The following is a 288358-nucleotide window of genomic DNA, read 5'->3' as shown; positions in this document are numbered from 1 at the left end:
TATTTATATTTCTCCATATTAAGACTGCTTGACAAAGTGGTTATGTATATACAACATTTGCCTTGAGAACATTTTTCAAACACATTTTAAACTCTGGATGAAAGTGAAATGAAGTTATGCATACAATTATTTTAAATGTTACCATAGAACTGTGTTTATATCATGGAAGGTTTAAAATAATCTCTTTATCCAGAACAAAATACACACCCATACATACCCACACATCCCAATCTTCATAATAGAGCCAAGTCACTATTTTTATGAGTGGCATCTCCTGTCATCCACTCAAGGTTGGTCACTTTATTTCTAATGTGTTTACTTTCTGGAATGCAGACTTGTTCAACTTGAAAGTTATTGGGCGATGCAGTGAAATCTAGGTAATAGAAAACATTCAGTGTAAGGCTGATTAACTCTACAGAGAAAAGATATTTTGTGAAACTGCATAGGCAATAGGATTGGATGATTTTTTAGAGGCATAAATTGAATTACAATTATTGCCAAAGGCAAGCAGCACCATTAGAAAACACATCAAAACAGTAACCAAACCAGACACACTGCCAGCATTTTTAATGGTTGTATCAACTGTCCGTGGAGATGCTGTTGAGAAACAACTTGATGAGACACTTATTCTGCTGTGCTTTGAAAAAAGGAATACTTACAGTGTGCATTGCATTGGTTTAGAAAACAATGCTTGTTTTTGGAGTGTAAGTGAGCAAACTCATGAAAACTTGTGCATGTGTACCCACACACAATCATATGCACACATGCACAGACAGGAAACTAAATCTGTGCTCATCTTTATGATATTCATAGAGAATATTTGCCCATCAGCCTTCAGCCAAAAAGTTATATTTCTTCACAACTCCCCAAAGAAAATTTGAGTTCTCTTTCATAATTCTGACATCTGAAGCTATTTTTAAACATTTCTATAGGAAAAAGAGAAAACATAACTAAAGTTTCCTTAAATAGAGCTGCTCTTGGGTTTGACTTCAGTTCCAACTCTTCTGTGAAATTTTTCTGGTCATTTCAGCAAAAAACCATTGATCTATTTCTCCATCATTTTAGCTTATCAGCCTTCTATTTATCTCACTTGTTATTTAAACACTGCTAGTGTCAATAACAATTTTTTCTTGTGTTATTTTCCCCAATAGCTCTTCAAGGGCAAGGAATTTGTTGTTTGGGGGTATCTCATAGTATTTTCCATGATGCCAACACACAATATTAGCCATTCCCAGACATGTCCTCACAATATAAGCAAATTTCTTAAACGAAGAATAAAAATGGACATTTCTCTTTTTTATTCCTTTTAATAAACTCTTTATCATGGTTAAAAATAATAATAATGACTATCTTCTGTTGCGCTTTAAATATTACCTGCTAGATACTGCTACATTATCCACATCTAATACTTCAGTTAATTCTTATGATAACTTTTTGAGGTACATAGGTATTTTCTCCATTTTCTAGATAAGGAAATTGAGGTTCAGAGGTTAAAGACTTGTTAGTTGCAGGCACTGGGTCAGAGTTTAGGTCTGCTTCAAAGTTTTATTCCTGTTATAGTCAGCCTTCTGGTACCCAATATGTGCTAAGTCGCTTTAGTTATGTCCAATTTTTTGCAAACCCACAAACTGTAGCCCACCAGGCTACTCTGTCCAAGGGATTCTCCAGGCAAGAATACTGGAGTAGATTGCCATGACCTTCTGCAGGAGATCTCTGTGACCCAGGGATGGAACCTGTATCTCTTAGGTCTCCTGCATTGGCAGCCGGGTTCTTTACCACTAGCACCATCTGGGAAGCCCTGAACCCACTATATATGTTAACTAATAAGTCAGAGACTTCCTTGGCGGCTCAGATGGTAAAGCATCTGCCTGCAGTACAGGAGACCTGGGCTCGATCCCTGGGTTGGGAAGATCCCCTGGAGAAGGAAATGGCAACCCACTCCAGTACTCTTGCCTAGAAAATTCCATGGACAGAGGAGCCTGGTGGGCTACAGTCCACAAAGAGTTGGACATGACTGAGTGACTTCACTTTCACTTTCAATAAGTCAGATCAGATTCTAGGTTCAGCTCTGCCTCTAAATAGGTCACTGATGTTATAGTAGCCACTACACACTCATCTCTATAAGTTGCAGTTTTCCTTGCTATAAAATAAACCTAAGTCCATAAAACCTACATGTGTGTGTGTGAAAGTAGCTCAGTCATGTCTGACTCTTTGAGACTGCATGGACTATACAGTCCATGGAATTCTACAGGCCAGGATACTGGAGTGGGTAGCCTTTCCCTTCTTCAGTGGATCTTCCCAACCTGCATATGTGTTTCCAAAGAACTAACATTTATTGAGTATCTATTATGGACCACAAACTAATCAATTTCTTATGTACACTCATCTCTTGAATTCTTCCAATGCCCTTAAATACATATGTTAGTATATCTCTTTTGTAATTGATGAAAGTGAGATGTGAAGACATCAAATGAATTACCTAAAGATATTTGATCTGAAAGTGAGAGTCTGCACTTGAACCTGACCCTAAAATCATTGTCCTTCAACTTCACCATACCCACAACAGGAAGAAAACCTGCTGTTGAGTTAATTTGATATAGAAAATTTTCTATTTGGGGAAGAAAGATAAACATCATTCATGCCCTCTATTCCTCTATTAGTGATCACATTAGTCTCAATTTAAAAATATTCTCCTTGCCATAAATGTGTAGTTTAAGGCAGAAGATAATCATGCCAAAGTATTAATCACTCAGTTGTGTTCAACTGTTTGCAACCCCAGTAGCCTGCCCTGTTCATCTGTCCATGGGATTTCCCAGGCAAGAACTGGAGAGGGTTGCCATTTCCTTCTGCAGGGTGTCTTCATGACCCATCAATTGAACCCAGTCTCCTGCATTGCAGGCAGATTCTTTAACATTTGAGCCACCAGGGAAGCCCCAATCATGCCAAATTGGTTATAAAAAAAAAAAGCAAAACATAAAGTTATCAAAATATCTGTCTCTAGATACAATTGCAATTTGTATCACCTTTGAGATTCAATGAAGTGTAGACAATATTTCAAATATTTACTTCAGGCAAATAAAATAAGAATGTCATTGAAGCAATTAAACTTGTTTAATTTTCCGGTTTACAAGTGATGTTTGTAGATACCTCTAGTGTGGTAACATGTTTAATATGTCCTCCTAAAGACATGTAGTAAAGCAGTTGCTTGCCTTCTAAATCTAACGGTCTAATTTTTTTTTAACTGCTGGATATATATATATATATTTTTGTAGCAACGAATTACTTAGGGATATATTTGGGGATTGCTAGTGTTTGTCAATTTTATTCACCCTAGTCTGGCATATGACCTGCTGTCTCCCTTGCACCCCCATTTCATCATTGAGTGTTACGTCTGAATTCAGAGGAGTGAGCCGCATTTATGCTGCTGTTAAAACAGTGTAGAGTCAGAAAACCAATTTCCTGTTTAGGGGGAAAGAATGAACAAAGCCATAACTATTTCTCTCAGGATGTGTCCCAGTGCAATTTTCACCTTGAATTAAACCTTTAAGTCAAAATCTGCAAATAGTGCCAAAAACTTTTTGGCTTACTACTATAGAGCAGTTAAGACTATTATTTTCTTTTTCTTCAAATAAGTACACAAATCTGATAATGATCAGAAAGTTGTTATTGTTTGCTTTTACACGAATATACTTTATTTAGTATTAGGTGGTTCTGCAAGAGAGTCCTCTTAAAATATACATATAAAAAGGAGTTTTCTCTGTCACAGGCAGGTCATCCTAGTTGTGAACCCAACTTCATTGGGAAGGTCTTTTGTGCAACTGAAAAATAGGGAATGTGCTTATTTCCGTTTCTCCTCAGGTCCTGACAGCAAATTTCTCCTCAAGGTGATAGTCAACATATGAAGTGAAAAGCTACAGCAAAACTGGCCTTTATGTATGCAATCTAAACAACTTCTTTACTATTAATATATTTTCCCAATGACTATAGAGCCCAAGAATTCATTTTGATCTTTGTGGCAGCATAATTGAGATAATCTGGATCTTCTGCAGTTCTTAAGGACTTCTGAGGATCCTTAGTGAGTCAGACCCTGAGTTCCTCTGACAAGTATATTGAGAAAATGTCTATGATACCTGGAAGTGAGGCAGTTCCTGTCGCACTAGTTAAATCTGGAAAAATACCAAGAATGCAAGTTTTTATAGCAGTGCCTGCTTGTGTCAAGTCTAACCATGGGTAATATTTTGGCTTAATTTCTCTCTTGTGAAATCGATTCACAGAGAATCTTATGAAAATTGAGCACAGCTCTGTTCTGCTGTTCTGGGTAGATGTATTAGACTACAGGAATACATGAGCACTAACTGGTCTGCTATAGATCTATATCAGTTTACCTGTACATTAAGGTAGGATTTGAGGGTATGAAATTGTGGATATCTCTTAGCAGGTTAAATTCATAATCTAGCATCTGTTAACTGCTTTTCGCAGAACTTGACACATCTCTGCTGCCTATCATTAAAATGATCAATTTCTTATTCTTTCTTGAAAGCATGGGATTCAACCCTTATCTAGGGTTAAGTATAAATAACAATGTTCCAACTAAAGTTACCTGAGGGAAGAAGGCATATCTTGAATTAATATAGCTGATCTCTTAAAGAGGGCTCTTGGCAATTGCATTGATTTCATTTTGCTGAGTGACTTTTAGACATTAAAAAGTAATTGAATATTTTACTCCCTTTACATACTCTGAGACATCTAAAACAGACAAGGATATTTAGGAGTCATTTTATGTAAAGTAACACATACTCCATAGTCACAGTTGAATACTTTTGTGCATTTTCAGTGTGCTGTCTTTGCAGAATACACATCAACAATCAATGCGTCTTTTTTTTTCTTTCTGGGTATTTTTCTCTCTTTAGTTTTACAAAGAGATACTAGAACTAGTAAGTAAACTCTGTGTATTGCATTCTGAGAGAATATATTTCTAACTGTGGTCAATGTATTTCCTGCTGTGTTAGGTTAATAGTGCCTTTCCATTGTTTACTCCAGAAAATTCATTTTCCCAAGGTTGTTCCTATTGCATTAAGTTATTAAAAAATAAAAAGGCAATAACCTCAGGTGTAAAAAAGGTACTACAGCTAATATATTGCTGCCACTGTTGCTAATACTTTTCCTGCAACTCCCACCATACATGCTTCCTGGGATCCATTTTCTTCCCCTGAATCCTGTAAAGTCATGGTGAACAGAATTATATTTGGAAAGTATGCAAAGCTGAAATCTTATGTTATACGCAAATACAATATTTCTTTGATACAAATAGCCAATTTAGCATCTCAACAGTAGAGCAATATCAAATTGAATGCACAAAGTTCTTTATTCAAATGAGGACGGTGAGAACTCGTCTAGCAGAATCTCCCTACTTGTGACTACCACTACAACTAACACATATTTACTAATAGCTGCTGGTGTCACTGAGTTGAAATTCAATGCTTTGGCCTGGAACCTGTGGTTGGGAAGAAGAAACGTCTCTATTTAGAATAAAAGAATTCTAAGAAATCTTATGACATTTTATCTTCGATTTTTGGTTTCATCCTACCTGAAAGCAGTAATTTTAAATCACTCCCATGGTGTTAGTTATCATGGATCCTTGGATATAGTAGGATAGTCTAAGGATTTGAGAATGTGGGGGTTAGAATCAAATTTGATATAAAAGACAAATTTAGCTGCTTACATGCTATACTAATCTCTGAGTCTGTAGCATCACTGGTAGTCTTGCATTTAGAGGCATCTTGCAGTCTCTATACCCAAGACAGTAGCCTGAAGAACCACTGCTGGTCCAACAGGTTTTCTGGAGACTTGGATTTTAGCAGAAAGAAGTCTCTCTCTTCTGGTATTAAAATCAGTCATGGTTATGTTTTACAAATGTTGGTCCAGACTTTCATAGCCCCTAGAGACACAGCTATCTCAGTTTACACTCACATACACACACACACAATTTTCCAAGACAAACACACAGTGCCAGAGTGCCAGAGTAGGCGACTGTGGGCAGTTTCTGCCTTGGCCACGTGAGGGTGAGAAAATCTTAGCAAAGAGCCCATGTATCATTTATTCATTCATTCAACAAATGCTAGTGAATATCTTTAATATGTTATGCATTGCTGTGTATTAACAGGTACTGCAGGTAGGGTCATGAAAGACAGAGTGCCTGCATTCTTCTGAGGGACACAAATAATAAATAATGTAACCTCAGGCAAATCCTACCTGAAAAGCAGAGTAAAGAGAGTGACAACTGATTTGGAGGCATGATTCAAAGGCAAATCCTCTGAAGAGATGCCATTTGGACAACTGTGGACAAACTGAAGGAACTAATCATGCAAAGATCTATGATAAGAATGTTTCAGGCATGGGGAACAGAAGTGTGGAGGTGTGAGGAAGGAGCTAGCTTTATGTGTTTGAGGACCAGCAAAAGGCAAATATGGATGGAGTGCATTGGCTGATGTAGGAGGAGAGAGTAATTTTGGTTCCATTAACTGAGATAAGAAAAAGTACAAGTGAGGCCTTCTTTTTCCCCTTCAATTCAGTTCAGTTCAGTTGCTCAGTAGTGTCCAACTCTTTGTGACCCCATGAATCGCAGCACACCAGGCCTCCCTGTACATCACCAACTCCCGGAGTTTACTCAGACTCATGTCCATCGAGTTGGTGATGCCATCCAGCCATCTCATCCTCTGTCATCCACTTCTCCTCCTACCCCCAATCTCTCCCAGCATCAGGGTCTTTTCCAATGAGTCAACTCTTCACATGAGTTGGTCAAAGTATTGGAGTTTCAGCTTCAGCATCAGTCCTTTCAATGAACACCCAGGACTGATCTCCTTTAGGATGGACTGGTTGGATCTCCTTGCAGCCCAAGGGACTCTCAAGAGTCTTCTCCAACATCACAGTTCAAAAGCATCAATTTTTTGGTGCTCAACTTTCTTCGCAGTCCAACTCTCACATCCATACATGACCACTGGAAAAACCACAGCCTTGACTAGATGGGACCTTTCTTGGCAAAGTAATGTCTCTGCTTTTGAATATGCTATCTAGGTTGGTCATAACTTTCCTTCCAAGGAGTAAGCTTCTTTTAATTTCATGGCTGCGATCACCATCTGCAGTGATTTTGGAGCCCAAAAATTAAAGTCTGACACTGTTTCCACTGTTTCCCCATCTATTTGCCATGAAGTGATGGGACCAGATGCCATGATCTTAGTTTTCTGACTGTTGAGCTTTAAGCCAACTTTTTCACTCTCCTCTTTCACTTTCATCAAGAGGCTTTTTAGTTCCTCTTCACTTTCTGCTATAAGGGTGGTGTCATCTGCATATCTGAGGTTATTGATATTTCTCCCGGCAATCTTGATTCCAGCTTGTGCTTCTTCCAGCCCAGCGTTTCTCATGATGTACTCTGCATATAAGTTAAATAAGCAGGGTGACAATATACAGCCTTGTCATGCTCCTTTTCCTATTTGGAACCAGTCTGTTGTTCCATGTCCAGTTCTAACTGTTGCTTCCTGACCTGCATATAGGTTTTTCCTCTTACGGGACATCAAAAGTTTAGTTTCAACTTTGCTAAGTTGGAGGAGCTTATTTTACATTCAAATAGAGATTTCAAATGGATATTGGCCATTTAAGTCTGGAGTTCTGCAAGAATGTTGAGACTGGAAATATGAATTTAGGCGGCGTCTAGCTTTTGATGGCATGCAATTTCAGGTGACTAGATACAGTCATCAAGGGAGGCAGATAGAGATAGAGGAGACAGAGGAGAAGAGGTCTAAGAACCATGCCTAGATATACTAACATCAGAGGGATAAAAGAAGGGAAGGAAACATTAAGGAGGTTCCACATTGTAAGGATTGATATCTCATCATGCCGGTGAACACTTAAATCTCACAATACATCAGAAAATGGTTTTACCTAAAGTCTAAACTTGAGTTATCATGGAGAGAGGGGAAGAATTCTCTGTAACTTCTAGTTAAAACCATTATAGAAGGAAGAAAACTTTCCAAAACAGATGAGGTGAAGGTCAAAAGTCACGTGTAATCAAAACAACCCTAGCTCCCCATCTCTCCAAAATTAAAGATTTAGACCAGACATATCACCATATGCCATGGTTAGAAATTAATTCCAGAAAAAAAATTTGAAATTTATTGAGTACATAAGAATATTTAAATTAATTAATGAGAGCAGCATATTCTTCTTATTAATTTGAATTTAGCCATTCTTAATAAATGCATGTTTTTCTGTAATACCAAAGTAAAAAATAAAAATTTCTTTAAGCCATTGTTATAGATAGAATTCTAAATCCTATTTAGAACATCTCTTCTGATGCTCATAGCAGGCAAAAAACAGTTGACCTCCTCCTTTTTCAGCATAATGTCTTAACTGGGCTTTTTCTTTTTTACCTTGGGTATACTAAACATTAGAAATGCTCCAAGCAAATTGTTTAAAGAAACATCTCCCTTTTAAAGTGTCCTTTGATAAGGTAGTTTTAAGAACAGGAAAGAGCTCATTTGAAAAATATAAAAGAAACCCTGTCATTACATCAGACAGAGTGATTTTCTTACCACCGAATTTGCCCTTCACTTATCAAAGAGTTGTTTACAAGGGTTGAGAAGGCTGACATATCTCTCTGTTCTTTAATTCTTTGTTTATGAGCTGGAGTAATCAAACAAGAGTGTACGTAGCATAGGGAGGGGTAAACAACCATTGCTTTGTTATCATAGTTTAAAAAATTACAGAATTTCTCAGGAGATTTGTATCATTGTTTGATGCAAAGCATTTTCTCTTTAATTAAGAAATATTCATTTTCAGAGATTTAGTAAACACATTTTAATTATTTCCCTGGTAGTGTCTGAAAGCAAATGAGCTAGAAGGTAATGTAAAATTCTCCTACTCACCTTGAATTTATTTGCAAGATTTTTAAGTTCAAATATCTTTTAGCCCAAGGGCTTCCCTCATAGCTCAGTTAGTAAAGAATCCACCTGAGATGCAGGAGACCCCGGCTTGACTCCTGGGTGGGGAAGGTCCACTGGAGAAGGGATAGGCTATCCACTTCAGTGTTCTTGGGTTTCCCTTGTGGCTCAGCTGGTAAAGAATCCGCCTGCAATGCAGGAGACCTGGGTTCGAACATCCCGGGGTTGGGAAGATCCCCTGGTGAGGGGAAAGGCTACCCACTTCAGTATTCTGGCCTGGAGAATTCCATGGACTACGCAGTCCATGGGGTCACAAAGAGTCGGACATGATTAAGTGAATTTCACTTTCACTTTCATCTTTTAGCCCACATTGTCTACACTAGCTGGTGAAGCCTTCTTTTTATTTTGTGTATTTGTGGCCACTATCTTCTTAGCAACTAAAGCTGATGCTACTTCATCTTCTATAGAGATGACAGATTTAAAACATAGCAGCCTTTGGAGACATAAAGGAGGAGGTCCACTTAAAATGAGACTTCTCTTCATTTTTGAGGATGGTCAGTCTATTTGAGGTCTTCTCAGGATCCCTGAAAGCACCATCTATATTTCAGCATTTAACTCCATGAAACCCATAGAAATTAACAAACTGCAAACTAACCGTAGGAGTCCCTCAAAATTTATGGTGATATATTTGAAATACTGTAGGAACATCACAGATTGCATCACTTTTTATTCTTAGGAGAATTCCATTCGTGTATTTGATCTGTAACATTTCCTTCTATATAAATGTTCAAAGACCAAAGTAAGCATTATTAATGTTAGAAAGGACAACACAGACAAAAAAATAAATGCCGTACACAAATCCTATCTGATACCGTACCTGCTTCTACAGCGCTAAGACTGAAAATTTGTGACCCCCACACAAACTTTGAGGTCCTAACCTCAGTTGATGACACCAAGAGGTGGGGCCTTTCTTTAATAGTTGATTAGGTTGAGGGCAGAGCCCTTTTGAAGGATCCCTTTCAGTTGGTAAAGAATCCGCCTGCAATGCAGGAGACCAGGGTTTGATCCCTGGGTTGGGAAGGTCCCATGGAGAAGGGAAAGACTACCCACTCCAGTATCCTGGCCTGGAGAATTCCATGGACTGTATAGTCCATGGGTTCACAAAGAGTCTGACATGACTGAGTAACTTTCACTTTCATTTTCTAAAAGAAACCCCAGAGAGTTCCCCCCACACCCTTGCTTCTTCAGGTGAGGACACAACAAAAAGATGACCTCTGTAAGCCAGGAAGTGGGCTTTCACCAGACATCACGTTTCCAGTGTCTTGATCTTGAATTTCCCAGTCTCCAGAACCATGAGAAATAGATTTCTGCTGTTTGTAAGTCACCCAGTCTGTGGCATTCTAGTATGGTAGCCCAAACAGACTGAAAGACATAGTTAACAAGTGAATGTGTGTGTGTGTGTGTGTGTGTGTGTGTTTAGTCATTAAGTTGTGTCAGATTCTTTGCAACCTCATGGAATGTAGCCCACCAGGCTTCTCTGTCCATTGAATTTCCCAGGCAAGAGTACTGGATTGTCATTCCCTTCTTCAGGGGATCTTCTCGACCCAGGGATTGAACCCGTGTTCCCCTACTGCAGGTGGGTTCTTTACTCCTGCGCCACCAGGGAAACCCACAATATCTGTCTCAATATTGTTTTCATAGTGGAGCATTTTGTTACTGAAGATGATGCTTACTGTAGTGAATCAGCCCAAAATCTCAATGGATCAATAAAATAGAGGATTCTTTCTTTCTCTCATAAAATCCAGATTAAGTATTCTTGATTGTTGGACAGCTTTCCATACTTCCAAGCTCCTTCCATTTTGTGGCTCTGTCCTCTTCCAGAGCCGTGGATTCCTCCTTGATAAGAAGGAGAAGGTGAAGAAGGCTCATTTCTTTATCAGTTTGGCTGGCAAGTGTTTCACATTTCTTCTGCAGACACCATCAGCAAGGCTCAGTCCCAGGGTTCCAGTGACAAGCAAAGAGGCCTGAGAACTGCAGTTCATTGTTTGGCAGGTGATCCCAGTAACAACTCTGGACAATGGAAGGAAACCTTTTATTGTCCTTCAGATTTATATCTTTCAAACATCCTTGACAAATTCTGAAGTGCTGGTTTTTCATTTAAAACAAATTTGTTAGGTCCTTACCAAACTTGAAGAATTTTTAAAAATGTAAAAGAATCTGTTAAGGAGAGCTTCCAGGTGAGAATTTATTTTTTAAGGGATTTTTTTCTTTTACTTTAGAAAGAGTCTTTACTTTTTGTCTTCCTTTTATTTCTAGGAGAGTATTTAATTTTAAAATTAGTGAAGCATTGGTTTCCAAATGGTTTACTCATACAAATGTTCAGCAGGAGGCCAAAGTCAAATGAATCAAGAGACAGTGTCTTGTAAATTGTGATTTCTATTGAATGAGGGTAGGGTAGGTGTTTTTACCTCAGACGTATATTCTCAGCTTTTGTTTGAAATATTGCTTTTAGGGATTTACTCCACTGATCTTGAAATTTTTGAAGAACCATACAAAAAAATACAATTAAAATGAAAGTGAAAGTCACTCAGTCGACTCTTTGTGAGTCCATGGGCTATACAGTCCATGGAATTCTCCAGGCCAGAATACTGGAGTGGGTAGTCTTCCCCTTCTCCAGAGCATCTTCCCAACCCAGGGATAGAACCCAGATCTCCCACATTGCAGGTGGATTCTTTACCAGCTGAGCCACAAGGGAAGTCCAAGAATACTGGGGTGGGTACCCTATCCCTTCTCCAGCAGATCTTTCTGACCCAGGAATTGAACCAGGGTCTCCTGCATTGCAGGCAGATTCTTTACCAACTGAGCTTTGAGAGAAGCCAATTAAAATAGTCTTGAATTATAAATACTAGTATTTATACCTCTTGGCATTTTGGCTAAATCAAGTGCAGTATGATCTTCCCAGGTGGCACAGTGGTAAGGAATCTGCCTACCAATGTAGGTATGCAAGAGACCCAGGTTTGATCCTTGGATCAGGAAGACCCCTGGTGTAGGAAATGGCAACCCCCTCTAGGATTCTTGCCTGAAAAATTCCAAGGACAGAGGAGCCTGGTGGACTACAGTCCATGGGGTCACAAAGAATCAGACATGACTGAGCACACACACACATTATAAATACTAGTATCATTTAAAATTTAGCCTTGGAAAAGATTCTTGTGATCATGGGACTCAGTATAGAAGCTTGAGGAAGGAGAGAATCCAAAGGACTGAGTCAGATGGGAGACGGAAGGATGATGTCAGTGAAGAATTTTATCTATTTTCTAGTTAGGTCAAGTGCCAGCTCTGGGTGGGGATGCTGATTTGGGATACAGTGAATAAGCATCCGTGAATAGAGAAAAATCATTACTTAATTCTCTCAAAATATATTTTCTAGGTGCCTATTATTTGCTAGAAATTTTGTGAGATGCTAGAGTAATGAAGAGGATGACAGTTTCAGTTTTTGTGGAATTTAGAGTCCACTGTAATTAAAATTGAATTAGTTATAGTGGCAAGTTGAATCAATAATAATGATAAATAGTAATGAAATTTGGTCAATAATTTGACAGTTTCAGTTTCACTTGAAATAATTTGACTTTCAGTAATATATTTTAATTTAAATTTATGTGTAATGTTTCTACATTACAAATTGATATATTTACAGGTATCTGGCTATAGGCTTGGAGAAGGCAATGGCAACCCACTCCAGTACTCTTGTCTGGAAAATCCTATGGATGGAGGAGCTTGGTAGGCTGCAGTCCATGGGGTCGCTAGGAGTCAGACACAACTGAGCGACTTCACTTTCACTTTTCACTTCCATGCATTGGAGAAGGAAAGGGCAACCCACTCCAGTGTTCTTGCCTGGAGAATCCCAGGCACGGGGGAGCCTGGTGGGCTGCCGTCAATGGGGTCGCACAGAGTCGGACACGACAGAAGTGACTTAGCAGCAGCAGCAGCAGTTATAGGCTAAAAGGCAGCATAGTGTTATTCTTACAGTCCAGGGCAGTACCTGGTACATAACAGAAATTCAATCAATGGTATTGGATGAGTGAATAAATAAAAACAACTCTCGGTAAAAAATTAGGACACTCCTAATTTTAGGAGTCTGTTGGTCTGCCAGTGGCTTCCAGTGTGACATGATAAATGACTCGCTGTTTCAGTTTCCGAATCCATAAAATGAGATGGAAATATCCACCTTACAATGTAGGCAGTTCCTTGTATAGAAACAAGATAGCAGATAGGTGAGACTCGGGAATATTACAATAGCCAATAAACCCAAAATGGAGCATATTTTTATTTGACTAAGATATTTCCACACTCTCTTTTAGAATAATCTCTCTGATTGTCACATATTTTAGTGGAATAAAAATAATTTTATTTTAGAAAATTGAATTGTATTATCAAGAAGCAAGTATATTTTCTGAAATCTTAGAACGTAGTATCTCTTAGAAATGTAGCCTAATAAAAGTAACTTGGAGCCCTGCAAAAAATATCAAGGAAGTGGTACCCCTTCCTTGATTCTTTCCATTCCTGGAGAGATGCTTCCCCAGGTAAATCCTCAGCCCATCCTTTTTCAACCTGGATTGTGTAAGAGAAAGAAGTGTTATTTGAAGGCAGTCTAACAACAGACTAAGAGGGAGGAGGTGCACACACACACATTTGAGATGAAGATGAAAGAGGCATGTTTTATTCAAAGTTCAACATCCATTTATTTTGAGGATAGAGATGTCTGTGTTGTGACTCATGCATGCTGAGAAAAAATGCCAAGTGTCTAGATAACTAATGTTAGTAAGGAGAGATTCACCAAGAGGGGGCAGAAGCTCATGAAATGCTAATCTTTGAATACAAGAGTGGGAATCAATTTTATATTTTGATCTTTTTGGAACATTTCAAAGGACTTAATATTTTGGTACAAAAAGAGAAATTTATACATTCTGAGAATAATGATAAGCACTTCTCTCTACTACAATTCATCTTTGAGGCTTTTTTTTCTCTCTTACTGCTTCAGCTTTCCCATTTTTCTTTTGTCTTTATGCCGCCCCTCATCTTCCCTCTAAGCTTTCAGACTAAATATTATATTCATTTACCTTTTAGGCTTTCAGACTAAACATTCTATTCCTTTACCTTTAAAGGAATTTTGATTGTGAATGTGTTCCTTTTATGCTAAGTGTTGGAAAACCATAAAATTTAAGCTAGAATGACAATACTTCCTTCATAATCCCTCCTTTAACAAATAATATTTGGGAGCATTAAAATGTTATAAAGAGACAGTACATTTTCTCCAGTCATTGACTGTATGATGAGTGGTATATCCTGAAAGTGAACAGAGAGTTATTTTATAAAATGTAAAGAACAAATACTAGGGCTTAGATACGAACTGAACACTAACAAGAGACACAAGGCAGTTTAGCTGGATGACGGTGGATCAAATTAATCCTTGCAAAATGACAAGGGCAAACACCAGGGATCTCTATTAGGAAATGCCTTGGAGTAAAGGCTTAGCAAGAAGTCAGCCTTGCATAAGCATAAAAGCCAAACTCTTTTAGAAACTAAATTGCTGGAGATGATTTATTTTGAGACAAGAAGAGTTTATTTTTTTTTTTTAAATTTTAGACCTTTTTCTTAAATAGAAATATTGATTTGCAAATAGGACATATAGTTTTATATCCAGATAACAATGACTTCAAAAGGAAAGGTGAATGGAACACAAAAGGAGCAATCACAGACTATAGGCATAGAATAATTTCGATAGCTTTTGCATTTGAGTGTAAATATTGAGTTAACAAAACCATAGCCTCCTTCAACTTGTAATTCAAACTCAAAAAAACAACGTGACTTCATCAAGCAAGGTAAATTCACACTTGGAAATTTCTAAGGTATTTACAGGAAGTCAAGGAGAAGACATAAAGTGAAGAAAAAAATGTATCTGATTAAAACTAAAAAAGCTATTGCTGATTTAAGGAATATTATTGAGTGGAATCTTTCAACATCTTAAATACGTCTTGATGTTAAAGGCAATGCTATTGAATGGTTGTAAGGGAAATGTTGGCTCTGTAATAATACATCTCCATTTAGCACAGAAATAAGTGGGTTTAATGTTTGCATTAGCCAGTCTTGATAGAGACTAGCCATATCTAAATTCATGTATTGTGTAATTTGCATGTTTTGAGTGTGGTAAATGTAGCTACAGAGAATCCATGCTTTAAAAAAAGTAACCATGCCACTTGCTCTTTTAAATTACTCTGCTGCATTTTTAAGAGTTTTAAAAATGGTTACTTGGTGTGCATAGAGATGCAACTGCTGTTCATTCTGTCTTTGCTTCTACTTTAGCAAAGGATATTTTGAAAAGGAATACATTAGGAATACATCAAAATATGTAATGCAATGGAAATAAGTTTCCGTTTTCTTTTTTGAAAACTTCGTCCCAAGGATTTCATCTGCCTAGCAGAAGAGAATGTGTCTCACAAAATCTTCATGGCCACCTATCACTGTGGCCACATACTTAGCTCCATCTAAGCAATTGGCATGGGTCAGAAAATACTATATAAATTTTAAAAACAGGTTATCCTTTATTGGAATAACATGAGGGTTTTGTCTGAAAATAAACACAGTTGAACTGTTTGTAAAAATGTGGTACAGCTGAGTTGATTAGGAAAAACCCCTCTTTTAGACTGCTCTTCCCTTTTTCAACTCTTTTGTATCTGTCATGATAATTGAGAAAGGCTATTTCAACTAGTAAAAATAGCAACATGAAACACCAAAGTAGAAAATTTGGATCTCAAATATGAACTGAGGGACTTCTTTCAGAAGTTTGAAAGATCAAACTTTTGAGTGGATTATCTTCCAAATTGCAGAATTTGAGATTAATCAATGACCATAAAGCTGAACACCAAAAGATTGTTCAGAATTTTGAAACATAAGCTGAATATACAATCGTTTGACATCACTAACATACAAATTCGTTTTTGAAGCAAGGCAAAAAGTGCTTTGGGCATTTTGCATTCCTTTTTCTGTTAGTCTTTTATATTAAATATTTAAGTATTTAAAATATACCTAAATTATTTTTGACATATTCAAAGCACATGTATATATTTAAAATATATGTGACATGTGAATGCTAAGTCACTTCAGTCTTGTCTGACTCTTACAACCCTGTGGGTAGTAGCCTGCCAGGCCCCTCTGTCCATGCGATTCTTTAGGCAAGAATACTGGAGTGGGTTGTCATGTTCTCCTCCAGAGGATCTTCCCTACCCTGGGATTGAATCTGTGTCTCTTATGTCTCCTGCATTGGCAGGCAGGTTCTTTAGTGCCTCCTGAGAAGCCCATATGATAGGGAAAAATATAATAAACATTGGTGAAGCCATTATGCAACCTAAGAACTTAAATGTTAATGTGAGTTTCATCTATTTGTGTACATTTGACTATTCCATGCTTTCCACTGGACAAAACTACTTTGAAGCATTTTAGTAGGGCTAATAGTTTCTACACTAGTATAGAAAACTATATATGTCATTATTTTGACATATGTGTGTAAACCAGAGGCAACATATGATCCAATTTTTCTTGTGTTGAAATTTATAAAAATAGTTCTCTGTCTTGGCTCAGATGGTAAAGCATCTGTCTGCAATGCTGGAGACCTGGGTTTGATCCCCAGGTCGGGAAGATCCCCTGGAGAAGGAAATGGCAACCCACTCCAGTACTCTTGCCTGGAAAATCCCATGGACAGAGGAGCCTGGTAGGCTACAGTTCATGGGGTCTCAAAGAGTTGGACACGACTGAGCAACTTTACTTTACTATATCTATTCAGCGTTATAAGGTGCATCCATATTTTTGTAAATAGCTGTGATCCATACATCTGCACTGCTTTGTAATATTTGATTCAGTAAAAATGACATCATTTATTTATCCTTGGTCAAAGGACATTTGTGTCACTTCCAGCATTTCATTGTTATTAGTGTTGCAGTCATGAATACTTTGCATGTGTCTTCTTGTATACTTCTGTAATAATTTTTACAGAAAATTTTAGATTTTACTCTAATATCTGTTCATAAGATTGGAATGATTGCTTCACAGGGAGTGTAGAAGTTTGTTTAACTTTACAAGATCATGTCAACATGTTTTCTGAAATAAATCCAAAATTGCAATCCACCAGATTGTCTGAGTTCCTGCTGATCTACATCCTTCCTGACTGTCATATTTCTTACATTTTTGGCACTCTAATGGGTATGGGCAATGATTACAAATAATTAGATTAATTAATTAATAATTCCTATCTCATTGTAGTAAAGTTGCATTTCATTCATTGCAGTATTGGACAAATATTTGACCTATGTGCTAGGTATCAATTGACTGTGCTGTGGATCTGGCAATAAACAAAACAGAAGAAAAACATCTCTGCCCTCATGAAGGTTAAGTTTTAACTGAGCAGAGACTGAACATGAACATAATAAAAAAGAGAATGATGTAGTACATAAGGAGTTACGAAGGATGAGATGGTTGGATGGCATCACCGACTCAATGTACATGAGTTTGAGAAAACTCTGGGAGATAATGAAGGACAGGGAAGCCTGATGTGCTGCAGTCCACGGGGTTGCAAAGAGTCAGACATGACTGAGCAACTGAACAAGGAGGTAACAATTACCATTGAGAAAAATAAAGTGAGATGGGGAATCTGGAGGTATAAGGCCAGCTGCAGTTTTAGGTAAGGTAACCAGGGTTGATGTTTTTGAAAGAGAATTTCAGCATAGGTGAGGGTTTTAGTGATGCAGAAAGAACAGCCAGAGAAGGAAGGATCCTGGGATGTTGTAAGCATAGCCCGGAGGCCATGACATCAGGAGCAAGCTGAATGAAGGGAGAGTGATAGAGTGAATGAAGGACCCAGATCACCATGTGTGTTATCAGTGATTTTAGGGATTTTAACACGTATATGGAGAAATGTGAATCTACTGAAGATTTTGAGCACAGGACTTACATGTTCTGAGGTCAGTGGTAGAAGTATGGAGACCAATAAGGAGAGGATTAGAAAAATGAGGAAAGAGGATGGGGTTTTGGACTAGATTGATATAAGTGGAGGTGGTGGAAATTGAGGAGAGTATACACTTTTAGAATACGGGATAATTCTATCCTTGAACATGGGCTATCTCTATTTAGATCTTCTTTAATGTCTCTTGATAATGTGAAAATTTTTCTCCACATGTGTCTCTACATCTTTCATTTCTGTTGTTGTTGTAGTAGTCTCTCTCTCTCTCTCTCTCTAGCACTGGCTCTCTCTGCTTTAAACATGATTTCAGTGTTTTCCATGTGCCGAGACATCATTTATTTTTGTATAGTAAATTTATAACAAGTTACTCTGCTAAATCAGGAGAAGGCAATGGGAACACTCTAGTACTCTTGCCTGGGAAATCCCATGGACGGAGGAGCCTGGTGGGCTGCAGTCTATGGGGTCGCTAAGGGTTGGAGACGACTGAGCGACTTCACTTTCACTTTTCACTTTCATGCATTGGAGAAGGAGATGGCAACCCACTCCAGTGCTCTTGCCTGGAGAATCCCAGGGACGGGCGAACCTGGTGGGTACCATCTCTGGGGTCACACAGAGTCAAACATGACTAAAGCGACTTAGCAGCAGCAGCAGCACTCTGCTAAAATTTATTAATTCAAGCAATTTGTCTATAAGTAATTTTGGATATTTTATGTGGTCAATTACACCGTTTATAAATATTTTCTTTCTTTGAGTATTCTTCAAACACTTAGGCCTTTAATTGACTCTTGCCTTTCTTACTATACTGGAAAAGATCCCCAATAAAATTGGAATAAAAGTGGTGATATGGGCATCCTTGATTTATTCTTGATTTTGAGGGAAAAACATGTAATGTTTACATACTACAGGACACTTGTGGCAGACTTTTGGGTAATTTTGGGCATGCGTGCTCGGCTGTGTCTTACTCTTTATGATTCTATGGACTGTAGCCCACCAGGCTCTCTGTCCATGGGATTTTCCAGGCAAGAATTCTTGGAGTGGGTTGCCATTTTCCCTTCAAGGGATCTTCCCAACCCAGAGAATGAATCCGTGTCTCTCGAGTCTCCTGCATCGCAGTCAGATTCTTTACCATTGCGCCACCTGGGACTTTTTGGTACGTATCTTTTATCAGGTTCAGAAGCTCCTTCTCTTCTTAGTTTTCTGTTGGCTCTTTATATGAAGATGGGTGGGTATTTTATAAAATTTCCAAATCTTAGGTGCCCTTGTGCTCTTTCCCCTTAATATAATATATTTATTATTAAAGAGTTTAATAGGCTTTTTAATGTTAAAGCTTATTTATATTCCTAAGATAAGTCCATGGTGTATGTTGGCCATGGTGTATATTTTTATGTTGTTTTGGATTCAGTTTGTATATCTAGTGTTTGAATTTTTCCTTCTATATTCATAAATGAGATAAAGATATAATTTTCCTTGCTAAAACTATCCTTTTCTAGTTAAAAATGATACCAGTATTTTCTAGTTTTTGGCTGTCAAATCCACTATAGAATTTGTCCACACTAAACTAGTGAACAATATTTTAGGACATTACTCCAGTGGATTTTGTACATATTAACACAATTTAAAAATTTTGTGTCTGGATCATTGGTTATTTCAGGGTAACAAATACTTGATTAAGCTAATGAAATCAAGACTTGGTCAACATATACTATGTCCACTGTGCTTTTGTAATTCACAGAGGGCTATTCACTTATGTGTATAGATAAACAACATACAAATGATTATTCTGCAGGGCTGAAGGTGTTGCAAACTGAGTGCCATAGGGATGCAGCACTGGCATATAGGTCAGAATCATTATGTGAAGTGCCTACTATTTCATGTGATGTTTTGGTTTGTTTGATTTTTTTCTTTTTTGCAAAATTTTGTGTATGTTTATCAGTTCCCAGATCTTTACCCTAGCCATGTGGGCTCTTGTCATGCCCGCCTGCTGTATCTAATCAACACTTTCAGGTTAAGAGTCTTATAAATAGTGATTTGACCCAAGGTCAGAGGTCTTTTTAAGCAGTAAGGTTCTTTAAATTGTTATCATTTCTAGTTTTCACCAGACCATAAGAGTTGTCAAATAAATATGAATGATTAGGCCTGAAAACTTTAACAACTTAGAAGAAAAATTAAACTACCAACTTCATAATATTAAGTTGTTTAAACTGATTAATTCTTTTCTTTACAGTATTATGGTGTTAAACATCTGCTTTCTAAAATAGCACTGGGCTCGAAAACTCCAAAGGCATTGTGTTTCTTTGACAAATTGATGACTTTCTTGTGTAGGATTATCAGATAAAAATACAAGACATAATATTTGGGACATGTACTCCTACATTTGTTGTTTATCCAAATGTTATTTTTCCAAGTTTTCAGTTTATCTAAATTTATCTGGGTGTTTGTATTGAATACCCACTCCAGTATTCTTGCCTGGAGAATTCCGTGGACAGAGGAGCCTTGCAGACTGCAGTCCACAGGGTCGCAAAGAGTTGGACATGACTGAACGACTAACACACACACACTTGCTAAATCCAGTAAACTTCTCTCTAGTGGGATTAAAAACAAAGACAAGTTTGTTTGTGTGCATTTTTGGTATACTTAAATAGAATTCTAGACAGTTTTTGGTATATGGTATATCTGCTACATTTGAATTAGGAATATTTGAGACCATAAAAACAAATAAGAGGAAAAGGAGCTGCTGGATCCTCTCCTAACAATGACTGGAAAGTGAAGACTACTTTCTAGTCTGGGTCCAAATTCACTTTGAGCAACTAATTCAGGAGTATTGTGACCTTAACTGACATACTAGAGTTGAATACATGTGATAGAACACGATAAACTCCACAACAGAGCTCTACCTTGGAAAATAGACTCAGGAGTCCAAAACCAGAAAATAGTTTGGTTAAAAGTAGATGAAATAACTGATATTTTCAACTGATCCTCATAGACACCCAACAAAACTCAGTGCCTTCAATTGCACATTCTACGATCTGATAAGAATTCCTGGAATATTTCAAAGAGGAAGCGTGAAAAATCGTTATTCTGCCGATAAATCCTCAGTTTCTGAGAAGTTCATTTTCCAAGCAGAATAAAAATATAATTTCCATTTCCATGAACAAATCTGCAATTATGTTGAAAAGAACAGTTCCAAAGAACTTTAAAACTGCCTTGGGAATTTGTATGAAACCAAACAGAAAAGTCATGTAATGACTGAAGTGGCTTTGTGAGCTGAATATGCAAATAATCTTGTACAGTTAATTATTTCAGGTAATATTATAATTCAAGCAGAGAGGAAGGATGCTTTACTAAATTCAGTGAAAAAAGTAGATTTTTTTCTATATTTAGTAAAAGCCAGTAAAACCCAGTATGACTCCCTCACTTTGAGTTTAACTCTCATTTACCAAAGTCAAAGCAAAACAAAAAATAAAACAAAAACAATATGCAAAAATTATCAATATTAAATTTCCCATTTAAATGTATACTTATGTTAATTTCCAGAAGAATATTTAAAATATGTCATTACAGTGATTTTAATATTTTCTGTAATAATGTACCTTTAATTAGAAGACTGTTTTTAGAAAGTTGAATTCCAGTCCCATTTCAACAATTACTCATGTTAGTAGATGATGAGTAGAAGAATATTCTTAACGCTTATAGTATTATAGTATTAATGTTTATATTAACAATAGTGCATTCTTTCAAATGAAAGCAGATGTGTCACTACCCAAACTTATTAATGTATTTTGGAAATTAATTTAAATTCACTCATTTCCTATCTCATATATATATATATATTTATTTAATTATTTTTGATATTTTTCTTATATTTTATGATGATTTTTCCCTGCTTTCAATGATTTAATATGTGAATACACTAAAATAATTTAGGGCAAATTACCTGCTAAGTTAGGGTTTATAATATCATGGATTGTGGAAGACTTAATTTGCAGTTAAATAACACTCCTTCTATATTAATTTAGATTGTTATCTCTCTATTAAATACCCCTTTTACTCAGAATAAACTTATCTGTAAAAAGTATTATTGAACAGAAAGAGTTCATTTTATCTTTTGATTCTAGCCGTGCCCAAGACAATTTCCAGTGCATAAAAAAAAAAAAAAAAAGATTGAGTCTGGGAGTGTTTTTGGTGAATGCCTATAAATAAGGGAAGGAAAGAAACTTTTAATAAGATATTTGACTTTCCAGAGTGGAGATCTAAAGATATCTCTTTAGTCCAGGAATTGATTATGAATGATTTATCTGACATTTAATAAATTCTAGGTGCTATGCTATGTAGTGCCCCACATAGTCTGTGGCTTCAGGAATTTCCCGTTTATTTGAAAAACAAGATACAGGCTCCTGGTCAATGAACTGCACTAAATTGAGATGTAGTAAAACTATGTCTCTCCCTGTAGTGTCACAAATTATATGTAAACCCAATTCTGGAAATTTACACTTTCCATATTGTGACTACATCCACTTCAAGATGTACTGCCCATTGTTTTCTGCACAAAGATTCCACAATAGTGATGGGGCTATTTGTGATGAGTTACAAGTAGTATTCATTTGTTGAATTTTTGTCATGTGTTAAGCAGTTTACATGTTTGGAATCATTTAATTTTCCCAATAGTTCTGTGAGATAGTTACCATTGTTATTCTCATTTTATAATTAGGAAAAAAGAAAAAAAAAAAAAAAAGCAAGACTTGAAGATGTTAGACAGCTTGCCCAAGGTCACAGAACAAGAGGTGGGCCATTATGAGGACTGGTACCTCAGTTGGCTGGTCCCAGAGCCTGAAGTTTAAATCACCGTATCTTGCTCCTTCTTGCCTGCTATGTGTTAGTTGTCTTCTTGACCTTCTGTCCTTGTTCCTGTGATGCTTCTTCCTTCCATCATCAAAACTGTTTTCCTTATTGGATTCCTACTCATCTTTTAAGGTTGACCTCAAAAGCCACCTTTTCTTATCACACACAGAGTAGCTCCAAAAAGTAGCTCCAAGATCATGGCATCTGGTTCCATCACCTCATGGCAAGTAAATGGGGAAAAAGTGGAAACAGTGACAGATTTTATTTTCTTGGGCTCCAAAGTCTCTGCAGACAGTGACTGCAGCCATGAAATTAAAAGACATTTGTTCCTTGGAAGAAAAGCTGTGACAAACCTAGACAGCCTATTCAAAAACAGAGACATCACTTTGCTGACAAAGGTCCATGTAGTAAAAGCTATTGTTATTCTGGTAGTTATGTATAAATATGAGAGTTGGACCATAAACAGGGCTGAACGCCGAAGAATTGATGATTTTGAATTGTGATGTTGGAAAAGACTCTTGAGAGTCCCTTGGACTGCAAGGAGATCAAACCAGTCAATTCTAAAGGAAATTAACCTTGAATATTCATTGGAAGGACTGATACAGAAGCTGAAGCTCCAATACTTCGGTCACCTGATGCTAAGAGCTGACTCACTGGAAAACACCTTGAGGTCAAGAAAGATTGAGGGCAGGAGGATAAGGGGGTGACAGAGGATGAGATGTTTGGATGGCATCACTGACTCAATGAACATTGGTTTAAGCAAACTCCAGGAGATAGCAAAGGACAGGGAAGCCTGGCATGCTGCAGTTCATGGGGTTGAAAAGAGTGGAACACGGCTTCGTGATTGAACAGCATTAACAAGGCATAGTTATGTATTGTTGTGAACTACTCTATAACCAGTTTATTTAACTCTTTTCTGCTGTTTATTAAATTCCACCTTACACTATTGGAAACTTTGTGCTCATCTGCATTATGAGGTTATACACTCCTTGACCCTGTCTTAATTCACTCATTTATTCACTCACCTCTCTGTCATTGTGCTAATCTCTGCACAACATAGAAAAAGACAGAGTTCTTGACTCTGAGAAACCTTTTAGAGTAGGAGATAATTGCAACAAACAATTATGATCCAGGAGGGTCAGTGCAATGACATAGAAGCAAACACTGCAAAACTAAAAGTGACCTGAATCTAAATTGGTGACTGGAGAGGTCAGAGACAGGAAAACGTTTTAGGAATTGTTGATGCTGAGCTGAGGTTTTAGTGTTTAAACTTCATTAACTGGTGAGGAAATGAATGTTATAGACCACAGACTTACCAAACCATGTTCTTGCACATAGTAGACACTTAACGAACACTGGTAGGTTTTAATCAGATTAAAATCACTGCATACCTTTCCCTGCGTTCTTGCAGAGATAGCGAGAACAACTTTGAAGCCATTGATTAAAAAAGACTTTATAGAAATGAGAAGTTTCAGCTTTCTGTGAAATTTCGTGTCAAACAATCTCACAATTGCATATCACAGTTAATAGTTTGGCAAATATTATGAGCTTTATTGTCTTTATTTTTTAAAAGCTCTCTATTTTGTTAGAGATTGCTAGATAAATATGTGGCAGCACTCCATGCAGTGTGCACAGAACAGAACATTCAAGGATAAATCCTACCAAGCTGAGCGGATAAAAGAATTAAAAAAAAATCAACTTGCATTTCAGGTGGTTCATATGGGCAAATAGAGAATAGAAATGGCCTTTATTTAGCCCATTCCATAATTCAAATTACTGGAGAACAGTAGTCCCCAGGCAGAAAATTTTCTTATTTAATTTTAAGAACAATTTTTTATGCTAGTGGTCTATTTCGACCACCTAATGAAAGCTGACGATCAATTCTTCCCTGGTGAGTGCAGAGTTGGCCAAATGTAGCTTCATCACAGGTCGTCACATGTGTCATCTGCGGAATTATACAGAAGAGAAAAAATAGAAGCCAGAGTTGGCCCTGGTGTTTTAATATATATACATTATATATTTTATATATAATATATGTATGAAATATGAGAGTTATGCTCCCTATGATCTTTGTACTAGGAGAAGCATGATAGATATTTCCAGTTTAAAAGTACTTACACACATTTCTATAATATTGTGGAAAACTGAGTGTCTATAATAGTGAATGTATGCATAAAATGTTTACTTGGGATTTATTTAAATAGCTTCTCCTTAACATAGTATTAAAGAAAAAGAACAGTATTTTCCATGGCATATGCCCACATTTGTGCTTTAATCATAACAGCCTCATTTTCCAAAGGTTTATTTACATAAGTGCTTTCTCTGTAAATGTTACATTCGAATAAAAATACACACATTCAAATAACCTTTTAAATCAACGACTGCTGGCAAAATGAATGGAGAAGACCAAAGAAATATGCCAAAAGTGGTTTGGAAATGTAGTTAGTACTGTTTGTAAAATTCATTTTAACTTTGATGCCTGATTGCATTGCAACACTTTTTTCAAGATTCCATCTGGTGCTATAAGTACAGTGGGTAATCTGTGCTGAAAAGGGAGTTTGGGAAGTGTTAAGTACATTGCCTCATGGGGATCTCGGACTAGGCTTTTTAGGCAGAGGTATTTTTGACTGATTAATATAGGGTGAACTTGACCTTACATCTTCATCTTGTGGCCCGGAGGCCTGCTTTCCCAGAGTAGGTCCTCACTTCAGCAACTTGTTGTGGATGTTAATGAGATCAAAATATCCCCTCCTAATCTGGAGAAGGAAATGGCAACCCACTCCAGTATTCCTGCCTGGAGAATCCCAGGGACAGAGCAGCCTGGTGAGCTGCCGTCTATGGGGTCACAGAGTCGGACACGACTAATGTGACTTAGCAGCCAGCAGCAGCAGCAGCAATCTGAATGGAATGGTCCTCAAATGTTGACTCCTTTTCACTTTCTAGATACATTATCTAAAAGAACTGATGAAATTGACCAAATGTTCTGATCTTGGGTGGATAAAGTCTATAAACGCTGCTAGAACAAGAGTCATAAATACTGGGTGAAATTTTTAATGAGTTATTCAAAGAATTGTTAAATTCTCAAGCTTACTTTTATCATTCGGATGTCATAGTTTCTAAATTCATTAGGTAAATCTTTTCATTGATCTAACATAGGCTCAAATGTTGTAACTGACCATAAAATAAAATAATTTATTTTCGCTCTTTAAATTCTGGCTTATTTTTATAGATTTTTACCTTAGAAATATAAACATGTTTAAAACTAAAAGAGATACTAGCAAAACTTATTTTAGTCGCTTTTAATGCTAACTTTCTGAGGGCAATTTAAGAAAATTCTATCTATATTGTATCTTTCTGCTCATTCCTCCTCCCACCTCTGAGCAAAATTCTTTCTCCAGATTACACTGCCATCTGTTTTCATTCATTTGGTATTTGCTTGCAATTGTTTTACAGCATAAATTTTTGAATAATAATTAATAGAAGTAAATCAAACCTCTCAGAGAAATAATTCTCATATGTGGAATAGCAAAACCAGATGAAAATATGACTGGAAATATCAAGCTAATTTTCAAAGTTAAGGAAAGGGGATTTTGCCTTGTGGCCTTGATCAAGGTCAATAGGACTCCTGTGGGTAAGCAGTTTTGGCAATGTGCTCTAAAATTGTTATCCTCTGAAAATATCTAAGGAAACTGAAACTGGGTTAAAAAAAAGTCAAGAAAACACAAGGGCATAAAAGAGAAAATCTCAGAAAACTGTTTTTTGTAAAAGCTCGAATAACATGTTGTATGAAATCATTCAGTATTTTTGGCAGTATTATTGGAGGTAAAGTTTTATACTCCAGAGCAACCATGACTAATTCTTCTACCTGCTGTTCCCTTGGTTTCTATATTTTTTCATTTGTGTTCTCTTTCCTTGGCTCTGCTGAATGCAGCCTTTCCCTCTTGGGGAAAAGTGATGAGGAGTCCAATTTTTCATTATTCAATATGGTCTAAAAATCTCATCTGCATGCTGATCCCACTTTGAAATCAATGGAGTCTCAGCCCCCTGAAGAGGTATTTAACTAAATGAGAAGCAGCTCATGGGAAAATGACAGGGAAAACATTTTATCACACTAATGTACATTTCAAATCCAAGTGTAAAAACGTGATGGACAACAGAGGCATCATTGTCTGACAAAGGCCTAATATCAAGAAACATACTATGTCAAAAATTATTTTAGTTCATGTAACAAATGTCTCAATTAGACTGAGAGGAGAGTAAAAAAAGGCAAATATTAATGTGATTAGATTAATGCAATTAATGTTTAGTTACTATAATTAAGCATGATTCAATACTAACTCCTAAGTCAACAAGTATTATATCAGGGTCTATCATGCTTAATTACCTATGACTAGAAACCATATTTTGATAATTACAAATAGTATATTATAGAATATATTATATTATAGAAGTTTATGCATATGATCTATATGTTATTTTTAAAGGACTATCATTTCTGGGAACCATAAGGAAAACTGGGTATCTCCAGAAAGCACCATTTCTTCTGTAGATCTGTTCAGTGGAAAACCTCATTCCCTGGAGCGTCTCACTTTTTTCAAGATTGTGAGAACTGTCATTTTCCCAGGATTTTAAAATTCATGTATGAAATTAAAGGACGCTTACTCCTTGGAAGGAAAGTTATGACCAACCTAGACAGCATATTAAAAAGCAGAAACATTACTTTGCCAACAAAGGTCCGTCAAGTCAAGGCTATGGTTTTTCCAGTAGTCACGTATGGATGTGAGAGTTGGACTATAAAGAAAGCTGAGCTCAGAAGAATTGATGCTTTTGAATTGTGGTGCTAGAGAAGACTCTTGAGAGTCCCTTGGACTGCAAGGAGATTCAACCAGTCCATCCTAAAGGAGATCAGCCCTGGGTGTTCTTTGGAAGGACTGATGTTGAAGCTGAAACTCCAATACTTTGGCCACCTGATACGAAGAGCTGACTCATTTGAAAAGACTCTGATGTTGGGAAAGATTGAAGGCAGGAGGAGAAGGGGATGACAGAGGATGAGATGGTTGGATGGTATCACTGACTCAATGGACTTGAGTTTGGGTAAACTCTGGGAGTTGGTGATAGACAGGGAGGCCTGGCATGCTGTTGTCCGTGGTGTTGCAGAGTCGGACATGACTGAGATACTGAACTGAACTGAACTGACAAAGACCTTTCAACATGAAACTGGAACCATTTGCTATCTTGCCTGTATTCTTCTTTTCCTCATTTAATTTTCATTTCCATTTATATAAAGTTAATGTGCTGTGCTGTGCTGAGTTGCTCAGTTGTGTACGACTCTTTGCAACCCCATGGACTGCAGCCCCCCAGGCTCCTCTGTCCATAGGGATTATCCAGGAAGGAATATTGGAGTGGGTTGCCATGCCCTCCTCCAGGGATTTCCCCAACCCAGGGTCCGAACCCAGGTCTCCAGCATTGCAGGCAGATTTTTTTTACCATCTGAGCCACCAAGGAAGTCCAAGATAGAGTGGGTGGACCATCCCTTCTCCAGGGGATCTTCCTGACCTAGGAATCAAATTGGGATCTTTTGCACTGCAGGCAGATTCTTTATGAGCTGAGCTACCAGGGATATAAAGTTATGTAAGTGTATATAAATAAAAACGTATATTTTAATTCACATTTTCAGGCATTTATTGAAGACAGTGACTTCTATTTCATGGTCACCCTCACCCAATCACCCATTATCCTGTGTGATTTCACCCCACACATCAGCCCAAAATACCTCAAATCTCACTTCAGTTCAGTTCAGCTCAGTCGCTCAGTCATGTCCGACTCTTTGCAATCTCATGGCCTGCAATATATCAGGCTTCCCTGTCCATCACCAACTCCCGGAGCTTACTCAAGCTCAGGTCCATTGAGTCGGTGATGCCATCCAACCATCTCATCCTCTGTCATCTCCTTCTTCTCCTGCCTTCAATCTTTCCCAACATCAGGATATTTTTAAATGATTCATTTCTTTGCATCAGGTGGCCAAAGTATTGGAGTTTCAGCTTCAGCATCAGTCCTTCCAATGAATATTCAGAACTAATTTCCTTTAGGATGGACTGGTTGAATCTCCTTGCAGTCCAAGGGACTCTCAAGAGTCTTCTCCAACACCACAATTCAAAAGCATCAATTCTTTGGCACTCAGCTTTCTTTATAGTCCAACTCTCACTTCCATACATGACTACTGGAAAAATCAAAGCTTTGACTAGACAGAACTTTGTTGGCAAAGTACTGTCTCTGCTTTTTAATATGCTGTCTAGGTTGGTCATAACTTTTCTTCCAAGGAGCAAGTGTCTTTTAATTTCATGGCTTCAGTCACCAAGTGCAGTGATTTTTGAGCCCCCCAAAATAGTCTGTCACTGTTTCTGTTGTTTCCCCATCTTTTTGCCATGAAGTGATGGGATCCAGATGCCATGATCTCAAATTTCATGACTCCTTATTTCCTCTATGTTAGCGTCCTCCTCTTACATTTCTCCTTGGTAACTTACATTCATTCATTGCCATAATCTGAGTTTTGCTCTCACCTGGAGTGGAGCCTCCACACAGTAGGATAAGAAAGTATTGGGAAGAAAGCATTTTTCTTTACACTTCAAAAGTTCTTTTGACTGGTCTAATAATCAAATACATCTGAGACAGATTAATAGGAAAAATCAAATTTAATTTTGCATGCACAGGAACTCCTGCATACACGAGAGGTTCAAAGACAGAAGGGTAAAATGAGGTTTATAGACCATCCTGAGCTAAGCAATGGGAAAGGGGCCTGGGGCTTCCACAAGGAGAATAAAGCAGTTCACAGGACAATGAGATGCTTAGTAATTAGATGTTTGCTCTGCCATACTGATGGATGACTCAGATAAAATTTATCTCTGACAATAATTCTCATTCTGAAAAAGACCCCAATTAAAGTTTGTCTAGGTAGTTAAGGGAGGAGCAGATGTTTCTCTTAGGCCTACAGGATGTTGATTGCCTTTAGCTCCAAACATTTTGGGGAAGCTTATTCTGAACCCCTCAGAAGCTTAGGCGCCATTGTCTTTCTTTCTGATTACAGCATCATTTATTTTCATATGTCATGCCAGTACTCCCTAAACTCTTGTTTTTGATCTTGCCGAAACATTCAGTCTCTTGATGTCCAACCCTGTCTTCTAGTCTCTGGGCTTACTTGAGGCATTTCTTCCTTTTCTAAACTTTTGGTTCACTTCAAGGGTCCTTTGGCTAACGGCCTCAATTCCTTTGCCTCCCTGACCTCTGTCATCCCTTATAATCCTCTAACAAATGAAAAACATTAAAAATTGCCTTTTACTTCACTACACAAGTGTATAACCAGAGGCAATCATACAATTCAACAGATGTTCTCTGATTTATTTCAACAACTATCCTGATTCTTCCATTTGCACGTCATGCAGCTTACTTTGTTTTCCGGCAAGTTGAGAAACAATCTTGACTTCTATTTCAAAGAGAAGAGTATAAACCATCAAGCATGAATTTTCTTTACTAACACCTCATCCTACTCTATCTATAGTATATCTATATCTATAGTATATCTATATCTATATCTACTTCTAGAGCCATCTTTTTTTTCTTCAGTCTTTTAGACTGAGACTAATCCTCATTTTGTTCTTAAAACCTATCCTTTCTGAGATTTTTCATAATGTTGATTTTTCTTTCTTCCTGCATTCTTTCTTATTTCTTCAACCACTTTATATTTGCCCTTTAATATCAGCATTAAAAACAAACAAAATTTAAAAAAGAATTTCCAGATTACACACTCCCCTTTATGGAACCAGTTTATAACAGCCCTGTGTGTATCCCTGGTTGTATTAACCTGGGAAATTCAGATTCAGCAATACTGAGATTTGGTCACCGTCACATTGCTAATGGTAGAGCACCAATCTGTTTTAAGTCTTCTTCCTTCCACCATGCATCATTAAATAACTTTTCTTATGCAGTCTTCTAAGTTAAAGGTATGCCCTTTATGCATTGTATCCATCATAGCACTTAGTCCAATACCTCACAAAGTGTTGGTGAAATATGACTTCAGTTATGATAAAGTCATCACAACAATTCTGTGCTTTAAATGCTGCACTTACAAGGTTCAATCATGTAAACTATGCTCATAATGTCCAGTTTACAGAAGTGTAACAGATGCTCCTTTCTAATGGCAGTCCAATGGAGGTTGGCATGATCTTTTGAAAGTCTGAAAAGAATAATAGTTTATATCACTGAGCTATGAAACTCTACTGCCAACTCCTAATGACCTTCTTGACTGTTAAGAGAGTCCCCTCAGGTTCTCCAAATGCTTGAAATTATATAAAATAGAAAAATCTGAAACACTAAGATTATATTATAAACTACACCTGGAGAAAATGCTTCCAGGGGTCATAAAATCACTAGGTTTTGCAGATCAAACAATTTTATTTGAAAAAAAATATAAAGGGAACTTATGCCACGAATCAAAGTATCTAGAGATAGAAAAAAATATTGAACATTAAAAAAATTTCTATTTCATTTGAAATAAGTATTTATCAAGTACAACAAAGAAACATTTCTGTCTAAATAACTCTGTATATACTGTTGTTAAATTATTTGTAGATATTGCTTTTCAGTTATGACAATGGAATTGCACTGCTCTCACTTGAAGTATGAATAGCTCAAAAGTCATTTTCTTGCTTTACATTTGTTTTTCTTGGGCTTCCCTTGTGGCTCAGTGGTAAAGAACCCACCTGCCAATGCACGAGATTCGAGTTTGATCCTTGGGTCGGAAAGATCTCCTGGAGAAGGAAATGGCAATCCACTCCAGTATTCATGCCTGGAAAACTCTATGGACAGAGGACCCTGGCAGGATAGTCCATAGGGTCACAAAGACTTGGATTCAACTTAGCAACTAAACAACATTTTTTCTACTACTTGTTGGATGTTACTGCTTTTATATGCACTTGTCACATATGATTAAATGCATTTTCAGGAGCATACTTTGTTAAGTGTGCATCTCTATTTATTTTAGAGGGTAGATTACAACAAAAAGATTTAACCCACATTTTAAATCCAGGACCATCTGAGGAGAAATATATAAAAATCAAGATATTATAGAGTTCTGGTGAGAAAGTGATGCCTGTCTGTCTTCCTAACTTAGCAAGTATTGAAAGGCATTTCCTGTCATAAGAAAATGTATAAAGGAAAGGAAATGCACATCAGTACAAGGATAGTTGGATTTTAAAGCCACCCTGTGCCATTTGAATCAATTTACTAATTGCCTAGTATGACATACAGCATAATATGAGAAATGCTGGAAATCTCAAACATAAAACTGATATCATTAAACAGTACACTGTTCATCTTTGTCCTATTAATGTGTCTAATTAGAGGCTCCTTGTTCATTTCATGGCAATTATAATGTTTTTTCCAAATGTACCAGCCAGATCATTTGCATTCCTTCACATTCTGTAGTAACAGCTCATGAGATGTGTTAAATGGACATCACTAGAGATAAAAAGGAGATCAAGGAATGAAACAAATGAGATTCCTTTGCTAGTAGTTTGGGAAAACTGGTGAAACTTTTGGAAAAAAACTAGGCCAGGTGGCAAGTCTTTTATCAGAGACTAAATTAAAACAAGGTGGTTTGATATATCCAGTGATATCTGCTAAAATATTAAAAGTGAAATTCAATAAAATCACATCTAACTTCAGAAACATTTGTCCTAGGATTGGGTAATCTTCTCTGAACTCATTTTTTTCTGCTCTGATAGAGTTGGGGGATGAGATTTGGCTTTACATGCACTCATTGCATTTAGAATTAGATTAATAACTAGTTCCATCAGAACTGGCAGTAGAATTTGCCAGTATCATATTCCAAAATCTGAACAACTATTCTCTAGAGAGATTATGTGACGGATACAGATTTCTACATCTCAGTGTGAGTGGCTCTTCTGTTTAAGTTTCATGGAAAGGCCTTCCTGGTTGTCTGGTATGCTCTTATTATTATTATTATTATTATTTTATCTTTTGGCCTCTCTGTGGAGCATGTGGGATCTTCGTCTCCTGATCAGGGATTGAACCAGCATGCCAGTATTGGAAGCCTGGAGTCTTAAGCACTGAATCATCAGAGAAGTTTCTGGTATGCTTTTAGACTCCTCTCCATTTATCAACTCTATGATTTTTTTATTTAAATTTATTCATTTATAAACATGTAGAAGTTCAATTTGGAGAAAATTCCATGCTTGCAAACACCTTTCTCTTCAACCAATTATCATTCACTGGGTTGCACTTAAAGAGGAATATTCGATGTATCATTGTTGACATAGACCGTCTTCTTGACCTAACTTCTTGACCAGACTTCTCTAATCTCTCTCTAGGCATCCATCTTCAATTTCAGTCCTTGATATCTGATCACCCTCCATATCTGGTCAAATTCCTATCCCTCATCCATAGTATGTGATCACCCTAGTCTGACCTTGACAAGAATCCTGTCAAGTAGATTTAGCCAGAATCCCCCCTTATCCTTGAGTTTCCTCCTAGTAATTTTCCATCCACTGACTTCCTGAGCCATAAATTTCCATTTTTTCCATGCAGTATTTGGAATGGAGCCCAGTTCTAAACTGAGGTGTCTTTTCCTCTATTGCAACAGTTCTTAAATGAAATCTGGTTTTGCTTCTTAACTATTTTTCAGCTTTGATTTTCTTTGACATTGTGAATATGTGTCATATCAAGAAAAGGGCTTTAATTTGAGAATCAAAAAATAGATACAGACTTACAAACTGATCAAATTTAGCTGATATTGATGTGTCAAAACTTTTAAAGTTACATTTATTTCTGATTCAGACACCTTAATCTCTTTTAGAATGTCCTATAAACATTTTCTCCTCTCTCACCTTCAGCACTGGGGTATAATATTGACATTATTCCGGTGTCTATTGGTAGTGGAGGAAAATGACCTGATGAATACATTCGTGTGTGTGTGTGTGTGTGCGTGTGCGTGTGCTCACTCAGTTGTGTCCGACACTTTGTGATCCCATGGACTAAAACCCGCCAGGCTCCTCTGTCTGTTGAATTTTCCAGGCAAGACTACTTGAGCAGGTTGCCATTTCTTCCTCCAGTGAATCTTCTGAGCCCAAGGATTAAATCCACATCTCTTGTGCCTCCTGCATTAGCGGACAGATTCTTTACCACTCTGCCACCTGGGAAGTCCAAATACATTCATAGTGATGTGTAAAGCAATTGATGTGCTATTCTTTTCAGAATTATAGTTAAATAATAGATATTTTAAAGTCCCAAGGACAAAGCTAATTAAAAGGAGAAAAATTAAATAATGATAATGCTTTAGGCATTAGTGGAAGAATTCTCTGGACTTGAGGAACCAAGTAGCAGTATTTAATTCCCACCAAGCAGTCAATATCCCATTACCTGTGCCTAAAACCTGCACTGATACAGGCCCCCTATTTTTAAAATCTTAATTATTTATATAATTATTGGTATTTTAAATAATGGCATTAGCAAGAGTTTAAAGATAATTAATTTATTATTGCATCATTATTTTTTTCCTTCTGAGTTTTTACAAACCAGTTTCACAAATAGTGAACTTCTTTTAATATATGTTTCTGTTCTTCTTTACTTATAGTCCAAATGCAAAGCTATTTCTCTCAGTCTATAATGTTAGGGTTAGTTTTCTCATTACACTGGGTGAAGTACATAATTTATATGCCTCAAAAATTATTGAGAAGTAAAGTTGTCTTATATTTGTGTGGCTTCTAGGAAGAGACTTGTGTCAACCTCCTTGGACAGTGTCCAACACAACCCTCTTGTCTTTAAAGAGAGTGCTGATTTATCAGACCAAATAGAAATGATAAAGACAATACGATATGTTTGTTATAATTAAGGTATTGCTTTCAGTTGCCTATCATGTTATACATTTTTGCCACTGCTGTTGTTAAAGAATAATTGTCAAAGGAAAGGAAAATTATGATTCTTATATAGATGTAAGAATGAGTACATATTAGAGATTTTATTTAACTCATTCATGAAGAAGCTAAGATGTTATAAATCTGTTCAAAGAAACACAAATTTATATAGAATCATGGAATGTTGAAATGAATGGACAACTGGAAACAAAACTGGTTTTTCCATAGCAAGAGATATTTGTCTCTTTACATAATTTTTTTGCATGTTGATAGACAAGAATTATTCTTGTACAATAGTTCCCATAGTCAGAATCAGACAACCTAGAAGCACATCTCATAGAAAATGTATTGTTTTCCTTTGAAGCACAAAGTTTTTCTTACCCTGTCTAGACATTGTGAGTTTGATTAATCTGTCTTCCTGAATGGCAGTCATGTCTCTGATGATTTAGTAATATGAGGACAATGGACTTTAGCTGAAACTCCAAAGGAAAATTCTAGACTTGAATTTACTATCCTGACAGGTCAAACACTGACTAGTCTGCAAAGCTGCTCCAGTCATCCCTGTAATTGCTGGCACGTGGGGGTAGTCTAGACTTGGTGTCTCCAAAATAACCTTATCAGTTAAATAGCAAAGGAAGACCCATATTAGGAAATTTGAAATAATAACAAAAAAATAACTAGGTGGCTTCAATGGAAACTTTGAATTGCTTAGACTATCATACTTTCTGGGTTAGTAATTCTAGTGTTTTTCTTTTTTGCCTTTGAGCTAGTTTAGAATTCTGCAACTTGTAGATAACTGTTAGCAATGAGAAAGAATTCTTGTCAATAAACATGCAAATAACTTACGTTGTGGGGCAATTTAATTGATTCCTCTCACTCCCTAGTATTCAAGTACCCCTCTGGAAAACGCCACTTTCGAGTCATTTGCACACCTATTTCAACAATTCTTTATTCCATACAAATTTGTAGTCCTTTGGTTCTCCTTTGGACTGGTTGTAACACGTTACCAGTTACCTCAGTTAAATAAATTCTTTGACATGTATTCATTTGATATTTGTATGATATATATATAGGTCTTTTATGATTTGTCATTTAATATCACAAAAGCATATGGAGACTATTCTTGTATAAGAAATGCTTGCAGTCTCACACTGGCTGCGTTACGTTACAAAAGCAGAAACAGAAGGAAATGGTAAATTCGATTACTTGTAATAGAACTCTGTCCTCATTATCATCTCTCCTGTACTTCTTAAGGTGAATATAACTAGTTTTCAGGATGTATATGTTCTCAGTAACTCAGTCATGTCTGACTCTTTGTGACCTCATGGACTGTAGCCTGCCAGGCTTGTCTGTCCATGGGATTCCCAAGGCAAGAATACAGGAATGGGTTGCCATTCCCTTCTCTAGTTTTCAGAATAAAAACTAAATATTTGGTTTATAGGGTTTATTTATTACATGAAACAAATTTCATTAAATTAAAAATACATAATTACCATACTTGCTGTGTCTCATTCTCACTATATCTTGTATTTTTATAGGGAGAAATAAGATATTCAACTTAATTCAAATCAACATAACTCTACTCTAAGTAATGAAGTGCTTTTAATAAAAATTCTTGTTATCCAAGTTAGATATATTTTGTGTAGCTTTCTGAGATTTTTGTGGAAAACTATTTCATAATTGCAAGGTATTGTTTCAGATTTTTAGATAAGCAATGATCAGTTACCAATATTTTTCCTATTTCTAGAAATCAATGTCTTCTTATTAAAAATAGGTTGGTTTTAATCTATAGGTTAGATATTTTACAGCTGTTTAGGCCAGTTCCTCAGTCTTCATTAGTATCAAGGAGTTATGCATGATGAAGAGAAAATATTTACCAATGGAAAACATGTTTACACAACGAAATGATGCATTCTGGTTATTACATTTAGGAAGATAAGACTATATATGCAGGCAACTAATTGAAGTGATATTTTTCATGCTCAGTTGCATTTGTTTGAAAATCTTTTAAGGAAGTACTTATAATTACCTTGATTAAATATAAGCAATAAATAAATACTTTTTAAAGACCTACATTGCTAAGCAATTTCTTTCGATTTTCTTCGGGAAGGCTCCTCCTTTGCGTATCTAATGCTGTGACACTTTGAAATTGAGGACCATGTATTAGTCAGTTAGGGCTAACTAACAGACTGGGTGGTTTAAACAACACAGATTTATTTTCTTACCATTCTGGAGACTGGGAAGTCCAAGATCAAGATGTTGGCAAATTTGGTTTCAGGTGAGGACTCGTCTCCTGGCTTATAGATAGCTCTCTTCTCATTAAAGGCCATTCCTTGGTGCACAAGGAGAGTAGGAAGATGAAGACACAGAGAGAGAGAGAGAGAGAGAATACTGATGTCTCTTATAATGACACTAATCCCATGGGAGCAAGATCTCACCCATACGTCTTCATTTAACTTTGTTTCCTTAGAGACCCCATCTCCAAATACAGTCATATTGGGTGTTAAGGATTCAACACACGCATTTTAGAAAGATACAAACATTCAGTCCATAACAGACCATATAGTTCAACTTTGTTGAAAAAATTTGACAGTGTGTATATGCATTTTGTTACAAATTAAAGAAAGGTGATCACCGAAGAATTGATGCTTTTGAACTGTGGTGTTGGAGAAGACTCCTGAGAGTCCCTTGGACTTCAAGGAGATCCAACCAGTCCATCCTGAAGGAGATCAGTCCTGGGTGTTCATTGGAAGGACTGATGCTGAAGCTGAAACTCCAACACTTTGGCCACCTGACGTGAAGAACTGACTCATTAGAAAAGACCCTGATGCTGGGAAAGATTGAGGGCAGGAGGAGAAGGGGACAACATAGGATGAGATGATTGGATGGCCTCAGCGACTCGATGGACAGGAGTTTGAGTAAGCTCTGGGAGTTGGTGATGGACAGGTAAGACTGGTGTGTTGCAATCCATGGGGTTGCACAAAGTTGGACATGACTAAACAAGTGAACTGAACAAGTTAAAGAATGATTTATTTGAGTTGAATAATATTTGCTTATATTAGTACACTTGTACTTTATATACAAATTGTCTCTAGCTTTATGAAACTGTCTTAATGCAAATGTAAGACATTTACATTCTATTACTGAAATATTTCCACAGTGCAGTGTGATTGGTGAATTCTGACTGACTGTTTCTTGAGTTTGGACTAGAACCTCACATTTGAGCAAAAATATAATAGTCACTTACATTACCACTCTTTTGAAAAAAGTATATTTTTCATATTTCTTCCCTTTTTTTCACAAAACTCTTTGAAGAATTCTTTTAATAATCATAAGTCTCTAATAACAGCTGAATATATTATAACAAGGAATAAGTTAGTTAGGAACTTAGTGTCAAGAGATATCTGTTGATCATTGTGATCTCTTCTTTAAAATATTTACTATTCTGGCACAGTAGAGATGCATGGCTATTTTAGGTTATATTATAGGCTATATGTCTGCCAAAGTGCGATTGTGTCAACCTATATATTTTATACACATGTTAAATTTCTCTTCGAGTTTAGCACACGATTCCATTGAATCACCACATTGCTGGTAGTATCCTCCTACTCCAATGTTTCCTGAAATACTTTCTTTTGGACACAAAGAGAAGTGCAGTGACTTATCTCAAGCCCATCTTCTTCCTTCCTACACTTCACTTTTCATAAAGATTTACATTAAAGCATAAAAGAGAAAAAGAAGTAAGTCCTTCTTCAAACCTGAATGCCTGAGATGTATTTGGCTGTTACTATAAAACTGCTTTTTACCTTCAGCACTTCCTGAAAAATATTCTTTATACTTTTAGTGCACAGTGTTGATTGCATTGCTTTAAGAACACCTTGCCAAACGTCCTCAAGTTTCTAGTGTGTGTATTGGATATTACTATTGTTTTTATGGTCTGTTTTCTTTTTCATTTTCTTGAAATGGGGATTAAATGCTATTGTAGAGTTTATGGAATTAAAGAGAAGGCTCATATCCACCAATGATCTAAAAATGCTACATTTTTATTTTAAGAAAAGTGTTACTCAGTCGTGTCTGACTCTGTGACCCCATGGACTGTAGCCCGCCAGACTCCTCTGTCCATGGAATTCTCCAGGCAAGAATACTGGAGTGGGTAGCCATTCTCTTCTTCAGGGGATCTTCCAAACCCAGGGATCAAACCCAGGTCTCCTGCATTATGAATGGATTCTTTACCATCTGAACTGTCAGAGAAGCCCCACATTCTCCTTTGGGGTTTCAAAAATATTTTAAGGGCATCCCTTCCCATTGTTTTCTCAGAAATTGACCTTTAATACTATTTTTAGTCACTTTCTTGACATTAGAAAGTCCATGGTGTTCTTCTAGTAAGTTATGTGGACACTTCTGGAAAACTCCTAACATTACTTTTTCTATTATGATGATTTACACAAGAGAATGCATAAACTGACACATTTGGAAACCCTGTATTGGGGAGTTTCCATGCGAGTGTTATTTATTGGGAGCTAATCACTGAGAATCTTAAGAAAAATAGTTGGTATTGACCCAGCTAGTGAAGCTCATGTAATTATCATACTCAACCATATAAAACACAGCTATATGCAGCCAAAGATCTATGAACATTTCCCAGTAACATCACTGAAATTCATCAGACAGGCTTTGGAGCCTTACAGACCTGAATTTAAATTCCAGCTTCACCACACATGAACTTAACCGTCTGTAAGTTACTAACCTGCTTAAACTTCTGTTTATTCATTGGCGACTGATGAAATTAGAGATTATGCATGTATCATCTAGTACAATTTCTGGCAAATCTTTGAGAATCCATAAATTGTCAGTATTACTGAGTTTTTGTTACACATTTGCGAGGTCAGGCTAATATTTGACCTTCCGAGAATTATTATGACACAAATCTAGTCTTTAGCTATTATGACTTTGTAGAAAATGTTAGTAATATTAAATATTTTGTTATTTTTCATAAGATCAATATGAAAACCTTAAAAGCTTTCATACATTTGTTCTCATAAAATATCATGCTACATAAATTGTGGTGAATAAATGTAAGGCAAGTGGAGACAGAGGTACCAGTTAGGAGGCTACTAGTTCAAATACACCGTGATGATAATTTATGAAACAGGTTCAGGAAAATTTGATGGTAGGTAGTAGGCTTATGGAGGATAGATTCAAAGAGAATTCCTATGTTTATGGGTGAATCAACTGTTTGTACTGTCATTTACCAAGAACAAAGGCTATAAACAGAGTAAAATCAGCTTCAAGAGTAAAGTAAATTCAGTGTTTTTTAAATTGATGCATAATTGGCATACAATAACATGCATAAATCTTAAGTGTTCAATTTTACATGTTTTGATTTATTCTATTCATTGGTGTCTTCACAAAATGAAATAATACCTGGAATATTTTCTTCACCTCAGAAAATTCCCTCATGCCCTTTTCTAGCTGATTTCAATTCCTCTTTCTTAAGCAAGGAACTTCAGACTGTAGGCTAGTTTTGTGAATCCAGAGATTGTGTATCTATGGACTCATACAGAATGTGTTCATCTTTGTCTGGGATTGTGTATCTATGGACTCATACAGAATATGATTGTCTTTGTCTGGGATTTTGATTTTAGCCAAATAACTGAGGATTTTGAGAATGTTGTGTGTATTGGTAGTTTATTCTTTTACATTATTGAATAAATGTTTTCCATTGTCTGAAACTATCTCAATATGTCCATTCTCCTATTAGACAGACTTTTTGATTATTTCCTAACTTTGGCAGTTTTTGAATAAAACTGCTATGAATATTATAAATCTTTAATGCAGATATATATATTTTCATTGCTTTTGTGTAAATACCAAAGAATGGAATTGATGGGTTGTAGAGTAGACCTATGCTTAATTTTAAAAAGGAATTGGCAAATCTTTCTCCAAAGTGGTCTCTATTTTATACTCTCAAAAACAATGTATGATAGTTTCAAGTGTTCTATACTCTGTGTAGTGTGGTGTTTATTTGCCACTCTAATAGATGTGAAAAGATATCTTTTTGTGGTTTTCATTTTAATTTGTATTTCCCTGATCACAAATTATTTTGAGTGCCTTTTTATGATTTCATGTGCCTTTTCATTTTTGTTTGAATATCTTATTTTGGAAATTGCCTGTTGTAATAATTTATTGAAATGAAAGTTGCTCAGTCATATCTGACACTTTGTGACAACATGGACGGTAGCCCACCAGGCTCCTCTGTCCATGGAATTCTCCAGGTAAGAATACTGGAGTGGAGAAGATCTCCAGGGGATCTTCCCAGACCAGGGATCAAACCTGGATCTCTGGCATTGCAGGCAGATTCTTTATTATTTGAGCCACCAGAGAAGCCCTGAACATTTATTAATTTAAAATAGAGATAATTTTTCACAATTTTATTGTTTATTATAAGAGTTTGTATATAATCTGAATGTAAATGTTTTTGTCGTATATATGTCTTTTGACTCATTCTCTCTGCACTTGATTTATCTCATTTTTAAGGGAAAACTTTCCAGAAGTAGCAAATTTCCACTTAAGGAATTTCACTTGTGCTAAAAGTTGTATGTGGTTTTTTTTTTTTTTTTTTGTTGTTGTTTGTTTGTTTTTAGTCCTTATCAAGAAATCTTTGCTTACTTTAAAGTTATTAGGATATTATAGTATGGATCCTTCTATTAATAGAAGTTTTGTGGTCCTGAGCTTTTAATTTTGGTCTATGACATCTCAAATTAATATTTGTGTGTGGTGTGAAATTGGGTCTACTTTCATATTTCCTAACATATTTAGTTGATTAATCAACATTTGTCCAAATAAAACCTTTTCTTTCTCAATTTATTTTTCAAATAGTTACACATATGAGTCTTTTTGGGCTCTATTCTATTCACAAATCTCTCTATCTTACACCCAAATCACGCTGTTATTTTAAGTTCTGAAAACAATTCTTATAATTTTTATAGTTCTATTTTTTAAAGATTATTTTCTAGGTTCTTTGTATTTCCATATGAATTTTGGAATTTTCTCACCACTTTCTACTAGAAATTCTGTTTTATTTTGCTAGGGATTGTGTTGAACCCATAGGGCAAATTAGAGAAGGATACTGAACCTTCCAGTACATAAAATGGTAAATCTATTCCTTTAGATCTTCATTAACTCCTTTGGACAACATTTTCTTTTTTTCAGTATACAGGTTGTACATATATTTAATTGGATTTAATCAAGTATCAATACTTTTAAATGCTAGTTTTAATGGCATTGCTTATTGCTAGTAGTGAAGTGAAAGTGTTCAGTTGTGTCCAACTTTTTGTGGCCCCATGGACTGTAGCCCGCCCAGACTCTTCTGTCCATGGAATTCTCCAGGCAAGAATACTGGAGTGAGTAGCCATTCCCTTCTCCAAGAGATCATCCAGAGGTCAAACCTGGGTCTCCTGCATCGCAGACAGATTCTTTACCCTCTGAGCCACTAGGGATGCCATTATTGTTAGCAGAGAGCAATAGAAATCATTTTCATATGGTTATTTTGAATCCTGTGATCCTGATCAATTCATTTATTAATCTTAGCCATTCTTTTGTAGACTACATAGAGTTTTATATATAATCATAACACTTTCACACAAGGACAGTTTTACTTATTTCTAGATTTTAGGGCTTTTACTTATTTTTAAACACTTTTACTTTACTGCACTGGCTTGGATATCTAATATAGTGCTGAACAGAAGTAGTAAGAGTGAATATCTTGACTTTTTTTCCTCTCTCAGAAATGTTCAATATTTCATCAATTGTGATGTCAGCATTAGACTTTTCTTAAGTTTCCCTTCTTGCATTAAGGGGAAGTTTCTTTCTATTTTTAGTTTGAAGTATTGTTTTTTAGTTTTCAATTAGCAATAATCACACCTCAGATAAACCTCATTGGCTATGATACTGCCACTGTGCAAAGCTGATGTATTGTTTTTTAATATGATGAATGGATGTTGATATTTTTCTTTTTCTGCATTATGAAAGTTATATGGTTTTCTCTTTTATTCTGTTAATTCTTTGAGTTACATTGACTTTTGAATGAAATATCAAACTAAATTTATGGGCTAAATTAGGGTTTTTGTAACATTTTTCTTTTTATACATGGATTGATTGAATTCATTAATATTTTATTATGAAATTTTGAACCTGTGTTTGTGAGAGATATTGACCTGATTTTTTTTTTCTTGTAATATTTCACCACAAAGTTAATCTGGTTTTATAAAATACATTGGGAGTACAGTGCTCTCTCTACCACTAATTTCTGAAAGTTTGTGTATAATAGGTCTTATTTCTTCCTTAAATACTTGATAGACAAATATAATGAGGAGGAAGACACAGCTCTTGCCCCAAAGGAACTTACAGTTGAGTATGGAGAAAGACTAGCTACCATGACATTACGGCTTAGTCTAGCAAGTGATATGATAAAAGTGGACACTAGAGACAAAAGGAGAGGACTTGGGACAAGCTTCTGGGAGGTGTCATATAGACTCAGTTCTGAGGAATGAGGAAGAGTTAGCTAAGCTACTCCCAGATTCCTGTCCCTCAGAGGCTGCAAAATACAATCAGTTCTCATTACTCACAGATTCTCTATTTGCAAATTTTCCTACTCACTAAAATATATCCATAACCACAAAATCAATACTCATGGCAATTTTACAGACCTTTGCAGAGCAGTGAAAAATGTGAGTGGCCCAATGTGCCATGTCCCAGTTAGGATCAAAGAAGGGCATCTCTGCCTGTTCCTATCAGGTGTCATACTGTAAACATGTGTCTTTTCATGGTTTATTTGGGGCTTTGGGTTGGCGTTTTTCACATTTTGGTGCTTTTTGATGGTGATTTTGTTGTTTACAATGGCTCCAAGCAAAGTGCTAAAATGTGTCTAGTGTTCCTAAGCACAAGAAGGCTGTGATGTGTCTTTTGGAGAAAATAAAAGTGTTAGACAAACGTCTTTCAGGCATGAATTATAGTGCTTATCAGCCACTTTGTTTTTCAGTCACTAGGTCATGTCCTACTCTTTGTGACCCCATGGACTGCTGCATGCCAGGCTTTCCTGTCCTTTATTATCTCCTGGATAATATCTCCCCTCTATCTTGCTCATGGAGAAGTCAATGGCAACCCACTCCAGTACTGTTGCCTGGAGAATCCCACGGACGGTGGAGGCTGGTGGGCTGCCGTCTATGGGGTCGCACAGAGTCGGACACGACTGGAGCGACTTAGCAGCAGCAGCAGCAGCATCTTGTTCATACTCATGTCCACTGAGTGACCCACTAGCTCAATGCTAATGAATCAACAATATATACTAAACAAGTTGTTTTCAACCAATAATAACATGACAAAGTTATATATTGATTCTAAGTTGATGAACAGTTTGTGACTAGAGGCTTGTAGCAATCTAAGCCTATGTTCCCCCAGGAGCAATGTTTCAGCATTCACTGCATCTGTGTTTGCAGCAACTTTATGAAATGTAACTACTCGTAAATAGTGGCAATCAACTCTAAATGTTTCCTATTTTAAGCACTAAGTTTTGAGGTAGTTGGCTATGCATCAGTAGGTAACTAAAATAACATATAAAGTTCAACGATGTATTCTTTTTATAAAGTCGACATGATCTGACAATTAACACACACTTCAGGAGTGTGTCTAATGTCTAGCCAAAAATATTTTAGCACAGAATAAATGTGTACATTTGCAGGTAGATATTCTTCTTTTTTTTTTTTCTTCTGAAATTGACATAACACTGAAGACTATTTGGAATTATTGTACTTTAAGATATAATGAATACCTTCTATTTGGAAGCTGCCCTGGTGACTCAGACAGTAAAGACTCTGCCTGCAATGCATGAGACCCGGGTTCAATCCCAAGATTGGGAAGATCTCCTGGAGAAGGGAAAGGCAACTCCAGTAATTCTTTCCTGGAGAATTCCATGAACAGAGGAGCCTGGTGGGCTACAGTCCATGGGTCACAGAGAGTTGGACATGATTGAGCAACTAACACTAGCACTTTAATGTATCAAGAATTTGTCACATCCAGTGGCTTCCCACTTAACTTTGTTTTCAGGATCTCTTTTAGCAAAGAATTGTGAACAGCATAGCAGCATTGGAAAATGCCCATTTTGTGGCTTTTCCCTATAAACCAGTTTTAAAAATCAACCAAACAAAGTTAAACTGGCTATCTGGGAAAAGGAATATCTTGACAACTGAAGATCCCTGTTTGGTTTGCATTCCCCATGATTATCCTTGTTCCAGACTTGTTAAGAAATGATTATTACTCAAGATATAGAAGAACTTTGCCTAGTTATGAGGGACAGACATAGATGTATAGGGTGAGCCATTAGCAAAAGATTAACTGTTGGCTCTTTATTGAAAAGTCACATTTATTTTGTTAAAAGGTACCAGATTATGTATAAAAAAACAGAAAATAGCTGAATTGGGCACAAGCATTCTGTGGGGATTAAATGAATGGCAGTTGCAAAACCATTGTGAGATGTAAAAGCAGCATTTTAGCTTTTGCTGAAGGACTGTGGCTCTCACTTTCCTTGTAGCTCTGGCCCATGTCTTGCTGCTAGCTCAGCTGTTAAATTACTGTGATACTGGAAAACAAGTTGGACCTGGCTGTGTTGATAAGGAAAATAATTTAGTGAGTCCAAGCGCTCACTCTCAAAAATGGCACCTTAAATGGATAGTTAATGAATAATAATCATTATATTCAATTATATGATGTACATTTATCTTAAAAGATATATGAAAAATAAAATACCTTACCTATGAAATTAAATATTTACTGAAAATGTATAAAGTTGTTCATCTCAGAGACAACATTGTTTCTGATGCTGGTTTTCAGTGGGGACAGAGATGATAGAAATCAAGTGGTTATTTAACCCAGAAGAAACATGAGTAGGCAATATATATGTATTTCAGTCTAAGTGATAACTTAAAAATCTTTGCGTCAGATCTTCTGGGACTCTTTATTTGGGGTTTACTAATCTTTACAGATTTTGGAACTTGAACACAGCACCAGGAATCTTGGCACTGACTCCCATTCTTTGTAGTCTCCAATATTGCTCTAAAAAACACAAGAGATGGAACGTTTGAAATTTAGTTCTGCTTAGATCGAAGTCACAATTCTTGCCTTCTTCTACTATGGAAATAGGAAGAAGTGCTTGAGAAGGAATTGATCAAGTACTTTACTTCTATATGTTCTTGGCAGTCAACTCCACCTCTGTCCCCTCAGGTTAATAATTCCCACTGAGGGTAAGGGATTATGGAAGAGAGACATTTAATTCATTAATTCAGAAAAATAAATAAACTGCTGCTTCTGAAAATAATCATTTTGGAATGGGGGAGGGACAATTCTTAGGTCTACTCATTTCAAATTTCTATGCTTTAAAAGTTTCAATAATGTTCATATAATGTTATATATAATCATATAATGTTCATGAAAGTTTCAGTGATGAACTGGAGAAGAGAATGGCAAACCACTTCAGTATTCTTGCCTTGAGAACCCCATGAACAGTATGAAAAGGCAAAAAGATAGGTCACTGAAAGATGAACTCACCAGATTGATAGATACCCATTATGCTACTGAAGATCAGTGGAGAAACAAGTTCAGAAAGAAGGAGGAGACAGAGACAAGACAAAAACAACACCCAGTTGTGGATGTAATTGGTGATGAAAGTAAAGTCCAGTGCTGTAAAGAGAAATATTGCATAGGAACCTGGAATATTAGGTCCATGAATCAAGGTAAATTGGAAACAGGAGATGGCAAGAGTGAACATTGGCGTTTTAGGAATCAGTGAACTAAAATGGACTAAAATGGGTGAATTTAACTCAGATGACCATTATATCTACTACTGTGGGCAAGAATCCCTTAGAAGAAATGGAGTAGCCATCATAGTCAACAAAAGAGTCCAAAATGCAGTACTTGGATGCAGTCTCAAAAACAGCAGAAATGATCTTTCTGTTTCCAAGGAAAACCATTCAGTATCGCAGTAATCCAAGTCTATGCCACAACCAGTTATGCTGAGAAGCTGAACAATTCTATGAAGACCTACAAGCCCTTCTAGAACTAGTACCCAAAAAGAGATGTCCTTTTCATTTTTGGGGACTGGAATGCCAAAGTAGGAAATCAAGAAATACCTGGAGTAACAGGCAAATTTGACCTTGGAGTACAGAATGAAGCAGGGAAAAGGCTAATGGAGTTTTGCCAAGAGAGCACACTGGTCATAGCAAACACCCTCTTCCAACAACACAAGAGAAGACTCTACACATGGACATCGCCAGATGGTCTATACTGAAACCAGATTGATTATGTTCTTTGCCACCAAAGATGGAGAAGCTCTATACAGTCAGCAAAAACAACACCAGGAGCTGACTGTGGCTCAGATAATGAACTCCTTATTGCCAAATTCAGACTTAAGTTGAAGAAAGTAGGGAAAACCACTAGACCATTCAGGTATGGCATAAATCAAATCCCTTATGATTATACAGTGGAAGTGAGAAATAGACTCAAGGGATTATATCTGATAGACAGAGTGCCTGAAGAACTGTGAATGGAGGTTCATGGCACTACAGGAGGTGGGGATCAAGACCATTCCCAAGAAAAAAATGGAAAGGGCAAAACAGTTATCTGAGGAGGCATTACAAACAGCTGTGAAATGAAAAGAAATGAAAGGCAAAGGAGAAAAGGAGAGATACAGCCATTTGAATGCAGAGTTCCAAAGAAGAGCAAGGAGAGATAAGAAAGCCTTCCTCGGTGATCAGTGCAAAGAAATAGTGGAAAACAATAGAATGGGAAAGACTAGAGGTCTCTTCAAGAAAATTAGAGATACCAAGGGAACATTTCATGCGAAGATGGACACAATAAAGGACAGAAATGGTATGAACCTAACAGAAGAAGAAGATATTAAGAAGAGGTGGCACGAATACACTGAACTATACAAAAAAGATCTTCACAATCCAGATAATCATGATGGTGTGATCACTCACCTAGAGCCAGACATCCTGGAATATGAAGTCAAGTGGGCCTTATGAAGTATCACTAGGAACAAAGCTAGCGGAGGTGATGGAATTCCAGTTGAGCTATTTCAAATCCTAAAAAATGATGTTGTGAAAGTGCTTCACTTAATATGCTAGCAAATTTGGAAAACTCAGTAGTGGCCACAGGACTAAAAAGGTCAGTTTTCACTCCAATCCCAAAGAAAGACAATGCCAAAGAATGCTCAGACTACCGCGCAATTGCACTCGTCTCACAAGATAGCAAAGTAATGCTCAAAATTCTCCAAGCCAGGCTTCAACGGTATGTGAACCATGAACTTTCAGATGTTCAAGCTGGATTTAAAAAAAGACAGAGGAACCAGAGATCATATTGCAAACACCCATTGGATCATTGAAAAAGCGAGAAAGTTTCAGAAAAAATCTACTTCTGCTTTATTGATTATGCCAAAGCCTTTGATGTGTGGATCACAACAAACTGTGGAAAATTCTTCAAGAGATGGGAATACCAGACCACCTGACCTGCTTCCTGAGACATCTGTATTCAGGTCAAGAAGCAACAGTGAGAACTGTACATGGAACAACAGACTGGTTCCAAATCGGGAAAGGAGTACGTCAAGGCTGTATATTGTCACCCAGTTTATTTAACTTATATGCAGAATATATCATGAGAAATGCAGGGCTGGATGAAGCACAAACTGGAATCAAGATTGCTGGGAGAAATATCAATAACTTCAGATTTGTGGATGACACCACCCTTATGGCAGAAAGCGAAGAAGAACTAAAGAGCCTCTTGATGAAAGTGAAAGGGGAGAGTGAAAAAGTTGGCTTAAAACTCACCATTCAGAAAACTAAGATCATGGCATCTGCTCCCATCACCTCATGGCAAATAGATGAGGAAACAATGGAAACAGTGGCAGACTATATTTTGGGGTTCCAAAATCACTGCAGATAGTGACTGCAGCTATGAAATTAAAAAAGGCACTTGCTTCTTGGAAGAAAAGCTATGACCAACCTAGACAGCATGTTAAAAAGCAGAGACATTATTTTGCCAGCAAGCTTCTATCTAGACAAAGCTATGGCTTTTCCAGTAGCCATGTATGGATGTGAGAGTTCGACTGTAAAGAAAGCTGAGAGCCAAAGAATTGATGCTCTGAACTTTTGGGTTGAAGATTCTTGAGAGTCCCTCGGACTGCAAGGAGATCAAACCAGTCCATCCTAAAGGAAATCAGTTCGGCATATTCACTGTAATGACTGATGATGAAGCTGAAACTCCCATATTTTGGCCACCTGATGAGAAGAACTGACTCATTGGGAAAGAGCCTGATGATGGGAAAGATTGAAGGTTGGAGGAGAAGGGGACAACAGAGGTAGAGATGGTTGGATGGCATCACTGACTCAATGGACATGAGTTTGAGTAGACTCTGGGAGTTGCGATGGACAGGGAGCCCTGGCGTGCTGCAGTCCATGGGGTCACAGAGTCAGACATGACTGAGCAACTGAACTGTACTGAACTGACTGTTTATATTTCTTTTAAGCATTGTGCTTTTGAGCACTAAATGGTTTAAATAAGATTTTAATTTCTGTAAATAATCCTCAAGGAGTCTAAAATAGAACTGAATCCTGTGCATTACAGTTTAATAGATGTGCTATTGTTTAAACTGCAGTTGTATTTGATTTTCTTCCTAGAATTAGATTCAATTTAGTCTTTTGGTCTACTCTACTGGAAATTTTCTTCATTAAAAACTTTGATCTCTTTTTGAACATACCCATTAATCAGTTCAGTTCACTGATCTGATTCTAAAATATAAGCATATGAAAAGGTTGAAATAATTGGTTTGCTCTGAATTACAAAGTTCATCTGGATATAATCTATGGAGACAACAGGAAATCTGAAAATATTATGAAAACATTTCCTTTAGTTGTTTATTTCTGTTGGAAAGAAAAATAAATTTGTATTTATCTCTGAACCCAAAAGTCACCAACAGAAGATGAGAGATTAGTATTTTCTTATGAGAAAGATGCATAATTTACATATAGGTTACTTTACCTTAACAAAAATGAATTTTGAGTTTAACTTTATAAAAGATGAGAAATATTTGGTAAAATGCCTTAAACTCCACTTTAATTTATTATGACCAGATCTATACACAAATAGTTCACTAAATATGGGGATAAAGAAAATTATTAATGAAGTTAACAACTAATTATTAGTGTTTGAAGGATAAAATCCTTTGACAAATTTTTAAATTAATAAGCTTTATTTTTTTAGAGTAAATTTAAGTTCACCGCAAAGTTCATTGTGTGGAAAGCAGAGATAATTCTGTATATTTTCTGTTTCTACATGCATACAACCTTCCACACTATGAATGTCCCACACCACAGTGGTACATTTGTTATAGTCAGTGAGCCTATATTGATATATGATTATCAACCAAGGTCCATAATTTATATTACAGAAGGGAAAACATTTTCCAGCATATAATATATATATATATATATATATATATATATATATAACATGTACAACATATGCATCTCTTTATTCACATGATATCCAAAATTTTAGAAAAATGTACACTATGTATTATAAAATTACACCAAAGCCTGAAAAGTGTTTTTAACATTCTGAAAAGATGAAGATCAATATAAACATGACCTTGGAAACAATCTAGAGCTTGTGGTACTATCTTTCTTCTAAATAGTTAGATATTCTTTCATTGAAGATACCAGGTCTCTCAAAGGGATCTTGTGACAATTATGGTAATGCTAGACAGGGACCAGGGGGGCATATTTTTTTTCTATACTGAAATAAACCTCACCCACTTTGACATCTCTTGCAGTGGAGCACAGTCTGCATGGTGGTGGTCATGGACTGGAGGGAGGGGAGGTGTGGAAATTGTGGTGTACATGCTATGAGACAAGCTGAAGCAATTACTATTTGGCTGTGTCTTGAGTCCCTGCTCCTACTATTTAAAGCTATGTAAACTAGAGTTGAAGAAAGCTGAGTGCAGAAGAATTGATTCTTTTGAACTGTGGTGTTGGAGAAGACTCTTGAGAGTCCCTTGGACTGCAAGGAGATCCAATCAGTCCATCCTAAAGCAGATCAGTCCTGGGTGTTCATTGGAAGGACTGATGCTGAAGTTGAAACTCCAATACTTTGGCCACCTCATGTGAAGAGTTGACTCATTGAAAAAGACCCCGATGCTGGGAGGGATTGGGGGCAGGAGGAGAAGGGGACAACAGAGGATGAGATGGCTGGATGGCATCACCGACTTGATGGACATGTGTTTGAATAAACTCCGGGAGTTTGTGATGGACAGGGAGGCCTGGTGTGCTGCAATTCATGGGGACGCAAAAGGTTGGACATGGCTGAGCGACTGAACTGAACGGAACTGAATTGAAACTAGAGTTGGGGAATGTTGTGTGGCAGAAACCTTTGAATTAATTACTAACTTAGGACCAATTGTTACCGAGTCTGTGCTTGTGAAGCATTCAGTCAAATCTGGTGGACCTGACAGTTTCATGAAACTCCCAATGAAGGACCAGACTCTGAATCATTATGAAGACTGACTCTATGTTATGGACGGAATGTTTGTGTTTTTCCAAAATTCATGATGAAATCCTAATGCCTAGTGTGACAGTATTAGGAGATGGGCATTTGGAAGAGGATTAAGCTGTGAGGGTGGAGCCTTCATGAATGGGAAAAAGTGCCCTTATAAAAGAACACCGCCCCCGCCCACAACCCTCCCCAGAGAACTCTCTGGCCCCTTCTGCCATGTGAGGACACAGTGAGAAGGCAGCCATCTGCAAATCAGAAAACAGGTCCTCACCAGACACTAAATTTGATCCTGGACTTCTCAGCCTCCAAAACTGTGAGAAATAAATGTTTACTGTATAAGTCAGTAGTCTGTGATATTTTTATTGCAGTACCCCCAAAGGACTGAGACATTTTGCCTACACATGAAAAACCCAGTGTTCCTAGATAAACTTTCTGCTTTTAAAACCTCAAGCTGCAACTTTACCAGAGCATATATCACTCTTTCAGGGCTCAATGGATATTTCAGAAATGTGGTAATGTAATGTACACCAGCGGTTAAGCAAATAGGTTTGGAATCATTTACATCTGGGCTTTAATCAGAGCCCTTCTTTTAAAAATTTCCTAAAACACTCTAGTTATCAATTTATCTATAGGATAATTTCTACTTGATAGATCATAATGAAAATAAATTATTTGTATATTAAATGAAAGAATGAATATTACCCTTGATTAGGTAATATCAAAAAGTGTTCACTTCATGAAAGTTATTTGCCCTTTACTCCATATTTCAGGTTTCTAGTTTATAAAAATTTTTAATTAAAAAGACTTTTTATTTTATATAGGAGTATAGCCAATTAACTCTGTTGTGATAATTTCAGGTGGACAGCAAAGGGACTCAGCCATACATATATATGTATCCATTCTGCCCCAAACTCCCCTCCTAACCAGGCTGCCACATAAACTAGTTTATATTTTAATAATCATCCTTGAAAGTGAAGAGTGGAAGTTGCTCAGTTGTGTCCAACTCTTTGTGACCCCATGGACTGTATAGCCCATGGAATTCTCCAGGCCAGAATGCCGGAGTGGGTAGCTGTTCCCTTCTCCAGGGGATCTTCCAAACCCAGGGATTGAACCCAGGTCTCCCACATTGCAGGTGAATTCTTTACCATCTGAGCCACAAAGGAAGCCAAGAACAATGGAAGAGATTCTTATAGCAAGTGTATTTCTGAACATTTCTACATCACACCTACAAAATGCAAATTATAATATTAAACGGCTTAATATGATGTCATAAGGAGGAGACTTTTTACCTTAACATCTGTGCTGCAATTACCTCAGTCATTTGAAAAATTAATTTCTACATTCCACAAGTATCTTATTTCATGACAGATTTCAAGACAGATTGCTCTTTAGGAGTGAATGGGGTGATTTTACTACCCTTCATATAATTTCAACAATTGATATGAAGTACCGTAGTTTTTCAAACTGTATTTGCTCTTGATGGCATTTTCAAAAATTTCCAAGTTGCTGTTCTATGTATCCAGTATATGATTTTTAATATAGTATATAAATTCTTCTGTTTTGGCCCCCAGGATACTGAAAATTGACAAGGATGACAAGTTGTTTTGCCAATGACTTGGTGAGATTAAGTGAAAGAACAAAGTAATTGTTTGGCCAGCTGCCATTATACTCCATCACTATAACTGAATTAATCTCCCAATGAATTATATTAATAGCTTTGATTTGCATGAAAATTTTTTAGGAGTTTAATAACTTTGTGCATAGCAGTTCTTTTCATTTTGTCTTTTTTTAAAATTTTATTATGGAAATTTTAAGCATAAAAAGAAGAGGCAACTTTACATTGCATCATCCAGCTTCAACAAATATTCATACTTTCCAATCTTGTTTTATCTCTCGCCTCTACTTTTATTTCCTGGAATATTTTTTAAAATCCCAGATATTATGCCTCAAACCATTTTACAAATATGTAATTCAGTACCTTGTCTCTGGGTAAAGAATCCCCCTTCCATGCAGGAGATGTAGGTTCAATTCTTGGGTCAGGAAGATCACCTGGAGAAGGAAATGGCAGCCCACTCCAGTATTCTTGCTGGGAAAATCCCATCTATAGGGGAGCCTGGCAGTCTACAGTCATGGGCTCGCAAAAGAGTCAGACACGGCTGAGTGACTAAATAACAGCAACAGCAAACTTATCATTAATAAGTAATGAATTAAAAAAAATCATAATGCCATTTTCATGACCCTAACAAAATCAGTCATTTATTTTATTTAATATCCAGTCTGTGTTGCAATTTTCTGATTGTCTCCAAGCTGTCATTTTGTGGTTTTGTTCAAATCAACATCAAAGCATGTTTTGCATTTGTACCTGTGTATTAACACTCATAAACTATAACCGATCCCTACTTTGTATTTTAACTTGTTGTTTTTCTATCTTCAATTTGACTCTTTCTGTAGAAAGCAAGTGAAAAATCTTTAAATGACTGTGTTTCCCATAAGACAGTGTAGTTAGTTGGAGCATAAAAATATTAGGATTTCTCTGTAAAATAAAACTCTAAATACTGAAAAAACTCACTCATATACTCAACAAGTAGTTTGGGGTGTTTCCAGTGCATAACTGGGATTGAATGTTGAACAAAACTGGTCCAACTTGGGCTCTTCTGAAGTTGTGTCAAACAGGAAGGAGGGGCATGGAGCCAGTCACATAAAATGCCGTGTCAACAGTGTGTAGCAGGGCATTATCGGAGCAAATAAGGGAGAACCTGACTGAGTGTAGGAGTCTTAGGATGGAATTGTGTTCCCTGCATTCCTATGATGAAGCCCTAATCCCCAATTTGACAATATTTGGAGACAGAGCCTTTAAGGAGGTAAGATAAAATGAGGTCATGTGGTTGGGGCCCTAATACATAGGACCAGTGTCCTTCCAATAAGAGCAAGAGACATAGAGCTTTCCTTCCATTGAGGGTGTAAAGAGAGAAGACACGTGAGATCACAGCAAGATCTCTGCCTACCAAGGGGAAATTCCTTACCGGAAGCCAACTCTGATGGCACCTTCATCTTGGACTTCCACCCCCTCAGAATCATGAGAAAATGATTTACAGTTGTTTAAGTCACCCACTGTGTGGTCATCTTTAATGGCAACCTCAGCAGAGTAATGCAGGGAGTGACAATCAGAAAGCAGCATTTAATACCTCTCAACCATTAAGTGCATGAGATCTGAGAGAATTCCTTAATTCATTCATCAGTAAATATTGATTGCAAATCTGCTAAATCAAGGGCTAATTCAGGATGTGTATTGGTGAAACAGATTGTGTGCGTACCCTGTCCTCATGAGGTGTATATGTTAGTGGCCATATAGACATTAAACAAATGACATCAGCTATAAATGCATCATTATGTTGAATCCAGTGAAGGGGAAGGGCAGAATCCAGAGGAAAAATTAGTGGGTTGCTGTGTGGGAAAAAGGAGGTGTGCAGAGGGAGAAGAGAGTATTAAGTTTGAAGGAGCACCTCTAAAAGGAAAGGACATTATAAGGGGTTTAAACAGAGCTTAAGAAATGAATGGAAATTTAGATAACATTCAGAAGAAGAGCATTCCAAGCGGAGGAAACAGCCTGAGGACAGAGTAATAAGATTTGATATATTTGAGAAATAGAAGCAGGATCAGAATGTGCAGAGTGTAATAACAAGAGAATCAAGAGGTGTGAGATGATGCAGCAGAGGAAGTTGGGGTCAGCTTCTGCAAGGTGTAGGGAGTCATGCTTGGAATATGGCACATTAATGCAGTGGGAGACACTGAAGGGGAAAGCGCAGGAAACTACCTGTCTGATAAAGGAATTAAGAAAATCACTAAGGCTGCTAAATGGAGAACAATGCCCAACCATGCAAAAAAAAGCACAAGATTGTAAGAGACGGGCATTAAGTGACTAGAGCTTTTCACATTCTGGCAGAAACTAAAGATAAAATATGTGTGTCTTTTTCAACATTTTCTTTAGCATGTTTACATCTGCCTCCAAGCATCAACAACATGGTTCAAGCAAAACCACTCCATCCTGGCTGGTTCCACTTTATGATTATACTCTCAAATCAGCCTTGAGAGCTTTCTGGAAACACTAATGCATTTCTCTTGTCCATTTTTTTCACTCTCCTAGATCAAGAATCAGTAAGCTATCTTCTGTGAGCAAAATATGTCTCTGCCTGCTTTTATAACTAAAATTTTATTGACACAAGTCATGATTATTTGTTTACACTGTGACACTGAAGTTGAGTAACTGTGACAGAGACTGTGTTTTTCACAAAGACTAAAATATTTGATATCTGGTTCTTTGAGACAAAAATTTGCTGACCTCTGTTCAAGATGGCTACTAAACACATTCTTCTGTGTCTGCAAAACTTCAACCTTACTTCCCCTCTTTCCAGTTCCAGTTCAGTCGCTCAGTCGTGTCTGACTCTTTGGGACCCCATGAATCGCAGCTCGCGAGGCCTCCCCGTCCATCACCAACTCCTGGAGTCCACCCAAACCCATGTCCATTGTGTTGGTGATGCCATCCAACCATCTCATCCTCTGTCGTCCCCTTCTCCTCCTGCCCTCAATCTTTCCCAGAATCAGAGTCCTTTCCAATGAGTCAGCTCTTCGCATCAGGTGGCCAAAGTACTGGAGTTTCAGCTTCAACATCAGTCCTTCCAACGAACACCCAGGACTGATCTCCTTTAGGATGAACTGGTTGGATTCCCTCTTTAGTCTCAGCCAAAAAAACTTACTTTTTTATTTTTAAAAGAGTATAGAAAAATGCATAGGAATAATTTCACTTTCTCCTACACCAAGACCAATCTTCCTTTTATCACTTTTCAGTTTCCCCTTTTTCTGTTCATTTTTGAGCTTGTCAGTCTTGATGAGAATCGCATGAAAGAGTAATTTTCCTTTACTCTCTGTATTTCTACTTTTTCCATTCTGTAATGAAGTCTTGCCATACAATATTTTTGTCAAACCCAGTAATGGCTTCCTTGCTGCCCAATTCATTGGTCAAGTCTAACTTGCTTTCTAAACATCATTTGATAAAATTCATCATCCTCTCTTTCTTGAAACACTTTTTAAATGTAGCTTCTCAAAATCTATTGATTATTCTCTTAATCCAGTCTTCTGACATTTTGTCCTTTGCTGGGTTTTATTTTTCTTACAGTCTTTGCCCTCATATATCTTTGTCCCAAGACTTAGTTCTCTTACCTTCCCTTTTTACACATAACGTTATCAGTTTTATCCAGTTTCTTACAGTAAATGTCATTCTGTATTCTTGATTTGTACGTTTACTTCTTGGAATCCCAGATTTATATTTATTTATTGAGATGTCTAGATGATGCTGAAAAATTAGAATTTTTCCAAATTTGATTTGTATATTTGATTAGATATTTCCAATATTTGATTTTTTTTTCTAAAGTCAACTGCTCTTTATTTTGGTAAAAGGCACATTCTTCTATATGCTAAGATTAAAAGCTCTGAATTTTGAGGGTTCCCTCTTTCTCTCAGATCCTAAAACTAGCCCATCAGAAAATCCTATCATATTTGTTCAAAAATGTATCAAGTATTCAACCACTTCCTCACATCTACTTTGACCACTTCTTGCAAGCCACCCTCATCTCTTATCTGGATTATTATAATATCCACTTGATCTCTCTCTGCCAGCTCTTTCTCTCTGTCGTCTGTTCTCCACACAGTTGCCAAAATGATACTATTTAAATACTTGAACCTCTCTAGAGAGTCCATGGGTACCCATATAAAAATGAAATCCTTATCTTGTAAAATACAACTAAAGCAAACAACAAATGGCTTTTTTAAATTAGCAATTGTTGGAAATAATCAAAGGTCTGTTTACAAAGATATGGGTGAGGCAAAAAAGGAACTTCAGGGTATAGTGGGAATAGGGCAGGACCAGGGGATTAGTGACAGACAGCAGAGGTCATTACCATCCCTGAGCCTGAAGGAATGAGTGAAAGTATTATTGGCACCTAGAGGCAGAGGATTACCTGTAAGGAGCCAGGCCCAGTAGTGTAGAAGCAGAGTCAGCAGAGGCAATCAAGTGCAGGGAGGTTTGGGAGATTAAATATCTCACCTTCACTCTCCTCTTTCCCTCTGATTTCCTCTCATGTCTCTTCTTGGCCAAATTCAACCTAAAGCCAAGGATAAGGCAATGCATTGATACAATTCATAGAAAGTGGTATATATGCTGAGATGAAATCTCTTTTATTTTTTTATTTTTTTCATTTATTTTTATTAGTTGGAGGCTAATTACTTTACAATATTGTAGTGGGTTTTGTCATACATTGACATGAATCAGCCATGGATTTACATGTGTTCCCCATCCCGATCCCCCCTCCCACCTCCCTCCCCATCCCATCCCTCTGGGTCTTCCCAGTGCACCAGGCCCAAGCACTTGTCTCATGCATCCAACCTGGGCTGGTGATCTGTTTCACCATATATAATATACATGTTTCGATGCTGTTCTCTCGAAACATCCCACCCTCGCCTTCTCCCACAGAGTTCAAAAGTCTGTTCTGTACATCTGTATCTCTTTTTCTGTTTTGCATATAGGGTTATCGTTACCATCTTTCTAAATTCCATATATATGTGTTAGTATGCTGTAATGTTCTTTAACTTTCTGGCTTACTTCACTCTGTATAATGGGCTCCAGTTTCATCCATCTCATTAAAACTGATTCAAATGAATTCTTTTTAATGGCTGAGTAATATTCCATGGTGTGTATGTACCACAGCTTCCTTATCCATTCATCTGCTGATGGGCATCTAGGTTGCTTCCATGTCCTGGCTATTATAAACAGTGCTGTGATGAACATTGGGGTGCACGTGTCTCTTTCAGATCTGGTTTCCTCGGTGTGTATGCCCAGAAGTGGTATTGCTGGGTCATATGGCAGTTCTATTTCCAGTTTTTTAAGAAATCTCCACACTGTTCTCCATAGTGGCTGTACTAGTTTGCATTCCTACCAACAGTGTAAGAGGGTTCCCTTTTCTCCACACCCTCTCCAGCATTTATTGCTTGTAGATTTTTGGATAAGAGCCATCCTGACTGGCATGAAATCTCTTTTAAAGTGTTAATATATGAAAAAGGAAGGAATAAAACAATGCACATGAGCAATCCATTTCATAAAATTAAAAAAGAAGTTTTACAACAAATGACAGGTAGTCTAAAGTCAAAAGATTATTGTTAATTAAGGAAAATCAGATATTCAAAGTTACAGAATTCAGCACTTTTCTATGTATAGGGAGATGAATGAGTCTGGGCTCATTGAATCATTCCTTTGATAGACACCTCAACTTCTTTTCTTAGCTATTTGTAAGGCCTCCCCAGACAACCATTTTGCCTTTTTGCATTTCTTTTTCTTGGGGATGGTCTTGATCACAGCCTCCTGTACAATGTCACAAACCTCTGTCCATAGTTCTTCAGGCACTCTGTCTATCAGATATAATCCCTTGAGTCTATTTCTCACTTCCACTGTATAACCATAAGGGATTTGATTTATGCCATACCTGAATGGTCTAGTGGTTTTCCCTACTTTCTTCAACTTAAGTCTGAATTTGGCAATAAGGAGTTCATGATCTGGGCCACAGTCAGCTCCCGGTGTTGTTTTTGCTGACTGTATAGAGCTTCTCCATCTTTGGCGGCAAAGAATATAATCAATCTGGTTTCATTATAGATCATCTGGTGATGTCCATGTGTAGAGTCTTCTCTTGTGTTGTTGGAAGAGGGTGTTTGCTATCACCAGTGCGTTCTCCTGGCAAAACTCTATTAGCCTTTTCCCTGCTTCATTCTGTACTCCAAGGTCAAATTTGCCTGTTACTCCAGATATCTCTTTACTCCCTACTTTTACAATGCAGTCCCCTATGATGAAAAGGACATCTTGTTTGTGTGTTAGTTCTAGAAGGTCTTGTAGGTCTTCATAGAACCATTCAATTTTAGCTTCTTTGGCATTATTGGTTGGGATATAGACTTGGATCACTGTGATATTGAATGGTTTGCCTTGAAAACAGAGATCATTCTGTCATTTTTGAGATCGCACCCAAGTACTGCATTTGGACTCTTTTGTTGACTATCAGGGCTACTCCATTTCTTCTAAGTGATTCTTGCCCACAGCAGTAGATATAATGGTCATCTGAATTAAATTCACCCATTCTGGTCCATTTTAGTTCAATGATTCTTAAAAAGTTGATGTTCACTCTTGTCATCTCCTGTTTGACCACTTCCAATTTACCTTGATTCATGGACCTAATATTCTAGGTTCCTAATATTGCTCTTTACAGCATTCGACTTCACTTCCATCACCAGTGACATCAACAACTGAATGTTGCTTTTGCTTTGGCTCCATCTCTTCATTCTTATTGGAGTTATTTCTCCACTAATCTCCAGTAGCCTATTAGGCACATACCAAGCTGGGGAGTTCATCTTTCATTGTCGTTTCTTTCTGCATTTTCATTCTGTTCATGGGGCTCTCAAGGCAAGAATACTGAAGTGGTTTTCCATTCCCTCCTCCAGTGAACCACGTTTTGTCAGAATTCTCCACTAAGATCATGGCATCCAGTTCCATCTCTTCATGGCCAATAGATGGGGAAACAATGGAAACAGTAACAGACTTTATTTTCTTGGGTTCCAAAATCACTGCAGATGGTGTCTACAGCCATGAAATTAAGACATTTGCTCCTTAGAGGAAAATCTATGACAAACCTAGATAGCATATTAAAAAGCAGAGGCATTACTTTGCTGACAAAGGTTCATCTAGTCAAAGCAATGGTTTTTCCAGTAGTCATGTATGGAAGTGAGAGTTGGGCCATAAGGAAAGCTAGGGCTGTAGAATTGATGGTTTTGAACTGTGGTGTTGGAGAAGGCTCTTGAGAGTCCCTTGGACTGCAAGGAGATCCAACCAGTCAATCCTAAAGGAAATAAGTCCTGAATATTCACTGGAAGGACTGATGATGAAGCTGAAACTACAATACTTTGGCCACATGATGTGAAGAACTGACTCCTTGGAAAAGACCCTGATGTTGGGAAAAATTGTAGGTAGAAGGAAGAGGGGACGACAGAGGATGAGATGGTTGGATGGCATCACTGACTTGATGGACATGAGTTTGAGCATGCTCTGGGAGTTGGTGATGGACAGGGAAGCCAGGCATGCTGCAGTCCAATGGGGTTGCAAAGAGTCAGACACGACTGAGCAACTGAACTGTACTGAACTGACACCTCAAGTATCTGGGCCACTATCCTGGTTTTCCATGTCCTGGGGTTCCTCAGGGCTAACCGTGGGGAGTGGTTGCAGTCTGATGGCTGCTGGATGGCAGGTTTTCTTTCCTTCCTTAGTTTCCTCAGGACTTACCAGCTCATGGTCCATGATTGTTTGTGATTGCTGATGACTGTGATATCCTTTATTTACTGATATGACAGGAAATATTCTATTTATCAAGGTTCAAGCTCAGTAGTTTGTTTATGAACTTATTAAACAGTTTCAGTCCTTTTTATAGTAATGATGTAAGAGACAAAGGAGAAAAAACAATTCAAAGGAAGGAGAATATTGACTCCAGTTCAGTTCAGTCACTCAATTGTGTCTGTTCTTCCCATCAGGTGGCCAAAGTATTGGAATTTCCACTTCAGCCTCAGTCCTTCCAATGAATATTCAGGACTTATTTCCTTTAGAATTGACTGGTTGGATCTCCTTGCAGTCCAAGGGACTCTCAAGAGTCTTTTCCAACACCACAGTTCAAAAGCATCAGTTCTTCGGTGGTCAGCTTTCTTTATAGTCCAACTCTCACATCCATATGTGACTACTAGAAAAACCATAACCTTGACTAGATGGATCTTTGTTGGAAAAGTAATGTCTCTGCTTTTTAATGTGCTGTCTAGATTGGTCATAGCTTTTCTTCCAAGGAGCAAGCATCTTTTAATTTCATGGCTGCAGTCACCATCTGTAGTAATTTTGAAACCCAAGAAAATAAAGTCTGTTACTATTTATTGTTTCCCCATCTATTTGCCATGAAGTGATGGGACCGGATGCCATGATCTTAATTTTCTGAATGTTGAGTTTTAAGCCAAGTTTTTCACTCTCCTCTTTCACTTTCATCAAGAGGCCCTTTTGTTGCAGAGGTGATCTCTAAAGAGATTAACTCCAGAGGTGATCTTAAAGATATCTCAGTCTAGGTTGGAGCTGCAACCTGTTTCATGTGCAGAACTTTATGGGTGATACAGAAATACTGATCCCTTATCTCTGGACACTTATTTTAAAGATTTACTGAAGGATTTCTTGTAGATAAATATCTGTATAGAGATATAGGTGCAGATAGAGTTATGAAACATCCTTTTCATAAAGCATGATTACTCTGTGATCCTCCATATTTACCCAAGTCAAATAATGCTTCTATGATGAAAAAAACTGAGGGGATTATTTTCGTATATTTCTCTGCCGTACAGAATTTTGAATGAAGACATATTTTAATGCAAGATAGGAAACATCAATATCAACAGGCAATAGGGATATCATTTTTCTTTGTTGAATATATATGTAGTAAGACTCCTTGAAATGCAAAACCAGAGAACTATATTAATTTTGTTAAATATCAAGTAGCACTAAACTATTTGCTTTTGTATTCATCTGTTTTCTGCTTAAGAAATGACTTGACTAAATAATCTGAGGATATATGACTTGGTACAATTGATCTTGTAATGAACTGCTATGCATTCAAAATTATGCTCCATTGTCTCCCTGAGCACAAAGCAGAAGAAATTCCTCAAACCCATGGTTGACTCGAACTGAGAATTACCTGGCAATAGTGTGAAATAGAATTTAGGCTACTGCAGAAAGAAATGAAAATAATAAAAGTAACAGTCTTAGTTACATTCTGTGTGAATAAGCAAAACATATAATGAAACTTAATTATTTCTCCAAAACTCAAAAAAGTTGTACAGAAAGATAATTTCAATCTTCAAATTGAATATATTTTCTTATCTTAATAAGACTGGATTTTAGATCTGTGCCACTGATTTCTACTTTATTCTTTGTCCTCATCCCATCTTTTCCAGGTACTGTTGTGGTGATCCAATAGAAATATCTTTCCATATTTAGAACTATAAGTCATCCCCTTATGGAAGTTAAGTTCTGAAAAATAAAATACAACTCCAGCTTTACAAGCATGTTCAATTCCATTTAATGAAATATAAGGAATAGATTTAAATAATGAATGTGCTTTTGTTTTCCTGAAACAAATATATGGCAAATGTGAAAGCTATACTTACATTAAAATGCCTACATACTTTATATTTAATTATAAAAAACTATATATTTTATATACTAATATAATGAGATGCAATAATTAATTGAGATAAAACAGTACTTACTCTAATACAATTTTTGGTTCTGAGAACATGTCTGAAAAGTAGAAAATATTGGAATTAAGTAAGATTAAAAATAATCACTTTTCTCTACATTGCAATGCCATTTGTTTTTTTGTAATACATCCATTTTTATCAATTCTGTCTTCCATTAATTGATAGTCTTCATTTTAAGAAGCACTTCAGAATAGTTTCTTATTTCATTATTGTTAATACTATGAAGAATTTCCTAAAAATCTATTAGTTTTTCATATAAGATGCTGAAGCTTTTATGTTTATAAATGTTTCAAAAGCCAATAGTCTGCCTAATGTGTTATCTATCATGTACTTCTCAGGAAATTGATTATAACAAATTTACATTTACTCAGAAGCCCAAGAGAAGAAAAAGAAAAGAGAAAACAGATTACCTTATTTTAATGTGAAGTTTACTGTGAATACTCCAAATTCACTTTAAATAGAAATATTTAGTCAAATAATCATTTTGGAACTTAACTGTAATAAATATGCATTTTTTGGGAGGCAATATAGATTTATAGTTGCAAGAAAAGCAGATGTCTTTCTGTGTTAGCCAAATTATATCCATTTTTTTAACATTAAATATATCTTTAATATTTGCATAGTTAAATTTCCAGTCACAATTATCTGAAGTGATTATTACTATGCATTAGAAACTAAAGTATATAAAAATTTATCAAAAATGAGGAAATTATATTTTTTCTCAAAGTGTTTTCAACATAAATTTAGATTATTTACTAATCTAGCAAAAGATTATTGAAATCTAGATGTCATTGGAATAGTAACAAAATTGGTTTAGATGCTTTCTAACCTACAAACCACGTTACCTTCTCCCAGAAATCCTGAGGGGTGAATACATAATAAACAGACACAATAACACATATTCAACACTGGTTTCCTTCCAGGCACTTTGCCAAGTATTCAACTTTTTTTATCTCATGTACTCCTCAACAACATAGTGACATATAGAGTTATTATCCCCCATTCATAGATGTTGAGACAGAGCCACACAGAAATTAATCTGTATGATTAAGGTTATTTAGTTAAAATATGACAAAGCAATAAATATGAAAAGCCTGATCACTGTTTCCACTTGAAAGATGAAGAAACTGAAATGCAATAGGAGTTGCATGGGCAAATTCTTTCAGCAAGTTGGCGTTAGTTCAAACACAAGGACGAGGTCTCCAACTCCAAAGTTTATACAATTTCTGCTACACTACACAATTTTGGTCTCAAAATAAATGGTATTTTTGATATTTTTATAAATTAAATTTATACTTTATAGGAAGTTGCAATTAAGAATGACGTAAATTAAGGTAACGTGGCTTCATTCTCTGTAAGTACACAGAAAAATTATGAAATTTATGAAAATTTATAGTAATTGTGAATCAAGATTTGCTTCTTCCAGTAAACTAAAGCTATCATTTATGGAGTATTTCTTATGACTTTACACACTTCTGAGTGCTTTGCATATATTATCTCATTTAACAATCTTAAAAAAATCCATAAAGAAGGTACAATTACTCTTCATTTTAGATGAACAAATGGAAACATGGATTTGAAAGGATAAAGTCAAACAGCCAGTGAATTGTAGAGACATAATTGAAACTCAACTTTGTTTTTTCAACTACAAATTGGCACTCGCCATTTACCTCTACAAGGATTAAATCATGTGCTGCTACAGGCGCTGGTTTTCAACAACCCCTGAAAGGAGTTCAAGGTGGAGAGCCGAAATGAGGCACTCTGTGCTCTGGGAAAAACTGGCAGAACATGTCTTCAGATAGTTATTTTCAGGACCTGATTTTATGAGCCCAATTCTTGTATCTCCTCATATGTAGAAAAGCACTAAACTCTTCATGGTGATGTCTGTACCTCATGACTAGCATGTGTGTGTTTGAATGCATGAACTCCCCCTTCATCAAAATTACATATATACAGACCTTCCCCCTGCCTCCTTGGAGTGGTTTCTCAGACTATCTGAGATGTTGTCTTCTGGGTTATAGTCTTCATTTTGCCCCAGTTAAACTTAACTTGCAACTTTCGCATTGTGCATTTTTAAAGTCTACAGTTTCTAATTCAAAACCAACTATTCTTGAAGACTCTAACGTATACCGTAAAAAAATTAATAAAAAATAAATTATACCACTAAGTCACAGAATTCAAAATAATTTGAAATTAAAAGTGACAACTTTTACAAATTACATGCTTTTAAATTATATAATATTGCCAATAGCTTAAGAAATCTCAGTTATTTCAACCCTGACTCCAACACATATTCTGCTGTTTTGTTCCACCTGTTATTATGACTTCTTGAAGCATGATGATGGCCTATAGTGAATCAGGAGATGACATCAGGATTTCCTTGGTGTATTATTAAGGAAGGGCTCTGCGAGTTCAAGGAGAAGGAAATATAAATATAGCTAAAAATACCTGAAACCCACAACCTGACTGTTCATAAAGGCAATAAAGAATGCACTGGTGATATGAGTATGTAACATCAATGGAAAGCCCGATAATAGTTTGTTGGAAGTGCTGCCATGGAACAGAACTTCCTGGTATCAGTGGGGATGATGATTCTGGAATAGTAAAGGTACCAGATGGTGGCACTTAACTGTCAGAATTAAGGTCATTATAATTTCCAAAACGGGCAATACGTCTATAGTGAGAATATCTGGCAGTGACTGTTGTCTCATAGTGTTTCTAGAAGTAAGATATGTGCATGTGTGCTTAGTCATGTCTAACTCTTTGGTACCCCACGGACTGGGTCCCCCTATCCATGGCCAAGCCTGCTGGGTTCCTCTATCCATGGGATTTTCCAGGCAAGAATGCTGGAGTGGGTTGCCATTTCCTCCTCCAAAATATCTTCCCACCCTAGGGATTGAACCTGTGTCTCCTGCATTGCAGGCAAGTTCTTTACCGCTGAGAGATCCTGAAAACTCCTCTCTTTTATTGGAGTGAGTAGCCTATCCCTTCTCCAGGGGAACTTCCTGACCCAGGAATCGAACCAGTGTCTCCTGCATTGCAGGCGGATTCTTTACTAAGCAATAATACTGCTAATTAGGGGATACTTAGGAACTCGCAGAACTCTCATATTAGTTTCTGATCTATGGAGTAAGAAAGCATTGTGGTAAAAAAGGATTTAGCCATTTCCATTCCTCCCTTACCCAACCAAGATGATGAATCAGAAGAAATATCACATACTGGAAGGGATTTCAGAGATTATTGCTGTCATCAATCCCTAATTCTTAATCCAATTCATCTCACCTGTATAGCCACCACAAAACCAAATTAATTATGGTAATGATAGTGGATTAATATAGTTAGCCATGCAGTAATCTCACTTGTAGCTGCTATTAATATTTCAAGGTATTTTCCAATATCTTAACTGGAATATATTTACACACTTACTATGCAATTACTGATCTGGTATATATTAACATATATTCTAATTTCTAGGCAATTCACTTTTATATGGCAGAGACAACCATATATACTTCTGTCTTGCCTCTAGGATCATGAGAACAGTCTTACTCTCTAACACAATATAGCTGTCAGAGGCTTGAACTGCTTTTATTTTTCTGGAAAACTTCCCTGAATATTCTCTGTTAATGTCATCATGTTATACGGAACTGAAAAACAAAAAGTGAGAGTACTTCAAAGGCCCTATTATACAACAACAACAACAACAACAACAAAACCAGGAGCATTTGTCCTCTAGAAAAGGTGAATTGCTATTGAAGCTCTAACTAATATTCCAACTTGGAGTCAACATCATGTGAGGACAGGGTGCTGTCCTTTAGGATGTGGTACAGGTGTGTAACAATGGCCTCAATGTGGTAGTGTTTCAACAGGTGAAATGTACAGGTCTGGAAATCAAGAACTAGAAATATGATCCCCACCCCCCCACCGCCACAATCACTTTAAATATTTCACTTATGGAATTTGTATTTACTAATCTTTCACATTAGAGATCCTGGTTTCCAAGAAGGAAATATTTCTTCCAGACACACAATAAAGGTCACTATGTCCATAGAACTTGAAGTGACAGCTACTACTTGATTACTTTGAGCTCTTCATATCAACAGTCCAAAGGGCAGAAAATAAATACTAATGAAAGTGATCAACTCTGATCACCATGACAATATTGGGATGCTGCTACACAGTAGGGGGATAGAGTTAGTGTGTATGGGTTCCACAAGTTTCTTGTTGCTTTCATTCCCAATGATAGTGGCAAGTGGGCACTTAAAGCAATGATAACCCAACAAAGACAATATAACTAAAGGCCTTTTAGTTATCCTTCTGGTGTAAACATCTGTGTCATCCTACTAGGCATGAATCCAAGACCAGCTTGGCTGAAAGAGTGGGAGGTGGAGGAGGGAGACAGTGACTCAGTTAAGGTCTCAAGGTCAATGGTAATGGTCTTGCAGCATGTTTCACTAACCCTCTGAATATTAAAAATTTCCAAAAAATATAGCTGGTTTCTACCTAGGAAGAAGCTCTGACCTATTAAACGTGTATCTCCATTAACTGGGAAGAATAAAGATCACCATATTTTCACAAAAATTGGAGCCCCATCAGCTGTTTTACAGGTTTAAAATGGAGGAACCAGCAAATTAATTCTTCTTTTCTTCCTAAAGATATTCTGACCTGAGATGAACTTTATATAGCTTCCAGGTGAATGCTACCCAAGACTGACTGCTGCTTTTAGTGCCATCTCAGTAATTATGGTGTAATGTGTCATCTTGATTCAGCTCAACAACATTTTCCAAAATTCCCTTCTCTGTTTCTGGTTGCATGCGTACATGCATGCTCAGTCACGTCCTACTCTTCACGACGCCATCATGTCCTACTCTTTGCCGACTTTAGCTTGCCAAACTCCTCTGTCCATGGGATATTCTAGGCAAGGATACTGGAGTGCATTGCCATTTCCTTCTCTAGAGGATCTTCTGACCCAGGGATTGAATTTGCATCTCTTCAGTTCAGTTTAGTCGCTCAGTCATGTCTGACCCTTTGTGACCCCATGGACTGCAGCAAGCCAGGCCTCCCTGTCCATCACCAACTCCTGGAGTCTACCCAAACTCATGTCTGTTGAACTGGTGATGCCATCCAACCACCTCATCCTCTGTTGTCCCCTTCTCCTCCTGCCTTCAATCTTTCCCAGCATCAGGCTATTTTCCAATGAGTCAGTTCTTCACATTAGTGGCCAAGTACTGGAACTTCAGCTTCAATATCAGTCCCTCCTACGAACACTTAGGACTGATCTCCTCTATGATGGACTGGTTAGATCTCCTTGCAGTTCAAGGGACTCTCAAAAGTCTTCTCCAACACCACAGTTCAAAAGCATCACTTCTTCGGAGGTCATCTTTCTTTATAGTCCAACTCTCACATCCATACGTGACTACTAGAAAAACCATAGCCTTGACTAGATGGACCTTTGTTGGCAGAGTAATGTCTCTGCTTCTTAATGTGCTGTCTAGGTTGGTCATAGCTTTTCTTCCAAGGAGCAAGCATCTTTTAATTTCATGGCTGCAGTCACCATCTGCAGTGATTTTGGAGCCCCCCCCAAAATAAAATCTCTCACTGTTTCCATTGTTTTCCCATCTATTTGCCATGAAGTGATGGGACCAGATGCCATGATCTTAGATTTCTGAATGTTGAGCTTTAAGCCAACTTTTTCACTCTCCTCTTTCACTTTCATCGAGAGGCTCTTTAGTTCTTCTTCACTTTCTGCCATAAGGGTGGTGTCATCTGCATATCTGAGGTTGTTTATATTTCTCCCAGCAATCTTGATTCCAGCGTGTGCTTCATCCAGCCCAGCGTTTCTCATGATATACTCTGAATATAAGTTAAAAGCAGGATGACAATATACAGCATTGACGTACTCCTTTTCCTATTTGGAACCAGTCTATTGTTCCATGTCCAGTTCTAACTGTTGCTTCTTGACCTTCACACAGATTTCTCAAGAGGCATGTCAGGTGGTCTGGTATTCCCATCTCTTTCAGAATTTTCTTAGGGCTAGCCAAAAGAGAAATTTGAGTAAGAATTGTTCAGATGTTCTATAGGCTTATTATATATATGTATATAGATATAGATATATGTGTATAACTTTTTGTATTCTGTCAATTACTGAAGAGGCTAATGTATTAAAATTTTCAACTATAATTATGACTTTATTTCACTTCTTTAATTTTGTAAGATTCTGCTTTATCTGTTTTAAAACCATTACTAGGTGCATACACATTTATAATTGTTATGCAGCTCTAACAAATAGCTTTTTTAAACATTTTAGCAATTCTGGTAGGTATATAGTCATGTCACATTGTGCCTTTAATTTGTATTTTCCTACGATTAATGATGTTGACCATCTTCTCATGTATTTATTTGCCATCTATGTGTCCTCTTCAATAAAATATGTCATGCCTTTTTCACACTTCCAGTTGTATTATTTTTTTCATTTTTAGTCTGACCCAAGTCTCAGTGAATGCTCTTTTTTCCTCCCCATAATATATCAGGGCAATCTTGTGAAGTACTGTCACAAGACTGTTTCTCATTCACCTATCTACCTTGCAGGGGATTCCTTGTCTATTGGGAGGGGGAAGGGCTACTGCTTGTGGTGAGACATGGGACCTCCCACCCCACCACCCCTCCCCAGTGAAGCCTATAAAACCACCTGTTAACTGCAGTCTAAAGATGGCTCCTTCATAGCTGAGTAATATACTAATTGGGCTGTCATCTGGCCACTAAGCCCCGTGTCATTCTGTGGGATTAGGGTCACAGGTAGCTGAAACCATGCTAATCTTGCTTCTGCTTTACTTTGTGTAAGTAATAAACTGTCTAAATTCATTTAGGTTCTTTGTTTTTTGCTGACTGAACATATGGAAATATAGCAAGCCAACCTAGCAGCTGCTACCAACTGCTAGTCAGGAGCTGCTTAACCACTTGACAATATTCATTAACCTTCTACCCAAACACCATTTCTCTTACCTATAAATGCCTTTGCTTCATTTATCTTCCTGCCAGTGTTCTTGCCTTCCGCAAATCTCTGTCTTACTTGAAAGTAAAGTAGGTTTTCTAAATGCAAACCTAGTATTGTTTCCCCAGTTAATTTTTTTCAACTGATGGGTAAAGTGAAACATTTTACCATGTCTTAGACAATTCAGATTGCTATAACAGAATATCATAAACTGGGTGGTTTATAAATAACAGGAATTATTTCTTAGGTTTTGGAGGCTGAAAAGTCCAAGATTGAGATGGTGGCAAATCAACAACGTCTGTTTAGGGCCCACTTCCTGGTTCAGAGTCTTCTTGCTTGGTTTCAAGGTGGCAAAAGAAATGAAAGTTCAATGAAATATTTGATAAGGGCATTCATTTCATTCAGAGGCTTGGATGCTGCAGCGGTAAAGAACATGCCTGCCAATGCAGGAGACACAAGAGACACGGATTTGATCCCCAGAAGTAGGAAACAGCAATCCACTTCAGTATTATTCCCTGGAAAATTCCATGGACAGAGGAGCCTGGTGGACTGCAGTCCACATGGTCATGAAGAGCTGGACACGCCTGAGCAATGGCACAGACACAATTTCATTCATTAAGTCTCCAACCCTCATGACTTCATTGCCTCTCAAAGGCCACATCTTCAAATACCACCACATTGGGCATTAGGATTGCAACATACGAATTTGTGTGGGGACACATTCAGTCCACATTTCTGTGGCTTACAACGACTTCCAGGATTTACCTTTTGAGTACTTTGCTGTTTTTTAAAAATTTTCCACAGTTTGTTGTATGATCCACACAGTCAAAGCTTTAGCATAGTCAATGAAGCAGAAGTAGATTTTTTTCTGGGATTCTCTTGCTCTTTCTATGATCCAAAGGATGTTGGCAATTTGATCTCTGGCTTCTCTGCCTCTTTAAATCCAGCTTGTATATCTGGATTTCTCAGTTTATGTACTATTGAAGTCTAGCTTGGAGGATTTTGAGCATGAACTTGCTAGCATGTGAAATGAATGCAACTGTACAGTAGTTTGAACATTCTTTGGCATTGCCCTTCTCTGGGATTGGAAAGAAAATTGTTTACCAGTCAAGTGGCCAATGCTGAGTGGTCCAAATTTGTGGGCATATTGAGTGCAGCACATTAATAGCATCATCTTTTAGGATGTGAAATAGTTCAGCTGGAATTCCATCACCTCCACCAGCTTTGATTGCAGCAATGCTTGCTAAGGCCCTCTTGACATTGAACTCCACCGTGTCTGGCTCTAGGTGAGTGATCACACCCTGGTGGTTTTTCAGGTCATTAAGATCCTTTTTGTACAGTTCGTCTGTGTATTATTGCCACCTCTTCTTAATATCTTCTGCTTCTGTTAGGCCCATACCATTTCTGTCCTTTATTATGCCCATTTTTGCATGAAATGCTTCCTTGGTATCTCTAATTTTCTTGAAGAGATCTCTATTCTTTCCCATTCTATTGTTTTCCTCTGTTTCTTTGCACTGATCACTGAGGAAGGCTTCCTTATCTCTCCTTGTATCCTTTGGAACTCTGCATCCAAATGGGTATATCTTTCCTTTTCTCTTTTGCCTTTAGCTTCACTTCTTTTCTCAGCTATTTGTAAGGCCTCCTCAGACAATCGTTTTGCCTTTTGCATCTTGTTTTGTTGTTGCGGATGGTTTTGATGACTGCCTCCTATACAATTTTATAAACCTCGGTCCATAGTTCTTCACTCTGTCTATCAGATCTAATCCCTGAATCTTTGGCTGTGTGGGTCACAGCAAACTGTGAACAGTTCTTAAAGAGATGGGAATACCAGACCACCCTACGTGCCTCCTGAGAAACCTTTATGCAGGTCAAGAAGCAACAGTTAGAACTGTACATGGAACAATGGACTGGTTCCACATTGGGAAAGGAGTAAGTCAAGGCTGTATACTGTCACCCTGCTTATTGAACTTATATACAGAGTACATCATGAAAAATTCTGGGCTGGATGGAGTACAAGCTGGAATCAAAATTGCTGGCAGAAATATCAATACCTCAGATATGATGGTGACACCACCCTTATGACAGAAAGAAAGAGGAACTAAAGAGCCTCTTGATGAAGGTGAAAGAGGAGAGCTGGCTTGAAACTCAACATTCAAAAAACTAAGATCTTGGCATCCGGCCCTATCATTTTATGGCAAAAAAATGGGGAAACAATGGAAACCTTGGAGACTTTATTTTCTTGGTCTCCAAAATTACTGTGGAAGGTGACTGCAGCCATGAAATTAAAAGACACTGCTCCTTGGAAGAAAAGCTATGACAAACATAGACAGCATATTAAAAGGCAGAAACATTACTGTTCCAATAAAGGTTCGTATAGTCAAAGCTATGGTTTTTCTAGTAGTCATGTATGGATGTGAGAGTTGGACCATAAAGAAAGCTGAACATCAAGAATTGATGCTTTTGAAGTGTGGTGTTGGAGAAGACTCTTGAGAATCCCTTGGACTGCAAGGAGATCCAACCAGTCAATCCTCAAAAAAATTAGTCCTGAATATTCATTGGAAAGACTGATGTTGAAGCTGAAACTCCAAAACTGTGGCCACCTAATGTGAAGAGTCTACTCATTGGAAAAGACCTTGACGCTGGGAAAGATTGAAGGCAGGAGGAGAAGGGGACGACAGAGGATGAGATGGTTGGATGGCATCACCAACTCAATGGACGTGAGTTTGAACAAGCTCTGGGAGATGGTGAAGGAAAGAGAAGTTTGGCGTGCTGCAGTCCATGGGGTCACAAAGAGTTGGACATGACCGAGCAACTGAACAACAAGCAACATTTGCCACAGGAGAGGAGGATTCGAATCTTGGGTTGGGGAGATACCCTCGGGGAGGAAATGGCAACCCACTCTATTTTTATTGCTTGGAGGATCCCACAAACAGAATTGCCTGGCGGGCTACAGTCGATGGGGTTGCAAGAGTCATACATGACTGAGAAACTGAGCTTGAGCTTGAGCTTGAGCCATCTCGTATTTTCCTTTTACAGTTTAAGTTCTAGTGGAGTTGAATATATTCTCAGTTTTGGAGGCAAGATACTTATGTCAGATTTTAGGTTTTGAACATGTTTAGTCCTTACCAATCCTGAGCCAAAATATGGCAGCAAGACATGAAGCTGGGCAGAAAGGCACAGCAATATTGGATTTGTGTGGAAAACTGCAGTCTTGCCTTGTTTATCTGACTTAATGAGGTGACTGCATATTTCTAAAATATATTCAACAACTCATGATTTTCACACAACAAATATCACACTTCTTATTTATTAATGGGCTACAGGAGACTTCAAGTCCAGAACCACATCTTATTTTATTTCCAGGAAAAACAATGACTTGTTTCACTTCTCCAATTTTATAAAACCTCAGGAATGATTACAGGGAGCTGATTTTAAAACATTTTGATTAAGTAGTATGTGCGACATTATGTAAATAGCTTTAGGACTAATTAGGACCTATCTGATCCAGCACTTTGCTGCAGTTTTGAAAAGCCAGCAAATGATTTATATTGATATGGGTTAGCATAAAAGTCTAGACTGCAAATGAAATGTCTCTTTTTTTAATTTGAAACTATATTCTCTGCTTTTTCCACCTTCCTCAAACTCTAAAAACTAGATAAGCCTTTGTAAATATTTTCTATTTTTTTCAATACATTATTTGTTGTTGTTTAGTTAGTAAATTGTGACTGACTCTTATGTGACCCCATAGAGTGTAGCCTGCCAGGCTCCTCGGTCCATGGGATTTCCCAGGAAAGAATACTGAAATGGATTGCCATTTCCTTCTCTGGGGATTTTCTTGATACCCCAAAATGAAAACAAGAATGAGGTTATCAACTAATTTACCCTTGATGGACTATCCCTTAATAGGAAACTCACAAAGATAGGAAGGCTAACATTATATACAAGTCAAGAGATCTTAAAGAGTGATGTTTAGAGGTTAAGATGTTATTTTAACACTTGTGAGGGAAAATATGATCCTTCTCCTTAGTGATAAGGAAGACATTTGTGACTCACCCACTTTAATACATTTAATGTGCATCTGGTACTTGGCAGGGTTGGTTGAAGTAAAAATAAGAGTGCAGAGAGCATAAATGTGTAAGAATGAATGCAGTATGCTTTCAATTGCAAAATCCCCTCCGTAGGAAATGGAAATGCATTTTAATTATCACTTTAGAAATACTGCTTTCATGCTTGGGTTATTTGCTACAAACATTCTCTTCAGGTAAGAGAGTTACATTAATGACTATTAAAATTCAGCAGATATTCCTGGATACTCCTCTCACTGTATTCCTGATGCTGAGTTATGATTAGTGATATCATATGTTTAAGGCCAAAAAATGGGATTAGGAAAATTGCTCAAAGCCAGGATTGTGAATTTTCACCAGAACAGTCAAGTAGGCAGCTATGGTAGATGACATTTACTTTGACTTCTGAATACATCATTAGAATGAAAATGACTTAATGTCACATCCGTAAATATATGTTCTACTGCTGAGATATGTTTCTTAAAATTAGTATACCTGTGCCAGTATACTACAGTTTTAAAAAATCAGTACATTTTACAGTCTCCATTTTTAATTTTGGTATCTGGTAACATTGATACACAGTCAAATACTGTTGGCTAGTTTTAATTGTCATTGTGTGGGGTTAAAAGTGTTAGTTATTCAGTCGTGTCAGACTCTTTTGCAACCCCATGGATTGTAGCCTGCCAGGTTCCTTTGTCCATGGAATTCTCCAGGCAAGAATACTGGAGCGGGTTGCCATTCCGTTGTCCAAGGAGACATACAATTTTAATCTTTATCTTTAATTTTGCACATTCTCTGCAGATTCCATTTTTTTTTCAAATCTCCCAAATCATTCATCAACAGAAATTGTAGTTAAAAGTGACAGCCAATGCTGTAAAGAAATAATTACACGATCACAAGGAAGTCCAGTTCAATTTCATTTAAAATATGGCACTAATTCCATGCATATATTTTATCCATTTAACTTAAGAGAAAATATTGTTAGGAAAAGTGTATTGCTAATCATCATGTTAGAACTCAAAGTGTAAGAGTAATCAACTGGCATGGAATTTGTATTTTAAAACACATGCCTGTCTACAGTGAATGTTCCTGATTGCAATCTGACATGAAGTTCATCAACTCAGACTGTTGTCTGGGTTGCTTCTTTTAGAGGACCCTGCTGAATACTAGTGTTTCAAATTTCATGATAAAAATAATTTTATCTTTTGGCCAGGTTTTAATGTCAAAAAATCAAAACATAGCTTAGAAAAACCATACTCATATTCTATAGAAATTTTTCTTGCAATATTATAATATTGTGCAATTCCCTTTCTATTATGGAAATATGAACTACGTGAAACTTTATTTCTCTTCCAGTAATTTTGCATTAAAATTTTGACATACAGAAGCAAGGTTTTTGTATGTCAATTTTGACTGTCACTTTGTAAGTTTGTTACCTTGATCAAATCATATTAATCCCTCCAGACATTTGCTTTCACATTTATACAAGGAGGGAGTTGGATAAGATCATTAATAAGATTTATTTAGTTCTCAAAAGTTATAATGTTTTAACAAGGAATGGTACAAAATAAAAAAAAAAGTTATACCATAGGAACAAAATAAAAATTGTACCATAAAATTTCGTATGACTTACTATGTGATTTTAAAGAAAGTTTCTTAGAAGTTTTGTTGATATAATGAAATTAATGAGGACAAGAGGAGAAGGTGGTGACAGAGGATGAAATGGTTGGGTGGTATCACTGACTCAATGGACATGAATTTGAGCAAACTCCGGGAGAATGTGAAGGACAGGGAAGCCTGGTGTGCGGCATTCATGGGGTTGCAAAGAGTTAAACGCGACTTAGCTACTGAACAACAACAGCAATGAAATCAACACTACTTTCTTAACATTTAATTACAATTATCCTATTAGCTTTATTTTCATTAAATAATAATAAAACATTACTTTTTTGGTGGAAGTACATTTTAAAGAGAAATAATAATTTTTCTCCTGAAAAAAACATGTCACAATAATTTATCTTTTTGAATGGTATCTTTCTAGAATTGATATTTTGTAAAACATAATAACATCTTGGACTAAGGACAATTGATGTCAGCCGTTGAATATGCCATTAGATTTGACATGTGTGGAATGCAATGCTCATTTTTGTCATTGGCAGGTCACTGTGACACATGGTCAGGATAACACCAGGTCAGAGAGACAAGATAAGCAATTGAGCATCCAGAGGATCCTTTGTGCTCAATCAGACCTCTTTGTTCTAACTTAAATGGAGAGCTTGATTTTACTCTAAAAAACGCAAAATCAACTAATCATCTAAAAGTGAAATGCCTTTAGAAGTGAAAGCATTCTTTAATCTGATAATTATAAAAATGCCAATCACTCATTACTCCATAGAGTTTGAAGTATTCTTTGGCTCATGTAACATAAAGTTTGTTTATTTTGTTATTTTTGTTCAATTTTGTTCACATTTTTATTTTAAGCATCATTCAGCGGAGCAATGATTTCAATGACCTCAGCTGTCTCCATGGCAGAGCGATTTGCTTCTGCTTTTATCCATGTTGAGTTAGTGTGAGGACAGAATTTCTCTTTGGACCCATGAGAACTTATTTATGTACAGTTGTAGAAGAAGGGCATTATTAACTTCAAAGAAATCCATGAAAGCCCCCAACACAGTGTTCTGGTCATTGTCAGATTTACTACACATACAGGGTTTTTAAGTTGAATGAGCTTATTTCGAGTAAGAGTAAATATTTTTTCAGAAAATGAAAGTGATTACAAAGAGACTCTTAACCTGTTTTTCATTATCATTGGTGATTTTGTAGACAGAATCTTATTTAGCATCATTTGACCTAAGACAAGTGGTTAGTCTTCTATTGTTTCAAATCACATTGAAATCATATATATATATATATATATGTGTGTGTGTGTGTGCATATATGATAACCTAAATAATATTTTGATGACTATTAATCATTTAAAGATTGGAAGCAGAAAAGTCAATTTTATAGATTTATGAATATAGTTCCTACTTAGGTTTATTTCTTATATTTAGATTTATATAATGCTTTTCCTTAAGATTTAAAATCTTTGCAGAATTATTGTCCTTTATGGTTATTTATTTGTAGACTATTTTATAAAGTATCTATTTTATAAAGTACCTATTATCAAAAGCAGTATTTGGTAGTATACATATACCATGTAATTTCAGTTTTCTATATAATTTTATAAATGCAAAGGGAGGTTGAAAAAAAAGTAAAGATTGGAAGCAATTTCTAATTACTAAGCCTCAGAAGAAATAACATTTAAAAAGCCCAAATTAACTTATTCTACTGACCTTTGAAATTAGATTATATTAGAATAACAATTTAGCAAATTGCATGCCTCAATTAAGGCTGAGGATATGAGATAAAAAAGTAGAATAAAAATAAAGCTTGTTGAGTTATGTGCCAAATTTGGAAAATATTCAGTTTTATATCATGATCATACCTAATTTTGGCTTCAGGTCTTAGATTGTTTTCCCCTAAATCATTTAAAATCAAAGAATCTGAGAGGGAGCCACATTTATTTAGAGACTTCTGCTTCCAGCTTCCTGATTGATTGGATATTATACAAACAAAAACCCTTCTTTATTTGATATAATTTGATCCTGGGTAAATTTTAACATGCTTATGTTTAAATGAGTGCCTGAGCTTGTAATGAAGTAAGAAAGTTAAACAGTAGTTTAAATAAGAATAGTTTGCTAGAACCAAAGCAGTATGCATTAAGCAATCAAAAGCTAGGGGATGCTCCTAAAAGCAACGCATATATCAGGTATGTAGATCTCGAAAACAAATGACATAGTACACAACATTGTAAATCAGCTATATTTCAATAAAATTTTTAAAAAATGTTATAGCATGTAGGAAATGGTACATTATTGTTAGGCCCACGGAATCAGAAAGAGATAAAGGGACACCACTGCAGTAATATGGGACTACATACTAGTGAAAGGGTAAGTTACCACATTTTTTTCTTTCATTGAAGTATAGTTGATTTACAATATTGTACCAAAAGTTTACTGAACAACACAAGGAACTCAGAGAGAACTCATGTAAATTTCAGGGAAGTAAAAAACACAAAAGTGGAAGTCACTTAGTGATGTCTGATTCTTTGCGACCCCATGGACTAGTCCATGGGATTTTCCAGGCCAGAATACTGGAGTGGAGTAGTCTTTCCCTTCTCCAGGGGATCTTCCCAACCCAGGGATTGAACCCAGGTCTCCCACATTGCAGACATATTCTTTACCATCTGAGCCACAGGGGAAGACCAAGAATAATGGAGTGGGTAACCTATCTCTTCTCCAGCAGATCTTCTTGACCCAGGAATTGAACTGGGGTCTCCTGCATTGCAGGTGGATTCTTTACCTACTGAGCTATCAGGGAAGCCCAAAAAAGACAAAAGAAGATTATAATACCACATAAATGGTGACATAGAAAACATTCAAAATTCTTGGTGTTTGAAAGGTCAATTAATGTACTAATTATATTTCAACTGTTTAATTTATGTTAAGTGCTCATGATAAAATTGTAAGTGTAACTCATAAAAGAATAAAAATAATGTGATGGCACCCAAACATGTGTATAGGTTGGTGCAAAAGTAATTAATGTTTGGAAGTATTATAATTGCAGTTGGTGCAAAAGTTATTGAGGCTCAAAAATAATTGCAGTTGATGCAAAATTAATCGATGTTGGTGCAAAAGTAATAGTAATTGCAGTGGTGCAAAAGTAATTGCCATTGGCGCAAAAGTTTTGCACCAACCTCAATTACTTTTGCACCAACCTAATAGATTTAAAAAAATGGCAACAATTAACAAGGGAAAATCCCTTAAACGATTCTTACCACTGCATCTTGATATCACAGTCACCAAGGAATAGACAACACAAGCAAGCTCTGGATGGAAATAACCTTTACTTAACACAGGTAAAAGACAAAGCAAGGTTCAGCTGTGGTCTTCAGTACCCCATAGCCAGCTATTCTCTCCCATCAGCTGATGCAGGACAATTTGCCTACAAACACCCCTCTCAAGCCACAGTAGAAGAACCTCTTCTTTCCACAGAGGACAGATGTAACAGTGGGGTTGAGCAGGTCCTATAAGATTAACACACTTAAGCAGAACAAAAGAGCCCACATTGACATAAAACAGAGAAATAGTCCCATTTGAGGTGCTGAGCCTAGCACAGCCCATGGGGGCTCTTCATAAGGAAGTATTTTAGGCCCAAGGCCAAGCTTCTGTGGCTGAGCAGAATTCAAAAGACTGTGCATATGAGACTGCTTTTCCTATTAAGAGCAGAAGAAATATTTAAAGTGATAACGATTGAGAAGTTCTCCAAATTAACATCAGACACAAACCCACAGACTCAGTAAAACTCAGAGAACTCCAAGCAGTCGTGGTGAATGGCAGAAAAGCTCACCCTAGGTACTCCATTTTCAAACCATGGAAAATCAAAGGTAAAGAAAAGCTACTGAAAGAAGTCAGAGGAGAAAAACCTTTCCTATAGAAAAGTTGAAATAAGTTGAAAAGTTGAAAGGGTGAAAATAAGAATGACATTTGACTTTTTCTCGGAAACAATGCAAGTAAAAAGGGATGGGAATGGAATATTAAAAGTGTTGAGAGAAAATAAAAGCAACAAAAGAACTTAGAATTCCGTATTCTGTGAAATCATCCTTCAAAAGTGAAGGGGAAAAGACTTTCTTAAATAAAAATTGAGGAAATTTTTTGCTAATATACATTGTAAGAAATGTTAGAAGTTATTTAGAAAGAAGGAAAATGACATAGGCGAGACAAGTGCTCTGGCCTGGTGCACTGGGAAGACCCAGAGGAATCGGGTGGAGAGGGAGGTGGGAGGGGGGATCACGATGGGGAATATATGTAAATCCATGGCTGATTCATGCCAATGTATGAGAAAAGCCACTACAATATTGTAAAGTAATTAGCCTCCAACTAATAAAAATAAATGGGAAAAAAAGTATATCCTTGGTGAAAACAAAACAAAACAAAACAAAAAAAGAAATTTACAACAATATAAAGAGAGAAAAGGCAAAGGAGTAGGCATAAATAAGATAAAAATCTACTATTTTTCTTATCCTTAATTGATCTAAAAGGTAAAAGTTTATTCAAAGTAACAATAACAGCAATGTATTATATATACATATAACTCTTCTCAAGGTGTTAAGATACGCTTGTTCCTTAAGCAGCACACAGCTGCTTCTTTAGAAGGCATTGTCCAGATTGGAGTCATTCAAAAAATCATAGCATCCTTTCCAGGAAATTTCTGTGGTTAATAATTTAAGCAGAATTTTCAGATGCATGTTGGATCCTCATTTCAAGGAGATTGTATAGTTTACGGCCCGAATTTTCCCTGTTTTATAAAAGAAGACATTGAAAGAAGACCATTGCCCATTGATTTGGGCAAAGTCATAGAGCCTTATTTATTGAACTTGAATGACAGCAATATCTAGACAAAAACTGTATCTTACTTATCTTGATCACCCCAGTGCCTAGTAAGTTCCTGGCACATGGTAGATATGCAATTAGTGTAAATGAATTAGTAAATAATTGAATGAATAAAAAACTAGAACCTAGATTTATAGCCCTTTGGTCATTCCATTTTATTGAGAGATTTTTAAATTGAAAAATTTTTGAAACTTTATGTCTCTGCCATGAGCATATATTACCATTATTCTAAAACGTTATTGCTCAAGATGCATGGTGTAGGAACACACTTGCATCAAGTTTAAAATTGCTTTGTAGCTGAATATTGTGCATAGATTTCATGCCCTTATCTTATTTTGTTATTTCATGAAAAAAAAATGCACATTCTCAATCAACATTTCTATTTCCTTGGCTTAAACTAGTATCAATTTTAACTTCATCACTTTCTTTTGCTAAGTATTCACTTGTTGACTCATTTAAGTTTATGTCTAGACACTACACAGATGCAATACTGATATCCTACCTTGATTAAATGGACAGAGAAATATATATTTATTAGTAAGTTAATATGACTATTCTTCATTTTAAATTTCAACAAAGGTGTAAAAAGCATTACTAAGCAAACTACTGTATGAGTTATGCAAATTTCCATGGGTTTGTAGTAAACTGAGTTCTGTAGATTTAAGATCTATTTTATTCTGAGTCATTTATAACTTAACACTGGCTCTGCTGCCAATCAAAATGACAACTGCAAATTCATTCATGAACTTGATCTGAGAAGAGAAATCCCTACAGATGATTTTAAGTAAACGGAAAGAAGAGGAGAAAATTACATCTCTAGAAACTAGTTATTATTGTCCATTATGGTTGCTAAAATTACTAGCAGTTCCTCAGAGAAGTGAGTGAAATGGATCCCAAGAACTGGTTCATAATTTGGAAGCTGAGATTAGAAAGAGAAAGCTCAAGATCCATATGACAAATATGTGTGAGCTAGAGTGGCACAGTTTCTCATCTAGAAACAAACAAAAAACACCTGAATAGAAATTTTAATAGAAAACCTTGAACTTTTGGAAAATTGGCCTGTCAAACTTCATATATGATTTAAGGTAGGAGTTTTTTGATTGCCTCAGGGAGTATAAGGGCTATTGGGTTTAACTAATGAGACTTCATGGAAATAGATGAATTCAAAGGAGAATAATTACTCTAATATTTTTACCCTTTCAATGCTTAAAATCAAGGAAATTACCTATCCATATATACAAGTTCTTCAGTGTGGTCCTTTTAAAAATTTAGGGCAGTCATGCAGGATCTCTGATCTTCCTTGCAGCATGTGAACTCCTACGTATGGCATGTGGGATCCAGTTCCCTGATCAGGGGCCTGAGTCGTACAGTCTGCATTGGGGGTTTAGACTCCCAGACACTGGACCACCAGGAAACTCTGGAGACTCTCTAATAGTAGTAGTTCTGAAGTTGCTAGATCATATGTCACTGAATTGTAGGTTTAAATTTTAACATTTAATACATACAAAGAAATATGAGGATTATATATCAGATACTCATGTATTAGGGCTTCCCAGGTGGCTCATTAGTAAAGAATCCACCTGTCAATGCAGGAGATACAGATTTGATTCTTGGGTTGGGGAGATCCCCTGGGGTAGGAAATGGTAACCCACTCCATTATCCTTGCCTGGAAAATTCCATGGACAGAGGAGCCTGGTATGCTGCAGTCCATGGAGTTGCAAAGAGTTGGACATGACTGAGCAACTGAGCATGCCCCCTTACACTTACCACCCTCTTCAAGAAAATACTTACCAGTACTGTTAAATCTCTTTCACAAAATTTTCCTCTACACAACCCATCTCTCCTCTAGAAGTCCTCATTATTCTAACATTGTTATTTAACACCATATTAACAAATTTCTTTGTGGTTTTTTAAATATGTATGTAATCCTAAGTAATACATAGTGTTGTTTTGAATACTTAAATCTTAATTGGTTTCAATATGCAACTTCATTTTTTTCTATTCAGCATTGTTTTTAAGATTTATCTATATGCATTCCCTCCCCTATGGTATGAATATACCATCTATTTACCCATTCTCCTGCTATAGACACTTAAATGGTTTTGCTTTCTTTCTTTCCTGCCTTTCTTCTTTCCTTCCTTCCCTCCCTCACTTCCTTCTTCCCTCCCTCCATCCCTGTTTCCTTCCTTTCTTATTTCCTTCTTTCATGGTGCTATTTTACACATTCTCCCAAGTGATGGCACCAATTCCCAATTCCACAGCAGTGTATAAACATTCCTGATGCTTCCCTACTTTTCTACTCTTTGAAATATGACAGCTTAATATAGCAGTTTAAAAGATTTTTGCCAACTTTGTTATTATGAAGTGGTAATTTCACTGTGAACCTATTTTTTCTATTTTTACTAGTCATGTGGAGCATCATTTCCTGTGCTTATTGACCTCTCTTTGTGAACTGTTAATGCAGTGTTTTTGTTGTTTTACTGTTTTTAGAAGTTTAAAAATGTATTTTTAAACTTATGTAGTGCATATTGTACATAAGTATGAAAAAGTGAAATTGTCCATCTTTTTTGACCCCAAGAGCCCACCAGGCTCCTCTGTCCATGGAATTCTCTAAGTAAGAATATTGGAGTGGGTAGCTATTTTCTTCACCAGGGGATCTTCCTGACCCAGGGACCGAACCCAGGTCTCTTGCATTTCAGGCAGATTGTTAATGGTCTGAGCCAGCAGGAAGCCTGTTCATAAGTTTACATGAATATAAACATAAAGTTTTCCCCAAAATTCAAACTCTTTTCCCACTTTTGTGATTTTTTAAATGAAAATAACTTTACATTTTAATGCAATCAACATATAGGTGAACACATCACTCCGATTCTCATCTCTTTTACTCTCTGTACATGCTAGGGAGATCTACAGTCTGTTCAAACTATAAAATCCTTACTGTATCTCCTCCTTATGCCTTTCCTATGGCCTTCATTGTCTTGACCTTTAGAGTACAGATCTGAAAAATCTGAACCCTAAATGAATTCAATTTTCTTTGTACTCAGCATTTACACTGGGACTCCTAACACAGTGGAGAAAAAAATCCTACAACCATGATGCTTCACTTATTAGAACTTGAAGTCCTTTCCTTCTTTTGCTCTCCAAGGTAACTATTTCATGCTGCTTCTTAAATTTAAAACTCTCTTATCCATCTTCACTTTCAGCCTATAGCCCTGCTTGTTTCACTAAGAAAATAGAAACAGTTGGAATAAAGATGCCACATCTTTCCTCCTTCCCAGTACCCAGTGAACTTAAATAGTGTCCCGAGAGCCTTCTTCCCTCCTATAACTATACTGCACTCCTATCTAAAGCTAAACACTCTATGGGGTTCCCTCTCATCTCATCTGCTAGATTATATTCAAGCATTTCTCCCTTTTTCTATATATGCACAAGTTTCCCCTTTCTTTTGGATCATTGCAATCATCATACACACAAGTAATAAGTTTTAGAAAGAAATCTCTCTGGATTCCACTTCCTCTTCAGCTAGCACCCATTTAGCACTCCACTTCTTATCTCCCTCTTCTAATTTAATACTCAGAGAAGTTGTATACAGTTGCTTCTCAGTCTCTGCTTTTATTCTCCTCTTTTTGGGTTTTTATTTTGAAAAATTCAAACATATACAAATATAGAGAGAATAGGATAATGAAATTCCATATTCTTACTCAGATTTAACAATTATTTGTCTTACTATTTTTATCTACCCTTTTTCTTCTTCCACCCCTTCTTTCTTTTTCTCTCTTCCCCACTCCCTTTCTTTCTAAGCTAAAGAACATACAAATTTCAGACACCATATTATTTTTCTTAGCCTTTGACTGGGTGGATCACAACAAACTGTGGAATATTCTTAATGAGATGAGAATACCAGACCACATTACCTGCCTCTTGAGAAACCTGTATGCAAGACAAGATGCAACAATTAGAACTGGACATGGAACGATGGACTGGTTCAAAATTGGGAAAGGAGTATATCAAGGCTGTATATTGTCACCCTGCTTATTTAACTTATATGCAGAGTACATCATGCAAAATACTGGGCTGGATGAATCACAAGCTGTAATCAAGATTGCCAGGAGAAATATCAGCACTTTAATGGCAGAAAGCAAAGAGGAACTAAAGAGCCTGTTGATGAAGGTGAAAGAGGAGAGTGAAAAAGCTGGCTTAAAACTCAACATTCAGAAAACTAGGATCATGCATCCAATCCTATCACTTCATGACAAATAGATGGGAAAAATGTGGAAACAGCATCAGATTTCATTTTCTTGGGCTCCAAAATCACTGTAGACAGTGACAGCAGCCGTGAAATTAAAAGATGCTTGCTCCTTGGAAGAACAGCTATGACAAACTTAGTGTATTAAAAAAGCAGAGACATCTCTTTGTTGACAAAGATCCCTATAGTCAAAGCTATGGTTTATCCAGTAGTCGTGAATGGATATGAGAGTTGGACCATGAAGAAGGCTGAGCATCAACAAACTGATGCTTTTGAGCTGTGGGGTTGGAGAAGACTCTTGAGAGTCCCTTGGACAGCAAAGAGATCAAACCAGTTAATCCTAAAGGAAACAAAACCCTGAATCTTATTGAAAGGATTGACACTAAAGCTGAAGCTCCAATACTTTGGTCACCTGATGTGAAGAGCTGACTGATTGGAAAAGATCCTGATAATGGAAAAGATTGAGGGCATAAGGAGAATGGGGCAACAGAGGATGAGATGGTTGGATGGCATCACTGACTCAAAGGATGTGAGTTTGAGCAAACTCTGGGAGATAGTGCAGGACAGGGAAGCCTGGCGTGCTGCCGTCCACGGGGTTACAAACAGCTGGACACGACTGAGCGTCTGAACAACAGCAAGTCAGTCGTCTGCCATCAGTGCTCAATCACGCAAGCTGTTGGCAAAGTCAACGATGACCTCCACATGGCTAAGTCCAATGGTCCGTTCCAACTTCCCCTCATATTTGGCTCATCAGCACCATTTCATAAACTTAATCACCTGCCTCAGTGAGGCACTTCTTTCACTTGCCTTCCAGCATATCCTACTGCTTTGGTTTTTCTCCTCCTACACCGGACACTCTGCAGTTTCATTTGCTGGTCTCTGTATCTGTAAATGGTAGAGTCCCTGAGATTTACTTTCTCAAAGTTTTTTTTTTTTTTAATTCTTTCCTGGGTAATCTAATCCAATATTCTGAGTTTAAGTGCTGTCTAAATATCTAAAGATTTTCATAGTTACATATCCAAGTGAGTTCTCTTCTAAGCTTGACTCATATATGTTCAGCTACTTTCTTGTCAGTATCACTAAGGTGTTTAATAGGCATGTTGACTTTAAAGTCCCAAACTGGGCTTAGAATCTTTCCATCTCTCTTAGCAAATCTCATCCTCTAAAATGAATCACTATAGCTGATAAAGTGATCCGAGAATATAGGAGAAAATGTATTAATATATTCTCTACACATAATCTTTAAGCTGCATCACATCACTCCTTAGCTCTACATGTTTTTTTTATTCCCATCAGGGTAAAAGTCAAAGTTTTAAAAAGTTTGTAAGTAAGCTGAATATGTTTATCCTGGAAACCGGAACACTTTGAGGAGTAAAAGAGGACATTAAAACCGATTAAAGTAATATTATTTTAAAATACTCACTTATGAATGGACAGTTTGAATTAATTTTATTTGTAGACATAAGATAATCATATTTAAGAATTATTTCGAAGAAATTCCCCCCCCCAAAAAATCAGTGTTAAAGCAACATTTAAAAACTAAATATCTCACTTAAAAATGATTAACATAACCTGAAAAATTATTCTTGGTACATCTTTGCATACTTCAGTTGTATGGCTTAGTCATAATTATCTCTAATACTATCTCTAATACTGGTACCTCCTGAAGTATATATTATAACATGAGTTTATTAGTTTCATTAAATTTTTTTTCAAATAGTCTTCAAATTTGCATTATATGACTAATTTGAAAGTGACAAATCTTTCAATGTGTTCTTGTTTGCAAGCTGCCAATAATTTCAATTTGCTAAAACTTCAGATATGAAATTTGGAAGGAACTCCATTTGTTGAGTAAGTTAACTATTTCTAGTTTCTTCTTGTTTTGAAAAAAATACATCAACATTAAGAAGATTATTTAAACAAATACCAATTGTAGGACATTTAGCTTGATTGACAAAGCAGTTGTTCAAAGAGCCAAATACTTTCAAAATATTGTTGATGTGGGCAGCAAAAGAATAAGTTGCTCTCGGAGAGAAATGTATTTGTTTGAAGATTTAAATTTTTTATTTTTAATTTATATTTATTTATTTTTGACTTTTTGTTTTGTATTGGGGTTTAGCCAACCAGGTGGCACTAGTGGTAAAAACAAACAAACAAACAAACAAAAAACCTGCCTGCCAATGGAGGAAATGTAACAGACATGGGTTCAATCCCTGGATCAGGAAGATCCTCTGCAGGAGGAAACGTCACCCCACTCCAGTATTCTTGCTTGAAAAATCCCATGGACAGAGAATCCTGGTAAGCTACAGTCCATAGTGTTGTCAGGCATAACCTATCAACTAGGCACACACACACAGGGAACCTGAAGAGAACTAATTTCAGAGTTAATTTAGAATCTAGTACATGCAAGCCTCAGACTACCCTGACTCTTGATCAAGAGTATTCCACTCTATGCAGTGGAAAGTGCTTCCCAGTTTTACCGGGCAAGCTATTCAAAGAAGGCTATTGCCTAAAATCAGCTACTAATGGACCTATAGCCTTGGCCTTGCCTATCTAGTACAGTTCACTATTACATTTTGCTTTAAGATTTTCTTGGTCTGACCCCATAGGCTATAGCCCACCATGCTCCTCTGTCCATGGGATTTCCCAGGCTAGAATAACTGGAATGGGTTGCCATTTCTTTCTCCAGGGGATCTTCCCAACCCAGGGATCAAATCTAGGTCTCCTGCATTGCAGGCAGATTCTTTAGCATCTGAACCACCAGGGAAGCCCACTAAAGAGTATAATTTCAGGTCCAGGTCGCTTTGCTGTGGTTAGTCTCTGATTGAACATAAGTGAGGAGAGCACATCTTTCTCTTTGATCTATGAGTCCTTGGAGACAGCAGATTTTACATCTGGGGAAACTGCTGGCACTTTTAGATGGGCTAGAAAAGATCCTAAATATCTGGCTCTGCTGTTAGCTATGACAGTCCTGGGGGTATCAACAGCAGGCTCTCAGGCTGGAGGAAGGGAGGGGAGGTTGCCATCAATTGTGGAGTTCAGCCTTGAGTGATGACATTTGGCAGCAGGGGAGTTCTGAAAAGGGCTTATTTATGCACAGAGTGTAAGCAGCTCTGAGGATTTGTGTAAATATTTATATGGAGAGTGAATTCTGGGAAAATGGAAAAGATCACACGTAAAGGGATAGTGACTTCAATATACTATAAGCTAAGCGTAACTATACATAGCCTCTTACTTTTGCCTTTGGGTCAGTGAGACGTGAGGAGGTTCTCAGCGACAGGGTAGCCATATTAAGGCAGGGCCAAGGTGGTTAGGAGCTCAGAAGTTGGAAATAGGCTCACTGTGTTTTTGATCCTGTCTATATTACAAACTAGTTTTGTCTTTGTTAGTTTGGAAATGTAAATTAACCTCTCTATGCCTCATTTTTCTTTTCTGCCAAACATAGTGCCTTCCTCACTAGGGGGCCTCCCAGGTGGTGCAGTGGTAAATGAATCCACTTGCCAAAAATGCAGGAGGTGCAAGAGACTCGGGTTTGATCCCTGGGTCAGGAAGATCCCTGGAGAAGGGAACGGCAACCTGCTCAAGTAGTCTTGCCTGGAAAATTCCATGGACAGAGGAGCCTGATGGGCTACTGTCCATGGGGTTGCAAATAAGTTGGACATGACTGAGAGCACATGTGGCAATGGCAATAGCCCTCTTTAGATTGTTTTGAGTTTCAGGGTCCCATATTATTTCTTATGCATTTAGCACATGGGTGCTTGGCCCACATGGTGTATGTGTGGTTAGATAAGAGTCAAGCAAGGAAATGGAAGAGAACAAGGAGAGTTATATTTATGTTTCTAAAAATAACAGTGTGACATGCTGAATTTGTTAGCATTTCATGGGCACTATGCATTTCCTCAGTGAACGTGACTGAACACCTCCTGTGGATCAGATAATTGCTTAATGTGGCCCTCAGGCAATAAGATCTAGAGATCAGTGAGCCAAGAAAGAGGGGCACTGGATATCTACTGTCTTCCATTAATCAGAACAATTGCCAGCAGACCTCTGGTCTGCCTGAATATTTATCCATCAAGGTAAAAACATGCAGCTGTCTAGTCTAAGGATGACCCTGAGTATGCTTAGGGCATTGCTAGATATTGAGAAGCAGTAGTGTAGAGATATTAGAAATTGGATATGGTGTCAGACAGAAGAAATTCTTGTGTTGTAGGATCATTGTGAGTATTAAATAAAGAAACACGTGAACAAAGCCTAATAGATAGGCACACTGTGGGCTCCTGTTATTCAGAAGTTGCATTTCTCAAATAATTCTCTTCTGGTTCTCCAAAACCTGAGTATCAATCAAATGCACAGTGTCACTGACAAGAAAGGGCTTTGGGGATGCAGAAAAGCATAATGGCTTGACATTCAGGCTCTGGAGACATATTCCTACATTCAGATCTCAGCTCCTCCACTTACTAGCTGTGTGACTGAGGGCAGAGTCTGTGCTCCAAGTCCATTATCTGTACGTGGGAACAGTGACATCACCCACGGCATCACTGTGAAGACTAAATGTACTAAGACATGGGAAACCCCTGTCATTAATATAATGAGAGAGCAACAAATACCAGGAAAAAAAAGAAAACAGGATCAGGAAAAATTCCACAGAAAGAATAAGAACGTGAGGAATTCAGCTTTTCTTTTTCTGTACAAGCATTATTAAAAGAGTCTTTTTTTTTTTTTTCTTTTTATTGACTATCACTACCAATGGTTCCAGTGTGGCCAGGTGCAGGAAAAGACTAGAGTAAGGAATGTGATGGCAACAGTTAAGTTAAAGCAGGAAGTTCCTGTAGAATTACCTAACTATATGAGATTCTGAGTTAAGGGTTGCAAGTGCATTTAAAGCTCTCCCAGTTGGTGGGTTTGAAATGCAGTCTCACCAGGACCCATGATTTCTTATTTGATCTGCTGGCCTGCCTTGCTCTTCTATCTCATTTCCCATTCCCTCCATCCTCACCCCTCACCACACTCTTACCTTCTCTTTTCCTCAAACATCCCCAATTCTCAGCTCATTCCAGCCTGCAACTTTTGTATTGAAATCACTTCTGCCTAAGGTGCTCAGCACCTAAGCTCTCAGGCCTGGCTTCAGTGCTCACTCAGGTCAGCCTTCTCTGACCACTGATTTGAAAGTCCCCAGCAGATTCTAGTCACTTTTCATCTCCTCACCTATTTTCTTCATTGTACTTATCACTGTGTAAAATTGCATTGTGCACTTGCTTCTTTGTGTAGTAGCGACATAGACTCAGACGTTAGTTTTTTCTGTTCCTAGAACAGTGCATGGCATACAGTAGGAGATCAATTACTATTTGTTATAGATGAAAAATATCCTGGTTGCTCAGCAGAAGGGGGCAAAAATTTACAGGAAGAGTATCTTTAGAGCCTGTGGCTGGATGGGCTGACAAAGTCAGGGACAGACATTTTCAGGAATTCTCAGTTCCATAGATGTTTCCTGTTTATTCATGTTGTTGTTTTGGTTCATCTTAAAAAGTGGGTGCAACCCATATTCCTTCAGGTGTAGTTTGGACTGAACTTGGCAGGTTTATTTCCACCTTTTCTCTGCTTTCCATTCTTATTTTAAAATTCAAGACTAAAGCAACACTAATTAAATAGGTGAATGACAAAAAATAAGAATTTGGAATCTGTATGAGTTTTATGGATTTTTAGCATTTTGTTAATGTAGTATTTCAAATTCATGGATAGTAGATTGGCCTATTCAACAAATGATGCTGAGAAAACTAGTTAGCCTTTGGGGGGAAAATGTAATGAAAATCCATACCTCACTGAAATCAATTTCAGATAGAGCAATGAGTGTAATATTAAAAAGTAAAATTTTGACAACAGTTGAAGAAAATAGAAGTGACTATTTCAGAATCTTTGATAAGGGACAAGTTTTCTATGCATGCCATAAAGCCAGAAACCATAAAGGAAATGACTGACCTACAAAACAAAACTTTTTTATAAGGAGCAATAAGTCCCCAAAGCAAAACTAAGAGACTTTTGACAAACTGGAAACATCTGCAAAACAATTTTACTGTATTTAGACCTCTATTTACACACACACACTCACACACACACACACACACACACACCACTTACAATTTGGTAAAAGGACACCTGACCTTCCTAAGGCCGATGTCACTAGTGGCTCATCCATTAGTCATCTTTCTTCCTTCTCATTTCCTCTATGCCATTGCAGTCAAGTTCCCACCATAGAGACTGAAATGTTCCCCAAACCATTCTTAGAAGCATCCCTACAGCAAGACCAAGAGAATGTGACTCAGGTCTGGCCAGTGGGATTGGAGTTGATATCTGCTAACTTCCTAAGATTTGCTTTTCCCTAGGAAAGAGGCTGAGAATAAGAATCACCCCTTTCATTTTTAGCTAGACATTGTTATGTCTGCCTCGGAGCAGGATTTTGCTATGTATGAGGGGTAAACCAAAAGTTTCAAATCTGAAGACCAAGTTCATATGGTAAGAAATTCAACTTCATATTTTGTTTTTGTTTTTATTGGAAGATAATTGCTTTATAATATTGTGCTAGTTTCTGCCATACATCAGCATGAATCAGTCACAGGTATACATGTGTCCCCTCCTTCCTGAATCTCCCTCCCATCTCCCACCCCATCCTACCCTTCTAGGTTGTCACAGAGCTCTGGGTTGAGCTCCCTGTGCCACAGGGCAAATTCCCACTTGCTGTCTATTTTACATATGGTAATGTATGTATTTCCATGCTATTCTCTCAATGGATCCCATCCTCTCCTTCCCTCACTCTGTCCACGAGTCTGTTCTCTTTATCTGTGTCTCCATTTTGAAAAGTAATTAATCATGCCAAAAGTTGAACATGATTTCATAATTTATCATTCTCTTAAATGTCCACATCTCCTTTCTCCTCTAATCTGGAAGCCTAGGCAAATATACCCCTGGAGACGGACATAGCAACCTACCCCAGTGTTCTTGCTGGAGAATCCCATGGAGAGAGGAGCCTGTTGGGCTACAGTCCATGGGGTCAGAAAGAGTCAGACACAACTGAGTGACTAACACACACACACACAGGCAAATACATCTACCAATAATCTTTGAAGTTTTTTAAAGCATGAACCTGCCAAATATTTGCATTAACTATCATTCTGAAAGCATAGAGACTGAACTGACTATTTGTGGGTCTATACATTGTGTATAGTCGACAGTCAGTGTTTTCTAATAGTCAAACCACCTGATATGCAGTATTCCAGGCATCTGAGGCTCTTATTAGCTAGTTGTTGTTGTTGCTCAGATGCCAAGTGTTGTCCGACTCTTCACCATCCCATGGACTGCAGCATGCCAGGCTTCTCTGTCCCTCACCATCTCCTGGGGTTTGCCCACGTTCATGTCCATTGAATCAGTAATGCCATCCAACCATTTAATCCTTTGTTGCCCTCTTCTCCATCTGCCTTCTATCTTTCCAAGCATCAAGGTCTTTTCCAACGACTCAGCTGTTCACATCAGGTGGCCAAAGTATTGGAGATTTAGCTTCAGCATCAGTCCTTCCAACGAGTATTCAGAGTTGTTTTCCTTTAGGATTGACTGGTTTGATCTCCTTGCTTTCCAAGGGGCTCTCAAGAGTCTTCTCTAGAATCACAGTTTGAAAGCATCAAAGAAGAATTGATGCTTTCTTATTAGCCACGGCAGATGATAAAATAACATTATTTTTCTTCAACAAGATTGTTGTATCTAACTCTGCACACTTCTGATCTCTGTTTTCATCAGGTAAAGATCACAGCCCACTGCTTCTCTGGTTGATTTGTTCTCTAATATTCCATGCTCTTTGTAATACTCTATACTACTTTGCCTTTGGGCTGCCGTCTTGTACCTTCTACACCATCTACATCCTCTGGAGTTCTCTCCGGTAATTGGTAAATTCTACTGTATCGTCCTCTGTCCATGGGATTCTCTGAGCAAGAATAATAGAGTGGGTTGCCATGCCCTCCTCCAGAGGATCTTCCTGACCCAGGGATCAAACCTGGATCTCTATGTCTCCTGCACTGGCAGATGGGTTCTTTACCACTAGGACCTACAGTCCATAGGGTCACAAAGAGTTGGACATGACTGCAGTGACATGTAGGCATGCCAGCACTGTATCCTCAATGGACATCTTGACGTTCACTTCAATGTCGTATCTTAACAGAGAACTGCCTCCCTGCAGACGTCACTCCTGCCCTTTTCTGTTTACTCTTCACCTTCCAACATAATTCATGACCAAGAATTAGGCCTTGATGTCCCTTTTTATCTCCATTATTACCTCCTGCCCATTACTCTTCTAGTCTCTTGTAATAAATTCTTTTTCCTCAAGTCAGTGTATTGAAAACTGTTGCCCAATTTACGGTTGTCACTTTGTATATTTTCCCTGTTCACAAGAGGAACCCTTCAGTGTCCTGGCTTCTCAGTGCTTTGATCTTTTTAACTCCAATGACTTTTTCTTGTACTTCACTTTAGCAATCTACTCCTGTGATTGCCTCTAACATCATTCCATCATCTCTGATATCTTTTCCTCTAAAATAAGTAATCTAAACCTCACGTTTTTTGTTGTCATTTTATGTGTGTGTGCTCAGTCACCCAGTTGTGCCTGACTCTTTTTGACCTCATGGACTGCAGCCTGCCAGGCTCCTCTGTCCATGGAATTTTCCAGGCAAGAATACTGGAGTGGGTTGCCATTTCCTATTCTAGGGGATGTTCCCAACTCAGGGATCAAATGGCTGTCTCTTGCATCTCCTGCATCCGCAGATGGATTCTTTACCACTGTGCCCCCTCAGAAAGCTCATGCGTGCATATATGTCCAGCTTACTTATTCCACAGCTCTTTCTCAGCTATTCAGTACACTGTCGATATCACTTATTCATTCTTACCCATTCATTACTTTCTCTGTCAGATGCATTTCATACCTTGTCATCCAGTTTAAATTTTATGATCCATCATTTCAACAACACTCTTAACTAACATCTTAAACTTCTTTTTATGTTTTTTTTTCCCCTATCACAGTCACCTGGATATGTCCCCAATTCATATCAGCTTGACTGTTTAATTTTTTCCTGTTTTCACTGCATTAGCCATTACCTGCTTCTAGCTTCATGCCCTCTCTCACTTACCATCCTAAAAGTTTATTATCTAAATTTCTCAACATAATCACCTAAAATTTTCCATTTCCTTCCCTCCAATTTACTCACTTATTTAGTCCTGTCAGCATTTTGACCTCATCCTTCCACCAAAACAATACATGTTAAGACTACAAGTATCCCAATCTTCCTAAATTTTTCAGACAATTATCAGTAATTTACTTGAACTTCCAATAGGACTCACCCTTCCTGAAATAACTTTCTCTCTCTCTCTCTCTCTTTTTTTGCTTCCATGTCATCATATACTTTACTTCATTCAGATCACTTATCCTGTTTCTTTTAGGAGATTCATTCTTCTCTACTTACCCAAGGAACACTGACATTGCCAGGGTCAGTATTAAGTAAACTCCTCTAATATTACACTATACATCAAAGCCTATATTATTGAAAACAATGGATTAAATTTTTCTCAATATGTGAATGATTCTGAAATATATGTCTCTAGATTTAGCTACCTCCCACAGTGTCAGGGTCCAGGTGTGTGTTGGAAAAGAATTTCCAGACATGAGACAGAATGAGAGGGAAATAAAGTTTATTAGAGTGGGAGATGCTGTTAGAATAACAGGCCAGCTCAAGGGCGAACTGATGTTGAACAGGGGTCCTTAGTCCACTTTTATACCCAGGGTGAAAGGAGTGGGATAGGGTTTTGTGGGTCATTTGCTGTTGGAAGAGGCATATATACTGGGTGGGGGAAGAGTAGGGCAAATACCTTCTCCCTGTGGGGGTAGAAGGGGAGACAGGTTATACTGTTCCATTAATAGTTACAACATGGGGGAGGGAAGGATGATTAGGGTTTGGTTTTTCCTGCATTCCAAGACCCTCCTTAGTTTTATCTCCTCTTTCGTTCTTGGGTCACCACACATAGTTGCTTACAAGTATATGCAGATGCTAGTTAATACTGTCTTTTTGATATAGTAAAAGCATATTAAAAGCAACATGGCTAAATTTAAACAAATGACTTCTACCTATCTCCCAAGAAAAACAACCAAAAATATATATAACACAGGTCCTCTTCCAGTGACACAACCCGTCTGTTTAGTTGTATGCATTAGAAATACTCCAAGTCTTGTACATAATCAAATCCTATCAATTTCAATTTCCACAAATCTAGGATACCAACATTTCTGTCTGGGAATATTATTCTGGTGTCATAACCTCCTCCCGCCCTTTTTCTAGCTTGCAACTGTCCCACTCAACATAGTTTCCACATAAATCCAATTATGCTAACTCACTCTACAACAATGGCTTTCTCTTACTCTAATTAAAAATGTTTTAAGTGGTCTACAATTATCTCGTGTGTATATCCAATATCTCCTTTTCAGTTTCATTGTACACTTGTCTTCCAAAAAGAAGGAGTCAATGCTAACTCAAAGATTTTCCCTGAATAATTCATGGATGGCATTGACATTTCCTGAGACAGAGAAGAGAGGCTGAGGCTATTGTCATTGTTTTGGGATTGTTGTCATTGTTTGTAGTGGTGGAAACTTTTTGGAAGTACGTATTTAACATCAAAGTGGAAATGTTAGGTAGGCAATTTGACAGAGGATTTGGGCAATTAAAGAAGAAAGTGGCAATGGATATATTAACTTGGGAGTCATTTTATGAAATTACCTATAAATGAATATTAACAGAGTAAAAGCTCAAAGACTGAGCTCTCACAGTATCCTGGCTTCTCAAGTAGGGAATCAATCTGGAATCTGGATGAAAAGAGGGATCCAGCAAAGAAGAAAACTAGAGAGTGGTGAGTGTGAGTGAGAAGCGAGAAAAAGAGTAGTGGTGTTCCAGAAACTAAGTGAAGAAAGAGTAACAGTGTCAAAAATGCTGACTATTCCATCTTTTAGTATTTAATTGTCTTTCATACACCTTAGAAAAGGTGCGAAATATAACTTAAGTACAAATGAAACACAACATATTTTGGAAGAGGTTTTTTTTTTTTTTAATGTTGAGACATGAAGAGGTGGAAAGCTCTTGTGAGACAGCACAGAAGAGTAGAAATCAATCATTTATTTAACTCAGTATAATAATATTCTCTTGGGACTTTGCTTACAAGGTGATGTAGAGAGAAATATGAGGATCTACTTGGGATCTTTCACATTTCCAGTCAATTTCAGAAATGACTATGGGAGAACTGGAAAGGTATGCTACAGCTAGATGACATGGAAGAGGAATAGAGATGGAGTTCAGACATTATCATTTAGGCTTTATCTGTTAAAGTGGCTTTGTTCATATCCACTGATCATAAGGCTAGGCAAAAATGTATAATCACACGCTCACACACATGAAAGACAACATGTGTTGTTTAATGATAGAGATGTATAATGTAGACACATCTGTTAGGTGTTGAACTACTGTTTCTTACCTTCTCTTAAACCAATTTGAATTGGTGATGGCTTGAAGGCCATCTCCTTGTTCTACGTCCGTAAAATCTGAAGACAGACCAATCTGTTTTCATGAGGTGTATTAGTGAAAATATAATCCATTTTAATGCACGGCTAAAGCACATCAAGAAAATCATATCCCCTGTTCCTATGTGTGGTGTAAAAGCTGCTCAGGGCTACCGTGTCCTCAGGATGTGTATGTGGAACCACCATTAGTATTTAATAGGAGCTGGGCATGTGCATCAGGAAGATAATATTATAGTGCTTGAGAATGTGGAAAGAGCTCTATAATATTAGGGCTTTTTTGTGCAATAGACATAAAAATGATTGAAATCCTGGTTTAAGGAAAAGAATGTATTCACTTTAACTGTCTTCTTTGGTGGTATTTATAGAAACAGCTTTTATTCTTCTCCAACAGCTTTCCTAACGGTGGAAAAAATAAGTCATTTCAATATGATGCAGTATAATCTATAAACGCTTAGCCCACAATTGTTCCATGTACCACTGAAGTACAAATAATTACCTGGCTGGAATCTGGAAGGCAGTCGACAGGGCCTACCTAAAAATTTCCTTTAAGTTGAGGACAGAATTAAAAGATTCTTTTGTGTGTTTCTGTGCATATATGTGTGCATATATGTGTGGAATGATTCTACACACATTATGATATGGAAGTAAAGCAATGAATGGTCTAATCCAAATAAGAAATGTTTCATTTTCTAAATGTTGATTTGTTCAAAGAGACTGTCTTTTCAAGGTTGTTAGCTTAAAAAATTTACAGCACTGCATGCTTCAAGCCTTTCTTCTTAAATTTCCTCTTTCCAGTTATAGGAAGATAAAAATACTTTATTAAAAAAAAATCCCAATAAGCCTGTGATTGATGAAAATGGGAAAATTAAAAAAGTTGCAATTATCTTTCCACAATTATTAGTAAGCTTCACATGATGAGGCTTACTGGCCTCCATTACATTTTTTAAATCAACTGTTCCCAGATCCTAAGATTCAAATTCAATAAGCACTTCTTGTTTGAAGTAGAACTGCATTTCCTCTGGACTGTTTCCTTAGGTGAGATCTCTAAGTAAAAAAGTGTTTTCCCTTCTTTTTTGTCTTAGGAGGTGGGGGTGGGGATGCTGGGCTGGGAGGCGTTATAAGCCACAATGTCTAGAGGCTGAACAGCTTATCAGATAGTTTATAATACTCACCTGAGAGGCATGACCTTTTAGCAATTGTGTCTTTAGATTCTCCATGCACTTTGTTAGCAGCTGTATTGTTAAATTTAGATAAATCAACACTTGCTTCTCCTGAGGACTGTGTCTTTGCATTTTGCTCTATATCAAGTTCAAGGTAATTAAATTTTTAAAATTTAATTTTCTTTCTCAAACACCATATGTGCTTTTTCGATTGTGTTTCTGTGAGAGAATTGTGTTTCTAAAAAGTCAGTCCTATTATTATTTAAAATCTATTTGAATTTTACAACTCCAGGTTACTTATATTGGAACCCTTTAGTAAATCCTAAACGAATGACCTTGTCCATTTATATTTCTGTGATTTGTAAGGTAATCCATCCTGAATACATATTTCATTCTTATGTATGCACCATAAACTGGAGTTTGGGGAAGAGTTTATTAAAAAAATGTGTCCATTAAAATATGTTAAAATGTAACAACAAAAACAAAAACCACGTTTGCATCAGACTTACATCAATTCATTCTTCCTATGATTGAGTCCTTCCAATTTTGTTCTCTCTTTATCCTTACAAACAACAAACAAAAAACCTTTCTTTTCTTCTTCTTTTTTTTTTTTAAAACTGTTTGTGCATCTTTCAATATGGGAAATACATATTTACTCCATGTTCTGAGTGTAAACTGTTTCAGGTACATAGTAGTCAACCAGTGTTCCATTCGTATCTTTAAGAATGGTTATTGAGGATACATTCCGGCAATGAGTTCTGTTTAAAACAATCCCAACTGATGGAATTTTGCTGATTATTCTAGCCTTAGAAGCTTCACTGTCTGCCTAACACTACATGAAATCTGTGACTCACAAATGCAGGGGCATGGAATCACAGCAGCAAAGAACAGGTGAAAAGTTGTTCCTAGTTGTGTTCTGCAGGCCCATACAAGCCCTGTCACTCCCGTTATTTTCTTCAACCAGTTCTCTTTTCTTATTCATCTTCATTAAAAAAAAATCTTTTATTTTCCTTTGTGACTATTAGTAGACTCTCTCAGCTAATCATTTCTTGGCTTGGAAAATGTAGGTTCATTCAATGTCTGAATCTCTTCCTTTTAAAATTTTACCCAGCAGGTGGCACTAAAACACTGTAAAAAGATAGAATCATAGCTCCCAGTTTTAAATTATCACCTGGAAAAAAAAACTTCTGAAGGGTCATGAAGTTGGTACATACAAAGAAGGTATGGTTGCAAACAAAGTACATTTTGCACTTGAAAAATCTTAACATTGCATACATTTAAACTACTACCGATAATTTAGCCAAACCTTCTCCTCATCTGTACGAAAGAAATCGATATTCTTACAGAAATGATAGGAGTGTGTATGAACGTGTTTGTCTCTGCTGGGGAGAATTAATTGAGACAGTTTTTGTCTCCAAAGAGTTGCTAAGTGTTGTATAAAATATTATGTTAAATCTGCATAAAATCAGAATTAAAAATGTATTTATTAGTATCCATATGGTTATGTTCTCATTTCAACACAAGGGAATCGGTGTGCATACTCTAACACCTATTAGTATTAATGGGAATTATATGTGTAAATCCCCAAGTCCCAATGCATTGAGATGAAAATCTCTAAAAGGATTTTAAATTCTGTATTTGTATTGCTTTCGGTTATGAAGAAACTCAAAGTGTGGAAGTCAGTCTTATATCTTTAAACTTAGTAGGGATAAGCTGCACCTGAAACAACAGAGTTTGAAATGTTATTTATTCCAGTTGAACATTCAGTTTTAGTGCAGTGATCAATTCAGAGCCAAAAACTAGAGAGGTTTCTCGGATTGCCAACCCCAAGTCTGGAACTCAGCCATTCCCAAAGAGCTACCACAGCTGTTCCCATAGCAGCAGAGGTTGCTCCTGGGTCTGGCTTCCAAGAGGAAATATCTTTCTTCCATGCCAGTGTGAACACATGAGAAACAGCGAAGCTTTCTTCTCGTTCCCAATGCTTATCTCTGTGGCTCCTTCTGCCTCACCCCGCAGGGGTGCTCAGCCTCTCTGGCACCTGTGACTCCGGGCTCTGCAGAACAGCACCTGGATTTGTGCTGGTCCCCAGTGACCCTGTAGAAGTAGGTTCTCTCCAGAATGTTCCAGGCGCAGGGAGCAGACGAGGAATGTCAGCTGCATTGCCACCACCAGCTCTTATTGACTGACACTTCTGGTTTGGCGCTGAACCAGGAGAGTGAACAGAGGGTTTCGACAGCTGGGAGATGTTCTGCCTTACAGACCTAGAAGATTCCTGTGCCAAGAAAGAAACCCTTCCTTGCAGGAATGCAGAGAGTCAGCCAGTCTTTTCCTCAGCTGACTGTCTTCCCTGGCTCTGCTTTACTGAGCTTCACCCTGCCTCGATGATTAATAATAAGTCCAATCGTTTGAAGAATCTGTGTGGTCTCCATCCAGCTGCACCATCTTCCTCCCACGGTCCCAGAGGCTTTCTGGCCTTCGTTAAAAGCCCTTCTGTCCTTGAGAATAAACTTCCAGTAGCGGAGACTTCAGGTTCTGTAACTGGATGAGTTGACAAGCCAACATTTATTGAGTACTGATGATATGGCCAGCACCATTTTATGCTGATTATATGAGGGACAGGGGAAAATATTCTTTTTCCATGTTTTCAGCCCTCTTGATTCTGACTACCTGGCTTTGAAGTAAAATATCCTCTCTTTTCTTTCCTTCTTCGAGGTGGGCTATGTCTACCATTCCTGTCTCTGCTGTGTTTGCCAAGGTGATAGCTGTCACAAAGTCACTGGCCTTTTGTATTTAATGAGTGGGTTTTAAAAGAAATCATTAGAGACAGTGTATGCTATGGATAGATAATTACCTCTGATTTTAGGAAAAGTTGAAAATGAGTCTTTTATGTTAGCTTGAAAACTCACCCTCATTTATATCTTGTTTTTTAATTCCTTGTATAAAAGGAAATATTTTTTCTTCTCTATTTTTGCTCAGGACAGGATGGAGAACTCTAACATGGGTACCGTGTGTTTGGTAATGATTTGCTTCACCGATAGAGCAAATTGGTTGTTGACAATGGTTGACTGCAACTGACATTGCCTAATAGAGGAAAGAGGCATTTTATTGATTAAAAGACAAAAGTACCCAAACTGGGTTTTGTCCCTTTAAAAGTATTGACTATAAAATGAAGATCTTGTACTTTTTAGATTTGAATTCAATATGATATTGCAATTACTTTTACTATCACCCCTTTCCTGTTTTCTGAAAGAGCATACACATTTATTCACAAGGAAAAAAAAATGCTACCCCTTAGCAGATTCCTTGCTGAGGAATATTTACACACACGCACATGCAAACAAAAATTCAAAGCAAGAGATAAATGCACTCTAATTTTAAGGAGTATTCTGAGGTCATTGCTAAAAATGTTTGATTTGAAGTCAGTTCTTCCAAGTTGAACATAACATTATTTCTTTAGCAGGGGATCCTCCATCCTTATCTCATTTACCATATTTAAATCCTTAAACCTCTAACACCAATTCAAGTAACAGTCCACTTACCAGCTTCAAGCTTTGGGTCACTGTTCAATGAGAAGTGACAGGTAGTAAAACAGAGGAATTAATGGCAGGTGGGTAACAGATGTCGAAGAAAGCCTGCATGACTCGTAAATAGCCAGAGTTTATAAATTATCTATTACACAATTATTTTCTGAGCACTGTGCAAGGCAATGGGGGCAGTGGCTGAGATAATCACCATTCTTAAAAATTATCACTGTTCTCAAGACACTCATGGTCTGGCAAGACAGGCTGATATGAAGGAAACTACAGGAGCTAATAACTGCCATAAACAAGGGGGATTCTAAACATGGCATACCTGCTCAGTTCATTCACTCAGTCATGTCCAACTCTGTGACCCCATGGACTGCAGCATGCCAGGCTTCCCTGTCCATCATCAACTCCCAGAGCTTACTCAGACTCGTGTCCATCAAGTCAGTGATGCCGTCCAACCATCTCATCCTCTGTTTTCCCCTTTTCCTCCTACTTCCAATTTTTCCTAGCAACAGGCTGTTTTCAAATGAGTTAGTTCGTCACATCAGGTGGCCAAAGTATTGGAGTTTCAGCTTCAGCATCAGTCCTTCCAATGAATATTCAGGACTGATTTCCTTATGGCAGAAAGTGAAGAAGAACAAAAGAGCCTCTTTATGAAAGTGAAAAGAGGAGAGTGAAAAAGTTGGCTTAAAGCTCAACATTCAGAAAACTAAGATCATGGCATCCAGTCCCATCACTTAATGGCAAATAGATGGGGAAACAGTGGAAACAGCGGCTGACTTAATTTTTTTGGGCTCCAAAATCACTGCAGATGGTGATTGCAGCCATGAAATTAAAAGACACTTACTCCTTGGAAGGAAGGTTATGACCAACCTAGACAGTATATTAAAAGGCAGAGACATTACTTTGTCAAAGGTCCGTCTAGTCAAGGCTATGGTTTTTCCAGTGGTCATGTATGGATGTGAGAGTTGGACTATAAAGAAAGCTGAGTGCAGAAGAATTGATGCTTTTGAACGGTGGTGTTGGAGAAGACTCTTGAGAGTCCCTTGGACTGCAAGGAGATCCAACCAGGCCATCCTAAAGGAGATCAGTCCTGGGTGTTCATTGGAAGCTGAAACACCAATATTTTGGCCACCTGATGTGAAGAGCTGACTCATTTGGAAAGACCCTGATGCTGGGAAAGATTGAGGGCAGGAGGAGAAGAGGATAACAGAGGATGAGATGGTTGGATGGCATCACCGACTCAATGGATATGAGTTTGGGTAAACTCCGGGAGTTGGTGATGGGCAGGGAGGCCTGGTGTGCTGCGATTCATGGGGTCGCAGAGTCAGACAGGACTGAGTAAGTGAACTGAACTGAATTGAACTGATTTCCTTTGTTAGTAAAGTAATGTCTCTGCTTTTTAATACACTGTCTAGGTTGGTCATAGTTTTTCTTCCAAAGAGCAAGTGTCTTTTGATTTCATGGCTGCAGTCATCATCTGCAGTGATTTTGGAGCCCCTAAAAAGTCTCTCACTATTTCGATTGTTTCCCCAATAATTTGCTGTGAGGTGATAGGACCAGATGCCATGATCTTAGTTTTCTGAATGTTGAGTTATAGGCCAAAATTTTCACTCTCTTCTTTTCGTATCTGAGCTGTTGATGTTTCTCCCTGCAATCTTGATTCCAGCATGTGCTTCATCTAGCCCAGCATTTTGCATGATGTACTCTGCATATAAGTTAAATAAGCAGAGTGACAATATTCAACCTTGACACTGAATAAACACCTTCTTGCTAATCTTCACAACCACTTTATAAAATGTATTATTATCTGAATTTTACCAAAGAGATGATTAAGGCTCAAAAGATTACATTAGATGACCAAAGTTTACCTTATTCTTTTTTCAAACTTTAAACTTTTTATTTTGTATTGGGGTATAGCTGATTAAAAATATTGTGATAGTTCATGTGAACAATGAAGGAACTCAGCCATACATATACATGTATTCATTTTCCCCCCAAACCCTATTTCCATCCAGGCTGGCACATAACATTGAGAAGAGTTCCATGGGCTATACAATAGGTCTTTGTTGGCTATCCAATTTGAATATACAGTGCGTACATACATGACCTTCCCAAACTTCCTAACTATCCCTTCTCCCAGGCAATCATAAGCTCATTGTCATACTGAGTGAAGTAAGTCAGACAGAGAAGGCAAAATATTGTTGGGCATCCCTTATATGTGGAATCTAAAAAGAAATGATACAAATGAAATTGCAAAACAGGAAGAGACTCACAGACTTAAAGAGTACCTTATTAAGTGACATCATTTGAACCCAGACTTCCCAGGCGGTGCAGTGGTAAAGAATCCACCTGACAATGTTCGATCCCTGGGTGGGGAAGATCCCCTGGAGAAGGAAATGGCAAACCACTCCAGTGTTCTTGCCTGGAGAATCCCACGGACAGAGGAGCCTCAGTTCCAAAGAATTGGACACGACTGAGCAGGTAATTTGAACTCAGGATTATCAGACTCCTGATGCTGAGTTCTTTCTCCCCATCTTGCTATTTCTGGGAATACTCATGATCAAGGCAAAAGAACCACTGATAATGATAAACAGGTAAGACTTCATAGAGAAGGCTTCTCTTGGGACTGTGGAATGTATTTTCTTGGAACATTTCATTAGTTAATTAAAAAAAAAAAAAGTGTTGGACTGCTGCTAGGTAGTTTATATTTTATTCTATTTCAAGTTGGGAAAATACCTCACTTCAAAGCTTTGTTTTTGGTATATATTCTTTGTGGGGTGGATCACACTGTAGGCAATTTGGAGACAATGTTTATAGCTCTACAGGCTGAGAATCTGGTCCTTCCCCAACACATATTTGAGCATATAGCAAAACAGCCACCATATAGTCCTGCTGTTCATGAAGCAAAGTTTGATTCTGGGACTTATAAACAGGAGTGTAACTATAGCAAACATGAGTTAATCCTCTCACAATCCTTAGCATTTATAAAGCTTTTTTCGGAGCCTCCTGTTTAGAGTGACCAAAGCAATTTAAGCAGATATGTGGAGCCTGGAGAGAATCCCGAGGAGGAAGTCCAGAAAAATGTAAAGACTCTCCAGTCTGCCTTGTGCAAGAAAAGAAAGCAATTTGACAAACATTCCTGGGCAAGGAACCCCAGAGGGAGAGCACAGTCCAAAGGGATCCACATCTGTTGTATTAATTTACACGTCCATGGTTCTTTGCCCCATTCTGGGTACAAAGTAGCATTTCAGTCCATATGTGATGAGTTGAATCAAGGGCCTTAGAACCTAATTGGGATGTAAACCCGAGACCTTAAATAGAAGGAACAGGAGATAAGTGATATGATAAATGTATAAAGAAAGAGGGAAGAAAGTGATTTTCTTTGACTAGGTAATCATTGAAGGCCATGGAGGAGTCTAGTTTTGAGATACTTTGGAGGATGTTTTCTATAGGATAAAGAGGGAATCTTTATGGGTATAGAGTCAAAAAGAAATAACAGTAAAGAGTTTATGTTTTACTGATGGAATGGGGGATGGTAGGGTTGTAACAAAGTACACGGGGAATGGAAATACAGGAAACAAGACTGGAAATGAAGCTGAACGTGAGGGCGTACCATGTGAATATGTGGTAGGGGGTGGAGAGAGTTTCTGTGTCAGGGAATACAAGCAGAGTGTATATATATTTATGTGCATATATATATCTCTATCCCCCCACCCCAAATCTCCCTGGTAACAGTGCTAAGCACAAAGCTAGCTGTAATGAGCAGGTTTACAGCTCATTGGAGTCACAGGGGAATTTATATGGTAGTCACTCTGCCAAACGATACACAGATCTGAAAATTCAGCACTGAAAATAGAAAAGCGCAGGCCCCCAAGCTACTCTTCAGATTTTTAGCCATTGTTGTGGTTGCCTGTGTTTAGAACCTGAGTATTACTGTGGGTGATACACTTCATTATTTTTTTTTAATTGTCCATTGTGAGTTAATTATTTTGAAAAACTCTTAAGCTTATGAGAAAGTCTTTCTTTGATTGCTAATAAGCTCACTGTTGTTTCCATCAGGTCAAATAGGCAAAGTTATCCAAGTTAGTTTGATTGGCTGATTGAAGGCTACTGGTTCAACTAATACGTTCTTTATATTACAGAAAGGAAAGAAAGGAAAAAAAGAAGGGAGGGAGGGAGGGAGGAAGGGAATCAAAAGAGGAAACCAAAAAAACTGTCTCTCACTTGTTAAAAATTCAAACATAAGCCTAACTTATTATCCCCCACACAAATGTTTATCTAATTATCTATGGATCAATTAGAGAACTGGGTCTGATGATGGTCAGTTCATCACATTCATATTTCTTTATTCCTTACCTCTATTACCTTAGTCTCTAGCTCTCCTGCTCCCCAGTCTAGCTTGCTTACATTTTGTAATATATTCCTAGTGGTTCTCTTTGCTTTTCTGTTACCTGGGCCAAGATTCAGCAATGCTGCCTGATAAATATTCCTCAAGTATCACTTTCATGATGCCAGTGTGTTAGTTAGGCTTCCAGAGCCAACAAATGGAGTTTTGCTCTGATCACCTTACACACAAGGAGATTATTGGGGGCAATTGTCCACTCTTATGGATGTGATTTCATGATGTGATTCGACCTCAAATTTCCTCTCCATTGAACTGTCCCTTATGCAATCAATCTGATTGCTTTAACTTATAATAATAATCATTATTCACACTGGGTAGATCTTTATCCCTGGGCTGGGTACCCACTCTGACCCAGGTAGTTATCAGTTCAGTGCCAAGAATTGTCTATCTTTGCTTCCTGAACCAGTGCCTCTGGCTGAGGGTACCTATAACTTTCCTGCTCAAGAACCTAAAGTGATTCTCTGCTGTGACCATAAAAATGTTTCAACTTTCTTTAGATTTCAGTTTCCCTGATAACAGGATGCTTCCCTAACTTTTCAGTTTTACTGTTGACTACTCTAATGTGTGCTAACTGCCCTAGGGAGGCCAGTGCTCACTGCCAAGGTGCGACTGTGTGTGGTCCCACCTTGACACCCTAGTCCAAAATGCTTATTCCACAAAAGCCATGCACCTCATTCATTTTCCTCTATTGACACCTTTCCCTGGTGACTCAGATGGTAAAGAATCCACCTGCAATGCAGGAGACCTGGGCTTGACCCCTGGGTTGAGAAGATCTCCTGAAGGAGGGCATGACAACCCACACCAGTATTCTTGCCTGGAGAATCCCATGGACAGAGGAGCCTGGTGGGCTACAGTCCACGGGGTTGCAAAGAGTTGGACATGACTGAGTGACTAAGCACAGCACAGCACACTCATTCTACAGGCTTCCTAGGTGGCTCAGTGGTGAAGAATCCTCCTGCCTATCGGGAGACACAGGTTCGATCCCTGGATCGGGAAGATCCCCCAGTGGAGGGCATGGCTATCCATTCCAGTATTCTTGCGTGGGAAATCCCATGGACAGAGGAGCCTGGCGGGTTACAGTCCACGGGATGGTGAAGAGTTGGACATGACTTATCAACTAAACCACCATCACCACTCATTCTAAAGAATCATGTTCTATCACTTTTATTCAGCCTCTTTGAGAATTTTGTCCTATGTTGATCCTCTGTTTTTGTCATCTTTTTGAACATTATAAATATTATGTCCTATTATTTATGACTTATTATGCAGTTTCTTTATTTCATGTGTTTTTTACAAAATAATTTGTTTTCAAATTGGTGTCTCTGTGCTGTATTGCTTAGCACTGTCCTTCTGTTATTAGGGGCATATACTACAGTGCTTGTGTGACATAGGGCCCAACCCAATTCTAGACACCTAAATAGTGCTCATATAACCATTATACAGACAATGTGAAACAGAATAGGCAACTGTTAAACAGGAAGTTCCCTAAATGATTCCTACAGGAGTGATGATTAATAATTTTACTCGGAAAATATCATGTATTTGGTCAACAGGAAACTTGTTTTTTGTGAATTAATCATTGATTCAGTTCAGTTCAGTCTCTCAGTTGTTCCGACGCTTTGAGACCCCATGGACTGCAGCACGCCAGGACTCCCTGTCCATCGCCAATTCCCAGTTTACTCAAACTCATGTCCATTGAGTCAGTGATGCCGGTGATGCCATCCAACCATCTCATCCTCTGTTGACCCCTTTGTCTCCTGCCTTCAATCTTTCCCAGCATCAGGGTCTTTTCCAATGAGACAGTTTTCAACATCAAGTGGCCAAAGTGTTGGAGTTTCAGCTTCAGCATCAGTCCTTCTAATGAATATCTCGGGCTGATTTTCTTTAGGATGGACTGGTTGAATCTCTTTGCAGTCCAAGGGACTCTCAAGAGTCTTCTCCAACACCACAGTTCAAAAGCATCAATTCCTCAGTGCTCAGCTTTCTTTATAGTTCAACTCTCAAATCCATGGCTACTGGAAAAACCATAGCTTTGACTAGACAGATGTTTGTCAGCAAAGCAATGTCTCTGCTTTTTAATATGCTGTCTAGGTTGTTCATAACTTTTCTTCCAAGGAGCAAATGTCTTTTAATTTCATGGCTGCAGTCACCATCTGCAGTGATTTTGGAGCCCCCCAAAATAAAGTCTGTCACTGTTTCCACTGTTTCCCCATCTATTTACTGTGAAGTGATGGGACCAGATGCCATGATCTTAGTGTTCTGAATGTCGAGTTTTAAGCCAACTTTTTCACTCTCCTCCTTCAGCTTCATCAAGAGGCTCTTTAGTTCTTCCTTGCTTTCTGCCATTGATTAGTGATTCTTTATGTTGCTTCAGTTGTGTCTGACTCTTTGTGACCCCATGGACTGTAACCCGTCAGGCTCCTCTGTCCATGGAATTCTCCAGGCAAGAATACTGGACTGAGTTGCCATTCCCTTCTCTAGGGAATCTGTCCAACCCAGGGATCGAACCTGGGTCTCCTGTGTCTCCAGCATTGACAGCATTACCACTAGCACTGCCTGGGAAGCACTTTAACTAAAGAAAGGATTTTAAAAATATTTCTTCGCAAATGAACCTCAAAAAGAAATCTTGATCTTATTCAAGTCTAGAAATTAGAAAGTTCTTTGAATGAGGTTGAGGTTGAGAAAAAGAAATAGGGGGGAAAAGGTATTAGGACATAGAACATGGCTTAAGCCAAAGCATGGAAACGAAGACATTTATGATGTGATCTGGAGTTCAGTTTTACTGAAGCAGAAGTAACATCCATGCGCATCACTCCCACCTCCAGACTGGATGATATGGAATTTATTCTGCATAACTTTGTCTCTCCTGTGTTTAACACAGTAGCTGGCATATGGTATGTACTCACTAAACATTTGTTGAAAGATCACTCAGGTTAGAATGAAGAAGTGGGGGAAAATGAAGAGAAAATATGCTCTAGAGCATTCTGACTGAATGTAAAACATCCATAAAAATATAAAGGAATGTGTACATATTGTTCAGTATTACAACCACATTGCCTAGTAAAGAAAGTAATCTGATCATTTGAGAGCAAGCAATTAAAAAGTCTTAGTAATGACGACAGTAAAGCAAATATTGGTTCTTCTAGCACCAAATGCTATGGAGTGAAATTTCTACCCAGTATAGGAAAATTGAACAACAGACCTGTGACATGAGTAAATAAAAAGTAACCTAGGTTTAATTAACTCAAAATTGTTCTTTTGACTTTCCTTGCCAAGATTTATTACCAGTTTCTGAGTGGACCAATTGACATTGTAATTTATGTTGTTGCATTCAAAATTGTTTTGTTAATTCGTGCCTTGACCATCTACATCAGAATTTCTTTTGTTCTAAGTGTTTCGTTTCACATCAACATTTTGTATTGAAGGCTCTCCCTTGTTAAAGATTTTCTTTCAAGTATTCTTATACATTGGGCTTCCTTGGTGGCACAGTGGTAAAGAATCTACCTGCCAATGCAGGAGACACAAGAGACCTGGGTTCAATCCCTGGGTTGGGAAGATTCCCTGGAGAAAGAAATGGCAACGGAGTACAATATTCTTGCCTGGGAAATCCTGTGGATGGAGTAGCCAGGCAGACTATAGTCCATGGGTTTGCAAAAGTGTCAGACCCAATTGAGTGACTAAGTGCACACAGACACACACACACATTCTTATACATACGTTACATAGTAGGTGAACATTACTCAAATCAGCAGGGTTTTGTCAGCACAGGTACTGGGAATTCAATTTAAAAACTGTAAAAAAAAGTACCTTACTGGTCTGGACAACCTGGAAATCAGGGGTAGATCTAGATACATGCACATTAAAATCCAGGGCTCTAGTAAGGTTATCGGGCCTTTATCTTCACCCCTCAGCTCTGCTTCTTGCTGTGTATCATTTTAATTTTTTTCTACTCATGATGAACTTTTCACACGTGGTTTTTAAGGAGGCTTCTGGAGGGACCAGTTATCCATGTTTCCAGTATAATAGCACTGCTGCTGCTGCTGCTAGGTCGCTTCAGGCGTGGCCGACTCTGTGTGACCCCATGGACGGCAGCCCACCAGGCTCCCCCATCCCTGGGGTTCTCCAGGCAAGAACATTGGAGTGGGATGCCATTTACTTCTCCAATGCATGAAAGTGAAAAGTGAAATTGAAGTCGCTCGCTCAGTCATGTCCGACTCCTAGCGACTGCAGCCTACCAGGCTCCTCCGTCTATGGGATTTTCCAGGCAAGAGTACTGGAGTGGGGTGCCATTGCCTTCTCTGTATAATAGCACTAGAGGAGGTAATTGAAAAGTGAAAGTGTTAGTCACCCAGTCATGTCTAACTCTGTGACCTAATGGAACCCACCAGGCTCCTCTGTCCATGGAATTCTCCAGGCAAGAATACTGGAGTGAGTTGCCATTTCCTATGCCAGAAGAGCTGCCCAACCCAGGGATTGAACCCACATCTCCCATATTGCATGCAGAGTCTTTATCATCTGAGCCACCAGGGAAGCCCCATAGATGTTATCTCTCTAATGTTTGTCCTCAGAAAACACTGATTGGTCCAGCAAGACACGTAGTTCTCAGGAATGATTTGCAAAGTTGGGTTTTATGATTAGCTTGGGTTTTTGATTAGCTTGGAATATCATGTCCCTTTTCTCTCTGACTCCCTCACCTTCAGTGGCCTGGGTGTGTTTGGCACCCCGTGTAATAGCACTGCAAGAATACAGGTATTGAAGGAAGAATTCTCAGACGGAAAGTGATGTTGGCCCTTCAACATATGATTACAATTATGACCTAATAGTGGAGATTATGTTTCCTAGCTTGGAAACAATGAGGTAAGCAGTATATATCCTGACATGGAATGCCATCCAAACAAAATTTATTTTTGCCTTATGATAATTTTTAATACTTTAACCTATAAAGATGGTTGCAACCAATCTACCTCACATGTTTTCTTAAATATTATCTTAACCATTTTCTGATCAGGAGGTGAGGCCTAAATCCTCTGTCTGCTCCTAAATCTGGATTGTAACTAACAGAAAATGGCAGAAGTGATGTTGCAGGGCTTCTGAAGCCAGGTTAAAAGCAGTATTGTGTTTGTGCCATGGTCTCTTGGAATGCTGTGCATGGAACGATACCTCTTAGAGCCCAGAAGACACACTGGTTTGGCTGTGTGTAGATGTTCTTACTGGCAGTTCTGGCTAAGCTCAGCCTTTGAGTCATCTCAGCCCAGGAACCAGACATGGGAGTAAGTTAACTGTCTTGGAAGTATATTCTACAGCTCCAGCCGTTTCAGTTCCCAGACATTTGTATCACTCACAGAGGAGGCTCTAGACACACAGGAGAAAAGACAAGCCACACCATTATGTCCTAGTAGAATTTCTGACTCCCCAGATTAGATGGCGCAATAAAGAAAAAAATCAGGTGTTATGCCCACTACTAAGTTTGCTTGGTTTGTAATGAAGCCATAAACAACTAGAGCATAATCCATGCTCTCAGTGCTCAGCATGGGTTTTTGGAGAGGACAGAGAACATATTTTCCCCCTGACATCTGAACCACGATCACTCCAGATGAAAAACGTATCCTGAAAATAAGATTATCAGAAAGGGATTTGACTGATAGTGTAAAGACAATCAAATAAATTATTTAAAAGAAGTGCATTTTGAGATATTAAAGTTGTGAAAGATACTAATTAAGGGAGAGAAGTATAAAACAAAATCCAGGGATAGAGAGTTTAGTGATCAGTACCTACTTGGGATAACAAGAAACTGACGATTGGAATATATAGGAGGGAGTCAAGATGAATTTCAAAGCAGGATAATTTATTGGGGTCTTGAATGGTCTGCAAAGTTTAGATTTAGATAAAGACTAATAAGAGGGTGTCAAAATGTATTCCATTTGAAAATCTTATACCCCAAATGGCAAAGTTGTTGTCATGGTCATGTTTCAGATGAAAGCATGAGTAACAATCCCATGATGCAGTGACAAAAGAGTCCGGCAGGAGACATGAAAAGCATGTAGAAATGGTGGAAAATAAATAGCATAATTGTGTGACCAATTATAATTGGGAGTTAAGTATAAATCCTTGCTTCCTATAAATGACTAATCCCCCAAATAATTCCAAAAAATGACTATAGTTTGTAGTGAGGGACAGTGGAGAAAAGAAGCTTATTTTGAGAGCTTTTCAAGTGTTACTCATTAGTATAGAGATGTAGTTTTCAAAAATAACAGTGGAAGAAATTTGTTTTCATGTGGCATATTGTGATCTTAGATTTTTCACACTAGTCTTGTCAATCATAGGTCTTAACCAGACTAACAGAACATGTTGTACCTGCTGTGTGTACTTTTGGTTTAATGCTCAAAATCTCAGTCAGTACCTGTGAGATTTAGAGCAAGTAACATACCTAGAACTTACTTCTAACGTTGGAAAACTATTATTTGACTATTACATGAAGTTTGTGGAAGAATCAGATGAATAAATATATGTGGAAATGTTTTTGTACACTATCAAATTGTATACACATTCTTGAAATGAAACTAGAGTAGGCTGGAATGTTACAATTGTATCGAAGGAGCATGTTACAGGGTAAATCCCCTGAGAGGTATATATATATACTGGGCTGGTGTCTTGGATTCTATGTGTAATGTGCTCAGTCGTGTCCTACTCTTTGCGGCCCCATAGACTGTAACCCACCCAGGATCCTCTGTCCATTGAATTTTCCAGGCAAAAATTCTGGAGTGGAGTTGCATTTCCGACCTCAGGGGATCTTCCCAACCTAAAGATTGAACCTTGGGTCTCTTGCGTTTCCTGCACTGGCAGATGGATTCTTTACCCTAGCACCACCTGGGAAGCCCTTGGATTCTATACAGGGCTACAGAAGGAATAGTTCAGCCCAGACTGAAGATTGGGGAACACAATTGGATATTGGGTCAGAATAGATTCATACTATAGGCAAGGAGCCAGAAATGGGTGTGGAGGTGAGTCTGAAGGTGAGAAATGAGAAGTCAATGAGATGAATCAGAGAAGCATGTTTAAATAGTCCAGGAAGTCAGAAAAATATCAGAGGGTATCCATAGGAGGGAGAGAAACATTGGTATAATCCGTTTTCTCCATTGATGGTTCTCTTAATGTGGGGCTTCTTTCACAAGGGTTTAATGAGGGATTCTCACATAGGATTACTTAATAAGGACTGCATCCTCTTCATTCTTTCAGTTCTCAAAATTGCTGTACCTAATACTTCAGCTTAGACAATTCTTATTCATGTCTCAAGCTAGACTCTGAAAGCTAAGGAATATAGGAACAGTTGTGCTAGCTGGATCAGGCTCATTATCATTGATAGTGCTCTCCAAATATGAGGGCAGGTGGCACTGAAACACCCATAATATAGAGCCTTTATTTTGTATCTGGACTCCCAAAAGCCCCTCCTATAATTTCCCTTTTGCCTTTTGAGATCCTGTTGCCTCAGAAATTGTTCTACCACCTTGCCCATCTTCTTTGATTGTTCATTTTATCAGCTTGGATCTTCACTTTTTTCCTGACCTTAGGAAACATCCAGCATCTTTTGATTCCATGCCCTAGAGCCACAAGCCACTCCAGCTCTACTCTAGCATTTTAGTTTAGTGTTTGTTGTCAGGGTCAAAACCTTAAAGAGATTGGTCAGACAGGGCAATTACATATTCTGTTAGGTAGGTGTTAATGTGGTCAGTGTTATTTCAGGTCAAACATTGAGGTTATCTCCTGTTCTCATAAGTTATTTGAGTGATGATGCAGAACTTTATCAGTACCAAGTAATGCTGTGTATTTGAAAGTAAACATTTCATAGTGGGTACAACATGTAAATTAAAAAATGCAAAGCATATCTTTTCCACTTGCAAATATATTTTCACTTTCTGATATGAGAATTTAATTATATTTCAAGGTGAATTTTTAAACATATTAAATGTTTAAAAGAATATTTTCTATTTCCAAAGAAAATTTTTTGATTTACAGAAAAATTGTGAAGATAGTACAGAGTTCCTAAATACCCAAAGCCAATACATTTGTCACAATCAGTGAACAAATACTGATGCATTATTATCATATAAAGTTTGTAATTCAGATTTCCTTAGTTTTTATTTAATATCCTTTTTCTGTTCCAGAATTCCATTGAGGGCACCATAAATCTATTTATTTATGGTCTCCTTAGCTCCAGTGACTATGTCAATGGATCAGATTTTCCATGTTTTTGATGACTTTGACAATTTTGAGGAATTTCAGTGGAATGTCTTTCACTTGGGATGTGACTATGCTCTATGTTTTCCGCATTATTAGACTGGGATTATGGGCCTCCCTTGTGGCTTAGCTGGTAAAGATCCACCTGCAATGTGGAAGACCTGAGTTCGATCCCTGGAGAAGGGAAAGGCTACCCACTCCAGTATTCTGGCCTGAAGAATGCCATGGACCGTATAGTCCATGGGATCGCAAAGAGTCGGACACAACTGAGCGACTTTCACTTTCACTTTTTCATGGACTTTGGGAAGGAGGATCACAGAGCAAAATTGACATTCTTATTCTATCAAGACATAAGCCACATCTGGCAGCATGACATATCACTTCAGATGTTGATCTAGATCATCTGACTGAGGTAGTGCTTGTCAGTTTTCTCCAGCGTTACTCACTTTTTCCTCTTTTCTGTAGTGTACTCCTTGGAAGGCGGTCACATTGCTACCATCCATAATTAAGTAGGGGAATTAAGGTCCACATTCTTAAGTGATGATATTTACATGGATTGTTATTTTGTGGAAGATTGGCTTACTCTCCTCCACTTATTTATTTATTTATATCCATTTGAACCCATGGATATTTATTTTGTACTTTAGGCTATAACTCAATACATTAAGTATTGATTTAATAAAGTTCATTTCAAAAGCAAGTTTCAGGTTCACTATAAAGTTTAATGGAAAATGCAGAGTTCCCACATACCCTCTGCCCTGACACATGCACATCTTTTCCCATGACCCACATCACACCCCAGACAGATACATGTGTTACAATGAACCTACACTTGCACATGGTTATCTCTCAAAGTCCATTCTTTACTTTATGGTTCACTTTGGGTGCTGTACATTCTTTAGGTTTTTTTAAACACTTTATTTATTGGCCTCACCACATGGAGTGCAGGATCCTAGTTCCCTGACCAGGGATCGAACTTGAGCCCCATGTAGTGGAAGCATAGAATCCTAACCACTGGGACCACCAGGGAAGTCCCCATTTTTTTTTGAGTTTTTACAAATGTATTACAAAATACCTCCACCATTATGGCATCATATGAACAGTATTACTGTCCTAAAAATTCTCTCTGTTCTGCATATTCATCCCTTCTTCCTGCTAACCCCTGGCAACCACTGATCTCACTGCCTCCATAGTTTTGCCTTTTCCAGAACGTCCTATAGTTGGAATCAAACTGTATTTAGCCTGATCAGATCGGTTTCTTTCATTTAGTAATAAGCATTTAAATTTCTTTCATGTATTTTCATGACCAGATAGTTCATTTCTCTTTAGTACTGAGTAATACTTCACTGTCTGTATTTACCACAGTTTAGTTATCCAACCCCCTACTGAAGGACATCTTGGTTGTTTCCAAGTTTTAGCCATTATGGATAAAACTGGTATAAATACCTGTTTGCAACTCTTTTGTGTAGACATAAGTTTTCATCTTCGTTAGGTAAATACTAAGCAGTGTGACTGTAGTATCCTATGGTAAGAATATGTTTAGCTTTGTGAAAAACTACCAAACTGTCATCCAAAGTAGATGTGCTATTTTACATTCTGACCAGCTAAGAATGAAGGCCCTCCATGTCCTCGCCAGCATTTCGTGTTGTCAGTCTTCTGGATGTGTGCAGTTTTCATAGTGGTATCTTATTATTTTAATTTGCATTTCCCTAATGCCATATGGTATTGAGCTTCTTTTCATATGCTTTTTTGTCATATGAATATCTTTTTTTTTATGAATATCTTTTGATGATGAATCTGTTAGGTCTTTTCTCTATCTTCAATCAGATTGTTAGTTTTCTTATTGTTGAGTTTTAAGAGTTCTTTATATTCTTTAGAAAACAGTCTTTTATCAGATGTGTCTTGCAAATATTTCCCCCAAGTCTGTATATTGTATTTTTAGTCTCTTAATATTGCCTTTTTCAGAGCAGAAATTTTTAAATTTTAATAAACTCTAGCTTACCAATTATTTCTTTCATGAATCATGCCTTTGGTATTATCTAAAAAGCCACTGGTAAACCCAAGGTCAACTCGTATTTCTCCTTTGTTGTCTTCTACGACTTTCATGGTTTAACCCTTTACATTTACATAGCTCTAGTTTGAATTTTTGTGAGGGGTAAAGGTTTGTGTGTGGATTCATTTTTTTTTTTTTTGCTTGTGGATATAGAGTTTTTCCAGCACCATTTTTTGCAAAGACTAATTTTTCTGCAGTGTACAGCCCTTGTGTGTGTGTTAGTCACTCAGTGGTGTCCAACTTTTTGCGACCGTGTGGACTGTAGCGTGCCAGACTCCTCTGTTCATGGAATTCTCTAAGCAAGGATATGGAGTGGGTTGCATTCCTTTCTCCAGGGGATCTTCTCAATGATCTCTTCTTCAGGGGATCTCCAAGGGATCTAGGGAATGCACCTGGGTCTCCTGCATTGCAGGCAGATGCTTTACCATCTGGGCCATCTGAGTTACTAGGGAAGCCCAACCTCTCTGTCAAAGATTAGTTGTGTTCTAGCTTTGACTATTGGGAGTTTCTTTCCATTAACCCTTTTGATATATTTCCATCCATAAAAAAAATTGAGCACTTCCTTAATTTCTGGCACTACAAGATAGCCCAGGCTCATCTTGTATATTTCCTGCCCCATTCCTAGAATAGTCATTCCTTTGAGAAGCCCAGTTCCTTTTATTGGAGAATAATATTCAAAATCAAGATTTGAGTGTTAGATGTGCTCATTGTTTATCAGGTTATCATTTTAAACTCTCTCAGATGATAGAGCAATTAAATAGATGATGATCTACCAACCCATGTATACAAACGTGCACAGCCCATGAACACATATATACATATTTCAATATGCGATCATCTGTATCTATATTAAACAGTTCATACTGATATCACCTACTTTAGTGCATTGTCTTATATATAATTCTAACCACCCCCACTTGTTTAACTGAAAATTTTCACTCCAAAAGTGAGACATTTGGCTGTCAGCTTCCACCTAACTTTTACTTAATTGTTCAATTCCAGTATACATATATAGTGATTTCAGAATTATTAACCCATACACTCACAAGAAACAATTTTATCAATTATAATATAGTGCGGATGTACATTTCTTTTTTTTCCCTTTAGTCCTATAGACTACTCATTTCCAAAGTTACTTCACTTAGCACTCTTCACCCCACCTCTTTCACTGAGGATGTATCTTACGTTTGCTGTAGAGTTACATTCTTTTGCCACATTTCACATTACATTCTGGAATCCCTCAAATTTCTAAGTGATTTTTAAAATTTGCATACTTTAGAATTTACTTTTTCGCTGTATCTTTCTATATTTTTTGACAAATGCACAGTATCATGTATCCTCTATTACAGTATCATACAGGATAATTTCACTGCACTAAAAAATCTATTGTATTGTAATATTTCCCCATGTATAGATCTACTTCCTTGCTTCTCCCGGGAAACCACTGATCTGTTTATTGTCTTTAAAATACTGACTTTTTGAGAATGTCATATACCTGAAATTATACCATATATAGTTTTTTCCTACTGCCTTCTTTCACTTAGTAATATGCATTTAAACTTCATCCATGTCTTTTCAGGCTTTATAGTGCATTACTTTTAATCACCAAATGGCATTTCATTTCATGGATATCCTGCTGTTTGTTTATTAATTCACATATTGAAGGGCATCTTGGTTGTTAACATTTTTAGTTTTTATGAATAAAGCTTCTACAATATGTAGACATTAATTTCCAAGTCAGTTGGGTAAGTATCTAGGAGCATGATTACCACATCATATGATAAGACTGTGTTTAGTTTGTAAGAAATTGCCAAGCTGTCTTCTGGAGTGGTGACGTTGCATTCCTACTAGCAGTGAATGAGTTTCTGTTGCCCTATATTCTTGTCAGCAATGGATATTGTCATTTTTTTTTTTTTTTTAGATTTTAGTTCTGCTGATCAGCCTGTAGTGCTATCTCATTGTTGATTTAATTTGCATTTCTCTAATGACAAAAGGTGTTGAGTATGTTTTCATATGCTTATTTGCCATAGTATATCTGCTTTGGTGAAGTGTCCAGATCTTTTGCCCATTTTTAAACTGTGTTGTTTGGTTTTTATTGTTGACTTTTAGACTTCTTGTATATTTTGGGTATAAATACTTTAACAGATATGTGATTTGCAAATATTTTCCCCAGCGTGTGGCTTGTCATTATATTCTCTTGATAGTGTCATTGCAGAAGAGTTCTTAATTTAAAAAAAAAAGTGGAACTTATCAATTTTTCTTTCATAAACTATACTTTTGTTATATCTAAACTCCAGGTTATATAGATTTTTTTTCTATGTTTTCTTGCAAAAGGGTTATAATTTAGCATTTTATATTTATGTCTATGATCTATTTTAGTTTTTTTTTTTTTAATGTATCTGTAAGATCTTTAGTCTCTATCCTCTTCATATTGTTTTACATGGACTCATTTCTATTCAAATTATTATTTTTTCTCCATTACATTGTCTTGTGTTTTTGTCAAAAATCAGTTGCTATATTTATGTGTCGATGGTAAAGAATTTGAATGCAATGCAGGAGACCAAGGTTTCATCTCTGGGTCAGGAAGATCCCTGGAGAAGTGAATGGCAACCCATGCCAATATTCTTGCCTGGAAAATTCCATGGACAAAAGCTCACCAGAGCCTTTGGTGTCCAGAGTTTTTATTGTCTTGATTATGTATTTCCTGCACAGCTGACCTTTAATCTCTAGCCTCCCTCTAAGACTGAACTAACACTTTAGCCTCCAGTTCCTTTAGAGGTCACAGCTAATATGGTGTGGCCCAAATATCCCACCATAAATCACATGGATAGTCTGTGAAGGTCATAGCCCCTAGGCCAGCAAAAACACTCCCATTGGGTCACACATCCCAGGGACCTTGAGACCACTTTCCAGGAGTTGAGAGCAAAGTTCAGACCTCTCTTTGGGTAAGGCTAATTTTTTTTTTTTGTAAGGCTAATTCTTCATTACACGTCACACAGGACATAAAATTATATGAATTTTAAAGATAAAACAGAATTTAAATATACATGGTAGTAACAATATTTACCAGATTTTTGAAGAACTTGAGGTCTTTCCTTTCCTAGCAGAAAGAAAGTTGCAAATTAAAATATGTTTAAGTAAATTACAATATGTTTAAAACCAACATTTTAATAAGGAAAATATTAAAAGTGGTCAATTTTTATACTTAGATAACTTAATTGTTGCAGTTTTCTGTATTATTATATGTTAATCTTTATAGGATGTTGTCTGTCTTTAACACTGTAGGAACAAGAATGTTTCACATGTTCTTCCCTCAGGGATGCATTCTTTCAATAAGGGAGGCAATTCTTTTAAATTTAGCTATCATCCCTTGCTTATAAGTCAATATTTTTGTGTGTCTGTTTTTCAGTGATCAGGTTACTGTCTACAGATCTTTTCATTGGTCTCCATTAGCATACAATACTTTTCGAATATCACCTCTTAAAAATGAATTTAACTAAAGCCAAGATAGCGTTCTTCATTTCAAATATGCTAGTATCTGTAGTGCCACCAGAAGGCAATTATTGCTCGCTTTGAAATTTAGCTTATTAGAGGCAGAGAGCTAAAGGAAATAGGCTAATTTTTTGGTGGTGGTAATTTTCTCTTTAAAAATGAGAGATGTACGCTGTGGCAAAGGCCTCGTAATGATGTGTGCAGTGTTCATGGGCTGTGTTGCTTGGGTGGTTTCAGAGAAAAACACATTTTGAACGTCAGATTTTTCACCCTTTCCCTATTATCTTCAGCTTCCCCTTTTCGGTCTATCGGGTGATTATGTCTGATTCAGTAGTCAGTAATACTCTCATTGCACTTGGAAGTATTGCATACAAATCACCCATTAAAAGGGTAGACAGGGAAGATATCACTGAATGCTCTTTTCATATTCGGTAGATGCCTTTTGAATTTTGTGTAGCTTCAGGGGAGATAGTCTTGCAAATTACTTTCCTTTAAAAAATGTCTTTAATTTCCTTTCTAATTCATAAATTCATTTTTACTTAAACACAACTTCATTACTGCCCTTTCTCTTTTGTAAACCATCATAGTGAATCAGAGACTCAAAACTTCTTTAATGTCTTGGGTAGCACCCATTTTATTTTTGAATCTGTCATTTTGAAAAAGCTCCACAACTTGATCTGGGTGAGATGAAATGCAATCTTAGTGTACAATCTGTTTCAGGTCATATCTTTTTGACTCAGGTTGTCATGGAAAGAGAAAATAGGACATAGGTTAAGTTTGGTCTCAGTAAAATATATCAAACTTTTGAAATAGATTCCTTGTATATGTAAACTTCTTAATTTTTCTCATATTAAATATTTGTCTTCTTTCTAGTCAGAGAACTATGTAGAAATATTATTCTGTAAATAGCATCAACTGCCTAAAGCAGAGCTGGAACTGGATATGATTATATAACCTTAAAAATATTCGAATATGGGTAAACAACAAGGTCCTACTGTATAGCACCAGAACTAGATTCAATATCTTATGATAAACCGTAACAGAAAAGAATATAAGAAAAAAATACATATATGTATAGCTGAATCACTTTCCTGTACAGCAGAAATTAATACAACATTTAAAATCAATTATACTTTAATAAAAATACTTGAATATGCATTCATTTACTTACTAAATATTAGTTAATTCACATTAGTTTAGAAAATACTACATTGTAACTAGTTATACAATGATTAAATTTAGAATGATAATTGTGACTAATAAAAAATAACTTATGTGCCATCTTGCAAAAAGAAAATATATTCATCTAAATTTTAGGATAATAGCTTTTTTTTGAGAACTAAATATTTTTAAGTATGTTCTAAACTTGAAACTTCTTTGAAAATTATCAAGTAAGTGAAAGAAAAATAGGTGTAGGTTTCACACTGACTTTGGATTTTACACTTATAACCTTGAAATTTAGTATTAAGATCAATGTATTTGTAAAGTTCATTTAGCTTGATATTTGTTTGTATATTGGCCAGGGAGAACTTTAATTCTCACTACGCCACAGGTAGGGAGTTGTCTGGGCTCTCAATTACCCAATCATTTGTAACATTGCATAAATAATATATGCCCTTGGATTGTTACTTAATAAAGCTACTGAATCTTCTTTTGTTATTGTTTTCACAGAAAAGCGTGTGTATGGTCAGTCACTCTGTCATGTCCAACTCTCTGCAGCCCCTGAACTGTAGCTCTTGTAGCTCTTCAGGCTTCTCTGTTCGTAGAGTTTTGAAGGAAAGAATACTGGAGTGGTTCGTCATTTCCTCCTCCAGGGGATCTCCCTGACCCAGGGACCAAACTCACATCTCTTGCATCTCCTGCATGACTGAAAAAGCTGGCTTAAAACTCAACATTTAAAAACAAAACAAAACTATGGCATACAGTCCCATCACTTCATGGCAAATAGAGGGGAAATGTGACGAAGTGACAGAGTTTATTTTTTGGGGCTCCAAAATCACTTCAGACGGTGACTGCTGCCATGAAATTAAAAGATGCTTACTCCTTGGAAGGAAAGCTATGACCAACTTGGACAGCATGTTAAAAAGCAGAGACATCACCTTGCAGACAAAGTTCCTATAGTCAAAGTTACGGTTTTTCCAGTGGTTTTGTATGGACGTGAGAGTTGGACCATAAAGAAGACTGAGTGCTGAAGAACTCATGCTTTTGATTGTGGTGCTGGAGAAGACTCTTGAGAGTCCCTTGGACTTCAAGGAGATCAAACCAGTTAGTCCTAAAGGAAATCAACCCTGAATATTCATTGGAAGGACTGAGGCTGAAACTTCAATACTCTGGCCACCTGATGCAAAGAGCCAGTTCATTGGAAAACCCTAAAATAACTCTGAATAACTATACCCTGATTTAAAAAAAAAGGTATGGGAAACTATGTTAAGCATAAATCAACATTTTTGTTTGTGTGTGTGTGTTTTAAAAATTTTTCATTGTTAGTATATAGGAATGCAAGGGATTTCTGTGTGTTAATTTTATATCCTGCAACTTTACTATATTCATTGATTAGCTCTAGTAATTTTCTGGTAGAGTCTTTAGGGTCTTCTATATAGAGGATCATGTCATCTGCAAACAGTGAGAGTTTTACTTCTTCTTTTCCTATCTGGATTCCTTTTACTTCTTTGTCTGCTCTGATTGCTGTGGCCAGAACTTCCAACACTATGTTGAATAGTAGTGGTGAGAGTGGGCACCCTTGTCTTGTTCCTGATTTCAGGGGAAATGCCTTCAATTTTTCACCATTGAGGGTGATGCTTGCTGTGGGTTTGTCATATATAGCTTTTATTATGTTGAGGTATGTTCCTTCTATTCCTGCTTTTTGGAGAGTTTTAATCATAAATGAGTGTTGAATTTTGTCAAAGGCTTTCTCTGCATCTATTGAGATAATCATATGGTTTTTATCTTTCAATTTGTTAATGTGGTGTATTACATTGATTGATTTGCAGATATTAAAGAATCCTTGCATTCCTGGGATAAAGCCCACTTGGTCATGGTGTATGATTTTTTTAATATGTTGTTGGATTCTGTTTGCTAGAATTTTGTTAAGGATTTTTGCATCTATGTTCATCAGTGATATTGGCCTGTAGTTTTCTTTTTTTGTGGCATCTTTGTCTGGTTTTGGAATTAGGGTGATGGTGGCCTCATAGAATGAGTTTGGAAGCTTACCTTCATCTGCAATTTTCTGGAAGAGTTTGAGTAAGATAGGTGTTAGCTCTTCTCTAAATTTTTGGTAGAATTCAGCTGTGAAGCCATCTGGTCCTGGGCTTTTGTTTGCTGGAAGATTTTTGATTACAGTTTCGATTTCCTGCTTGTGATGGGTCTGTTAAGATCTTCTATTTCTTCCTGGTTCAGTTTCGGAAAGTTATACTTTTCTAAGAATTTGTCCATTTCATCCAAGTTGTCCATTTTATTGGCATAGAAGCTGTGGTACATATACACCATGGAATATTACTCAGCCATTAAAAAGAATTCATTTGAACCAGTCCTAATGAGATGGATGAAGCTGGAGCCCATTATACAGAGTGAAGTAAGCCAGAAAGATAAAGAACATTACAGCATACTAACACATATATATGGAATTTAGAAAGGTGATAACGATAACCCTATATGCAAGACAGAAAAAGAGACACAGAAATACAGAACAGACTTTTGAACTTTGTGGGAGAATGTGAGGGTGGGATATTTCAAAAGAACAGCATGTATACTATCTATGGTGAAACAGATCACCAGCCCAGGTTGGATGCATGAGACAAGTGCTCGGCCTGGTGCACTGGAAGACCCAAGGAATCGGGTGGAGAGGGAGGTGGGAGGGGGGATCGGGATTGGAAACATGTAATCCATGGCTGATTCATATCAATGTAATGACAAAACCCACTGGAAAAAAAAAAAAAACAAGTCAAAAAAAAAAACAAAAACTATAGTCCACCTAGAGGGATGGGATGGGGGAGGGGGAAGCTTCAGAGGCTTGGGATATATGTAGACATGTCTGATATATGTTGTACAGCCGAACTTAACATTGTAAAGCAATTATATTCCAATAAAAAAAATACTTAAAAAAAATTTTTTTTCATTTGTTTTTATTAGTTGGAGGCTAATTACTTTATAATATTGTAGTGGTTTTTGCCATACATTGACATGAATCAGCCATGGATTTACATGTGTTCCCCATCCCGATCCCCCCTCCACCTCCCTCTCCATCCCATCCCTCTGGGTCTCCCAGTGCACCAGCCCCGAGCACTTGTCTCATGCATCCAACCTGGCTGGTGATCTGTTTCACACTTGATATATATATGCTTCAATGCTATTCTCTCAGATCATCCCACCCTCACCTTCCCATAGAGTCCAAAAGTCTGTTCTATACATCTGTGTCTCTTTTTCTGTCTTGCATATAGGGTTATCGTTACCATCTTTCTAAATTCCATATATATGCGTTAGTATACTGTATTGGTGTTTATCTTTCTGGCTTACTTCACTCTGTATTATGGCCTCCAGTTTCATCCACCTCATTAGAACTGGTTCAAATGTATTCTTTTTAATAGCTGAGTAATATTCCATTGTGTTTATATACCACAGCTTTCTTATCCATTCCTCTGCTGACGGACATCTAGGTTGCTTCCATGTTCTGGCTATTATAAACAGTGCTGTGATGAACATTGGGGTACACATGTCTCTTTCAGTTCTGGTTTCCTCGGTGTGTATGCCCAGGAGTGGGATTGCTGGGTCATATGGCAGTTCTATTTCCAGCTTTTTAAGAAATCTCCACACTGTTCTCCATAGTGGCTGTACTAGTTTGCATTCCCACCAACAGTGTAAGAGGGTTCCCTTTTCTCCACACCCTCTCCAGGATTTATTGCTTGTAGACTTTTGGATAGCAGCCATCCTGACTGGCGTGTAATGGTACCTCATTGTGGTTTTGATTTGCATTTCTCTGATAATGAATGATGTTGAGCATCTTTTCATGTGTTTATTAGCCATCTGTATGTCTTCTTTGGAGAGTGTGTTTTTTTTTTTAAACAGCAGTAATTCATATATTTAAAAAGAATTGACAGGCTGACTTGGTCAGTGGTAGAGCTGGTTAGTGGTTATGGGTGAACTATGCACGCTTTTTCAAAATTTTTTACTTATGGAATACCTATATTATTTTTTCAAATAAGATACATTAACTTTAATCAGAATACTCAAATACTCGTATTTGGAACACTAGGATATAATATGGGAAATACTGATATAGACATGGATTTTTAAATCTACCTCTGGTTTCAGTTCAGTTCAGTTCAGTTGCTCAGTCGTGTCTGACTCTTTGAGATCTCATGGACTGCAGTACACCAGGATTCCCTGTCCATCATAAACTCCTAGAGCTTACTCAAACTTAAGTCCATTGAGTTGGTGATACCATCCAACCATCTCATCCTCTGTTGTCTGAGGTTATTGATATTTCTCCCTGCAATCTTGATTCTAGCATGTGCTTCATCCAGCCTGGCATTTTGCATGATGTACTCTGCATAAAAGTTAAATAAGTAGGGTGACAATATATAATCTTGATACACTCCTTTCCCAACTTGGAACCAGTCTTTTGTTACATGTCCAGTTCTAACTGTTGCTTCTTGACCTACATATAGATTTCTCAGGAAGCAGGTAAGGTAGTATCGTATTCCCATCTCTTGAAGTATTTTGCACAGTTTGCTGTGATCCACACAGTCAATGGTTTTGGCGAGGTCAATAAAGTAGAAGTGGATGTTTTTCTGGAACTCTCTTGCTTTTTCAATGATCTGGCAAATATTGGCAATTTGACCTCTGGTTCCTCTGCCTTAATCCAGTTTGAACATCTGGAATTTCATGGCTCAAGAATAACATCTGGATTCAGATATAATAACAAAACATAGTTATCTGAGTCATATCATTTGGTACTTTGTGGCTTTTATTGCTCTTGACGGATTGTTGGGTGTGACTTCATCAGATTATACTCAGGGATATTTCGGGAAACAATCCTATTGAATTCATTGCTTTGTCTAATGAAAAGATATTATTGTAATAGATGAAAGTGAAAGTCTCTCAGTCATGTTCAAGTCTTTGTGATCCCATTGACTAAACAGTCCATGCAATTCTCCAGGCTAGAAAACTGGAGTGAGTAGCCATTCCTTTCTTCAGGGAATCTTCCCAACCTGGGGATCTTCCCAACCCAGGAATTGAACCCAGGTCTCATGCATTCCAGGTGGATTCTTTACCAGCTGAGGCACCCAGGGAAGCCCAAGAAAACTGGAGTGGTTAGCCTATCCCTTCTCCACTGGATCTTCCTGACCCAGGAATTGAACTGGAGTCTCCTGCATTGCAGATGAATTCTTTACCAGCTGAGCTACCAGGGAAACTCAACACATAGATATTAGCAAGAGCATAAAAGTCATGGCAGATTATAGTTTCCCAAAATGACCTCAATAATATTTCCCTATTCCATATGCTTTTATGTATGTGACTTTGTCACTCCATTAAAAGATGGATCTGTTTCTCCAACCCCTTAAATCTGGGTGGACCACTTTGGTAGAAGTGAACTTTGTACGTTTAGAGGCCAGGTGGTAAGACACCTTTCAGTCTCTACCAGGTACTGTTGGAATGTTTGCTTTGGAGATGCTGCCACAAGGACCCCAGAGTCCATGCTATGTGAAAAACCCAAATAACATGGACAGATCATGAATGATGCTTGGCTGGCAGCCCCTGTGGAGATGGTAGTGGGTGGCCAAGTCAGATGGCTGTAGCACCAGTGAATACCTGACTGTATCTTCATGAGAAACCCTGGGTGAAAGGTACCCTCCGAAGCTCAATTAATCAGCAAAAATGTGAGAAACAATAATAAATTATTTTTCTAAGGCACCAGGTTTTGGAATGACGTGGTTACATAAACAACAGGTAACAGGCCGAACCTGGATGAATAAAGCACTCAAGTTTTAACTTCATTTTATGGCAGTACCCTTATTTCTGCTTTGATTCAATTCTTTTATGTGTTTTGCATTAGTAATATCTAGTTGGTATATTTATTTCATAAGAAAGGTGAATGTACATAATGCTTCGTGTATAAAATCACATTTTGTCCAAGTGCAAGAGTACATATTAATTCAATTACCTTTTCTGAGATTTTTAAAGAAAACAGAAGGATACTAAGAAATAACATTATACTCTTGCTTCTCAAGAAAATAGAGGTTTGATTAGCAGAGCAAGTCTCTTCCTCTACTTGTCCCAACAAGTAAAAAAAAAATGTTTGCTTATGTAGGGTTATTCAGCTTCCAAGCTATGCATGCAAATCCACTTGAGAAAAAAGATCACACAATGCTAAACATGTCTTATACTTTAGCACATAAAAGAATAAAGCACTATGTTTCTGACCTCTGAGGCATTGTTCATCAGAATGATGAGGTATGCAGGTGAAGGTGACAGATAAAACAAAATGCATGAATTCTTAAATTAGTAACTAATAGAATTCCTGGTTCATTTATCTCAAAAATTTGCAATATCTAGCTTACTAAATATGGAAACTAGAAACTGCCTGTATATAATAACAAAGACATCTTATTCTTCAGGAAACAATGCTGGAAACTTAAACAGGACAAAAATAGGTAAAAACAAATGCACTTTACATATAAGCAAGTCTTTATTAAAGAATATTTCTTCCTCTCCACTGAAGATTCCTTTCTATTTTTTTCTCAAGTATTAAAATAGTTCATTTGCTTTTGCCTTTAAAGAAATCAAGAGTGTGTTTTAAAAGAGCATGGTTTCTATGGTTTTACATTCAGTTCAGTTCAGTTGCTCAGTCATGTCTGTCTCTGCAACCCCACGGACTGCAGCACACTAGGCTTCCCTGTCCATCACCAACTCCCAGAGCTTACTCAAACTCACGTCTATCGAGTCGGTGATGCCATCCAACCATCTCATCCTCTGTTGTCCCCTTCTCCTCCCGCTTTCAATCTTTCCCATCATCAGGATCTTTTCCAACGAGTCAGTTCTTTGCATCAGGTGGCCAAAGTATTGGCATTTCAGCTTCAGCATCAGTCCTGCCAGTGAATATTTGGGACTGATTTCCTTTAGGATGGATTGGTTGGATCTCCTTGTGGTCCAAGGGACTCTCAAGGGTCTTCTCCAAAACTACACTTTAAAAGCATCAATTCTTCGGTGCTCAGCTTTCTCTATAGTCCAACTCTCACATCCACGGTTTTACATTAGGTAAGAGCAAATGAAATTACTGCAAATTGTCCTGCACAAAGGAGATGAAGCACCCAAATGATGCCAGTATGAATTTCTTGGTCTTTTTTAGGAATATATGGAAAGTTGAGAAAACAAAATTATCTTCGCTTATAAGTACTGTTTAAAGAAGAGATTAAATTTTTCAAGTTCATGTAAGTGCTCATAGTTGTTGTTCAACTGCTCCATCATATCCAACTCTTTACAACCCCATAGACTGTAACCCGCCAGGCTTCTCTGTCCATGGGTTTCTCCTGGCAACAATACTGGAGTGGGTTCCCATTTCTTTCTCCAGGGGTAATGCTCACAGTATGTATATTTAAATAAAAGTATATCAATGCACCTTCGTGTAGGTAAACCATTTTAATTAAACTGTAGGACATTTAGCCTTGCAGAGGCAAGGATTTTATTTGTTCGCAGCAGTGATGGCGCCTTGGCTGCACCCCTACTCCAACGGGTGTGTCAGCAACGTTGAACATTTAACATTCTCTCTGACATTCTACTAGTTTTACAGTGGAAGGCAGTGAAATTTGACATTTTGAATGAGGCAGGGTAGAGATGGAGTATAGGTTGGGAGGTGGTAGAAAATAAAGAAAGTGAACCTACAATTTGACTTCATGATCACTGATTTTTATTTTTACTGTTTCCTCAGCTGTTTCAGACATAAGTTGCTGATAAATCAATAACATGGAAATCCTCACTTTATACAATAAATGCACGTCTTTTAAAAAAATTATTATTTTGGTTTCCTTTAGTGAATTCCACCACATACCTGTAACAGTCCCTGACACTTAAGGTGCATAGTCAATAGCTGTTCACCCACATGGAAATAATCATAGCTAATCTATTACCATTGATATCACTTGTTGTATGCTAAGCACTATAGTAACTATCTTCCATATACTAGTTGATTGAATTGTGACAGAAATGTGATGAAGTAGGTTTTGTTATCTTCTTTTCTGACACGAGAAACTGAGTTACAGGGAATAACTGGCCTGAGATCTCATTTCTCACTGTAGGTAGAAAAGAAATTTCTGACTGTAGAGTGACCCACCAAACCACGCTGCCTCTCTGAAAGTACAGTTCTAAGATATGAGAGGTGGCTGTTTATTTACATGTTCCTTTAGGAGAATCTGAGAGATTGATCTGAGAAGGAAGATCAAATTGGGGAGCATTTAGGTGATTCTGCAGAGGAGTGGGTGGCACTTGAGAAACAAGAAGAGATGTTGTTTTGAATAATTACTTTCCTCACTCAGGTCATAGAAGGTCTTGCAGGAAAGCCTCCTGCACTAGATTGAGTGAAAGATGTAGTTGTCATGATTACCGAGTGGGCTGAAGTGACAGAATAAATGACCTCACTGGCGCATTGCCGCTCTCCAGGAGCCCGATGCACAGGAAACCAAGGGGAATTTTAGGGTAATTTGAACAATATTTGCAGTAGTGGCAGCACAACGCTCTTTCTTCACAGCAGGCAGCACTAGTGGGGAGTCTTTTTTAGGGCTCTGTTCTTATCACCTAAAACTTACAAAGCTTAACTGACTGCCAGGATAATTAACCCCCCTGTATACTGGAGGTTCTTTTAGATCCACTTCCGATACATTAAGAAAAAGAAAAAATAATCATTTTCAGGTTGAGCAGCCTGGCCCTTTGATGCTGATATATGGCAAATTGCAGCCCAATAGGAAATGAAACCGTATTCCTGAAGAACAATTTTGCAAGAAACCTATTATTTCTCCCCTTATTTTTGAGTGTATAAAATTGTAATATACTTTTTAGAGTTTATTATTTACAATGCCTCAAAGTGGTGGGGAGGGTTGATATTAGAATTGTGGTACATTGGCACTGAAAGAGATCCATTGCAACTAAACCAACCCTCTCATTTTATATTAATCATAACTACCATACAAACCTATGATGTATAAGGTTTGAATAGAATAATAAGCAAACTGTTCTGCACTTTCAGATTGCCTACTGATCATAATGCTTGCTCAAGCTTTCTATCTAGGGTAAGTAACTCAAACCCTTTTCACTTAAATGAAAATGCTCAAGGAGCTTTGTGGATCTCAAACACATGGCATGATTTTCACTGAATAGTTGCAAGAAATAAACAACCTCTATATCAATGAAAGGGTTATAGTGCTTTGGCTTATCAACATGTGTCCACATCCATCATAAGGAAAAAAATAACTTGACATTTGGTATTTTTAACAATAAAACCAAGCCACATAGCATGGAGACAATTACTCCTGAAAGATACTGAAGTCTTCCAAAGTATTACTGCGTTAATCCAGATTACATACCAGCTGTGAAATTTATGGTCCATCCTTAATATGAAATATTATTCATCATTTAAAAGGAATGAATGAAATATATACATTAGGTCTCCACGTGATAAGAGGTATTTTAAAAATGTGATTTCATACAACCATTTGGATATGATGCTATGAACAGGAAGAAAAAAATGGAAGAATACATACCAGGTAGTTAAAATAAATGGCCTAGTTGAAAGTGTAAGTGGGGCTGGGAGGATAGGAATAAGTGCGCAGAGAAAGGGCAGCAAAGAGAAAAGAAGAAAAATACTTCATCTTAAAACATATCAAGTACACACTTCAAATTGCATATGCATGTAGAAAATACATGTTTGAAAAGTACGTCACACTCCTCCATACCCAAAAGAACATAATTGTAAACAGGGATATTATCCTTGCACTGTATGAGTCTATAGCTATGAAACAGTGGAATATGCTCTAGACTGAGAGGCAGAAATTTGGGTATGAATCCAACCACTTTGACTCTCTATCTGAGAACATCTGAACAAGTTCCTCAGAGTTTCCATGCAGAAGCAGAAGGAGCAATGACTTTCAGTTTAAACGCTAAATTTGCAATTTCCTAGCTGTGTGACTGAGCACATTTCACATTGAAAAATGATGACAAAATTGCATATGTTACTGTAAGAATTAAATGAGATGTGCAATTTAACAAACTGAAATCAAATTTCAGGAAAAACTCCTTTCTTCCCCTTTCTATGCCATTTCTGAGTTAATTCTCTTATATCTGTAGTCTAAAATTTGAAGGCTTTAAGTTTGAACACAGTAATATCTTAACAAGCCCTATTAAGTGCTAAGTTATTCTGTACACCTTGCAAGTGCTATAGTTGTAGTGACTGGGGAAATTAATAAGAACTAAATTAATTAATCTGAGAGGCTTCATACTAGAATGTGCATGGGAGAAGACATTCTAGGTAGCAAAAATCTGAACAGGTTATCTTTCTCGATCAATACTAAATCAATAATGCATGCTCTCCTCAAAGGTTTCATGATGGAAAAATTAGAGAATAATCTTGAAACAGAGAAAAAGCTCATGTTTTAAATCATTAAAGGAGGATGTAATAACTTTAAATATATGAAAAATTAAGAAGTGCAGGGTTATTGTTTAACTTGGGGGGCACTGTATTAAAAAGGGCTGAAAAAATGATGCCATCATCAAAGGAGTATATATAGTATGTTGGTTATGCCTAGCATGAAGATTGTAAAGTATTTGCTTATAGACTTTCTCATAGTTTTTTTGTTATGCTGTGTGTAAATATATATTTCCCTGATCACAGTGTAATCAATCAACAGATTTTTTTATTAGGGGATTATAGTGTCTCGGTTAATATTAAGTTTTTACTCAGTCAGGGATTTTATCTTATACTTCTTTGGTGTCCATTCATCTCATTGTTTGAGGCACATCTTAAAAGTATTAATTTCTTTCATTGAATCCCCTGAAATACTATAAACCTTTCCCATTTGCTAATAAAGAGTTTGCAAATTAATATTTATTAATGAATTTGTGATATATTTTAGAGGTTGAAGAGATTTAAATCTCAAATCCTAGTATTTATTCCTCTCACCATCACGTGAAAAAGTGGTGTGTGTGTGTGCATGTATTTGTGTGTATGTGTGTGTGTGTCTTTAGCCACTCAGCTGTGTCTGACTCTTTGCAACCCTTTGGACTATAGCCTGCCAGGCTCCTCTGTCCATGGAATTTTTCAGGCAAGAATACTGGAGTAGTTTGTCATTTCTTCCTCCAGGAGATCTTCTCCACCCAGGGATCAAACCTGCATTGGGATCCCTGGCTGGATCCCAGGCAGATTCTTTACCCACCGAGCCATCAGGGAGCCCAAAGAATTGATACATGAGGAATAACTGCCAAATGGAAAACAAAGCATTACTTAGTCATTTGGCAAGCTTCTCACAAATTCCCAAAGATCTTCCCTGGAAAAACAGTTGAGCCGTATTGTGAACTTCAGGCTACATTGGTAGCCTAATTCCTCTGCCTGTTCCACTTCACCAATTTGAGATTGCTGGGCATTGTTTTCCACCTAATGACATTTAGAGATAGGCGTGGAGGGCTTTACCTGAGAAAGATGGCTCATCCAATGGGCTTCCAAAATGGGATAGGTAAAGCAAAAACAGCCAAAGCCAGACAGTTTGGAGGGCCCAGACTCTCTTGTCCCATCAACCACATAGTCACAAAACAGAAGAAAGCTGTACCATTGCTTCAAGAAGCAAAAAAGATAAGGTGCCTTAAAGGAAGAACAAAACTTGCTATAAAGAATATCTTGAGCTTGGGCTAAATAACTGCAATACAGCGTGATAAATGTTAAAATAGGTAAGTGGTAGATAGAGTGATGCCACAAAGGTGGAAGTGATAAATTCCTTGTGTGAACCCAGAAAGGCCTCATAGAGAAAGACACATGAGAGGTAAGCAGATGTTTGTCAGAATGATGATGATAACAAGGAGGAAGCTCCAGAAATTTGGGATTTGGTAAACTACAGAAAGTCTTGGGAAAAAACTGAAGAAACTCACAGGGCAAACGTGAAAACCAAGGAGGCAGGGTGTCTTTATCGCACAGACTTTGAGTGGTTTTAAAGTTTTTTTTATGTTAATTAAGCATGTGGTGTGTGGGAATCTGGAGGCATGGGTGATGTCCACGACATGGGGCAGTGTCGCTCTGGGATGCGGGTGAGCCCTCTGACGGTGGGTCACCCTGGGTCCTGCTGAGGCCGAGCTACTGGGCCTCAGGGGACAGGGCTTCACTGCAAGTCCGAAGTGTGTTGCCAGCAGTTGTATGTACTTTTGTATAGCCTTTGTATGTCCTTTTGAATTCAGCACATTAACACTTTCCTGTCATAGTAATGTTCATGTTTGTATTCTAAAAACTGAGCACAGTGAAAAACTTTTCTGAATCCTTTTTAGTTTGAATTATAAAAACAAGGGGAAAATGCTATGAGGCATTTAATGCAATAAACATACATGTATACATGTGCACACACCCATTAAAAAAAAAAAGAGAGATCCTTACTTATCTAATAAAAAGGTAAGTAAGCAGATATGAAATCTCCTGCTAAAGAACAGGGGCTTCATCCAGTGATGTCTATGAGAGGGGTGATGAAAACAAGATAGAGAATTTAAGGTTTTTCTAATGATATAAATACTCACTTATCTCTAAAGATGTCATCACATACTTATTTCCATATTAGCTTCCTATAGTTGCTTTGAAAAATTATGAAAATTATCAACAAACTTTTGGCAAATTATCAACAAACTTGGTGGTTTAAAATAATATACATTTATTATTTTCTTTTTATTTGATTCACAAGCAGCACATTTATTCCTAGGATATAAACAAAAAGAAACCCAATGTAGACCTTCACTTTTGTTTTCCTGTTTCATAGCCTCTCTGAATTATATCTGCTCTTCATTGATGATAATGTGCTCAGTAAACTAAGCACTTGTGACAATGGGTGTTGTTGAGTGGCATTTATTATTTTACAGTTCTGGAGATTAGAAGTTGGAATTGAGTTTCTCTAGGCTAACATGAAGGTTCACCAGGGCTGACTCCCTTCTAGAAGGTCTAGGGGAGAGTCCATGTTCTTGCCTTTTGCAGCTTATAGGCTGCCTGCCTCCATATTGTGGCTCCTGGACTGCTTGTATTTCCAACACCAGCAATGTGTGGCTGAGTATGACTCATGTTGCATTGCTTTGACTGGCTCCCTCTTCTGCCTCCATCTTTCATTTATAAGGAACCTTGTAATTACATGGGGCCCACTTGGATAATCCAGGATAATTTCCTCATGCCAAGGTTAGCTGATAAGCTGTTAGCTGGTTAATTCTTCTCTCCATGTAACCTAACATATTCATGTATTCTAAAGATGCGGATGTGGGCATTTTGGGAGGACCATTATTCTGCCCACCACACATAAATTGTATACACTGATTGAACTGATTACTTTTTCAGTATCGTATTCCAATAGCACTGTCCTACAGTGATAACTATAAAGATAATAGAGCTGACTCATTGGAAAAGACCCTGATGCTGGCAAAGATTGAGGGCAGGAGGAGAAGGGGACGACAGAGGATGAGGTGGGTGGATGGCATCACCGACTCAATGGACATGGGTTTGGGTGGACTCCGGGAGTTGGTGATGGACAGGGAGGCCTGGCGTGCTGCGGTTCATGGGGTCACAAAGAGTCAGACACGACTGAGCGACTGAACTGAACTGAATAACAGGTTATAGGCTAACCATATAAGAGATCAAAAGATCAAATAAAAAGTTATTATCACAGATCTTCTAAAAATGTTTGAGACATTGGGAGGTAGCTTATCTTTCTTGACAAATGACTCAGCCAAGCAGTAGAAGGATTCATTTAGATAACATTTTATTTGTTAAAGCAAGATTTGACAGACTTCATTTTAACAGCTGGAGAAATTAAGTTAAAATCACAACATTTGGTGTATTGGCATACTTTTACAGGTAAGTGCAGAACAATTACATATATTTTGAAATAAAATCCCTGCTTCTATATTTTAATTTTATGATCGGAAGGTAGAAGACTTACATTTTAGGAGATATGTTTTACTAGTGGAAAACTGTCAGAAAATATATTCTCTGTGGAAGTTTATACAGTTCTCAGTGATCTCTTTGTTATAAATAACATTTTTAATGTGTACTTTTCTGAACAGAAAAAAATAGCAATTCACTTTATGAATACTTTCATATTTACAGTGCCCTTTTAAAAATAGTAAGTTAAAAGGGAATATTGCAATGTGAACTATAATATTTCTAAAATTAAAAAAATAACTCAAATATATGAGTCTAATGAGATATAGTATTTTTCACTGCACTGAAATGTTATGGAATTGAATACTTCAGGTTTATATACATGATTTTTACATTTACAGGCATGAACAATATTATATTTTGACACATTTATGTACTTCTGAATAAGCATTTGAAGTCACAATCTGTGAAATAAGTATAGAAAGAGCATATACTTCATTCTAATACTAATGTAAAAACAGAACAGAAATGTTTAGTTTTTTCTTTTGTGAAGTTTTGTGTTTTCTATAGGGATAGAAAATTGATGTAACAAGTACAAGTCTAAGTTGTTTTAGTAAAACTTTAAGTTCAGAACAACTCATAGAATTGTAAGATGTGTTTATTCAATTCTCATCTGGTTTACTAAACAACAAGTCTGCTCAAAATACATCTCACTGTTATAACAATCACTCTCTTTTTACTGTTTCATATCCTACCCCTTCATTCTCTTATGTTCCACTTTCTGTAACAGAGCTCATTACCAAGGTGATAGAGGACTAGTTTCAAAGGCAACACAAGTCACAAAAGTATCAAGCCAGTGGTTTCCTTCAGGACATTCATACATGTTTTGTGTTAGAAAGAAAATCTTTGCTTGGGTGCAGTGCTATAATTCTGAAAAACTAATTACTTTCCAAATATCTGCAATACTATTTTTGACATAGCTAAGTAAGTCATGTAGAAAAGCTTACTATAGCTATATGGTACATAATTTTATTTTGTATTATCTACAGTTTCTACACAGTAAACAGAAAAATGGATTTAAAATATTTGATTACCTAGTAATTAATAATTGGACAGTTTGTTTGAATAATTTTTATACATTGGCCATTTGCAGTTGGGCATTTCTATTTCTGCATAACAATAATTATCCATAGTTCTGTTTACCTCAAACATCCGAAACAACAAGGGACATTTTTGAATAATCTGTAATATTCTTCTTGGATCTAAAAAAAAGAAAAAAATAAAGTAAGAAATGTGAAACATAATTGCAACAATCACATCAAATTATTTTCAAATCACATTAACCTTATATTTGGTTTTATAAATTATTGTTGCTTTCCGATTATCTGTCAGAATACACTCAAGTGAATGTAAGCTGTATTATTTATATTCCTACTAGCAAGTTTTTAAAAGCACATCTTGCTATGAACAATATGTGTCCTGATTATTCCAATGCTAAGATGTACTGCATTTAGGCAATAAAGGCACAAGTCATAAATTTACTAGAATGAGGATTTTTATCAATTTGCTAACTGATGCGACATACCTATACTAGAAGGTTGACAAGGATAACAAATTACTTACCTTTCTAGATAAGATACACAAGAATAAGAAGATGAACATCCCCTGGAAAGCATTGCTGATGGTGAAGAGATAAGCTGTCACTACTGATGCATGCACCACATGGAGAACGCCGAAGATCCAGGTGGTGCCAAGGAGAAACAGGAGGGCAAGAGCTCCTCGGGCACAAGACCTGGAAGAAATGTGCAGTGTTCCCGCTGAGAAAGCTATGGAGACTTAACACACCCTCAGATCCCTCAAATTCTGTAGCAAGTTGGAATAACCCAGAAATCTTCGGTAAAGACCAACAGAATTTTGAAACTGATAAACTCTGCCATAGTTACATGGGACAGGCTAGGGTATACTAGTGCACTGTGGCTGGGACACGTGTCCAAGTTCAAGGCAGCATTATTAAAATCTGGTAGTTTTCGAGAAATTTCCTTAATCTTAAAATATGCTCATCTGGTATACTACAGTGTGTATGCTTTGATTTCAAAACTAACGTTGCAGGAACTTCTGGAGCTAAGACATATAGCTGTTAAGAAGTATTCTCCCTAAGAAACCTTGAAAAATATACCATGTGGATTTAGGTCAGCACATAGGCAGGACATCAAAGGAAGCTTCTGCTTTCCTTTTAGGTTCAGTAGAGAAGAACATGTGAGATATAAAACAACAGTTTTTTTGGGGGGGGTTTGCAATACAGTTACTTCAAAGTAAATTCATGTTAGAATGCTGATTTCTTAAAAAAAAAAAAGCAAACAAAAAACCCCAAAAAAACATAGGAACATACTGTCTTAAGTATTTTCAACTTACCACCTCTGAGTTTTGGTAAAACAACATTCAATCCTGCTCACTGGGGACACTGCCTTGAAAATGAGGCAACTGATGCTTATTTTCTCACTCATTCTTAGTGCAATCATTCTTTACTGCAGAAGATATTTTTGCAGTGTACCACAGAAAATGAGTCATTTTCAACTTTATTAAAACCAGCAACCTACATGTTACTATGAATGGTGAGGAGTAAAAGAAAGTAATCAAACATTTGCTAAATTCTAACTATAAATCTTGTGCAAGATACTGAAACTACAGAAGTGTTCCCAAGCGACCCAAACCTCGGTTGTTTCTAATATTCCCTACAGTACACTTCAGTTTTTCCTGAACAAACCACTTTCAAGGACTCAATAAATCAGTTTTAAAGGGCAGGAGGTGAGGAAAAATCATGGAAGCATGCAAACTAGGAATACAAGAAAGAAACAGCTACTGAGAACTGCTTTGTAGAAGCAGATCCTAAGGCCGACTTTTGTCTTAAAATGTAGTCATTATCTTTTTTTTCCCCAAAGGAGAGTATGTTCAAAAAAGATTACTTTACTTATCATTTGATCTGTGGTGATTACAGGCTTATTAAACATATTAAGTGCTATTTAGCAGTAACTATTTTAAATATGATGGGAGAAAATGTGAAAAAATAATTTAAAAACTGCCTTCCAAAAATTACTTGCACTTTAAGTTATGAAAGCTTTGAATTGCTAAAGAAAATACAATTGAAGAAATACTTACCTTATGTTCTCATAGCAACTAACTTCTCGTTTCAACTCTGCAGTGTGACGAAAAACTTTGTATATGATAACTCCAAATGCCAAGAGATTAAACTGAGAAAATAATTTCAAGAGATAATTTTCATAACAAACTAGATACATATAAATGAAATAAACACGTGGCAAATATATAAAATAAATAGAAACCAACAAACCATGACATTTTTATATATATTAAGAAGCACAAATCCTCTGGTAGACGTATGCAAACAAAGATGCGGTTGATCTTTACAATACCACTGAAAATTGTCAGTACAAATCATAGTGGTACAATTCACCAGATTGTATTAAGCACCTGTTCAAGAATTTCTTCAGATGTTATAATCACATCTACAGATTGATGAATATCATCTTCTGCCAGTAATATGGTTAATATACATATCAAGATAAATTTTGGTTTGAAAAACTTAATGATCAAATTTTTGTTCATTAAATTATGTGCTATTTCTTTGAAAAGAAGTTTTAGTGAAAATTCTGTCAATCCTTTGAAAATTTTAACTGGAAAAGAGAATTTGAAAGGAATTAGAAAAAAACACTCAAGTTCCATCACTATAGAAAGTTTGAATAAATTTTGTTTTGTATGGTTCATCTAGCTATCTCTCTTAATATTATGCTGAGATTTAATTTTCCTAAATGTAACCTCATAAACTTTCAAAATGAATGTTTCAATGAAATATATGTTTGTTTGAAGACACACATTTTATTGATAAATATTTATATTCTATTATCTATATTCCAGAGTATGTGTTATACAGAATGCACAGAATTTTTACCCCTTCTAAAATGACTTTATTATGAAAAATTCCCATTTCTTTTTTTCCTTTTCTTGTACTCTTGGAGATTTGTAAGCCATATTTACAGTGTCAGGGGATTAATTGAGGGATATATTTTAAATGTATATTTATTTTAACAAAAGCATGTTAATAATTTAAAATATTAAAATTATTAAAAAATTTTGTAGATTAATCTTCTATTGAATATATTTCATTAACACAAACAGATTTTTCAGCAGATTTATAACAGCAGTAGCAAAGTGCAGTATTTTAATTTTTGGCTAATTCTTATACTAGGATTTCAGAAACTTATAGATAAATTATGTTTTTTTTCCATATTCTAAAAATTTTACATAGCTTTTGAAAATGATAGGGGTTTCCCCGAAGGCTTAGTGGTAAAGAATCTGCCTGCAATGCAGAAGCCACAGGTTCGATCCCTGCAGGAGCCACAGGAAGATCCCCTGGAGGAGGAAATGGCAACCCATTCCAGTATTCTTGTCCGGAAAAATTTCATGGACAGAGGAGATGGCAGGGTACAGTCCGAAGGGTCAGAAAGAGTAGGACAAAACTGAGGAACTGAGCACACACACACAGCACTGAAAATGGTATTTATTAGTTACTGTTACAAAAGCAGTATAAAATAATAGACCAGATAATTTCATATTGTCATATCTCCATGGAGAGGTTCTTGAGAGAAACTCTTAAGACAATATGGATCTAGTCCCTTCTCCTGCTTCCAAATATTTATTGCTTCTAATTATGTGATTAACAAATTCTTATTAAGTAAGGAGTCTATACAAAGAAAAGAATTCAGCAATTGTAGAGGAGAGATAAAATATATTTAAATTGATCCAGTTGACAAGTTTCACTCTGTTACATGCTCAGACAACTAAATTAAATGACAACTTAATAATATTTAATTTCATAAATAGTCTTTGCTACTTATGAAAGAGAGATGCTTAGTATTTTCTAGACTTCTATAGCGACAGCTTCTTTAAATAAATTTGGGAACAGTTGTATTTTATAAATATATTTTAAATAAGAAAAAGTATTAAAATTTGGTTAGTGTAAATAGTATACTCAAAACATTATTGATTTGAAAATCTTCAGAGAATTTTATGAGGTATTTATATTGAACTTATCTCAACAAAAAAAGAGTTGTAAGATAAAATAACATTAAATTTTAAAATAATTGTTCATTGATGCATAAATTTTCCAAGTTAGTGGTTAACATAATCTTTATTAGAGCTTCTTAAAATTCTAATTTTGATAAAACACACTGAAAAAGTTGCTATTATGGTTTCTCAGAAATGTATATGCATTTTGGATATGCTTTTACATCATATGCTAAAATAGTGAAGAATAAAATGGAACATTCTCTATGGGTGATGTAGTTCTGGAAAGTACATGTTTTCTACATAAAAGGGAAAAATGTTTACACACTTATAAAATAGGTGCTGGTATAGAAACAGGAGACTGATTCTTAGTCCATAAACTTATATTTTCCCAATTATAAGATAAAAGAGCTTAAAGCATTTTTATCAAAAAAGTGTTATGGTTTTATTCAATGAAAACGATCAGAAATACATTGTATCATCCACATTTGATGACAATACCAGTTGCTCAGTGGTAAAAAATCTGCCTGCCAGTATAGGAGAAACCGGAGATGTGGTTTCAATCCCTGGGTTGGAAAGATTCCCTGCAGGAGGAAATGACAACCCACTCCAGTGTCCTTGCCTGGGAAATCCCATGGACAGAGGATCCTGGCGGGCTACAGTCCATGGGGTCTCAAAAAAGTAGGACACAACTTAGCAACTAATCAACAATGCAAGTATATGGAGCATTTTATTTGCATGTATTCGAAACATCTTATAAAGGGCCCACTAAGTGTCTGATATAGTGGTGAGTGCTGGGTACATTTAGCATTTAAACCAGAACTTGATCAGAAATGAGGGAGAAAGGCATTTTATGATGGAAAATGGCATTTTCAAAAAGCCATGAGACTTAAAAAGAGTCAAGAATGTGGTATGTCTTTAAGGAAAACAAAGGGAAGAGTAGCAGGAGGCAAGATAGAAAGAGATAGAGTACTTAGATTTTATCTTAAATGCAAAGGTTTTCTATTCTTTCACTCAAGAATCACTTATGCACTACAGTCCCTTTCCAAAAGAAACTTGCAGTAAAATGGGGGAGATGGCCAGTCAACAGGCATGCACAATATTATTCAGGAAGTGCCATGCAGTTGTTGGCAGAGAAGAGAAGGACACAAGATGACGCTTTAACGTATGATGTCTAGGCTAGTCTTGAATGACCAAAGGAGGACAACACGAGAAAACAAGTGACTTGTCTGGATCTCAGTCGCTGGACCAGCTACATACACTTGCTCGCTCAGACTCAGTGGATTCAGATAAGATCCTTAGGCTCTATCTGACTTTTTCACTTGGAAATCCAACAGACATGATGAATTAAAATGTCAAAAATTAAACTACTGTTCTTCTCCTAAAGAATCTATTTTTGCTGTAAACTTTACCAACTTTTATCTCATTTTCTAGCAGTAATCAAGTTTATTAATCAACAAACCTTTCATCTTTACCTTCAAAACATATTTGGAATATGACCAGCACATAACGTCTTTATATTTCCTTCCTGGAAGAGGACACCGTCATGCCTCTCCTGGGCTAAAGCTTCCTAATTGGTCTCCCTGCTTGCATCCTTGCCTTCCTACAGTCTTTTCTCATTACAGCAGAAAGACTGACATGTTAAAAGGTATGTCAGATCATTTCTTTAGTCTGAACCCTCCAATGGCTTCCTATTTGAGTTAAACCTGAAAATCTCCCAATAGTCTACAAGATCTGAAATGATGTATTTCTTCCTTCAAGTTCTACTTCTCTCTGCTTTGATCAGTTTACTCCACTCACACTGGGTTCTCTGTTCTTCCTCCAGCACACAAAGCATGCCTTCAGGTCACTGTCCTTGCAGGACCCTTAGATATCCCCTTAGCTCATTACCTCACCACCTCTGGTTAATGCTAGTTACCTACCTACAGACTCCCAGGGTAGCTTTGTGAAAAACTGAAACCCAAATGATAAAATCAGATCTGAGTTCAACTGCATGGAAATGCAGAGCATGATGGTATTTTTTTCTGTTTTGGACAGTGCAAATTCTGTATGTCGACATGTTCTTCCCTGGCTTTCGTCAGTAGGAAACTGACAGCAACTTTCCTTAACTATAGTCAAGTTTCTCTGAGCCCTCTTCTTATTCAGGCCTTGACCCTGGGCTTCAGTGCCATTTTTGCAGTGTCTAGTTTTAGCAGGAATTCTGTTGAGTCAGCTTACAGAGGATTTCCCCCTCCCCCCTTGATATATGATCACTTTCAAAGTCTAATCAAATTTTTCATCTCCCATCATTGATATCTGATCACCCTGGCCTGCCATTCAGCAAGAAACCTCTTAAAATAAGTTTAGCAAGAATTCTCTCTACACTTGATGTCTAGTAATTTTCCATCCACAACCCCCACACATAACCTGTTCTTAGGCTGTAAATCCCTGGTTGTTCTTATAGTATTCAGAGTTGTTCTTAATCCCTTCTATTTTGATAGTTTTGGCACCTATCACAATAGTCCTGAATGAAGCCTTACTTACCATTTTAACAAGTATCAGAATATCTTTTTCCTTGATAAAACTTAAAGCCAAATCCAAGGTCATATTATAATTTTTAGCAAATTTGGGATAACTGGAAAAACCTACATTTACTCCTTTTACACTGCCTCATTCTCTTTATTCATAAATATATAAGCTACTTTAAATTCTTTTTCTAATAGAGTTAAGAATTAGTATCACCTAAAGGCACAGGACTTTAATTACTAAGAGGTGGAAATTAAGTTGAAACTCTATGCATTTTATGTGGTCCAGAAAAGTATCTTCTGGGAGGGAATATTTTGTTAAATAAGCATGAACAGTGTGAGATGTGATAAAAAACAAAGAACAAGATTATGTAGAATTAAAAAAAAAATTTCTAATAACAAGAAATAGTTTGCAATTATTCCAGAAGTAATTATTTTGAAAATTGATAGAGAAATATCAATTTAGATTTTAGATTAAATAATTAGAAAGATACTATTAACACTGTCAACAATAACAAACTTGAATGCTTCAGTAAAGCTTTAAAATATAATGTGTTGTTCTTAGTCGCTCAGTTGTGTCTGACTCTGCGACCCCATGGACTGTAGCCTGCCAGGCTCCTCTGTCCATGGGGATTCTCCAGGCAAGGATACTGGAGTGGGTTGCCATGCCCTCCTCCAGGAGATCTTCTCAACTCAGGGATGGAACCCAGGTCTCCCACATTGCAGGCAGATTCTTTACCATCTGAGTCACCAGGCAAGTCTTTAGAATATAATAGAAATAATTACTATTAACCTTAATTAGGAAAATAGACCCTTTAAAATGATTCACACTTTTGCTCATTACTGTTTACCTATGTGTGCTGATTTTAAGAGCTGTTGTTCCTTTATTATTTATCTCTAATGATAACGTCACAAAAGCAAAGGGGCTAATTAATGACTTGTAAATTAACAGTCTTTCATTATCATTTCTGTCTTAATTTTTAAAATACAGTTTTAACTTATAAACCAGGAATCCACAATACTTTTCTAGGAATAAACAAAACAAGGACACTACCTGGTAAATATAATAAGAACTCTGAAATTCACTGAGGTACTTTAGAATACAGAATACAGAAGAGAATAAAAATAGTTGTGCAAAAAAAAACTTTCAAATAATTTCCTTTGCTTCATCTTAAGTGATATTTATCTATACGGATATCTGTTTCTTCACTTCATTGATACGTGCAATTACTTTAAAGTTTGGCACACATACTCTGATGTTTGACAGAAAGCATTAAAATTTTTTAAGTGGATTAGGTTTTTTTTAACTAGAAATTTAAATAGATGGGTTGGTGAGAGAGCAGCTGCTAATTCTTAAAGATTAAGCCTAACAGGGTACATTCAAACCAAGAGCTTCAAACTCAGACTTCAAAATGAAGCATCCCAATCAGTCATTTTTTTCCTTTCTTAGTCTTTTTCTCAATAATTGATGAAGCCATCTATATGCCGATGTCAGATCTCACCAGAAAAAATGAGAAAATTTCTCTTACAGCACTTTTAGTCCCGTGCTTTAATTTTTCACATATATCAAACGTTATCTGGTTCATTTAAGAATGTGTCATGATCACAACTATAATATCCTTTCAAATAGTTTTATTACCTTTAAATTAACTGGCCTAGAACAGAACTGCTTTTGCCATGGACGAAAGTTGGATTTTACTGGCTTACCAAGAGGTTATAAAAAAAGAAGACCCATTCTCAATTCTTAGGCCACTGCAGAGATGGCTGAGTAGTTCTTAATTTAAGCTTTAAAATGAAAAGATAATCTATTAATAATAATAAAAAATCTACAAGCTAGATTGGAATTAAGTGCTGAGAATTTGATCTTCTGATTTTCTTTTAAAAAAATACTTGGAATTGCTCTTTTACATGCTTTGCAGGGGGGTGGTTTAGTTGCTAATTCATGTCCAACTCTCGTGACCCCATGGACTGTAGCCTGTCAGGCTCCTCTGTCCATGGGATTCTCTAGGCAAGAATACTGGAGTTGGTTGCCATTTCCTTCTACAGGGTATCTTCCTGACCCAGGAATCAAACCCAGGTCTCTGGTATTGCAGGCAGATTCTTTACCAACTGAGCTACAAGGGAAGCTCAGGCCTTAATTACATGCCTTAGTTTACATGCCTTAGTTACAGGATATTCACACAGTATTAGGTTATGTGATAAGTGGAATAATATGTCCCCTCCAAAAAAAATATCTACACCCTAACATCTGGAACCCTGTGAGTACAGCAAAAGGGATTTTATAAATAGAATTAAGGTTATAGACTTTAGGATAAGAAAGTTATCCTGGATCAAAAAGGGCTCAATGTCAATATATGAGCCCTTAATGAAAGAGGAAGGCAGAAGAGATTCAGCAGAGAGATGCTGAAGAAGGCGGGAGAGATGAGGGAGAAGTGAAGGTCAGAAAGCAGAGAACCAAGCGGGCCATGAGGCAAGAAATGTGGGAGCCTGCACAAATGGAGTCTGACATCTGTCCAAAAGCCAGCAATCAAATCATCTGCATAAGCACAGAAATAAACTCTCCCCCCAAAGTTTCCAGAATGGCTTTTGCATTGTTTTTAGCCCAGTGAGTCTCTGAGCAGAGGAGTCAGTTGAGCCTCACTGTATGCAGACCTCTGACCTCCCCTACTGTGAATTCACAGATTTGTGGCCACTAAATTTGTAATAATTTGTTATTACAGCATTAGTAAAACACCCTGTGTTAGTTGACTATCACTGATTACCTTGGTATAGATATTAAACCCCACATAGTTACAGTATTTCTTATTTTTAAAATAAAAATTTTAAATCCAGCTTAAAACAAATGCTAATGTATCAATAACTCATATTTATTACTGATGCTCTAGATAGTTGGTGGGTAGTCAATTATATGAAAACATTTACTATTTGTGAAATCTGCTTCTGTGTTTCCTAAAGTAAAAAGATCAAGCCAATTTATAACTTGTAAATTACTTCCTTTTCAGCAAATCATAAATGCAGTCTATACTTTCAAGTACTTGTCACATTTTCTTCATTATAACATTAATACCTACCTTTATAGGTCTTTCTCATAGTGTTGCCAGATTAGTAAATAAAAATATTGGATGACAGTTAAATTTGAATTTCAGATAAATGACAATGTAATTTTTTAGTGTAAGTGTATTCCATACAACATTGAGAACATACTTAAAAAATAATTTGTTGTTTATGTGAAAGTCAAAGCACATGAGCATTCTGTGGTTTGTATGACAATTCTGATTTCATAGCTTTCAAATCATTCTCTCATCTGATCTTTTTTATAATCTGAGGACACTGACTTCACAGTAGAAAACCCCAAGGACATTATCCTCTTAATGCAGGCTGATCTATAATTGTTTGAAAAAAGATCTCAAACGAAGAGGGGGTGAATTTTCAGATATTGCAACCATTGTGGAACCTGAACATGTGTGAATGTACTGAGACTGATAAAATACCCTGAAGGTATATAGTGGCTGAAAGCACATTTAAAAGGTTTGAGCCCAGTAAAGAATACACCCAGACTTGGCAGAACTCCCCCAGGAAATCCTAAGATCTGCAAGATGAAGCTGTGCCAGGAAGCAATTGATTGGGCTGCTGCTGCTGCTAAGTTGCTTTAGTTGTGTCCGACTCTGTGCGACCCCATGGACTGCAGCCCACCAGGCTCCTCCGTCCATGGGGTTTTCCAGGCAAGAGTACTGGAGTGGGGTGCCATTGCCTTCTCCGATTGATTGGCCTAGCACCTGTTAAAAACCTTTCGCTAATAAAGCAATAGTTATAAGACAAGCTGCACCCTGGGACCTTTAGTGCAGTGCAGCAACATATGCACCTGAACACACCTCTCCTCAAGCAACAAAATACAAAGAAACCATATGGGACTAAAATTAAGTGTGGCCGATTCTGGACAAAAGATACCGAGAGACCAACAAACTCAACTGCCACTTTTGAAGAACCTGGAGCAAAAGCAGGGCTCAAGAGCAAAAGCAGGGTACTGACATGCCCCCTGCACACAACACCACCTAAGTGGTGGGCAAGCCACCTAAGCCATCCTTGTGGCCCGACCCCTGAACACCTCCCTGCCCTCACCCCATATATGGAACAAGTTAATGCCCTCAGGGAGCAGGCAAGCAAGGGGACCTGTTTGTTCTTGCCCCTCCTGCTGCAGCAGGGTCTCCAATAAAGCTTTGTCTGAATTTCTTGTCTGGTCTGTGATCAATTTCTGTGATCATTTTCTTTGAAAATGAAATTTTCAAAGTTTAGATGGTAAATTGCGTTAGTATAAACTTAAAGGAAACACAGAAATTGTTTTGCCACTGAGTTTGTTGATATTGTATTAGAACTGTGGAGTAGACTAACTTTCCCCCTACATATAGCCTCATGACACTGCTAGAAAGCATTTATTTCCCAGCATCACAAGCCTCATCTTTTTTTTTTTAATATTCCCTAGGCTTAGTATTGAGCAGCTTTGGGAATATTTAGAATGTCTTCTCCTGAGGCTAGTGCCTGGCACGTGAGACAGTAGACTAATGAGAAATGGGAGTGTAGTTTATAAGTACAGGAAAAGAATATTCAGTAATCTGAAATATACTGAAACATTTGAAAGAATCTGAAAATACAATATATTTAAGTAGGTTTTAAATATCCTAAGAGGAGAGTATCCCTCATAGACTATTCTGGGATATTAACAGTATATTAATGGACATGAACTTGAGCAAACTCTGGGAGATAGTAGAGGACAGGGAAGCCAGGCCTGCTGAAGTTCATAGGGTCACAAAGAGTCAGACATGACTTAGCAACTGAACAACATTAACAATATTCCTGATACTTGACTAATCTCTTAAGGTTTACACTTTAAAACATAGCAATATTCTCCCAACAGGGCTTTACTTCTTGGGTATACAACTGGATGAATAGTTGTTCTACCATTTTTCATATACTCAATATCTAAAATAGAGACTCAAATCAATAAAAAAAAATACTAATATTTATTGTTTTCTATGTGCCAGACACACTATTCTCAGCTTTCTCTATTTATTCATTTATTTAACCCTCACATGAACTTTATAGGATAAGTATGCTTATTCCTCTTAATATTATCATTACAGACAGTCCCTCATTTTTGATGGTTTGGTTTAGGATTTCTCGACTTTACAGTGGTGGGAAAGTGATACGCATTCAGTAGAAACTGTATTTCAGGTTTTGAATTTTGATTTTTCCCAGTCATGTTATATGTGATATGGTACTCTCCTGATGCTGGGTGGTTGGCAGTGAGCCTCAGCTTCCAGTCAGCCCCATGGTCACCAGGTCACCAGGTCACCAGGGTAAACAACCAGGGCACTGACAAGTATCTGCATCCACACACCACTCTGGTTTTCTCTTCCAGTATTCAAGAAATTACATGAGATATTCAATACTTTCTTACACAACAGACTTTGTGTTAAAAGATTTGCCCAACTTTAGGCTACTATAATAGTTCTGAGCATGTTTAAGGTAGGCTAGGCTTAGCTATGATGTTCGTAAAGCTAGCTGTCTGTATTAGATGCATTCTAACACATGGGGTTTAGTTGAGCCATAATCCCACTGTAAGCTAAGTAAGATCTGTATCATTGCATGTATTTCACATTTATGGCAACACAGGCATAGGGAAGTTAAATAACAGGCTCAAAGTGAAACAGCATGTAGCAGAGTCAAGATTCATACCTAGTAGACAAATTCTACAGCTAATGCTCCTAAGAGCTCTGCAAAACTACCAAACTGTAGATGAAGGATAAAGAGAAGTTAAATTGACATCTAAGAGTTCAAGAATTTAACTGCTCAGATGTTTATTTATTTCTGACTGCTAACAGTAACTTTATTTTAGAAATAGTTAAAAGTGGAAAACATTAATGAGTAGCGACTTGGTTAGCTATTTGACATTACTATGCATTGAACTTAGTAAGTCACCAGTGACATTGAAAATATAGTGTTTTACGCCAATGAACCCCTAATGGAGACACATGCCTTCTTGATCTCTGTGCTGTTCAAGTTTTTCCTGTGCTGCTGAACAATAGAGCTCTATAGCCTTTAGAGTTCAAGTGTGGTTACTGGGTTCATGTCAGTGGTCTTATGTAGAATATAAAAATAATCTATTACTACACAGGAAGAACACATTAGCGTTCCTACTGATATTTTTTCCAAGGAAAAATCAAAGTTTACTACTTCAAATATAGAGGACACTGGTGCCATCACTTTTCTACATCACATGGTCACACATCAAATAAAAGCTGTTTGGGGGAAAAAAAAAATATATATATATATATATATATATATATATATATACACACACACAAGCCATTTTGAGAGACAAGTGACTGTTACTAAAGACAGAGAAGTCCCCCCCGCCTCCTCCAACCCTTTGTTATCTTTAAGTCTACTGCAGGGTATAGTACGTGTGCCTGTCAGGTAGCTTTCCAGATCATATCACGTAGTTTAATAAAGTAGCCGTGCCAAGTGGCTCAGTGGTTAAGAATTTGTCTGCCAATGCAGAAGACCCAAGAGATGTGGATTCGATTCCTGTGTTGGGAAGGTACTCTGGAGAAGAAAATAGCAACCTGCTCCAGTATTCTTGCCTGGAAAATTTCCTGTATAGAGAAGTTTGGCAGGCTAACGTCCATGGGGTCGCAACGAGGCCAACACGACTGAGTACAGCAATAAAATGAAAAAGTAAGATATAAAGTATCCAAGTGTATTCTGAATTAAAATTAACACTGATAAGTATACACGAAGAAGAAAGTGACACAACTGACTTTTCTTCCTACTCCTAGACTGAGTTATCTGCCAGACAAGTTGCAAGTCCTCATAAATCGATCAAGTTAAAATCCACAAATAGATTCAAATTCCAGTTCTCACTTTTATTTATTTAATTCCTTGTATTGCACTTTCCTTGTCGGTAAAATATGGATAATATTAGTATCTATTTCACAGGATTTTTGTATGTATTAAATTACATAATAAAGTACTTGGAATAATGTTCAATATAAATGTTCCAAACAAACATCAATCATCACTAATAGTTATTAAATCATATGGCAAGATGTTCTCTCAAATTGTCTCAAATATCTGAAGTGTCTAACAATAAATAGAGTGTATATTTACTAACAATTGGATAGACATTATTTTGTGTCATAGACTCACTAGACCTGTAAATAGCACCTTAAAATTTCAGAACTTCTATCTGTCAGTCTTTATTTTAGGCAATATCTCTTCAATGTAAAATATAAGATCTTTTTTTCCACTTTCAGGATTTTCCTCTAAAATAATATCAGCAAAATAAATACTTGAATAGGTTTAATTAAACAATAAGTTAATTCTTTATTGTTCATCTAAACAATTTCTCATTCTTATTAAAACTTCTCTAGGGCCGAATTGAAATTTCAGGGTCAAAAATCTAACTATCTTTAAAATTTTTATAGGAAAGGAAAGAGTAACTGTATTTTAAAGAGCAATAAATATAAATAATTATTAGATACATTAATATAAGAAGAATATTCTTAATAAATCTAATATGATATTCTGGGATATTTGATGTTGATCGCTCTAACATAGAAGAGGGATAAGCAAACTTTTTCTATCAAAGGCCAGACAGTAAATAGTTTAAACTATGAGGACCATATGTTCTCTGTCACAACTACTCAATTCTTCATACCATTAAAACAGCCTTAAACAATATGCAAACAAATGAACGTGACTATATTGCAAAAAAAATCTTTATTTATTAAAACAAGCTGTGACTATTGCGGGCTTCCCTGGTGGCTCAGATGGTAAAGAATCCGCCTGCAATTTGGAAGACCTGGGTTCCATCCCTAGGTTGGGAAGATCCCCTGGAGGAGGGCATGGTAACCCACTCCAATATTCTTGCCTGGAGAATCCCCATGGATGGAGGGGCCTGCTGGGCTACAGTCCATGGGGTCACAAAGAATCAGACACGACTGAGCGACTAAGCACAGTGGTTTAGAATAAGATCCATAAAGGTAAGGACTTTTTAATATTTTATTCACTGATGCATTCCCAGGGTATAGTACAAAGTCTGACATATATTAATAAAAGATGCTCAACAAACATTTGCTGAATGACTAAGAGGATGAAGGGTGGTATACCCCAATCTCAGGTACCCTTAATGGTGTATGTAAAGGAACATTCAACTATTAAATTGACTAAACATTCTTAAATCTAAATTTTGTTTCATCTCATATTCCGGCAATTGTGACAAAACAATATCATTATAAATCTATTGTCTGTAGGTAGATATACCAATGGAAACTGAAACAGTTAGCAAAATGAAATGACCCTCTAGGAATAGTTTGGAGAAAAAGTAAAGAATGAAGTTTCACCTCCTTTATTTTATGAATGGATGCCTCAGGATATATGCAACATTTTGCATCTAATAGAAACCACAGACCCATGGACTTTATGATATGTATTCATTAATCAGACTTGGGCACACAAGCAGGCCACACAAAAGTCTTAATCAACAAGTGTGCAGAATACTGCCTCATTAGGAAAACATCTTCCCACATCCCCTGAGGTAACAGTTAAATAATTGCTCTATTTTATTATGGCTAAAATCCCACAGCAATATATAATCATAAATTAAAAAAATATTTGCATTTCATGTTTTTAATGTTTCCATTAGGAATATTTTAATGGCTAGTTTTTCTCGATGTTTAAAAGAATAATTTACTAGTCTCCAAACAGAATTAAAAGGTGAGGAGAGCTAGAAATTTATAAACATGAACGATAAAGTGATCTCTGTGGGTGTAAGTGAATTTCAAGAGCTTATTTTTATGGTTGGTTTCAACTGTAGATGTTTATAAGCCATAGAAAGATGCTAGAAAGGGAACAAAGGTGAAGGAGGAAAACTATATGTGAAGAGCATTTACAACAATTATTCGATTTAATGTGACAATGAGAACTGAGTAATGAAATTTCTTTTGTTAAGATATAAGCAAGGAAAAATGTTCTTTGTATGTAGTTGCTGTATAAAATGAGGATAGAGGTTATTAACAGTTAAAAATTATACAAACATATCATCATTCAACTGTTAATTAGCATCTAAGATAGAACTTAATCAATTAAATTAAAAGATATTGCTAAGGTTATCACCAATATAAAAGGTAAAAAGAGAAGGACATAAGATTGTCTCCCAAATTATTGACACTTATCCAAAATTTTAAAGATTTTTTTTTAATCATTTTAATTTCCTTTCTTTTTACAGTAACTCTATCTATAGAATTGGCATCATTATCCTCATGTACATATTAGAAATCCAGGGCATAGAGAGGACACCAAATATGTGCTTTTTAATAATCATACTGCTTTGAAAAACTCTGACATTATTTGGCTAGGAACCCATTTTATTCAGTTAAACTGAAAACGCCAATGAAGGTAGATAGATAGATATAGCAATTTGCCTAAGGTGAAAAGGAAGTAAAAAAAGAATGAAGATACAAGGTGAAAAGGAAGTAAAAAAAGATACAAATGAACTTATTTACAAAACAGAAAAAGATACACATTGCAAACAAATTTATGGATAGAGGAGAGATAAATTAGGAGGTTGGGATTAACAAATACACACTATTATATAAAAGACAGATAATCAACAAGGGCCTACTATATAGCACAGGGAACTATTACTTCGTGACAACCTAGAAGGGAAAAGAATCTGAATATATACGTGTGTGTGTGTGTGTGTGTGTGTAACTGAATCACTGTGTTGTACACCTGAAGCTAACACAGCATGTAAATCAACTATATTCCAATTAAAAAAGTGATATAATGAATGCTTCACATATTCTCTCTTCTGAGACATTCTTCCCAAAATAACTCATTACCATGATGATGATTTCTTTCTTTAAATTTCCTTTGGGGAAAAGAATGAACATTTTTGACTAACCACTGTACTTGGTGCATTATTTATTCATCCAATTGCATTACTTGAGTGTGTGTGTGCTCAGTCGCTCAGTTGTGTCCGACTCTTTCAACCCTACGGATTATAGCCTTCTTGGGAAACCTCAAGGATATAGTGAAAGAAAGTCCATAATGTTTCACTCTCAAAGGGCTTAGAGTCTCCTGGAGGAGACAGATCTGAATCAGTTATGAATATGTCATTCAAACTAACATCTTTGTAATTATAAACAGAGGAAAATCCTCAAATATATATATATATATTTATTTATATATATATATGGCTTCTACGTAGGCATATAACAAAAAGATTTAAAGAGACCAATGAGTCAAGGACAGCTTTCCTCAGAAAGTGTTGTTTGAACTGGTATCTGCAAGGAACTCAGAGGAAGAACAGTCAGGGGAACGCTATGAAGAGTGTTTTAGGGTAGAGGTCCTAGAAGGACAGGCACAAAGAACTGCTGAGAAACTGTAAAGCAGCCAATGTTACTAAAACACAAAATCCCGCGGGAGAGATGAGGCTAGTAGGCAGGGGGAGTCCAAACATGCAGTGCCTCCCAGGGAAAGTGTCCACTTTATTCCTGTTTGCTGGGACCTAGTACTTGCCACTTCTGTTACCAAGTGTTCTGCTCAGTGTAGAATTCACTTGAGTCTTACTTGTTTACGTCTTGCTGAGACAGGCTCCTACAGGTCTGGAAAGCTCCGCTTCTGCCATATGCTCCTGGGTACCATGTGAGTCACGTGTGTAGTGGCCCTTCTAATTTCAAATGTGCCTAAACATGGAAGATAACCGGCAACATCCCGCCTCTCGTCCCAGACCCTATCTACATATGATGTAAGCATCACCTTTCACTCAAATAGGCTCAGGCACAAGTGGCGAGGGACAGCCACTCCCTTCAGGGGTAGTGGAAGAAGGATTCAAAACATTTATCATTGTGAATCTATTATTATTATTCAAAATGTCTATCAAGCGTATGGTGCTCTATTCCAAATAAGTGTAGATACTCTGTAGAAAAAAAAGACTACTTTTGAAAAGAGCTGTTTTATAGGGCCACCAATACAGGAAACTGTTCTGAAATATTTTTATTACCTACTTTTCACTTCAAAAGGGTCCTGACTTTGATGACAAATAACCTAAATAACCTTATCATTGGCTTTCCTTAAGGTTTTAGACTTGACCCCAAGAACAATATGAAGCCAAAAAGATGTAAACAGGGGGTAAAGAAATGTTCTGATTTGCTTTTCCATGATTTTGTGGTGGTGGTCTAGTCACTTAGCTGTGTCAAACTTTGTGACCCCAAGGATGTAGCCTGCCAGGCTCCTCTGTCCATGGGATTTCCCAGGCAAGAATACTGGAATGGTTGGCCATTTCCTTTTCCAAGGGGTCTTCCTGACCCAGGGATCGAACCCTGCTCTTTTGCATTGCAGGCAGACTCTTTACCATCTGAGGTACCATGATGTTACCTCAAGCTTACAGATGTGTTGTCTTTGGGTTGTTCATGTGTATACGTCCACCTGATACACTGTTTCGGGAGAAAGGTCTTTCTATTTACATATTCTCAGTTCTTGGCACAGCCTTAGCTGGGACTTTAATACTCGATAAAGTTTTGCCCTATGCTGAAATATTCTAAGTATTGTACCTATTTTTTCCCAGGTTATTTTTTCCTTCCAAAACTCCTTGCAGCTTTATTTAGATTTAATACTACCTATATTGAGAGTTTAAAAAAAATCATATAGATTCTTCAAAGAATTCAAAAGAACAAATTATTTTTTCTAAAGAAAATAAATCTTCCAATCAGAAGTATGGAATTGGGACTTACCTGATGATTCAGTGGTTAAGAACCCACCTTCCAATGCAGGGGACATGGGTTTGATGTCTGGGTAGGGAACTAAGATCCCACATGCCATGGGGCTACTGAGCCCCTGCATGCTTTAGAGCCCTCACTCCAACACTAGGGAAAGCCCATGTGGAAAAAGATCCCTCACGCTGCAACCAAGGCCCAACATCATCATCAACAACAACAACAACAACAACAAAGAACCATTAAAAAGAAAAAAAAAAGAAGTATGGAATTAAGGACAATAAATAATGGTTGAAAGACTAAACTTACCTTTCAGCTTTTTCGAAATGGGAGAAAATGAAAAAGGAATTTGAGCAATCAGATGTCATACAGGGTACTGAAAATTGCTTACTGATGAATATCAATTAAAAGAAAAGTAAAGATCTAAACTATATTCCATATACTGATCTATAGTCTGATATAGTTAGGACTTCAGGTAGGATATTTTGGTTAGTTGCTAGATATGCTTGGCAAGTATTTAGAAAAAATAATGTATAATGGGGGAAGAGACATCTACAGTAGACAAGATTTCCCTCATTTTCAAATGAGAGGAAGAGTACTTTATTTTGATAACTTCCCTATAAGAATTGAAAGCTTATGAATAATTTTTAGAAGGTTTGCTATTGCTGGGTCTCTGACAACTCACCCTGAAACCATTTGTGGAATCTGGGAGATGGGAACAAGGTTTTCATGGATCTAACAAAGATCTACTCCCTTCAACCTCTTGGGCAAGGAAAGATGAAAGAATGTGTGATAGGGAAACAGCACAGAATGTAAAATTGGAAACTTGAGTTTGTCTCTACCACTCAGTCACTGGGTGATCCTAAGTAAGTTGCTTAAACTCTCTTAAGATTCCACTTATTTAAAATATAGACAAAATGGTGGCTTTTACTCAAAGTGTAAATGAAACTCTAATGAAAAAAGGCTATGCCCTAACACTGAAAGACTTGGGCTCTCTTTTTGAACAGATACCATCAGGAGGCATGTTTTTTTCATCAGAAAGAATTGTAAATGTTCCTTTCTTGAGAAGCCCTGAAACTAGACACAACATTTTTATATGAGAAATAGAAATCAAGACAGAGCCACACAGATAGTACATTCTCTCAGAATATTTTATGTTTTGCAGAGAATACTGAAGGAGACAGAGGGACATGATAAATACTTATAGGGAAGATTAAACATTTTCAGATGTGTAGAATAAGAGGTCAGCAAATGCTAACTAAGACTGATTCAAAGAGGGGCTCACTCTTGTTGCAAGCCAGTGTGGGTAAGGACTCTGAGGCAGAGAATGATCAGAATATGTAGTGTGCTCTTAGCTAAATTTAAGGATTTTTATGTATTCTAATGAGTAGAAGCTTGAAGATTTCATCTGTTAGATACATAAGAATGTACATAATTTACTTTAGTGTAATCAGTTCCTCTCAAGGAATTAGTTCACTTCTTTAAAAAGCTATAAATAGCAGAATCCCCACAGGTATTTATAAATAGATAAGTCAAGATTACAGTTACTAGATCTAGCAAAAAACTAGTAAAACATTATCTCTTATTGCATGCTATTACTATCTTAATTTTGATATATTACTGAAGCTTTTGGGAGGATTAACTGAAATGCTAAAAGGGTTTTGTAAAGATTAAGAGATTATATGAATGTAAAGTGAATAATAATTCTAATGACTATCTTGCTGTACCAACATTCTTACTGTTTTCCTCTTACCATTTCATTATGTAATATCCCTCGATGTAAAGCTACATTTATACAAAAACACCAGTGATGAACTTCACCTTGGCTGGTAATTTCTAATTGGGCTTGAGAGACTCAAAGGATTTCTTTTTCAATATTATTTTTGATCTCCAATTTTTATAAAGTTATTCAATGTTTATGAAATTTTCTAGAACAAGTACCTAGTAGATTATCTGCAAAATGTATTTCTGGTAAGAATATAACCCCCATGAATAGGAATACACTGAAAACTACAAATGTATTATTTATGCTGTTCTTTTAGCTCCACTTTTTCTTTTTTAAATTCCAGCTACCTGTTATAAGAAGGTCAGAATAATATAAAAAAAAACCAGCTAAATGTTATAGGCTCTGAAGTTCTTAATAACACATAATATGGTGAAATGATAGAATCCTGAAGTGCCTTGAACCACAGAGGTCACTAAAAGATGCAGTTACCAAATATGATGCCATTAAATTAAAACATGTAATTAAAATGTTATCCCCACCATTTAAAACTTACAATGAATAGTGTTTCTAATATAGCTTCGATGGGGTCATCTAAAGGACATTGCCCAAGCTAAGATTTCAATTCCTTTTCTTATATTTATGCCAATTAAAGAAAGCTGCAAATGCACTCCTATAAAAGAAACTTACAAACCAATGTAGGATAGTAGCTCCCAATCAAGAGAATGAGGAATATGGCCCTCAAAGGATATTGTTATTTTTGGAGACAGTTTTGTTTGCCATACCTGGCTGGTATGTGGGGCTGGTGCCACTGGCATTAGGTGAGTGGAAGTCAGAGATGCTACTAACCTTCTATAAAGCAAAGGCCCCATAACAAAGACTTGGTCCTAATGTCAATAATGCCTCTTACAGAATCCTGGTCTATATATATTCAAATATAGCCATAAGATAACCACAGTAGATAAAACTACTCTGGCTTTGGAGTACAGAATGAAGCAGGGCAAAGGCTAACAGAGTTTTGCCAAGGGAAAGCAATTGTCATAGCAAACACCCTCTTCCAACAACTCAAGAGAAGACTCTACACATGGACATCACCAGATGGTCAACCCCGAAATCAGACTGATTATATTCTTTGCAGCCAGAGATGGAGAAGCTCTATGCAGTCAGCAAAAATAAGACTGGGAGCTGACTGTGGCTCAGATCATGAACTCCTTATTGCCAAATTCAGACTTAAATTGAAGAAAGTAGGGAAAACCACCAGACCATTCAGGTATGACCTAAATCAAATCCTTTATGATTATACAGTGGAAGTGAGAAATAGATTTAAGGGACTAGATCTGATAGACAGACTGCCTGATGAACTATGGACGGAAGTTTGTGACATTGTACAGGAGACAGGGATTAAGACCATCCCCATGGAAAAGAAATGCAAAAAAGCAAAATGGCTGCCTGAGGAGGCCTTACAAATAGCTGTGAAAAGAAGAGAAGGAAAAATCAAAGGAGAAAAGGAAAGATATTCCCATCTGAATGCAGAGTTCCAAAGAATGGCAAGGATATATAAAAAAGCCTTCTTCAGCGATCAATGCAAAGAAATAGAGGAAAACAACAGAATGGGAGAGACTAGAGATCTCTTCAAGAAAATTAGAGACACGAAGGGAACATTTCATGCAAAGATGGGCTTGATAAAGAACAGAAATGGTATGGACCTAACAGAAGCAGAAGATATTAAGAAGAGGTGGCAAGAATACACAGAAGAACTGTAAAAAAAAACATCTTCACGACCCAGATAATCACGATGATGTGATCACTAACCTAGAGCCAGACATCCTGGAATGTGGAGTCAAGTGGGCCTTATAAAGCATCACTACGAACAAAGTTAGTGGAGGTGACAGAATTCCAGTTGAGGTATTTCAAATCCTGAAAGATGATGCTGTGAAAGTGCTGCACTCAATATGCCAGCAAATTTGGAAAACTCAGCAGTGGCCACAGGACTGGAAAAGGTCAGTTTTCACTCCAATCCCAAAGAAAGGCAATGCCAAAAAAATGCTCAAACTACCGCACAATTGCACTCATCTCACAGGCTAGTAATGCTCAAAATTCTCCAAGCCAGGCTTCAGCAATACGTGAACCGTGAACTTCCAGATGTTCAAGCTGGTTTTAGAAAAGGCAGAGGAACCAGAGATCAAATTGCCACCATCTGCTGGATCATTGAAAAAGCAAGAGAGTTCCAGAAAAACATCTATTTCTGCTTTATTGACCATGCCAAAGCCTTTGACTGTGTGGATCACAGTAAACTGTGGAAATTCTGAAACAGATGGGAATATCAGACCACCTGACTTGCCTCTTGAGAAACCTGTATGCAGGTCAGGAAGCAACAGTTAGAAATGAACATGGAACAAAAGACTGGTTCCAAATAGGAAAAGGAGTAGGTCAAGGCTGTATATTGCCACTCTGCATATTTACCTTATATGTAGTGTACATCATGAGAAACGGTGGGCTGGGAGAAGCACAAGCTGGAATCAAGATTGCCGGGAGAAATATCAATAACCTCAGATATGCAGACGACACCATCCTTATGGCAGAAAGTGAAGAGGAACTAAATAGCCTCTTGATGAAAGTGAAGGAGGAGAGTGAAAATGTTGGCTTAAAGCTCAACATTCAGAAAACTAAGATTATGGAATCTGGTCCCATCACTTCATGGGAAATAGATGGGGAAACAGTGGAAGAAGTGTCAGACTTTATTTTTTTGGGCTCCAAAATCACTGCAGATCGTGATTGCAGCCATAAAATTAAAAGATGCTTACTCCTTGGAAGGAAAGTTATAACCAACCTGGATAGCATATTTAAAAGCAGAGACATTACTTTGCCAACAAAGGTCCCTCTAGTCAAGGCTATGGTTTTTCCAGTGGTCCTGTATGGATGTGAGAGTTGGACGGTGAAGAAAGCTGAGCGCTGAAGAATTGATGCTTTTGAACTGTGGTGTTGGAGAAGACTCTTGAGAGTCCCTTGGACTACAAGGAGACCCAACCAGTCCATCCTAAAGGAGATCAGTCCTGGGTGTTCATTGGAAGGACTGATGTCGAACTTGAAACTTCAATACTTTGGCCACCTCATGCCAAAGAGACTCATTGGAAAAGGCCCTGATGCTGGGAGGGATTGGGGGCAGGGGGAGAAGGGGATGACAGAGGATGAGATGGCTGGATGGCATCACCTACTCGATGGACATGGGTTTGGGTAGACTTCAGGAGTTGGTGATGGTCAGGGAGGCCTGGCGTGGTGCGATTCACGGGGTCGCAAAGAGTCAGATACAACTGAGAGACTGAACTGAACTGAACTGAATATTGGCAAAATGTCAGAAAATGGCCATTCTTATGATTTGTCAATGAAAGTGGAATATCAATTGAAGTAAATGTTATGGAGGCAATTTGTAACTTTAAAAATCTTCCTCTACTGGAGTTTGTACTTTTCTTTTTAAATTGAAGTTTAGCTGAATTACAAAGTTCTGTTATTTTTGTTACAGGAAAGAACTGACTCCATGTTGTATCTGTTTCTTTTACTTTAATCTTGGCTTCTAGTAGCTTTTGTTCACTAAAAGGATATTGTCCATACATAATGGCCTGTCTTGGGGAACCCTGCCCCTCTACCTGAATGTTAAACCAAAATGCCTTTTTATGGGACCCTGTCTACCTGTGGATGGCTACAGGAAGGGAGAAATTAATACATCCCTTCCCAGAGATTGGCCATTCCAGAGATATCTGCAAGATTAATGATCCTTTTACTTTTCTTCCTCAACCCCACCCCCCACCTCTGTTCTATAAAAGAACCTGACATCCAGCACTGACAGAATAGTTATTTTGGACATTCATCTCCCATAGTCTCAGTCAGCTGGTTTTCCAAATAAAGTCATATTCCTTGTCTTAACACTTTGTATGTCGACTTACTGACCTGTCACATGGCAAGCAGAGTGAGCTTGGACTCAATAACAGTTTCAGGTGTACAACACAGCAATTTGATAATTTTGTATATTAAGTTCCATACAAAGTTACTGTAATATTATTGACTATAACCTGTGCTGTACATTTTACTTCCAAAAAGCATTTCCTAACAAATTTATATAATGGGTATATGTAATTGTATTGAAATAGCCATTCTCTTGCACTAACAAATGTTCAATAAGGAAGAAGTTAAGTAAAAGAGGATACTCATAATATGTAATGATAAAAAATGGTAGAATTGTATATTCTAACAAGGAATGATGAATATGATATATTACAGGCTGCAAATAATTCAGGTTATATGATTTTATAATCAAATTTATTGCTTACATTTATACATATGTAAGTGCACACATATATATATATGTATTTATGTGTGCATATATGCATAGCAAAAGTCAGGAAGGATACAAAGTAAATATTAAGAAAAAGAAGAGTCAGTCATGGAGCATGTTTTGAAATGTTCACTTTTTACTTTAGAAAGTCTAATATTTACATTTCTTTCAAGTGTGGGAAATTTGTGAAATTTTAAAAAATGCAATAAGAATATATCACATAATAATAAGTACACACAGACATGGTCTGTTTGTAAGGGCTATGTGAGGAATTCATTTTTGAGTAGATTTTAATTCGTATTTCCTGGTGAAAGGGAATTAAAAGACAATTTAGAACAATTAGAGGAGACCACCACAAAAAACTGAGTGGAACTCTGGGCAATCTAAAGAGAAATGGGTAAAGTAGCAATGCAGAAACACTCAATTATAAGAGTTGTGATTTAAATTCAAATGAAAGCTCTCATTTTTTTAAAAAGAAAATGCTTTAATTGGACACAGCTTAATTAGTATTTGCCTCAATCAAGCAAATTAAATTCTTCAATACTGAACATATCTATAGGAAATTTTAATTTCTACTTAAAAGTTAAATTATTTTTACAAACTTTTTTTTTATATTTGTGTACTTGAATCTAATCATTTGTACAGTTTTAGTTAAAAGAATTCAGCATGAGATTAAAAATACTGAAGAAAGAAATAAATTATGAAATTATCTTCAGTTTGCAGCTTGCTTTACAAAGATTTAGAAATCTCTTTCTTGTACAGCTCAGTCTTTCAAAAGCATGGCTAGGCCTTTTCATGTATAGTTATAACCTTAACATTCCAAATGTAGCAATTCATAGATAGAATCATGGGGTCAGCAGTTCATACTTCAGAATTCTAAGAGATTCTTAACGAGTTAACACCTGAGGAAGTATATTCATTTGATCAATGCAGAAAATGTTGCTGCTCAAATACCTAAGTAGTTAAAAAACAACATATCAAGGGGTAGAAAAATCCACCAGTGCCGAACTATACTTATTTACATATTGTCTTAAAGGTATTATTATTATAACCCCAAACCAGACATGCCCCAGGGCTCCATTCATAAAAATAAGCAAATATCATTTACTGAGAACTAGTTCTTAGTCTTCAAAAGAAACAAAAGCATTCCATGTAAGAATTAAAGTCATTGTCAACTGTTCTATTAAAATGTTGTTTGCAAGTGCAAGTCTTCCCAGATTTGTTCATAGAAAGCTGTGAAAGCAAACTTATCTCCCATTTAAAGGCATGCACAGCAAAGTCACCAAAAATTATCTATTTAAATTTGAAGACTTCCTTATATTTTATCTTTATTCTGGAAAAAATATACTATTTATCCTATTAAATCTCTACTGCTTTACTTTAAGATGCTTCACATTTTATTTCATTTCAGTTACGTCTTCCAGTAGAGTGTATTAGAGAATTTTAACCAAGTCCATATAACAAACACATTTATTACAATATGACATCTTGCTATAATCAAACAAATGGTGTTGTATCTTCACCACTGTTTAAGAATTAGTGGTGAATTATGCTCATATATGAGCTTCCCTGGTTGCTCACAGTATAGAATTTGCCTGAAATGCAGGAAAGCCAAGTTTGATTTCCGGGTCAGGAAGATCCCCTGGAGAAGGGCATGGCAACGCCCTCCAGTATTCTTGCCTGGAGAATTCCATGGACAAAGGAGCCTGGTGGGCTATAGTCCATGGGGTTGCAAAGAGTCAGACACAAGAGTTTCACTTTCACATGCTTATGTATATGTATACACACACACACACACACACACACACACACACTATATTGGCCAAACATACATTCTGTGCATACAAATTTTTGTTGTGCAAATGATGGTTTTAAAATCAGGGTTTTAATTTAATTTTTAATACAAAAGATAAAGCTAAGAAAGCCAAGATTGTCCTCCAAATTATTGTGTATTTTACTGTTTTAATTTTTAAAGACTATATACTTTTTTTTCTAAAAAATTGTTTGGTATTTATTGTATCTTTTTGTGTTGGACTGGCCATCATTATCTTCATTTTACATGTTAGGAATCCAGAACATAGAACAGTGATGTCTTAAGAAAGCTCACAGGGTGTTTCTTCCTGCCTCTTTTATTGTCATGGTCTTTACTAATGAATCAATTAAAATTATTAAGGACTTCCTACCTTCTGTGTTCTGGAGTAACCAAAGAGAGGGCTGATAGTTTTACAGTGTAGAGTCTGCTCATGCACAGAAGGTATTGTGAATATTGCTCTGTAGAGAATTCATTTGCAACTCATTGGGCTGTGGTCCCTAAGTCATGCAACCAGTGGCACTGATTATTGAACAAGTTATGGTTAGTGAACCAAGAGACTCACAGCTCTTTGTTTTGGTGTTTGGACGTTGGAGATGAGGAGTGTAATGCACAGAGAAAGTTACCAGGTGAAACCAAACAAAGCATTAAGAGTACTCTTTTGATTTGATTTAAATCAAAGTTCTGTGGGATCATGTTGAAGAAAGGATCATGTTGATTTCAGGCATCACAAGGTGGTAGGATTATTGACTGAAAAGAATCAAGGAAATATGCAAGGAGCAGTAAATATTCTAAAGAGGATAATGTTTTTATAAGAGTTGCTTAGTGGAGACAAGATGTGTAAAAAAGGGCTGAAAATAGGGCTCAGCTAAACTACTGATAACTCTATATACCAGTCTATGGTATTTGAAACATGTGGTGGTGGTTTAGTTGCTAAAGTCGTGTCCAACTCTTTTGCAACCCCATGGACTGTAGCCCACCAGGCTCCTCTGTCCATTGAATTTCTCAAGCAAGAATACTGGAGTGGGTTGCCACTTCCTTCTCCAGGGGATCTTTCCAGCCCAGGGATCAAACCCACGTCTCCTGAATTGCTGGCAGATTCTTTACTGCTGAGCCACAGGGAAGCCCTATTTGAACTATAGGTCAAGGGAAACTATTGGCACTGAGATGAAGAAAGTAGGACATGGATTCAAATTCATGAACCCGAGTTCCCGCTTTATGTACTTAGTGGCTTTCGGGCCAATTGTGTAACCACTGTATACGTCAATTTCTCCAACTTGAAAATAAAATACATCACACATATACATTTTTGAGTTGTTGAAGGATTAGATTAAATACACTAACACACTTATTACCAGGAATAAAAGAGCTTAATATTAATGTTCTTATTTTTCTTATTAATCATTCCCACTATGTGACCAGAGTTTGGGGCAGTTGATTATGAATAGATTAAAATGAAATGGGACAGAATGCCATCAGAATGTCAGATTAGAAGGCAATTGCAAAAGTGGCAAGTTAAAATGAAAAGCTGAGCTTTAATTAATACAGAACTAGTTTCAAGTTGTAGCCTCATTTATTTGTAGTGTCTTGGGGCCAATCACTTAGCAATTTGAATTAAATTCTACTTTTCATTAACTATAAAATGGGACAATAACAATGTGGATGGATGATTTAAGGAGACTGAACAGTGAAATATTAGCTGTCTTTTTAAAATTAGTAGCTGCTCAATAAATTGTAAATTTAAAATTCCTATTATTGTTATTAATACTATAACTCAACATGATAACAAATGTCTGATTATGAAAGTAGAGAAGAAATGGGTAAGTTCAGGGTGGGAAAGCTGATAAACAATTAATGACAGATAGACTTAAGGAGTGATGTATCTATGAAAATATGATTTTTGAATATTTTTAATAACATGATAATTTTGTGATTTCTGGGATTCCTTATTTACAAGAGCAACTATTTTGTCTGTGCCCTTTGTTTTCCTTCAGAAGGAACCTGGCAAGCTTACAGGGCTGCTTAGGAGACACTTAAGTTCACACTAAGAATTCAGTGTATGTGGAGTAGACTGTTTCTCACCCCATCCACAAATGAGTTTCTCATCTCACTGATGTGGTCCAGCCCATGTTGATGTCTCTCAGACCAGTTATCACTTATATTTAATTATATGTTATGCTTTGCATTTGTTTCAACTTGCTTTCTCCTCACTGATACTATAGTGGACAGAGCATAATTCTTATATTTCCTTTGTTTTCCCATCATTCCCAGATCACTCAATTAAGACAGTGAACTTAATGATATGGCTTGGCATCCTTTCCTACCAGAATATGCCCCAACATAGGGTGATAATTTTCAATTCAGTAATTCTGTGTAGGTGACTGTTGGAGTGGCATGGTTGGTTCTAGGATGTGTTCCTCCATTCATAAAGCACAGCTCCTCTGCTGCAGGGGGCTAGAAGGGTTTGATCAGCTCTTGGTGATAGCACTTCATGACATCACTTTGGTTGTTTGGTTCTTATTACTGCTGGTAGTCTTGGTGTGCTTCCCCTGTGGCTCAGGGGTAAAGAATATGCCTGCCAATGCAGGAGACACTGGTTCGATGCCTGGGTCAGGAAGATCCCCTGGAGGAGGAAATGGCAATCCACTCCAGTATTCCAGCCTGGGAAATACCATGGACAGAGGAGCCTGAGGGGCTACAGTCCGTGGAGTTGCAAAAGAATTGGACATGACTTAGCGATTCAACAACAACAATCTTGGTTTATGTGTTGGCCTCCACTTAGATTAAGTTTGATTTGAATGTTTATAGTGTTTTATTTCTATCTTAACTCCTATTTTCAGAGAGTGCTAGCCATGCTACCATTCAACATCCCTGTCCTCAACCTATTCTCTTGTTGTGTGTAACTTCACTTGACCTAACAACCTTCTGTGCACCCTTACAACGTTCCCTTGTCTAAATATTCTGTACCTATAAGATAGCTGAAACCTTTGTGTGTTACCCCCGTCATTTAATTCCCAGGCACACTCTATAATAATCCTTTTCCTCCCTGCTGTCAAGGGAATGGACAATAACATGCAGTCTGCAGGGAACTAAAAGCAACTCTATGTTCTATGTTCACCCTTGACCCAAAGTCAGGGGACATATGTCAAGTTGTCATAAAAACTGTTCATACTCTCCTCTTGTATATCAAGGAGACATGAAAATTCCCCTGGCATTCAATCTGGGATCAGGATGGGAGTTTTTACTATTTTACTATTTCCAATTCCATTGTCTATAGACCTTTTGCAGTACTCCTCTACAATTCGTCTTCAAGAAGAACTAGGGAGAGCACTTATTTTTTTCCACTGGTAAGGTAAGGAAAATCTTTACACAAAGAACAATGCACTCCCTTACAGGCCAAGGACTCCTAATTCCAAGTCATGACTCTCTTGCCCCCACCACCCCTCAAATCTCCTTACTGGGTTATAGCTGGTCCTACTGTCTCTTTGTAAGACTCCTGGAAAGTATCAGGTCCAAATTATTGGTGGCTCTTTTTTAAATATCAGGTGCTCAATACTTCTTTTACTCATTGAACTCAATACTATTTCTGGACAACAGGAAAAGTTTTACTTAATGTATCATACTGCTTAATACTAATATGCCAGCATTAGCACAGAAAGTGATGTAACTAGAGTAAAGGAATTCACTTTCATTCACTAATTAAAGGATTTCTGCTATTTTAAATATACATAAAAGATAAACAGTATTCAGTTTTAGAGTAAAACTAAGGGGCCTTATCCATTTCTTAAATAGCTGAACCTCTAGTTAAATGGAATGATTAATATACAGAAACTGTATGGAAGACACATTGGTTCACTGATTTCAGCCTAGGACAGTGTGACCCTGTTCATTTAGGTTCCCAGGAAAGTTTAGAGGACTCAGTTTTGGATATCCTTTCTAAAGTCTGTCCATCTTACCATAAGAGAATCCAAAGTTATCTCTCCCCTTATAACAGCAAGAGTAAAAAATAATTTCAGGGAAAACTTTCCGTTTATTACTTTAGAGAAGTATGCTTGTTATTTTGTCCTGCTTCCAGAAAATTCCTAGCCCACTATGTTCCTCTAAACTCTAAGGATCACTGATCCACAGAACTTTCACTTGTACAAAACAGTATCAGAGATGGTTCACTCTGTAGAGAAGGAATAAGTACAATAAGAATATATAGACAGGGCCTACACACAAAATACCCATATCCGGGAAAAACATGAAAATACATGGATGGGGCATATTCAACCTATATTATCACATAGTTGAAAATTTTGCAATTCTAAATTAACTCTGAAACTGTTTTAGCTGAAATCTTGCCAATGTTTTCTTTTTCTATTGCTAGATTCACTGTCAGAATTATAAGCAATTTTCCTGCAATGTTTAGGAAATATAGTCTCTAAATGCACTTTCACTCATGCCATTAAAAAATAAACCTTGATAAAAATCCTCTGCTTTGCATTTCAAGTCTTTTTCCATTTAACAGCTTTCTTACCACCATAAAAACACATGGGAAAAGACTGAGAGGGAAAAAATTCAAAAAGATACCTAACTTATGGTCAAAACATATGAGACAAAGTTGTCCAAAATATTGTCACAACTCCCCCATTAACAATTCATTCTATTGTAGAGCATTGTCAGACCTCCCAGATTCACTGACAGACTATTATATTCAGAATGGCTTTGAAAACTTAACGGCACTTAGAAATGCTCTGGAGACATATAAAAATGTCTTTATTTAGAATGGAACATATAACACCTGCCAAATTTGTAGGTTTGAAACCACTTCCAATAAGAATTAAAAGGCCCTCTTCCCAACTGAAATAGGGCTATCAATATATGACTTGTCTGCTCATGGGAAATAGTGGGTTCTTGTCTCTGATGTTGCAATTTAGTTTGAAATCACTTTCGTGATGACAGGGTACATAAGGATGATAAAACTATAAAGATGACAGTCTAATCTTCAAAGATCACTGATCATTGATAAAAGATTAAATAACGTAAACATCTGAAATGCCAGATTATCAGCTGGTTGGCACACTCTCAGTACTGAAGTATGCTGAGATACTACCGATAAGTGAAAAATGCTTTTCTTACAAGTAATGCAAAAATACATCCTCCCAAGAGGTGCGAGTGAACTGTAACAGCTTTGAGTTTAAGATGCTCATTTTTTTCTTATTAGTGAAGCAATATATATAGTGTTAATAAATGATTTATTGTAAAGTGCTCAAAATAATTTTTCCTCTCGAAGTAATGACTGATTGCTGAGAATTATAGGCACTTTTAAATCAATACTTTTCTGAATTCTAACCACAATTTTAAAATATACTTACAAGAATGATTAGACAGGCTGGTCCTATGAAACTCCAGATAAAGTTGTTTTCTGTGCTAAGCCAACATCTGAAAAGGAAATAAGAGATAAAATCTATACTTATGTTTGTATGTACTTCGACAAAGCAAAAGTTTCAATGATATACACAGCTTAATCAGAACTGCATATCAAATATTTATGAGAACATCTTAACTTACACTTTGGTGGTGCCATAATATCTATATCCTAATGATGCTGAAAATCCAACTACCACAGCTGGGCTGAGATAGCCAAAAATATAAAAATTCTTGTGCAGAAATCCTTTGTTATAGATGACTCCTACAACAATGAGATAGAGGTGGATGCCTTCAATGCACATCCACGCAAAGGCAGCTAAAAAGAAGTAGTGCAGCAGCCCAGCAACTATGGAACAGAAGAGCTAGACAACAAAGAAAGAAAGAAACCATAAACAATACTTATTTTAACATTATTGTAACATAAAATCTTGACTTTCTCTATAAATTATACCATTTTATATAATGCTTGATCATAGTAAAATATCCTTGTCAAATGTCAAGTTTTTCACTTGTACCACTTCCACCTGATTTAAAAGAACTGTGCTTCATCAATGTGCAACACTCATCAGTCCTGTAATAGAATTAAGTTGCTAGTCTTGTCCAGAGATTTATACTTTTTATACACTTATGTGATCAACTGTGGACTGGTCACATGCAACCATGATTATCTCAGTGACTGTGTCATGATTTGAGCTGATTTCTGTTTTGCAGATGTCTTTATTTTAATCGTGCTCAAAGAATGAAAATTACTGCTAACACTATGTTAAACAAAACATAATAAATAAGAGAGAGTACTGAATTTATAAAACATATGAACAAATGATGATATATTTTACAAAAACATCCACTATATATTCACTTTAAGTTACAAGATTAACAGGTAAATTTGAGATGGATTTCAGTACAATGTTATCTATTAGTACTGACTTCACACTTAGAATGACAGTTAGAAATAACAAATGAAGCAGTTATACATTTCTGTATTAACAGAACTAACACAGTTGGGCCTCCATGGTGGCTCTGATGGTAAAGAATCTGCCCGTAATGCAGAAGACCCAGGTTTGATGCCTGGGTCAGGAAGATCCCTTGGAGAAGGAAATGGCAACCCACTCCAGTATTCTTGCCTGGAGAATTCCATGAACAGAGGAGCCTGGTGGGCTACAGTCTATGGGGTCACAAAGAGTCAGACACGACTGAGTGACTAACACACACACACAACCCAATTACTGGTGAGATAACATAATATTTAGATACTTACTACACTTAATAGAGTATAATTCAACCATAAAGAGATTACCTACTAAAATATATTTGAGATCACTATATAAGGTTGGGGATGGTGATTAAAATCTGGGAACCACTTTAGTGAAGAAGTAAAATTTGAAATATGGCTTGAAAATGGGGAGAATTTGACAGCTGAAATGTAGAATTGAAAATAAAGACTGAAAAAAATAGTTTTGTGATGAGGATAACGATGGGATGAAGACAGGCGAATTATGCATTGGAGGATAGTGGGGATATACAAAAATGAATGATGTTATAAATACCATTGCAAAACAAATAAAAACAGATATAGAGTTTACAATTTAGTGTATATTATATTAAATAGGTGCTTTGTGGCATCTACTTCAGAAGAAAACCTTGATAACTGCTGGTTATCTCCACTACTTGGAAGATCACTAAAAAGAATGGAAATATGGAGGCAACTGAAGGTTCTGTGGCCACGCTGATGAATCTCTCTGGTCTCCAGCTGCAGGGTGGGCTGCAGCAGCCGCAGAGGAAAGCCACTGACGTGCTCACGATTTCCGATGGCTGCTGTTGCTGCTGTTCACTCGCTAAGTCATGTCCAAAGTCACTGCAGACGGTGACGCAGCCATGAAATGAAAAGAGGCTGACTCCTTGGAAGGAAAGTTATGACCAACCTAGACAGCATATTAAAAAGCAGAGACATTCCTTTGCCAACAAAGGTCCATCTAGTCGAGGCTATGGTTTTTCCAGTGGTCATGTATGGATGTGAGAGTTGGACTATAAAGAAAGCTGAGCACAGAAGAATTGATGCTTTTGAACTGTGGTGTTGTAGAAGACTCTTGAGAGTCCCTTGGACTGCAAGGCGATCCAACCAGTCCATCCTAAAGGAGATCAGTGTTCATTGGAAGGACTGATGCTGAAGCTGAAACTCCAATACTTTGGCCACCTGATGCGAAGAGCTGACTCATTTGAAAAGACCCTGATGCTGAAAAAGATTGAGGGCAGGAGCAGAAGGGGACGAAAGACGATGGGATGGTTGGATGGCATCACTGACTCGATGGACATGGGTTTGGGTGGACTCTGGGAGTTGGTGATGGACAGGGAGGCCTGGCGTGCTGAGGTTCATGGGGTCGCAAAGAGTTGGACATGACTGAGCGACTGAACTGAACTGAAGTCACGTCAGTCTTGGTGAGACCCTAAGGACTGCAGCATGTCAGGTTCCCTTTCCTTTACTATCTCCCAGAGTTTGCTCAAATTCTTATCTATTGAGTTGGTGATGCCATTCAAGGATCTCATCCTCTGCCGCCCCCTTCTCCTTTTGCCGTCAATCCTTCCCAGCATCAGAGTCTCTTACAATGAGTTGGCTCTTCACATCAGGTGGCCCAAGTATTGGGGCTTCACCTTCTGAATCGGTCCTTTCAATGAATATGCAGGGTTGATTTCCTTTAGGATTGACTGCTGACAGCCACTGACTGAGCACAGCAAGACATTACTATTCTTGAGAGACTTGCCGTGTGACTTTGGTTGAGGATCTTCTGAAAGGACTACTTCATAGGCAAGCTGAGCTTTCCTCAGCTTGTAAAGTGTTTCTGTGCATGTGTGGTAAGTCACTTCAACTGTGTCCAACTATTTGTGACCCCATGAACTGTAACCCGCCAGGTTCCTCTGTCCGTTGGATTCTCCAGGTAAGAATACTGGAGTGGGTTTCCATACCGTCTCCTCCAGGGGATCTTTCCGACCCAGGGATCAAACTTGCATTTCTTATATATCCTGCATTGTCAGGTGGATTCTTTACCACTAGCACCACCCGGGAAACCCAAAGTGCTTCTACCACTACTCCTTTCTTCCTTCTTTCCTTCTTCACTCAGGCTCAGACCTGCATCTTGATCTGATGGCTCTCCATGTCTCTCTCTTCCCATCTTCTCTCAGAGTCATTTCACCTAATAAAGTTATTGCTTGTTTAATCCCACCTTAGGATGACCCAGTCTAAATCAATATGGGAGATATTTGATAAGGATCTACATCAATAATGGTGGAAAATGGTTATTACAAAAGTGCAGTTACTAGGTTGAGCTAATTTATCAAATTTCAACCTATGAATTCTAGCCACTTTTGTGTTCTGTCCCTGTCATACGATAAACATTGTTTTCAACTATCTTTCTCCCCTCTACTTTTGTTTAATGGCCATGTAGAAACAAACAAATAAAACCAAAACAAGGTTATTTCTTTTTACAGTTCATCATGAAGGCCACTGTGGTTAATGGAATTAATCAGCAAGTTGCTAATATATGTTAGCATTCTCAAACTTAGAAAAGCGTTAAGAACAAAGTATATAGTGTGCTTGCTCCACCAAGCCCTTAATTCCAATCCATGTCTCTATTACATATATATTTAGGAAAGTAAAAATTTAGAAAGCAGAGAGTAAGAGAGATCTACATACCTTATTAGTATTTGTATTTATCCCAACAAGAAAAACAAGTTCAGCAAGGAATAGGCTACAGCAGAGATTTTTGTGAATTGTTGTCCTCGTGCTTTGAATTTCACTGAAGAACCAGAAGGTAAAAATGCATAGGGCAAGGCAAATCAGTGAAATAATTATTCCTAGTTGAGTGATCCTTGTAAGAATATTATAATCTTTAATACCCTAAGGGAAAATAATAATACAGCTGTTAAGAGACTTAACTCAGTAGCTTGTCAAAGGAACTACAACATATAATGAACTTCCTTTTTCGGTGAAACATTAATCAAACTGTTCCTAAAATGTAAAAATACAAATGTGCATTTAGATGAGAAAACTTTGTACTTCTGAATATGCTTAATATTCACAGAAATCTGATATAAATCACATAGCACTTTAACAGTTCTGTAATTAGTGATATTTTTCCTAAGCATCGTATATATTAGTATATGGTTTAACAATGTTATCACCATTGGTTTCTTGATATTAGAAAGTCAATTCATTATTGTAATGTGAAAATGGTTAATTAAAGCAGATTTATCAGTGGCAAGAATAAGTCTTATTTCTATGCAGTAGTTCATTTAAACACATTAAATAAAGGTATCAGAAAAGCTGCATAAATAGAATAATAAAATAGTACAGGTGAGAGACTTTGAAATGGGAAAGTTTGGTTTCACTCTAACCAGACGGTTTTATATATATAACACAGGCATCTTATTTAACATTCAGGAAAAAAATCATGTTTCATTCAGAAAAAAAAAAAAAAACTTTATCACTGACATTATGGTTAGGCAGATTTATTTAGTCACAATAAGTATTTGGTGAATTCTAAGTTTTGTATAGAAATGAGACTGCAATCTAAAGATTATAAAATACAAAATAAAAAAATTATATGATGTAAGAGCAAGATATTATGATGTAAAATACATAATCTGAAGCTTTTCACTTTAGAGAGATTTTTCATGTTTAAAAATCTGAGGCATTCTACATTATTAAAAAATTGTATTTGTTACAAGTGTGCTAACACTTATTGACCAGCTATCAGAGATTTAAATGAATCTGTCACCAGTAAAAATAAACTTTCAATACAAAGGCAAAAGCCCTTAAAGTTCATGATCCTTTAAAATGTACGAATGGTTCCTAAAAGCAGCATTAAAAACTAAAGTCTGGATAGAAATCTGATATACAATCTACTAGCTATTATAGACTGGTAAGTCTTACACTAAAAACAAAGATTTAAATTAGATATGTCATAGAACGCAGGTATGAAAAGAAAGACTAAAAAAGGTAATGCTGAGATCATATCAATTAATTAAATATGCTATTTACATCCAAAGAACATAGAAAAATTAATTATTCTCTTGAACAACATAAAAAACAAGAAAAAAGCAAAGACAGGTTTAGAAATATGAAGTGGGAAACTGCCTTACAATAGAAGAACTAGAAGACATCAAAATTGCAAAATGTGTCAGGTGGTTACAGCGGCATGAGGTGTGGGTATCATTCGAGAATGTCAGCTCACAGCCCTCTGAAGACCAACTGCCGTTCATGGTGTCAGGTAAGTAGTTCCAGAATGCACACTGACTCTTATATTTATCTGTGGTCTGAAAAAGAGACATTTTACTGATGAGAAAAAAGTTGCACATCGAAATCATTTCAGTTATATTTAAAATACTATTTTTCATAACAATATAATTGTTATGAAACACGCCTAAAAGGAAAAGCATGAAATCAACACTAATAAGAGAGTGCTGCTGTTGTGTGAAAGAACTGAAGTTTATGCTACAACCATGCTATATTTTATCAACGCTGTTTCATGTAGTTGTGAGAATTATTATCAACTGAGATCACGTAGGGGCTTCCCAGGTGGCTCACTCTAAAGAATCTACTTGCTAATGCAGGAAATGCAGGAGACCAGGGTTGAACACCTGAGTCAGGAAGATCCCCTGGAGGAGGAAATGGCAACCTACTCATGTAGTTGCCTGGAAAATTCCATGGACTGAGGAGCCTGAAGGGCTACAGACCATGGGTCCCAAAGAGTCAGACATGACTGAGCACTATCATGTACCTCATCTAGAATGGTGCATATGACATATCTTTATTATCTTCAACACTAATTTATTGAGTATGCACTAGCTGTCAGTCATTGATCCAGGTGCTGAAAATAAAACACTGAACAAAACAAAAAAAGTGTTTGTATTGCTGACTTTACATTCTAATGAGGAGATGAGGAATTATTAAATAAGCCAGGGAAATGAGAACAGGATTAATCTGAGGAGGCTTCTCACAGGAAAAGACGTTTAAGAAAATACTCCAATTAAGGGACAGTGAGCCCTAAAGACTAGGGAACAGAGGGTTTTGACAGTTGGAATGGAAATTAGAAAAGTTCTGAAGTGAGACTCAACAAAGGTTTTCCAGAAATATCTAGAAGTCAATGCAGTTCCAGTAATGAATGAGGCAAAGTGTGGTGAGTATAAGATCATAGATCGCAGGGGCTGATCAAATAGACTACAGGATGATTGTTCAATAAATGGCAGAGTTCTCCTTATCATATATTAATGTTAACTAATCACAACACAATACCTAGTGCACTGTAAGCTTTAATAAGGTAGTCATAGAATGCTACATATCTATGCTAGTTTATCTTGTAGAAATAACACCATTTACAATTATATAACAATTTAAGGTTAACCAGGTGCTATCTCACCCACTCTGTTTAATTTGCTCCTTCAAAGAGCCCTGTGAAGTGGGTATTGTGTTGGGACTAAGATATGTCAAAACTGTATTTAAGATCTGGTGGCTCGGTGGTAAAGAATCCGTCTGCCAAGCAGGAGATGTAGGTTTGATTTCTGAGTTGGGAAGATCCCCTGGAGAAGGAAATGGCAACCCACTGCAGTATTCTTGCCTGGGAAATCCCACGGACAGAGGAGCCTGGCAGACTACAGTCCATGGGGTTGCAAAAGAGTTGGACACGACCTGGTGACTAAACAACAACAACAAATCATTGATAAGTGGAGTAAAACAGAGTCAAACAAAATCTTCAGATGAAATATTCATTAAAGAAAATATTGGTGGTGGTTTAGTCACTAATTCGTGTCCGACTCTTGTGATCCCATAGACTGGGATCCCACCAGGCTCCTTTGTCCTTGGGATTCTCCAGGCAAGAAAACTGGAGTGGGTAGCCATTCCTTTCTCCAGAGGATCGTCCTGACCCAGGGATCAAATCCAGGTCTCCCCACTGCAGGCTGACTCTTTACTGAGTCAGTAGGGAAGCCCATATGTACACTACCATGTATAAAATAGTATTGGCTTCTCTGGTGGCTCAATCGGTAAGGAATATGCCTGCAATGCAAAAGACCCAGGTTTGATCCCTGGGTCAGGAAAAACCCCTGGAGAAGGAAATACTGAGGAAATACCCCCCAGTACTTCTTGCCTGCGAAATCCCATGGAAGGAGGAGCCTGGTGGGCTACAGTCAGGGTCACAAGAGTTGGACATGACTTAGTGACTAAACCAAACTACCATCGCATAGGCAAGGCAGAGAAACCAGAGATCAAATTGCCAACATCCATTAGGCCACAGAAAAAGCAAGAGAATTCCAGAAAAAAAAAACATCTACTTCGATTCACTGACTACACTAAAGTTTTGACTGTGTGGATCACAACAAACTGTGGAAAATTCTTAAAGTGATGGGAATATCAGACCACCTTACCTGTCTCCTGCAAAACCTATTTGCAGGTCAAGAAGCAACAGCTTCTGCACAACAATGGAAACTATAAGCAAGGTGAAAAGACAGCCCTCAGAATGGGAGGAAATAATAGCAAACGAAGCAACAGACAAAGGATTAATCTCAAAAATATATAAGCAACTCCTGCAGCTCAATTCCAGAAAAATAAATGACCCAATCAAAAAATGGGCCAAAGAACTAAATAGACATTTATCCAAAGAAGACATACAGATGGCTAACAAACACATGAAAAGATGCTCAACATCACTCATTATTAGAGAAATGCAAATCAAAACCACAATGAGGTACCATTACACGACAGTCAGGATGGCTGCTATCCAAAAGTCTACAAGCAATAAATGCTGGAGAGGGTGTGGAGAAAAGGGAACCCTCTTACACTGTTGGTGGGAATGCAAACTAGTACAGCCACTATGGAGAACAGTGTGGAGATTTCTTAAAAACTGGAAATAGAACTGCCATATGACCCAGCAATCCCACTCCTGGGTATACACACTGAGGAAATCAGATCTGAAAGAGACACGTGCACCCCAATGTTCATCGCAGCACTGTTTATAATAGCCAGGACATGGAAGCAACCTAGATGCCCATCAGCAGACGAATGGATAAGGAAGCTGTGGTACATATACACCATGGAATATTACTCAGCCATTAAAAAGAATTCATTTGAATCAGTTTTAATGAGATGGATGAAACTGGAGCCCATTATACAGAGTGAAGTAAGCCAGAAAGATAAAGAACCAATACAGTATACTAACACATATATATGGAATTTAGAAAGATGGTAACGATAACCCTATATGCAAAACAGAAAAAGAGACACAGATGTACAGAACAGACTTTTGGACTCTGTGGGAGAAGGCGAGGGTGGGATGTTTTGAGAGAACAGCATCAAAACATGTATATTATCAAGGGTGAAACAGATCACCAGCCCAGGTTGGATGCATGAGACAAGTGCTCAGGGCTGGTGCACTGGGAAGACCCAGAGGGATGGGGTGGGGAGGGAGGTGGGAGGGGGGATTGGGATGGGGAACACATGTAAATCCATGGCTGATTCATGTCAATGTATGGCAAAAACCACTACAATATTGTAAAGTAATTAGCCTCCAACTTATAAAAATAAATGGGAAAAAAAAAAAGAAGCAACAGCTGTAATCAGACATGGAACAACAGACTGGTTCCAAGTTGGGAATGGAGTATGTGAAGGCTGTATACTGTCACTCTGCTTATTAAACTTATATGCAGAGTACATCATGTGAAATGCTGGGCTGGATGAAGCACAAGCTGGAATGAAGGTTTCTGGGAGAAATATCAATAACCTCAGATATGCAGATGACACCACCCTTATGGCAGAATGTGGAGAAGAATTAAAGAGCCTCCTGATGAAGGTGAAAGAGGAGAGTAAAAGAGCTGGCTTAAAACTCAATATTCAGAAAACTAAGATCAAGGTATCCAGTCCCATCACTTCATGACAAATAGATAGGGAAAAAATGGAAATAGAGACTTTATTTTTGGGGCTCCAAAATCACTGCAGATGGTGACTACAGCCATGAAATTAAAAGACACCTGCCCCTTGGAAGAAAAGCTATGACCAACCTAGGTAGCGTATTAAAAAGCAGAGACATTACTTTGTCAACAAAGGTCCATCTAGTCAAAGCTATGGTTTTTCCAGTAGTCATGTATGGATGTAAGAGTTGGACTATAAAGAAAGCTGAGCACCAAAGAATTGATGCTTTTGAACTGTGGTGTTGGAGAAGACTCTTGAGAGTCCCTTGGACAGCAAGGAGATCAAACCAGTCACTCCTAAAAGAAATAAACTGAATATTCATTGGAAGGACTGATACTGAAACTGAAGCTCCAATACTTTGGCCACCTGATGTAAAGAATTGACTCATTAGAAAAGACCCTGATGCTGGGAAAGATTGAAGGCAGGAGAAGAAGGGGACGACAGAGGATGAGATGGCATCACCGACTCAATGGACAGGAGTTTGAGCAAGCTCTGGGAGATGGTGAAGGACAGGGAAGCCTGTTGTGCTGCAGTCCATGGGGTTTTGAAGAGTAAGACATGACTGAGTAACTGAATAATAAAAACAAAAATGTAAGATAGTGTCAGGGAATGTTTGACGGGAGGATTTCTACGTGCTGTCTCATGAGTCCTTTGTCCTTCTTCAAGCGGAACAGCACGCTGCTCCCAGGGACTGAGGTCATTGTGTGAGACAGGCTTGGGTCTCCTTTAGTAAACATTCTCTTTAGGACAAAACTGTGTAGTCTTGCTCCCCTTTCTTGAGATATGGATTGTCTCCTGACCTTGTGACTAACTTTACCCCTTGTTCCCTTGGTAATGGTTGCTGTACGTTTGGTTTTCTGATCTCTATCATTCCCGAAGGAAGTTTCTTGTACCATAGCCTATATATACTCATAGAAAAATCATTAAAGCACCTTTGCTCCATCAGAGCTTAGGTCCCCGTGTCTTTCTTGCTTCTCTCTCTCTCTTTCTCTGGCTGACTCTCTGGAGTGTGGAGACCCGTTGTGCTCACTTTCCTGCCCGGGCTTCTAAGACCCTCTCGAGAAGGCACTTTGTGCCTTCACCCCCTCGAGAGGGCGCCTGGTGCCTTCGTGAGCGATCCAAGTCCTGTGTCAAGGGCTTTATTGGTCCTCTGCGTAACCTGGGAATATCAGCCTCTTTCTCTCTTTTACTTTCTTATTGTTGACTCTGTACCACCAGGTTCCGGTCCATTAAAGGACCACAAGAAAATAGCTAGTGGGAAACTGCTGCATAGCATAGGGAGCTGAGCTGAATGCTCTGGATGACCTAGATGGGCAGGATGAGGGGTGGGGTGGAAGGGGGTTCAAGAGGGAGGGGAATTTATACATATATAGCTGATTCACTTTATTATACAGAAGAAACTAATACAATATTGTAAAGCAATTATACTCCAATTAAAATAGCATAGAAAGACCACAAACCATGTAAAAGAACAACATTTTTTTTTCTAGGATCAAAAGGTCTTTTGCATTTAGTATCTGAAAATATCTAAACTTAATTTCCATTCTTAAAACATTCCACACCTTCTTTTTCCCTCAACAGAATGCCTATCAATGTTTAGGTCTGAGCTACTAGTTATTTGGATTTTCTATACACTTTAGTTTCTCTCTACATTGGATGTCTTTCTTTACAGTGACACATCTGGACTGTATGTAAGCATATACAGTGGTCCCTTGATAGCCACAGGTGATTGATTCCAGGACTCCTGTGCATTCTGAAAACCACAGATGCTCGAGTCACTTCTGTGAAACAGTGTTTGCATCTAATTTATGCACATCTTCTCATATATTTTAAATCATCTCTAGATTACTTATAATACACAATAAATTGTAAATGCTTTGTAAATAATTGATGGCCTGCAGTAAATTCAAGTTTTGCTTTTTGGAACTTTCTGGAATTTTTTTCCCCTCAAATATTTTCCATCTGTGTTTGGTTGAATTCATGGATGTGGAACCTGTGGATATGGAAGGCTGACTATATGTTCTTTGAGTCCCCTGTTTCCCATAAACATGCAAATACAATTTTCAATTTGCATGACAACCTTGCCCAGCTTCAAGGTTCTCTAAATGGAGCTTCTGAGGCACTTTAATCATGTACTAGGACTGAAATTCAATTGAAAGCCCAAGAAACCATCAACAGTATGCAGCAAACAATATGATTTCGTGTTTCCCCGTTCACTTTTAGGTCTATAAAAAACCTAAATGCTTGGATATTTCTAATCATATTTTTTTCATTGTATGGTTTTAATTATATATGGATTTGAAAAAAAATTTAGAGTAACAAAAGAGTAAAGTGGCCTCAGATGGTTTCTTTAGGAAAAAAACACGAACTTCTCCATGATTTCCCTGTAATCAGCACCCAAATCCCTCCAAATATTGTTTTACATGACAATTACTAACCAAACATTTCCCTCACTACAAAAGTAATATTCATCTCTTTGATATATTTTTATAACTTACGCCTTGAAGGTACAGAGACTTCCAAAATGAACAATGTACTTTTAAAACTAAAATGTAGTTTAATTTCAGAGATCAAATACATAAAATTCTTTGGTATTCATTAGAAAGTCTAAAAAGCACTGAAAGTACCAAGCTATTTTTATTTATTTGTAGATACACAGTTTTTTAATAGATATCATTTATTAATATGTTTGGCTGTGACAGATCTTCACTGCTGTGTGGGCTTTCTCTGCTTTCAGCAAGCAGGGGCTATTCTTTAGCTGCCTTGTGTGGGCTTCTCTTTGCAGTGGCTTCTCTAGTTGCAGACCATGGGCTCTAGGATGTGGGCTTCAGTAGACGGGAACATGTGGGCTCAATAGTTGCAGTTCCTGGGCCCTAGAGCACAGCCTCAATAGTTGAGATGCAAGTGCTTAGCTGCTCTGTGGCATGTGGGATCTTCCCAGACCAGGGATTGAACCCTTGTCTCCTGTATTGGCAGGCAAATTCTGAGCCACTGGGGAGGACCCCAAAATATTTTATAGAAAAATTAGCTGAAATCACTTTACTCTTTTAATTTGATCTTGAATTTGTAGGTTTAAACTCAAGAATTCACATACAATTAAAGTGACGCAACAACAACAACAAAAAAAAACCTCATTTCTTTGAAAGTTTCACAATAACAATCAATAGTCACTGGAATTTCAACTTACCTTTATGTGATTTAATGTAAATGTTACTTTTTCAAGTTCATATAATGTGGGTGGGTTTGAGCTAACTGAGAGTGAAATTACTGAAGAGATGACTCTTCCCTCCTCTTCAGCTTTATCATAACTTTGAGGTTCCAGTAAGTTGTCAGATGATGAAAACAGAGGACCAATGCTCTTATAATATAAAAATGCAACTGCAACACTGCCTGTCAATCAAATAAAGGTATTCAGAATAAATTCTTAAAATAAACATAAAAGAGGCAGTTATACACATTCCCAGATACTGGAATGTGGGTCTTATTATATCTATGCTCACATCATCAAACAATATTAAAACAGGTTCTCTGACCCCTATGACTCTGATCATGGACTGTAGCATTTCCTTGGCACAAATTATAGTTAGAAGAAGTTTTGTCCTAGATAAATTATATACAAGTGCTGAGTAAGAACCAAGGTGTTAAGTACACTTACTTGAAAAATAAAATCTTGACTTACTACTTTGCTGGGCAAGTATACAAATTAGAAAGATACCGGTAAAAATTACAGTATAACAGAAAAGATTTATAGTGTTAAGAAAGTTTATAACTGAAGAGGTGTAGATGCCACTGAGCTCCATCTCATGCCCACTGAGATGTTTCCTATTTACACTGATGACATACAGTTATGCAGTCTCAGGGGAGGGAATTTATTGTCTTTCAAGGCAGCCATTTATCCGCACCCTCACACTCCCCAGATGCAGCACATCAGCAGATAACCCAAGACTGTTACCAGATCAGTCCATACTATCTCATGACTATTTTTTCCTTAGCCTGGACGCCGCACCTACTTTAACAGATCTCAAATTGCCTCGGTTTTTGTAGCAGTTCATTATCACTGATATTAATTGTGTGAACAACTCAACATCAGCATCTATTGTCTTTTAAAATTCCCATTTTCACTTAGGTCATGTAACTTCTCTGCTGTATGATAGACAGTAAATTGAGGAATTTATATTCAGAATTTATTTATTTAGAATTAGAAGTTCTGGTTTTAGTCATGGCTTATACTTGTCTGTTCCTGGGTAAACTTGAACATTCTCATGTAAAACATAATGAGTGAATAGTGATATTCCCCTTGGCTATTTACTTGGATAAGATGGAGACCATGTAATGTCATTATATGAGAGAGTTGTCTGTAAAATTTAAGATGCTATATTAAGATGATTATTGCTATACTTATTAATTGGAAACATTATATGCTTGCTTTGATTCTTCGAAAACTTAGGAATAACTCTATCATATTCATTTGTTTCCTCAAATTTGTGACACCAGTAAATAATCTGAAAAGCATAAATTAATCACAATCATTAATACAAATGTTGACAATGTCATCAAAAACAAAGGACTGTGATACAAAGCTGGAACTCTCCACATCACAATTTATTTAATATATTTATTGGTAAATAGTGTTCTTTGGATATCATTATGTGAGCTAGAATTTGCAAAAGTATATCACTATGTTTTGTATCTCAGTCTAGAAAGGTACCAAAGACACCACTAAGAGTCTTGCTGACATTCAGATATGTTACATATTTTCCTAAACTGCCAGCTCAGAGAAATAATGTTAGTATACCATGTTTGAGCTAGCAAAATTATGATGGCTCTAGGAGACTGGCAACTAACCCAGCATTTGCTATGGACAGACTTGGGTCAGAAGCAGAACCTGGAAACCTCTTAGGTGAACCTGACCTAGTCCGGGTGATGAACAAGTTCATGCAAAAGCAACTTCTCAGAGGTTGTAGGAGGGGATGGTTCAAAATCAAATGAAGCAGCACGAAGATAACATGGATTTAAAACTATGAATCACTCCTATCCTTTCTAAAGGAAACTATTTTTTAATATCAATTTTGGGTAAAAGAAGATGCATACCACATGGGATGGTTCAAAATACATTTTAAATTTTTTTCTGAATATAGTTTTAATATTTGTTCATTTTTATCATTTGGAACCTATTTTAATTTCCATAGTTTCTCACTAATTCTAGGCCTGATCTAGCTTTTAATTTTCATATCAGTTCTGTATCTATTTTTGTAAACTAGTTCATTCATTAACGACAGACACCAAAATTCAGTACATAAAAAATATTAAAAATCCATCTGTGCCTCCTGTATTTTCCTACTAATGACATTATGCACCTTTTAACTAATGCATGTTTTCATTAACGGATTTTGTCAATAAATGAATAATTGCATGTAGACATCATTGAATGCGTTTGATCAGTTTGTTACACTTGTCCTTCTTTTAAAGATTCAACCTTGAGGAAAACAAATTTTCTTCCTCTGCATTCTTGAGAGCCAGTATTACTGTCCCTTTCAAGTGTCAGAGTTTGCATGCATGATTATGAAATATAACAAACCTACCGTACACTCAGACAGGATCTCTTTGAGATATTAATTCCATGACAATTTTATCATCTGTCACTATGATAAGTATTTTCAATGTCTTTATTCTCGTGTTTCTAAATCCTACTCAAATTGTCTTTGAAAATACAACAGTTTAACACATTCTTTGGATTTGCTCCTAAATATTATTTGTGTGCTTGGTTAATTAGAATATGATATAATGGGGTAAGAACCATGGGTTCAATGGCAGTATGGCTTAGTTATTTTTGCTTTTTTTATGGCCATCTGTTCCCTACTTTTGAATAAAAAATGACAAGAAAAAAATTGAGAGGATAATATCAATAGTTTAGAAAAACATTTCCCATTAGTGCTGTAAAAATTTTTTTAAAGGATATTTTTTCTGAGAATGAAAGCACAAACTGCTTTTTAACAATAAAGACAATGTATTTTTTTAAATAAAATGATGTCTATAAAGTGACATATGTGTATTATTACATAGATTTTCCATTTTATGTATGATCACCTATACTTGCTTTGAGAAAATATTATAATCATGCTTTCTTTAGGTAATATATTTTGACCTATATGAGAACAACAATAATTCTATTATCAGCAGGGTTGTTACTTTTTTTTTTTCCTAAGTGCATTGCACTGAGGACAGACAAATGGTTAAACCAGAAGAGCAGCTGCTAGCTTGCCTGTGGTTAGGTGACAAGGAAAATCTGGTCAGGGCTGATTTCTATGTTAACTCCTTCACTTCAAGTTTTAGTTCTGTATTATCTGTTAAACGTATATAGAGACAAATCCATTAACCGCTTGTGCTTTAGTTTTATTGTACATAAAATCAGGATATTAGATAATTATAAAGTCATCTGCTAGTACTAGCACTCTTGGATCACATCTCTTAAGAAACCCTGCCTTTAGTTTAGTTGAAGAGTTACTGTACAAAGACTAAGAAATGAACAGAAGAGAAATTCAAGCTTAAACAATAACTTTCTACCTTTTTTGAAAACTATTTCTATTCATCTTCCTCACACAATCCCAAATTCAGGCTCACAATGAGGAATATGAAGGATTTCTGAAGAAGAACTGTTAAAAGGATTTTATGAAAATTATAGCATCTACTGACTGGTGCAAAATGAGGAATAAAACCACAGTCCCTTTGTATATTTCCACTGGGATCCTAACAATATTAGATAATTACAGATTTGGAGGGTCAAGGACAAGAAGGATCTAGATATGAGCTAAAATCCTCCCCAGGTATTTTTATCATAATAAAAGTCTCAAATACAAATATAGAATTCCTATGTATAAACAGAAAGTATTTTTCTATAGAAAACCACACATGTTATAAGCACATATGATACAAGCAAATGTATGGTATTTATTGCAAAACATTGAAATATTGTTTATAAGCTTGTCAAAGTCCTACCATTTGAATCATATGCAGTTTTTCTCTTTGGAAATATCTTTATATTATCTCCATCCATATTCATATCGGGATGAATATATTTCATGTGATGTGAATCAAAAAAGAAAGCTTTGAGAGCTGAAACAAAAATATGAAAATAATAAATTCTCTGAAATCAGTTTAATTAATATATTTAGTTAGAATTTGATCCATCATTATTGTATTTCAACTCTTAATTACATCAGGTAGAATGAACATATTCTGAACATGACGTCTAGACATTATAATTTGTATTTAAAAATTTGATTCAAGTTTAGTTTTATTACAGTACAGCATTCATTGTTTAATTCTATCTCTACTAATAAAAGAAAATATGTATGCAAAGAATCTATAAATCATAATTACTAAAGCAGACAAGCAATTACAATTAGAGGATGATATCTACAACATAATTTATTATATACAGAGTGACTGAATTAAATTCTTGAGTGATAATTTCCTTACCTGTGCACAGTCACCTTTTTCATGAACAGATATAGAAATTTAAGCTTCTATATATGAGTCACAATGCTTGTTACCTTAATTTTGAGTAACTGGTGAATCCCGATGACATAATGATTTTTGTATATCTACTACTGCACAGCAGGATAGTATCCAGAAAATATAATAGAGGTGTATGAGATGATTATTTCAGAAAGTGTACCTTGTTGCCTCAGAACAACTTTACAGGCAACCTCAGTTTGATCCAGATTCTTAAAAGTGTCAAGCATGAGCTTTCATAAAGCAGGAAACATTCTAATTTGCTATGTTAATTGCTTTATATTACTGAAAGGCAAAGGATTCCTAATGAGAAATTAAAATATACTACATTCATGACAAAGATATATGCCCAAAGGATTTCAACATTAAAAATAAGAATCAGATTATTGTAGAAATAATAAAAATTATGCTTGTGAAGTGGTGTTAGAAGTCAGGATGGCATTACCTTTAGGGGTTAGGGAGTGGTTGGCAAGGGGGATGAGGGGTCTTCTGAGGTGTTATTATACAGATGTGTTCATTTTGTGAAAATTCATCAACTTATATTCATTTGATACATATATTTGTCTTTATATGTGTCATAATTCAATAAAAATTTGACTAAATATATTACATCCAGAAAATCTTTTGTACTATCACCAGTCAAGACAGATCCTGCCAAGTCATGAGATGACAAGGAAATAAGGTTCTCTGAGTATTTAAATGCTAAACAGTTCAGAAATAGGAAAAGGTGAAAGTTGCAAGTAGGAGACAAATCTCATGCATTCATCCTTTTTATTCAGACTTCATTCATACCCACTTTTGTGATATGCACCGTCATTTACGTCTGCACTGATAAACAACTGCCAATTTAATTAACAGCAGTTCAGATACTTTTCATCTCTTTTGAGAATGGCTTCTTTGGAAAACATTATTGCCTTGAAATTGACCTTGACTTCTTACCTATATCACTTGAATTAGTATCAAACTGAGTGGTCTTTTGAAAGTTCTGAGATATCCTTAAGGTAGCCTGCTCAGCAGCATGTATCAGTTTTGTAAGATGAGTTCTTCTTTGATTTGTAGATAACCTGTCCCAAACTGTAAATGTATCCTTTTGAACGAAATTATTCAGAGTTTTTACAAATTCCTGTTGGAAAAAAGCGTACCTTTTAAAAATGTTGGAATCTCACATTAATCACAGATGTAAGAAAAATTTTAAACTTACACTGAGTTAAAGCTCAACATACTTACAGTCAGAGTTGAATTAGAAAAGGTGTCCTTGTCTGAAACCACGCTGTTCATGTAACCCAGTAATGGGGATGATTCAGCTAATACTTCTGTGTATGTAATTATATCCACCGGTGAAAGATCTTTCACAGAATTTCTATAGACTTCTCGGAGCAAAGCCACAGGTTCTTCTATGTGTCTAATCTGAACAAATATGAGTCCAGAAAAAGAAAACCAGCTTAAAGCACTACTGGATCTTTGCAAGAATACAGGTTACAGGTTAAATGTATTGTTTTTCTCTCCTACATGTAAACTATCAGACTACAACTAAACCCTAACATGAAGCAATGAAACCTGAAATTATTTACAAAGGATTAGCAAATAGCTGAAAAAGCATAGAAGTTACTTCAGAAAGGCAATGCACATTTGAATTTATCATTTTAAATTAGCTTTTAAAATTTATAATAAATTATGACTTAATTTGAATTAGGTTTTAGTAAACCAGAAAAGTTTTTTACATGATAAAACGGCAATTTGCTTTACTTGATTGCTAATGAGTCATGTTGAAACTCACTTCTAATCATAGGACAATAATTTCATGGACATCTTACTCTTTGAAATAGTATTTGGTGTACAAAATCTAATTGCATAGAACTATGTCTTCTTAGAATGTGGAACTGGCCTGTGATCAAAATGTGTTTTTACTATTTTATCCATCAAGTTTCTTAACACATTGAAATAACTTTCAGTGTACAGAATAGTGAAAATAAACTTACATTAAATATATGTCTTCTTCAGTATTTTGGGGATTTTCAAATTAATCCTATCTGACACCCAAACGAAATACTTGGATCTCTATATGTAAATATTTTAAACTCTACATGAAGATCAACGGTTTGTTACTCTTAAAAATATGTGCCTTTGGAAAGATTTTAACTGAAACCAAAATGTCAAAACAGAATAAAATTTAATTCAACTCTTTTACTCACTTTTGTTAAAGTTTTATTAATATTTTCGGCAATACAGGCATTATCTAAATGGCAGTCTGGATTCACAATTTCTGTAGAAAAAAATAGTTATGTATTAAGTTTCAAAAAATATTTTCCCTAAGATAATTATATTGATTCCAACGATTTTGCTCACTTATTTAGACATTAAAAGCACATTCTTAACATTTGAGTTTTATTTTTATTTATTCATGAAAGTTTATTTATTTAAAACATTTTTATTATTAACTTTAAGTTTTACTACTAATAAAAATTCACTTATTTTTATTCATTAAAATGCAAACTATTTTATGGAAAATAGAAAATTATAGTTATTGAAAGGAAATAGGGTATATGGGATCAGTGGTAAAGAACTCGCCTACCAGTGCAGGAGATGGGGTTTGATCCCTGGGTTGGGAAGATCCCCTGGAGAGAGAAATGACAACTCACTCCCGTGTTCTTGCCTAGGAAATCTCATGGACAGAAGGAGCCTGGCAGGCTACAGTCCATGGAGTCACAAGAGTTGGACATGACTTAGTGACTAAACAGCAATTACATAAAACATGTGATCTACATGTACCATTAACTAAAACATCTTCCATTATTTCACTTTATAGAGAAAGGACTATTGGCACGTTTCTTGGAAGGTGTAGCTCTTTGACACTTCACAACTATGCAGTAATATTTTATATAGTGCTTCAAGATTTTGTTTTTGATGTGGACCATTTTTAAAGTCTTTATTGAATTTGTTCCTGGTGGCTCAGCTGGTAAAGAATCCACCTGTACATATACAACATGGAATATTACTCAGCCATTAAAAAGAATTCATTTGAATCAGTTTTAATGAGATGGATGAAACTGGAGCCCATTATACAGAGTGAAGTAAGCCAGAAAGATAAAGACCAATACAGTATACTAATACATATATATGGAATTTAGAAAGATGGTAACGATAACCCTATATGCAAAACAGAAAAAGAGACACAGATGTACAGAACAGACTTTTGGACTCTGTGGGAGAAGGCGAGGGTGGGATGTTTCGAGAGAATAGCATCGAAACATGTATATTACCTATGGTGAAACAGATCACCAGCCCAGGTTGGATGCTTGAGACAAGTGCTTGGGGCTGGTGCACTGGGAAGACCCAGAGGGATCGGGTAGAGAGGGAGGTGGGAGGGGGGATCGGGATGGGGAATACATGTAACTCCATGGCTGATGCATGTCAATGTATGACAAAAACCACTACAATACTGTAAAGTAATTAGCCTCCAACTGATAAAAATAAATGAAAAAAAAAAAAAAGAATCCACCTGCAATGAGGGATACCTGTGTTTGATCCCTGGGTTGGGAAGATCCCCTGGAGAAGTGAAAGGCTACCCACTCCAGTATTCTGGACTGGAGAATTCCATGGACTATATAGTCCACGGGGTTGCAAAGAGTTGGACATGACTGAGTAACTTTCACTTTTTTGGCCGTGAGGCATGTGGGATCTTAGTTTCTCAACCAGGGATTGAACTTGCATCCCTCTATATTGGAAAGTGAAGTCTTAACCACTGGACCACCAGAGAAGTCCCCATAGTGCTTTGATAATATATAAAATTAAATAGTATGTTTATATTGGCAATAAATGCCATCAATAGGTGTAAACTGTGATTTCCTGTGGATGTCTGATAACCTTCCCTGCAGGAACAGTTATAGCTACCATTCATTTTTTTACACACTGCATGATCACCACAGGCAAATGATTCACTGCCCTCATCAATATCTGGAAATATTTGAAAAATCAAGATTTTAACCTAGTGCTCATATAGTTGTTACCTTGTTGATAATAGTATTACATACTGTTAGTAATTTTATATCAAATTATGTAAGAAAGCAAGAAAAATTCCATGATCTGGAAAAGGACAGGGCAAACTTAGCTGCATGTAGTTTCAACTTTCTTTTGGTCAATCCATTTTGACAGTATATTGAAAATGTTATTCATAGACCAACACTTGAATTGCTTTTTGAACAGCAGGATTCATCAGCAAAATTAATAAGTCATAATTTCCATCATTGATGATGCAATGTTTATTCCTAATTAAATAAAAACCTAATTTCAAAAACACATTTAGAATTCTTTGTTTTCTAGTATTAAACTGATTGTAACACCTCAGCTTAGAATAATCTGGAAAGCAAAAAAAAAGAGCAGCCCATTTTCTTTCCAAAGCCTCATTTTTCCATATGTGCATGCTAAGTCGCTTCACTTGTGTCCAACTCTTTCCAACCTTATTGACTGTAGCCCTCCAGGATCCTCAGTCCATGGGATTCTTCAGGCAAGAATAGTGGAGTGGGTTGCCATTTCATACTCCAGGAGATCTTCCCAACCCAGGGATCGAACCCATATCTCCTATGCCTCCTGCATTGGCAAGGAGGCTTCTTTATCACTAGCATGATCTGGGAAGCCCCTCATTTTTCTGTATAAGTTAACTGAAAAAATTAAGGTGTAGCAGAATGTGTGATTCAGTGCCCTTAAAATTTTATCAAACCTTATAACTTTCGTTCAGGGTATATTTTGATATCATTCTTTTTTTTTAAATTTTTTTATTAGTTGGAGGCTAATTACTTCACAACATTTCAGTGGGTTTTGTCATACATTGATATCAGCCATAGATTTACACGTATTCCCCATCCCGACCCCCCCTCCCACCTCCCTCTCCACCCGATTCCTCTGGGTCTTCCCAGTGCACCAGGCCCGAGCACTTGTCTCATGCATCCCACCTGGGCTGGTGATCTGTTTCACCATAGATAGTATACATGCTGTTCTTTTGAAATATCCCACCCTCACCATTCTTAATACACGGTCATCATAGATAAAGTAACAAATTATACAGAATTAAGTCTTAGATTTTCAGTAGCTATATAGCAAAGCTACAATAAAAGTGGTAGGTTATAAACTCACATAATTTATATTCTTAATTTAAAATTTTACATACTATAGTGGAGAGTGAAATATATCTTAAAATTATAAATACAGTATAAATACTCTGCCAGTAGGCAAAGTTCCAATATGGAATGATTCCAAGGGACTAAAGAGTCCAGATAATTACCTTAAACTAATGCAAAAATTTCTGTGCTCCTAAGTCTAGCTCTGACATCTTAGAGCTACTCTATGTTAGAGAATAAGTCTGTAATTCTGAATATATAATTTGATTTTTTAAAAACTAATAGAGTGGCACAAAACTGTTTGCCTTTTTATAAAGGAAGAATGATCAAAATCCAATTAAAATGTCATCTCACTAGATATATAAAATGTAGCTGATCCCAATTTCTCATTTTAAAAATGCAAAAATGGTACAAACTCCACCCCCCCGCCCCCATTAAACCTCATACCACCAGGCAGTAAGTCTCACCTGTTCTTAAAGAAATTTCCATTTGCTAAAAATGTGATGGTACTGGATTTAAAGAAGATGATTAGCAGGCCTGGAAAAGCAGTAGAAAACACCTCGTTCTTCTGCCAAGGCTATATAGTCACGGTCTGTCGGTGTGTGCTCATTCACTCAGTCATGTCTGACTTTTGGCAGGCATGTGGACTGCAACCCACCAAGCTCCTCTGTCCATGGAATATTCCAGACAAGAATACTGGAGTGGGTTGCCATTTCCTCCTCCAGGGGATCTTCCAGACCCAGGGACTGAACCCACATCTCCTGCATCTCCTGCTTTGGCAGGCAGATTCTTTACGATTGGGCCACCTGGAAAGTCCCCAGTCATGATCTGTATTACCCAGATATCCAAGTCCTCTGCTTTTAAAGGAATAAATTCTGCCCTAGCACCTTCACTCTCTTCCTGAATTTCTATACACATGTAAGCATAAACTGTCACTTCACATGCACACACACACACACACACACACACACACACACACAACACACACACAGGACAGAAATATAAGGAGGGGGTGACAGCTGTTGGCTCTTGAGATATGGAGAATCATTAGGGAAAACTTCCCAGTTTGGCTGAAGTAAAGATGCTAGTGGACAGCAGACTAGAATTAATATTCTTCATGAAATCAAGAAGTGAGAAAAAATAAAAGAAAGCAAAAGACTAGTCTTTTTCGGAGCAGTGTTGAATAAATCATTTGTGTAGCACCCAAATGAGGATAATATTCCAATGAAGGTGTGAAGAGATCCATGAAGCATCATAAATAGAACAATTTATTTCATGGGAAAGAAAGTTATGTTCTCTGAATACCCTTATTTCACATTTTCAGATGCCTTCTACGGTTAATTGGAAATGAAGTGATGATTTCTCTCAATTTCAAAATCATTTAAAAAGGTGCAACTTTTCTTGGGAACTGTATCCCAAATCCAATCTCTGAACAACATACTGATTTTAACTTTGCAAACACCATTTTCATCCTCCCTCATGCCTTTGGACATAAGTGTACAGTCGTGGGGTTCCCTGGTGGCTCAGATATTGTTGATCTTGACGGCTTCAACTTTCCCCCATGTATTCTACACACCCTGTGGTCTTTATTTTGGGTTCTCTGCTAGGGTTTCAGCTCTCCCAGCACCCACTCAGCTGTTCGCTATCCCAGCATGTCAGCCTTGGACCAACTAAGGTATTTCAACTTCTGAATTCACCAAGTGACAGAATGTTAATCTTAAAAATAATGAGGTCATACCCTTGGAGATGAATATTTGAAATTTGGATTATGCAAATTTTATATTCTGACTCCAAATATTCTAGAAGAATATTCATCACCCTACCAAAGATTTGTTTTTCAAACCTTCGTTACCCCATCAAAGACATGTTTTCTGAACTATTTATACTTTCCTTGTTTACATTATTGTTCCCCTAGCTTTTTACTAAAATGTAGACATTAAGTTTGCTATCCTTTTCACTCTGGGCCTCAGTAGTAGAACCTACTGAGTTTAACGTAGTGATGGAATGTGTGACCACCACAACTGGCTGTTTTCCAGGATAATCAAGGAGCTTTCACTATCCTTAGCATTTCACTCTATACCTCCTTGCTACCTAGTAGTATGAAAAGATTCATAAAATACTGAAAGAGTATCCCATGCTCAAATGGGATAAAACTCACTGAGCCAAAGTAAATGTGACTGCCATTTTACATCACGGTCCACACTAATATCTCTTGCAATTTCTTGCAGGACCTAGATTCTAATAAAATCAGTACGTATCCTCCTTCCTACAGGTAAAGGTCCTGTGGAAGACCTTAATTCAAATCCTGACTCTAATATTCATTAGCTCTATGACCCTGGGTGGTACCATAAAATACCCTTAACTCAAAAGGATTCTTTTTCATAACAAATGAGGAAATGTACATAAAGGTGTTTGGAGGGGTGCCTAAGGTACAGTAGGTGCCTGATACTGTAACTGAGAATCAGGTGATTCTATTCAGATTGTGTGTTTTCTTAATAGCATAAGCCCTGTGACTATGTAGGTTTGGAGAAAACACATTGATAATGAGTGTCTTGTTAAACGGCCATGTTTTGGTACTCCCTAGAGCTATAAAAGAGAAAAAGCACCCTTTCCCCCATTTTAATGAAAGATAAATTGCTGCTATATAATTATTTCAACTAGGCTAGAACTGACAAGCTGTATTTAATAAGTGATCCACTTTTTCCATTACCAAACTAACACTCAGCTTAACACCAATAACTTGATTTCACTAAATGTAAGTATGTCATAATATGCACGTCCTTGTTCTGCAGATCAAAAAATTCATTTGCTTTTTCATTAATACAATTATGCTTGTTTTTCATGTCTACAATGAGCCAAACCAGCAGTATTTTATCATAATCTTCTTTCAAAACATGATTATATGATTGCTTTAATTTTCATAATTTTCATCAATACCTGAATTTTCTAATGTTGTGTAACTCACAGACTGCAAAAAAATAAAAAAGATAAAATGTTCAATTACTGGAAGTAATTTGCAAAGATAAAACTGAATTTTAATATTATTCAAAGCCAGAAAAAAAAATCAGAGTACCTAAGACAACAGGACATAAAAAAATGACAAGAAGTAAACACTGCTCTTATGAACACAGAAAACGTGAAGTCCTTGGGTTCTACTCATTTGGTTTGGAAAGTCATACTACTGAATGCCTCAGTTTTCCCACTAGTGAGCAATATGTCTTGGGAACTGGGCACCAGAAGTTCTATTTTACTGTGATTCCAAGGAGAAGAAAAATAGGAATGATGCTCAATCTCACTCAAAGTCTTCTCCAATAAGAATACTTCACCTGTTTAAAAAAAGTATTTCAAAAGAATAAAGAATTTTGCTTGGGTAATTTCTTGTCTTGTACTGGAGGTTTTCCTTATATATTTATAGATGTTCTTAATGACTATAATCGGGCTTCCCAGGTGGCATTAGTGGTAAAGAACTCACCTACCAATGCAGGAGATGCAATCCCTGGGTTGGGAAGATCCCCTGGAGGTGGGCATAGCAACCCACTCCAGTATTCTTGACTGGAGAATCCATGGACAGAGAAGCCTGGTGGGCTAAGAGTTGGACACAACTGAAGTGACTTAGCATGCATGCAATCACTGTAATTACCAGATATATCAAATTCAAGCATCAGCTAAACTTTCAAATCATAAGCAATCCACTACAAGGTAAAACTCTAAGGTAAAAAGAAAATAATTATGCTTCTCTGTTCAAATTCCCTGAGGATTATCATAGTTAACAATGAAATTAATACAGGACTGGGAGAAAAAAAAGGAACAGCTACTCTGCTTCTGAGAAAACCTTAATCTTTGAGGACAACAAAATTGGTGAGAATAACAATTTTCCAGAGAAAGACTTTTTTCACTGAATGATCCATCAGACAAAACAGGTGGAAACTGGAGGACTCAATACGGGATGGTATGCATGGTAAGTTGCTTCAACTGTGTCTGACTCTGTGACCCTATGAACTATAGCACACAGGATTTTGGATATTGGGTTTTAAGTTATTTTGTTTAATGAGATCTTAAAAGAGCTAAAAGGAGAGTTAGCAAAGATGTAGGGCTCTTCTACAGTATCTCAATAATAACAATACTAGGAGGAAGTCTTAAATTACAAATGTATTCAGTTCAGTCGCTCAGTTGTGTCCAACTCTTTGCAACCCCATGGACTGCAACATGCAGGCTTCCCTGTCCATCACCAACTCCCGGAGTTTACTGAAACTCATGTCCATTGAGTTGGTGATGCCATTCAACCTCTCATCGTCTGTTGTCTCCTGCCTTCAATCTTTCCCAGCATCAGTCTTTTCCAATGAGTCAGTTCTTCTCATCAGGTGGCCAAAACAATGGACTTTCAGTTTCAGCATCAGTCCTTCCAATGAATATTCGGGACTGATTTCCTTAAGGATGGACTGGTTGGATCTCCTTGCAGTCCAAGGGACTCTGAAGAGTCTTCTCCAACACCACAGTTCAAAAACATCAATTCTTTGGTGCTCGGTTCAGTTCAGTTCAGTCACTCAGTCGTGTCCGACTCTTTGCAACCCCATGAACCACAGCACGCCAGGCCTCCCTGTCCATCACCAACTCCCGGAGTCCATCCAAACCCATGTCCATTGAGTCGGTGATGCCATCCAACCATCTCATCCTTTGTCATCCCCTTCTCCTCCTGCCCGCAGTCTTTCCTAGAATCAGGGTCTTTTCAAATCAGTCAGCTCTTCGCATCAGGTGGCCAAAATATTGGTGTTTCAGCTTCCAATGAACACCCAGGACTGATCTCCTTTAGGATGGACTGCTTGGATCTCCTTGCAGTCCAAGGGACTCTCAAGAGTCTTCTCCAACACCACAGTTCAAAAGCATCAATTCTTAGGCATTCAGCTTTCCTTATAGTCCAAATCTCACATCCATACATAACCACTGGAAAGATCATACCCTTGAATAGATGGACCTTTGTTGACAAAGTAATGTCTCTGCCTTTTAATATACTGTCTAGGTTGGTCATAACTTTCCTTCCTAGGAGTAAGCGTCTTTTAATTTAATGGATGCAATCATCATCTGCAGTGATTTTGGAGCCCAATAAATAAACTTAGCCACTGTTTCCACTGTTTCCCCATCTATTTGCCATGAAGTCATGGGACTGGATGCCATGATCATAGTTTTCTGAACGTTGAGCTTTAAGCCAACTTTTTCACTCTCCTATTTCACTTTCATCAAGAGGCTCTTTAGTTCTTCTTCATTTTCTGCCATAAAGGTGGTGTCAGCAGCGTATCTGAGGTTACTGATATTTCTCCCGGCAATCTTGATGCCAGCTTGTGCTTCCTCCAGCCCAGTGTTTCTCATGATGTACTCTGCATGTAAGTTAAATAAGCAGGGTGACAATATACAGCCTTGACGTACTCCTTTTCCTATTTGGAACCAGTCTGTTGCTCCATGTCCAGTTTTAACTGCTTCCTGACCTGCATACAGGTTGCTTAAGAGGCAGGTCAGGTGGTCTGGTATTCCCATCTCTCAAATTTTCCAGTTTATTGTGATTCACACAGTCAACGGCATTGGCATAGTCAATAAAGCAGAAAGAGATGTTTTTCTGGAACTCTCTTGCTTTTTCGATGATCCAGCGGATGTTGGCAATTTGATCTCTGGTTCCTTGCCTTTTCTAAAACCAGCTTGAACATCTGGAAGTTCTCGGTCCATGTATTGCTGAAGCCTGGCTAGGAGATTTTTAAGCATTACTTTACTTAAATGCAATTGTTAGATAAGTGCAGTGTGTGGTAGTTTGAGCATTCTTTGGCATTGCCTTTCCTTGGGATGGGAATGAAAACTGACCTTTTCCAGGCCTGTGGCCACTGCAGAGTTTTCCAAATTTGCTGATGTGTTGAGTGCAGCACTTTCACAGCATCATCTTTCAGGATTTGAAATAGCTCAACTGGAATTCCATCATTCCATCATTCCATTTTGTTTGTAGTGACGGTTCCTCAGGTCCACTTGACTTCACATTCCAGAATATCTTGCTCTAGGTGAGTGATCACACCATTGTGATTATCTGGGTCATGAAGATCTTTTTTGTACAGTTCTTCTGTGTATTCTTGCCACCTCTTCTTAATATCTTCTGCTTCTGTAAGGTCCCTACCATTTCTGTCCTTTACTGAGCCCATCTTTGCAAGAAATGTTCCCTTGGTATCTCTGATTTTCTAGAAGAGATCTCTACTCTTTCCCATTCTGTTGTTTTCCTCTATTTCTTTGCATTGGTCGCTGAGGAAGGCTTTCTTATCTCTCCTTCCTATTCCTTGGAACTCTGCATTCAAATGGGTATATCTTTCCTTTTCTCCTTTGCTTTTGGCTTCTCTTCTTTTCACAACTGTTTGTCAGGCCTCCTCAGATAGCCATTTTGCTTTTCCATTTTATTTTTCTTGGGAATGGTTTTGCCCCCTGTCTCCTGTACAATGTCACTAACCACCATCCATAGTTCATCAGGCACTCTGTCTATCAGATATAGTCCCTTAAATCTATTTTTAACTTCCACTGTATAGTCATAAGCAATTTGATTTAGGTCATACCTGAATGGTCTAGTTGTTTTCCCTACTTTCTTCAGTTTAAGTCTGAATTTGGCAATAAGGAGTTCATGATCTGAGCCACAGTCAGCTCCCAGTCTTGTTTTTGCTGACTGTATAGAGCTTCTCCATCTTTGGCTGCAAAGAATATAATCAACCTGATTTTGGTGTTGACCATCTGGTGATGTCCATGTGTAGAGTCTTCCTTTGTGTTGTGGGAAGAGGGTGTTTGCTATGACCAGTGTGTTCTCTTGGCAAAACTCTATTAGCCTTTGCCCTGCTTCATTCTGTACTCCAAGGCCAAATTTGCCTGTTACTCCAGGTGTTTCTTGACTTCCTACCTTTGCATTCCATTCCCTATAATGAAAAGGACATATTTTTTGGGTTTTAGTTCTAGAAGGTCTTGTAGGTCTTCATAGAATGTTCAACTTCAGTTTCTTCAGAGTTACTGGTCAGGGCATAGACTTGGATTACCGTGATACTGAATGGTTTGCATTGGAAACGAACATAGATCATTCTGTCGTTTTTAAGATTGCATCCAAGTACTGTGTTTCGGACCCTTTTGTTGACTATGATGCCTATTCCATTTCTTCTAAGGGATTCCTGCCCACAGTAGTAGATATAATGGTCATCTGAATTAAATTCACCCATTCCAGTCCATCTCAGTTCACTGATACCTAGAATGTCGATGTTTACTCTTGCCATCTCCAGTTTGACCACTTCCAATTTGCCTTGATTCATGGACCTAACATTCCAGGTTCCTATGCAATATTGCTCTTTATAGCATCAAACCTTGCCTCTATCACCAGTCCCATCCACAACTGGGTGTTGTTTTTTGTTTTGGCTGCATCCCTTCATTCTTTCTGGAGTTATGTCTCCACTGATTACCAGTAGCATACTGGGCACTTACCAACCTGGGGAGTTCATCTTTCAGTGTCCTATCTTTTTGCCTTTTCATACTGTTCATGGGGTTCTCAAGGCAAGAATACTGAAGTGGTGTGCTATTCCCTTCTCCAGTGGACCACATTCTGTCAGACCTCTCCACCATGACCCATCTGTCTTGGGTGGGCCCACATGGCATGGCTTAGTTTCACTGAGTTAGACAAGGCTGTCTAACTCTAACTCAACTTCGGCGCTCAGCTTTCTTTATATTCCAACTCTCACATCCATACATGACTACTGGAAAAACCATAGCTTTGACTAGATGGACCTTGTTGGCAAAGTAATGTCTCTGCTTTTTAAAATGCTTTCTAAGTTGGTCATAACTTTTCTTCCAAGAAGCAAGTGTCCTTTAATTTCATGGCTGTTGTCACCATCTGCAGTGATTTTGGACACCCCTAAATAAAGTCTCTCACTATTTTCACTGTTTCCTCATCTATTTGCTATGAAGTGATGGAACTGGATGCCATGATCTTAGCTTTCTGAATGTTGAATTTAAAATTTTTCACTTTGCTCTTTCACTTTCATCAAGAGGCTCTTTAGTTCTTCTTCACTTTCTGTCATAAGAGTGATGTCATCTGTGTATCTGGGGTTATTGCTATTTCTCCTGGCAATCTTGATTCCAGCTTGTGCTTCATCCAGCCTGGCAGCTCACATGATTTACTTTGTAAATAAGTTAAGTAAGCAGGGTGAAAGTATGCAGCTTTGACGTACTACTTTCCTGATTTGGAACCAGTCTGTTCTTCCATGTTCAGTTCTAACTGTTGCTTCTTGACCTGCATACAGATTTCTCAGGGCCTTAGGAAGCATCGCTTTGAACAAAAGCTCATGGAGGTGATGGAATTCCAGTTCAGCTATTTCAAATCCCAAAAGAAGAAGCTGTGAAAGTGCTACACTCAATATGCCAGCAAATTTGGAAAACTCAGCAGCAGCCACAGGACTGGAAAAATCAGTTTTCATTCCAATCCCAAAGAAAGGCAATGCAAAGAATGTTCAAACTACTGCAGAATTGCTAGAAAAGTAATGCTCAAAATTCACCAAGCCAGGCCTCAACAGTACGTGAACTGTGAACTTCCAGATGTTCCAGCTGGGTTTAGAAAAGGCAGAGGAACCAGAGATCAAATCGCCAACATCCACTGGATCATCAAAAAAGCAAGAGAGTTCCAGAAAAACATATACTTTTGCTTTACTGACTACGCCAAAACCTTTGACTGTGTGGATCACAACTGTACTACACTTGCATAAAATGTTGGCTTTCGGTCATCTTTGTGTGTGTTTTCTGTGTGCCTGTGATTAATTTTACTCTAAATAAGAATTCTTTACATTTAAGGGATTTAGACAGAGAACTATATATCCCTCTGTGGACTGAGGTGTATCAAAAGTAAACATGATCAGGTGAAAAGACAAAAGACAAATGATCAGGTGAAGAGACAAATCTCTTGCAGAGATAAGAGGGAATGGAAAGTACAGTTAAAATTGTATTAAATTTCAGTAATTAAGGTGTTACAATTTGATTTCTTCATTAACTGAAATTTTTCTAGTTACATAGCTACAAAGTTAGAACTTTACTAAAGATAAAGATATGTACACATTACATAACATTCTAAGACTAGATACATGAGTGTAGGTTTGAGAAGAACTAACAGCGAGGTACTATACATTTTCTGGGAAGGTTTTAATTTCTTGAATATATTGTAATGATATAATCCAATAAAAATTTTTTGCTGTGAAAAATCCAGATAAAATTATAATTCAACAGAAACAGAATTATTTTCTCATATTTTCCATCATGTATGGCCTTGTAAAGTTTGATTCACTATATTTGCATGATCCCGATTCATGTGTCAGACTTAAGTGGTCACCCATTTGAGATTCTTGTGGAAATACCAGTGGCATTCTAGGTAGAAGACTGTGATTTTAACCTTTCCTTTAACCTAAATTTGTGACTCTGGAATAGCCCTTCACTTCCCTTGGCTAAAATAGGAGAATATAATCTTCCTTATTTAGGTAAAAAAGAAAATACTGTGAACTCTAAGTACACAAGACAGGATAATTTCTTTGACACAGACATTTCAATGAGAAATTCTCTTTGAACATTATCTCCTGACTTATTGTGTGTGTTAATAACAATATTGCTGGACTTCTCCTTAGCTTACTGATGAGAACTTTACTGGGGGCTGATCTAAAGCTTTAGTGTGATTGGATGTCTCTCATTTAACTATGAAAGATAGAAGCAGCACCTTACCCCTGCCCATGTTGCATTTTCAGTCCTGAGCTCATCTCATATCTAGCCCTGGCTATGTGATCAAACTCTCAGGGCTTCAGGTCATCCATTAATTTTATACCTAATTATCAACTATAATCATACTAGCTACTGGTAAACTAGACAATTTTTAGAAACCACGATTAAGATGATTCACAATTTATTTTCAAAGTTAATGTCTTGGTTCCAGAGAATCTGTCTCTGAAAACTATTCATCTTTTGAAATTTCTACAATTTTTTACAATTTTTTTCTCAGATTATAGTATCTGATGAATCAAATGTGTGACCAAAATACAATAGAAGAACATTAAAAAATCTAGAAATTCTCTCACAATATTTTACTTAGGAATAGAGCTACAGTTACTTTTATCCCTCTAGAAGACACTGTAGTGAACTTCTAAATAGGACGGACTTCAAAAAAACTGAATGCAGATCTTAAATGTGACAAACTTTTGGTGGGCAGCAGAAGTGCTGCCTCAAGCGAACACTACTAGTGTTCACAAGCAATGCCTATCTGAACACTTTCCAGGAAAATGTGGGGCCTCTCTCAGAGTGCATATTTATAAAAGCATCACTGTTTGGTGATACTAATGGTAATTTTCTGGAGTGAATATATTACTTTGAAGTGTAAGCATTTATTCTGTTATTTGCCACCTTGCTAGATCTCATAACATCACAATTTTTTTTTTTTTTTGGTAAACTGATATCTTCCAAAAAAATATCTTTGTCTTATATTCTTGGGTAAATATACCATAGTAACTGATACCATATCGGAGAATTAAAGAAATTAATGAAGATTCTGAAAGTATGAACAACTCGGGTACAATCAATGGACAGAATTTGACTGGATATTATTTAATCTGTGGAGGTATAAGCAATAAAGGCATAAATCTTAAGCCAGGTAGCTGAACTCACCTACGCAGACGGTCCCGTCGTTAGTAATGAACTTGTCCTGGTCGCTGCTGGATCTGAAGCCAGGCGCACACACACAGTAATAACTCCCCTGTGTGTTCGTGCAGTTAGCATTCTCACCACAGGGCTGGGTCAAATTGCCACACTCGTTATCATCTGTGGACATATCAGTTTAAAACATTATTTTTACAGAACTGAGATGAATTCCTAATATTTTCCATCAGTTTTTGGGAATTTTCCCCATTAAATAGTATAAGGTATGTGATATTATTTCTAACAAGAGTTGATAATAAAAATTCACATTGCATACTTGATTCTTCTTGTTTAAATGTAAAACCTTTGCAGTCACAAAGCAAAGTAGAAACTCTTACTGCAAAAGCACTAAACACAGCTATTGAATTTTATTGGATTATTTTTCAAATGTTTACATATAATTTAAAGATCACAATGTTAATGAATATCTTATTGGTGAACTCACAATACTCAGTCAATAATCAGTCACAATAATACTCACAATAATCAGTCAAAAGCATAAGTTAAAAATGAAAAATCAGAGATTACACATTGATGTTATTTAATCATGTACCATTTATTTTTGTCACTTACTCTCCAGAAGAATTTTGTGTTATCAGGTTTGTATCCCTTCATTTGTTCATTAAAATATGTGTTTGTTACCATATGCATTGTGTGATGTATGAAAGAGTATACAAAGAGAAAAAAATAATATCATGATCCATGATCCAAATAATATCATGGATCCATATGGATCCATGATCCATAGTCCTTACCCTTATACTCTTATAATGTAATTTATCAGAGAAGATACATAGGTTCATAAACCTTTTTTAAAAATTAGAAAGCAAAAAAAAAATTAGAAAGCAGATTCATATTACCTGTCCAATAAATGAAATAAAAAATAAATGGTTCTCAGAAGTAATTACGATTGATTGGAGGAGACATTAGATCTCCTGGTGTGCTGAACTGTGAGTCCCAAAAAGATATACTCAAGTCCTAATCTCCAGCGTCTGTGAGTGCGACCTTACTGGGAAATAGGGCTTTTGCAGATATAATCAGGTTAAGATGAGGGCATGCTAAATTAGGAGGGGCCCAAGAGTGGTGTCCTTATAATACATTATGATATAATATAACGATGTCCTTAGAAAATTCAGAAATGGAGCCACAGAAGACAAGGCTATGTGAAAACAGTGGCAGGGACTGAAGTAATACAGATGCAAGTCAAGGAGTCCCAAGGACAGCTAACTAGAAGCTAGAAAGACATAAGCAAAGATTCTTCTCTAGGCCCTACAGAGAGTGGGGACCTTCCTACCCCAGGATTTCAGACTTCTTTCCAGAACTGTGAGAGAACAAACCTGTGTTGTTTCAAATCACGGAGTTTGTGCTAATTTCTTACTGCAGCCCTAGGGGACTAATAGACCCAAACTGGCTAATCTCCAAGATAGGTACATACTGATTAGACAGAGAGAAGCAAAGTAATTAAAAGGAAGGTAAAATCTGGGGCAAACATTCAAACATATGGGTGACTGAGATGTTTCTGAAGGCTGAGGGAAGCTTAATCAGTGGGCCCAGGGCGAAGTCATAGGGGAACAGTTGTATGAATTGAGTTTGGAAAATGTCTTGAATTTTTATTCTCCATTTTAATCAAACCAAGGTTAATGTGGGGGCTTCCCAGGTAACTCAGCTGGTAAAGAATCCGCCTGCAATGCAGGAGACTCCAGTTCAATTCCTGGGTTGGGAAGATCCCCTAGAGAAGGGATAGGCTACCCACGCCAATATTCTTGGGCTTCCCTGGTGGCTCAGACGGTAAAGAATCTGCCAACCTGGGTTTGATCCCTAGGGTAGGAAGATCCCCTGGAGGAGGACATGGCAACCCACTCCAGTATTCTTGCCTGGAAAATCCCCAAGGACAGAGAAGCCTGGCAAGCTACAGCCCATGGGGCTGCAAAGAGTCAGATTTGACTAAGCACAGCACAAGGTTAATTTATTTTTAAAGAATGATTTATATAACATTTAATTTGTACACAGGTTATTGACAACATATATTGATAACTAAGAGTTGGAGATTTCCTAAGTATTTTATAATTATTACTTCACTTGTTCTTTACATACATTCTAAGAAGCAGGTGCCATTATTATTCTCTTTAACTGATGAGAAAAATAAGCCATAGAGAAGAAATGTAACTTGTCAAGGTCACATAGCTATTTAGTTAGAGCCTAGTAGTCTGGTCCAATGCCTGTTCTCTTTGCTGTTGCATCCTGCTGCCTCTGCAAGGATCATTTTACAAAGCAAATATATAAGGTAAAAATGTATCTGATGGATTATGGGTCTATTTTGAGAGAGGAAAAGATATTGAGGTAGAGATTTCAGAAGAAAAACAGAAACTTTATTTGTATTCTGTCTCTCACTTAAATTTTATTTCCACTTATTTTCAAACATTACAGATATAAGTACAGAAGTTACCATATTACAGACAACTAAATGTGAAGTCCTCTTTTTTTTTCCAAAAATTACTACTATGGTCAGGGCAGGTAAGATTTGGAAATCCTATTTTTTTTTAAGATAGTCAACCTATGAGGCTCTATTACATAATTTTATTTTATTATCTATATGTTTTATCACTTTGACTTAGTATATCAATTCTAATAGGCCAACTGCTACAAATATATCCAAACACGTAATGATTCAACACAATAAAAGATTATTTGCTGCTCCAGTCAGAGGCCAAGATTAGTGTTCAGGTTGATGGTGCAGCTTCTTCCATAATGGTTCAAGGACCCAGACTTGCTTCATCTAACGGCTCCACCACCCCCATCGGGCCTCCACACTGTCGGTATTCACCCCGGTGGGGAGCTGGGTTCAAATAGAGCATAAAAAAGTAATAAGCTACAGCTATAAATGGCACCCATCACTTTTATCCACATTCTATTTACCAGAATTCATTGAAATGTCTACACCTAACCACGGGGAAGCTGATGGCTGTAGGCCAGTTGTGTGCCAGGAAGAAGAAAGAAGAGATTTTGAACAGCTAAAGTTCTCTGCCATACTTATTCTTTCACAAGAATGTGCTTGGGTGCTTCAGTCGCGTCCGACTCCCTGTGACCCTGTGGACTGTAGCCCGGTGCTTCCCTAGAGACTCAGCGGTGAAGAATCTGCCTGCAATGCAGGAGCCACAGGAGATGTGGGTTTCATCCCTGGGTCAGGAAGATCCCCTGAAGGAGGGCTCATGTACATATACAACATGCCTATGAGCCAGGCATTATTGTTATTTTCAAATAAAAAAAACCCTAAAGTATAAAAAGCTAGAACAACATGATCAATGGCAGACAGATAAGTAGCAAATTGTGACTAAAGCCTTAGGTATTCTGTCAAAGAGATCTCACTCTTCTCAAGTACTATGCTATGAAAAGAGTTCATAATAGATATTATTTTTCAAGTGTTTGTTATGTGCTAGACACTGTGATAGAAAGACTGCCATAAAATGGAAATACACTGTGACCACCTCAATAGGTTTTAAGAGATTACAAGGAGTTCATGAGCAGACAATGCTTACAGTGGTGCCTAGCGTGTAGTACGCAATATATAAGTATACTATTTTCTGTATATTGTTATTATTAAGTTACTAGAAATCTGATCCAGTTATACCCCACTTCAAATTCTTAACAGCTACTTGGCCTTTAATATGTAACATAAGTCCTTCATAAGTGACAGAGACATATCCCTTCTCATGAAGAAGTCAGCTTCCAAAGTCTGGAAATAAGTTGCTTATCCTTAGATATGTATAGTAATAAATATATTCTTAAAGAAACTATAACAAAGATCTCAAAAAGTCCAAATCCCATTAGTATATGGATAGAATATATCCATACTAAATACAAAGAAGAAAGATCAAAATTTGTTTCCTTATAACATTTTTACAAATTCCAATAATACTGTTCATGATAATTTATTGAAAAGCCACTGGGAAAAAAGAAAATAAAACCTATTTGTAATTTTATTACATGAAGACAACAACTCATTCTTTGAGGCACCTCCATTTTAAAGATAATTCAGATTATGCAGAATCTCCATTTCTTTTGTATATGGCCTTATATAGTACTTTATTCTAAAGTTTTAATGTTAACTTTATTTTGCTAAAAAATATTCCATGTTCTTAAAAGTCATTCAAAACATCAATAAAATGATATTATTTCATTTTGACATAGGAAAAAAATACAATTTACTTATATCTCTGTAAATAGACTTTCAAATATTTGAGACCTGACCTTGACTGTTACCCATGAGCTTCCAAGCTCAACAAGTGTAACACCTTCATCACTCTGAGAATAACCTTCAATTCAGGTCTATCTCACAGTGAACTGTAGGACCTTGTAGGACACTTCCTAGGCCTGAGGCAGGCCTGTCCCTACAACAAAAGGGGCAGGCAGCACCTAGAGTGCTCTTTGCTCCGAGCACAGGCCTGAATCTCTACTTTCCTCACAGGACCATTTCATTTGCGTATAACCAGTTAACAAGAATAACTCATCAGTCTATAAGAAGCAAGATCATTCTCTTCAAAGCCTAGAGCAAAGCTAGGCCAGGCCTCACACTTAACTATCTTCTTCACGTTAAGACTTCAGGCCTCTTTTCATTTCTCCATTTCATTTCATTTCATTTCATTTCTCCTCTCTGGCATTTTGGGTTCAATTCCACTGTCTCCTCCAAAGTTCTAATTTTCGGTATGTAGTCTGATTTATTCTTCTGCTGCTGCTAAATCGCTTCAGTCGTGTCCAACTCTGTGCGACCCCAAAGACGACAGCCCACCAGGCTCCTCTGTCCCTGGGATTCTCCAAGCAAGAACACTGGAGTGGGTTGCCATTTCCTTCAATGCATGAAAGTGAAAAGTGAAAGTGAAGTCGCTCAATCGCATCCGACTCTTCGCGACACCATGGACTATAGCCTACCAGGCTCCTCCATCCATGGTATTTTCCAGGCAAGAGTACTGGAGGGGGTTGCCATTTCCTTCTCCCTGATTTACTCTAAGGTGAGTAAAAAACCAGAGTACCCAGAGATCAGTTTTGAACTCCCCCTAGAGGCTTCCCTGGTGGCTCAGATGATAAGGCATCTGCCTCCAATGCAGGAGACCTGGGTTCGATCCCTGGTTCAGGAAGATCCTCTGGCGAAAGAAATGGCAACCCACTCCAGTATTTTTGCCTGGAAAATCCCACGGACAGAGGAGCCTGGTAGGCTACAGTCCATGGGGTCACAAAGAGTTGGACACAACTCAGCGACTTCTCTTTCTTTCTTTCTTTCGAGGCCAACAACTTGGAAATGTGTAAATGCAAAGATTGAGTTCTCAGAAGTGTGGTTAGGCCAGAGAGGTGGGTGACTTAAAGTCTGACTCCACCAGGAGCCAGACAGTAGAACGAAGTATGGCTTATGATACAGGAAAGCACACAAATTTCCTAAAGGATTTAAATTTTCAAAAATTTGAAAATCATATTAAAAAATTTTTTTTCAGATTTAGCATTTGACTAGGCATTTGTCATCTCTAAATTAAAGCATATAAATGTTGAGGGAGTTAAGTAAATTTGCTGAAAATGTGATAATAAAGTAAGAGAAATAGGCAGGTCATCATATAAAATGTTGAAGAGTTAATACTTTATTAACATGTGTGTATTAATTATTAATTTATCTATTCTGTACACAGAGATATTGTATAACTTTAGATGACTATACACACACATATACTCAGAAAGCAAACATATATGTCTACACATTCATTCAAAATAAATTAGACTAGTCTATTAAAATTACCTGAGAGCATGTCACAAATTGACACAGAAGTACCTAAATCAAGTTGAAGAAAACTACTTCATACACATTGGATTTGACTCAATCATTCAGTTACTCAAATATTTATGGAACTTCCCAGGCCCCAAATGTGAGTATGTCCACATTGGGAAATAAGTAAAAATTAATCAAAAAGTCAGGATCTGTGCCCTGCTGTCAGAGTTCACATTCTAAAGCAAGTTAACATAGGAGCATGTAATTGAGTTCTTATTAAAATAAAAGTTTCAATTTTTATCTCAAAATTTGACTCCTTTCACAGCATACTGGGAGAAGTTTATATTAACTTTAAAAGGAATTGTGCTCTCAGATCAGTTATTGGTAATATAAAAAATGATGAAGATTGCATCCCCTGTGGTCTATAGCTGCAAAAATGATATGCAAAAATACAGAGGAAAAGAATTCACTAGGTGTGAGTTATTGGTTAGAATCCGAGAAAACGAGCCACTTTATACCACCTGATTGTTTCTGAAAACAAAGTAATGTACCGATATATTATTTGATTTCAACTTATTTTCAAGTTTTGGGTAACACATTAACCAAAAGAAAAAAACAAAATAAAAAACAAAGATTCACACTGATTTTTGTGTTTCTCCCTACTATGTAGTCTTGAGCACTTGAGCTCTTAGCTTTCTTATCAAGAATCTGGAAATAAAAACATTTTCTAATCTATCTCCCAATCTTCTGGGCTGGATATATGATATAGACAAATTCCCTAAATGGTCTGATTCCAATCTTGTTCCTTGAAATACCACTTATCTGAAAGTAACCTCTTCTCTTCCCCCAAGAGAGTGGAGATGGGCAAAAAATTATCTTTGTGAAGTAATATATAAATTTGAATTATTTAAATAGCTTTAAACTTTCCAGTGTCTAACTTAACAAAAATGAAGTTTCAAGGAGAAAATTTATTTGAATGAGTATAATATAGGAGAATATACGACTGTTTCTTTTGTGCTCTTATCTCCATTGTTTATATCAATATATCAGTTTAGTCACTCTCTGTGATGCTATATTTAATTTATTGTGGGATTATAAAATAAATATTTAGATTAGGATGTCACTTGAAAAATTCATTGTAACACCATTAAAGAGAAGACGCATTATTTTAAAATGATCAAAAAAATGTTAATAAGGAGAAATATTTGGCATTCTTTCAGCAGAAATTCTCACTGGCTTACATTTAACACAGCAAGTTGAACACTACTAGAACAAAGACACACACCTAACGTGTAACAACAGGCTCCATGGCTGCTGGAGAAGACAGACAAAACCTCAAATTATTAGCATGTGTTGTATATAACAAATAAAACAAGTTATTTAGCCATATACTGGTAACTCAGAGAAGCAATGGTTTCCTTAGCAAGTTTTCAGGATAAAAGGGGGAAGGTTATTCTCAGAAAAGGTTTAGAAAAGGAAGAGATGATTAAGCCAAGCAGTGAAGTATAAGAATTAACACAAAGAAAACGGGCCCCAATAATCCATTCAAAACAAGGAAAGAACTCACGCAAATGCCTGAAGCCTGCAGAAGAGAACAACTATTAAGCGCCCAGATGGCTCAGTGTTAAAAAATCTGTTTACCAATTCAAGAGAATCAAGAAACGTGGGTTCGATCCCTGGTTTGGGAAGATCCCCTGGAGAAGGAAATGGCAACCCACTCCAGTATTTTTGCCTGGGAAATCCCATGAACAGAGGAGCCTGGCAGGCTACAGTCCATGGGGTTTGCAAAAGGGTTGAATAGCAAATAAACAACATATTGTGGAACAATAGGTATGATGGTAGAGACTGTAGGGCAAGATTCTATGCAGATATGTATGGTCTGAAGTGGGAAAATACTTGCTAAAAATTTCGGACTAAATTCAGTGGTTAAAGGATGAGCATCCTCAGATTTTACGTAGTAGAGAAATCTGATTTGATTTGATCTCAAAACAATTTTTGAAATATAAGAAAAATGAGGTAAGACCCAGGTAGATCTGCTAAAACACTGTAAGACATGAAAAACTAAAACTAAACACAGTCAAGGAAAATTAGTAAAGTGGGTTAGATCAGATACATGTAAGTGTTAAAAGTCAGTCATCTGGGGAGGAAAAGGAAAGTGGGTAGGATTCAACTAGATTAGGCATACACTGAAAACTGTCATCTGGATGACTACCATCTGATCTTCATATTCTTTTTTCTACTTATGTGACTTCAAAATTTTTCACAGTAAAATAGTTTTAAAATATTAGTGTGGCTTGGAGACTAACTGGATATGAGTTAGCTGGACAGAGGAAGCAAGGATGATTCTCAGGTTCTGATCTGGAGGGATTTGCTGGGTATATTGATTTATGAGGACAGAGAGAAGCACAGGAGGAAAAGATTTGTGGCTAAGAGCGAGTTCATTTTTGAACAGGGAGAGACTGAGTTGCCATTAGGACATTTGGAGTATCCACAACTGGATACTCCACAGGGAAGCCATAACTTGTTTAATCACAAGCTGGAGCTCAAGACTCCCTACTTCTCTTCTAGAGGATGGGTCAGAGGCAGGAGCCTGGCAATTACTAGGCTCCAGTGCAGGGAGCAAGCTTGCTGCCTCCTTTGCACTCATCTCTAGATGGATCCTTTCTCCTGACTCCTCCTGCTTTGATCTCAGTAGTTTAAATGAACTCTGCCTTGGCATTATCACACTCCCTTGTTTTCCCTTTTCCTTTCTTCCGTTTTGTTGTTGTTGTGGCTGGGTTTTTGTATGCTTCTACGTACTTGAGTTTGCTTCCTTAGGATGGGAAAGTAGGTAAAAAGGACCAGCGGAGCCGCTTAACCTGTGTGTGGTCTCAGAGTGACCGGAAAGTTCCTTGGGGTTCCACATGATTCAGTCCAGCCTATCAGAAAACTACATAGGGCTTTAACATAACACGTAACCATCAACCAGAAGTTAGTTGAGTGCTAACTAAGCTTCCCAAAAACATATACCAGAAATATTTCCTCTCAGTATATTTTTGGGAAGCTTACTTAGCACTCAACTAACCCATGGTTGATGGCTAGTTACTTGTTCATTGTGGACTTATATTAAAAACTAGATCAGCATGATTTGTATCTCATAATCTGAAAGAAGAGAGAAAATATTTTTCAAGTATTCTGCTAGATGGCTCATTTTAGTTTATTTAATCATTATAATAACACAATGATTGGTATGATCCTCATTCTACTTACTAGAAAATTAAAGCTGAGATGGGTTAAATCATGCTAGCTTAGAGAATCTGTTGTACATGGTTTTTATATTAATATTTAAGATTGCCTGACTCTAAAAACCAAGCTGTATCTTTGTATTGTAGGGTGAGGTGTATTTTGTAAAGTGTGCTTCTAAACAAGTCATAAATAGTGGGTATCTAATTCTCCAAATTCAAGAGTGATAACTGTAGGAATGACACATTTTGGGCAACAACCATATAATTATATTACTTTCTGTATAATGTAGAATTTTACTGGTTTTATAAGTCACTGGCATTCTAGAATCTGAACAAGATTTTAGTTTATATTCAATTTTTCAATCAACTGAACGTGGGAGGGGGGATAATTTAGAAAGAGAAAATATTCCCCTTTCTTTTTCTAGCATTTGAAATATTATTGGCTGGACTCAAATTGATTATAACAACTTGAAAGCCAGAGAACTTTTAACAGCAGCATTCTCTTACACACACTTTCCCTCTGGACATGATTGCCGGTATTGCTCCGTAAATTTGAAGACTAAAATGACTATAACCATTATGTGATTTCTTGTGAATCAGGCCCTCTAAGTCAAAGGTGGAGCAATGCAGAAGCTTTTTTTCCTCCTATTTCTCCCCAAGGCAGCCTACTGGGCTCATTTGTTTTCAGTAACATTGGTAATTCTCTTCTCATATCTAGCACTCTCTAATGAACTTAGAAAAATCTTCCTTACGAGTCCCCTCAATTATAGACTTCCTACAGTTTATATTTTTCTGGGGAATATGAAGGTAAACATATAGTTATGAGGTAAGGGGGAGGAAAAGGTCAGCGGAAGGGAAAGAAAAAAAGCAGAGCTGCAATGAAACTAGAATGGGTTCAGTCAGTCAAGAAAAGTAATGGAGCTATTGTTTTCACACTGGAACTGTCATTACCAACCGTTCTAATAGACAAGGAAAGGTGTCAAAGGAGAGATATGGAATTATACCTTTTTTCCCTTCTGGGAACCTCTTCTGTACCTGAATCTTTAAGTGCATCCCAGACTATGAGTATGATATACACATAAACCACCCCTCCACATAAACATACTGACATTTGCAGAATAATTAAGAAGACAGAGAAAAAAAATAAATACTGAAGATATACTTCCTACATTACCACTGTTGACTATAAAACACATAGTATATATAAAATGTACATTTCCCATAGCCATAAAATTAGTTAAGTATGATTTAGTAAAAGAAAAGTCAGATACACCAAATGCAAAATATTAGAATTTATCATGGTAAAGACAGTAGAATTACACAAAAATAAAGTGTTCATGATAAGTATTTAGTATTTGAAAAAAATATTTAGTAGAAATGTGTTTGTGAAATTGTTTGAAGCAAGAAGCATCATTTGAAAATTTTCTGAAAGGAAAAGTGTGCCTTTGACTATGGATCAGATTTTGCAAAGGCTATATAAACCAGAAAAGAAAGATATGTAGGAGGGTCTCTGTTGCTCTTTTTGCATTTACTTATTTTCTGAGGGAAATGTAGAACTCAAGAAAATATTCTAATTTTATACTACTGTCATCTTTTCTGTCCCCTCTTTCTCAGAATTATTAAAACACACATTTTAGAACAAACAAGTAAAACCGAGTATGAGAAGAATAGGCAAATAGGAGAAAAATAAACCATTTTATTTCTCTAGACACTGGAAACCACTTCTCTTGTTCATTTGATACAAATGGTGGGATGAAAATCCTCATACATGTATTTCAAATTATAAATCAATTATTCTGAAGTTTTTTCATTTCACTGTATCTACCAATTCTAATAGTAAAAATTAATAATACTCACATATAGTCCTTCTGGTGCTGTTGTGATGGTTATGAAACACTTTTAAAGAAAATAGCTTTATTGATTTTTGTTTCTAATCATTAAATAATATATATTCAAGGGGAAAATCAAATCCATGATAGAAAAATCTTACAAACTTGAAACTGAGTCCCCTCAAAACTGAGTTCCCCTGCAGAGTTTGTAATAAATCTCTCTATCCCCCTTCTCTATAACACTGTCTTGTCCTGTCCCTGTTCTCATTAGGATTGACATGTATAAAAGAAAAGAAGGAATGTGAACCAAGAAGGACTGTGCAGGGGGCCTTTTTAGGTGCAGTAGCCCTCGGTATCCTTGTTTCTTTTTGTAGAGAAAAGGTTTTAGTCTCCTAGCTCTTCCCCATGTTCTAAGGAGCAGACTCAAGCACTTAATGATACAACAATAAGTCATAGGACTTAGTTCCTCCAGAATGGACATAGATAATAATCTGAATCCTATCTTTGAGTGGTTCTGCAGAAACTAAGACCTTCCACCCATCAGAGGATGGTGACTGCCTGCTGACCACAGAACATAGACCCAGACTGGTTCTGACCAAAGGGCTGGTGATTAAGATTTCTGAAACATCACCCTGCTACTTACTATCAACCAACCAGAAGAAGGTTAATGAGCTGAGCATGCATCCCTGTTGTCCTTGTTGGTGTCCTTCAATAAATGCTGTACTTTCCTTCACCATAAGTCAGTAGATTGGCTTTGCTGCACTTTAGATAAGCAGATCTAAGTCTGGCTCAGTAACAAGCTCTCAGTTGTTAAAGAATTTACCAGTTTACAAAGAAAAACAACTAGAATAGTATCAGAATCTTGCTAACATAATTGAGAGACTGTCAAGTACTATGTGTAAGTCACTGAGATAAAATGACTGCGAGACCAGTTCTGAAATTCTCTAACCAGACAAATAAATCTGAAAACATTGTAAAAACAAGGATTCAAAGAGTAGGTCACCCACACAGTCTGTGAAGACAGCATTCAAGATACCTCCTGAATCAAATAATAATGAATTTAGAAGACAGATCTCAACAAGAGAAAATGAGATGGAGGTGTAACAATGTCATAGACAATAAATTCTGCAATATGTAAATTCAAATAAATGATTATTGTGATTATGAGTATAATATAAAAGATAACAAGAATTCTTATAAAAATTTACTGAAAGAAAACCTAATAAATAGTCTGGATATAGTGGGTTCATAGAGTACATATTACTTTGGTTAGATTGAGGACCGAGTACAATAGCAAGTAAAACACCCTATAAAAAGGAAGTTTTGTTACCTGATTTTGGTAAAGTGCAAAAATGTGAGTTTGATTGTAAGAACAGGAAATGGACTAAAAATTTACGATTGAATTTTCAAAAAAGAAAAAGTAAATTGAGTAAATAAAAATTAAAAGAATAAATGAAACTATTAGTAAAAATAGCGAATAGAAATAATTTTGATGACATAAAAATATCAATAAAAAATATCAACTGCTATGCTAAGTGGAAAAGACTAATATTTCCCCATTATAAGATACAGCTTGTTAGATTAGTTTCCAGATGAAATCCAGATCTATTCTGCTAATAATAAACACACAATTTAAATTAAAGCAACCTTGAAAATAAATCAGAGGACAAAGAAAATAGGGATGGTACTTTTAATACCCAAAATACCCACATTACTAACAGTCTAATTTAATTCTTAATGAAACCTTGTTTCCTTAATTTTAAGACATCATAAATTTTATAACACTTCATTGATGTAATAAAATATATTGGGGAAAAATTATATCTGATCTACACTTACTGAAAGTTGAAGTTCATTTATCACACAGATACATAGACCTCTCTTTATCATAAAATTGGCTCTAATCCTTTTTAACATTATGTTCTAATATAATTTGTAGTTACCTTTGGAATCCAACAGTACATATGTTATGATAATGTGATGCCTTCCTTAGCTTGTGATCATAAACTTTATCTCTATATTTACTGCATTAACATGTGGCAGAAGTTATTAAAATACAAAAGCTGTCAAGACTTTTGTCTGCTTTTTCTTTTTAGCTAAACTAGAATTTTTCTTGTTTCTTGCTTCAATGCATTGAATAGCATTGAAAATTACATAACTTCTCAGCACTCAGCTTCAGGCTCTGACAGACAAGACTCCCTATGGCTGAGGAATATTTGTTCCTGATCCCCATGTTGGTTATGTCAGCTTTCCCGAGCCTTGCTTATTTTACTATTGATTACTAGAGATATGACTGTTACTATCTGAGCAAGAAATGGCAACAGACTTGAAATTTATTTCCCTATCAACCAGTTCATCTTGTTGTCAAACTAATAATGAAAAATAGTATTTGTCTAATGTTCAAGACTATGTTACCTTTTAATTTGGGGGAAGGCAAGAGTTTAATGCTCATTTTTGAAAATTCTCAATCTAATATACTTTTTCTTTATTTTTCAATTCTTTCATACTAAAGTTTCCTTATTATTATTTTTCATAATATATACTATAAAATGGTATTGCTGACAACAGTGAATTAAATTAGTTATCAACAGCATTAAATGTTAACAAAATTTTTTAATGAAAATGATCTAAAGTTTTATAAAAAAAAAAAAATAAAAACCAAAAACTTATAAATAATCTATAAGACAGAGAAACCAGAGAGCTTAAAAAAAATTTTGTAGCTTTTTCATAGTGGAAATTAGTTACATAATTCACAAAAGAAACTCGAAATATATGATTGCAAATAAATATTTATCCATACCTATATATAAAGAATTACTCAAAATAGCAAATGCAAGGTCAATTATCATCTATAAAATGTGCAAGATATCTATAAAAATTCTTACCTTTTTTATTAAAGTTAGAGATTTGTTGTTATTTTGTGATCAATAAATAGTCGTTAGTCATTGGTTATGACACTATTCCACACTATATTCCTTATCTGCTACTAATAAAGTTTTGTAACCAGGACTGGGGCATAGGGCGGAAAAAGCAAAGACACAGGAACATCTTCCATAACATCTTACTCCAGTCCTGTCTCCACTCTCACTTTAGGATATGTTTTTCTGTTGGGGAAAATGTCAGAACAGTCTTTGGATTGGTGGGCAACCTGGTATCATGACTTTTTTTTTTTTTAATTACAATTTACAGAAGTAATGGAACTCAACTTGTACTTCCTTTGATTTTATTGCTCTGAACTCATTTTGCATTACTTGAACACTTCAACTTTTTAATTTCCTATAACTGTAAATGAGAAAATAGAGGAACTTAAGATAATACTGAACCAGAGTTGGTGTTATAGGAGCACTCACACACCCTGCTAATGGAAATATAGAGTGTTAAATCAAGAGCCTGAAGAATGGCCGAATTTTTGCCCCAAGAATTTTCTTTGTAGGTGTTTATTCAAAGGTTCAGAGATATGGCTAAAGTTAGTTAAAGAACATTCACTGAAGACATATAATGGTAAGAATAAGCAAGCACCTAAATTTAAATGCAGGAGACACGAGTTTGAGACACAAGTTCAACCCCTAGGTGGGGAAGATTCCCTAGAGAAGGAAATGGCACCCCATTTCAGTATTCTTGCCTGGGAAATCTCATGGACAGAGAAGCCTCAGGCTACAGTCCATGGGGTCACAAAAGAGTCAGACACAACTGAGTAACTAAATAGCAACAACAACAAGAACAACAAAATATCCATTACAAACCTTTCAAATTATCTGATAATTTACAGCCATTCAAAACAGTGTTTGAAGAATACTGGCTAACTTTAGATAACATTCATAGTTAGTAAGTGAACCATCCTGAAAAACACAATGATGAATCCTAACTCCTGTTGCTTACTAATAAGTTGAAATATCTGATATTTTTTAAGAAAGATATTTACCTGGAGGCATATCCTTATATGGATTATTTTGCTGAAATAAAGATGTGTCTTTTTTTTAAAGTTATCTGCTTGTACCATGATTTTTCCAAAACTTTATAAAAGTTATTCAGATTTTTTTAAACTATACCTGTGCCCATGAGCACTTTATGATTTTACATATTATATGTTGTAAATAATATCTAGAGTTTAAAATTATCACACAAATGCCATAATAAATATTTAAATCAGGTTCCTGGAAACCATAAACCTTTGGAACAGACCATAAATCTGAAAATGATACCTTGCTACTGAAACATCAATTACAGCCCTGACACCCTTATTGAGTGATCTAACATATTTACCTCTATCCCAGACCATACAGATTGAAAAGCCAACTATGAATGGGGTGCAGAGTTAAATTTTGATACTGTCATAACTCTTCTATTTACTATGTTCTTCTTAAGGTTTGCAATTTTTTTTTCTTACAGTCACCTATGCATGACTATATATATTTATAAATATAGCAAAACAACTTTTAATTAAAAACAATTCACCCTTATCATTTACTGTGATTTGATATTTTCAATTCTGTATTATTACAGTATGTTTTACAAAGCTGGTCATGATTCACTCCATTGATTCTGTGGCCCTTTAACTACATAAACTACAGTCTGAATTAAGCACAGATGGCTCAAGTCACTTGATTCTGTTCAGTGTAAGTTTCACATTTCATGACACCATGTACTGATGACCTACTGTATGTCAAAGGCCAAGCAATGTTTTTTACTGGTAGTCACAACAACCTTGGAGCCAGGCTGGGGCTGCAGGTATAGCTTTTATATGGCACCACTGTACCTATGCCCTTGCTATGGAGCCACTGTACGTATCAGAAAAATGTGCCCTCCCCAAACAGACACATTTTTGTAGGCGTGGGAGTAGGTGAGTATCCGAACCTTTTGCAGCAACTTGTAAAAAGCATCCCCTTTCTGTATGAAAGCAGCTCTGCATCTTGAACAGGGCCTGGATAGCAGACCACGGGCAGGACTTTAGATGACATTGCAATCAACATCTAATGCATCCCTAAAGTGCCTCAGTCAGCAAGCAGCCTTTGTCCTTCTCCCTAGAAATCACATTCACTCTCTGTGACATGCTTACATTTTTTTTCTCCTACATCTTTGATCCTTCTCTGCATTTTAATTCAATAGCTACTGAATAGTCCCACATCTCTCTCAGCATTTCCCTACAGTAAATATGGAAGATTTTCATTTATTATCTCCTTTTTCAAAGATGACAACCATTCTACCTCTCTCAAGTTCTTGTAATCCGCACTACCATTTCATGAGAGCTCCTGCAGATCTATGTTGAAGGCAACTTTGATTCTTTTCTATCCCCTGTCTTTTCCATCCAAGCATAAACTTTGTCATGACAAGATGCCAGGATGACATTTGCTATTTAAAAAGTTCCATAAATCATATTGAACATTCTTCAAAAATATGTCATTTATATATTATGTATATGTATATATATTTAAAACATATATACGTATGTATAATATACATAGCTTTTATTTTCTGAAAGAAAGAATGCAGAAGTTTAATTTTAATAATATTTCTCTTTCTGGTAACATATCCTTTAAAATCTGACAGATAACTCACTACATACAAAATAAAGTACAATAATGGTGAGGATATTATAAATCTATGGTCAATAGAACAAATAACAAATTTTAAATAATACAAAATATGATGCCAATATATTTTTCACGGGAAAAATGCCCATGTAAGCTTACCTTTTCTAAATAAAACTTGATATGCAAAACATGGCTTACATAAAAGCTTGTTTTCATATTTTATTATTATTAAAATATGGTTTCTGTATTTTATTATTTTAAGTTGATGAACCATCTACAAATATGCTGCCTACTTTAAACTGTAAGATTCTCAAGGAAAGAGACCATGTTTTTGATATTTATATTTTCGGTCAAATGTACATATTCGGTGTATAGTAGACGCACATTAAATGCTTGCTCAATAAGGAGACCATAATATTGAGTCTTCTTGCTTGCTCCCAAATCAGAGTATGTTATGCACCTTTTATTGACAAACTGTTGAAAACTTAGTGTGTGATTTGTAAGAGGTATAAATCATACCAGTGTTCACACTGCAACAGAGAGGTGTTGCTTGCTAGGCAACTCCTGACGCATGAGTTTTGCTCCAGCTCCTCTCTGCTCCTTTGCATACCTGTCTGCCTTTCTTGTCTGGTCCCCGAATCCTAAGAGCCAGAAAAAGGGTAAGGACACTCTGTCTAGTTAGAGGAGTATTCTCACTCCTAGGGTGCTGCTGCCAAGATTATCTTCCTCTGCCTTTTGAAGTCTCTTTCGTGAAATGGAACCCTCTAATTGAATTTGGATATTTGAGGTCTACTTTGGGATTGTGGAAAATGAACCTTGCACTCCTAGTCTTCATATTAGCAGGATTAAATATGACATTTGTTTATATTTTAAGACAAATCTGCCTTTATCCTGAAGCATGCTACAAAATGATTATTATGTCTGGCTGGTCTCAAATCATCAGTCACTTGGCTGTTTTACAGGATTTCTTAGTAAAAAAGATAAAAATAGATTTACACATGATAAAATCAAGGCCCAAAGAAATAATTAGAGCATCTAAAGAAACACTGATTTATGGTGCATATGATAAACATATGGACATTTCTTCAATTCTTAAAAGAGTTCATTGATTTAAGAAATTGTTGCTATTCAAAAAAAAGGTGAGAGTAATTTATGGGTATTTAAGTTGAAATGATACTAGGTGTAATCAAACATCACACTTCCAGCCTTAACATAAATGCCTTAAGGGTCAGTTAGAAATTGCTTTCCACCATCAGTTTTGCAGCCTTATTCCACTGTTTAGGTACACCGAGCTGTGTGAAGATGATTTGGCTAATAGCACAGACCCTAGGAAAAGATGTGATGCCTTATTTTCCAGACCAGTGATCTGACCAAACATGGGACGGTAAAACTGATTCTATAACTTGAGATACGAATACTTAAGAGCAAAGGAGACTGATTCAAAAACTTTGTTCAACTTGGAAATAAATGTTCAAGATCAGAGTGATCCTGCTATTACTATATAATGTACATTACTTTATCACTCTAGTGCCTTTCTAGCTCAGAGTATGCAGTCACTGAAATCTCTTTATGTTTAATAACATCTTTTTATGACAAGCCACTGAAGTCTTAGAGGTATTCATTTTTATTTTAGACACTATTTCTGATGAAAGTATAAAGCAGAAAAGGTTGCAACAACAACCTTAGAATTAAGTTGTTTATATCCCCTTATATGATGCAAGAGTAAGTGAAAACAGCAAGGACATTCTAGGCTGTTGGGATTAGTTTGTGTCCTTACTATCTACTTAAAATGTTTGTTTTATGTTTATTTTTCTCCTACCACTACTGTTAGCAATGCCATTTCAAAAGCTAATAAATCTTCCATTTAAGTCCTTTCTTTTCTTTCTAAAATATTTCATCAATCATAGTACAACTGTGCTCTATCATGGGGTAGTCGCAAATTGGCATGCGAGAAAAGGATCTACATGTTCTCATCCCCCTTATCTCAACCCGGGGAAAGGATGACAGCCAATTTATTAGTTGAGATACTGTTAAGCTCATCAAATAAAATACTGTTTTCTGCATGTGTGATGTTTTATGTAACAGTATCAAAACTGTCTCTTTCAAAGCCCACTTAAAGATAGTTGTGATAGCAGTTAGTTATGCCTAATGTCTTCGTTGTATAGATGTTGAAAGTGTGGACTCCTCAGTTCTGGCTAAATGACTCCTACTAGATATTCTGGAAGACAAAAGACATGTAATCAGAATGCAATTCTGTTTGTTGATGTTAAAAAGTATGAAGACTTTTCGGGAAGATAAACCTTATTTACAACCAGTTGTTTATTTCAGTCAGGTCATTTAGTTCTATTTTGTGTATCCGTTTTCTCGCATGCAAGGTAGTGATATTAATATTGATCCTTTTAAAATTTCTGTAGAGTTGTTTTCAGCAACAAATGGGAGAGTGACTGTAATGGGACTTGAATAAGTTAAACTGTGAAGCTATTTTACTCCCAGCATTTTAATCTTTGAAAACAGAAATTCACTTAAGTCATAATACAGAAACCTAACTGAATGCTTATAACAGTATAGTCCAGAGTTCCAATTAAATTTAAATGTATATTTTTAGACATTCCTTTTTTAATGTAAAGGCAAAAAATTTTAAATTTCTAAAATAATAATTCTTAAGTACAACTTACAAACCCTATAATCTGAATAATGCTTTGTTATAAAAATAAAATGTAAGTGAAATACTAACTGATGACTCAATTTTAACTATGCTAGTAAAGGAGATATTTGGAGACTAACTCTTTGTATTTTCTTGTTCATAGCTGGCAAAACTTGCTGGTTAACATAGAAATAAATAATATAGAACATGCTGACATTTCAGTTTTTACAGTATTCTTCGAGAAACCCAAAAATAAAGTGTTCATTTAAGGAAAAATGGAGCTCTCCCTTATCCCACAACCTAACATTTTTGTAGCAAACAATAAAATGATTCCCAAGAATAAGTATAACCAGAATTCCTTTTAAAATAACCTTCTCTAAAAACCAATAGCTGGAAAGAACGAAAGATTGTAAGCATTAAACTTACTGTACCCATTTCCACCACTCTCTTCTAATAATGACGGCGTGTGTGTGCTAAACTGCTAAAACTCCTTGAGACCCCATGGATTGCAGCCCTTCAGGCTCCTCTGTCTGTGGGATTGCCCAAGCAAGAATACTGGAGTGGGTTACCATTTCCTCCTACAGGGGATTTTTCCCACCCAGGGATTGAACCCATGTCTCCTGAGTCTCCTGAATTGGCAAGTAGATTCTTTACCACTGAACCCAAGAATGACTACACAATGATATATATAGTGGTTATATTCTAATAATGACATTATAATAATGATTAAGCACTTACTGGAAAAGGTCAGTTTTCATTCCAATCCCTAAGAAAGGCAATGCCAAAGATGCCCAAACTACTGCACAATTGCACTCATCTCACATGCTAGTAAAGTAATGTTCAAAATTCTCCAAGCCATGCTTCAGCAATATGTGAAGCGAGAGCTTCCTGGTTCAAGCGGGTTTTAGAAAAGGCAGAGGAACCAGAGATCCAATTGCCAACATCCGCTGGATCATTGACAAAGCAAGAGAGTTCCAGAAAAACATCTATTTCTGCTTTACTGACTATGCCAAAGCCTTTGAGTGTGTGGATCACAATAAACTGTGGAAAATTCTTAAACAGATGGGAAGACCAGACCACCTGACTTGCCTCTTGAGAAACCTGTATGCAGGTCAGGAAGCAACAGTTAGAACTGGACATGGAACAACAGACTGGTTCCAAGTAGGAAAAGGATTATGTCAAGGCTGTATGCTGCCACCCTGCTTATTTAACTTATATGCAGAGTATGTCATGAAATACTTTGGGCTGGATGAAGCACAAGCTGGAATCCAGATTGCCAGGAGAAATATCAATAATCTCAGATATGCAGATGACACCATCCTTATGGAAGAAAGTAAAGAAGAACTAAAGAGCCTCTTGATGAAAGTGAGAGATGAGAGTGAAAAAGTTGGCTTAAAGTTCAACATTCAGAAAACTAAGACATGGCATCTGGTCCCATCACTTCATAGCAAATAGATGGGGAAACAATGGAAACCATGGCAAACTTGATTTTGTCTTTGGGCTCTAAAATCACTGCAGATCGTGACTGCAGCCATGAAATGAAAAGACACCTACTCCTTGGAAGAAAAGTTATTACCAACCTAGACAGCATATTAAAAAGCAGAGACATTACTTTGCCAACAAAGGTCCATCTACTCAAAGCTATGGTTTTTCCAGTAGTCATGTATAGATGTGAGAGTTGGTCTATAAAGAAAGCTGAGCACCGAAAAATTGATGCTTTTCAACTGTGGTGTTGGAGATGACTCTTGAAGAGTCCCTTGGACTGAAAGGAGATTCAACAGTCCATCCTAAAGGAGATCAGTCCTGAGTGTTCATTGGAAGGACTGATGTTGAAGCTGAAACTCCAATACTTTGGCCACTTGATGTGAAGAGCTGACTCATCTGAAAAGACCCTGATGCTGGGAAAGATTGAGGGCAGGAGGAGAAGGGGATGACAGAGGATAAGATGGTTGGCTGGCATCACCAACTCAATGGACATAACTTTGGGTAAATTCCGGGAGTTGGTGATGGACAGGGAGGCCTGGCATGCTACAGTCAATGGGGCTGCAAAGAGTTGGACATGATTGAGCGAGTGACCTGAACTGAACTGAAGCACTTACTATGTGCTAAGCAGTTACAGTAACTGCCACTTAAATATTAAAACACACCTTTGAAAAGCACTATCCCCATTTTATAGATGCAAATTCTGAAAGCACAGAGAGAGTAAGAAGCAGGCTGAAGGAGACCATACTAGTGTCAGAGCTGGGTTTTAAATCTGATAGTTGAGCTGACACTCTAAAATATTTAGCAAGGTCTGTATTATCACCAATGAAACCAAAAGAATTATTCTCCAATGAGAAAGTGAATTTTATTTCAGTTTAAAAGTGATGATGTGCATGCTCAGTTTATAACTTGAGTATGACTCTGCAACCCCATGGACTGTAGCCCACCAGGCTCCTCTGTCCATGGGATTTTCCAGGCAAGAATACTGGAGTGGGATGCCATTTCCTCCTTCAGTGGTCTTCCTGATGCAGCAATTCAATCCTCTGTCTCTTGCATCTCCTGCATTGGCAAGCAGATTCTTGACTGCTGAGCCACTGGGGAAGCCCCAAAAGTGATAAAAGCCCAGAGCTAAAATGAAGCTGTTACTATATCTGGAATCTTGGCTGAAAAAAGCCATCATAAGACAGAAAAAACACAGACTGAAGAATCATGTAGACCTAAGTTTGAATCCTATGTGACATGCCTGTATTGTAATTTCTCCATCAGCAAAATGGAATTACTTATGTCCACTGAAAGGGTTACTGTAAACACTAAACATCCATTGAAGTTGGGAGGTGGGATGAATAGGACAAGCACAGAGGATTTTTACGGCAGTGAAAAGAGTCTGTATGGTAATGTAGTGGTAGATACATTTCATCATTTATGTTTTCAAACTCATAGAATGCACAACACCAAGACTGAACCCTAGCATATAGTCATGGACTCTGGATGATGGTGATGTGTTAATGTAGGTTCACCAATTCTAACAAACGTCCCACTCTGGTGGGGGTGTCAATAATGAAGCAACAAGCTATGGTTGTGTTGGCTTAGGGGGTACAGAGAACATCTCCGTATTTTTCTCTCAATTTGCTATGAATCTAAAACTGCTTTAAATATAACGACTTTAAAAATAAAACAGCAAATGCCCTCAGGGAGTACATGGTACTTTGAAGGTGCTGTAGAAATACTATGTATAACAAAGCATACTAACTTCTGAGTAAACATGTAGGAAAGTAAATAATTATTTTTAGCCCACCATTTAGGTTATAGAATCCTACCTCTCCTGTAAAGCTTGTTTTTATTATCATACTGTATATACTGTATCAACAGGATGACAAACCTGACTGGATTTTATATCAATATGAATGCTAAGGTCGAATACTATGGTCAAATCGACACTAAGACAGTAAACAGAAACACATTACCGTGCAATTCTAAGATTAGAATCAGTAAGTTTCTTTGTAAACTTTATAGACTCAAGCTTTCTAATGCAGCATATTTCGAACAAATGGAGATTGCAAATATGTTAGAAAGAATAAAATCCAAAACATAAGGAACTTACATAAAAATAGTTTCATTCCTATAGCAAACTTTAACATGTAAGAACTGAACATATTCTCAACTAGCACATTGACAGGAGTTTCTTGAATTAGAAAGGGAACATGTTGGGAAATAAAATTTATTATTTGAAGATGAGGAGGATGGTGTTGGCTATTTGGTTTCACAAATGTAGTCTTATTGCCAAATCTTTCTCAAATTCTCTGAAACGGTTCTGTTTTCTGATTAATTTCTCAAATTGCAAGACCTTTCACATAGTTTCATGGCCAGCATACAGCTGCACATGCTTCCCCCCAAATGTTTTCTGTTCCACAATGACACTCCATCTGTTGTTGCTGCTTCACTCCTGCTACAGCAAAAGTGTGGGAAGTCTGGCTGAGGACTAAGATTCCCAGTGGACTCTGCTCCCACCAGGTGTGGGCCTCTCAGCTTTGAATGTCAGACTGAATTCATTTGCAAAGCACATATTTCTGTGGTTTTAAAGGAATCCAGACAGGTCACATGCATCCTTAGATTGTTAGCATTTGCATCTTCAGATATCCAGTTTGCTCCACTTTATTCCTTTGACTTCCAGATTTTTGTCGTCTTTTCCTTCCTTATGAACTGGTTTCAAAACATTTTTTAAAACAGCTTCCTTAATTTTGGTTCAGATCTTAGAGTTAAACCAAGAACTCTTTTTACCACCTAATTTACATGCCTTTTTAAAAATGAGTTTATTTCTGCTCCATGTAACAGAGCAAGTGTCTAGTAACTCCTTTCATGTATGTGTAGGTATTATATATCAGCTATACACAGAGAGAGACAGCCTACATTTCTAAAGAAATGAAGGGTTCTGAGTGACTCCTCTGTTTATAATTAAAAATATTATTTTATAACCTATCATGCAAACATATATGGCTTTAAAAGGTATTCTTATGACTACATTCGAAGTTTCAAATAAGGGATATTTTATAAGCAAGTACAACATATTGAAAAATATAACATGTATCAATTTATCCTAAGTGATGTGAGATAAAAAATAGTTAAATGTCAATAGAAATAAAGAAGGAAGTCTATTTAGACAATGTTAACCTATTTTTCAACAAATTTTGCCATCTAAAATCTTTATGATAAATTGATCTGCTTGTTATTCTTTTCCACTAGTAAAATGTGCAAAAATATCCATTATTTCTAAAGGCCTTTTGTTTTATGTTGCTTTCCTCATGTACATTCATATTTTACAATTCTCCTTTTCAACAACTGCAAGAAGACTTCTAACTAATTTGTGTAAATATTAAGGTTAGGATGACTGAAAAAATCTTTAAATAGTTATCCATGAGCTTTAACTTTGATTTTTTATTTAATCACTGAAATACATTGACAACAATTTTTAGAGAAAAATACACCCTCTTTTATTTGATCAGTACATTGAAAACATACTCACACATACTTTTGAGGTAAGAATCCTGATTTAAATTAGTATTTAATAATTACCTACAAGATAGGGGCTGAAAATCACCACCCTGTGTTATGCCCCGCTGTGGATACAGGGGAATTTTAGTATTTTGGTGGCATGATCTATTTTCTACTTTTCCAGGTATTTCTTGGCAACCCAATTGTGCCATTTGGTTTTAAAAATTCTTTTACAGTGTCTCTTTTAAAAATATGACTCAAAAATCCTGTGAGGTAGAAAAAAATGTACTCACTTATGCTTTTCAATTTCCTTGAGTACACAATATTATACTCAAGGAAACATACTCAGTTACTGTATTAAGTTCCTACTGCTGCTAGAGCAAGTTACCTCATGCTTGGTGGCTGTAAACAACATGAATTTGTTATCTTACAGTTTCAGTGGGAGTCTAAAATGGATCTCTCCTGGGCTAAAATGTGTTGCTGGGGCTGAATTCTCCTTAGAAAGCTCTAGCAGAGAATCTACTTTCTTGCCTTTTCTGACTTCTGGAGGCCACCAGCATTCCTTGGCTCATGGCCCACATCCACTGTCAAATGAAAATGGCTAGTTGAGTCTGTCTCTCATTTTATCATTATGACACTGACCCTCTGCCTTCCTCTTACACATTTCAGGACACTTGTGAGATTATATTTGGCCCACTTAGATAGTACAGGATAATTGTCCTACTTTAAGATCATGTCATTAGCAACCTTAACTTCACATTCCAACCTTACTTTCTTCTTGCCATGTAGTATAACATATTTACAGGTTTCAGAGGACAACAGAGGATGAGATAGTTGGATGGTATCACCGACTAGATGGATGTGAGTTTCAGCAAGTTCCAGGAGCTGGTGATGTACAGGGAAGCCTCGCGTGCTGCAGTTCACGGGGTCACAAAGGGTCGGACACGCCTGAGCAACTGAACTGAACTGAACAAGTTTCAAGGGTAAGTGCATAGATATCTTTGCAGGCCATCATTCTAATCAGTCACCTATTTAATATGTTGAGGAAATACCAACAAGAGTAGCAAATAGATTGCAGAGGGCTACATTTGTTTTTCAGATCCTATTATAAAAATACAATCAAAGAAAGAAATAAATGAATAAATAGATCAACTTTTCTCTCTAGCACAAAATTGAAATTGAGAGTTCTTTTATATGATTATAAAGCAATCCTACTCTTAATTAACTATTATGTGTCTGGAAATCTCTGATGAATAGGACCAAAATGGTTTCTGAGTTGTAACTATGGTGAAGGAAACACAAATGATTGTTTAGAATAAATATCTCATGATAAATTAATGATATGACAATTATATAGAAATGATTATAGTGAAATGTTTTATTATATGAATATTCCTCAACTAAGTTATACACTCTACTGATAATGGTCAATTGGATTGTCTGCAGTTTTAAATATTAGAAATATTGCTGCTATGAGTATTTTTATGCCTTTTGGTGCATAAGTAGTAGAATTGTTGGGTTACAGGGTATGCTTATTTTCAAGTGTATTACATAATGCCAAACTGTCTTTCAAGGTGGTTATATCAATTTATTTTCATACCAACAGTGATGAAGGTTTACATTGCTCAAATATTTCACTAACATTTGACATTAACAATCTTTAAACATTTTACCCATCCTGGTAGGTGTGTAGTATTAACTTGTTTACTGTTAATATTTGTGACTATTAATAACTATGAGCATCTTTTCTTGGGCTCACAATGCATTTGAATATCTTCTTTCATAGGCTGCCCACTCAAGTCTATCGTACATTTTCTATTGGGTTCTTTGCCTTACTATTATGGAGACATTCTTTACATATCTGATGTAAAGGTTACCAATAGATTACATGCGTTGCATATATTTTCTCCAACTATATGGCTTACTTTTTCAATAATTAGGTCATTTGAAGGAAAAAAATAGATTTAATTTCATATAATTCCACTTACCTTTACATTTATGGTTACTAATATTCTGTCCTGTTGAAGAACTCATTTCCTAACCTCCTCTTAATCTTCTACAAGCTGTTTCATTTCTTATAAAGTTTTAAAATTCAACTGGAGCTAATTATTATATATGATGTAAACAGAAGGTATGCATTTCGTTTTCCACATGGATATTTAATATTTCATCATAATTTACTTAAAAGACCATTCTTTCTTCATTTTCTGTACTATCTCTGTTACTGTAAATCAAAATATAAATATAAAAATAAATATAAAAGATAAAAGTACCTATCAAAGAAATTTAATCTTTAATCAAAAATAAACAAAACACCAGACCTGTATGGTGTACCATCTGGATAATATAATGAAATAATGCCATTTCAAAAATTCTTCCAGAGAAGAGAAGAGATGAAATGATATCCAACTAATTCTAAGAAGCCAGGAAAACATAACTGTCTGAAAGACTGATGAGGACATTATGAGAAAGAAAAATGGTAGACCAACCTCATTTGTAAATAATGACAAAATGCAAACAGCAGCAATCTAATCCAGTAAAATACAGAAATGGATAATATGTGATGGCTAACTCTAATTTATTCCCAGAATACAAAGATGGCTTAACATTTAAAAATCAATGTAATTATCAACTAGTAGTAAGAAAGGCAGTCCCAAAGAATGCTCAAACTACCGCACAATTGCACTCATCTCACATGCTAGTAAAATAATACTCTAAATTCTCTAAGCCAGCCTTCAGCAATACGTGAACAGTGAACTTCCAGATGTTCAAGCTGGTTTTAGGAAAGGCAAAGGAATCAGAGATTAAATTACCAATATCTGCTGGATCATCGAGAAAGCAAGAGAGGTCCAGAAAAACATCTATTTCTGCTTTATTGACTATGCCAAAGTCTTCGACTGTGTGGATCACAATAAACTGTGGAAAATTCTGAAAGAGATGGGAATACCAGACCACTTGACCTGCCTCTTGAGAAACTTGTATGCAGGTCAGGAAGCAAGAGTTAGAACTGGACATGGAACAACAGACTAGTTCCAAATAGAAAAAAGAGTACGTCAAGGCTGTATATTGTCACCCTGCTTATTTAACTTATATGCAGAGTACATCATGAGAAATGCTGGGCTGGAGGAAGCACAAGCTGGAATCAAGATTGCCAGGGGAAATATCAGTAACCTCAGATATGCAGATAATACCACCCTAATGGGAGAAAGTGAAGAGGAACTAAAAAGCCTCTTGATGAAAGTGAAAGAGGAAAGTGAAAAAGTTGGCTTAAAGCTTAACATTCAGAAAACTAAGATCATGGCATCTGGTCCCATCACCCCATGGGAAATAGATGGGGAGACAGTGGAAACAGTGTCAGACTTTATTTTTTTGGGCTCTAAAATTACGGCAGATGGTGACCACAGCCATGAAATTAAAAGACTCTTACTCCTTGGAAGCAAAGTTATGACCAACCTAGATAGCATATTAAAAAGCAGAGACAAGGTCTGTCTGGTCAAGGTTATGGTTTTTCCAGTGGTCATGTATGGATGTGAGAGTTGGACTGTGAAGAGGGCTGAGTGCTGAAGAACTGATGCTTTTGAACTGTGGTGTTGGAGAAGACTCTTGAGAGTCCGTTGGACTGCAAGGAGATCCAACCAGTCCATCCTAAAGGAGATCAGTCCTGGGTGTTCATTGGAGGGACTGATGCTGAAGCTGAAACTCCAGTACTTTGGCCACCTCATGCGAAGAGTTGACTCATTGGAAAAGACCCTGATGCTGGGAGGGATTGGGGGCAGGAGGAGAAGGGGACGACAGAGGATGAGATGGCTGGATGGCATCAGTGACTCGATGGGCATGAGTTTGAGTAAACGCCAGTATTTGGTGATGGACAGGGAGGCCTGGCGTGTTGTGATTCATGGGGTTGCAAAGAGTAGGACAAGACTGAGCAACTGAACTTAACTGAACTGGAGTATTAAAAATAAACAAGATCATCTTAATAAAGAAAGCATAACAACTTTATCAAATTCATCTATTCCTGATGAAAATTTCTGTAAGTAATAAAACGGTTAATAAAGTAAACATAAAATTTAATAGCGAAAAGAAAGAATAGAATAGAAATGAGACAAAGATGTCTGCTTTTAACACATCTATCCATCACTCTACTGGTGATACAGCAAGGCAATTAAAATAAATGAAAGGCCAACAAAGGTACATATATTGAAATCTATAGTTTTTCTCATAGTCATCTATGGATGTGAGAGTTAGATGACATAATTGGCTGAGCACCAAAGAACTGATGCTTTCAAACTGTGGTGCTGGAAAAGACTCTCGAGAGTCCCTTGGATAGCAAGGAGATCAAAACAGTCAATCCTAAAGGAAATCAACCCTGAATATTCATTGGAAGGGCTGATGCTGAAGCCGAAGCTCCAATACCTTGGCGCCTTGATTCAAAGAGCTGGCTCACTGGAAAAGACCCTGATGCTGGGAAAGACTGAAAGCAAAAGGAGAATAGGATGGCAGAGGATGAGATAGTATCACTGACTCAATCGACATGAATGTGAGCAAATTCCAGGAGATAGTGAAGGACAGAGGTACCTGGTGTGCTGCAGTCCATGGGATTGCAGAGAGCAGACACGACTTAACGACTGAACAACAGCAACAACATAAATATTGAAAGGGAAACCTAAAATAGTAGATGATTTGATAAGTTATCAGAAATATAGGTAAATACAGCAAGTTCAGTATAAAACATCAAGATAAAAAATATTTGCATTTCTTTTCTACAGAAATACATAGTAAAATCAAAATATCATTTAAAATACAAACAAGTAACAGATGTCCACAGGGTCGCAAAGAAACAGACGTGACTGAGTGACTGAACTGAACTGAACAGATGTCTAGAAACAAAGCTAAAAAATTTGCAAATCTACTACAAATATTAATCACTACTGATAAATTTTAAATTATTATAAGGCTGGCATATACCGTATCAATGGATTGGTTACCTCAACATTACCAAAATACTAATTTCTAGGAATATTTAGAATCACTAAATTCTGAAACAAAATTCTGACCATCTAAGTCAGTTTTTGTAGAACTAGTTATGGTGTTTTTTTCAACAACACAGAAAAACAAATAAACACAGAAATACAGAAAATACAATACAATACAGAAAAACACAAAGGGCTGGAGATGAATATCAGAGATTGTACTATTCTACCAGAAATATTCAACATTAACAACACAACAACAACAAAAGAGAAAAATATATGAAAAAATGATTTTTAAGACACTGGACAATGGATATCAAAAGATATTAATCCCTGTGAGGTAAGCAAAACAAAACGAAGTAAATCACTGCCTTGAAAATTTCCTGGCCATGACCCAAAGGTAGGCTGATGAATTTTCCGAATTGAGCAGATGGGCTAATAGGGCCAGAAGATCAAGGTGGCTAGAGTTTGCAGAACAGAAAAAAAAAAAAAAAAGCTGCAGAGAGAGAATCCTAAAGACCTGTAAAGTTCCTGTTGAGGATTTAGCAAAGTACTGAAAAATGGCTGCATGTGAAGAAAGAACCATCTCAAAGAATGAGAGAACAGTACTCCTAGCTCACATGCAACAGTTCTGATGGAACAGTTGGAAGCCAGATGGAAAATAGGACATTAGGTAGAATGTTCAAAAGTGTTGGGCTTCAAAAGTTCCCCCCATATGTTCAAAAATTATGTACAGATATAGAATATCTTGAAAATTCTCAAAATAAAATCTTCAATATCTGAAGTGAAAAATACACTTCATAGATGTTTTCATTTTAATTTAGTTTTGTTTGTACTGCCCATGAGTCAAGGATAGTTTTATAATCTAAAGTGGACACATGTTAAGTAATTATATAAGTACTATTCATACATAAAAGCCTTCATTTTGTCCTGGTAATTTAAAATATTTACTTTCTGGTTGTTATAAAAAGGTTTATCAAATCTTGACCTAGATAAAATGAAAAACTCACTAAGAAGATAATCTGACTAGCTTTATATCTACTGTTGAAGTTGAGTTTATAATTAGAAGTTTTCTTGAAAGCCAACTCCAGGCCTAAATGGCTTCAGTGGTAAATTCTTCCAAAAACCTAAGAAAGAAATACCAATGCCATACAAAATCTATAGAAAATACTATAGAAAATCCAAGTAAAGGAAATTTTTCCAATTTATCCTAGGTCACCCTTACCCAGACACAAAAATCAGATAAAGACATTACAAGATAACTACATACCAACATACCTCTTGAAAACAGATGTAAAATTTCTAAACACCACTATGGCAAATTTAATTCCATAATACATACAGAGCATACTATATAATGACAGCTGAATTTATCTCAGGAATGAAAGCATTGCCTAATTTTTGAAAAACAATAAAATTCACTACATTAACCAATTTAAAAAGAAAAAAAAGAATCAGATTGTCTTTATGAATGCAGATAAAGCATTTAACAAAATTCATAATCTATTCCTGATAAGCTAGCTTTCAGCAAACTGAAACTGAAGAAAGCTTCCTCAACCTCATAAAGCAGTTCACCAAAAAATTTAAAATTATAGTTAATGGTGAAAAACTGTGTGCTTTTCTTTAAGGTGAATAAGAAAATAAGGATATCTGCTGTCATTACTTTTATTCAACATTAAATTACAGCTTTTAGCCAGTACAATAAGGCAGAAAAGAAAAAAGGGTACTTTGGTTAGAATAAAAAGAAGTAAAAGGAAGTAAAATAAGGGAAGAAGTCATACCTTTTTAATTGCAGGGTAGTCTTTTTGAAATTGGAATTTGGAAATATCAAGGGATTACTTCACTCAAAGATGGGCACAATAAACAACAGAAACCATAGAGATTCAGTAGACACTAAATCTAGTAGAGATCAAGAAGAGATGGAAAGAATACATGTAAGAACTGTACACAAAAGATCTTAATGAACCAGATCACTACAATGGTGTGGTCATTCACCCAGAGTCAGACATTCTGGAGTGCAAAGTCAAGTAGGCCTTAGGAAACACTGCTGTTAATAAAGATAGTGGATGTGATAGAATTCCAGTACAGCTATTTCAAAACCCTAAAGGATGATGCCATCAAGGTGTTGCATTCAATATGTCAGCAAATCTGGAAGACCCAGCAGTAGCCACAGGACTGGGAAAGGTCAATCCTCATCCAATTCCCAAGAAGGTAGTACTAAAGAATGTGCTAACTATCAGACAATTGTACTCATCTCCCATGCAAAACCAGTATGCAGGTCAAGAAACAAGAGTTAGAATCAGATATGGAACAACGGACTGGTTCAAAATTGGGAAAGGAGTATATCAAGGCTGTATATTGTCACCCTGTTTATTTAACTTATATGTAGAGTACATCACGCAAAATGCCAAGCTGGGTGAAGCACAAGGTGGAACCAAGATTTCTGGGAGAAATATCAATAACCTCAGATAAGCAGATGACATCACCCTTATGGCAGGAAGAGTAGAGGAACTAAAGAGCCTCTTGATGAAGGTGAAAGAGGAGAGTGAAAAAGCTGGCTGAAAACTCAAGAAACAATAGAAAAAAATGACAGACTTTATTTTCATGGGATCCAAAATCACTGTGGACAGTGACTGCAGCCATGAAATTGAAAGATGCTTGCTCCTTGGAAGAAAAGCAATGACAAACCTAGACAGCATATTAAAAAGCAGAGACATTACTTTGCCAACAAAGGTCTGTATAGTCAAAACTATGGTTTTTACAGTAGTCATGTATGGATGGGAGAGCTAGACAATAAAAAAGGCTGAGTGCTGAAGAACTGATGTCTTCGAACTGTGGTGTTAGAGAAGACTCTTGAAAGTCCCTTGGACTGTAAGGAGTTCAAACCAGTCAATCCTAAAGAAAATCAACCCTGAATATTCACTGGAAGGACTGATGCTGAAGCTGAAGTTCCAAATACTTAAGCCACCTGATGCAAAGAGCTGACTCACTGGAAAAGACCCGACTCAATGGAAAAGACCCTAATACTGGGAAAGATTGAAGACATGCTAAGAAGGGGACAACAGAGGATGAGATGGTTGGATGGCATCGACTCAATGGATATGAGTTTGAGCAACCTCCGGGAGATGGTGAAGGACAGGGAACCCTGGGTGCTGTAGTCCATGGGGTCACAAAGAGTCAGACACAACTGAGTGACTGACCAACAATCCATGCTAGTAAGGCCATGCTTAAAATCTTGCATGTTAAGTTTCAGCATTATGCAAACCATGAACTTCCAAATGTCCAAGCTGCATTTACAAGAGCAAGAGGAACCAGAGATCAAATTCCCAACATTCACTGGATCATAGAGAAAGCAAGAGAATTCCAGAATAATATCTACCTCTGTTTTATTGATGACATCAAAGCCTCTGACTGTATGGATCATAAAAAAACTGTGGATAGCTCTTAAAGAGGTGAGAATACCAGACCATTTTACCTGTCAAGAAGCAACAATTAGAACCCTGTATGGAAAACTGGCTCCACTGTGCTTAGTCACTCAGTCGTGTATGACTCTTTACAACCCCATGGACCGTAACCGGCCTGGCTGTTCTGCCCATGGGGATTTTCCAGGCAAGAATACTGGAGTGCAAGAATACTGGAGCGCAAATACTGGAGTGGGTTGTCATGCCCCGCTCCAGGGGATCTTCCCAACCCAGGGATAGAACCCACGTCTCCCACATTTCAGGCAGACTCTTCACTGTCTAAGCCACCAGGGTAGCCCAAGAATACTGAAGTGGGTAGCCTATTCTTTCTCTAGGGTATTGTGCTGACCCAGGAATCGAACAGCGGACTCCTGCATTGTAGGTGAATTCTACTGGCTCCCCATTACTTGATAGCAAATAGAAGGGGAAAAGGTGGAAGTAGTGAAAGATTTCCTCTTCTTGGGCTCTAAAATCACTGCAGATGGTGACTGCAGCCATGAAATCAGACTACAATTGTTTCTTGGCAGGAAAGTAATGACAAATCTAGACAGCCTGTTGAAAAGTAGAGACTCTGCTGACAAAGGTCCATATAGTCAAGGCAACAGTCATCCCAGTGGTCCCATATGGCTGAGAATTGGACCATAAAGAAGACAGAAGACTGATGCCTTCAAACTGTGGTGCTGGAAAAGGCTCCTGAAAGTCCCTTGCACAGGAAGGAGATCAAACCAGTCAATCTTAGGAAAATCAACCATGAATATTCATTGGAAGAACTGATGCTGAAGCTGAAGCTCCAGTATTTTGGTCAACTGATGCAAACAGCTGACTCACTGGACAAGTCCCTGATGCTGGGAAAGACTGAGGGAAGAAGGAGAAGAAGCCATAGAGGATGAGATGGCTGGATGTAATGGACATGAATTAATGGCTGGATGCAATGGATACAGATGCAATGGACATGAACTTGGGCAATCTCTGGGAGATGGTGAGGGACAGGGAGGCCTACCATGCTGCAGTCCCCGTGGCTGCAAAGAGTCACGTGACTGGGCAACTGAACAGAAAAACGTTTTGAAGAAGACAGTCTTTTTGGAAATGCGAAAGAATAGTTGGATATTGATATGTGAAAAAAGAAAAGAACTTTAAACCTTACCTCACACCATATATAAAAAGTATCTTAAAACAGACCACAATGCAAAATATAGGCTGAATTTTTGTAACTTGAATTATAAAAAAAATTTTTAGATACAGTACAAAGAGCAAAATCAATAAATGATCAAATTGAAAAAGCTCACCAAAAATTTAAACATCTGTTCTTTGAAATAAACTGTTAAGATAAAGTCACAGAATAGGAGAATATATTTCCAAAGAATATATTTTAGAAAAGACTTAATATTAATCTGTAATATAATTTAAAATTTAAATTAGTGAGTGAATTTAACTCAGATGACCATTATAGCTACTACTGTGGGCAGGAATTCCTTAGAAGAAATGGAGTAGCCATCATGGTCAACAAAAGAGTCCAAAATGCAGTACTTGAATGCAATCTTAAAAGTGACAGAATGATCGCTGTTCGTTTCCAAGGAAAACCATTCAATATCATGGTAAAGAAGCTGAAGTTGAACAGTTCTATGAAGACGTACAAGACCTTTTAGAACTAACACCCAAAAAATATGTCCTTTTCATTACAGGGGACAGGAATGCAAAAGTAGGAAGTCAGGAAACACCTGGAGTAACAGGCAAATTTGGCCTTGGAGTACAGAATGAAGCAGGGAAAAGGCTAATAGAGTTCCGCCAAGAGAACACACTGGTCATTGCAAACACCCTCTTCCAACAACACAAGAGAAGATTCTACACATGGACATCACCAGATGGTCAACCCCGAAATCAGACTGATTATATTCTTTGCAGCCAAAGATGGAGAAGCTCTATGCAGTCAGCAAAAACAAGACCGGGAGCTGACTGTGGCTCAGATCATGAACTCCTTATTACCAAATTGACTTAAATTGAAGAAAGTAGGGAAAACCACTAGACCATTCAGGTATGACCTAAATCAAATTGCTTATGACTATACAGTGGAATTGAGAAATAGATTTAAGGGACTAGATCTGATAGACAGAGTGCCTGATGAACTATGGACGGAGGTTCATGACATTGTACAGGAGACAGGGATCAAGACCATCCCCATGGAAAAGAAATGCAAAAAAGCAAAATGGCTATCTGAGGAGGCATTATAAATAGCTGTGAAAAGAAGAGAAGCAAAAAGCAAATGAGAAAAGGAAAGATATTCCCATTTGCATGCAGAATTCCAAAGAACAGCAAAGGAGAGATAAGAAAGCCTTCCTCAGCAATCAATGCAAAGAAATAGAGGAAAACAACACAATGGGAAAGACTAGAGACCTCTTCAAGAAAATTAGAGATACCAAGGGAACATTTCATGCAAAGATGGGTTCGATAAAGGACAGAAATGGTATGACCTAACAGAAGCAGAAGATATTAAGAAGAGGTGGCAAGAATACACAGAAGAACTGTGCAAAAAAGCTCTTCACGACCCAGATAATCACGATGGTGTGATCACTCACCTAGAGCCAGACATCCTGGAATATGAAGTCAAGTGGGCCTTGGAAAGCATCACTATGAACAAAGCTAGTGGAGGTGATGGAATTCCAGTTGAGCTATTTCAAATCCTGAAAGATGATGCTGTGAAAGTGCTGCACTCAATATGCCAGCAAATTTGGAACACTCAGCAGTGGCCACAGGACTGGAAAAGGTCAGTTTTCATTCCAATCCCAAAGAAAGGCAATGCCAAAGAATGCTCAAACTACTGCACAATTGCACTCATCTCACACGCTAGTAAAGTAATGCTCAAAATTCTTCAAGCCAGCCTTCAGCAATGCACAAACCATGAACTTTCAGATGTTCAAGCTGGTTTTAGAAAAGGCAGAGGTACTAAAGATCAAATTGCCAACATCTGCTGGATCATCGAAAAAGCAAGAGAATTCCAGGAAAAAATCTATTTCTGCTTTATTGACTATGCCAAAGCCTTTGACTGTGTGGATCACAATAAACTGTGGAAAATTCTGAAACAGATGGGAATACCAGACCACCTAATCTGCCTCTTGAGAAACCTGTATGCAGGTCAGGAAACAGCAGTTACAACAGGATACAGAACAACAGACTGGTTCCAAATAAGAAAAGTAGGACGTCAAGGCTGTATATTGTCACCCTGCTTATTTAACTTATATGCAGAGTACATCATGAGAAACGCTGGGCTGGAAGAATCACAAGCTGGAATCCAGATTGCCGGCAGAAATATCAATAACCTCAGATGTGCAGACGACATCACCCTATTGGGAGAAAGTGAAGAGGAACTAAAAAGCCTCTAGATGAAATTGAAAGAGGGGAGTGAAAAAGTTGGCTTAAAGCGCAACATTCAGAAAGCTAAGATATTGGCATCTGTTTCCATCACTTCATGGCAAATAGATGGGGAAACAGTAGAAACAGTGTCAGACTTTATTTTTCTGGGCTCCAAAATCACTGCAGATGGTGACTGCAGCCATGAAATTAAAAGATGCTTATTCCTTGGAAGGAAAGTTATGACCAACCTAGATAGCATTTTAAAAAGCAAAAAAAAAAAAAAAAAAAAAGCAGAGATAGTACTTTGCCAACGAAGGTCCATCTAGTCAAGGCTATGGTTTTTCCAGTGGTCATGTATGGATGTGAGAGTTGGACAATGAAGAAAGATGAGCACCGAAGAATTGATGTTTTTGATCTGTGGTGTTGGAGAAGACTCTTGAGAGTCCCTTGGGCTGCAAGGAGATCCCACCAGTCCATCCTAAAGGAGATCAGTCCTGGGTGTTCATTGGAGGGACTGATGCTAAAGCTGAAACTCCAATGCTTTGGCCACCTCATGTGAAGAGTTGACTCATTGGAAAAGACCCTGATGCTGGGAGGGATTGGGGGCAGGAGGAGAAGGGGATGCCAGAGGATGAGATGGCTGGATGGCATCACCGACTCAATGGACATGAGTTTGAATAAACTCCAGGAGTTGGTGATGGACAGGGAGGCCGGGCGTGCTGCAATTCATGGGGTCGCAAAGAGTTTGACATGACTGAGCAACTGAATTGAACTGAATTTAACAACTCAAAATACAATAATAAGTGAAAAAAACAATAATATTACAACTAACAGACACTTGATAAGTATTTGTTTATAAGAAACTGACAAGATGTTTTCAAAATAACTGGACCATTTTCCTTTCCTGTAGCTAATGTGTGAGAGATCCAGTTGTTTCACATCTTCATCGACATTTGCTGTGGTCCATCACTTTAATTTAACTTTTCTATTAGGTGGGTAATGATAGCTCATTGTGGTTTTAATTTGCATTCCTCCAGGTTACTAGTGATGTTGAATATCTTTTTATATGCATCTTGGCAATCCCCATCTTTGCTGAAGTATCTGTTAGTTGCAATATTATTTTTTTTTCACTTATTATTGTGTTTTGAGTTTTTATAATTGAAGTCACAAAAATCCAGCCTATATTTATAGAAGCCCCATTTTTCATGTGGTCCTAGTAGAATTTAGTTATAGACTATTTACACTATTGATTACATTTTACAACACAGGTATAATCTTTACTTGGAATTAATTACCAAACTGTAACACAGTCAAAATAGTGGACAGTCACCCTTTTCATGATTTGTGGTAGAAAATATTAGCAAAGAAATACAACCCACTGGACCAGAACAGAAACATTTAATAAATCAGAAATTAACAAATAACAAATAGTATTAACCTCACCAAATTTTGCAACATTATAAATTTCCATAACAAATCCCCACTCTACCCTACATTCTCTATTACAATGGCCATATGAAAAAGGTTTGAGACCAGCTTCTTTGGCATCCAAAATAGTAAGACTTTCACTTGGCTCTTGGATCCTAAAATCACATATCAAATAATTGGCATTCCAGTTCTCTTCAAGTTTAAAAGTAGTCAATGGGATCTATATTTGTCACTCTAATCTCTGTGCCTATTATCAGGTTCTAGATTTCTGGAGCTTGGGGTACTCTGGGGAATTTTCTTGCCCTCTAGGAAGGATCAGTGCAGATCATCTTCTGACATTACTGGTTCTGTTACCTACACAAATATTTTTATTTTAAAAATGTATTGCCTCAACTACAACTGACACTGTAAAAGTGAAAGGCACTATCTTTGCCATAAGAACAAGACAAAAAGCTACAATTTTCAATGTGAAAACTGCCTGCAATAATCCATGGTTCAATTCTTTTCCCATATAGTTCTCCAAGCCACTCTTGCCAGATATTTCCATTTTTATTATCATCTTTTTCTCATAACTTTCCTCCTCAACATATATAATATATACTTCCCTTTGAGATGGATTCCTTAAGAAGCTGTATAATTTTACAAATATGCACAAGAGAAGACTAACATTTATCAAGTACTTTCCAGGTGCTGAATCTCCAAGTGCTTTACATGCGTTGTTTCAATTGATCTTCACAAAAATTCCTGTGCGTTAAGATTTTATTAGCTCTATTTTACCTGCTGGAAAATTTGAATCAAAGAGGTTGACTTTTCAAAGTTTACAAACCTGAAAAACTTGGGAGTTAAAACTAAAACAGAAATTAATTTAAAGTCAAAGATTTCATTCTTTTTTCATCTCTATCCTAACATTTTCTATTCCACTCCATCCTACTCTATATTTTAGATTGATAATCTAATGTTGATGCTCTACATTTTAATATTTTAATATTCATATCATTAAACCAATAAATATTTATTTTAAAATGTGTAATATTCAAATATTTTAATATAATTTTTGGACTGTCAATATTTATTATTTACTACTAACAGCAGCAGCAGCCATTTTTAGAATCAGTTATGGGTAAAATTTAACAAAAATGCATGTCCAAATATACCTAACTTAAACCAAGGAAACACCATATTCTTATCTATAGCTCCTCTAATTATCTCCCGAATCTGGCTGGCCTTCTTAATAAAGAAGAAACAAAACTTTTATGGTAATTTATAAATGGTTAACCTAACCCTCGAAAATAAACATCGTTCACATGGTTGTGAGAGCTATATACCCAAACATAAGTGTCGTCATGGCCTTTCACTACTTAAAAAACTTTCATTTTCAAAATTAACTTCACAGTCCATAGCTTGATATTTAAGTCCAGTCCCCAAAGTTTGTTAGTGATGTTCCTTCACAATTCAGCACTAGCTATATCTCTCTTCATCCTACCCTTGCAGCTAACATTTCCGATCTAGAAAATGCTTGAAGATTTTCAAATAATTTATGTCTCTCATTTTCAGAGCCATTAAACATATTACTTCTGATGTATTACTCATTTTTAACCTCACTTTAACAAAGAGGACTAAAGTTTTAGGACACAGATCAGATTTCGTCTTTTTCCTGCAGCCTTGCTAATTTCTCACCTATATACGTGTGTGCACTCCCCAGTTGGAAGTTCTACTTCCTTCTACTATGTACTCTCTCTTCTCAGTCATAGTGAACTTCAATCTTTTATATTTACTGTAGACTTTTTTCACTTAGCTTTTCTTCTGTAAGAGTACAGACATCTTTGTTTCTTTTCAACTTTATCAGGTAAGAACAGACACAATAAATATTTAGTTTTAAAAACACTGCTTCTCCCAATATAACACAGTCTCTAGTAGAGACGTATAAATCAAGCCCATTTGAGTGTTCCACTGAAATAGAGTTCTTACTTCTACAATTAAAAGAGTTTCTTGAAACAGAAAATTTTACAGCCACAGAGGAGTTAAAGTTTTCTTTACATAGTAAAGTCAGAAAGTTTAGACAAAATCTTTAGTAAATAGTTTACCACTGAAAGTACTAACTGCAGTCTAACAGAATTTATGACTGGTTCCAAAGAAACATTTCATTTCTTCACAGAATTTACAAGGCTGGAACGAACCAGAAGGGTTGTTTAGTTCATCTCTCATGTTTAAATCATCTCAGAGAAATGAGGAGCTATAGTATTTGTAAAAACCTCCAGAAAAGTAGATATGACAACCTCTCTTTGTACTCATTCTAGTACATAACACCTCTCACTTTAACAATCTCTCCCTAAATGTAACCTAAATTTCGTGCTAGAGTTTAAATCCCTTTCCTCTTGTACCATCACTATTTAAGCCTGAGAATAGCCATCAGTCTGGTCCATGTAAACAGCTTGTACACTGTAGCCTACTACTGGAGCCCCAGTGACTTCTGTCTCTGGCTGAACAATCATTTTCCAAAACTATTGGTCTTTGTGACACCTCTCAGAATTCTTGTGGAAGATGTTGTCCCATCTCCATGACAGCCTTCTAATTTTCACTCCTGCCCCTCAACAAGCCCTTCATCCAAGGGTCATCACATTATCATGAAAACTTCTAAGAATACAGGATAAAAAAATGCCTATTGAAAGCAAAATAGGTGAATATGAAGTGACTAATACAAAGATCATTTACAATGAAGACATGATGATATGCCCCTTCACCTCATGATGTCTCAAATTATTTTGTGTCAATTGATTCCACTACTGATTCAAGTATGAAAGTTGAATTATAACTATTTTTTCACCCACAAAATTGTTACAATAAGAATGCCTACTGATATTGATGATATAAGTGAAATGAAAGCTATTGTATTAAATGCTCAGTAACTGTTAGTAGTTATTATTAGTAATACTCATAGTACTATTAATCATCTTTTACTCTCTTTAAACATATCTTTAAAAATATCTAGGGATATTGTCTTAGAGAAACAAATAAAAGTCGGGGTTTCCTTAGTTTTATAAATGTGGCTATGAGAATTATTAAAATGTCTCCTTGTGTTATGAATTATGTCTATATAATAATAAATGTAAAACAAAAGTTAAAGAAATTTAATTATTTAAGCCATTGCATAAACATTTTATGTCCCTTAATGTCTTTAATGTAATTACAGAGGATTTCACTATTTTCACTTTGTATTCCATATATATTATAATTCATCTTGGACTCTCAGCTTTTACCTGTTTTCAGTCTTTTTTGCAATCTGCCTCACCTATCTATTTTGCTTTCTCTTGAGTTCTGGATCTTCTAAGAAAACAATGGTATAATTTTCTTCTTTAAGCTTTATAATAAATTTTGCATTCACATATTTTAATTAAATTTTATGTTTTGAATATTTTTCTGATTTGTTTTGCAATCCTAAATAGAAGCTTGAGAGTGGTTTACCATGAAAATCTCACTTATATTTCCCATATTTTCAAGCACCATTTCAAAATATGTGTGTCTTTCAAAATATGTGTGCCATTTCTGTTAGAGCCAGACAACCCTTTGCTTTAACCTTCTTCAGTGAAACGTAAGGTAACAACTCACACCGATACAGCGTTACAATCTAGGCACAGGTGAGGAGGGTTGAGAAATCAAAGCAAACAAACTGATTATAGATCACGTAAGGTGCTTCTGACTATAAGTAACAGAAAACCCATTTCAAAGTGACTTAAACCATAAGGTAATTAATTATCTCACAAAAGGAAAATTGCAGCGGTAGAATGACTACAGGGTTGATTAATTTACCAGCATAGCCATGCCATCAAGGTTATTTCCTCTGTCTGCTCTGTCATCCACAGTATTAATGCTTTCCCCCCTCAGGCTAGCTTTCTTCACAGTCATAAGATGACTTACAAAGGATTTTGAATTTTTATTCTAAATACATAAAGACTAGATAATCTTAATATCTTTCTCCAACAATAGAAATACTAGATAAAATAAGACAAATAAAATAAATGTACTCTTAAAGGTAAAACTGAGCAAACTAAAAACTACATGAAATCTTCAAAGACAAAAATAAAGAGAAATATAATATTATGGTGTAAAAATAAGCCTCAAAAGACTTTTTAGGTGTGATAATTTTCAATGGCTTCTCTGGGAGGAAAGGACTGAACATGTGCAAGGTGAGCAAGGACTAAAACAATTGTTTAAAGTCAGGAACACCAAAGGACTGCACACACAGTGATAAGATGGACTTACAAAGATCTTCACCAGGGAAAAGAGGTGACACAAAAGTTATCTATCTTGGCCTAGGCAATATACGGGGGTCAAAAGGGATTTCAGAATCTGTAGCTACATGCCTGTGGCTACAGTAATGGTAACCTGACAAATTGGTGGAAAGTGACTTTGAGGTAGTTAAGTGGGCATTCACTGCAAGAAGCAAATGAATATTCTTCCTCCTTAGAAAGATCTTTGACACAGGCATCACATGATCACCCATATAATGACTGGCTAAAATAAATTCTACAACTAAAACTAAACACACACACACACACACCATTCTTGAGGATCAGCAGAAACAACAAGTAAGAAATTTGGGAATTTAAAAATGAAATTATTGAATACCTATATAAAATAACTATGTTTAAAATATTTAAGTTGTGACATGTATAGTATGTGAAAGCAAATAAAATGTTTCTATTACAGACTTGAGAATTTTAAAGAATCAAGCAGAAGTTCTAGAATTAAAAACTAATAGTTGGAGTTAATAATTTAGCAGACTGTTACAAAAGAGACTAACTACAGCTGTAAAAATTGTTGACAAACAGCTAGCTCTGATGAAATTACCTAACATGTATGGCTCAGGGTTCCCTGGTGGCTCAGATACTAAAGAATCTACCTGCAATGTCAGAGACCTGGGTTTGATTCCTGTGTTGAGAATACCCCCTAGAGGAGGGCATGGCAACCCACTTCAGTATTCTTGCCTGGAGAATCCCCATGGACAGATGAGCCTGGTAGGTGACGGTCCATGGGGTTGCAAAGAGTCAAACACAACTGAGCAAATAAGCACACACAGCATAGAAGCATATATAAACAAAGAGATGAGTAAAAAAAAGAAAAAGCTTATAAAGAGAACATTTGACTGGAATTTCAGTGAGGTTAAATGAAGAAGCATCATTATTTTAAGAGTGAGTGGTGTTGAAGAAGACTCTTGAGAGTTCTTTGGACTGCAAGGAGATCGAACTAGTTGATCTGGAAATCAATTCCAAATATTCATTGGAAGGATTGTTGCTGAAATTCCGATACTTTGTCTATAAGGGAAAGGAATCTTATGCTGGAAAAGATTGAAAGCAAAAGGAGAAGCAGGCGGCAGAGGAAAAGATGGTTAAATAGCATTACCAACTCAATCGACATGAATTTGAGCAAACTCTGGGCTTCCCTGGTAGCTCATCTGGTAAGGAATCCACCTGGATGGATTCACAGGAGACCCGAGTTCGATTCCTGGGAAAATCCCCTGGAGAAGGGAATGGCTACCTAATCCGGTATTTTTGCCTGGAGAATCCCAACGGACAAAGGAGCCTGGCAGGCTACAGTGCATGGGGTCGCAAAGAGTTGGACAGGACTGAGAGAATTTCATTTTCACTTTCTGGGAGAAAGTGGGCTTCCCAGGTGGCTTAGATGGTAAAGAATTCACCTTCAATGCAGGAGACCCAAATTTGATGCCTGAGTCGGGAAGGTCCTCTGGAGAAAGGAACAGCAACTCACTCCAGTAGTCTTGCCTGGAGAATTCCATGGACAGAGGGGCCTGGTAGACTACAGTCCATGGGGTTGAAAAGAATCAGACATGATTTAGCAACTGAACAACAACAAATGCTACAGAATTTAAAGTGAAAATATTTAAACACTGGAAATAAAATTCTAAGTCTGATAAAGGAAAGAAGTCTAAACCTGGACGCATCATTGTGAAAGACAAGAGGTAATCTTATATGCAGGTGCTCTTATTAACAGTATTATAAATTGAATGTTTGTGTCCCCCAAAATTCATATATTGAGGTCCTGACCCCTAATGTGATGATATCTGGAGACAGGTCTTTGGAAGCTAATTAGGGTTGGATGAGGTCATGACAATGGGGCCCTGGTCCAACGTCATTAGACTTCTATGTGAAGAGGCATCAGTCTCTCTCTCTCTCTTTCGATAATGTGAATGTGAGGACAGAGCAAGAAGGTGACCGTCAGTAAGACAGGAACCGAGCTCACATCAGAACCTTACCGTTCTGGTGCCCTGATCTCTAACCTTCAGCCTCCAGAACTGTGAGGAAACCAACTTCTGTTGTTCAAACCACCTAGTGCATGTATTTGTTGTGGCAGCCTGAGTTGACTCATACATACAAGTAGAGAGAAAAGACAGATGATCTATAAAGATAAGTGACAACAGACATTTTAAACAGTGACAAGAAGCAGATACTATACCATATTCCTTCAAAGTTCTTAGAGAAAATTACCTGTTAACTCAGAATGTTACATTCAAGCACAAGAAAAATACAGACATTTTCAAATAAACAAACTGTAAAATTTGCTATCAGTGGTGAAGCTCAGGGCAGATAATATTGAACCCAGAAAGAAGGAATGGTAAACGTGACAAAATGGTGAGAAAGAAATGGATAAATAACCAGGTAAATCTAAAACTACTTTAGTGTATAAATAATACACTTAAACAGACAGTAGAGCAGTGGTTCAGAACATTTCTGAAGCTGCCCCACCTGTGTTTTGAATTTCATTCAGTCATTAATTAACTGGGTGATCCTTGGAAACATTATTAGCTTCCACATCTGAAAGATAGGTATTACGAGGATCATATGAGAAAATATAACTAAGATCCTAGAAGACTTCCAGGAACAAATAAGAAATTTATACCTCTTTTTATTTCTATTATTATGACCTCTATTATTTAAAAATAATACTGCATAATTTAAGAGATCAAAAGACAAACTAAAACATAGAACTATAATAATAGTTCAGATAAAAATGAGTGAGCTATTGAAATATTAAAGTCATATTTTGAAATATATGTGGACAGAAATGGTAGGGACCTAACAGAAGCAGAAGATAATAAGAAGAGGTGGCAAGAATACATAGAAGAACTGTAAAAAACAGATCATTACGACCCATATAATCGTGATAGTGTGATCACTCACCTAGAGCCAGACATCCTGGAATGTGAAGTCAGTGGGCCTTAGGAAGTATGACTACAAACAAAGCTAGTGGAGGTGATGGAATTCCAGTTGAGCTATTTCAAATCCTGAAAGATGATGCTGTGAAAGTGCTGCACTCAATATGTCAGCAAATTTGGAAAACTCAGCAGTGGCCACAGGACTGGAAAAGGTCAGTTTTCATTCCAATCCCAAAGAAAGGCAATGCTAAAGAATGCTCAAACTACTGCGCAATTGCACTCATCTCACAATTGCATTTAAGTAAAGTAATGCTTAAAATTCTCCAAGCCAGCCTTTAGCAATGCGTGCACCATGAACTTTCAAGCTGGTTTTAGAAAAGGCAGAGAAACCAGAGATCAAATTGCCAACATCCGCTGGATCATCGAAAAAGCAAGAGAATTCCAGAAAAACATCTATTTCTGCTTTATTGACTATGCCAAAGCCTTTGATTGTGTGAATCACAATAAACTGTGGAAAATTCTGAAAAAGATGTGAATACCAGACCACCTGACCTGCCTCTTGAGAAACCTGTATGCAGGTCAGGAAGCAACAGAATGGGACATGGAGCAACAGACTGGTTCCAAACAGGAAAAGGAGTACATCAAGACTGTATATTGTCATCCTGCTTATTTAACTTATATGCAGAGTATGTCATGAGAAATGCTGGGCTGGAGGAAGCACAAGCTGGAATCAAGATTTCTGGGAGAAATATCAGTAACTTCAGATATGCAGATGACACCACCCTTATGGCAGAAAGTGAAGAAGAACTAAAGAGCGTCCTGAAGAAAGTAAAAAAGGAGAGTGAAAAAGCTGGCTTAAACTCAACATTTAGAAAACTAAGATCATGGCATCCAGTCTCATCACTTCATGGCAGATAGATGGGGAAACAGTGGAAACAGTGGCTGACTTTATTTTTTTGGGCTCCAAAATCACTGCAGATAGTGATTGCAGCCATAAAATTAAAAGATGCTTACTCCCTGGAAGGAAAGTTATGACCAACCTAGATAGCATATTATATGGCAGAGACATTACTTTGTCAACAAAGGTCAGTCTAGTCAAGGCTATGGTTTTTCCAATGGTCATGTATGGATGTGAGAGCTGGACTATAATGAAAGCTGAGTGCAGAAGAATTGATGCTTTTGAACTGTGGTGTTGGAGAAGACTCTTGAGAGTCCCTAGGACTGCAAGGAGATCCAACCAGTCCATCCTAAAGGAGATCAGCCCTGGGTCTTCATTGGAAGGACTGATGTTGAGGCTGAAACTCCAATACTTTGGCCACCTGATGCGAAGAGCTGACTCATTTGAAAAGACCCTGATGCTGAAAAAGATTGAGAGCAGGAGGAGAAGGGGACGACGGAGGATGAGATGGCTGGATGGCATCACTGACTCAATGGACATGGGTTTGGGTGGACTCTGGGAGTTGGTGATGGACAGGGAGGCCTGGCGTCCTGCAGTTCATGGGGTTGCAAAGAGTCGGACACGACTGAGCAACTGAATTGAACTGAACTGAAAGATTATATTTGGCTTGTTTCACTAATCGTGCAAGCTAAAGATTAAGGATACTACTAAACAAAATTGCAGAGAAAAGGAAAATGTCTTTCAGCACAGAATTTGGACAAATTCTGAATATATTCATCTAAACAGAAAAGGCATGTCATCTATGAAAGGCTAAACATTATGCTAGCTTGAGTGTTTGGCATGAGAGCAGTCAATGCCAGAAGATATAAAAAAAACAGTATACAAAGTTCTAAAGAAAAGACAATCTGGCTTAAAGACAATATGTCCAGACAAGATTTTCAACTATGAAAGAATCTATTAGACATTTTTAAGTATAGTGGAACCTAACAGACACAGTGGTCACAAACACTCCTTGAAAAAAACATGCAATAATGAAATTCAGCTAATCAGATAAGACATTTTTTAATTCCCAGAAATGGAGCATCAGTAGTAAAAATTACTCAAGGAAAGCACTAAATGCTTTTAAACATAAAAGTAAGACTAAACTTCTATGGGAATCATAGTAGAACAGAATTATTAATAGAATAAGCCTTGATAAATTAAAAAACAGAAAAAGCAACAAAACCCAGGTAAAAAAGGAAAGGAAAGGAGAAGTGTTACTATGATAATCAATTAGTCTTTTATAGCAACAGGCAAACCAGCATTGTTTGAAATGAAAATTATTAAAAAAATTATCTCAGCACTCTGAATCTATTTATAATTTTTCTTATCTTTACATTTACTTTAAAATTTCTCTTGTGTTAAACAAAGAAATCTGCAATCAGCAATTCTTTCAGTTTCATTTCCTCCTGTTAAATTCTAGTAAAATGAAAGTATCTTTCCATATATAGTACATTATATACTTTCAGTTATAACAGTATATTCTTTTTCTTCTGTTAAATCTAGTAAAATGAGACTGAGCACCCTTCAGTAAAATAATAACACATCTGCTATCATTATATGTCTATCTATCACTTGTCAATTATTTCCCTTATCTATCATGTCATTTTATAGGTATCTATAGAAAGATCTCCAGAATAGTGTTCATTAAATGTCTAAAAGCTGGCTTGGGGGTCTGGGAACTTTACTGATGTTTTGCTTTCTCCTCTTTACTTTTTAAATGGCTTTAAATTTTTATAAGGAATATATATATATATACACACACATATATATACACATACATATATATATCACTTTTGTAAAACAAAATATTCATAAACAAAATATTAGAGCTTGTTCCTGATTTAATAAACAACAGTATCTTGTTTTTGATTTTTCAATTGTTTTGCACAACTAACATAATATGCTTCCTCCAATGGTAATTTCAGAAGGTTGACAGCTATCATACATAATGTCTCATTTCCCACATAAACAAAGATGAAAAACAAAAATTACATATAATAAAATCCTCTTAGATGGCAGCAGACATGAGTGGCAAAGCTTAAGAATTATGTGAAAAATATAATAGATATTTAAGTTTTTATATGACAGAAATATGACTAAAAGTGACTTTTTTGACAATGAGGTCTGCAACAAAGATACCAATTTTTAAAAGTGATAGTCATCATTTTTCTTCTATTATTCAAACTTTGAAAAGATGTTATATGACACAGTATTTGCAACAAATAAAATACAACTGAAATCCAAATGCAAACTAAGTTTCTACTCAAATTCAAATATTTTCCAAGCTGTTGACTCATCATAACTAAAAGCAGCTGGAGTCCTTTTCAAAACGATTGTAAACAATTTAAGTTAGTGCCTCAAAAGATCATCAAAACAGAAAAAAATGTATTTTGCAAAAGAGATTGGAGAGAAAGTCTAAAAATGTATTTGACCATAAGGGAGGTGTTCTGTAGCAATAAGATGCTTTGAAGACAATTTAATCTCAAAGCAAGGGTCACAGAACAAAAGGAGATAAATCATGGCATGATGGTCTCATTTAAAAGGGATATTTTGGAAGGAGGTGTTAGTGCTACTTTTAATAGAAAATTTTCAATCTCAGATGAATTTTTTATTACCTAAAACATTAGTTAAAAGTAGCTTCAAATCTCAATATCTAAATCAATATCTAACAGAAATCACAATAATTAACAGTTTCCATGGCTGACTTCAGAGAGTCACATAGCATATATAAAACAGGTGACCATGGTATATTTGTCAAAGAGGACCTCATCAGTACTAGCTGTTTTCAAATTACAGTGGGGGAAATGTACCCCAAAGCATGTGCAAAATAATCCACTGATATACAGGAAAAGTGTTAACATTTCTTTCTTTATATTTTTTCCTTTTTGCATATCAGTAGTTATTGATTGTAATGTAGAAGGCTATAAATAAAATTTATAAATAAATGTACATATATTGGATGTGCAGTCTGAAAAACTCTTAATTTATAGCATGAAAACAGAACCAAAAAAACAACAATCTCCATCATTAGTTAGAATAGGATCGATTTCTATGTCAATTCTAATTATCTAGTAATTATCAGTACACTGTTCTGAGAAAATTCCAAGGCGATACTGCTTTTGACTGAAAATTCCAAGACGATACTGCTATTGACTGAATATTTATATCTCCCCAAAATCCATATATTGAAGCCCCAATCCCAATTTTTGGGGAGATAATTAAGCCATGAGGGTGGAGCTCTCATGAATGGGATTAGTGCCTTCTTAAGTGGATGAAGGGAAGAGAAAATGGCCACCAGGAAACCAGGAAGAGTGTTCTCTTCAGCCATCTACTCTGCTGCACACTGATGTTGAATTTTCCAGCCTCCAGAACTGTGTGACATAAATATTTGTGTTTAAGTCACTCAGTCTATGGTATTTGTTACAGCATCAGAATTGATTAAGACAGAAATCATGACACTTGTATATGGGAGAAGACAGAAAACATGACATTGTTGGAACAGTAATCCGGCATCTTGTTCCAGGTCTGGCAAACAATACTGCTTATTTATTTTATCCGGATGATTTATTTGTTTCTATATTTTCCAATATTTCAAGACTCCTTTGTCATTTTCCTAGACAAGCCACATTTATTCCCTGTTCTGTCCCCCACCACTCAAGGATTTGAAATGGCATGTGGGGATGCTCTAGATAATAAACCTGTGCCTGTGTGAACAAGTAAACTAGAATCCCCTGTTCTAAACCCTCACTTAGCCTCACTTTTCCTGTGTTCAAAATCCTATCCATTTTTGTCTTCACTGAACCTATACTTTCTTCTAAACTTTTCTCTCATTTTCTACTCAATTCTTTCTACAACCTTTATATTTGGTCAATTTCCACACTGACTTTTTTGCTTACTTTCATAGCGCTACTACTTAAAATAATTTCTTTACTTTTCAGGCTCTACTCAACCCATTCTATATTGGATTTAGTCACCAAAATTTCACCAAAGTAGTTCTTGCCAATGCCACCATAGATCTCTATATTAAAACAGCTATTGATTGTTTTTTGCTTTTCACTGGGCCTTTCAGTAGCATTTGAAACTGTGAACTCTTCTTTCTTGAAAAATGCATTCCCTTAGCTTTAATGATAACACACAAGTTCTCCCTTCCTTTAAGGCCACATTCCTAAATCCTTTATGTCAATTTTCCTTTCTCTGAAGATTTGAGCTTAGTTCTTCATTGTCATTCTATGATCTCTTTTATGTAGTCACTATAGGTAAACACATCTGCTTCCATGGTTTCCATTAACACCAATATCCTGTTGATGACTCAAAAAATTTTCTTTCTATTCAAGACTTCTCTAAGTTCCAGACCAATATGTAGTGTTATCTCCACTTATATATACGAATGGCATGACAATGATACCATACCCAAAACAGAGCTAATGACTTTTCTCCATATCTATTTCCTTTTTTCCATCAAATGCACCAGTATCCACCTATTTGTTCACACTACAGGTCTAAGAGCTATCCTTCACATCTTCCCATTTCTTACTTGTAACATCATCCAATCATCATTAAGACTTATAGAACTCTATGTTTTATATGTCACTCCCTTCTATTTTCTTCCATCTTTTTGGTCACTAATCTTGACTAAGCCAATATTCACTCTCCATGACTCAGGAGACAGCATCCACCTGATGAACCTGTATCCATACTTTGTTGGCCTTCAATTTATTTACTTTGTATAGAAGAACAAGTGAAAATCTGAAAGCAGAATCCATTTTTTCACTATGGATAACATCAGGACTTTACATAATATAGCTACTGACCTATGTTTTAGATACATGTTCTACAATTGCAGCATTTCACTTCAGCAACTTATTTTGGTTGTTAGAATTTGTATTTCTTTTTCATTCATTAGTGCTTTCATAAGTACATATGATGATCATTCCTACCTGTCATATCTATCCTCAAACATATGCTTCATTAAGCTAATTTCCAGCTCAACCATCACTTTAAACATTGTCTCCTTATGAAGTTTCCATGGTTACTTGGGCCGCTCAAATGATTAATCATTTGTGTAACTGTGATTTAAATGTTTATTTATCCCTCTAGAATCCACAACAGCCACATATACTTATCCACTACTTTATATTTAACACTCTAAAGTAGTACTTTATCACAACATAGGTGCTCAACAAGTATTTTTTGAGTGAATGAATACATGAATTAAAATGAATGCTAAATTATGCAAAAGAGCACCTGATTTGATTCAACATTATTGCTCTATTGTTAAAAAATAATCCATACTAATTACAGAATGGATTTTTAAGTGTATTATAAGCTATTACTTCTTGTATTATTTAACATATTTTCAGTAGCAGCTTATTTTTGTGTCTCTGTAATTTATGAATATTGAAAAATTAGAATGAAAGTTGAAAAATGTTAGAATTAAAAATTTTAAACTTTACATATAGCTGATTCACATTGCCATACATAGAAATCAAAAAAACATTTTAAAGCAACTATACTCCAATTAAAAATAATAAATAAAATTCTAAAATTGAATATAAGACATAACCTAGTATTTTCTTGCCCAGTTACAAAATAAAAGTAATTAAAAAACAAATGTTATTATACTAAGGGTTTAAATACTTGATTACACATTTTTAAATAGTTAAATGAATTATCATTTCCTTGATAGTAATTTTGAAATGACAACTTTAAAAGAATCTGTTCAGTTCAGTCGCTCAGTCGTGTCTGACTCTTTGCGACTCCATGAATCGCAGCACACCAGGCCTCCCTGTCCATCACCAGCTCCCGGAGTTCACTCAAACCCATGCCCATTAAGTTGGTGATGCCATCCAACCACTCATCCTCTGTCCCCTTCTCCTCCTGCCCCCAATCCGTCCCAGCATCAGTGTCTTTTCCAATGAGTCAACTCTTTGCATGAGGTGGCCAAAGTACTGGAGTTTCAGCTTCAGCATCAGTCCTTCCAATGAACACCCAGGACTGATCTCCTTTAGGATGGGCTGGTTGGATCTCCTTGCAGTCCAAGGGACTCTCAAGAGTCTTCTCCAACACCACAGTTCAAAAGCATCAATTTTTCGGTGCTCAGCTTTCTTCACAGTCCAACTCTCACATCCATACATGACCACTGGAAAAACCATAGCCTTGACTAGACTGACCTTTGTTGGCAAAGTAATGTCTCTGCTTTATAATATGCTATCTAGGTTGGTCATAACTTTCCTTCCAAGGAGTAAGCGTCTTTTAATTTCATGGCTGCAGTCACCACCTGCAGTGATTTTAGAGCCCCCAAAAATAAAGTCTGACATTGTTTCCACTGTCTCCCCATCTATTTCCCATGAGGTGATGGGACCAGATGCCATGATCTTAGTTTTCTGAATGTTGAGCTTTAAGCCTACTTTTTCACTCTCCTCTTTCACTTTCATCAAGAGGCTTTTTAGTTCCTCTTCACTCTCTGCCATAAGGGTGGTGTTATCTGCATATCTGAGGTTATTGATATTTCTCCCGGCAATCTTGATTCCAGCTTTTGCTTCTTCCAGTCCTGCATTTCTCATGATGTACTCTGCATATAAGTTAAATAAACAGGGTGACATTATACAGCCTTGATGTACTGCTTTTCCTATTTGGAACCAGTCTGTTGTTCCATTTCCAGTTCTAACTGTTGCTTCCTGACCTGCATACAGGTTTCTCAAGAGGCAGGTCAGGTGGTCTGGTATTCTCATTTCTTGAAGATTTTCCACAGTTTATTGTGATCCACACAGTCAAAGGCTTTGGCGTAGTCAATAAAGCAGAAATAGATGTTTTTCTGGAACTCTATTGCTTTTTCGATGATCCAGCAGATATTGGCAATTTGATCTCTGGTTCCTCTGCCTTTTCTAAAACCAGCTTGAACATCTGGAAGTTCATGGTTCACATATTGCTGAAGCCTGGCTTTGAGAATTTTGAGCAAATAGAGAGGAGTAAATTAAGAGTCTGATATGGATTTTCACCACTAGCCTACTGCTGTGAAGTTTGTTTTGACTTTAAAAAATGTTTAGTCAACTCTACACCTAAAGCAATTAGAGAAGGAAGAAATGAAGAACCCCAGAGTTAGCAGAAGGAAAGAAATCTTAAAAATTAAGGCAGAAATAAATGCAATAGAAACTAAAGAGACCATAGCAAAAATCAACAAAGCTAAAAGCTGGTTTTTTGAAAAAATAAACAAAATTGACAAACCATTAGCAAGACTCATTAAGAAACAAAGAGAGAAGAACCAAATTAACAAAATTAGAAATGAAAATGGAGAGATCACAACAGACAACACTGAAATACAAAGGATCATAAGAGACTACTACCAGCAGCTCTATGCCAATAAAATGGACAACTTGGATGAAATGGACAAATTCTTAGAAAAGTATAACTTTCCAAAACTGAACCAGGAAGAAATAGAAGATCTTAACAGACCCATCACAGGCAAGGAAATCGAAACTGTAATCAAAAATCTTCCAGCAAACAAAAGCCCAGGACCAGATGGCTTCACAGCTGAATTCTACCAAAAATTTAGAGAAGAGCTAACACCTACCTTACTTCAAACTCATCCAGAAAATTGCAGAAGAAGGTAAACTTCCAAACTCATTCTATGAGGCCACCATCACCCTAATTCCAAAACCTGACAAAGATGCCACAAAAAAAGAAAACTACAGGCCAATATCACTGATGAACATAGATGCAAAAATCCTTAACAAAATTCTAGCAAACAGAATCCAACAACATATTAAAAAAATCATACACCACGATCAGTGGGCTTTATCCAGAATGCAAGGATTCTTTAATATCCACAAATCAATCAATGTAATACACCACATTAACAATTGAAAGATAAAAACCATATGATTATCTCAATAGATGCAGAGAAAGCCTTTGACAAAATTCAACACTCATTTATGATTAAAACTCTCCAAAGAGCAGGAATAGAAGGAACATACCTCAACATAATAAAAGCTATATATGACAAACCCACAGCAAGCATCACCCTCAATGGTGAAAAATTGAAAGCATTTCCCCTGAAATCAGGAACAAGACAAGGGTGCCCACTCTCACCACTACTATTCAACATAGTGTTGGAAGTTTTGGCCACAGCAATCAGAGCAGAAAAAGAAGTAAAAGGAATCCAGATAGGAAAAGAAGAAGTGAAACTCTCACTGTTTGCAGATGACATGATCCTCTACATAGAAAACCCTAAAGACTCTACCAGAAAATTACTAGAACTAATCAATGAATATAGTAAAGTTGCAGGATATAAAATTAACACACAAAACCCTTGCATTCCTATATACTAACAATGAAAAAACAGAAAGAGAAATTAAGGAAACAATACCATTCACCATTGCAACAAAAAGAATAAAATACTTAGGAGTATATCTACCTAAAGAAACAAAAGACCTATACATAGAAAACTATAAAACACTGATGAAAGAAATCAAAGAGGACACAAACAGATGGAGAAACATACCGTGTACATGGATTGGAAGAATCAATATTGTCAAAATGGCTATTCTACCCAAAGCAATCTATAGATTCAATGCAATCCCTATCAAGCTACCAACGGTATTTTTCACAGAACTAGACCAAAGAATTTCACAATTTGTATGGAATCAAAAAACCTCGAATAGCCAAAATAATCTTGAGAAAGAAGAATGGAACTGGAGGAATCAACCTGCCTGACTTCAGACTCTACTACAAAGCCACAGTCATCAAGACAGTATGGTACTGGCACAAAGACAGAAATATAGATCAATGGAATAAAATAGAAAGCCCAGAGATAAATCCACGAACCTATGGACACCTTATCTTTGACAAAGGAGGCAAGAATATACAATGGAAAAAAGACAACCTCTTTAACAAGTGGTGCTGGAAAACTGGTCAACCACTTGTAAAAGAATGAAACTAGAACACTTTCTAACACCATACACAAAAATAAACTCAAAATGGATTAAAGATCTAAATGTAAGACCAGAAACTATAAAACTCCTAGAGGAGAACATAGGCAAAACACTCTCCGACATAAATCACAGCAAGATCCTCTATGACCCACCTCCCAGAATATTGGAAATAAAAGCAAAACTAAACAAATGGGACCTAATGAAACTTAAAAGCTTTTGCACAACAAAGGAAACTATAAGTAAGGTGAAAAGACAGCCCTCAGATTGGGAGAAAATAATAGCAAATGAAGAAACAGACAAAGGATTAATCTCAAAAATATACAAGCAACTCCTGCAGCTCAATTCCAGAAAAATAAATGACCCAATCAAAAAATGGGCCAAAGAACTAAACAGACATTTCTCCAAAGAAGACATACAGATGGCTAACAAACACATGAAAAGATGCTCAACATCACTCATTATCAGAGAAATGCAAATCAAAACCACAATGAGGTACCATTACACGCCAGTCAGGATGGCTGCTATCCAAAAGTCTACAAGCAATAAATGCTGGAGAGGGTGTGGAGAAAAGGGAACCCTCTTACACTGTTGGTGGGAATGCAAACTAGTACAGCCGCTATGGAGAACAGTGTGGAGATTTCTTAAAAAACTGGAAATAGAACTGCCATATGACCCAGCAATCCCACTTCTGGGCATACACACTGAGGAAACCAGATCTGAAAGAGACACGTGCACCCCAATGTTCATCGCAGCACTGTTTATAATAGCCAGGACATGGAAGCAACCTAGATGCCCATCAGCAGATGAATGGATAAGGAAGCTGTGGTACATATACACCATGGAATATTACTCAGCCATTAAAAAGAATTCATTTGAACCAGTCCTAATGAGATGGATGAAACTGGAGCCCCTTATACAGAGTGAAGTAAGCCAGAAAGATAAAGAACATTACAGCATACTAACACATATATATGGAATTTAGAAAGATGGTAACGATAACCCTATATGCAAAACAGAAAAAGAGACACAGAAATACAGAACAGACTTTTGAACTCTGTGGGAGAAGGTGAGGGTGGGATGTTTCAAAAGAACAGCATGTATACTATCTATGGTGAAACAGATCACCAGCCCAGGTGGGATGCATGAGACAAGTGCTCCGGCCTGGTGCACTTGGAAGACCCAGAGGAATCGGGTGGAGAGGGAGGTGGGAGGGGGGATCGGGATGGGGAATAAGTGTAAATCTATGGCTGATTCATATCAATGTATGACAAAACCCACTGAAATGTTGTGAAGTAATTAGCCTCCAACTAATAAAAAAATTAAAAAAAAAAATAAAATAAAAATAAATAAATAAATAAAAAATGTTTAGTTGAGATTTAGTTTCAAAACAATGATTTTTTATTCTTAATCAAACGAATTTATATTTATCTTTCTTTTCATTTACCAGAAAGGTTTCCAAGAAGTACAGATGGTTCAAATGCAGTGAATAAATATTTGATCATCTTGGGGTGACATAAGTTAAACCATAACTCAGAAATGTTGCTGAACTGAATAAAGATGTCTTGACATATTTCCACTCAAATCTATCCTTATTCAGAATGTACTATTACATTGATGAATTCTTGAACAGCCACAGAAGAGCAGAATCATGACAGTAATTCCAATCTTTACTCTCAACCAGTTCTTGTCAATGAACATATGTTGTTCTTCAAGGTACTGAAAATCCTGATAGGTGCTTTCCAGGAGGTTATTCTGTGGACCTGTGATTTCTCTTACAGTTTAACTCTATCTAGAGATTATATTGAAATTCTCATCCTTGAAACAAAGTTATACCAAATACTCATCTTTTCACTCTGCAAAATTATTGTATTTATATTTTTCTCAGAATGGTCTCATTCAATGGCAAATGAATTGCATTATCATATATAAGCATATATGGGTTTCCCAGGAGCTACAGTGGTAAAGAATCCACCTGCTTAGAGACAAAAGAGATGCGGGTTCAATCCCTGAGTGGGGAAGATCCCCTGGAGAAGAAAATGGCAACCCACTCCAGCATTCTTGTCTGAAAAATTTGATGGACAGAGGAGCCAGGTGGCTACAATCCACAGGGCTGCAAAGAGTCGGACATGACTGAGCACACAAACACATAGAAGCATTTGTATGGTGATCTTCGTATTATATATAATGATCTTATTATTTATATACACACAAACACATATATATGTGTGTGTATATATATATATATATATATATTTCTCTGCTCTAAGTTTATGCCAAATAATCTTGCAAGTCTTTTTTAAAAAATTGCATAATAATAATTTAAAAAACCTCACATAGAGAAATATATATCTGTTTTTTTGTGCATCTATCAATCTTCATTTTGTTTTGTTTTTTAATTTTTATTGAGATATAGTTGATTTACAATCTTTGTATACTTTTAAATAGCTAATTTCAATAGGAGATTTGCTATGCCAAAGAAATTAGAGTTTCACAATATGTAGATTTTCTCCAAGGTTTCTTGTAAATCCTCTGTTTTCAAGCAATATTAATATATTTGTTAATCAATTATGATAAATATTCACAGTAAGTGGAATAAACTGTTTTCTGAGAATTTACATTTTTTTAAATGTTTCCTACTGTACTCTACATCCTCCACTAGGTACCACATCTTTAATGCTAAAGATTTAAAAAAAAATAACTCACTGGCATATATATATGTGTGTGTGTATAAAATCTGGAAGCAGTTAGTTCCTAAATATTCTTTTTAAACATGCTTCTTTAAATTCAGTTTCCACCAAACTAACCAGGTGATTGGTACAAAGGTAATTAAACAAAAATCAGTCTTCAAAAAAAGATTAGTAGTAAGTGAGTGATCAATTCTTTTTTTCCTTCAGACAGGAAGCCTAAAATGTCAGTTAAGGATTGATAAACTATTAACAAGTGAGGTGTAATATACTTTTATTCTAGGTATATGACTAAGTGCTCATATGTGTTGCTATTCATGGAATTTGGTAAAAGCAGAAGAGCACTTCATTGTTATAACCTAGCTGCCTAGATGATCTTAATCTGATTTTCTGGATGGTTGGAAAAGTAGACAAAGAATGAACCTACCAAAAAAAAATTGGCAGAAAGTGACTGACAGATTTACATTAGTAATAGTTCAATAGTAATAGTAGAAAAACACAAGCTGGAATCAAGATTGCCAGGGGAAATATCAATAACCTCAGATATGCAGATGACACCACCCTTATGGCAGAAAGTGAAGAGGAACTAAAAAGCCTCCTGATGAAAGTGAAAGAGGAGAGTGAAAAAGTAGGCTTAAAGCTCAACATTCAGAAAACTAAGATCATGGCATCTGGTCCCATCACCTCATGGGAAATAGATGGGGAGACAGTGGAAACAGTGTCAGACTTTAATTTTTGGGGCTCCAAAATCACTGCAGGTGGTGACTGCAGCCATGAAATTAAAAGACGCTTACTCCTTGGAAGGAAAGTTATGACCAACCTAGATAGCATATTATAAAGCAGAGACATTACTTTGCCAACAAAGGTCTGTCTAGTCAAGGCTATTGTTTTTCCAGTGGTCATGTATGGATATCAGAGTTGGACTATAAAGAAAACTGAGTGCAGAAGAATTGATGCTTTTGAACTGTGGTGTTGAAGAAAACTCTTGAGAGTCCCTTGGACTTCAAGAAGATCCAACCAGCCCATCCTAAAGGAGATCAGTCCTGGGTGTTCATTGGAAGGACTGATGCTGAAGCTGAAACTCCAGTACTTTGGCCACTTCATGTGAAGAGCTGACTCATTGGAAAAGACCCTGATGCTGGGACGGATTGGGGGCAGGAGAAGAAGGGGATGACAGAGGATGAGATGGTTGGATGGCATCACCGACTCGATGGACATGGGTTTGAGTAAACTCCAGGAGTTGGTATAGGACAGGGAGGCCTGGCGTGCTGCGATTCATGGGGTCGCAAAGAGTCAGACATGACTGAGAAACTGAACTGAACTCAACTGAATAGTAATAGTTACCAAGGCCTTTCTATATGGCCAGTATCATAATTAAGTGCTATACTTTTATTATCTTCTCATATCTGCATAAGATATTTTGAGGTTGATAAGAATATTTATAAACTAAAGACATAGAAACTGGTCCAAATATGACAGCTAGTAAATGACAGAACCAGGATTTGATCCCAGGTGAGGCTTCCTCAATGTCTGCTTCTTCTATAGCCCTGCTTCTCCAAATAAGCTGTAATTCACCTTTGATCAGTTTTGGTCGAAACTGTTAATACCATCTGAATCTAAAATACTGAGGTACAGATTTTCAAAGTGGGTCTCCATTAAAATACTTTCTGTGCTGAAATCTACTTTTAAATAAACAATACTCATTTTTCCCTTCTATATTATTATTTGTACTCAGTATTCTAGATTTGAATACTAATCATATGTCAAATTTTAATTTAAATTCTATTCTCTAAGCGTTTCATATTTCTACGTGGGTCATTCAGTTTTAATACTGTCATAATGGCAGTTTCTTTTCAATTATAAAGAAACTGATCTCTAAATATTAAGGTATCATTTAGTAGAAAGTCCTTCAGCCACAATTTATAAATTGATGGATACTTTTTTAAAAATTGTATCTCCAATAATTGATAAAACTTAAGTTTTCTCAACAGAGTAAGGAAAATGTATTATAAGTTATAATCTAAAACCTTGCTTAAAGTCAGATTAACTTCACACTTCTTTATTCTTAAATTGGCCATCAGATTGTTTAAAAGGATAAGTATAAAGAGATTATTTACTATAAAACAATTAATGCCTCTATTGAAAATTTTCTGATATATTTATTTACTAATAAACTGAAATCAAAGTCAAAAACATATTTAAAAACACTCTTCTCCACATGGTATTCCATTATGAAACTGCTGCAGTGAGTATTATATTTGTTGAACAAACATAACACTATAATCAAGCATCTGCTTGCTTTCCTGCATTGTATATACAACAGAGATTTGCTGCACTTTTTTAGTATTCTCAATAGGTTTCTGTGTTTATAAAGGTCCAGAAATGATCTTTAGACCATATCCTCCATATGGCACCAGGAAAACTAGCATAAGAACCTTTCCTACACAAAGGATATAGAATTGTCTCATTTCAAAATATCAACAATTTTCTAGAAACACAAAGCTACCAAGTAAGTGTTAGAACTATCTCAACTTCTATTCAACCTTGTTCAAATTGATTTAGTCTTCTGCACGTGTCAACTTTAATTATCAAAAATACACAAATAAACAGCAGATTCCTTTCTTGAGTTCTAAATGTTAACTATAACTCCAATGACATTTTTAATAATAAATTCTTTAATACTCAGAACGTGTTTTTCATTAGCAGAGGGCCATCTCAGCATGATGTCACTAAACAACCATGACCTAAATTTTAGTTTTGAGGTTTTATCCACAAAAGAGAAATAAAGTGAGATGCTTACTTTTCTGGATAATTATTGCATATATAACTGATTTGATTAGTCAACCCAAATAATCTCAAAACATTTTGGTGTTCTTAGGGAAGACTACAAATTTCACAATTTGTTTTAACTCTCCTCTGTAATTCAGGTTTTCCTCTATAAACACATCCTAATATCTGCTAAATAAGCTAAGATTTAAGACATGCAGAACACTGATAACTACCTTAATTCTACTGTAACTTCTTAAAAACTACATTTTAAAATTTACTGAATAATTTAAATAATCTTTATGTCTAAGTGGGCTAATGTGTGCACACTTTAATATTTTTTATTTTATAAATATAACCTTTAAGATAATAGAGAATACAAAATACCTACTGCTCAGTAAGAATACTACTACTAAAGAACTCCACCTTCAATATCATGAAACAACTAAATATAATGTCAATTACATAAATCCCACTTGTTATGCCAGAGAGGGAGATTATTCAAACCTCACAGAAAATTAGTTTCTTTCTTTATAATGGTAATAAAGTGATTAACTAGTAAGTTTAACATGAAGAAATGATACAATTCCAAGTGTCTACAGTTCCTTAAACCACATCAAGATACATTGGCAGATGTTTCAATTAATGTGTAGCAAGGTCACAAAATCAATTTCTTATCAGCTAAAAACACTCATACAGTAAATTTTATTTTCAAACCATAATCTGTAAATTAAATCTGTGTCCCTAAAAAATACAGTTCAAAAAACCAGTCATTGGGTTTTCCTCCTGATAACGTTTTCACAAATGGCACAAGGCTTTGTATGCTATATATAGCCTACAATGTTTGGTTAGATTCTAATCTTCCTAGAGAATGTCATTATCTTTTTCCATGGCAAATAAAGGACCAAAGTGTTAATTTCCTTCTTAAACTAAGTACAAGGTTTGAACACATCTGGGATTCTATCTTCTAGCAATTTGTTTGGGAACTTTAAACAGTTATAAAGAGAAATCTCTGAAACTGTATACTAATCTGGATTTCTTGGTAATATAAATTATCTGAACATAAAATTGCGGGAAAAATCATGTTAATATGGAAAATAGCATTACCATGCAGTAAATTCCATGTAAAAGGACTTAGCAGGAATTGAACTTTTCAGGCCAATGACACTCAAGATAATCACATTTTTAATGAAAATTCATTGACTTGAATATAAAATACCATCATGTATTATATTCAGGTGCTGGAGTTCTTTCTCTATATTCTAATTTCTTTAAACAAAATGTTTTTTCTAATAACTGATTCTCACCCTATTCACAACTCCACATGAGACGATAGTGATGTAAGTCCTTTTACCTTTTCTCTCAATGGCAATGGACCAAAACAGTTAAAGGAGCTGAAATATATCAATAATATTGCCTTAATGTCTTAATATTCATAAAATCACAATTTTCATGGTAGACAAATATTATTTGTTCTGTTTTTTAACAGATGCATGATACTTTCATACAAATGCTGTATAATGTACACTACCTAGTGGTATTATCTCATACAGCCACCAACAAATTATAAAAATTCATTTATTGTAAATTCAGATTCTTGAGACCAATTTGGTGGTTGATAAAATATGATATATAAAATCATATCTCAAGAAGACAGGAAGAAAAAATTATCTGAGATAATACATTAGAGCTTTTCAAAGTAATTTTTCCACACACTCCTAAACATATACGCTTTTTGTTGATTTCAGCACTGCTAGACAAAATGAAAAGAATGTTTTCTAAAGCAAGGAGGTGAATAACTCTGAGGAAGGGTTAAAACACATCTACAAAAATTAAACACAACATTTTTCATAATCTTTATATATTTTAATCTTTAATCTTTGTATATTATAATCTTTATATATTTATAATCTATATATATATGAATCTTCCTAATCTTTATATATTACAAGTATTAAAATTTTAATAAAGTAATTTACAGAGAGTATTTTATTTCTTCCCACTTTATTCATGTTATAATCTATTTCATTTTAATCAAATTTAGAGCTTGATAAAAAATAAAAGTAAAATTTGTTTTAATAGCAGTCTTACTTTGTACATATTAATGCAAAAAAGACAAAAGTTCACCCTAAGTAAGTAAGTGAAGGATAAAGACAGCCATGTGTAACACTGTACTTAAAAAGATTGGTTCATTGTAAAAAGTGATAAATGTGAGACAGATATTTTCAATAACACAAAAATTATTTTCTGATATTAAAGGACAATTATTATGATTAGAAGTGAAAATACAGTTTTTCTAAGTGCCAATAATTTCACAATTCCTAGGATTTCTATGAAAACAGCATATTTTACACATAAGATGCAGGAAAAAATACCACAGTTAATGTGACAACTGGAACTCTGAAGATTAGGGCCAGAGTGCTTCAAAAACAGGAGGTCATCACAAGGCATCAGTGCCAATATGGGAAACTACCCTGCCTTAGGACATACTGCTTCTTCATTCATGAAAATGTTCAAAAGAGCAATAGATAAGTTAATGGAAATTCAGTCTTGCATAGTTGATCACTCACAATGAAACAGGGAAAGGCAATTTGGAGAAAACCAATGTAAAGTTTATTAAGCGAACTGATCATTCATACACATTTCCATCTGGCTATAATGGACAGTCTTTATTTATAGCAAAATACTTGGGATGGGATTATACATAAGGTAATCTTGCTATATGGGTCTTGTTACAATGTAGAGAATTCAAGCAAACCTGAGTGCTGATCCATGCAAGCAGGAATATCACACACATCTTAGTAAATTCAGCACAGACAGGGAATAGTAAGAATGGGGCACCAACCAATCAGAATAACCACTCAAAAAACAATCCATGTATTTTCCAGACTGTATCCAGGGAATTTTGATAGTTTCCAAGGATGCAGTCAAGAACAAGAATTAGTCACTGTCTTCAAGCAACAGTCACTGTTGGGATTTCCCAAGCACCATTTAAAAGCAGGCAGACTCCATCAACACCTATTCCAATATTAATGAATTAATGCAAAAATAAAAAGGAATTATGCAAAGATGAAAAAGCAAACAATCATTCTGAACGTACAGGAATAAGAAAGGCCTTGCAAACTGACGTATGTATTGAGTCTTAAACATTAAATCAAAGCTTATAATATTCCCAACATTTAAAGGGCCTTATTTCTCTCCTGAGCACACACACAATTGATTATTCTGTTCCATTTATCGTCTGACACAAAGTATTTTGATGCCTGGAAATACATGAAATCCTCAGAATGGAGAAATTTAGATACAGGATTCCAGCTGAGAAAACTTCCTTCTGATCAAGTCCACTCTCAAACTCCCTGGCTCATTACACTTACAAATAAATGATCATCAGTGTTCCTTTGAAGTTGCAACACAAGGACAAGTTCCATTTTGCAGCATTTTGTTCCAGATTGTTCGTTAAATCGTACTTATAAAATCACATGAATCATAACCCTCCTCTCCACAAAATGAATATGTGTACTATTTTATTCAAAAGGGGTACTCTCAACCACATACAACAGTGACTAAACCTTTCCCAGAAGGGAGCAAATATAAAAATCAAGGTTTACAGCCTTCTTGTTTCTTCTGGATGATTCTAGTGACTCTGATACAACACTTCTCTTGCTGATCATATTATATAATATTTAACACCTTACTTTTTAGCACTGCAATACAGAGGGTTCACTGAAGATTGGCCCAGAAACTTTTTTCCACAGGAGAAAGTCACTGACAAAACAGGTTTTCATGCTGGAAATAATGGAAAATAAGTTTTATTTATGTGCTGACATCTACAGATTTGTAATATATGTCTGACAAACTCTGAGGTCACACCTTGGTTCAGTAGGGAAAAAAAAAAATATCATCATGGTGTTATGGCCATGAGTAGAGAGAAGTGAGCACCTGCAGTAGATGAAAGCCTCACCTGCACTGGTCATGCCAGCTCCAGAGATCAGGGTAAAAAGCAGTGTGGTCAGTGGAAAGAGCACGGGGTTTAGAGACAAAAGACAAAAATCCGTATGTTTTGCTTTCTTGTTCCAAACTGAGTTGAAAATCCATTAGTTACTAAAAAAGACGAAATTTAAATTGACTAAAGTTCAAATAAAAGTCTCACAATAACAGAATCAGAATTTTAAAGCTGAGAGAGACATTAACAACCATTATCATAAGAGTCTCAGTTGAACAGGACTAGTGTGTGCGTGTGAAGTGAAAGTTGCTTAGTTGTGTCCAACTCTTTGCGACTCCACGGGCAGGCCTGGGGCCTGCAAGGCTCCTCTGTCCATGGAATTCTCCAGACAAGAATACTGGAATGGGTGGCCATTCCCCTTCTCCAGAGGATCTTGCCAACCCAGGGATAAAACCCAGGTCTCCCACATTGCAGGCAGATTCTATAGACTAGTCCATGTAAATAACAAGAGAAACCTTGGATACCATGGCACAGTTATATGAGAATACATTATCAAAGAATCTAGTTACTAGGGCATGACATACTAGGAGGGGTCAAGTTATGGGGCTGGGTCTTAGTTAATAATAAGGATATAAAAAGGGATCTAATACTGGAATACTCTGGCCACCTGATGCGAAGAACTGACTCATTTGAAAAGAGCCTCATGCTGGGAAAGATTGAAGGTGGCAGGAGAAGGGGACGGCAGAGGATGAGATGGTTGGATGGCATCACCGACTCAATGGACATGAGTTTGAGTAAACTCCAGGAGTTGGTGATGGACAGGGAGGCCTGGTGTGCTGCAGTCCATGGGGTCACAAAGAGTCGGACACGACTGAGTGACTGAACTGAACTGAATAATGGAAACCTGGAAGAGGAAACTTTGGAGTAGTAATTATTTTAAGAGGACAGAGTAATATTACAGGATTTATAAAACATACCCTTCCTCTCTTAAGCTATAGTTAGTATCAGAAAAGGGCTTAAATGAAGTAGAAGTTAAATGAAAGTAGATGAATATAGAAATGGAGGTCTAAAGGACTGATAGAAAGTGTTCTTGTAGTGGTCATGGATGGATCTTGGCCGCTTGGCCTCTACTCACTCTCCCGATGGTAAGAGTCACTCAAATGTCTTTTTGAAAAGCACCTTTTGTCACTATAATTTGAGTAGGTTTTCAACTATGCTACATGAATGAAGGAGCCTACATATTCTATTATTTAGGTGCACAAAGGTAATAAACATCTTGAATGTATAAATAAAACTGACAGGTCACAAAGTAAACTATACTACTCTTATAGCAAGGTATCAATAGAGGTATTCCTTAAACAAAACCTGAAATGTAAGGCACAAACATATTACTCAAAAGACAGGTGAATATTGGAGGATTCTTTGAAATGAAGACTCCTGTGTTTCTTAAGCTTTGGGAAATTGTCGTATCTTTTGTTATTTCTTTTGTTAAATCTTGCCTGACCCCTCTTCAATAAGACTTTGATTGGACGGGTATTAGGTTCTCTGTGTTTGGTTTCTCAGTTTTGCTCTCACAGTTTCCATCTTTGCCTTTTAGTTTTGTGGTCTCTGAGTATTATTTTTCTGCTCTATTGTATATTATTGCCTTAATCTGGGAATAATATAGATCAGAAGATAAATATATTTCACTGGAGCAGATACATAGATTTGTTTGGTAGTAACTATCAACTATATTAGCCAGTGAATTCATGAAATCACTCAGGGGAAACAAACAATATAGGTTGGAAACTGCAGATAATTGCGGTATTACAACGACAGAAGTTACAAGTGAATCAAAAATAAATCTTGAGTTCAATTAAATGGAGCAGAGGCTTTTCAACAACAATGCTTGGAGAAGGAAACAGCAACCCACTCCAGTACTCTTGCCTGGAGAATCCCAGGGACGGAGGAGCCTGGTGGGCTGCCGTCTCTGGGGCCGCACAGAGTCGGACACGACTGAAGCGACTCAGCAGCAGCCGCAGCACTGTTCTTAGGTACCAGGTATGGGCTCTATCCCAAAACTAGTGATATCACCATGTGAAAATTCACCAGTAGGTCATGGAATTAGGGCCAGAAAACACACTGACTACCCTGTTTCACCTTTAAGATAAAGTAGGGAAGGGATCTGGGAGAGATGTAGCAAGGGGATGAAAGTGGGTTATTATAAAAAGGCAGACTGTATTGAGCTGATGAATTTAAGAATATTTTGACTTACGCAGTCCACAGGTATCCTCCACTGATGTGTAAGCAAATTTGAAATTTGTAGCTTCCCTGTTCTATGTGTGATCATTTCTACATGAGAGAAAACCCAAGAATAGAGACTTTAGTCTCAATCTTCTGTTTTTAAGAATTGCTTGCATTACTGACAATTTTACCAGCTTACTGTCTTGAGGGATTGCTACAAAAGGAGATGAATAAAAGGAAAAAGAAAGCACAAGGAATTGAGCAGCACAAAGGTTACAGAATACACTAAAGAAGAAAGTATGTTTTGTGGTATGATAGCTTTTTCATACCCAGGAGCATATTTTATTTGTTTTGTTTGTTTGGATGCAAACTTTCTGAGAATCTCTTTGAGGGTATCAACTGGAGTTTTTCCTTCAACCTCATTTCTCTCCTTAGAAAGTATCTTTCTTAGGCCAGTTGTTCTGTTTATTCATCTTTGTGTTTGTATTTTTGGCTTTTCTCCAGTAATTGGTTATCCTTAAATGACCGTCATGTTTATAACTAAAGAACAATGTTGATTATCACAGGTATTTTGGCCTACATTTTGTCTGCCAGACAATTACAAATTCTTTAGCACAAGAGTTCTGAGTTTCCTGTATATGTGGGTGTGCCATAGGAAGTTTCCAGCATTATTCTAATTAGCATAGGTGGAGAATGGGCAGAAAGATGGTATTAATTTTCAACTTCAGTGATGGCAGGCAGATGACAAAGTTTTCTTTGAGAGTATTTTCTTGGCTTCATTTGGGAGAAAACACCAGTGGGAAATAGACCAATCTGCATAGCCTTAGGAAAATAATGTCAACCAATCACTTAAGTTTCTCCTCCCTTTCTGGGCAAGAGAAAGAATATGACCACCACAGAAAAAAGACACCATCTTCACTGAAGCCTGCTCTGTGTACACTTAACTATCCCACTTGTAGCACAAGATTCTGCTTTGAGAAGTTGGCTCTTAATTTGTAGACTTCTCATGAATTCTCTCTGATTTCACTGATTTTATTGTCAATTCACTGGGCTTTAAAGACATAGATAAACAGGAGTGAAATAACTGTCCCTGGTCTAAGAATTTCATCAAAATATTAAAGCTTGTAAATAGTTTTAACTTCCCTGCACTGATTCCTAAAGTGTCATAAATGTGTTTTATCCGTTGTTTTGATAATGTACTGGAAAAAAATAAAGCAGAATCAAGGTGGGAGGGGAAGAACTACAATAATTCATTTTTTATTAATGAGATTCAATTTCATTATTTGCAGATTTACCTCACATAGTAGTTTGAGGATCATACGAGGCGACTGTTTGAATGTGTTTCCTTGGGGAAAATTACTTAATCTATAAATTGAGGATAATATGAGCTTTTATTTCAGAGTTGTTACGAAGATTAAATTTATAAATTCATGTAAAGTGCTTAGAATAGAAGGTAGCTCAGAGAAAGCACTCAAATTATCATCAGTATTATTACTCTTTTTGTGAATAAGCTGTAAATCTGAAGTTACTTATTCAAGCATTAAAGAGACCAAATAAGGAAGAGGAGAAATAATGGGAAAATGATAATCTGGTTAATTTGCTTCCAAATGACTGGGATTTGGCTATAAAGTATGTTGGTGCCCTATTAAAACTGGGACTGTAGAAAATTGAAATTCCAAGAACAAAAGAAATATTATCAATTTTGCAAAATGAAATCAGCAATTTTAAAATACTGAAATATTTTAAATAGGGAACTATAATAAAACAAAAAAATTGAGACTCAGTGAGTCACTTTGTGATGTTAAAGGTGCTAACTCCAAATTTCTTTGTTCTTTATACTAATATTTTCTTGAAAAGCAAAAGAGGTTTAAAATATATGAAAATCCCACATCTAGAGTACAATTTTCATTTAATTTAAATTTCCTGTGTGTATGTGCGCTAAGTCGCTCTCATCAAGTCCAACTCTTTGTGACCCTATGGACAGTAGTCTGCCAGGCTCCTCTGTCCAGGGGATTCTCAAGGCAAGAATACTTGAGTGGGTTGCTGTTTCGCCCTCCAGGGGATCTTCCCAACTCAGGGATCAAACTCCTATGTCTTATGTCTCATGCATTGGCCGACAGTTGCTTTACCACTAGCACTGCCCTTTAAATTTCCTCTGCTGTGCGCAGTCACTCAGTTGTGTCTGACTCTTTGTGACCCCATGGACTATGGCCCATCAGGCTCCTCTGTCCATGGGGGCAAGAACACTGGAGTGGGTTGCCATGCCCTTCTCAAAGACCTCTTCTCAACCCAGGGATCAAACCCAGGTCTTCTGCATTGCATGTGGATTCTTCATTGTCTGAGCCACCTTAAGTTTCCTAGAATTTCCTAAAGATACAACTGAACAGAAAGTATAAATGGTAGAACTGCCCTGTTCACTCAGCATGCAAAAAAAGAAAACTAATTCTAGAAAAATGGTACCTAATTTTATTGCTGTTGATGCTTTATCACCAGTAGCACATACTATAAGAGTGTGTGTGTGTGTGTGTGCATGCTCAGTTGCTCACTGAGTATCTGACTCTTTGTGACCCTATGAAATGTAGCCTGCCAGGCTCCTCTGTCCATGGGATTCTCCAGGCAAGATACTGGAGTGGGTTGCCATTTACTCCTCCAGAGGATCTTCTCAACCCAGGGACTAAACTCAGTCTCCTGTGTCTCCTCAATTGGAAGGTGGACACATTATGGCTGAGCCACCTAGGAAGTCAGTAAGTCAGTGTATATATGTGTGTGTGTATATATATATACACACAGGTATATATATACCTGTTTCACAGGTAACTACCACATAGTCGGCAGGATTCAAACCTGCGCGGGGAGACCCCAATGGATTTTTGGTCCATCTCCTTAACCACTCGGCTACAACTACACTAAGAAGGAATTATTTCACAGGTAACTACCCTGCTTATTTAACTTATATGCAGAGTACATCATGAGAAACGATGGGCTGGATGAAGCACAAGCTGGAATCAAAATTGCTGGGAGAAATATAAATAACCTCAGATATGTAGAAGACACTACCCTTAGAGCAGAAAGTGAAGAAGAACTAAAGAGCCTCTTGACAAAAGTGAAAGAGGAGAGTGAAAAAGTTGGCTTAAAGCTCAACATTCAGAAAACTAAGATCAAGGCATCCGGTCCCATCACTTCATGGCAAATAGATGGAGAAACAGTGGAAACAGTGGCAGACTTTATTTTTTTGGGCTCCAAAATCACTGCAGATGGTGATTGCAGCCATGAAATTAAAAGACGCTTATTCCTTGGAAGGAAAGTTATGATCAACCTAGATAGCATATTATAAAGCAGAGACATTGTCACCAAAGGTCCGTCTAGTCAAGGCTATGGTTTTTCCAGTGGTCATGTATGGATGTGAGACTGGGACTATAAAGAAAGCTGAAAAAAAAAAAATACTTACTTCAGTGCAAAAAAAAAAAGAAAGCTGAGTGCAGAAGAATTGATGCTTTTGAACTGTGGTGTTGGGGAAGACTCTTGAGAGTCCCTTGGACTGCAAGGAGATCCAACCAGTCCATTCTAAAGGAGATCAGTCCTGGGTGTTCATTGGAAGGACTGATGCTGAAGCTGAAACTCCAATACTTTGGCCACCTGATGCGAAGAGCTGACTCATTTGAAAAGACCCTGATGTTGGGAACGATTGAAGGCAGGAGGAGACGGGGACAACGGAAGATGAGATGGTTGGATGGCATCACTGACTCAATGGACATGAGTTTGGGTAAACTCTGGGAGTTGGTGGTAGACAGGGAGGCATGGTGTGCTGCGGTTCATGAGGCAAAGAGTCATGGGTTCACTCGCAAAGAGTCGGACATGATTAAGCGATTGAACTGATATATATATATATGTGTGTGTGTGTGTGTGTGTGTATATAATAGGTATGAAGAATCAACATTTTAATCTGCAACAATAAAAAAGAAATCGATAGTCTTCACTTGGAAAAAAAAGTCAATACTTCGATGTTAACTCAGATAGTAAGTCTTATCTAGGGTTGATTTAACATAGAAATTTGAATAAGCCTTTTTGATTATTGATATTAGAACTCAGAAGTTCTCTGTTGATTTTTACTATTTCTGCTTAATTCTCTGTGCCATTAGTTATCTGATATTACTTTTCTGATTCTAAATATGCAATGAATCCATCTAGCTAATACTGATTAAAAAGTAATTAAAGACAAATGAGACTTCTACATGAAGAAACATTTTCATATTTCATTATAAATTGGTTGGGAAAATCCAAAATCATATATCCATGTTAAACTCTTTCTTAAGGTCTCAGATTACTTCTTAGTTTGTATCTCATTCATTCTCATAATTGTCCTATGAGATAAACATGAAACAGGATGACTCAGAAAAATGATTCCTGAAAAATGACACTGTCAAATTACATTAGAGAACTTTTCAGATTTAAAACTGTGGAGTTGATCAGCAAAACTCAGATGACACAAGTCATTTTTTCCTTCTCTTTTTAATAATAAAATATTAGCTTAAAGTTTTTATAATGGTTTATTCCTTTATTTTTCTCTTTTTATAGGGTAAAAGAGTTTGTAATTTTATGTAGTGGATGTTTTGAGGACATTCTACCTAATTATTGTGCTTGAGTTTGTTTTCTCTATTGTGTAACCTCCCTTGACAATAGATGAAAGAGGTCATACTTCTAGTTACAAGGAAAAGAATTTCTGAAATTGGCAAAGGTGTTTTATTTATTTGGATGAAGTTCACAGAAAGCATGCATCCTGGAATGTAAGCCTTGGGTTAATTTAGACTATCATTTTTTAATAGGTTACATTTTCCATTCAGTACAAGAAATCACAAGGAAATAGGCACCTCACTTTAAAAACACAGCTATCTAGAGGCAGATTAGAGTTCAAACATTTTCAATTTTGCATTATTATTCATTTCCTAAGAAATTCGTCTGGAGGGTATAAAAATACATTTGTTTTATAAAAAATTTACTTCCTCAAAAATTTTTAGTAATATTTCACATATGAAAGAAAATGTGGATGTAATGTTATTAGACATAGATTTCTAAATCTTCAAATATTCTTTAAGTATTACTTAAAAGCCATACCAGAGATCAAACTGCCAACATTTACTGGATCATAGAGAGCCAGGGAATTCCAGAACAACATCTACCCCTGTTTCATCTGCTATGCCAAAGCCTTTGATTGTGTGGATCATAACAAACTGTGGAAAGCTCTTAAAGAGATGGGAATACCAGACCACCTTACCTTTCTTCTGAGAAACCTGTATGCAGGTCAAGAAGCAACAGTTGGAACTCTGTATGGAACAAAAGACTGGTTCAAGATCAAAAAATGAGTACTTCAGGGCTGCCTGCTGTCACCCTGATTATTTAATCTATATACTGAGCACATCATGAGAAATGCCAGACTGGATGAATTACAGGCTGGAATCAAGATAAGCGGGAGAAACATCAACAACCTCAGATATGCAGATGATATCATTCTAATGGCAGAAAGCAGAGGAACTAAAGAGCCTCATGATGAGTGTGAGGGAGGAAAATGAAAGAGCCAGCTTAAAAGTGAATATTAAAAAAATGAAGACCGTGGCACCCGGCCCCATTACTGCATGGCAAATAGAAGGGGCAAAGGTGGAAGCAGTAAGATTCCCTCTTCTTTGGGCTCTAAAACACTGTAGATGGTGACTACAGCCATGAAATAAGAAGACGTTTGCTTCCTGTCTGAAAAGCAATGACAAACCTAGACAGTGTGTTGAAAAGCAGAGATATTCCTCTGCTGACAAAGGTCTGTATAGTCAAGGTTATGGTCTTCCTAACGGTCACGTACAGTTGCGAGAACTGGACCATAAACAAGGCGGAGCACCAAAGAATTGATGCCTTCAAACTGTGGTGCTGAAGACTCCTGAGAGTCCCTTGTACAGCAAGGAGATTAAACCAGTCAATCTTAAGGGAGATCAGCCCTGAATATCCAGTGGAATGACTGATGCTGAAGCTGAAACTACAGTATTTTGGTCATCTGATATGAACAGCTGACTCATTGGAAAAGTTCCTGATGCCGGGAAAGATTGAGGGTAGAAGGAGAAGAGGGTGTCAAAGGATGACAAGGCCTCACTGAAGCAATGGACATGACCTCGTGCAAACTTTGGGAAACGGTGAGAGACAGGGAGGCCTGGCGTGCTGCAGTCCATGGGATCACAAAGAGTTGGACAAGACTGGGTGACTGAATAACGACAAAAATCATAAGGCACCTCCTTCCAAGGACTGGAGAAAAGGAAAGAGAGGAAGGTAGAGAAGGGGGACAAAGAGGTGGGAAAAAAAAGAAAGAGAAAGGAAGAAATGAAAGAAAATGCTGGCACTGGCTGCTACTAAATTCTCTGCTCCTAAGCTCCGATATCACAAAAGGTCGTGGTGGTAGTGGCGGTGGTTTAGTCGCTGACCCTTGTGACCCCATGGACTGTATGCAGCCTGCCATTTCCATCTCCAGGGGATCTTCCCAACCCAGGAATTGAACACGGGTCACCTGCATTGCAGGCAGATTCTTTACCGGCTGAGCTACAAGTACTAAATATAAAAGCATAAGGAAAGTTGCAGATAAACTACTGGAAGTGCTGATTATGCCAGATGAGAATGAAAATCAAATATTCAATAGACACCCATTTGCAGCCTTAAGACAAAAAAGACAAGATTCAGAATCTGCTGTGAAAAATCACCTCTCTAGTGGAAACTGATCCAGGCAGTATTGATCCACTGTACCTTCTGGGTTTATAACTCCATAGAAGGCAAATATGGTTATATTTTAAAGATTAACTTTCTTTGTGTTTGTTCCAAACTGACTTAATAAATACTCACTTAGGTAGCCAGACTATTTAACTTGCCTGATCATGGCAAAACTAAACTGATGGACCATCTTTTTTGGTAACAGAAATAGAATGTTGGTATATTAAATTATTAAGGGTACCAACTTTTAAACTTTCAAAACTATAACAGGTTTAAAAAATGACAGGGACAAAATGATTATTCTAACTGCTGGAATGAGTAAATCATTTTGCTTTTTTTCTCAGTCATTTTAAAGGTAATGATGATGCTTTATCATATATGAAAATGCTTGCTCTGTTCCCCAAAAAATGCGCTGACACATTTTATGACATTTTGTCCTACACTGTAATGTTTATTTTATAAAACATTTGTATCAGTGAAAACATTTTTAAATAAGTTGATACAGAATCTAGTTCATCAATGTATTAGGCTTATCTTTGTTACTTTTAGAACTAGAGATATTAACAATGTCCTTGGGAATTGTATTCGTGAAGAACAGATAATGTTTATGAATTGAATGCATGAATATGATACATCTATATTTAAACAAATAACAGAACATAAGCACCTTAATGAAAATTAACAACTTGAATGTCAGTATTTATTCACAGTGACCTTGCTATTACATGCAATATCAAAATATTTCAAAACCAAAAAAGTTTTCATGCTACTCATGAAAAATATTTCACCTCATATTAATTTATAACCACACACCATTTTCTTAACATCATTTTGGCATTTAATCTTCTACTTTACCCATCAGATTTGGCTAAAAGTTTCTCTTAGTTGTTTCTGAAAATTAAACAAATCTCACTGCCTCAAAATCCCTCTCAAAATCTCACTGCCATTGAGGATAGGGAAAAAAAGCATATATTTGAATAATTTAAATTCAATTTATATCATATATATAAATTATAAATACAAGTCCGAGAAGAGTTTTGAGCACTGATAGCATCATGTTCATAAATGAACCATCTTACAATGGTATTTACTTGGGTGAGAAATGAATGACACCCATTAGATGTTCAGCATGTTTGTTCTTAAAAACCATTTACATGCAGAATATAATTATACTTCATAAAAGACAAAAGATATATATATGTATATACATATACACATCATAAAGTCATGACTATATGTATGTATCATTATTAAATATGAAATATCATTCAGATGTGAGTAAAGAGTTATTCTTCTGGTCACATTTTTATTACAGACATTATTACTTCATTAAATACTTATAACTACAGTTATTATTTGTAGGACATAGTTTAGAGTATACTAACTGTGTTAACTGATGTGCATGTATACAACATATACATTTTGCAAGCTTTGTGTCTGTTTTGATGACTGTTGGTTTGCCTATTTTGATGAGCACTCTCTTTATTACTAAAAAAATATTGTTATGGAAGCAATTACATGTTCTCAGCACTTCTATTTTATCCTGGGCAGATTCATGTTAGAGGATTATTTTAATTAATATTTCTCCCACATTCTGCTCTTAGATAGCTATTGCACACTGTTCTCTCTACCTTTACCAGCCTGATACTGCTGTCTAGTTTATGATGATGTTCTTCCAGTTTAATTTTACAAGTATACATATGGTTATTAGATAATAATGAAAAACTACATTTTAATCATGCAGTGTGTCTCCTTGAGTCAGGCACCAAGACTTCATTATTTGCTGTAAAGTGCCTGTGATGTGGTTCATAATGGCATGTCTCGAGCTGTGAAAAAATTTTATGCATGCATACAAGCAGTCAATTACATCCTTCCTGACCCTTCCTCTTCCTGCCTGGGGCAAGTGTTTTCCTCCTACCCATTCTGACTACATGAAACTTCCAAAAATATTGCCCCTCTTAGTGAGCTGATATGAGAGTAGAGATTATTTTCTTACCCCACCCCATCCTCTCACCCAAACATGCACTGAACTGCATCCTCCACCCAGCTCCTGCTTCTTGCTTCTCATAGCTCAGCTGATTCCAACTCAAGCAACAGTGTTTTAGGTGTACCCGAAGATGATTTCAGCCATTCCTACCTTCTTCCCGTTTATAACATAATTACCTGGGAGAGAAGGGATCTTTAACTTCCTATATTTGTAAACTACTGTACACTAGAAGGTAACCAAAAATGTACTGAGAACCATAAGGAAGAGTAATAGTAATATATATTTAAAGAATCACCTACATTTTAGAGTTAAATATTAACAATTTCAATAGCGTTTAAATGTACCCCAAAATTTCTACACAATCTTTTTCACCCCCTATCTTAAAATGTACTTAGATGTCAGCATGAAGATAAGTGTGTAAATAAATTATCACGAATACTTCAATAAAGTGGTAATAAATAAACTCTTGTTAAAATGATACTGTTCTAACAATTTGATTTAAAAATCTGTACTACCCGGATTATGTCAGGTGACTGGTAATACACTGACATTTTTGGTAATCTAGAGAAGGCTGAGATTCCAGGGTTTGAGTCCTAGGTTTACCATATTAGCCTTGGGATCCTGGAAAACTCACTTAAGCTTCTAGAGTCCTACTTCTCTCATATGTGAAGGCTGTAGCATGGAGCTCCACAGAAGCTATTAATAGCTATACCCAGTTATATTGCTGTTTGTCAGTAAAAAAAAGAATCTGTAGTTTATATTTCAAAAGCTTTATATAAGAATTAAAGATACACTGGGTAGAGGCAGTATTAATTATAATGAACTGTACAAATATAAATGATTATTGGTTTTACAGGTTGGGTAAATGGCCTTTTGTGGGTTGACCCTCACTAATCCATTCTTATTCTACCTAAGGGAGTCATCTTTCTAATATCAACAGTCTTATCATTGTAATTCAGCTACTTAATATCTACCAAAGTTTCTTTTTTGGTGAACAGAACAAAGTCCATACCTTTGACATCTTGACTTAATTTCCACTGATCCCTCAACTAATATATATTGTGATATATAGTCAGCATGAAATAATTGGAGCTCCTTAAAACAAACAAACAAGCAAACAAAACACATGTTCAACTTCTAGGCCTTTGTTATTGCTGACTCCTTCTGCTGACTTCTCTTTGTCCCTTTGTTGATCTTAATGTGTGTGTTAGTCGCTCAGTTGTGTCCTACTCCTTGTGACCCTATGGACTGGAGCTAACCAGGCTCCTCTGTCCATGGAATTCCTCAGGCAAGAATACTGGAATGGGTTGCCATTTCCTTCTCCAGATCTTCCCGACCCAGGGATCGAACTTGGGCCTTCTGCATTGCAGGCAGATTCTTTATCACTGAGCCACCATGGAAGCTCACCTTAAAAAGTCAATCTTAATAAAGATCTTTATAAGTTGATCTTAATAAAACAAATTTATTCTCAACTCTGAGCGTAAATGTCACCTCCACTCGCAAAGTTCCTTGCAGTTGATTATCCATTTCAAATTTACCTCTTCTAATACTTTTTATTGGAGAAGGCAATGGCACCCCACTCCAGTACTCTTGCCTGGAAAATCCCATGGATGGAGGAGCCTGGTAGGCTGCAGTCCTTGGGGTTGCACAGAGTCGGACACGACTGAAGTGACTTAGCAGCAATACCCTTTATAACATTGTGTCAAATTATTAATATAATTCTGTGACTGACCTCAGATATACTAGAAACCAAGGTCAATTTCCTATTTATAATTTTAACCTAAGGGCATAGCAGTATCTGATAAGCAGAGGCCTTACGGTCAAACACAGTGAGTAATAATACAGGCACTGGGATGAGGCAGACTTGGGTTCAAATCTTGGCTTCTCTACTTATTTGTTGTGTCACTTCAGATTTTCACTTAACCTTCTTAAGACTATTTTCTTATAGATAAAATGGGAATAATAATAGATGAAGGTGTTATGCTAATTAATATATTTGACTAAGTGCACAGTAGATATTAACTATCCTGATGATGATGGTGATAATGATAATAATGATGAACATAATAAGTACTTGTTTAATAAAAAGATAATTAATGAGATAAAATCACTACTATTAAAACTTGTTTCTATGGGACTGTGTAATCCAAAGTCTAAATAACTTATTCAAAACTAGCTTTTGGAACAGAATACATTTAGTATTGGGTTATTATCATGATATTTATTTGGGAGGTCTTTGAGGAAGACAAATTTTATGAAGATAATGAAAGTTAAAATCAGTTGTGTCCGATTCTTTGTGATCTCATGGACTATATAAACCATGGAATTCTCCAGGCCAGAAAACTGGAGTGGGTAGCCTTTCCCTTCTCCAGGGGATCTTTCCAACCCAGGGATCAAACCCAGGTCTCCTGCATTACAGGCAGATTCTTTACCAGCTGAGCCAAAAGGGAAGCCCGAGAATACTGGAGTGGGTAGCCTATCCCTTCTCCAGTGGATCTTCCCACCCCAGGAATCAAACTGGGGTCTCCCGCATTGCAGGCAGATAGATTCTTTACCAACTGAGCTATTAGGGAATGAAGATGATACTTATAATGCCAAAAAACAACAATTTTCAGTGCTCAAAATGTAGGCATCCTCTGTAACAAAAATTCTGTCCAATGATTTCATAGTGGTCTACTAACAATCTTAGAGAAAAATAAGGAAAGATAAGAAGCTCTTTAGAGATGAGAAAAAGGCAACAAGATTATTCATGCCGAAAATATAACCTAGATGATTCAGAAGTTAAAAATGTCTTAAGTCCAAAAATCAGAGTAAATGTATTTACTGAAAAAAAGTAATTAATAAAATTAATAAATTTTAATTACTCATTAAATAAATAATTAGGGAATTAATAAAAGGTGAAAAAGATGAAAATCACTGATTGAACAATTTGAGAGGATATTATAAACCTCAAATAGTGAACATCAACACAAGTGAATATGTACCATTCTTTAAATAAGAAGGGAATTTAAGAAGAATTTTAAAAGAAAAAAATTCCCATTAAAAAGTGTGTTCTGTTTAAAAATGAAGTGCAGGGCCAAAGGTCTTGAAATACTTTTATTTTTCAATGGAAAATATTTTCTGCCCTTCAGCTGGCTATTGACTAAACTGCAGGGGGGAAAAACAATTGCATTGGATAATGGAAGATGTGTTTTCAAAAGAAATCATTAAAAACATGACTATGAACTGGCTGACTGATGAGGGTTCAAATTGTGAAAAATCACTGGCGTTAATGATGATAATCATGATAGCTGAAAAGTATCTAAATAACAAAAAGGCAACACTGCTTATAAAGTACTCTGGTACAATTTGCAATGATTAGTGGAAAAACACACTAATATGTCTGATGCCATATTTTGAAGGTCACTCAACTATCAACTTGCCATAATGCCATCCAATTAAATACACAATAAAAATTCAAGATTATTTACGGAAAGAGTTTTGTAGTGCTTGTACAATAGTAAATTACAAATCCTGGCTGTATATACAAGCAGAAATGCCTGATCTAATGCACCATTAAGCAACTGTAGCTTTGCTCCACATTTTTTAAACATTAAACTAATTATGATGAGGTCTAGCCTTACTATATACTGCATATTTAATTTTTTTAAAGCCTATCAAATTGAATCATAAGATGCAACTTGTTTATGCTATATGCAAACACACACAATATTAACAATGTACAATATGCTGGCTTAATTAGAAAAAGTTCATGTTATCTTAAATACATTTAGGAGTGTAATACCACAAAGTTCTAATTTGAACTTGCCATTTAATTATATTTTAAAACTAATTTATCTAACTTGGAACTTTTTTTTTTCTTGCTTTCTCCTACAGAGAATTTTGCCCTATTGACCTAGTTAAACTAGATTCTACTAAAAATGAAAGAGAGAATAAAGATTGAGTAAAGACTGAGGAAAGAAGAGGCATGGTAATGATGAAGACCACAGATAAGAAATCACTTATATTTGATTATCGGATGGTGTTCTGTTCATCAAGCCAACGGGCTAAATTGTAACCTCAAAGGAACTTTCCTGGAGTTCTTTTTCTGGGCTCTACCCTAAAGTTTCATAAATGAGATCTACTATTTCAGAATAGAATATATTTCAAAATTTTCTCTCTCTCTCTCTCTCTCCAGGGTATATGTCCAGAGTACACAAGAGAAAAAATTCTAATCTCTTAATGGGTATTCTCAAATTTAGATACTCAAGTACTAAGCAAGGTATCTAAATGCAACACATATGGATATAGCCTGGTCTTCAAGAATTCTCTGTGCTTTTCCCCCTAAAAGTATTGACTCTGCTTTCTGCAACCTAGTTTTCCAGCTTAAGTTCAAGGGCAATCTACCCAAACTACTGGGCTGGCCAAGAGTTCATTCAGATTTTTCCACGCCATTTTATGGAACTACTTTCTAACCAACCCAATAAGATATGCATGGAAGCATCAAAAATCCATAATCAAGTATAAATTTTGACCTGCAAAGTTCAAATTTATTGTTTAGTTAATTAAGCTTTTTTTTTTTTTTTTTAACCAATAGCATGAAATCAAGCAGTATAAAGTAAGGCAACTTAATTTCTAGCTTAGGAAAAAAGCAGTTATATCAGAACTTCATATTAAAATACACAACAAAAGAGGTAATAAACATTGTTTACCTTCACAAATTGTGATGCCATTTCCTGAATATCCAAGGTTGCAATAGCAGCCTTCAGCTCCATTCCGAATTTCACATTTTGCATTTGGGTGGCAAGGCGTCTTGGTACAGTTTTGAGCGCAGGAACAATTCAGCAAAGTGGAAAAACCCACTAAGGAAAGTAGAGAATACACATTTTCAAAAAGAAAAACCTTCTTCCATTGTTGAATTAGACAATATATACATTAATACCCTTCTTTTTTTGTTTTCCCATCTAGATAAATACTTCATGAGAACTTCCCAAAGGAGAATTTAGGTAAATAACAGGACACAAGCAGGAATTAACGCTTTTCTTCATTCTCAACGTTTATCAAGTAAACCTCAACCAAGTTGAAATGTAATAAACGACCTGGCTCTATAAACAAAACAGTATTCTAACATCATTGGACATTTCACCCAGAGGTGAGATACTCTTAAAGGTAGCTGCATGACTGTAAAACAATATCCGTACCCTGGGAATGACTCTCTGCAGAAAGAAATCAAGGTGTACTGAGTATCTGGGTCTTTTCAAAGTCAAATCTGTGTTGTTTTAAGATGATACCATCCAGGAGGACAAATGCAATTAATGGTTTGTTTTTTTTTTCCTGTGTTCTAAAGATCTTTTAAAATTCTGCCTTTTCCATAATAAAGTTTCTTTTATACTTTTTCCCATTAGAAGGGAAAAAAAAAAAAACAATTCAATGTACTTGTCAAAGACTGAGCTTCCAGAAACAGGACGCCACTCAAACATGACCAACAACACGCAGCATGAGAGAGTACAAGCCTTTATTTCAGAGTTCTTGTAAACAAAGTTGGAAATGGTATTTTGCGGGCTGTTAGGAAAAGATAAGGAAAAGCGTAGGACGTTCCTTTTTTTTATTGTTGTCCTAGTCCTTCTCAAGACAAGCCTGCTTGAGATGGACAGTTATGAATCATGTAAGTCATTATTCTGAAAACAGTCATCTGAGATAAATTGGCCTTATCTGGTAACAAGAGATTCTTAAACATTCAATTATAAATCCCAGCTTCACACAGGGCTGTATATACTGTCTAAACCAGAATTAATTTGGCTTCACAGATGTGATTTATTATCTTTCTGCACAGTATCATCAAAATGGTGATTTTAAAGAAACTCAAAGTCTGGGCCAGCAGTCCCCTTGAAACAAGGCCAGGAAACCTCTCACAAGTGTTAATGGTTTGAAGTTCCCAGATTTTTTGAGGGACAATCCGAAGAAAGGTCAAAGTCTGGGACTTCGGGCACTTGGTCAGCAGGAACAAAGAGATGACTTAGTTCCTGGGTACTGAATATCGAACCCCAGCGTTGAAAGGCCAAGGCGAAAAACATCCTGGGAAGGGCTAGTTCAGTTCTCCCAGGAGTCTTGGCGAAATGCACTTGGCCCGTGCGTACCACCTCGGAAATACCATACTCCCCACAGGTGCTGGTCGGGGCAGCCCCGGCCGCCGGGCACGGGCACTTACCTAGGAGCGGGAGGAGTCTCATTGGCGGCGCCGCGGAGGTGGCGGAGGCGCGGGCGGAGCGACGGGACCAGCGGGCCGAGTACCTGGGCCGCGGCGGGGCGGGCGCGCCAGGCTCCCGGCTCCGGCCCGCGTGACGCGGCCGCTTCCTCCCGCCACTTTCCGGCCTCTTTTGTGTGAGTGCGTGTGTTCAGCGCTGAGTCTGCAGGCCACGTCCGGACCGGCCCCTACGGCACCCTGACCCCCTCCCGGCCGCGGGCCGCCAACCCCGTGCGCTCCGCGGGGAGGGATTTTGCCAGGTGCCGGGGCGCAGGGTCCAGGGTGCAGACCTCCAAGTCAAAGCGCTCCAGATGTCTGCGGAGCGTCCCCCCGAAAGAACTTCCAGAACCGCCTAGATCTTAGAGGATCCTTCCTACAACCTCAATTCGCAGGACACGTCTTTTTTTTTTTTTTTTTTTCCCCTCCCTTCACTAACACTTTTCCCTAAAGAACTGTGGGTTTAGAAGTAGGTTGGAAACTTGGCTCCAAACGACAGGGCCTCGGTTTCTACCTTAAGTCTGCACCTTGTGGGAACTCAGGGTTCCATAGTGAAGAATAAAAAGTACGCTATCTTACCTACAGGTTAGGCCTGTGTCTAAAATGAGTGAAAAACAAGCAAACCAAAAACACAAGTGTCAAGAATTAAATGTCTACGAAGTACAAAATGATCTTTCCCACTTTCAACTAAAATTTACCCCTCTGCTCACCAGTCTCCTCTCCTGAACCCCTGGTGCATCATATATAGCTTTCTTTTCATGTTACTATATATGAGTTGATTACATAGATTCAGATCATGTAGGTTGAAACAAGGAAACAGTTTTAGTGTAAAAGTTAAACATAACTGTCAGGTGAGGCTGATCTATAAGACAGAAAGCAGATAAGTAGTTCCTTGAGGTTGAAGTGGAGTGTGGGATTGACTGCAGGGAGGGACAAGGGAAATGTGAGATAATGGGAATATTCTGTATTTTGATTGGTATGGTGGTTACCTAAATGCATGGGTGTGTCAGAAGTCATCTCTTTAAATTTGTGCATTTTATCACATGTATATTATACCTCAATCAAGTAGTATAAAGAAATGACTGATCTTTGTGTCTCTGACACCAGTCATTTGACCTTTTAACAGTTGGGCACACCTTTGTCACATTTCGTATGCATTCTGTTTAATTGAACAAGCATGTTAAGAATCTACTTTGTATTCACAAAGATGAACAAGCTGTGACTCCAAGAAGATAAAAATAAACTAGTGGAGTGTTAGTCACTCAGTCATGTCCGATTCTTTGTGATCCCATGGACTGTAGCCCGCCTGGCTTCTCTGTCCTAGGAAATCTCCAGGCACGAATATTGGAGTGGGTTGCCATTCCCTTCTCCAGGCGATCTTCCTGACCCAGGAATCGAACCCAAGGCACCTGCATCACAGGCAGATTCATTACCGTCTGAACCACTATGGAAGCCCAATAAACTAGTGGGGCAACAACTAAAACAAATCACAGTGACACAAATCACAACAATTCATGTACTTATATATAGACATACTGAGTGCAGCACTTTCACAGCATCGTCTTTTAGGATTTGAGATAGCTCAACTGGAATTCCATCACCTCCACTAGTTTTGTTTGTAGTGATGCTTCCTAAGGCCCACTTGACTTCACATTCCAGAATGTCTGGCTCTAGGTGAGTGATCACACCATCATGATTATCTGGGTTGTGAAGAACTTTTTTGTACAGTTCTTCTGTGTATTCTTGCCACCTCTTCTTAGTATCTTTTGCTACTGTTAGGTCCATACCATTTCTGTCCTTTATCAAGCCCATCTTTGCATGAAATGTTCCCTTCGTATCTCTAATTTTCTTGAAGAGATCTCTAGTCTTTCCCATTCTATTGTTTTCCTCTATTTCTTTGCACTGATCACTGAAGGCTTTCTTATCTCTCCTTGCTATTCTTTGAATCTCTGCATTCAAATGGGTATATCTTTCCTTTTCTCCTTTGCTTTTTGCTTCCCTTCTTTTCACAGCTATTTGTAAGGCTTCCTTAGACAACCAGGTTATGGTTTTGCATTTATTTTTCTTGGGGATGGTCTTGCTCCCTGATCCTGTACAGTGTCAGAAACCTCTGTCCATAGTTCATCAGGCACTCTGTCTATCAGATCTAGTCCCTTAAATCTATTTCTCACTTCCACTGTATAATTGTAAGGGTTTTGATTTAGGTCATACCTGAATGGTCTAGTGGTTTTCCCTACTTTCTTCAACTTAAGTCTATATTTGGCAATAAGGAGTTCATGGTCTGAGCCACAGTCAGCTCCCGGTCTTGTTTTTGCTGACTGTATAGAGCTTCTCCATCTTTGGCTGCAAAGAATATAATCAATCTGATTTTGGTGTTGACCATCTGGTGATGTCCATGTGTAGAGTCGTCTCTTGACTTGTTGGAAGAGGGTGTTTGCTATGACCAGTGTGTTCTCTTGGAAGAACTCTATTAGCCTTTGCTCTGCTTCATTCTGTATTCGAAGGCCAAATTTGCTTTCAATATGCCAGCAAATCTGGAAGACTCAGCTATGGCCACAAGACTGCAAAAGGTCAGTCTTCTTTCCAATCCCAAAAAAGACTATGCCAAAGAATGCTCAAACTATCTCACAATTGCACTCATCTCAGATGCTAGCAAAGTAATGCTCAAAATTCTCCAAGCCAGGCTTCAGCAATACGTGAACCGTGAACTTCCAGATGTTCAAGCTGGTTTTAGAAAAGGCAGAGGAATCAGAGAAAAAATTGCCAACATCTGCTGGATCATTGAAAAAGCAGAGTTCCAGAAAAACATCTATTTCTGCTTTATTGACCATGCCAAAGCCTTTGACTGTGTGGATCACAATAAACTGTGGAATATTCTGAAAGAGATGGGAATACCAGACCACCTGACCTGCCTCTTCTGAAATCTGTATGCCGGTCAGGAAGCAACAGTTAGAACTGGACATGGAACAGCAGACTGGTTCCAAATAGCAAAAGTAGGATGTCAAGGCTGTATATTGTCACCCTGCTTATTTAACTTATATGCAGAGTACATCATGAGAAACTCTGGGCTGGATGAAGCACAAGCTGGAATCAAGATTGCTGGGAGAAATGTCAGTAATTTCAGATATGCAGATGACATCACCCTTATGGGAAAGTGAAGAAGAACTAAAGAGCCTCTTGATGAAATTGAAAGAGGAGATTGAAGAAGTTGGCTTAAAGATCAACATTCAGAAAACTAAGATCATGGCATCTGGCCCCATCACTTCATGGCAAATAGATGGAGAAACAGTGGAAACATGGCAGACTTTATTTTGGGGGGCTCCAAAATCACTGCAGATGGTGACCGCAGCCACGAAATTAAAAGACGCTTACTCCTTGGAAGAAAAGCTATGACTAACCTAGACAGCATATTAAAAAGCAGAGCCGTTACTTTGCCAGCAAAGATTGTGTGGCCAAGGCTATGGTTTTTCCAGTAGTCACGTATGGATGTGAGGCTTGGACTATAAAGCTGAGTGCTGAAGAATTGATGCTTTTGAACTGTGGTGTTGGAGAAGACTCTTGAGAGTCCCTTGGATTGCAAGGAGATCCAACCAGTCCATCCTAAAGGAGATCAATCCTGAGTGTTCATTGAAACGAGCGATGCTGAAGCTGAAACTCCAATACTTTGGCCACCTGATGCGAAGAGCTGACTCATTTGAAAAGACCCTGATGCTGGGAAAGTTTGAAGGCAGGAGGAGAAGGGGATGATAGAGGATGAGATGGTTGGATGGCATCACCGACTCAATGGACATGAGTTTGAGTAAACTCCGGGAGTTGATGATGGACAGGGAAGCCTGGCGTGCTGCAGTCCATGGGAATGCAAAGAACTGGACACAACTGAGTGACTCAACTATATACTACTATACTATATATAAACATATTTCCTTGGCTTTCAATTCTTTTTCTGAACCCTTTTCTAGCTTAATTATATTCCTACAAAAAATGCTTGAGTATGGTCCCAGAATAAATGAGGAACAGAAGTGTTGTGTGATTTGCTTGAAATCATACACAGCGTTTTAAGTCACTGGTTACTTTTAATCCCAGGCTCTTTTGTTTCTGAATCACTGTTCTCAGTCAACCTGCTATATTCTTTGTACAGTGGTATCACCCAGAGAAGGCTACTGCAAAAATGAGTAGTCATCAGTTACTGTTACTCAGGGAGTCTGGAAAGGTGTTTTAAATGCCCTAAATACCACGAAAAATAACTTTGGACTTTATTCTGCTATAATTGGTTTTCTTTGAAGATTCCTTTTTTTTTTTTCTTTCTTTTTTAAAGCTAGACAGTGATTCAGTGAATAAAACTCTGGCAGCAGTCTGAATGAGGGATGTTATGGAGACATCAAAGGCTGAGAAGCCAGAGTAGTCCAGGAAATAGACTACAACTGCCTGAACCAGGATGGGAATATTCAGGTGGGGGAGATATGGACAGATTGGAGAAAGAATTAAAGGAAATTGAAATCTGGTGAACTTGCTAAGGCTGAGGGGTAGGTTTAAGACTGAGAGTGTGAATGTCTTCTAGATGTGTGAACAGAAACAGAAACCACAGCCGAAACTCACAAAAAGAAGAAAGACAAGATGAAGAGTGGCTTTGAAGGGGAAAAAGTAACAAACCTGGTTTTATAAGATAAAATTTGAGCTATTCCAATGACCTGATCCATTGGTGGAAAGTTAGTTTTTCCAAAGTCGTTGCATCATACTTATCATATGCAGTCATTGAGTGTACTCATCATTTGAAAGACATAAATGTATAAATATATTGTTTCCAGAGACAAGTTACAAACTGAAACACAGTACTTGCTTTTAAAATCACTATCATAAATTAGTTTGCTCCATAGATCATCTGCACATGCTTAATTTTTATACTAAAGATAATAGAAGGCAGCCAATTTTAAAAAATATTATTTTTCTTTATGTATGTATTGCTTAACAATGAACAAAAATTAGCTAAAGTGCAATTAAAATAATCTCCAAGCTTTTCCTTTCCATATGTTTTTATTTTAAAAAAAGTTTATTCATTTACTTTTTATCAAGAAAATACAGGAGAGCAAAAACTAAGCATGAAGTATTTAATTATGTTCATAGTTTTAAGATTATTCTTTTTAATCAAATTAAAATTTACTACTTGAAAAAGTTTATATCTATAAGAAATAAATATAATAACTGAATAATTTTGAATCTGTTGTCTTTATGTTAATGAAAAATATTTAGAATTTTCAATCCAAATATTTTAATTGTGAGAGAAAATCATAGTTTAAAGACGTATTTTCAAAGAAATACAGGACCTTAAGCATAAACTTTTATCAGCATTCTTTATTTGGGTACCATGGAGACATGTCTAGTTTTTTGAAAATTTAACAATCCTTCAGAGTTTGATTTTGGCCTAAATATAACAGATGGAAGTAAAATCATTTTAAGCTGTCTACCTGATTATGGTTTTAATACACTAGTACAAACATTCATCCTACAATGTGAGATCTTATCAAATCCATGATTAGTTCTATCTTGGGTCTGTCTGTAAGGTGCCAAATTAAACAGGATTTCCTTGAAAGGTTCTTGGTCAGGTTAAAGCTTGCTCTGGATAGTATTTACTGTGAAAGACCTGGGTTTAATTCTAACTTTTATCATGAGTAGATTGTTTAACCTATTTGGGGACTAGTTTACCCACTGTTACATGAAAATAACAATGCTTGCCTTAGTAGATCATAGTGGGTTGTTAAAGTCACTAACATACATTTCAGAACTATTGGGTATTTGATACCTTTAATATTTAAAGCATCAAATACAGGAAAATATTACACAACTGAAATGAAGTCCTTTCCCATAAATGCATTTATGGTGCCCACAGAGACTAATACAAGAAATACATCCAGTTTCTGGTCCCCCTTCCTGAGACCCCTGGGATACTGATTCCTCACCTGGGTGTTGATAGTGTGACTGAATTTTAAGTGTTTGGCCAGCTCTGTGACTATTTCTTAGAATATCATCATTACTCACATCATTGAATTTTTTCAACTATGGAAACCTTGTCAACAATTATTAATTTAAGTGTTTCCTCATTTCTTATTATCTGTATTCCCATAGGACCCTCAGTAGGATTACAATTTACCAGATATGTTTTTCTACAAGCCAATTTTTTTTTCAAATCTAGAAATAGCACTGTGCAATTGGAAAAAATACTGTAAAAGGTTTAAAAGAAAAAAGGAAAATTGAGTTATGTGTAAGGTTGGAAAGAGTAATCAGATGGCAGTATACTCAATGTTTAAACCAAGAAAAACTTTACCAAAGTGAAACATTAATTCCTCATTGTAAGGAAACTTCCACAAGTGGATAAGGATTGAATTTCCACAATGTGAACCTGTCTGTTAATGATTCTTAACCTGGTCTTTTAGAACTGACAGTAAGAAATCTAATTAATTTTTCCTCTATGACACCTCACACAATGGCTTGAGGATAAAGATATATATTTGTAAAAGTGATGATTGGATGAATAAAAAAAAAAATCAGTAGATACCTAGAATGGTGTGTAGTCAAGTCTATTAGAAATAAAAATCTTTTACTTGGTAGTTTGTTTGCCTCAAATGTCTTTTAGGTTTCCAGATGCATTTTATGTTATCATTGTTGTTGTTGTGTTAGTTGCTCAGCCATGTCTTACTCTTTGCAACCCCATGGACTATAGCCAGGCTCCTCTGTCCATGGGATTCTCCAGGCAAGAATACTGCAGTGACTAGCAATTCCCTTTTCCGGGGAGTCTTCCCAGCCAGGGGACTGGACCTGGATCGCTTGCATTATAGGCAGATTCTTTACCATCTGAGTCACCACGAAAGCCCAATTTCATGCGGATATAGCCAATCTCTATCACTTGCACTTAAATTTAAAGAAAAAGTCAGGAAAACCCTTAGTTAATTGTAATCTATATTTCCCAAACTGTGAGGAGCATTTTTTGGTCTACTGTTAAGCTAATGATCTTAAATAGTCAGGGTTGAGATGCTACAACTTCTGAAACTAGTTACCTGGGTATTTGTGACTTTCTAATCTATATTGAGTCTATCAAATGTCTATTTTGTATCAAATATAAATTTTAATGTTTTAGTACACATTTCCACAAAGCAATTTTAACAACTTAATTTTCTAATTATAATACTCAAGTTAGTTAAAAAAAATTTTTTTTAATTGAATTTCAAAAACTAGAAACAGAAACACTAAACTAGCTTTTGTGCTACAAAGAGGGTGCAAAAAGCATCTGGTAATTTTCAACCATGGCTGGAAGGGAGGAGATCCAAGTTCCTGCCCAGCCTGGTTGTTCAATTGTTTTGTGGCCTTCAGAAAACTCACTAAATCGTTCCATTATTCTGTTTAACATTTGCAAATGTCTCTGCTTTATATGTTTTTTTTTTCTGTTCTATGGTTTATAAAGATTTATAGATTAGCACTCACACTTTTGGAACTGATATTTTTAAGCCAGGCATTAGCCAAAAAAATAGAGGTAGGAGCATTATGCTGGTTCTCTGTATTGTAACTGACTTCTATTTTATCTTGTTAATGTATTTTCCTTTGTTTGAACTTTTCCATGTTACAAGAATATGAAACTGACCTCACCTTTTAAAAATGGCAATAATTCTAAAATAGAAGCCATGCTACAATCATCATCTATTTAATATTGTTATACTTTTTAGCTATGCTTTTAACATGTTGTAGCATTGATTTATTTGTAGTTGATTGCTCTTTTTCATTGAATTGTTCAAAATAATATCCTGAGAGGTTGCAGAGTCCATCAGGATGTGCAAGTAATTTAAATTATTTCTTAGGGTATGTAATACTTTGTGCTTTATATTACATTTCATTTACCTTTGTGTTCTTTAATCACCAGTTTATTATACTTTGTTACAATTCTCCATTTCCCTCAATTTTTTTACCAAAATTAAATATTGTAATTACATACTATCAGCATATTTCAGCTGCTTGTTCTTCACTGTCATCTATTATTTTTAACATGTATATTGAGGATACAAGCTACTGATTCAAATCTCCAGGGGACATCATTATTAACATCCTACCACTTTGAGAATTATCTTTTTATTCTTGTTCTTTACTTCCTACTTTGTCACAAATCTTTAATCTTAGACAAGATTTAGTTTTCTTATTGTAATCTATTTTATTAATACCCTTCTGTGAGAAGGGATTGGCTTAAAAATTAAAAACCTATCTGGAAGTCTAAATGAGATAAATTAGCTTATAGTCATTTGTGATTGATCTTATTAAAAAAAATTGTTAAAGATAGGCATCATACATGCATTTCCCCCTTATCTCTATCTGTAATCACAAATAAATATAAAAGTACTATCTCTAGTCAACCAATTGTGAAAATAATTGTGCTTACACAGAAATAATTAGATTTAAAGGGAACATTTACTCAAAGTTATGGTAGAATAAAGGCATCATTGACACATAACTTGTATATTAACATTGGTAAACAAGGGCTAAGATAACAGAGTTTATTTCTCATTTATGTCTTAAAAATTATTCACAAACAAGTTATAATTATTTCTCTTCCAAAATTCTTAAATGTTATTGAT

General features: G+C 36.7%; 1 protein-coding gene, 1 non-coding gene and 1 pseudogene across 2 annotated transcripts; all 3 read right to left on the bottom strand.

The window, feature by feature from the left end:
* Positions 1 to 42558: 42558 nt before the first annotated feature.
* Positions 42559 to 42683, bottom strand: LOC122437396 (annotated as a pseudogene).
* Positions 42684 to 133908: 91225 nt separating this feature from the next.
* ADGRL4 (adhesion G protein-coupled receptor L4) lies at positions 133909 to 279910 on the bottom strand. Its single transcript, XM_043460878.1, has 15 exons — positions 279714 to 279910; positions 278218 to 278367; positions 198960 to 199112; positions 185349 to 185419; positions 184384 to 184563; positions 184096 to 184279; positions 182638 to 182754; positions 178829 to 179031; positions 171822 to 171995; positions 170374 to 170577; positions 166827 to 167047; positions 166631 to 166697; positions 137204 to 137295; positions 135671 to 135839; positions 133909 to 135309 (listed from the first exon to the last, which is right to left on the bottom strand). Exons 1-15 carry the CDS (start codon positions 279733 to 279735, stop codon positions 135247 to 135249), a joined length of 2070 nt encoding a protein of 689 aa, XP_043316813.1. The 5' UTR covers positions 279736 to 279910; the 3' UTR covers positions 133909 to 135246.
* TRNAF-AAA lies at positions 267625 to 267706 on the bottom strand. The gene has a single exon. It is a non-coding gene; the product is annotated as a tRNA-Phe (tRNA).
* Positions 279911 to 288358: the final 8448 nt, after the last annotated feature.

This window comes from Cervus canadensis, chromosome 2, assembly GCF_019320065.1.
Source record: "Cervus canadensis isolate Bull #8, Minnesota chromosome 2, ASM1932006v1, whole genome shotgun sequence".
NCBI classification, from domain to species: Eukaryota; Metazoa; Chordata; class Mammalia; order Artiodactyla; family Cervidae; genus Cervus; species Cervus canadensis.
This window is presented reverse-complemented; position numbering and strand designations above follow the sequence as displayed.

Bases quoted from the DNA above. Each gene is read 5' to 3' on its own strand.
- ADGRL4 (XM_043460878.1), bottom strand. From the start codon at position 279,735: ATGAGACTCCTCCCGCTCCTAG. The intron at 137,296-166,630 runs GTAAGTATATTT...TTATTTTCTCAG, and splicing joins CAGCCTGTCTAATCATTCTT to TTTAATCTCTTGGCATTTGG. The intron at 135,840-137,203 runs GTAAGTATTTCT...CATTTCTTCCAG, and splicing joins AGTTGCTATGAGAACATAAG to GTCTTGTGCCCGAGGAGCTC.